The sequence below is a fragment of the Eleutherodactylus coqui genome, chromosome 12 (genome assembly GCF_035609145.1).
Source record: "Eleutherodactylus coqui strain aEleCoq1 chromosome 12, aEleCoq1.hap1, whole genome shotgun sequence".
In the NCBI taxonomy this organism is placed as follows: Eukaryota; Metazoa; Chordata; class Amphibia; order Anura; family Eleutherodactylidae; genus Eleutherodactylus; species Eleutherodactylus coqui.
In genome coordinates, this window is record NC_089848.1 from 102,947,550 (window position 1) to 103,235,907 (window position 288,358).

The 288,358-nt window shown below is 44.7% G+C and overlaps 1 protein-coding gene across 1 annotated transcript; it reads right to left on the minus strand.

The window, feature by feature from the left end:
* Window positions 1–87,914: 87,914 nt before the first annotated feature.
* Window positions 87,915–208,256, minus strand: VIPR2 (vasoactive intestinal peptide receptor 2). The gene is made up of 13 exons (XM_066584619.1): window positions 207,882–208,256; window positions 174,036–174,138; window positions 164,902–165,009; window positions 163,204–163,304; window positions 127,428–127,525; window positions 101,700–101,826; window positions 98,657–98,807; window positions 96,332–96,392; window positions 95,823–95,892; window positions 92,949–93,040; window positions 92,385–92,514; window positions 92,260–92,301; window positions 87,915–90,325 (listed from the first exon to the last, which is right to left on the minus strand). The coding sequence occupies exons 1-13, from the start codon at window positions 207,930–207,932 to the stop codon at window positions 90,152–90,154; spliced, it is 1,308 nt and encodes a 435-aa protein (XP_066440716.1). The 5' UTR covers window positions 207,933–208,256; the 3' UTR covers window positions 87,915–90,151.
* Between the last annotated feature and the right edge of the window lie 80,102 nt (window positions 208,257–288,358).

The window sequence follows — 288,358 nt, forward strand, 5'->3', positions numbered from 1 at the left end:
TGGGGAGCCGGGGGCTAGCGCCGGTTACCTGCTGCCTGGCGGTGGGTGACTGGTCGGCGGCTGCGGGGCGTCTGGTCGGCGGCTGTGGGGCGTCCGGTTGCCATGGAGATTACAAGCATTTGAATTCCCCGCCTCCAGAGATGACGTCATCAACAGAATCACGTGACTGGCGTCTCGGGAGCGCGCACGTCGGGCTGAAGCAAGGGCTGTACACTTTGGGAGAAGAATCGGCGGCCATCTTTGGAAAAGTTTTTAAAAGTTGCTGAAACACTGGAACAGTGAGTAGAAACCGGCTTTAAAAGTCATTTAAACGGGTGCTTAGTTTTGTATGCTGAATAAGGGGGACTGGGCAAAAAACAACAACTCACTGCTTCCTCGAGACATCTCCTTTAAGCTAAAATGTTTCATTTTCATTAGTTACATTATAGGAGTGACAACAATGTAGCATGTAATGCTCTGCATGAATGTGAACCCCCCCCCCCCACCTATAACCACACCTGATTAAAGCTCTGGCAGCCGCCTCCCTTTGTAACCTCCAATGTGGAAGAGGCTGCAATAAATCCACCTATGGCTAGCTTCACACGGACAATCGCGATTTAGCCGCAGCAAAATTGTGTCTTTGTTTACTGCGATTTTTGAGTGTCAGCGATGCCTTTGTAGAGAATAATCTCACATCGCTGCCGCCCGTGATAAAATCGCGCAATTTTTTATCGCAAAAGTCAGTGAGACTTTCTAATGCTAAAATCGCATATTTGCTGCGATACGATAAAGCGCAGGCTTCATAGGGAAACGTGAGATTAAAAAAAAAAAAATGTAAAAATCGCACATCACAGAAAGATAGAGAATTCCGCAATTTATTTATCTCTCAACATCACATCAGTGAAAACATCGCAGACGAGAAGGAAACCATCGTAAATCATTGGTTTCATAATCTGCTTTTTTACTAACGCATCAGGCGAAAATCCCGCACCGGCCCCCGAATCTTTAGAGACGAGTGGGGAGATACTCGGCTAAGGCACTACTCGCTCGAGTAATGTGCCTTAGCGGGTATACTCGCTCATCTCTAGTCTGGGTCTCACTGCTGAAAGTTCTGACGATTTCCAAAACGGGACTCCCATGTCCCATTCTGTCTCGCTGGGGGTTGCTTCTTTCCCTGCAGTGAGGTTAGCATGAAGGGAGTGCTGGCCAAACATGCGTGGTCAGCGCTCCATTCATTTCAATGGGGCTGATGGAAATGCCCAAGCGGGTGCCGCACAGTTTCTCTGCAGCCCCATTGAAAGTGAACAGAGCTGCAGTGCGCTTGCCTGACCAGCACTCCATTCAGTCTCCTCCTCTCTGGGGGTGCTGTAACCCTGTGGTGCAGAGGACTGGGGATACAGGACCCCTGATCTTGACATCGGTGGTGGTCTCAGCAGTGATCTTCGTGCAATCTTAGTACAACCCCTTTAACTCTTAAGGGTACATTCACACTTACGTTGCTGCTGTCAGTTATACTTCCTTCTCTCTGTTCTGTTTTTATAGTAGAAAAAGGGAATTAAAACGGAAATCAATTCATTTCCATGTGCTTGAAAAAAATGAAAAACAAGTAGAAAATTTCCAGTTTTCTTCTGTTCCGTTCGGTTTCTGCTTTTGAATGGAATAAATGGCGCAATCTGCAGTGCTATTTATTCAGTTAAAAAACGGAAATCAAACAGCGCGGGAGCAAACTGAAACATTTGTTTTCTTTTTCCTTTAAATCGATTTTTTTTCCTGCGCAAAAAAAAGTAGAAGGCCCAAATTATGTCATTTTTGCCACAACTCAGAAAACCCCGCCAAAAAAATGACAATGGCTGTGCAAAAAATAAAGCGCACTAGGATGCCAGTTTTTTTTTTCTTTCTCATTGACTCAAAGCGGGAATTCTCCGTGGACCACAATACGGCATGCTGCGATTTAATTTTTTTTTTTTAACACAGTCCATGTAAAAAAAAATTGCACATGTGAATAAACCGTAAGGGTGCCTTCACACTGGCAAAATAATCGCATGAGTTTCACGCGATGCGAGAGTGAGCGAACACGCAGAATTATGAAACCAATGATTTTTTATGGTTTCATTCCCATTTGCGATGTTTTCACTCATGCGATGTGGAGTGAAAAAAAAAAATAATAAACCCACAGCTGCCCTATCTTCCTGTGTTTTACTTTTTTTTAATCTCCCATACTTCCCTATGGAGCCTCCTTCTCTTCGCAATGCAAAGCATGATTTTCGATTTGATGCGGTTTTAACATTAGAGACTCCTAGTGTCTATCCCGAGACAATCACAAGCGGCAGTAAAAAGCAGCGCTGACACTCAGACATCTCATGAGCAAAATTGCGAATTTTTTTCTTTCTTCTTGTGGCAATATTGCGATCGCCAGTGTGAAGGAGCCCTCAGGCTAACTTCACACTGGTAAGCGCGATATGGGGTCGTCAATCCTCCCGCCCCCCGTTGTGCTCCCTATCATGTAAATTCCTGGAGCACGCGACGTGTTGTCATGTCAGAACAGCATCACATCAATGTGGGGATGCAAATGAGTCCTTAATAGAAATGAGCTAGCAGTGCCTTATGCGAGTACCTGCCCGCTCGTCTTAAAAGATTCGGGGCCGGCGGAGGAGAGCGGTGAGATGGGGGAGCGGGGGGAGAGAGTGAGAGAGAGAGCTCTTCCCCCCCCCCCCCCCCCCCGTTCCTCCCCACTCTTCCCTGCCGCTCCCCACCCCCTGCCGGCATCCGAATCTTTAGAGACGAGCGGGCAGGTACTCGCATAAGGCACTACTCGCTTGAGTAGTCTGCCTTAGCGAGTACACTCGCTCATCTCTAGTCCTTAAAGGGGTTGTCCCGCGCCAAAACGTTTTTTTTTTTTTATTCAATAGGCCCCCTGTTCGGCGCGAGACAAACCCGATGCAGGGGTTAAAAAAAAAAAGTTTAGTACTTACCCGAATCCCCGCGCTGCGGCGACTTCTTACTTACCTTACCAAGATGGCCGCCGGGATCTTCACCCACGATGCACCGCGGGTCTTCTCCCATGGTGCACCGTGGGCTCTGTGTGGTCCATTGCCGATTCCAGCCTCCTGATTGGCTGGAATCGGCACGTGACGGGGCGGAGCTACGAGGACCAGCTCTCCGGCACGAGCGGCCCCATTCACCAGGGAGAAGACCGGACTGCGCAAGTGCGTCTAATCGGGCGATTAGACGCTGAAATTAGACGGCACCATGGAGACGAGGACGCTAGCAACGGAGCAGGTAAGTGAATAACTTCTGTATGGCCAATATTTAATGCACGATGTATATTACAAAGTGCATTAATATGGCCATACAGAAGTGCATACCCCCACTTGCTTTCGCGGGACAACCCCTTTAATTATATTACTGTGCTGTATGGCTCAAAACTGCTGTCATATCTTAGAAACTGGGAAAAAAACACTCTATGTCCTCACCCCAAAGTGTAAAGCCCCTCCGTATGTTCCATGTGCTCCTCATTTCTCTTGGTAGGAAGTAACACACACATCCAGCTCGTTTCTATGTGAACTATTGTACGACTCCAGATGTCTGATTGGAAGCGACGTCATTTGCCTCGCAGTTTTCAGTTTTTTACCGTTGGTTATATCTTCTACCGCATGGCTGTAAATACCGTGTGAGAAATGACAAAGGGAAGCGATCTCTGCAGCCACCTGCGACAGCGCCGGCGTCAGCGACGCCATACTTTGTAATTACCTCCATTGTTGAGATTCATGTAAAATATTGAATTAACACGTTTCTTCGTCAAGTTATTCCGTTTGTGTCACTTGGGTAAAATGAATCATTTATCAACATTCTGGCAAAACAAATTGGATTTGATGAATTTAGAATTTTAATAGTCACTCATAAAAAGCGATGTATTCAGGGCGAGTCATCAGCGGTGTACTTGGAGATATTTGAAAACGGTCTTATTATGCTAATGAAGACAGTGCTGACGCCAAGTGGATGCAAATTTTAAGAGTTGATGGTAATTAAAGCAGTAGGGATGTAAGGCGGACTACATCAAAGCCAACACAATATTTCCTAATTGGATACATTCTATCCCATGGCTCATGCTGTGAAGGTGTGCACATCTTAATTCTTATAGAACTAGCTCCGCCACTCTCCGCCTATGAAAGAATACTTGTAGGATGCAATTCTTGCTAAGAGACCCGTGTAGCTGCAGTCTAACGAAATTAGGTTTCTTATTTGAGTGCCTGGATAAGTTGGATTCGTATCAGCATGTGTCTGCAGAGACGAGGACTGGTGTGTCCGATGTGCATTCATCAGCAGTGATGTATTCCCTTCATGCATACAGAATGAACACTAATAGAGACCCTATTCAATAGCGTGATGGACTGCTTTTGGCCTTCGGAGCCGTAATCATTCATCGTGGTGTTCACCCACTGGTATCAGGGGACCTAGGGTGTGCCAAGAAAACTTTTCCCACACCATTACTCCAGCAGCCTGATAAGAAGGGATCATCGATTCAAGCTACTTGCTAGAGTAGAGTCAACTGAAACAGCTGAGTCCTGTTTCGGGTTGAACGTTGCTAAAAGTTTGGTTCAGCACAAACCTGGGCCATTGGCGCTTCATCATAGCCAAACCTACTCTTCTTCCTTCTTTTCCTCCTCCTCTTAGTGTTATACATCAGTTTTAGGGATATTGGTGAAGTTCTGCTTTAATTCAAACTAGTTCAGACCGAATTTAACTTTTTGCCAAAATTCGACAAATCGGCCAAACTTTAAAGTTCACTCGTCACTCCTGCCTGCACCAAATTCTGACCTCCCATCAGCATAGTGCAACAGACATCTGGATTCATCTGACCAGGCGATGTTTTTCCACTGTCCAGTGATACAATTTTTGTGCTCTTTTGTCCACTGAAGTTTTGCCTTTCTGTTTCTCCTATACACAATGGTTCTGGAACTGGTCGTCTGCTGTTATAGTAAGGATATATATGTGTGTTTGTGTATATACACTCTTTGTCAAAAAAAATCAAGCACCTAGAAGAAGGTGTCATTTTGCTACATCTTAGGCAGATATGCAAATGATGAGATTTGTGGTGTGATGAGATGAACCGTCTTGTCACCTTAGGCCCTAAAAATGGTTCCACCCTTTGCCTATATAATGTCTCTCAGAGGCTACTTGTGTGTAGTGACCTCTTTTTTTTTTGTGCTTGTGTAGAGCTTGTTGACAGCTTGTTGACGTCTCTATAAAAAAACTGAAGAGATTTTGTCCAGTTAACAGAGTTTGAAAGGGGCGCATTATTGGAATGTGAGAAGCTGGATAGTCGTATCGCCGAATTGCCGCCACCTGGGTCGTTCTAACTAGACTGTTAGGAAGTGTTGGGACCAGTGGATGCACAAGGGCACACAAAGCAACCGGGCTCAATGCGCCTCCGACAGACCACCAGTAGAGACGATCATTCGATTGTCCGACAAGCATAAGCAGCTCCAATTGAATCATTGTCCACCATCTAGAGACAGGTGACACCATCGTTACAGGCTCCTGTGTCTGTCGGAACCATTTCCAGGTGCTTAGCTAAAGGACATTTGGTCTCACGGTGCCCATTACATGTACGGCCTTTGACACACACCATCGCCTCCCTTAGGCAGTGGTGTCATGAATAGTGAAACTAGACTGCTACGGACTGGAACCGGGTTGTCTTCAGCTATGAGTCAAGTATCTGGAGACCTACGGGTGAGCACATCACTGCCCCACTGCTGGGGGTGGTTGATAGCAGCGAGCAGGGATTGCAGTCAGTAGGAAAGGGAGCATGTTACCTGGGAGAGTACAGAGGGGTTTGGTTTAGGGGATGTGGCATGCCTCCCTGAAGAGGTGCATTTTTAGAGCATGCTTCAAGTTTTGTGTGTCAGTGATTGCCCAGATAGTTTGGGGTAACGCGATCCAGAGGACTGGTGCTGCACTGGAGAAGTCTTGGTGGTGGGAGAGAGAGGTTTTAATTAGAGGGGCACTCAGTCTGATTTCATTAGTGGATTGGAGGACGCGGGTTGAGAGGTAGATTGAGATGAGGGATGCAATGTAGAGCAGCACGGTGCTATGGAAGGCTTTGTGGATGCAGGTAATGAGTTTGAATTGAATTCTGTATTTTACAGGCAGCCAGTGGAGTGACTGGCACAGGGCAGAGGCGTCCGAGTAGCGGCTGGACAGGAAGATGAGTCTGGCTGCCGCATTCAGGGTGGATTGGAGGGAGGAGGCTGATCAGCAGCGATTTGCAATAATCCAGCTGAGAGTGGATGAGGGCAACAGTGAGCGTTTTTAGCGTGTCCACGGTGAGAAAAGGGTGGATTCTTGTGATATTCTTGAGGTGCAGCTGACATGTTCGGGCCAGAGATTGAATGTAGGGGGTAAACTCCCAGTATGCCCAAGGCAGCGAGCATGCTGGGAGTTATGGTGGCGCCACACACTGAGATGAAGATGTCAGGATGAGGTCGGTTAGTGGAGGGTGGAAATACCAGTAAGTCAGTTTTGGAGAGGTTTAGGTTTTAGGTAGAGAGAGGACATAGTGTTAGAGACAGCGGACAGACAGTCGGTGATGTTTTGGAGGAAAGGTGCAGAGATGTCACGGGAGGAGGTGTAGTGCTGGGTGTCGTCAGCATAGAGATAGTATTGGAGGCCAAATCTCCTGATGGTTTGTCCAACAGACGCTGTGTAGATGGAGAAAAGGAGGGGGCCGGGGACCGAGGAAGTGCAGAATCACACTGAGAACGCTCAGACGTGTGGATTACCGTGAGATCACCATGATCCTGTTGTGACATGGTTGGCGAGCTGTGACAAGTTTAGTTTAGTTTTACCCATATTTAAAGTATTATAAATCTCCCTATAAGAAATTTCAACAATTAACCCCTACTGGACCAAGTGTCATTACATGGAAACTGTAAGATCCTCCGAGCAGCATAAAAGTTTATGGGCTTATAGGACAGGAGCTCCTGTGGTTGGGATGTACGTTTTGTATTGACCTGCCTCCCCGCTCCCTTACTGGGAAGCCAGTGCTTGGTCCATGCATTGGACTCCTCAGGACCACAACAGGTCGGGTAGATGGCAGGAATTGCAGAATGAATGTTACAAACGAGAAAAAAAAATTGACAAAAGTAAATGGGAGGATTACTAGAGAAATAGTGGACACAACTAGTGAAAGATAAATGCATGTTGATTTGGGAAAATGCCTTTAAAGGGACTCTGTCAGCTCATGTGAACCCTATAAACTAAAGTTACAGGCCCATAGAAAATGAAGTGCTTACCCCCTTAGGCCTTAGTCACACGGGCGTTTTTTCCCACGATTTGCGGATCGCATGACGGATGCGCATACGCAAATCGCGTGACCGGGGCCGAAAAATCACTCGAAAATCTGCTCCTAGCCGCGTTTTAATAGAAACGGGCCGGAGCTGTCCAGCGCATTGCATTCAATGGAGCCGGCAATACAGCCGGCTCCATTGAAAGCAATGCACTGCGGGCAGATCGCAGGATGAATTTTCGGGAAGGGCTTAAATATATAAGCCCTTCCCTGAAATTCATCCAGAAATGTGTAAAAACAAAAAATATATATATATACTCACCTTGTCCCGGCAGACGTAGTTCAGCCGCGGCCTGGGCAGTTCTCCTGAACTGCTCAGAGAATGAGCTGCCTCTGATTGGTCACAGCCTGACCAATCAGAGGCAGCTCTCACTCACACCCATTCATGAATTCATGAATGGGTGTGAGTGAGAGCTGCCCCTGATTGGTCCCTGCGCTGAGCCAATCAGAGGCAGCCCTCACTCACCCATTCATGAATTCATGAATGGGTGTGAGTGAGAGCTGCCTCTGATTGGTCAGGCTGTGACCAATCAGAGGCAGTTCATTCAGCAGGCGGGGATTTTAAATCCCCGGCTGCTGAATATTAGAGAGAGCAGTTCAGGGGAACTGCTGGCCGGCCGCGCTGAACTCTGTCTGCCGGGACAAGGTGAGTATATATATATTTTTTATTTTTACACATTTCTGGATGAATTGCAGGGAAGGGCTTATATATTTAAGCCCTTCCCGACAATTCACCGTGCGATCGCCGGCAGCCCATTGCTTTCAATGGAGCGGCTGTATTGCCGGCTCCATTGAATTCAATGGGCAAACATCGTTCTTCTCTGCCACAGCTGTTACAGCTGTGGCAGAGGAGAATGATTTGTCTACTATATGTTCTCAATGGGGTCGGCGCTGCTGCCGCCGGCCCCATTGAGCGCATATAGAGAAGAGAACAGGAATCGCAGATCGCAGATAGGTGCGATCTGCGATTTCTGTTCTATAATTTATCGGACGAGCGCATAAAAAGCGCTCATGTATCCGATACCATTGCAAAGCAATGGTTTTATAAAATCGCCGGACGCATGCGCATGCGCAAATCGCGCGAAAAAACGCCCGTCTGACTAAGCCTTTAAGAACCAAGCAGCATAAATTTACGGTGCTTGGTCCTGGGCTTTAATCCCGTTCAATAGCAAAATAAAAGCATGGCATTAAAGCCCCTGCTCCTGCAATCAAGCAAGAACAGGTTGGGTCCTCGGCTTTTAGACACAACCGAGGACCCGGAGGAAAAGGTAGAAGCAATTTTTTTTTAAAATGAGTTATGTACTAAAAAGTGAAAGTGGAAGTGCCTTCTGTCACTACAGCCTGGGTGTAGCGGAGTTCACACTGCTCTCAAACACAAAAAATTATGTCCCAGGACTGGAAGGGTGGGGGATCTATTACCTGCAGTTGTTGTTTTCTGCCATCCCTCCAATCCACCAGTGCCCGCTCCCGTGTTTGACTGTCCAAGATGGCTGACACAATCTTCAGACTACCCAATCCCTACAGTTAGACTAGCAATACATTATACCTGCTCCTTGATTGTCCAGAGCTGCTCATGTGATCAGCACTGGCCAATCAGAGAGCAGGGCACAGTGTGCATTAAGTAGTTAGAAAATTGCTGCAATGATCCTGGATGGCCCAAAACCGGCAAATCGGAGGGCCAACAGAGTAGAACATCTATAGATAATGCACCCTCTTCTCCCTGTTGTCCTGGGACAGAATTTTGTCTGGAAACTAGTGGATCACTTTAAGATTAGACTGCGTAATATTTTAGTTTGTTTTAATGAATACTGTTGCTAATCGATTATTTTTTTTTTTACAAGTAGAAGTGGTATTTTTCATTGCTGTTATCAGAAGGTCCTTCAGACTTGTTTGTTTGACGACATCCAAGTTTTTTTATTGCCTGGAAACAAATGCAGTGTAAAGCTGGTAACAACAATTCTGTGTGACCGGCTTTGTCACCCTTCATGCTGAACATTCTGATGTTCAGGTCTAAAGTCAGAAATAGAAGGTAATAATGTGGGCTGTTAATGCACATGTGGGGCCGGTACTCACCGCCAGAGCAAACAAGCAAGAGGAACTTAAAAACATAAATTCCATCTGCATTCATAGGTTATGCATCATATTGGGGTACTCAGATGGTTTCCATAAGTTGCACTACCATATTGATGACATTGTATATTTGTAAAGCAAACTATATAGTTACTGAATGGCCACTTGATTAGAGCCCTCGGCCCATTCACAGTTGGTGCTTCCCTGTATGGAAATTCAAATTATCCCAATGACCTCGAGGTACAGGATAAGATCACATGACAAGTTTTCTGTGGATCAGTTTCAGTGTGAATCCACATTAGATGGGAAAATCCAGCAATCTGAGCGACTTTCAATAAGGCCGGGTCATCGTGGCTAGAGTAGCCAGGCCAGGATACTCCTGCCAACCTTGGCAATGGTGGGTGGCAAAGGCAGTACATGCAATGGGTACCGTCAGAACAAATGTCCTTTAGCCAAGCGCCTGTCAATGGTTCTGACACATCGAGGCCCGCAGCAATTTTTCACCTGTCTCTGGATGGCAGACAATGAAACAGTTGGAGAGGCTCGTGCTTATCGAAAGATCAGATTATCCTTTCCACTGGTGGTATGTCGAGGGTATGCTTAGCCCAGTCGCCTTGTGTGCCCTCACACATCCACTGGTCCCAACACTGGTCAATACGACCATCCAGCCTCTCACATCCCAATAATGCCTCCTCTCAGCCTCTGGTAATGGGGTGAAATCTCTTCTCTGTGTCGTAGAGGCGTCTAGTGGTCAACAAGCTCTACACAAGCGGAAGAAGAGGTCACTATACACAAGGAGCCTCCGAGAGCTCACCACACCTGCTGATAGGAAGAGCCACTAGAGAACCACACCCCAAACCCTGTTCCAGGTATGACTAATAGTCAGCAAGCAATTATGCTGCACACAGAGGGATAGCAAAGCAATCTCTGCCCAACTTACATTAACCCTTGTCCTGTATAGCAACAGGGTGACAGGTCTGAATCTGCGTCGAGGCCACCATGCCACGACAGTACTTATCCTCCGAGGAGGGACCTCTGGACCCTTAGGACCTGGTTTACCAGGATTCCATTAATGATCATTTTTAATTAAGCGGTCCTTGTTGACCTCAGCCGCTGGAACCCATGTCCTCTCCTCAGGACTGTACCCTCGCCAATGCACCAGATACTGCAGAGAGTTCCTTACTCGCCAAGAGTCAACGATGCGGCTGACTTCAAATTGCAGATTGCCATCCACCAACACTGATGAAGGAGGTGACGACCCAAGTGCTGGATTCATCATCTTCTTAAGTAAAGACTTGTGGAACACATCGATGATCTTTAATGAGCTAGGAATCTCCAATCTAAAGGACACTGGGTTAATGTTCTGTGATCTTAAAAGGACCAATAAACCATGGACTCAGCTTAAAACATGGCTGATTAAGCTTGATGTTCTTTGTAGACAACAAGACTAAATCACCCACCTGAAAACTAACCCCCTCTGACCGAGGTTTCAAAAGATTTATATAAAAGTATCATAATTTGGTACATCAATCATTTGTGCAACAATAATCCCCACGCAGGGGGCTTCAATGTCAAATTGCTTTCATTATAGCAAACACAATTATAATTGCAGTTCCATTAAACTTTTACTCCACTTTTAACACCTAAATTTTGAAATATGTTATTCTTCGTATTATAACGTACAATAGTAAAACTTGACTGAACCAGACTAAGGCCGTTTTGTTTTTTTAACTTAAATAGCCAATTCTATTCAACAGGTCTGTGATAAAATATCAGTATGAAACCGGTACACCAGGTCACTTTAGGTCGACAAAAGGTTATGCCGGAGTCCCAGGATATCTACTAGCTCTATCCAGGGTCCTAACACCTGCTCCTATCTTGCCAATGTATCTAAACTTATGGCATGTAGTCTTTTATATAGTGTAATCTGCGAGATTTTACCCATCACGTCTTCAAAAGAAAGGTGTGGCTGCTTCCATCTGGCCTCAATATGAACTCTAACCATCATACAGATAATCTGGATCAATATATGCACCTGATATTTAACCTGTGGCTGACGATCCCCTAGGAGAAATACTGATGGAGATTTTAGAAATTGGTCTATAAAAAGTCTGCGTAGAAGTCTATGCACCTGGGTCCAGAGACGAGCCACCTCGGGACAGGTCCACCAGATGTGTAGCTGAGTTCCCACCTATGTACATCCCCTGAAACAAAGGGGCAAAGACGCTGGGTAGAATTTGTTCAACCTGGCCGGTAGCAAATAGGTAGGCATTCTGAATATGCTCCTTCAGATCCAGGGACAACGCGGACATCACTACCCCCTCAGACAGAATGTGTGCAGGGGGTTCATCAGAGACCACTGGAACAAAACTCCTAGAGAGAGCATCCGCCCTGATATTTCGACTACAAGGCCAGTATGTGACCACAAAATCAAAACAAGAGAAAAACAATGACCACCGTGCCTGTCTAGGATTAAGCCTCTTTGCTGATTCTAAATATATCAGATTCTTGTGATTGATAACTGTCACCTTATGTTGAGCCACTTCCAGAAAGTGTCGCCACTCCTCGAAAGACCATTTAATGGCCAACAACTTTCTGTCACCAATGTCACAATTCTGTTCAGTAGAGGTAAACTTCCTTGAAAAAAATGCACAAGGGCGAAGATTCTTCAATTCGCCAGTGCCTTGAGACAGAACAGCCCCTACCACGACCTCTGAAGCATCCACTTCCACAACAAACGGCGTCTATGAATCTGGCTGTACCAGAATAGGAGCAGACGCCAAACACCTCTTAAAGATCTCAAATGAATGAATTGCTTTCGGAGACCATTCAGAAGAAAAGGACCCTTTTTTCGCCATATCGGTCAGAGGATTAACCGTCTTCGAAAACTCGCGTATGAACTTATAATAATAATCCGTGAACCACAAGAATGTTTGAAGTGCTTTCAAATTTTCAGGCTGAACCCTGTCCAAAACAGCTCGGACCTTCCCGAGGTCCATCTTAAATCCCTCTGGGCCTAAACCATGCCCCAGAGAGGTAATCTCCTGTACAGCGAAAATACACTTCTCCCTCTTGGCAAATAGATCATTTTTATGGAGAGCTTGCAACACCTGTCAAATGTGCAAAATATGACAACCATAATCAGGTGAAAAAATAGGAATGTCATCCAAATAAACCATCACAAAACGTCCAAAGAATTTCTGAAGTACCTCATTTATGAAAGCTTAGAACACTGCGGGGGCATTGGTCAAACTGAAAGGCATCACAAGAATTTCAAAATGACCTTCGGGAGTATTGAAGGCTGTCTTTCCATTTATTCCCCTCTCTGATCTGTATTAAGCTAATTAACCCATTAGCTGGCTAAACAAATCGAGAATGAGAGGTAACGGATAAGGGTTGCACTTAGTGATCTAATTATGTTCCCTAAAATCCAGACATGGCCGCAGACCCCCATCTTTCTTCTTAACAAGGAAGAAACTGGCAGCAATATACTCCTTGAGAGCCTTCCTCTCCAGACCTGACACATTATACATGCGACTCTTGGGTAGCTTGCAACCTGGAATGAGGTCAATAGTGCAATCCCCCTCCCTATGAGGTGGTAACTTATCTGCTCCCTCCTTAGAAAAGACGTCAGCGAAATCTTTGATGCACTCAGGTAATTCCTCAGTTTGTACCGCTGAGACATTAACTGACATGCAATTCCGTCTACAACAAAGATTCCATTGAACAGCGTCTCCCTTTTCCCAGTCTACCACTGGGTTGTGCAACTTCAGCCATGGCAAACCCAACGCCACGTGTGTGGGGAGAGACTCCATGACAAACAACAATATTTTCTACACTAGTATGGAATAATCCAATCTTTAAACAAACATCAGAAACAAAAAATATAAATAATTCTGGGACAGTGGGGTGGAATCAATGGCTGACACCGGTATGGGGCAGTCCAAGGGTCTAATATTATGTCTTAGATGTTTGGCCTCCTCATATTGAATTAGATTGACTCTGGCTCCACTATCCAAAAAAATTGCCACCGGACAACTATGCCCAGTAATAGGAATCTTTGCGGGATGGACCAACCTGGAGAATGATATCCAGGCGATTTGCGGGCCCAAAGGGAACTTCCCCTTAACCTCTAGGTCAGCTGTTTTTCCAACTTAGGCCCCCGAAAAGGACACACCTGAATGAAGTGTCCTTTATGGACGCAGAAAAAACAGTGGCCTCTGCCCCCATGCTTCTCCCTTCTCATAGATCCACCAGATAAAGAGCACACTTGCATGGGTTCATCGGGCTCCGTGGATTCTACGGACAATGCAAAAGATAGCTCACTTGCCCGCTCTCTAACTCGACTAGCAATCCGTATGAATAGAGACATGGCCTCATCAAGAGTTCTAGGTGCGAAATGTGAAACCATGAGGTCTTTAATTTTGTCACTAAGCGCAAAGCAAAATTGACTCCACAATGCGGGGTCATTCCACTGCAGATCATTTGCTCAACGGCGAAACTCCACGCAAAACTCTTCAATGGGTGATCTTCCCTGCCATAAGCCTCTAATCTTACCTTCCACCAGAGATACCCTATCCGGGTCATCATAGATCAGACCCAAAGGCTAAAAAAACCTTTCCCTTGACAATAATGCCTCAGAGATGGGAGGTAATGAAAAGGCCCAAGCCTGAGGGTCTCCCTGTAACCTGGAAATCACCATCACTACCTTCTGAGACTCATCACCTGAGGACAAAGGGCGCAGTTTAAAGTATAATTTGCAGGATTCTTTAAATGCAAAAAATTCCTGCCTTATACCAGAAAAACGATCTGGTAGATCCAGCTAAGGTTCCTTAACTAAACCCATTCCACCTAAGCCTTGTTGCTTAACCTCAGCAACCTCAATAGCCAGAGACCTAAGCTGGTTGGACAAGGGCTCAATGGGATGCATGAACCTGCAAGGCAAAAACAGAAAACCCATTGAGGAAATGTCTTGCTGGTTATTACGTCACGGCCGTGCAACACAAGAGCCCCACACTCAGCATGTGTGCAGGATGACGTTCACACTGAATGCAAGAGTCATACACAACGTAATGCACCACTCCAGGTAGATGGAAAAACCTGTCCCTTACCAAACAGGGAAGTGAGGAGTCTCTGCCTGCAAGCAGAGTTATTGTCCTGATAAGGACAGCCCCGCTGTCTTCCTCTGGGTCCTGACTATCCCTATAGGAACCGCTGGAGAGATGGACGGCCCCAGCAACGCAAACAATAAAGGTAACCAAAAACAATAAAAAGGATAAAGCAGCACTTAACTGAATCAGGAGCTTATCACCCAGGCTTAGAGGCTCCAACCTCTCCTCTGGGGAACTAAATAACCAGCAAGGAAGAAAGGACGGGGTATGAATATAAAGCTCTCCACACCTGCAGATAGGAAGAGCAACTAGAGAACCACACCCCAAACCCCCTCCCAGGTATGTCCAATAGTCAGCAAGCAATTATGCAGCAAACAGAGAGATAGCAAAGCAATCTCTGCACAACATGCATTAACCCTTGTTCTGCATAGCAACAGGTCTGACCCTGCGTCGCGGCCACCATGCCATGACGCTGTCGTAACCCACAAGCCGTGACAGCTTCCTGTCCACATGGCCCAAAATTACTGCAGAACAATTTATGCACCTAGTGTAATCTATGATAAACTGCTGTAGTTCAGAAGGTCAAAGGAGTCCAATACACTATAGGATGGGGGTCTCTAATAAAGTGGCCATTCACTGGATATAGTACTAATCTCACATTTATTATTTGGTCGTGACTCTGGTAACAGTCCACTGCTGTGACGTTATAACACGCTGTCACACCTGCAGTTTGTACGCTATTTTATACATGCTAATTGTTACCAATGTTTGAATATATAATTGATCTTCTGTCATTTCATAAATGTCAATCAATTAGCTTGCGACTAATTAAACCATAAAAAAATAGAAAAACACAAACATCAGGAGAATTAATAAGCTCTTTTTATGAAAAGAGCAGCAGGCTCAAGTCAGCATTCAATAAACGTACGTAACTGTGGTAGTGCATGGTCGTGACAGAGAATCTACAGGTTTCCCACATCTTGGCAAAAATAACTTATGTGTCAGCAGGTAAGCACTCTGGCAAAAATAATAATGACCTGTCAATGGGCCTACACAAGTCAATGGGGCTTATTAAGTGCATGCATATCTTTTGTTGAGCTGACTTCTATAAAAAAAATGATGCTAAATAACATATTGCAAAAGATTTACCAGCCATCCCATAGAGTACTCCATACTGACCTTCTCTGTACCTCATATACCAATATTACCCCCTTGTGCTCTCACATAGTAATAATGCCCACCATTGTGCCCCTTACAATCTAATAAATGCCCCCTTTTTCCTCTCTAGAAAGTAATTATATTCCCTGATAATGCCTCTTGCATGCCTCTTTGATGATAGTGTCCCCAAGTACCCGCTTAAAAGCTATAGTGCCTCTAACAGCCCCAAGTGTCCCCTTAAAAGATAGAGTGCCCCTTTAAAAGTAATAGTGCCCCCCAAATGCTCGCTTAAAAATAAGAGTGCTTCCAAGTGTCATTTTAAAAGTACAAATGTTTCCAAGTGCCTTCTTAAAAGTCAGAGCTCTCCCAAGTACCCCATTAAAGTAATAGTGCCCTCCTAAAAATAAGGGTGCTCTCAGCTGTTTTCCTAAAAGTAATGGTGTCTCCAAATTCCCCCTTAAAAAGTAATAGTACCCTCAAACAACAACTTATGAAATAAAACACAACCATATACTTTCTTTACCCTGAAGTCTTCTGTTGGCTTTTGTCACAAGTGGCATGATACAGTGACATCATTGTGCCTCCTGCATTGGCATGCCAACATCGCGAGCGACGCTTTGGATTCCTGTAGACTGCAGGCCTGGAGCGGCTTGTGGCCTACCTGATGGAAAATAGAGAATGGTAGGGTAGGGAGCCTGTGGGAACCTCCTGCTACCTATGTCTATGTGCAATCGATATCTAGTAGAGATGAGCGAGCATACTCGCTAAGGGCAATTGCTCGATCGAGCATTGCCCTTAGCGAGTACCTGCCCGCTCGGAAGAAAAGATTCGGCTGCCGGCGGCAGGGGAGAGCGGGGAAGAACGGAAGGGTAGATCTCTCTCTCCCTCTCTCCCGCCCGCTCCCCCCCTGCTCACTGCCGCAACTCACCTCTCACCCGCGCTGGCAGCCGAACCTTTTCTTCCGAGCGGGCAGGTACTCGCTAAGGACAATGCTCGATCGAGCAATTGTCCTTAGCGAGTATGCTCGCTCAACTCTAATATCTACCTCTCCATGGTTATCTACCCCTAGTATAGCATATTGTAGCTAAATGTTCTATACATTTGGAAGTAAACTTTTAGGTTGTATAAGTGGCCTTTTCAGGATGTGGACAAGGAGTTCTCTAGTGTGATCGTTTCCAGAACTTTTACCGTTATTCAATAACACTCTGTTCCTCTTGCTGCACCCCTACATACCCCGCAGTATTCTTCTCTGTAAACAAAGAACATGTATTTCCCGGAACAGGCAGGAGAACCTTTTTAGGTCTCAGCAGTAAGCAGTATAGATTTTTGCTAAAGGTTAGCACATGCTTCTAGCGCCTTTTTAGTTATTGAACAGCATAGCTCTTATTTTTGTTCTCACTCACCATGTAGTCACTAAAATAATAATAAAGACATCATAGATGTAGAACTATACATATTGACTAGGTCAAATTGCTTTATTGTACAGTACTTAAACTGCTTGCAGGACCATTCGGGTGAAGAGTGCGGCAGATCACAGCTACACATTAGAACTTAAAGAGGTTATCAGGAAACAAAAACTTTTTCAACGCTGTTCACAATGCGGTAAAAAAAGGAAAGAAGCCATACTTGCCTAAACCCATTCTTCACCACTTCCGTTCTGCCAGTGTCCGGACCTCGTTTGGTCTTTGATTCTGAATGCAGAAGCAATGATGTCCTGTCAACCACCAAAATGAGCCATTGATTGGCTACAGCAGTTACATGTCCCTGGTGACATAGACATCATCAATGGCTTGCTGTAGCCAGAGGTGAAGACCAAGTGGGGATAGGGTACTGGTCGACCAGCAGTGTATTGCAGTTCAGTGAATTGACAGCAGCTGGACACTAAACAGCATAACTTATGTTTAGTAGTTGCCTTTCCTGGGTACTAACAGTGTCTCTCAGTACTCATATTCCTCCAGGGCTTAGAGTGGAGTGGAATAGAGTAACAACCGGATTCACAATAAATATAGATGTGAAACACAGATCAGCACAGTGAAAATACAAATGATACTATAGATCATCATTAAATATGATGGCTGAGGGTGATGGTCATTAGATGATGATGACTATGATAAAACATGGCAGTGGAGATTGGATTAGATGGCATGGAGGCAAAAAACAACTAGAAAAATACTGACTGTAACACTGGCTCTCCCTATATCTCTACCTAATCTCTCCCGGATACTGTCCCTTAACACCAGACCACTCTGTCCCTAACTAATCATAACTATGGATGACCTTGTGTAAGAGGGTGGAGCATAGCCACTGGGTTTTATTGGAGGATTGATTGTATTATATGTATTGTCTCTTTAAGATTTTGTAGCAAGAAAAATTCTGTTTAAATACTGTACCCTCTTGGGGCTCCGTAGGACAACCCTTGGCTGGTGCACTGCACCAAAGTTCCCATTGCCCTGGTAGGGCGGTGCTTCCCCCAGGCAAAGAGTGAGTCAGCCAGTTAGAGAAAGAGTTAAATGTCGACACACTGTGAGTAGCCTAAGGCTGAGGAGTTAGCAAGGCGGAGAGTTTCTCTTGAGCTCCACCAAGTGTGCCACCCCAGCGCCCAGAGAAAACCCAAATGTCACATTAAAGTTCCATTGAAGTTCACCATGGATATACGTTCTGGTACTTCTCGTGGGGAATGAAAACCAAAAGGAACACTTCTTATAAAGAGCAGGTGATAAGATGGTAGCAGAGAAACCTTTGATTAATTGGGCGGATGATGTTGACAATCGGTTACCTGGGGTGGACTCCGCATCACAAGATCCAGGTAGGCCCTGAACCCCCCAGAGACTACAACACCTGCCAGATGATCTTGATCCTAGGGTAGAGGACTCTGCTGTAAGGGCTCCCTTACACTTCAGTAACGGGAAAAATTTTCGAGGGGATTCTGAGAGACGCCATCGATGAGTACCTCAAGGAGAACAAGGGAATAACTCCTCACCAGCATGGATTCATGAAGGGTCGCTCATGTCAGACAAATCTGATCAGTTTCTACGATGAAGTAAGCTCTAGGCTGGACCTGGGAGAATCTATTGATCTTGTATATCTGGACTTCTCTAAAGCCTTTGACACCGTGCTACATAATAGGCTAATATACAAAATAAGTCAGCTCGGACTGGGCGAAAACGTGTGTACGTGGGTAAAAAATTGGCTCAGAGATAGAAAGCAGAGGGTGGTAATAAATAGTTCATACTCTGATTGGACCACAGTCGCTAGCGGGTTGCCACAGGGTTCAGTATTAGGCCCCACTCTGTTCAACATATTTATCAATGACCTGATAGAGGGGCTGCACAGCAAAATATCAATATTTGCAGATGACACAAAATTATACAATATAATTAATGCAACGGAGGACAATGTGCGGCTTCAAACGGACCTGGATAAGCTGGGGGCTTGGGCAGAAAAATGGCAAATGAAGTTCAATGTTGAAAAATGTAAGACTATGCACATGGGCAGAAGGAACGGATGTCACAAATATTCACTTAATGGGGTACCACTAGGGAAAAGTGATATGGAAAAAGACCTGGGGGTATTAGTGGATTGTAGACTGAACTGGAGTAATCAATGCCAGTCAGCTGCTGCAAGGGCAAATAGAGTCTTGGGGTGCATTAAAAGAGGTATAGGGGCGAAGGATGAGAACATTATCCTTCCATTATATAAGGCACTTGTCAGGCCCCACATGGAATACTGCGTACAGGTCTGGTCACCGGTGCTCAGGAAAGATGTCACAGTGCTTGAGGGGATTCAAAGAAGGGCAACTAAACTAATACATGGAATGACGGGACTGGAATACCCAGAGAGGCATCAAAATTAGGATTATTCACCCTGCAAAAAAGACGGCTAAGAGGTGATCAAATAACCATGTATAAGTACATGAGGGGACAATACAAGGATCTCTCCCAAGATCTGTTTACACCCAGGACCACGACGGTAACAAGAGGACATCCGCTACGATTAGAGGAAAGTAGGTTTCATCACCAACACAGAAGGGGATTCTTTACTGTAAGAGCAGTTAGACTGTGGAACTCTCTACCGGAGGAAGTGGTGATGGCAAAATTTAAAAGGGGACTTGATGTCTTTCTGGAGAGGAAGGACATTATAGGATACAAGTCTTAGGTTAATTGTCAATCTGGGTATACAGGCAGGTAGGAACTATTAGGGGTTGATCCAGGGAACAGTCTGATTGCCATTAGGGAGTCGGGAAGGAATTTTTTCCCCAAAAGGGCTAAATTGGCTTCTGCTCTTGGGGTTTTTTGCCTTTCTCTGGATCAACACAGTAGGATAGACAGGCTGGACTAGATGGACATTGTCTTCATTCAGCCTTACATACTATGTTAGTATGTTACTATGTTACACTTGTCGAAAACACTATCTATAAGAAACGGAGGGCAGTAGGACCCAGACAGGAAACTGAAGGAGTAGAATCTGGAATAACCCAAGGTAGAAAGAAAGAAACATACAAGGAAAGATTACACAAACCACCAATTAGTAAACACAGGCTGGATTGGAAATCGAAAAAGTAAAACACAGTGACTGGTAAAAACTAAACAAGACTAGAGTACCAAGGAGCAAGACACAGTGACTGGGCAGATTAGAATTAGGTACTAGAACAAGGAATCCTAGATAGAACACATTATCACAAGCATCAACTGTACCACACTGCAGAAGCCAACAGTATTTATAGAGATTTTAACCAATCACACTCCTCTCTGTAACAAGGCTGAGCAGTCTGCTTCTCTGATCATAGCAACTGTCCCAACTTAACGCTCATTTAGACACAACGATTATCGATCAAAATTATCGCTCTGAAGCCATCTTTTGAGCAATAATCTTTGTGTCTAACTGCACTGACATCGTGCAGTTTTTGTTAACCGGTCGCTGATCAGCCTTATAAGGAGTTCACCGCAGGATACAGCTGATACTATTGTTTCAGCTGTATCCCGCTCCCTGAACACAGGCTGGGTATGAAGAACAGAGCGGTCCAGCTGTGTTCTTCATACACCGCAAGGAGTGCACAGCTGTATACTAGCTGAGCTCTCCGTGAACAGCCGGGGTATGAAGAACACAGCGGGCCAGCTGTGTTCTGCATTCCCCAGCTCGGAGCGCTCGACTGTATAACAGCCGGGTGCTCTGAGCAGAGAACAGCTGGATGCAGAAGACAAGCGGCCCCGCTTGTCTTCTGTATACCCTGCTCAGAGTGCAAAGTGATCGCTCAATGCTTGAGCGATCACCTTGCGCTGTAAAGGCACACAATTGTTGTTCAAAAGTCGCTCAAAAGACATCTTTTGAGCGATAATCATTGAAAGAGAAGATAACAATGCAGCAGGATTTCTGCTACTGAATCCGCAAATAAGGGAGATGGAATAATACCTCCGCAGTGCCACCTATTGGAAGGCAGCATTCCTTCAAGTCAAAGTTACAAGCCTTGTAACGATGACTGGGAATTAAAAGCAAAGCCAGACTCCATGTACAGACAGCTGTTTCAGGGTATTTGCCCTTCACCAGTGTACATATTACCCAGAGAAGCATGAATGGCCTTTTGAGTCTCCTTAGTCACCATCTAGGTGTTCTCCCTAAGGAGAAAAGATAGTGTTTCTGCTACTGAGATCATAACACTATTGAAGTGAATGAGTTGCAACACCACAAATAGCCTGAGGGCAGGTGGGGCACTGTTTCTGAAAGAAAGCAGCCGTGTTTTTCTAATCTTGTAAAACCCTTTAAGCAATAATGTTTACAGATGTGAGCTGGCTACAGGCCAACGTATGTGAGCAGTAACCGGTCATTTCAATACATCAGCGCTCTGAAATCTTTATTTAAGCCAGTTGAGAATTTATAACGTCAAGTCTCAGCTCCGCAGTTTGTCTTCCTAGATAAAAGAATGTTTTCAGTCTCAAGACGATGCTAAAATGTGTCTCCGAACATTTTGGATGGAAGCACTTTATGAGTGCTGGATACGTTCTTTCATCTTATTGTCTGGCGAGCTACCTCGCTTATAAATCACAGGAAAAGCATAAACACGGGGAGTTTTATCTTTCTATCATCCGATTATTGGACAGTTGTTACTGATGTGCAGTCACCACCGCGCTCTGTCACTCAGCTTTATTAGATAAATGGTCGGCCTGTATTTCTGGGGACGTCTATTCTCTAATGTAAGACAAGTAGATTGTAAGAGTAGAGAGATTGATTGACCTCATGTAACACAAAGCTAAGATCCGGTTATTAACCCCTACAGTGATCAGATGTGCTACAGGAGGACACTAAAGTTGCAATACTTTATAGTTTAAGGGTCTTGCCCAACCGTTGGGGTACTAACTGACCACATCTGACCTTGGCTTTGTCTCCTCTCTCACCACCTTGACTCTCAGCGCCAGTCTCTCCCGATCTCCATATAGGCATACACATACTAACCACCGGCTATCATGACTTATTCAATCATGAAAAGGAAAACTCTTCACTTTACTGCTTGCCGTGATTTCCACTGCTGCAACAATCTTCTTCATCTATGGAGAACCTGCTGTGCAGACTTTAATGACACCAGATGTCTTATCTTGAAACAGCGGGAAGGGAAACTCCCTCTTTTTCCATGCACAATATGTTATCTTTGGCCCCTGGGCCGTCTGGGACCTCTGTTCTCTCTGGGCCTCTGGTCACTCAACCCTTTGCCGGTCCCCCCAACATGGGAGTATGGCACCCAGGTTTGTTGGCGCTGTCTTGCAACCTACACCACATTCTTCTGTAAGGATTCACAGAGGATGTGCCACTCCTCTGAAGAGTTATGATGGCTGGTCCCTAAATATCCCTCAAGCCAAGGTACCTCATCACAAGCCAGCTCTCGATAATGACGACGCCAGTACACCTCCCTTTATTATGCACACGCCGGATGCTGCCTTTATGTTTTGATTGGAGGTTGAAGAATACAACCTTTTAGAAATGTTGCGCCCATCTTTCGGATTTTTGAATTTATGGTCCTGCTCCTCTATAATTTGCTACAGCAAAATCCCTTGATGCCCAAGAGAGCGGCCTCAGAATAAGTCCCACCACATTTGGTCCTTTATGTTAGAGGGTCCACATGCTAGTATGAACCCTGGGGGCTAAGCTGTGGCTGCGGAGACTTTACCTTGCTAGTAGTCAGGGTTAGAAGAAGCTGGGAACCGACTGGTGTTCATGTGCAATCTGAGACACACTGAAATTCCCTGGGCTCTTGCCTCCAGCTTGGCCTGAGCTGGTATACGGTCTTCCACGTAATATGCAAGAGGGGGCAGACAGTTTGGTCCACTCTTACGTAATTCAAAATTCTGCCCCAGAATTGTTCATCTCTGAAAGAGCCAGGAGCAGTACTCTGAGCTCCCGCCCCCTCTCTGCCTCCTCTCCACCCCCTCTCCACTATTTGCAATGAGAGGAGGTGGGCCATGGGTGGGGCTAAGTTCTGGGAATTAGCTCCGCCCCCATCCCGCCTGTCCTCATTGAAAATAGTGCAGGGGGGTGGAGAGGAGGCAGAGTGGGGGTGGGAGCTCAGAGCACTGCTCCCGACTCTTCCAGCCTCCTCCCCCTGCAGAGAAAGACGCCGTATATCAGCTGGGCATGAATATATGGCCGATATACGGTCGTCTGAATAAACCCTTAAAGTGTAACTGTCATTTAAATACAAAAAAAACAAAAATATCCAGAATAGGTAATTCGGTACTTGGGGGTTATCTGTCACCACTTTTTTTAATTGTACACCATTTGACGTGTTTTGCAAGCTATTGCTGCGCTCAGAAGTGTAACGTGAAGCTTCTGGGCCCCAATGCAAAATCTGTAATAGGGCCCCCAAATATAATGTCTTATTCATACTACCAGGCTCTCTATATGGACGAGAAGCCTTATGGGCCCCCTAAGGCTCCTGGGCTTGGGTGCAACAACATCTTCTGTATCCCCTATAGTTACACCTCTGGCTGCGTTTATACCACCTGAGTAATAGTATAAGTATTTATGTTTTGGAGAGATAAAAAGAGTTTACGAAATAAATAGTTTTTTCTGCATATGTGCAGGTGAAACATTTGTGAAAATTATTAAAAAAGTGATGGCAGATAACCCACAAGGACCTGCAATTCTAATCATTTTTGCAAAATGTTTGATTAGCCAATTCTGTATATTTTTTCCTTCAAAACCCTCTTTTGCTATGTAACTAGGTGAATACGTCGCTAAAAAGTTGGCAGGGAAATCTGCATTCACCTAACTGTATAGCAGAAGATGTTGCTTCAGCTGTGCCTGCACTGTTCTCTCTAGTGCAGCTGCAGACACAGCTGTTACCATGGAACACTTAAAGGGGTTGTCCCGCGCCAAAACGTTTTTTTTTCAACCCCCCCCCCCGTTCGGCGCGAGACAACCCCGATGCAGGGGTTAAAAAAGAACACCGCACAGCGCTTACCTGAATCCCCGCGCTCCGGTGACTTCTTACTTACCTGCTGAAGATGGCCGCCGAGATCTTCTCCCTCGGTGGACCGCAGGGCTTCTGTGCGGTCCATTGCCGATTCCAGCCTCCTGATTGGCTGGAATCGGCACGTGATGGGGCGGAGCTACACGGAGCCCCATTGAGAAAAGGAGAAGACCCGGACTGCGCAAGCGCGTCTAATTTGGCCATTAGACGCTCAAAATTAGACGGGCACCTTGGAGACGGGGACGTCAGCAACTGAACAGGTAAGTGTATAACTTCTGTATGGCTCATAATTAATGCACAATGTACATTACAAAGTGCATTAATATGGCCATACAGAAGTGTATACCCCCACTTTGTTTCGCGGGACAACCCCTTAACGAAGGCTTCTTTCTACATTTTATTGAGTGCTACAAACACAATGCTTTCTTCTGTACCCCACATATGTTCGCTGTGTGTGGAAGGCTGTTCTATGCTGATGGTCTCTCTTTTCAGTGCTTGCTCCCCACTGGACTCAAAGCAGTATCAGGGTCTCAGTGCATTGGGTGCTGACTTACAGTACTGTACACCCAGTGCACTGAGACCCTGACAGTACATCGGGTGTGGCGGGGAGCAGACACGCTGTCAAGGGGAGAAGCCATCTGCAGCATAGAATGCCATCTCCATGCACAGCGTGCCAGCAGGGGCAAGAGTAGTGGTGGCAGAAGAGCTTTAATAAACACAGCACTGGACACAGATGTGGGGCATAGAAGAAACTATAATGTTTGCAACACTCAATAAAATGTATAAAGCAGCCCTTATTAATAAATTGTGCCACAGGAACAGCTGTGCCCGCACTATAGAGAACAGTGCAGGCACAGCTGGAGCGCCCTCTGCTGCTATGCAGTTAGGTGAATACAGATTTACTTAGCAACATCTTGAACTAGCTGCATAGAAGAAGATGGGTTTTTAAGGAGAAATGTATAGGATAGACTGCTGAAACATATTGCAAAAATGCTTAGAATCGCCTATTCTGCACATTAAAAAAATGTAATTACAGTTATACTTTAGGTTCAGTATGATAGTGTAGCTGGTGAGTGGGCAGTTGTTAAACTCATAACTGTCAACCCTGAGAAACCCAGTAAGCTTCAAGTTTGGTTCTGCTGAACATGGTACATGTATGTAGGTTTGTCATATACAGCATATGGGTGACATCATGCATGTAACATACTGCACGCCTGCACTGTACAGAGGATGGCACATGCATGTGATGTCATCCCTGCCAAGAAGAAGTCACAGAACATGCAGTTGAAGGCTCAGTGTGGCGCAGGTGCACTTGCAGCGTCTGAGGAGTGGGCTCCAGCCTAGGAGACAGTGGGAGTAGAGTAGTTCACTTGTTACGGTGGCTCTACCATCTCCCACCGAAAAGGTAACCGGAGACACATCCAAGGGGCGCGGGCAGACTATATTAAATAGGGAAACTCATGAGTAGATTACCTTAGTTCTTATTGTCACGCGTGACACCACTGTTCCTTCCTCCGCGGTGATCTCTCCGGGGAAATAAATAAGAGTCTATACATGGGGTAGAATTTAAAAGGACAAACCGGGAATGGTCGGTAAAGACGTTTACTGAGAAACTTGAATGTCCACCGGCAAAATAGTGAGGGATCAGAACACATGAAGCGATAGGGAGGAAACATGGGAGAAACATAGGCCTTACATAGGAGAAACTTACATAGGCCTAGTTAACTGTGGTTCCCTGGTCCCGGACACCACTTCTTGAGAAAATCCAGCAACACTCTACCTGTAGTGGCCCAGTACATGCTTTCCTGCCCCCTCCATAATGTCATACATGTATGTCTTATGTAGATGCTCTATGCAAAACTGTCTTGTCATTATGTTATGTGTATTGCACAGCTGCAGCAAATGATGGGTTAATGTCTGCCAAGTGTGAGCTGACTGTCTGTAAATGTATCAAATTATGTTCTGTCATGTGGTATGAGTGAGGCTATTAAAGTGAGTGCTTGAGAGTGGGAAAGGCTTCAAGTCCATTTTCTGGAGCTGAGAAAGTAAAGCACAGAGGCATATGAGGGCACCTTCAGCCCTCATGTGTTGAAGATGGAAGAGTAGGAGAGATTTCCCAAATGCAAGGATCAGCATGATCAGTAAGTGAGCTCTCAGAGAGAGAGAGAGCGTGAGCCAGTCCTAAGGTTTTCCTACACAAGGCCCAGTGCAGAGGTACTCTTCTTCTCTAAATTGTTCCCGCCCAAGCGTCCTGAAGTCAGGTGGAGGTAAGTGTCTTCATATGTCACACACACAGGCATCCTGAAGTCTGAGATCGCTGTGTGGAGGTATCATCTTCAGGTCTGTCTGTATATATCTATAATGCTACCTGCATTTGGAACGCTGTCTAATTTTGCCTTGTATTGTTGGAGTGTTTATTCAAGTAAAATTATTCCAGGCCCTGATTGTTCCCAGGGACCCGAGGTACTCTATTCCTGTCTGTGGCTCATTTATTTCCCTGCCAATGCTCATGCTGGTGGGTGCCGGAATGGTGGCATCACCCGTGACAACCACAATCCCTGTTCCACCATCTATTGGGCATCCCTATCCTAGGGGTGTCCGGAAGAGGCCCAGCGCTGCCCTTGCCCTGGCTGCATGTGTCCCTCCGGGAGGGAGCGTGGTAAGTGCTGCTGTTTGCAGAAGCAGAATTTCGGTGCAAATGTATATCGCTAAGCATTAGAGTTTGATGTGCTAATACTTTGTAATATATACTGAATAGCCCTTGTATTGCAGCCATAAGAGCCGTTTCATTATTAGAGGGTCCCTGCATAGAAATAAGACTTGCGACTAGGTGCTGCACAGTCAAAAGCAGCCAAATACAAGGCTGGTGTTCCAACTAATGAGTCCAAATGCACAACTCATCCCGAGGATAGGTCATCAAAAGTAAAAAGTGGCAAACCTCCTTTAAGCCCTGCCACAGGCAGAACTTAACCCCTTAGTGACCAAGCCTGTTTACGCCTTAAAGGGGTTGTCCCGCGCCGAAACGGCTTTTTTTTTTTTTTAAACCCCCCCCCCCCGTTCGGCGCGAGACAACCCCGCTGCAGGGGTTAAAAAAACAACCCGCACAGTGCTTACCTGAATCCCGGCGGTCCGGCGTCTTCATACTCACCTGCTGAAGATGGCCGCCGGGATCCTCTGTCTCCATGGACCGCAGGGCTTCTGTGCGGTCCATTGCCGATTCCAGCCTCCTGATTGGCTGGAATCGGCACGTGACGGGGCGGAGCTACACGGAGCTACACGGAGCCCCATTCAGAAAACAAGAAGACCCGGACTGCGCAAGCGCGGCTAATTTGGCCATCGGAGGGCGAAAATTAGTCGGCACCATGGAGACGAGGACGCCAGCAACGGAGCAGGTAAGTATAAAACTTTTTATAACTTCTGTATGGCTCATAATTAATGCACAATGTACATTACAAAGTGCATTATTATGGCCATACAGAAGTGTATAGACCCACTTGCTGCCTCGGGACAACCCCTTTAATGACCAGGCCAAATTTTGCAAATCTGACACGTGTCACTTTAGCATGGAAAAAGACCAGAAAGGTTTTGCATATCCAAGCGATTCTGACATTGTTTTATCGCCACATGTTGTACTTCATTTAGGTGGAAAAAAAAGACCGATAGAATTTGTGTTTATTTATTAAAAGCGCCAAAATTGGGAAAATTTTGAAAAAATCGTCATTTTTTCACATTTCCAACTGCAATATCTCAAATATGTGCAAACATAATATAGAAATTTTTGCTAAGATTTATATTTCCATCCGTTTACTTTATTTTGGGTGCACATTGGAAAAACTTTCGTTTTTTTTAACCATTTAGGAGACGTACAAATGTAACATTACTTTTCAGCATTTTGAGGAACACTTTGTTTTCCTACACCAATCCAAGATTGGAAAGGCTCATAGGAGTCAAAATGATAGATACCCCCACAAGTGACCCCATTTTAAAAACTACACCCTTTAACGTATTCACTGAGGGGTGTCATGAGTATTTTAACCCCACAGTTTTTTTTCAGGAGTCAATGCAATTTAGAAGAGAAAAACAAAAATTTCATATTTTTGCAAATATGTCATTTAAAAGACAGGACTTTTTCTATAGTACACATGAAATTAGGATTTGCACCCCAGAATGGATACCCCTGTTTGTCCCGTGCTCAGAAACATACCCATTGTGGCCCTAATCTTACGTTTGGATGCACAATGGGGCCCAAAATGAAAGGAGCAATCGGTGGCTTTCGGAACAGAAATTTTGCTTGAAGGAGATTTAGGCCCCATTGCCCACTTGTAGAGCCATTGAGTGACCAAAACTATGGAGAACCCCCACAAGTGACCCCATTTTGAAAAGTAGACCCCTTAACGAATTTATCTAGGGGTATAATGACTTTTTTGACTTCACAGTTTTTGAATGAATCTAAGCCAAGCCGAAGGAAAAAAATTACAATTTTCATTTTTTTGGTAATTCTGTCATTTTAAAAGCAGTTTTTTTGTACAGCACATATATGAATGAAGACTTGCATCCCAAAATGGATACCCCTGTTTCTCCCGTGCTCAGAAACATACCCATTGCGGCCCTAATCGTATGTCTGGATGCACAATGGGGCCCAAAATGAAAGGAGCAACCGGTGGCTTTCGGAACAGAAATTTTGCTTGAAGGAGATTTAGTCCCCACTGCCCACTTGTAGAGCCCTTGAGTGACCAAAACGATGGAGAACGCCCACAAGTGACCCCATTTTGAAAAGTAGACCCCTTAACGAATTTATCTAGGGGTAGGATGACTTTTTTGACTTCACAGTTTTTGAATGAATCTAAGCCAAGCCGAAGGAAAAAAAATATGATTTTCATTTTTTGGTAATTCTGTCATTTCAAAAGCAGTTTTTTTTGTACCACACATATATGAATGAAGACTTGCACCCCAAAATGGATACCCCTGTTTGTCCTGTGCACAGAAACATACCCATTGTGGCCCTAGTATTACGTCTATATGCACAATGGGGCCCAAAATGAAAGGAGCAACCGGTGGCTTTCGGAACAGAAATTTTGCTTGAAGGAGATTTAGGCCCTATTGCCCACTTGTAGAGCCATTGAGTGACCAAAACGATGGAGAACCCCCACAAGTGACCCCATTTTGAAAAGTAGACCCCCTAACGAATTTATCTAGGGGTATAATGACTTTTTTGACTTCACAGTTTTTGAATGAATCTAAGCCAAGCAGAAGGAAAAAATTACGATTTTCATTTTTTTGGCAATTGTGTCAATTTAAAAACTGTTTTTTTTGGAAAGTGTACATAGGAATGAAGACTTTCGCCCCAAAATGGATACCCCCATTTGTCCCGTGTTCAGAAACATACCCATTGTGGCCCTAATCTACTTAAAGGAAACATAGCTAGGCCTATAATGGAAGGAGCACCCGTTGGATTTCAGGGTACAACGGAATAAATTCCAGTCCCCATTGCCCACATGTAGAGCCATTGAGCGTCCAAAACGATAGAGAACCCCCACAAATGACCCATTTTAAAAACTAGACCCCTTAACAAATTCATCTAGGGGTGTACTGCATATTTTGACCCCAAAGTATTTGAATGAATCTAAGCAAAGCAAAAGGAAAAAATTACGATTTTCATTTGTTTGTCAATTTTGTCAATTTAAAAACTGTGTTTTTCGTACAGTGTACATAGGAATGAAGACTTTCACCCCAAAATGGATACCCCTGTTTGTCCCCTGTTCAGAAACATACCCATTGTGGCCCTAATCTACTTACAGGACACATGGCTAGGCCCATAATGGAGGGAATGCCCGCTGGATTTCAGGGCAGAACTGAATAAATTCCAGGCCCCATTGCCCACTTATACGGAAAAAAAATTGACTTCCTAAAAATAATCCCCCCGCCATCCCCATTTTTTGGCATTCCCTAAATATTAGATAAAGGTAATAATATAAATGCGTTTTATGTCCGAAGACAGGGGTAATTACGGAGGCTGGTTGGGCTGGGCACATGGGGCAAGAAACCCCCCCCCCTCCTCTCATGTATTTTGGGGGGTATTTCGTAACCTCAGCAGCGGGGATGGGGTGTAGAAAGTGGTGCTCTGTGAGGCTTTGTAATCTTGCTGCGGTGCAGCGGTCTCACACAGAAGGCGCTCAACAAGCTGCTCCTGGAACTGCAGGAAGGCGAGCGTTCCCGGGGCTTCTTGTAAATTACGGATTACAGGTAGCGGTCTGAATAACGCCGTGCTCACGTAGCCGTAGGCGGAATCTGCTTGCAGAGGCCCGCAGCGGATTCCAGCTGTGAGCTCGGCTGTGACCCTGTGTACGGTTGCGTAATGTACTGCACATAACTGCCTACTCACACAGGCGGTTTTTTGTTTGCATTTCTCACACCGTCGCTTAGAGATGACCCGGGTACCCGCAGCCCGTACACAATGTGTTTGCACATGGGCTGCGAGTATATCCGCGGTCATAGAGCACAATGGGCTCTAGGTCGCAGATATTCGTGGTAAAATATAGCATGCTGTGTTCTGTTTCTGCGAGTGGATTATGTAATTCCGACCCGCTAATTGGGGGGAATTGTGTAATCCAATGCATGCGATTGATCCGTGGATTACCGCTGATCAAGCGCATGCAGAACCTGTAATTCCTCTCCGGTCACGCGTGACCGGCCTAATGTTAGTTCGCTACTTTATCATGTGACCGGGGACCACTCAGCGAGGCCACCGGTCACTGCTCCAAGCACTCAGCAACCGTTAGTCGCTGGGAGCAAGGAGATTTAACATTTCCTGGGCTTCCCGGCTCCTGCGAATGTGTCCGGCATTTTGCCGGCGGGCGCATGCGCAGCAGCCGGAAGGGTCCATGGAGGATAATCGCATCTGGATTCAAATGCGGAAGCCTCCGAGAAGATGTTTCATCTCCCCCACCGATCGCATCGGTGAGGGGAAATGAAACTGCCACTTTTTAAAGAACTTTTACGTGATCGCCATTATGCATTGGATAACGGCGATCACGTGACCAGTAACCGCATACCGTGGCTCCCCGTGACATCTCCAGGCTCTTGGCTACCTTTTGTAGCCAGCAGCAGGGAGATTTTATATTTCTTGGGCAATCTTTCACTTTTGCGCATGCGTCCGCCATCATGCTGACGGGCGCATGCGCCGAAGCTGGGGTAACATCCGCGGATCAACATCCCACCAGGGAACAAATCCGGGACCTTGGGTACGTAATTTCATCCCCCCTTACGGATACGATCCATAAGGGGAGATGAAGCTAACTTTTTAAACTTTTTTTTACTTTTAACTTTTTTTTTTTTTTTCTACTTTTTAACTTTATATGATCACCGTTATCTGATGGATAACGGTGATCATATGACTGGAAACCGCATACAGCGGTCCCCAGTCATATCTCCCTGCACTCGGCTATCTGTGACAGCCGGGTGCAGGGAGATTTTGAATTTGCCGGGCTCGCCGGCTTCTGCGCATGCGCGCCGCATCGGCACATCGCAGAAGCCAGCGGGGGGTCCAGACACCGGCCGGAGGACATCGGCGGACCTGAGGTGAGTATTTTCACCTCCCCTCATGGATCCGATCCATGAGGGGAGGTGAAACTTTTCTTTTTTTACACTTTTTTTTAACTTTTTTGCGATCGCCGCTATCCATTGGATAACGGCGATCGCGGTACCGGGGACCGCTCACCGCAGTCCCCGCTGACATCTCCTGCCTCCCGGCATGCGCAGAAGGACGGCTACGGCGCCCGGAGCATCGGGACAGCTGGGAGTCGTGCGACGGACATCGGTGAGTAATTTCAGCTGCTCCGATGGATCCGATCCATCAGAGCAGCTGAATCTTTAACTTTTATTGCACTTTTATTTACTTTTTTGCGATCGGCGCTAGCCATTGCATAGCGCCGATCGCAATGCCGGGGGGGGGGGGGGGGGGGCTCCAAACAGCCCGGGATGACAGCTCCATGCTGTCAGCTACCTGCGGACACCAACAGCATGGAGCTGTCACGTCCACAGCCTGAGGGGCATTATTCTCTGCAGGAAGCATGTTTTTACGTCCTCAGAGAATAAGGCCCACTTCGGGAGGACGTAAAAACACTATGGGCTGGTCGTTAAGGGGTTAATAGGTAGAAATCCATGACCGCTCAGAGAGTCTTCACAAAGCCCCAAGCTGTCATGGTAACTAAATACACAGTGGGAGTGAGAGAAAAATGACTCAAGGCGCAATGACTCCAAAAAATGGTCATGATGAGATATAAAGATTTTATTATATAAGGAGTAAAACCATCAGAACAAACACGTTTCAAGGAATAACCTCTTCTTTAGTAATTGCTGGGGCAAGACATGCTGGGTGGCTATGGTGCGTAGTTAAGTTGCTATGCCAACACGGCCAGTAGGGAAACTATAGGGAGAGGACCAGGCCAAAGGTGTGGCTCCTGGCGTCTGAAGTGTAGATGTCCACCCATGGAGTAGCTCCACCACTTTACTTTCACTAATGGTAACTAAATGACACCCTGTGATCTAATTGTAGGTGAGCTGTTTGGATAGCAGAGGGGTTAACTGTTGGGATCTGAGTTATCTCCAATCCTGGCAGCTGCGGCAGGGTGTCGGCACACCACCTTGTATGGAGCAGGCTCACTCTATACAATGAAACCCATCGTCCATCATACATGTACAACAGATATCGGGAAGAACTTTAAACGTTGTATGCCAACTTTGTATACTTAAGACTGTAATTTCACTGAACTTACTGGGCAATATGTAATATTAGTTTCTGTTACTTCCTGTGATCGTTAAAGGTGTTCTGTGTTTGTGGAGTTGGTTTGACTTAAGCACATAGGATAACTGTTCTGCCACCCCCTACACATGCATGAATGCTCTAGTGAACTTGTCTTCTGAAAGCCATGAGAGGAGAAAGATGCTCCTAGAGAGTCTTATTTCGCTGAGACAAAAAGGACTTGGCAATTGAAATCCAACAGCTTCATCCTTGTTTTAGCCAACATCTACAATTGAGGGGGCCATCTGAAGACTTCCATACACATTAGATGATTGAGTGGACATGGTAAAATCAGAGGGGTCGTTCGATCAAAATCTAATGAGTTTGGGCAGCAGTAGGTTGACTTGGCATTTGTACAGCTGCAAACAGAGACTATTCAAACATTGTGACCATAGGAAAGACCACGTTTGTTTCAAGGGAGTGCCAACATGAAGAATGGATATTCCCTTTTCTCTTTGGTCTAGTCCTAACCCAATTTGGATTTCCACGTTATCTGATGGCCAACGTGGACATCAATAATATCTTCTGTGCTGTCGAAATGAAATCAATCAATCTGCATAAATGGTCTAGTAAACTTGTCTTTTGAAAGCCGGGAGAGGAGAAAGATACCGTAATTCTAGAGGGCTTTATTTTGCTGAGACCAAAAGAACTTGGCAATTAAAATCCAACTGCTCGATCCTTGTTTTAGCCAACATCTACAATTGAGGGGGCCATCTGATGACTTCCATACACATTAGATGATTGAGTGGACATGGTGAAATCAGAGGGTCGTTCAATCAAAATTTAATGAGTTTGGGCAGCATTAGGTTGACTTGGCACTTGTACAGCTGTTCAAGTCAACTGCAAACAGAGACTATTCAAATACATATAGACATGATACACATGATTGGAATACAAGATTTGAAGAAACAACTTCTTTATTAGCAACAGACCTAAAAAAGTGGAGGAGGTATTGCATTGTATGTTAGGAAAACATTAATTTCCGTCGCGGTCCTGGGTGTAAACAGATCTTGGGAGAGATCCATGTGTTGTCCCCTCATGTACTTATACATGGTTATTTGGTCACCTCTTAACCTTCTTTTTTCTAGAGTAAATAGTCCCAATTTGGATAGCCTCTCTGGGTATTCCAGTCCCGTCATTCCATGTATTAGCTTAGTTGCCCTTCTTTGAACCCCTTCAAGCACTGTGACATCTTTCCTGAGCACTGGTGTCCAGAATTGTACGCAGTATTCCATGTGAGGCCTGACAAGTGCCTTATATAATGGAAGGATAATGTTCTCGTCCTTCGCCCCTATACCTCTTTTAATGCACCCCAAGACTTTATTTGCCTTTGCAGCAGCTGACTGGCATTGGTTACTCCAGTTCAGTCTACAATCCACTAGTACCCCCAGATCCTTTTCCATATCACTTTTCCCTAGTGGTACCCCATTAAGAGAATATTTGTGACATCCGTTCCTCCTGCCCATGTGCATAGTCTTACATTTTTCAACATTGAACTTCATTTGCCATTTTTCTGCCCAAGCCCCCAGCTTATCCAGGTCTGTTTGTAGCCACACATTGTCCTCCGTTGCATTAATTATAGTGTATAATTTTGTGTCATCTGCAAATATTGATATTTTGCTGGGGTCTGCAGAAACTGTAGGGCAAGTGTCAGAAAAGCTAAAGGTAATAATGAATTGAGGCTTGCAACAGAGGTCAAAAGCAATAAAAAAGATTTGGGTTGAATGTCAAAAGAAAAGTCAAAGATGCTATTGGATGCTTACAAGATGAAAATGGTGAATTGGTTAAGAATGATGTTGAGAAGGCCGAACTTTTAAATTCCTATTTTGTATCTGTTTTCTCTCAGAAAGTAAATAGAACATCAACTGATCTTCGCTGTGCTATTTGGGGAATAAAATAATGCAGGCGATCTATAAACAGAGAGATGGTGAGGAAGCACCTAGCTAACTTACCGTAGATGAGTTCAAGTCTTAAGGTCCAGATGAATTACATCCTAGGATACTAAAGGAAGCAGCAGAGGCAATTCCTGGAGAACAGGAGAAGTTCCAGAAGAGTGGAAAAGGCAAATGTTGTCCCTAGCTTCAAAAAAGGGAAGAAGGTGGATCCAGGAAATTACAGGTCTATGAGCCTGACTTCTATACCGGGAAAGATCTTTGAACAACATATTAAACAGCATGTATGCAAGTACTTGGATTAAAATAAAGTAATTAACTAGAGCCAGCATGGGTTTAAAACAAACAAGTCATGCCAGACAAATGTAATTTCCTTCCATGACAGAATCACTGACTGGGTTGATCAGGGAAATGCGATGGATATAGTATATCTTGACTGTAGTAAAGCATTTGACAAAGTATCTCATACCATACCTATTACAAAAATGACCAAATATGGGATTGACAAGGCAACTGTTAGGTGGATTTACAACTGGCTGAGTTATCATACTCAAAGAGTGGTCATAAATGGCTGCACATCCAAGTAGAAGAATGTATCAAGTTAGGTACCATAAGGCTCTGTCCTAGGCCGAGTGATGTTAAACATTTTTATAAATGATCTGAAGGAGGGAATTTATGGGTAATGGATCAAATTTGCCAATGACACAAAGCTAGGAGGGATAGCTAACAGTAGGGAAGAGAGAGAGAGTATTCAAAAAGATCTAGAAAAACTTGAACAGTGTGCAATGACTAACAGAATGGTATTTAAGAAGGAGAAGTGCAAAGTCCTACATCTGGGCAAGAAAAATGAAAAAAAGCACATACAAAATGGGAGGAATAGGGCTAAGCAGCAGCACATGTGAAAAAGACTTGGGTATACTAATAGATCATAGACTGAACATGAGTCAACAATGTGATGCAGCAGCCAAACAGGCAAACACAATTCTGGGATGTATTAAGAGAAGCATAGAGTCTAGATCACGTGAGGTCATTATCCCCCTCTACTCTTTCTTAGTCAGACCTCATCTGGAATACTGTGTCCAGTTCTGGGCACCCCACTTTAAAAAAGACATATACAAACTGAAGCAAGTTCAGAGAAGAGTTACCAAGATGGTGAGCGGTCTGCAAATCATGCCCTATGAGGAACGGTTAAAGGATCTGGGAATGTTTAGCTTGCAAAAAACAAGGCTGAGAGGAGCCTTAATAGTTATCTACAAATATCTGAAGGGCTGTCACAGTGCAGAGGGATGAGCCATATTCTCATCTGCACAAGGAAAGACTAGAAGCAATGGGATGATACTGAAAGTGAGGAGACACAGACTAGATATTAGAAAAAATGTCCTGACAGTGAGGGTGATAAATGAGTGGAACAGGTTACCACAGGAGGTGGTGAGTTCTCCTTCAATGGCAGTCTTCAAACAAAGGCTGGAAAAATATCTGTCTGGGATGATTTAGTGATCCTGCACTGAGCAGGTGGTTGGATCAGATGACCACAGAGATCCCTTCCAACTCTACCATTCTAAGATTCCATGTCGAGCCAGTGTGTTCTTTGTCAGCGCTTTCTTCTGGTTCCACTGGTCATTCCTAACATTACTGACTTTTCTAGTGAATTTGCATGCATGATGTGGCCAAAGTAAGTCAGTTGCAGTCTAGTGACTTTAACTTCTAGCGATGTCCCTTGTTATATGCGATCCAACACTTCTCTGTTTGTTACCCTAGATGTCCATGGTATTTTTAATCATTTCTGCCAGCACCACATTTCAAATGCATCGATTCTCCTTCTGTTGGTCTTTCTTAGTGTCCAGCTCTTGGACCCATGCATCATCATAGGAAAGATGAAGTCTCTAACTAGTCTGCTTTTGGTAGTTAGAGTGATATCTTTGCTCTTTTAGATCTTATTCATGCCAACTATTGCAGAGCATCACAATGCAATCCTGCATTTGATTTCTTGGCTGGATTTGCCATCACAATTGATTTTTGATCCAAGGAAGATGAATTCTTGAACCGATTCAATTTCTTCATCGTTAATTTTTAGCTTCAATTTTCCATTAGCTGCTGTTGTCAAGATCTTTGTTTTCTTGATGATAAGGTGCAGACCCATTTTCTCTTTCTTCCTTAAGTTTCAAAATCATGTTTATCAGGCCCTCCTTTCTTTCAGCCAGCAGCGTCGTATCATCTGCATATCTCAAGCTGTTGATGGTCCTTCCTCTGATCTTCATTCCAATGTTGGGCAAGTCCAGGTCTAATTTCCTCATGATCACTTCAGCATAAAGGTTGAAGATAAATGGGGACAATATACAGCCCTGTCTCACACCCTTATCAATCCTGAACCTGTCTGCATTGTCATAGAGTGTGTGCATCATTGCTTCTTGATTGATATACAGTGATCTAATAAGCTTGATTAAGTGATCTTAGGCACCAAGGTCATGTAGAGCAGACCAGAGCTTGTCATATTCAATGCAGTTAGAAGCCTTGCTGTAGTCAATGAAACATATGTATAGATCTTTCTGATATTCGTGGGTCTTTTCCAAGATCCATCTGATGTTGGCTATGTAATCTCTAGTACCTCTTCCCTTCCTAAAACTGGCTTGGACACCAGGCAGTTCCTGATTAATGACCTGCTGCAGCCACTTTTGAATAATCTTCATTTGAATCTTACTGACGTGGGAGATCAGTGCTATTGTGCGATAGTTTGAGCAATTTCGAGCATCACCTTTTTTTGGTAGTGGGATGAATACTGATCTTGTCCAATCCTTTGGCCATTTACAAGTGGACCATATCTGTTGGCTCAATGCTGTGAGAGTACTGACTGGTATTGGTTTCAGAAGCTCCATAGGTATCTTAATAATTCCTGGGGCTTTCTTATTTGGCACTTGTCTCACAGCCCATGCTATTTCTTCTTCCGAAAGGTTAGGTTCCATGTCCATCTGGCCATTATCATTATCTTTTTGGTGTTCAGACAGGCTAGCATTTAGCTCTTATGTGTATTCTCTCCATCTATTCTTGATCTTTCGTTGATTCCTCAGTTCATTTCCATTATAATCCCTGACTGTACCTTTTCGGGTAGACAAGCTGGATCGCATCCCCTTTACTTAATCAAACATGGCTTCAGTATGTCCCCTCCTATTCGCCTCTTCCTGGTGTTGACATTGTACATCCAGCTGTCTTTTCTTGTCCTTTCTGGCTTCATGTTGGAAAACTGTGCTCAGCTTCTTGCCTTACCCCACGTTGCCCCTGACTTTGGCCACTCTTCGCTGATTGGCTATTTTGATGGTATCAGATAGACACTTACTTACCTTATTTGGCTTTTTGGTATTGCACATGTCTCTCAACAATTTTCATGATTGTATCTTGGATTTATTGCCATTGCTTATGTGGATCTTTTCCTTCTGGGTTGAGTAGGTGAAACTCGTTTCAATGTCTACAGCATACATTTGCGATATGTTGTCAACATTGAATTTCTTCTTGTTGGTACTCTTCTTGATCTTGCACAGTTTGAACTTTACCTTCTTTGATATTTGATTCAGCACACCTTGGACTTCGCTGTAAAATTGTTCATTCTCATCTTCACTTGCATCTGAAGTTGGTGCATAGACTTATATTAAGGGGAAGTTAATTGGTTTACAATGGATTTGAATGGATATGCTCTGTGATTTTCAATGCATCTAGCCACGTGCTTGTTTACAATAAAGGCGACTCCCTTCCTTTTGATGTAATTTCCAGAAAGTTATATCACGAAATCTTGAAATGAAATACCTTCTATCAAATCCAATATATAGTTAGTGTTGCAGCCGTTCTGAGGTTTCCACCTTGCTTTCAGGCCAGACCATGGTTTAGCAGCATTCCTACCTCTTCTGGAGCTGAGAGGTGTGGTGGTTGCAAAATTAATGTCAGTCAGCACCTGGTGCTAAGTAGCTCTGCTCCTATTTAAGCAGTGCTAACTGTTACTCCTGTGCTGGTCAATTCACTTCAGTCCTATGTTGGACAGCGTCGGAGCAACACAGAGTGGTGGAAACTCTTCATTTGAAGCTAAGTTCTTTACTGTTTGGTTTTGTTTTGTTTCTCCTTTTGTTTTGTGCTAGGGCCTCCAGTGAGGGACTGGTCAGTGGCCCAGGTTTGAGTGCAGGCTCGCACTTATCAGCGTGGTCGGTCTGCCGAGTAGGCAGGGCCCCCTCCCAGGTTAGGGGGCAATAGGGAGAGAATTCCCCTTTAGTTTTTGTTTCCTTTTGCACAGTTGTGCTTGTGATTTATGTTATTGAGGTTGAACGTCCAGAGGACGCAACAGTTAGCACAAGTTTTCCAACTCCACTGATATTACTTGTAAGTAGTGAAATGAGAATTCTCGAAGCAGTTAGACAAGACGCGTTGCAGAATCTCTAACTTTTTATGTCGTATAACATTAACCACATGAATATGACTTTAGACTCTAATTATACAAGCTGTCAATCAATCTCTTCATTAAGCCCTCCTATTATTTGCATAATTAGAAAGTAATTACAGCCTTCAAATGTAACTGTAAATATTCGCTTCATTAACAGCAGTTATTGTGTCACTCTGCCAGTAAATTACATTTTGTTGTACCCAATGGTTCACAAAGGTAGATTGAAATTGGGAAGTGGGCATGAAATTACGGATTCTAATTTAACCTCATTGTTGAACCATCATGGTAAATAGAAAATTAGCAACAGAACTTGTCTTAAAGTCTAATGAAAAGATAAACTTTGTGCAATTGTCTGGTGTATATAATACTTTGATAAACTTTACGCATATACTATCTTACCAAAAGTAATTGGTCACCTGATCAAGAATCAAAAGTAGTATGTATTTCCATATGTTAATACTTAGTAGGACTCCTTTGGCTCTAATGACATCGGATACTCTCCATGGCATACTTTATACTAAAGTCTGATATACTTCAACTGGTATTTCCCTCCAGTCATCCTGCAAACATTTGGTGAGTTCTCTCAAAGAAGATGGATGCTGTTCACATTTCCTGACCCAACATTCTAGTTTGTCGCAAAGATGCTCAGTAGCGTTCAGGTCGGACTCTGTGCAGCCGGTCCAATTGTGGAACACCCATATCCTTAAACCAACGTAAATCAGGGTTGGATGTGTGACAAGGCACGTTGTCTTGTTGGAAGTATGGCTGACCATTCCCAGAGTATTGCCACATTGTCCACAGCACATTATTGTCAAGAATGGCTCCTGCCTCTACAGCCAAAGTGCTGAGACTTTGTCAAGTAAAATATCCCCAGACCATAATAGAACCTCCACCGTACTTAACTGATTTGAGAGAATTCGCCAGACGTTACAAGATGAATGGAGGGAAATACCAGCTGAAGTGCATCAGGCGTTAGTTGAAGGTACGTCACGGAGAGTATCCAATGTCATTAGAGCCAAAGGAGCCCCACTAAGTATTAACATATGGAAATAAATACTACATTTGATTCTTGCTCACATGTCCAATTACTTTTGGAAGGATAGTGTAGAACTTGATGCTATAGAGACTGAGGAACCAAGATGGAGAGGCTACCAACTATTAAACATCAGTTTTCATGTATGTGATCATAGTACGGCTCTGCAAACTTCCGATGGGTACAAAGCTTTAACACGGCACCTATAGATTTCTGTATGCCTTCAATTTCATATGTAGGTCTCTATTTTCATATTCTATCAGATGTATTAAGACTAGCGTTTCGCCACGCCATCAGAAGATGTGCTTAATACTGTATATTAAGATGTGCACACGTCTTAATACATTAGGCACATCTCGGGCTCTCCATGCTTCAAAAGAATAAATCTATGCCAGTTACTAGCTAGCGTAGGATGCAGCTGTAATGGATGACAGTTTTCTGGCATTAACTATAGTAAATGTGACGGTCACTAAGCCTCAACCGCTTTTTAAAAACAAGCTGGTCTAAAAATCGAAAGAAAGAAGAGTCTTTCAAAACGCGTCTGGTCATAGACATGGTGTTATATGGTACCTACCATTTATCATTTTATGGATTATTTTGTTAAAAAAAGAAGTGTTTTTTTTTAAGGAGCCGGCTTTTCTCCTTTGTTGTTGCTATTCAAGCTGTTTGACTCACGATCAGCCTGAGTATCCGAGAACCTTCAAGCTCAACCAGGGTAAATATTACCTACTAATCAGATGAAGATAATGTTGTGTTATGTGTTATGGAATCTAAAAATCTAAAAACCCACATTGAGCAAAATTGCAACTTGATGACCGCATAATTCTGGCATAAGTCAGTTAATAGACTCCACCCAGAGTTCCTATGGCTCTGTGAGGTGGAGCAGCAGGGTCTTCATGTAGTACATTGAAAGAAACGTGCAAAAGGATAGCCCCGCTTTTAAAATTAAAATACTTAAATGAAAAGTACTTTAAAAAATACACCCTAATTGACAATCACATAATAATAAAATACTTAAACAATGTCTATACACTTAAGGTCTAGGGCTGAACAACAGGTGTTCATACAGTACTCACAATTTGTAGACTAAAACTTTGATATTCATAATGTGATGCAAATAGGTGTCATCCCAAGGGGGATCAACATGGGCTTCAGGTGATGTACTGATAACATTCTATCCTTTTAAGGCCCTTCAATAACTCTGCCTAGCTGTGGAGCAACCGCCCTGACAAGAGCGCCCCCACTACACTAACCTTGTTGTCACCCTACAAAACCAGAATATGTCATACACATCATCAAATCCCAATGTGTTTCTTCCATGTAAGTTGTCACTAGGATCATCAGGGGATTCTCAACACGAGGAAGGACATAAAGATATCAGATAACCACTGTTCCCCATTGATATGGACATCATGATAATGCACGCCATCCGACAGGCTTAATATGGGAGAAGAGAACTTCTGCTTGGTGGTTTGCTCCTTGGTTTAATTTGCCTGACTCTCTTAGGCCGCCTGCAGATGGGCGGGTCGGATCCGGCTGCGAGGATTCTCGCCGCAGGACCCGACCCGAGCTAAAAAGACCACCCTACCACCATTTCTCTGTAAATACAGAACTAGACGGACTACCTGCGGTGACAGTGAGCAGGGCTCTTCAGATCTTGGTAACAGATCCCAGAGTTGGAAGCATTTCCAAGGTCTGCATTAAATCTCTTCATCCTCTAAATGCTAAAAATCTAGATGGATAGAGGGACAGTTTTACACTTGATGATTAATCAAGAAATACAAGGAATTCTTCAGCGATTTGTCCTCTTGGATTTGTCCCAGTAAGTTCTCAAGGGTTTGGAAGGATGAAATGCGCTGACGAAAATAGTTTACTCTTCATGACACAAAATGCAATAAAATCTTAGTAATTTTTGTAATGCTTCAATAGAAGACATTGTGAGACCGGGCATGAAGACTGGGTATAGTTTATGGTCATTTCCATGGAAAATATAGGAAATTAAAGGGAGCCTGCCACCTTCCTACAGCCTCATAAACTAAGTTATGGTGCTGTTAGAGAGGTGAGGGGCAGCCGGGTGATGTATTTTTATACTCACTGGCTCCCCCCTTCCCACCGCTGAAGTCCACGCAACACACAAAAATGTGACTTCCCGTGTGCACAGGAATCTGAAAACCGTCAGATTTCTGGGTGGACGCGGACTTCAGCAGTGGGAACAGGGGAGCCGGTAAGTATAAAAAATACATCACCTGGCTCCACGTCACTTTCCCTAACAGCACCATAACTTAGTTGATTGGCGCTCGTTTACTGATGTTCACACTATTATGGGAACAAATGATCTTTAACGCTTTGCAATCCAATTTTGGATTCAGGGTTTCCTAGGGGGTTTTCTCTTTCTGCCATAATACAATGGTGCCATCTGTTGGCTAGAGTCAGTACTGCAGTATGAAAGATGCTGGAAAGGCCCCCGACAACAGAGCGACCAGTAATGTAGAGTAAGAATACCCTGCCGGATATCTTCCGACATTAGAGCTGTACAGCCTTCAATCCGAATGTCTTTAGATGTCAGACAGTGGATTGGAAAGGGTTAAAGGGCTTTTGCAGGCAGCTGGGAATGCATCCGAATGGAAGCCACTGTTCCAATCCCGGTATGGTGGCCGGTGCTTGTAATTGCAGGCACAGCTCTTAATGAAATCAATGGGAACTGTGCTTATAGTTGCAGGCTAGGGTCCCATTGATTTCAATGAGAGCTGCACCTGCAATTACGAGCGCTGGCTGCTACATGAGGGGTCCGAGGAGCGGCTTCGCTCCAACCCAGCTGTGACAGCGTGTGCTGCCTGGATTACCATTTAATACAATTGTTCATCGCCATACAGTTATTATTAGTCAGTTCACATGGGGAGATGTGCAACCAACCATCAAACACTTTTCTACTCCTTTTGGGGTCCTTTAACATGAAGTAATTTACTCTGGTGGGTAAGCATCCATCAATGACCTCAGCACTCATCTACTGGACCGACTCATGGAGAGACGTGCAGCAAACCAATGAGCATTTTTATACTCACATATGGGTCCTTTTACATGCAGCAATGTGCGCTGGTAAATGAGCACTGATGAATAAGTCTGACGGTCGCCTACCAGGCATTTACACAGGCCTTTTCATAATCCCTATTAGAGGAAGAGCGAACATTAATATGATTGTTTATTTCCTTACAGCTATCATTAGTCAGCTGAACATCTCCCCGCTAATGCTGGAAAAAGTGCAAATGTAGAAGTGACCGGGTTGAAGGGAAGGCTACTACAGGAGTCGGGCATGGACCATAGGGGGGATTTCGTGCAGATCTAGCCTATCATTGCCTATTCATCTGGAAAAATTACATTACTGGCCTTCAGCTCTTGAGACGCTATCACCACTGGGGCTGGACTCGGAATGGTGTCCACCAACCCTCACTTCGGGATGATGCTATTGGACGAAGTTTTGGCCGTAACTCACGATTCTAGACCTCCTTGACGTTGAATAGCTATCACTTCCATGCCACATTATGATGCTCATAACTGAACTTTAAGAACTCTCAGTTGGTGCAGCAGTTTGTATAAACTACTTTTAAGGAGAAGAATGAAAGAGGGGTACTGCTTTCTCCCTGTGGAATATGGCTTGGGTAGGTGGTTCTGGAGGATACAAATCTGGCACAGAGTAACCACGCTTCTTACCCTCACTACCCGGGTTTCCTCTCTTCTAAACAAATGGAGAATGCAATTCCCAGCAGTGCCATCTAGCAATTGGCCACCGAATCCTTTCTGGGGCTGTTGACCAGTTCACAAACATGCTACTTCACAGAATGCTATGCCACACTTATCTGGCAACTTACTGTAATTGATGAATTTAGGTTTGGCAGGTGCTTTGAAAACGCTATCTACCAGAGCACATAGTGCCTACTGAAATTTGGTGGAGGAGAGATGATGATTTGTGGCATTTTTTTTCAAGATTTGACCCCTTATTTTCAGGGAAGGCTATTTTGAATGCTGCAGCATATGAAGACATTTTAGACAATTGTCCAACTTTGTAGCAATAGGTCAATAGTTTGGGGATGACTCTTTCCTCTTCCAATATGACTGCTCTCCAGTGCACAAAGAGAGGTCCAAAGTGAAAGTGCTCAAAAGTGTGCCATGCCCTTTTAGCTTTGCTCAACACTTCTTATGTACTCATATACTTTTTATGGATCTGTAGAACACTCTGCTCTCATCTACGCCGGCATGGCCAAAGGGACGTAATGCTCAGCTCTTCTTTTCAGTGATCATGAAAGTCTAAGGACCTGGATACCCACCCGACCCACCAATCAAAATCTGACATATCACTATAATGTAAGGGCCTTGCTAATGGATATGATTTTCATTGCATTATAATGAAAAACATGCGCCTGAAATTGCACATAAAATCTGCCGCAACTGGATTGAGGATACTAACTGGAAACTAACTGATTAGATGATGACCTGGTATGAAACAGGATAATTTTGGGGTTGCTTGGGTTTGTAGAAGTGCCAACTCCTGTGCATTAAATTGTAAGTGAGGCCGGCCACAGCTGACCACCAATGTGCACACCAATAGGGACAAGCATATCTAGCCAGTAGGCCTGCTGCCAGTCCTCCTTCCATCAAGAGTGAGACTGAGTTGTAAGAGACATTTGACACATTTGAGGAAATGTGAGAAGCTCTATATCTCGGGACTGAAATACTGCAGCGCAGGGGAAATAGGTAGCAATTGTATAGATCTTCGCCCAGAGGGCTTGTGTCTTATGCTTTGAAGTCTATGTTTCTGCTTAACTGTACTGGTACTCATAAAGTAGTGTGGATATTGCTTAGAAGGTATTTGCTGAATTATAGTTCATCACTGTGCTATGAAGGATCCATATTAACTACTACTCTGTGCCTTTCATTCTGAGCTTCACTGATCAATTCCCATAATGCAAGTAATTGTGGTTTTAGCATATTTTGGATCTATATTCGTATCTGATAATGTTTGCACCAGGAGTGACATCTCTGGTGGATTAAACCACAACGGAATGGAAGTAGCCGGTTGATGGTTATTAAAGGGGTTGTCTCGCGACAAACATCAAAATTTTACATTACCCCATTCCCCCTGTCACCCCCCCCCCCCTGGCATAAAATAGCAATATAAAGCGGTTTTTAAGCCGCTTGCTACTCACCGATCCGACGAAATATGAAGTTTAAAAAATCTTCTGCCTAAGATGGCCGCCGGTCCTTTCCCAGGGATGCACTGCTGTTTTCTCCCATGGTGCACCGCGGGTCTTCTCCCATGGTGCACCATGGGCTCTGTGCATTCCATTGCCGATTCCAGTCTCCTGATTGGCTGGAATCGGCACACGTGATGGGGCGGAGCTACGCGATGACGTGTAGAAGGGGGCGGAGCCAGAACGCCGCTCGTGCTGGAGCGAACAGAAGCCAGAAGACCCTTCTGCGCAAGAGCGTCTAAAAACGCCAGAAGACATCATAATTAGACGGATCCATGGAGACAGGGACGCTAGCAACGGAGCAGGTAAGTGAATAACTTCTGTTTGGCTCATAATTAATGCACAATGTACATTACAAAGTGCATTAATATGGCCATACAGAAGTGTATAGACCCACTTGCTGCCGCGAGACAACCTCTTTAATTGGAGAAGCAATTCTAACACAACTACATCAGTTCCTGTTGGGTCGCTACTTTATCATCCATTTAAGAGGATCACTGCAGACCTCATTACCTGTACGAAGCTCTTTATAATGCAACATATATATGACAGCAGATCGAGGCCACATCATATAATCTATATCTGCGCACAGGTCATTACCGAAGACAGAAACACCTGCAGTGCTGCATTCCAAGGGAGAGAACGAGTAATTTATAGGAGCTTAATAAGCAGAATCCCAGGAACAAGGGGTTTTAATGGAAAATATTTAAAAGAGACGGTGTTACATAGGATAAAAGTCAATAGAAAGAATTTATGGGGTTGCCAGAATTTGATTTTCAGGATTCGTACATCTGGGAGAGATTCTGATTATGTTTTGCTAGAACCTTTGATCAGTTGACATACAGTAACTAGTCGTGACAGCTCTAATTATTCTGCATTGAACCATTATTTAGCAAGTAAAATTGCAAAGACCAACGGGATGAACAAAGCCTAAAGTGATCTATAAGGCTGCATTCCCACGAACGTATATCGGCTCGGTTTTCACGCCTAGCCGATATACGTCGGCCTCATCTGCAGGGGGGGGGGGAGGATGGAAGAGCCAGGAGCAGGAACTGAGCTCCCGCCCCCTCTCTGCCTCCTCTCCGCCCCCCTGCACTATTTGCAATAAAAGGAGGCGAGACGCGGCCGGGCTAAGTTTTGAGAATTAGCCCCGCCCCTGTTCCGCCTCTCCCCATTGCAAATAGTGCAGAGGGGCGGAGAGGAGGCAGAGAGGGGGCGGGAGCTCAGTTCCTGCTCCTGGCTCTTCCAACCTCCCCCCCCCCTGCAGATGAGGACGACGTATATCGGCTCGGCGTGAAAACCGAGCCGATATACGTTCGTGTGAATGCAGCCTAACACTGAGATCCGAGCAGGGAGAAAAAAACACATCAGTTCTGCCATTGTTTTGTTTTTCTTCTTCAGCGTTAATCAAGTAGCACAAATGACACCATAACATTTTTTCCGCAGGTCAGTATGATTAGGACCATGCCAAAATTATTATAATTTTTTTAGGTTTTTCCACTTTTGCACAATAAAAACCCTTTATTTGTATTTTGTTTCTACATCGCTACATTCCAAGTCCCATAACTTTTTTTATTTTTCCATGGATGGAGCTCTGTGAGGGCTATCTTTTTGTTATGAGCTGTAGGCAGAAGGTAATAATTTTGTAGTACTAAAGGTAATAATTTTAGTTAATGTCTACACGGTGAAAGAGCTGTAGGCAAAATGAGCAAAATAAGCATTTAGCCTCTTTTATTTAGTTTTTTTTAAAGTTTTTACCATGCAGGATGAATAGTGTGTTCTATTTATTGTAAAAATTTTTTTTTTTACACTTTTCATGTCCTCGTAGGGGACTTGAACCATATCAGCTATGATCGCTATGATAATGCATTGCAGGACTTCTGCAATGCCTTATTATTTACAATAGTGGTAAGAGGCAATGGCAAGCCGGTACACTAGTATCTGGCATCCTGTTGCCATGGCAACCCATCGGAGGACTGATGACATCACAGGGGAGTGTGCTCCCTCTGTGGACACTTTGTATGATGGGATCTAAGTAGGGGGTTAACAGCGGGTATAGCTGTTCTTATCTATCAGTAACAGCCGCCTCCTGCTATCCAACTTGGAGGGGTCAAGGGTTAAAAAAAGGGTTCCCCAGGTGCTTTCTCTCCAGATAGCCCCAAGTTAAATCAGTGTGTGGCAAGGCAGGACCAAATCTGTCAATCTGACATAACATCCAAGTTGCTTCCCCAGAAGTAGTCTTCTCATAGTGACAACTGACCCAGGTGAGTGAATAGGCATCGAAGGAACAATCAAGGACGTAGTTAGTATAAAAGGCCGAAGACAATGCCAATGGGGTTCATGCAATATGGTAAATCAAACAGAAGGGAAAACACCAGCTCACCATCCAATATCACTTCTGGAATATGAATGTGCGCAGACCAAATGCTTGCCATAGTCAAGAAGAAGGAGAGCTGCAGCTTTGTGGAATCATCATAAAAGTTCCTTTATGAGTATACATGAGATAAAATGCCACACTGCTGGGCCTCAAATACAGATGCATTTGATATCCACTCACTTGAACATGGTAAGTCAGACTGGAGGGAGAGATAGGCACAATTTAGGAAAATTAGACACAAAGACAAGGGTCAAAACTGAGTAGTAAGCCGAATTGAGGAACTTTTTGCTCCGGCACTCTCCATTGGCAGAGGTGAGGAGAGACCCCACTGGCCACAACAGTGTGAATGGGACTGAGCTAATTTGTAACACCAGGTGGTGGGACACGCTCCGGCATGTTTTACCCCTTTGGTTTTACTCATGCATCTGTGAGGGCAAGTAGGAGGATGTCAAATACCATTAGAATGTCATTACTATTATTTGAAATGCTTCTTTAATTGCGATGAGTAAGCAAGTTGTTATGGTGCAAAAGCAGAATCGGGTGAAGTACGGCATGTTACAACGTCTGTTGTGGGAGTATCTGAAGAGGTGCACAGTGATATATAGGACTCGTTTCACACAAAAAGTTGAGCAGCCGATGGAAGAGTTGTGCAGTGGCTGTGTGTGCCAAGAGACGAACCGCAACTCTGGGGCATTGTGGAGATATTGCTGAGAATGCCGCTAGAGTGGGAGTAGAGTCGCCTAGAACCCTGACAGAAGCAAGAGCCTGGGGAGAGGAATGAGAGTGCCGGAGAGATGCAGCGTGTCAATAAGCCAAGAGAACTACCTAGACTGAGACGGTATGAGCTTAGTGAGCCTAATGTTGCTTCTGCCACCCATTGAGTGCGTATATTACATCATTACCAACCAAACGTTGCCAGCAAAACAGAGACATGTTTGCCTTCATATGTATGCCCGACACTATTAATGTAGACTGTGTGGTGGTCCCGATATTGGTGACTCTTAGTCCCCAGACCATCCAAGAGAACTCATGTTTGCTTGTATCTCCTGTGGGGTCTTACACAGGCACAGCCACTAGTAAAAGTCCACACATATGCATAGTCAACATAAAAAGGAAATGCGACGCTCGCTGGAGAACCGCATCTCCTTCAATCAGCTGATTGGTTGGGTAGCTGAGAGTTCGATCAAAACTGATCTAATATTGATGACTCATCCTAATGATCTTTTTATACTGAGGCCTGTAATAATGACAGGAGGGCATCCTCCATGTGTAGCGGAAAGTTTTCACCATCATGGTAGATGCAGATTCTTTACTCTATGCATAGATATGATGTATATTAGGGTGTATGGGGTGGGGGAAGAGATACAGTGTTAAGAAGGAGGTCAAGTGCTGAGGGAAAATGTAGAAGAGGGGTAAATGGAGAAAAAAATTAGGGTATATGATACAGCTCACTAAAGAGATGTGGTTTTAGGCCTCGATTAATTCTGGTATCACATGAGCGTATTCCGGCCACATTTATATGACCAGAATACGGCTGACTAGTCCGGTCTTGCCGTGGGTGTTCTAACCCGAATTCCTAGCACCATAGATTCCTATAATGTTTGGAGTTCAGGTCAGGATACTTGCTGTCAGGTTGGGACAACTTGTCAATATTATGGACGCATAAATGCGGCCTAAAGCTGCAAATATTGGTGATTAACCTGATTGTTTGCGGTTGTGCACTCGACAGAATCACGACTGTGGGAACCGAATCTAATAGAGGTCGGTACAGGGGAATGGGTAAAAAGGGGGTGTACAGTACAAAGAAAAGAAGAGATGTGATAGAATCAACAGGGCCAAATTTACAAAGCTATGCAGCCGGCCCTAACGATCAGAAGACACGACAGGTCCTCTTTTAATGACCTGAGGATTGGATATGTTACAATTAAATTGCATCACATATAGTGTACCAATACTAGTTCCATCAGTAATAACGAATCAGTCTTGACCTCGTTTAATAGCGGTATACGTTATGTAAGAGCTCCTAAATATAGGATATATGTATAGTGAAGGGTTAATATCCAATTTTACCACTATATAAATACGCTAGAATAGCCACAAAGTATTTACTTTGGCCGTTCACGTCTTCATTTCTTTTTTTTAGTCCATGACCTTCTTTGCTCGTTTTAAACCAATGTCTTATAAAATTAGGCCCAAGAATAACATCTCGGATGACTTTATGTCAAACATTATAATAAACAAGGGGTAAATGAAAGACAACAGCTCTATCATACACGGACCTTTGTGACCAGGAATGCAGATGTGATGGGGAGCAGCATGGTTCTGGCTTGTGAATTATAAGCAGAGTATTACATGAAATCTCTTATGCCAGCTTTCTAGTTCTCTAATAAACTAATCAGCGAACAAACATGTCCATATTGGCAACAGATTGACTGCAACGCTTCCTATGTTAGAATATCTAGTTTGGTAAGTTTCCAATTAGCCGTTTCTACTACCCTGCCACCTATATGGATAATCACCGACCTCATAAAGAAAGAGCGACCAAGACAGAACTAGCAGTCTAGTAGGGCTAGAAGAAGAGAATAATGAGTTACTCTCAAGCAAGATATTTCTTGAATGCGGACTGAAGATTCCAGAAATAGCTACTCATTTCTTATATACTGTCCTACCAAAAGTATTTGGACACCCCTATCAGTAGAATGCATTGAGTCACTGCACACACACTGTTTATCATTAAAGTGCAATGCATTGGCCCTTCTACAATGGTGCAAGGAGCATCGTCATTGGACACTTGAGCAACGGAAGAATGTTCTATGGAGTGATGAATCACACTATTCCATCTTCACATCAGATGGATGTACCTGGGTGTGCCAACAGTATGTGGTGTGGTCTACATCCATTGGTTGTAGTGACAAGAACCATGACATTCTAGACAATAATGTGCTCCTGACAATGTGGCAATACTCTGGGAATGGTCGGTCATACTTCCAACAAGGCAACGTGCCACGTCAGAAATCCAACACTGTTTTACCCTGGTTTGAGGATATGGATGTTCCACAATTGGACCGGACGCACAGAGACCTGACCTGAACGATATTGAACATCTTTGGGGCAAACTGGAACGTCGGGTCAGGAAATATGAACAGCATCCATCTTCTTTGAAAGAACTCCTCAGATGTTTGCAGGATGAATGGAGGGGAAATACCAGCTGAAGTGTATCGGACGTTAGTAGTAAGTATGCCATGGAGAGTATCCGATGTCATTAGGGCCAAAGGAGGCTCCACTAAAGGTGCTGGATCATTTGAATTTAATGATAATCGTTCTGTGTAAACATTTCTTGCTACGTGTAAAAGTATCCTAACTATGAAAATAAATACTACTCTTGATGCTTACTCAGGGGTCTAATAACTTTTAGAGGGACAGCATATCTTGGAATCTTAGTACGCCTCCTATTTTCATCATGTCAATCCTGGTCACAGCTCTGTTTTAATAAGTGAATCATGTGTTAAACGCACAATATGAACCCCATTATTTTGAGAGAGGTCACATACTTGAGCAATTTGTTTCCCACATCACAGTGCCGTAAATATCGCAGCAGGTCCGATGTTTGGGTATTCCCTCAGAACACCTTGCCCATTGTTTTCAATGGAGCAGCCAAAAACATTGCACGATGTCAATACTACGTGCGGGAAAGATAGGGCAAGAATACCACTAATGGAAACAAAATCATTGAAATCACTGGTTTCGCTTTGTTCCGTTATGTGGCCATGATTATCACGGCTGTATAATGGGAGTAAAACTCACCCATGTGTTTAAGTCAGAGGAGAGGTAGATTCTGATCAGTACATACACACAGAAGTGAGGTAGATTCTCCTCAGTATATACACATTGAGGTCAATTTCATTCTCCTCAGTATATACACCTAGAGTTGTGAAGTAGATTCTCCTCAGTATATACACATAGAGGTGAAGTAGGTTCTTCTCAGTATATACACATAGAAATGAGGTAGATTCTCCTCAGTATATACACATAGAAATGAGGTAGATTCTCCTCAGTATATACACATAGAGGTGAGGTAGATTATCCTTAGTAAATACACATAGAGGTGAGGTAGATTCTCCTCAGTATATACACATAGAGGTGAGGTAGATTCTCCTCAGTATATACACATAGAGTTGTGAGGTAGATTCTCCTCAATATATACACATAGAGGTGAGGTAGATTCTCCTCAGTATATACACATAGAGGTGCGGTAGATTCTCCTCAGTATATACACATAGAGGTGAGGTAGATTCTCCTCAGTATATACACATAGAGGTGAGGTAGATTCTCCTCAGTATATACACATAGAGGTCAGTTATATTCTCCTCAGTATATACACATAGAGGTGAGGTAGATTCTCCTCAGTATATACACAGAGGTGAGGTAGATTCTCCTCAGTATATACACATAGAGGTGAGGTAGATTCTCCTCAGTATATACACATAGAGTTGTGAGGTAGATTCTCCTCAGTATATACACATAGAGGTGCGGTAGATTCTCCTCAGTATATACACACAGAGGGGAGGTAGATTCTCCTCAGTATATATACACATAGAGGTGAGGTAGATTCTCCTCAGTATAAACACAAAAAGGTGCGGTAGAGTCTCCTCAGTATATACACATAGAGGTGAGGTAGATTATTCTCTGTATATACACATAGAGGTCAGTTATATTCTCCTTAGTATGTACACATAGAGGTGAAGTAGGTTCTTCTCAGTATATACACATAGAGGTGAGGTAGATTCTCCTCAGTATATACACATAGAGGTCAGTTATATTCTCCTCAGTATATATACATACAGGTGAGGTAGATTCTCCTCAGTATATACACAGAGGTGCGGTAGATTCTCCTCAGTATATACACACAGAGGGGAGGTAGATTCTCCTCAGTATATATACACATAGAGGTGAGGTAGATTCTCCTCAGTATAAACACAAAAAGGTGCGGTAGAGTCTCCTCAGTATATACACATAGAGGTGAGGTAGATTCTCCTCAGTATATACACATAGAGTTGTGAGGTAGATTCTCCTCAATATATACACATAGAGGTGAGGTAGATTCTCCTCAGTATATACACATAGAGGTGCGGTAGATTCTCCTCAGTATATTCACATAGAGGTGAGGTAGATTCTCCTCAGTATATACACATAGAGGTGAGGTAGATTCTCCTCAGTATATACACATAGAGGTCAGTTATATTCTCCTCAGTATATACACATAGAGGTGAGGTAGATTCTCCTCAGTATATACACAGAGGTGAGGTAGATTCTCCTCAGTATATACACATAGAGGTGAGGTAGATTCTCCTCAGTATATACACATAGAGTTGTGAGGTAGATTCTCCTCAGTATATACACATAGAGGTGCGGTAGATTCTCCTCAGTATATACACACAGAGGGGAGGTAGATTCTCCTCAGTATATATACACATAGAGGTGAGGTAGATTCTCCTCAGTATAAACACAAAAAGGTGCGGTAGAGTCTCCTCAGTATATACACATAGAGGTGAGGTAGATTATTCTCTGTATATACACATAGAGGTCAGTTATATTCTCCTTAGTATGTACACATAGAGGTGAAGTAGGTTCTTCTCAGTATATACACATAGAGGTGAGGTAGATTCTCCTCAGTATATACACATAGAGGTCAGTTATATTCTCCTCAGTATATATACATAGAGGTGAGGTAGATTCTCCTCAGTATATACACAGAGGTGAGGTAGATTCTCCTCAGTATATACACATAGAGGTGAGGTAGATTCTCCTCAGTATATACACATAGACGTGAGGTAGATTCTCCTCAGTATATACACATAGAGTTGTGAGGTAGATTCTCCTCAGTATATACACATAGAGGTCAGTTATATTCTCCTCAGTATATACACATAGAGGTGAGGTAGATTCTCCTCAGTATATACACATAGAGGTGAGGTAGATTCTCCTCAGTATATACACATAGAGGTAAGGTAGATTCTGCTCAGTATATACACAAAGGTGAGGTAGATTATCCTCAGTATATACACATAGAGGTAAGGTAGATTCTCCTCAGTAAATACACATAGAGGTAAGGTAGATTCTCCTCAGTATATACACATAGAGGTGAGGTAGATTCTCCTCAGTATATACACATAGAGGTGAGGTAGATTCTCCTCAATATATACACATAGAGGTGAGGTAGATTCTCCTCAGTATATACACATAGAGGTGAGATAGATTCTCCTCAGTATATATACATAGAGGTGAGATAGATTCTCCTCAGTATATATACATAGAGGTGAGGTAGATTCTCCTCAGTATATACACAGAGGTGAGGTAGATTCTCCTCAGTATATACACATAGAGGAGAGGCAGATTCTCCTCAGTATATACACATAGAGGTGAGGCAGATTCTCCTCAGTATATACACAGAGAGTGGAGGTAGGTTCTCCTCAGTATATACACATAGAGGTGAGGTAGGTTCTCCTCAGTATATACACACATAGAGGTAAGGTAGATTCTCCTCAGTATATACACATAGAGGTCAGTTATATTCTCCTCAGTATATACACATAGAGATGAGGTAGATTCTCCTCAGTATATACACAAAGTGGTGAGGCAGATAATCAAGTTGCGACCCCTTTACTTTCGAGGAGAAGGAAAGGGGAATCCCCACGGCCATTTGTTTCTGTCTCTGGATACAAAGAAATCTGTCCGCTTTCCGCCCAGTGGCCCTGCTTTTGGATGGCAGAAAATAAAGGGCTGCGTAAAGCGCTTTTTCTACCAGTATTGTGAGCCGGATCTGTGATGGAACCTTTCAACCGGAGGCTCTGACGCAGATGTGAAACCAGCCTTACACCAGCATGGTCAGTATTAGAGATGAGCAAGCGTACTCGCTAAGGCAAATTACTCAAGCGAGTATTGCCATTTTCGAGTACATTCGCATGTGCCAAAACATTCAGGGGCCGGCGGGGGGCGGCTGGGAGATATCTCTCTTCTCCCCCCCCCCCCCCGCTCACCCCCCCCGGCCCCCAAATCTTTGGGCACAAGTGGGCATGTACTCGAAAATGGCAATACTCGCTCGAGTAATTTGCCTTAGCGAGTTCGCTCGCTCATCTCTTGTCAGTATCACTATATACAGGATATATATACAGGGTTTTTTGGCCTTCCTCTGGATCAACCTTGCAAGAAAATAGGCTGAACTAGATAGATGGAGGCCTTTATTCAGACTCACTGTGTTACTACGTAATACTGTACAGATACTACTACTAACATCATACTGTGCAGCGATCAGACAGGCTTCTATCAAGCCGTGTTTTCAGAAGGCCCCCGGCTGCTTTGGCAACTGCACGGTATCCTGCGATTTTATCACGGAAGGCCCTATGGGACCCCGAATGTCAGGTGCTGGCTGTTTCTTAAGCCCGACAAGCAGCTTCGATAAGCTTCGGCTCATCGGAACTGTTAACACTTTAAATGCCGCTGTGAATTCTGAAAGCGTTAACAGCACCAAAAAACATCGTAGGTTGTCGGAGCTTCTGCGGCCGGGTGTCAGCTGTAAGAAACAGCCGGCACTTGGCATTGTATTTAGCAGGATCCACCCGCGATCCCCCTCCATACAAGTATCTGTTTGGACATACGAACAAAATGCACTTACGAACAGCTTCCTGGAACGGAACCTGTTCGTAAGGAGGGGATTATCTGTATATAATCACTTTTGTCAAAAGTGTCTCTCCAGCTGCATCTCCCTAACCACTAGAGGGCGCCCTTCCTTCCGATCCGCATCACACATTGAGAAGCTCTGGGCTAAAGGATTAATTTGATATACAGACAAGTGTTGTAACTTTCGTTAGTGTATATTTTATGATGCTTTGAAGGTTGGGTTTTGGCGGTTTTAAGGCTGATGAGACTTGTTTCTTTGTAAATGACATAAATACATATTTAACAGCTTGAAGACTGTCAATCATCCATGGTATAAGCCTGGATCTCGGTCTAGTATGTTACTGGATGAGGGTTATTTGACATGATTATGTATGGACGCATAATGAATCGCCTCCAGCTAAATAGAAACATTTCACATTTATTAATGTTAACTTTGTTTTAAACCCCCCTCATGCTTACAAAATGAGAGCGGAGGAACGAGTTCTGCCAAAAAAGATATAATGGCATCTTCATTTGGACAGGTAGAACTTCCCGAACATTCTAAACAAATTAGGGGCATGGAATGGTGTAAAATGAAGAAATAAGCCTTAGGGCTCCATCACACTGGCGATCGCGATATCGCCGCGAGAAAGTCGTGGCAAAATTGCAAATCTCTACGTGCGATTTTTGCGCATCAGCGCTGCTTTGTCCTGCAAAAACATTGCTGAGACTTGCGATTTTCTCACACGATTTTGTAGCGTAACAGTCAATAGGATTTTCTAATGTTAAAAACACATCGCATCCCGTGAAAATCGCAAGTTCCTGCTTTGCGATGTGATAAAAAGGAGGCTCCTTAGGGAAACATGGGAGATAAAAAAAACCAAAACGTAAAACGCAGAAAAATAGGGCAAGTCCTGCCATGCCTTATCGTAGCGATCTGTAGTCCTGCTGTGTAAGTCCCTCAGAGGGACACAGATGGTGTAAAAAAAAAGAGAAAAATATGGTATAGGAGATAAAAATGTAAAAAAATTGTAAAAAAAAGTTTAAAAAACACTTTTTTATGCTTTTTCTCATATTAGCATAAAAAAATTTAAAATCCCACATATTTGGTATCAACGCATCCGTAACGACGCGTACAATAAATTGAACACGCTTTAACACTAGCGAGTTAATTCACCGCCGGTACTGGTGGCCTTCCATGATGAAGGATATCTGCGATTTTGTGTCCTCCTGTACTTCCTGCGCCCAGTATAAACCACAGAAACTGAGACCCGCAGGGCTCCTGTGTCGATTACCCATACCTGAGGCTCCATGGCAGCATAATGCCATGGACTTTATTACAGATTTACCTCCGTCCAGTGACTGTCCTGTTATATGGGTAGTAGTGGACCGATTTTCTAAAATGGCCCATTTTGTGCCTCTGCCCGGTTTGCTATCCGCCAGTCAACTTGCTGAAAAAATTCATTGATCACATTTTCCACCTCCATGGCTTTACTAAACATATTATGTCACATAGAGGGGTGCAATTTACATCTAAATTTTGGAGATATCTGTGTAAATTGATGGGTATATCATTAGATTTCTCTTCAGCTTATCATCCACAGTCTAACGGCGTGCACCCATCCTTATGTCCGATATTTCCTACCGATTACATCGGGTTTGGTGAGTGCTGCTGACCATATTCTATTGACTTGTACACAGTCTAATGGGCAGGTGGAGCAACCAGATCCTGACCGGATATCTCCGCCATTTTACCAATGCTTACTAGAATGATTGGGTCATTCTTCTTACAACTATATGGGTCATTCTTCTGCTCTGGGCAGAGTTTTCTCATAACCAGCACGTCAGCGACTCTACAAAGACTTCTCCCTTCTTTATAGTGTATGGGCATCAACGCAGAGTTCCCCTGGCAGTCTCCACGCCTTCCAAGGTTCCAGCAGCAGCTTCTTCAGCAGAGAGTTTTGCAAATATTTGGCAGGAGACCAAGGTTAATCTGGAGTAGTCAATCGCTTCCATGAAGAGGTTTGCTAATTGCAGGCACCGATTCTCTCCGCAGTTTGTCCCAAGGGATAAAGAGTGGCTTTCCTCCAAACATATAAGGCTGAAAGTTCCACCTTGTAAGCTTGCCACATGATTTTTGGGTCAGTTTGAAGTGTTGTAGAGAATTAATTCTGTTTGTTGCAGGCTGCAACTCCCACCCTCCGTGCATATCCCCAACTCCTTCCATGTCTCTCTCCTCAAACCACTTGTGCTCAATAGATTTTCCAAAAATCCCAGACCAGATGCCATTTGGGTTAGTTCAAAGAACATCTTTGAGGTGAAAAATATTCTTGAAATTTAGAAGGTCAGGAACAAAACCTTTTACCTAGTGGATTGGAATGGTTACAAACCGAAGGAGAGATCATAGGAGCCATCTGAGAACATCAACGCTCCACATCAAATTCAGGAATTTCTGCGGAGAACCGGCAGGAGAAAGAGGGGGCATAAGGTGGAAGGTACTGTTAGGTGCACTGTTCAGACACAATCTTCTGCTTCTTTGTCTGGCAAATATGGGTTTTGGCCCATTCTATGTGTTCCCTGAGCTTATATTCACTCTCTTCCAGCACTCCTAGGGCTAATAGCTTCTGGTCTTCTGTTCAGCTGATGCTCCTTTTCCAATCACCATCCTATATAGCTGCCCTGGGCCTTTCAGACCTTGCTGCAGTGTTGATGAGAGTTTGTTCCCTTCACTTTTATGTCCAGCCGCTGCTTCGGCAGTTACCTTGCTACTTTGTGTTCTGCTTGTGTTCTGTGGTCTTTGTTTGTGCACTCTGTGGTCTGTTATTCCCATTGTCCGCTTCTCTGTTTATCCTTGTCAGCTCGTTCTTTCTTAGTTTCTGTACTCCCCGTTGTTGTTCAATCTTTGTCCTATAGGTGTTCTGGTCCACCAGGATAAGTTACGCCTAGAGGAAGACCGTGGGGTCGTCCTTATCGGGACGAGTGCTCCGCTTATAGGCAGGGGTTTTCTTCTCCTGGTTATCAGTTCAGGGCAAGATACCTTCCTTAATTTCCATCTGTATACAGGGCTGTTCATCTTGTATCTTACCACCCACACTGGGGTTGGCTGTCAGCCGTGCTGGATCAGATCTTCATCTACCCGGTAGTTTGACAGAGGTTCCACATCCACAGTCTTTACAGCCATACAGTGACTATTCTATAAAAGTATTATTTAAAGGGGTTATCCCCAAAACTAAAATTATCCGCTATCCACAGAATATGGGAAAACTTTATGATCATTGTGCGTCTCACTACTGAGACCACCACCAATCCTGAGAACAGGGATTCTGTGTCCCCCTGCAATCCTGCTTCATTCAGTGGGACTACCAGGGACAGCTGAGGTACAAATACTCAGCAATTTCCATCAGCCCCATTGAAATAAATGGAGCAGTGGTCACGCCTGCTCGCTCATCCCTTAATTAAATGTGAAATTACTGCGGGATTCCAGTTCTCAGGATTGGTTGGGTTCTCACAGTGAGAGCTCCACTGATCATAAAGTTATCCCTTACCCTGGGGATAGGGGGTAAGTTTAGATTTTGGAAATAACGTCTTTAAGCAATGTATTTTTTGGGCATACTGAGAAATTCATGGCAGTATAATATGGGCAATATGTGTCAGGATTAGAGATGAGCGAGTATATTCGTTTCGAGTAATTACTCGATCGAGCACCGCGATTTTCGAGTACTTCAGTACTCGGGTGAAAAGATGCGGGGGGAGGTGTGGCGGTGTGGGGGTAGCAGCGGGGAACAGGGGGGAGCCCTCTCTCTCTCCCCCCCACTCCCCGCTGCAACCCCCCACTCACCCACGGCGCTCCCCGAATCTTTTCGCCCGAGTACAGAAGTCCTCGAAAATCGCGGCGCTCAGGCGAAAGAGGGGCGTGGCCGAGTAGGCTCGCTCATCTCTAGCCAGGATTATTTAAGAAGTGTATGATGGGATGGTATATGGGAAATATATGGTGGTTCTATTTCTGCACCCATTAACGCCTCTTTTAAAGCTCTGAGCACCATATGCAAATTAGGAGCAGACCGTCTGATAGGTTTATCACTCCTGTGGACTGGTTCAAGCTGTCTTCCCCTTCTGCTACTCCAGCCTTGCACATTGCTAGCTGATTGATATCTCAAGCTCTTTTAAATTTGAGGCACTGCATATCCCAGACATGGCATATGCACCGACATTCTGGATACAAAATGACATCGGTGAGGCTAACAGCAAGGCCACTCACTGTGCATGCGTAAGTGGTTAAATACCCATGTATATATCAATGGATATTACTGCTGTATTTTTTATGCCTCAGCCAGGACCTTCAAAGAGAGGTCATAGGACAATGTTTTTTCCCTCTAACTTTCGTATGGTGGGCTAATAGGACCTGAACAGCTTGCTGATCGGCTGATGGGCTAAATATAAAGGGAATGCTCTATTGGTGATTCAGCAGTTTTTTTCAGAAAGCAGAGACCCTTGTGAGGATTGAGCTGCCCCAATGCTGCTGGGGAGCTGCGTTTTCCTCTATCAGAGAGAAAGTGCAACCCAGCTGGGCAATACTAGCACCAGAGGGAGGTCTGCCAACTGCCCAAGGAGACATCAACTGCAATTACTGACTGCAAGCGCCAAGCCATCACCGGGAAAGCGACCACCAGTGAGGGCAGATAATCCAGCAGCAAGTATCCAGGTATTCAAGTCTTGGTGGTGTGTAATACCATCACACAGACACACCACCAGTAAAATATATTATTTTGACTTTATCACTGCACAGCCTCCTCAAAGGTCCTGCGCTAATAATCTGTTCAGGGGCAGTGACTGCATATTTCAGGTAGCAGATTTAGTTATTTGGTTAACTGAAGTTCCTGCACAAGTAAGGAACGTCAGAGAAGACTCCTATTTTCAAGCAGCATCTGTGGAACTATTTGCCCCTGGCCAGGGTAAACAATTTACTGACTGTGATAATTCTATATTGTATGTAAAATATTAAGGACACCCTATTTGCAGAGTATTATCGAGTTATAGTGTTAAACGCTAGCAAACTGTGTTGCCCTGTATCCATCTCTCTCTCCCTCTCCCCCCCCCTCGCTCCCCGCCGCAACTCACCTGACACCCGCGCCGGTCCCCGAGTCCTTAGAGACAAGCGGGGAGATACTTGGTTAAGGCACTACTCGCTCGAGTAATGTGCCTTAGTGAGTATACTCGCTCATCTCTACACACAGCATCTCCAGGTCAAGGGAGCTGGAGATGTCAATCAATTGACAATAGGTGAGGTTGGAGATGCTGGACCAATCCTAAGGAGTGATACGCCCATCAAAGGTATTCTCCTAATTTGCATATGGTACAATCTCTGCTGCTATAACCTGATTATAAGAAAAAAAGATGATGTAGAACTCCGAAGAATGTGCGGTGGACTTTTTTTTTCTCACTTTGACATATTTTTACCTTGTACCTTTTGATGCTGTTATGGGAAAAAGAAACGCTCAATTAAGCCCCAATGAAGAGATGACTAATCATACCAACGCGTTTCACCATGTGCTTGAATATAACAAACCCTATGAATCTATAATGCTGTTCTTCTGCCAAGTCTGCCGCTCTCGTTCCAACGCATTTCATTAATGTCGACCAAAATAATGCACCTCCGAACGTTCGCTCTTCACTAAAAGTGATAATGAAAGAGCTGACATCCTAAAGCAACCAGAACCTAATTACCAAAATTACTTTACGTCTAGACTCGCACGATGATTGACTAAAAATGGCACAATGTTTGTTTACCCGCTATTAACATAGCAAATTTCAAGTATGCAACGCCAATGAAAAAAAATGCTGATCCCGGTGTGTTGTCGCTGCCTGTTAATCACATTGGTGGTGGTGGTGGGGGGGGGGGCGGGGGGTTGGGGGGAGGGGGGGGGGTTATGCAGATATTGCATAGTAAATAATGAATAAATTATTACAAACCAAAACTCAGAATATTAAACTTTTCTTGATTGCATTTGGCAGCATCCACCACACTGTCATCAGTCTTAGGCCTTAGTCAGACGGGCGTTTTTTCGCGCGATTTGCGCATGCGTCCAGCGATTTTTTTAAAACCATTGCTTTGCAGTGGTATCGGACACATGAACGCTTTTTATGCGCTCGTCCGATAAATTATAGAACAGAAATCGCAGATCGCAACTATCTGCGATCTGCGATTCCTGTTCTCTTCTCTATATGCGCTCAATGGGACCGGCGGCAGCAGCGCCGACCCCATTGAGAACATATAGAAGACAAATCATTCTTCTCTGCCACAGCTGTAACAGCTGTGGCAGAGAAGAACGATGTTTGCCCATTGAATTCAATGGAGCCGGCAATACAGCCAGCTCCATTGAAAGCAATGGGCTGCTGGCGAGCGCGGGGTGAATTGTCGGGAAGGGCTTAAATATATAAGCCCTTCCCTGCAATTCATCCAGAAAATTGTAAAAATAAAAAATATATATATACTCACCTTGTCCCGGCAGACGAAGTTCAGAGCGGCCAGCCTGCAGGGGGTGTGAAGGGGGTGTGAGTCAGACTTGCCCCTGATTGGCTCAGCGCTATAGCTTTCTAGTTTATTCACATTTTTAATAGCTTTACATTGGGTTTTGTTGTGTTTCTCTTATCTTGTCTTGTCACAAAAAGTTACCACTTTGCTGCATCTGTATTGTGAGCATCTGGTGGACTGTCACTCGCTCATGATCGCTTTCTTTTATTCCAAGATGGTTGGCAGCACTCAGAAAACCCACACAGGCCAGTTTATGGTGAAATTAAAGCAAGTCCATTTATTTTCAACGACATAAGGGAAGAAATCAAGAATGTTCCTTTCAAAAGTTCTCTCCGGAACCATTTCAGGGCAGCAAACATATATGCTCCTCTCTGGGATCTCACAGGCCCTCATCCCAGAGAGGGCAGTCTCCTCCAGCATTGAGGGACTCCAAAAACAACCTTGAGTGTGACAGGAACTGAAGTTTTTACCTTCCTCCCTGCCACACCCACACAGATGTTCTCTGTCATTAGTTTGCAGAGTGACCACTTTGGAGCCCCCTGCTGGTCACTCCGCTAACTACACTATCACAATAAATATACACAATATGGCCACTTTATTAGAGACCCCATCTAATAGTGTTTGTGACCTTCTTTGGCCTTCAGAACCGCAGCATTTATTTGTGACTTAAATTCTGCTAGGCATTGAAATCATCCTGCAGTAATATTGCCCCATGTGGACAGAACACTTTTTGTATTTGCTGCATGGAAGTAAAGACACGTTCTAAACAGCTGCTAACAGAAAGAGAAAATTGATTTATCCTGCTTGTACCAAATTCTGACCTTTCTTTCAGCATATTGCAGAAATCTGGACTCCTTTGACCGGGTGATGTTTTTCCGCTGTTCAGTGATCCAATTGTTATTTTTTTTGCCCACTGGAGTATTGTATTTCTCTTAGACAGCAATGGTGCTGGAACTGGTTGTCTGCTGTTATAGCCCATCTGTGCTAAGGAATAATGAGTTGTGTGTTCGGAGATGTTAGTTGGAGCACCAGCATTGCATTGGGCTGCTCTTGATTGTGCAGTGCCTGTTCTTCAGAACGATTTTCGAAATCCTCTCTGATCCTTTTCGGTAGAAAGTTGTTTCTGTCCACAGGATCCCCTTTTGCTAGATGTTTTCCTCAATCACGGCATTCTCGGTATACGCCACACACCGTTACATGAGAAACCCCACAAGGTTGACAGTGACATCCCGGCCCGGCTAGTCTAGCACCGATGACCCGGCCTCATTGGAATCCTTCAGATCGCTGGATTTTCCCATCTAATGTGGATTCACACTGAAACTGATCCACGGAAAACTTGTCACGTGGGTTTATGCCGCACTCCGTGGTCACGGGGGGAATTTCCATACAGGGAAGCTCCAACCGTGAGAAGTCTGGCAGCTCTAATAAACGGGCCATAAGTATATTGTCACTATTCAGTTCCATTATCCATAGTAAAGCACCATTTATCCGTCGCAATCTTTTTTTGCTTATTTTTCTTTTAAGCTGCCAACATAACCAATGTAATATTTATGCATTTGTTTAATGTAAAACCATTTTATTTTTATGGTTACAAAGTTGGAACTGCACAGTATAGAGGAGCTGTAATAACCTCTTGTAGAGGTACACTACAGAGAACGGCCTGTAGGGGGCAACAGACAGGCATTCTGGTGCCTGAGAAAAGGGAAAACGCCCATAGGTGTGGTCAGGAAGTTGGATATAAGAGTACAGTCCTGCTACACCCAGGGAGATGTTGGCTGAGAGAGCCAGAGAGGACCTGTGCAGCAGAGCTAAGCTGCTGCAGGCTGGTGGCCTAGGAAAGGCCAGAGTCCGACAGGGGTGACCACTAGAGATGAGCGAGCATACTCGCTAAGGGCAATTACTCGATCGAGCATTGTCCTCAGCAAGTACCTGCCCTCTCGGAAGAAAAAGTTTGGGTGCCGGCGTGGGTGAGCGGTGAGTTGCGGGAGTGAGCAGGGGGAAGCGGGGAGGGGGGGGAAGAGGGAGAGAGAGATCTTCCCTCCGTCCCCTGCTGCTCCCCGCCGGCACCCGAACCTTTTCTTCCAAGCGGCCAGGTACTCGCTAAGGGCACTTCTCGCTCGAGTAATTGTCCTTAGCGAGTATGCTCGCTCATCTCTAGTGACCACCCTAACCTCGACACCCAGGTGGGGTGTGTATGTGGACTTTTATGTTTAGTTGAAGAACGTTATATGGATTCTGTTTACTTTAGTTGTACTCTGAATAAAGACTGGCAGGAGCCAGGTTTAAAGAAAATCGGTGTCTCCAGAGAGTAATTCTACGTAGTCGGTGCCCATTCCGGTCTGAGAGTTGGCGATCCGCAGGCAAGTGTACCCCGCTTGCTACACTCTCCAGACACGTCTGTTCTACTGAATACTTATATTCCCTATGAAGTAACGCTGCATTGTGCCGCTCCTACTAAAATGTATAATTACTGTAGCTTACAATCAGTGGTGCAGCCACTAGAACTCAACACATAGTTTCACTGGGGCAAGGATAGTCCAAATTTACTAAACTTCATCACTTACTGGACTATCAAAACAATTAAAAATTAATTTTTAATATTATCATTAAAAGTACCTCTACTCTGGACAGACAATCACTCAACACAGAATGATCCTGGATTTGAATTCCCACTAGATGCAAGTGGAAGTCAGAATCAGGACTTGGTGGAATACCAACTAGGCGTATATCCACCTCCCCTTACAATTACAGGGTGTATTCATTTATTAAGAGGTCACAATTATATTCCAGTATCACAATCAGATGGACAGGACCTCCTCCCCCAATAGGAAAGGTGTCATGTTCAGCTAATTCACTATAGTCACGTTCTGAGACTTTATTACACTAGTAAAGTAATGTGTTATGATTAGTTGGTCCTGGACCAACCCGTTTCGCTCAACAGAGCTCCTCAGAAATGTATCTCTAATACTAAAGTAACTATTACTGGTATATCAGTATATCGATTCATACAGTGTATTGATTCCAAATATCAGTTCGTGTATAGAGATGAGCGAGCCTACTCGGTAAGGCGATATACTCGAGAGAGCATCGGCTTTTTCAAGCACCTGCTGGCTCGTCCCTGAAGATTCGGGGGGGAGCCGTAAGCGGCGCAGGGCAGTGAGGGGGAGCGGGGAGGAGAGTTAGAGAGATCCCTCTCTCTCTCCCTCCCGATCCCCTCAGCAACCCCCCGCTCACCCCTCCCCGAATCTTCAGGGACAAACCAGTAGGTACTCGAAAAAGGCAATGCTCTCTCGAGTATATCGCCTTACCAAGTATGCTCGCTCATCTCTATTTGTGTAGTATCGTATTCCCCACATTGATTAGGGGGACTAAGTATCGATATATGTGATATCTCACTGCCAACATTAATAAAAGGGAGTTAAAAAAGAGAAAAGAAGCAAAGCGAAGAGAGCGTGTTTTTTGAGACTGTAATGGGTAATTAGAGGGTTTCAGAATGCTGCGACATAGTCCAGAAGCCCAGCAGCACTGTTTCGATTTGCTGGCATTTGCAGGAACACGTTAGACTGCTTTCACACTTATGTCAGGGTTTCCAGTAACAATTCCATTTCTCTGTTCTGTCTTTGGAGCAGAAAAACGGAATTAAATGATTCAGTTTTTCCCCAACTGATTTCAATGGGTTTAAAAAGTAATAATTTAATGCTGTCAGATTGCTTTCATTCCATTATGTTTTTTTTTTACTAGAACATAAAGCACTGAAGACTGCGCCATTTGTACCCTATAAAAACAGAAACTAACCGAATGGAACCAAACTGACAACATTTTTTTTGAAAACCCATTGAAATCAACAGGTAAAAAAACTGTAACTTTAAATTCCATTTTTCTGCTCCAGAAACAGAACAGAGACCTGAATTGTGACCGAAAGTCCTAACGCAGATGTGAGAACAACGTTATTTTAGCGCAAACACAGGCCATTGCAAACTATTAGGGTTCATTAAAACGGGTGTATGCAATTTTGGTCCATGAAAAATGCATCATTTTCAATGCCTGTGCTTATTTGGTGCATATTTTATCATGCGCAGAAAAAAAATGCACGAAGGCCCAATTGATGTCACTTCTTTCACACTATCTCCCGGCAGCACATGTAAAAAATCAAAGTCAATACGCATGCAATATCCGTATTCAGTTTTTTTTTTGCTCCCATAGATTTTATGGGCTATTTTGCTCTATAAACGACGTTCCATAGTGCACCAAATGACCCAGCAGTACAACAGCATGGAAGTTAAACAAATTTCCACAATGACCATACCATGTACCTTGCGTCAACTGGAGTTCAGTAGCTGAAGACAGAGAAGGGTATCCCTGATGACCCAGCATCATTGCCACCAACACCTCTTATGGACTCAGGAAAGATGTTAATGGATCTTGGACACATGGCAGAAGGTCATCTGCACTGATGAACCATATGGATGGCTGGGTTTGCATCTGGAGTAAGCAGCATGAAGTCGTATCCCATAGGTGGGACCTCTGGGGTTCAACCAGCTGGTAGTAGTGGCATCATGGGTTGGGGAGTGTTTTTCTGACATGGCCTAGGACCATTGGTCAGCATACTACAATTCTTCGACGGTGAACTCTACAGAGAGCTCTTAGCTGACCATCGGCACCCATATGTTCAGGACATCTTCCCCAATCACAGCGCCATCTTTCAACAGGACAATGCTCCATGTCACTATGGAGTGGTTGGAGGAAAATGACAATGAATTCTCCACATTGGCTTGGCCCCTGAACTCACCGGACTGTAACCCCATTGAACAGGATTGGGATATGCTGGAAATGGCTGTGAGATCTGCTACCAGTTATCCGCAAAATGTGAACCAACTGACGGAGCTGCTGCAGCGGGCATGGGCCGAGTTCAGTATGAAAGATGTTTGGCACCTTGTGGAATCTGGTCTCAGACATCTGAAAGCTGGGATCGCTCAAAAAGGTGGGCCGACCCATTATTGAGTAGGCTTTCCTAATGCAGCGATCGCTCCATGTATACATTTACACTTTTCACTCTACCATACGAGCTAACCTTAACATACAATAGTTGCCCAGGTAAATATTCTAACAGCAACAGAATTCCCCTGTGTAAGTAGCAGCATTACTGTCATTCCAATAAACACTGGATTTATCACGTTTTCCGATCAATAGCGAATACTCTATACATTCCACCCAACTAGACTCTAAGAAACGGGACAATTTTCCTACATTCAAAAGTTCAACTTTTGCTTGCCCTTTACAAGTATGGTATTTAGTAAAACCGGAGAGCTGACATATTTTCTCTTTCTAAGCCATTGATGATACTGCATGCCCGATGTAGCGATCCTTTCAGACTCCCCATGTCTTTGAAGATGGCCATAAAATAACGTCACATCATTCTGTTAAGTCTACACTTATCACAGTTATGTAATTGCAGAGAATAAAATCTGTAGATTATATGCTGCTCCACACCTATATTTCTCCCAGGCGGAGCGGACGGATGCGTGAAGCCTCCAGATATATATTATTTGTGAATCTGCAACACATCTGAAAAAAATCAAATAAAACAACAAAGTGATTGCAAACAGAAGTGTAAATCCTTGGGACATTGCAGGCAGAGGTCTGTAATCGGGTCATTCTCAGAGCTGCATTCAGGGGATTGATTGGTGGATAAAATATGTTGCTGCTGTGGAAAGTTACAATTCTTTATGAGGCCTTAGTCAGACGGGCGTTTTCTCGCGCGATTTGCGCATGCGCATGAGTCCGGCGATTTTTAAAAACCATTGCTTTGCAATGGTATCGGACACATGAGCGCTTTTTATGCGCTCGTCCGATAAATTATAGAACAGAAATCGCAGATCGCACCTATCTGCGATCTGCAATTCCTGTTCTCTTCTCTATATGCGCTCAATGGGGTCGGCGGCAGCAGCGCTGACCCCATTGAGAACATATAGTAGACAAATCATTCTTCTCTGCCACAGCTGTAACAGCTGTCGCAGAGAAGAACGATGTTTGCCCATTGAATTCAATGGAGCCGGCAATACAGCCGGCTCCATTGGAAGCAATGGGCTGCCGGCGAGCGTGGGATGAATTGTCAGGATTGGTTAAATATATAAGCCCTTCCCTGAAATTCATCCAGAAATGTGTAAAAAGTAAAAAAAAATGTATACTCACCTTTCCGCTGCAGCCGGAGTTCAGCCGCGGCCGCCGGCAGTTCTCCTGAACTGCTTCTCTATAGTATTCAGCAGCCGGGGCTTTAAAATCCCCGCCTGCTGAATGAGCTGCCTCTAATTGGTCACAGCCTGACCAATCAGAGGCAGCTCTCACTCACACACCCATTCATGAATTCACGAATGGGTTAGTGACTGCTGCCTCTCATTGGCTCAGCGCAGGGACCAATCTGATTTGCAAATCGCGCGAAAAAACGCCCGTGTGACTAAGGCCTTATTGTCAAACTTTGGGACACTGAAGAAATTGGGTAAAACAATAATTATTTGATACAGTGTTGAAAAGTAATTTATATAATCTGGCAGCTGTTGCTATTCAGACCTTCACCAATAAAAGCAGAACATAAGCTGTACATTTATAACACGTGATCTCAAAGGGAATCTACTCTTAGCCCTAGAAGCTAAACTTAGGGACTGAAAGTAGGAGACCCGCTGAGTCCGGCGATGTAAGCGTTCTAATTTTCTAATGGGCGGACTACTTAGCAGCGCCACTCAATGCACCGAGCGATGGCTTCCAGCATCGACTCCTGGAGAATGACGGGGGAGGTAAATATAACACATCTCCAGACTCAGCGGGTCACCTACTTTTAGCCCATAAGCTCACCTTATAGGACTAGAAGTAGGTGACAGAGTCTCTTTGGGGCCTCATGCCCACGGCCGGGTCGAATTCCGCCTGTGAAATATCACAGCGGAATCAGATCTGGCGTTCCCCAGAGACCCTATACTTATCTCTCCAGATCCGCCGCAAGTGTTTCGCCCGGTGAGCCGGCGTGCAAGCGCAGTTCAACACATTACATGCCGGCGCTGGGCTGTGATGTGGATTCCAGCGATACTTCCGCAGTGCCCACTGCGCAGAATATCGCTGGACGGGTGGCTTCCATTGACAGCAATGGAAGCCGTCTGCACGATTTTCCACACAGAATAGAACACGCTGCGATTCTTCCCGCGAGTGGAAAATCACAGTTGATTTCCGCTCATGGACAAAGGAGAATCATTTACCACGACATGTCTATGGACGGACATTGCTGCGGAATTCGGCCTAAAGGAGTTAATTTTCCAAATACTCTACATTAAATGAGAGTTGCTTTTATTGTTTCCATATTGGAGTTCATATGACTTTTATTACTTTTTTTTTCAATTTTTTTCTTGGAGATTGGGATGACCAATAAAGTGCAATTCTGGTGTTTACTTTACAGGATTAATAATGTAATATTTTAATAAACTGGACCTTTTAGGACACAGTGAAACCATTTGAAAATACACATTTATTTATTTTTTGCGTCGACAACTTAGAAGTTTTTTTTAACTTTTAATATTTTTTTTTAGCTTTTACACCCTGTTTCCCTGAAAATAAGACATAGCATGATTTTCCAGAATTTTTAAGGATGCAAAATGATTTTTCAGGCTTTATGAGGATGCTTGAAATATAAGCCCTACTCCAAAATTAAGCCCTGCTAACAGTTAATTAAAAAAGTCTATTTAAATAGTGTCCAGGCAGCTATACATGTAAAAAAGTTAAACCTTTTTGAACAAAAATTAATATAAGACACTGTCTTATTTTCGGGGGAAACACGGTAATACTTGAAAAGTCTTTCTTTTAGTTATCTGTACTTCTTTTAGTTTTTTTTTTAGTTCCCATAGGGCACTTGAACTTGTGATTGCTTAATTGCCTATATAGTGTAATGCAATACTATTATATTGCATTTTATGGCTGCCTGTTAAAAATATGTCACAGGCATGTTTTAATAGGCAAACAATCCTGGCAACCCTGGGAACCTCTAGAAGGCCTCAGGCTACCTGAGACATTATTAAGGTGAGGCCGTTCGGGTCATTTAAATGCCACTGTCAGAATTAATAGTGGCATCTAAAGGGTTAATAACCACGATCTGGGCTATCTATGACTGTTGCAGGAAAAAGTTGGCTGCCAATAACAGCTGATACTAGCCATATGTGAAGCGGGCACGTCTTCCGAGGTTGCTGCATGCACAGCATATGTGATATTTGCAGCTAGGACTTATATCGCTGTATGTGCGATTGGAAGGAGTTAAGTGATGGATACTATAGACTTAGCCATTTTTGAGAACATATTCCCCGGTATGACCTTGCAAGTCATCATTTAAAAGTCAGCAACATCTTTAGACAATTCAGGATGTTCATAGCAAAGATTGTCAACCTTGGTATAATCATAGAAAGATAAGCTCTGCCTGTATTCATACCTCCAGGTTGAGAAAGACAGAGGCTGAAAGGATGAACTATGCCAATGACATCAGTGTGTTTGCTGACGGTTACCAGAAGTAGCATTGTGTTCAGATATCTATAAAATTATGTGACCTACCGAGTGTGAACGTGCGACACCAAGAGTAAAACCTGCCAAACCGAATCCTGACCACCTTGTATGTACCGCCGAAGCCAAAGACATGAAACCCTGTGTGTAATGAAGAATAACCTGCGTATTCTGATGTTATAATGTTTGATACTAATGCCCCCCGTAAAGTAGAAGAATGTTAGAAGTCACCAAGGAGTTTCACGACCAAATAAAAGGGCACCGCAACCGACAGACAGTATGCCCCCAGCAAAAACTGAGGAAGAGGCTCAGTAGCCTCGAAACACGTCGCTATGATAGTTTTACAATAAACAGAGAAGTTGGGGACAATTTTCCTTGTGTTTTCCCAGGTTGCGCTTTATACCCAATTGTTTAACCTTCCTGTTATCTGTTGTTTATACATCTATCCTGAAGGTTGTCACAGTTGCTTGGGGTTGGGTGCTCTTGTTATATAGAGAACTCTGTCCTATTTAAAGGGTTCAGTCAACATACCCCTATGAAGGAGAAGCGTATATCACACCAGCAGCACTTATAGCCCAGTAAGGGTGGGCGCTTTTACGCCATGGAAATACACCCATGTGCACTGGTGCATTGAAAGACAATGCATCAGAGGGTCAGCGTAAATAGGCCGGGCGTGAAAACCCGGCCGATATACGCCCGTGTGAATAAGCCCTTACTGTAACCTAGTCCATGGTGTGCTGAATTATATCCAGGCTTATCACAAACTCACGTTAAATCCTACTAATCAAGGTCAAATCAAATTAAAAAAAGCTATTGTTGGAAGGCAATAGGTGTTCTAACTGAAAAAGAATTTGAATATCTGTCTCGGGAATATAATTTTAATGTCTGTTTCATAAGGGTTGCCAAAATTACAAAAAAAGTATTCCCTACTCCCCTGCATCCTATTGTGGCTGGTACGGGGTCTCTAAAAGGAAGTAAGTGCATGGGTGAAAGAAGCCCTGCAGCCACTAGTTCAGCGCAATGCTAAATATTTGAGAGATAGTAAAGATGTGGTAAAGCAATTCCAAAAATGTTCATGGAAGGATCGGTATATGTGGTTAACATGTGATGTAGAAAGTTTATATTTGTGTATTCCACATCATTTAGCTATCATTGCTGTTACATACCACCTTCAAAAACACAACATATACAGTGAGAAGTTGCAAGAATTCATCGTAATGAGCGATGAGTATTTATTAAAACATAATGTTTTTGCTTTCGATGGTAATTTTTACCTACAGGTAATAGGTAGAGATGAGCGAACGCGTTCGTCCGAGCTTGATATTCGTGCGAATATTAGGGTGTTCGGGATGTTCGTTATTCGTGACGAACACCATGCGGTGTTCTGGTTACTTTCACTTCCTTCCCTGAGACGTTAGCGCGCTTTTCTGGCCAATTGAAAGACAGGGAAGGCATTACAACTTCCCCCTGCAACGTTTAAGCCCTATACCACCCCCCTGCTGTGAGTGGCTGGCGAGATCAGGTGTTCGCCTAATATAAAAGTCGGCCCCTCCCGCGGCTCGCCTCAGATGCGGTGTGAGTTAGATGAGGGACAGTGCTGTTTATACCGGAGCTGCTGTAGGGAAAGAATTGGTAGTTAGTGTAGGCTTCAAGACCCCCCAAAGGTCCTTATTAGGGCCACTGATAGCTGTGTGTTGGCTGCTGTTAGCAGTGGGATTTTTTTTTTCTCAAAATCGCCTCTGCAGACCGTTGCACCTGGCATTAGGGACAGAAGTGCTGCATAGGCAGGGAGAGTGTTAGGAGTGAGTGTAGCCTTCAAGAACCTCAACGGTCCTTTCTAGGGCCATATTTATCCGTGTGCAGTACTGTCCAGGCTGCTGTTGGCTGTGCTGCATTTTTTTTGGGCTTCTCAAAATCGCCTCTGCAGAGCATTCCACCCTCCATTGATACTGCAGGGAAAGAATTGTATAGGCAGGGCCACAACACAGTTATTATTCATAGAATATACGCAGTGCTGCCTGTTGGTGGGAAAAAACTGAAAAGAAATCTATTTGTCCAGCCTGTGTCCGTCCTTACGGGCGGTGGAGACGTGTGAGCTGCGTGAAAAACATTGCTAAATCATACACAGCCAGCTACGGTTTACTGCTGGCTTCGCCATTTGCTTTCCTTAATTGGGAAAAAAAATACCTGCTCTCCAAGAGTTATAATAACTCTGCTACCCTCACGTTCTGTGACACATAAGCAGGGACACAGCGCAGTTATTAAACTTCGCAGGTTCATTGAATATACGCAGTGCTGCCTGTTGGTGGGAAAAAACTGAAAAGAAATCTATTTGTCCAGCCTGTGTCCGTCCTTACGCCTGTGGACACGTGTGAGCTGCGTGAAAAACATTGCTAAATCATACGCACCCAGCTACGCTTTACTGCTGGCTTCGCCATTTGCTTTCCTTAATTGGGAAAAAAAAATACCTGCTCTCCAAGAGTTATAATAACTCTGCTACCCTCACGTTCTGTGACACATAAGCAGGGACACAGCGCAGTTATTAAACTTCTCAGGTTCATTGAATATACGCAGTGCTGCCTGTTGGTGGGAAAAAACTGAAAAGAAATCTATTTGTCCAGCCTGTGTCCGTCCTTACGCCTGTGGAGACGTGTGAGCTGCGTGAAAAACATTGCTAAATCATACGCACCCAGCTACGCTTTACTGCTGGCTTCGCCATTTGCTTTCCTTAATTGGGAAAAAAAAATACCTGCTCTGCCACAGTTAATAACTCTGCTACCCTCACGTTCTGTGACACATAAGCAGGGACACAGCACAGTTATTAAACTTAGATAATTCATTCACTAGAGGCAGTGGGGCCTTTCGTTTTCCAAAAAGGGCAAAAATTATATTTGGCCTGCAGTCTTGCGCCAATTTATTTCCTGCCTGGGAAATCTAATCACTGGTAATACAGCATGCTGAGGGGTAGGGGTAAGCCTAGAGGACGTGGACGTGGACGTGGCCGAGGACGCGGAGGGCCAAGTGAGGGTGTGGGCACAGGCCAAGCTCCTGATCCAGGTGTGTCGCAGCTGTCTGCTGCGCGATTAGGAGAGAGGCACGTTTCTGGCGTCCCCACATTCATCGCCCAATTAATGGGTCCAAGCGGGAGACGGTTATTAGAAAATGAGCAGTGTGAGCAGGTCCTGTCCTGGATGGCAGAAAGTGCTTCGAGCAACCTATCGTCTACCCGCAGTTCTGCGCCGTCCACTGCTGCCAATCCGAATCCTCTGTCTGCTGCTCCTCCTTCCTCCCAGCCTCCTCACTCCACTACAATGACACCTGCTCAGGAGCGGGAACACTCCCAGGAACTGTTCTCGGGCCCCTGCTTAGATTGGGCAGCAGCGGTTCCTCTCCCACCAGAGGAGTTTATCGTCACTGATGCCCAACCATTCGAAAGTTCCCGGGGTCCGGGGGAAGAGGCTGGGGACTTCCGCCAACTGTCTCAACAACTTTCTGTGGGTGAGGAGGACGATGACGATCAGACACAGTTGTCTTGCAGTGAGGTAGTAGTAAGGGCAGTAAGTCCCAGGGAGCAGCGCACAGAGGATTCGGAGGAAGAGCAGCAGGACGATGAGGTGACTGACCCCACCTGGTGTGCAACGCTTACTCAGGAGGACAGGTCTTCAGAGGGGGAGTCAAGGGCATCAGCAGGGCAGGTTGCAAGAGGCAGTGCAGTGGCCAGGGGTAGAGGCAGGGCCAGACCGAATAATCCACCAAGTGTTTCCCAAAGCGCCCCCTCGCGCCATGCCACCCTGCGGAGGCCGAGGTGCTCTAAGGTCTGGCAGTTTTTCACAGAGACGCCTGACGACCGACGAACAGTGGTGTGCAACCTTTGTCGCGCAAAGCTCAGCCGGGGAGCCAACACCAACAGCCTCACCACCACCACCATGCGCAGACATATGATGGCCAAGCACCCCGCAAGGTGGGACAAAGGCCGTTCACCGCCTCCGGTTTGCACCCCTGCCTCTCCCCCTGTGCCCCAACCTGCCACTGAGATGCAACCCCCCTCTCAGGACACAGGCACTACCGCCTCATGGCCTGCACCCACACCCTCATCTCCGCTGTCCTCGGCCCCATCCAGCAGTGTAGTTCAGCGCACCGTTCAGCCGTCGCTTGCGCAAGTGTTCGAGCGCAAGCGCAAGTACGCCGCCACGCACCCGCACGCTCAAACGTTAACCGTCCGCATCGCAAAATTCATCAGCCTTGAGATGCTGCCGTATAGGGTTGTGGAAACGGAGTCCTTCAAAAGTATCATGGAGGCGGCGGCCCCGCGCTACTCAGTTCCCAGTCGCCACTACTTTTCCCGATGTGCCGTCCCAGCCCTGCACGACCACGTCTCCCGCAACATTGTGCGCGCCCTCACCAACGCGGTTACTGCCACGGTCCACTTAACTACGGACACGTGGACAAGCACAGGCGGGCAGGGCCACTACATCTCCCTGACGGCACATTGGGTGAATTTAGTGGAGGCTGGGACAGAGTCAGAGCCTGGGACCGCTCACGTCCTACCCACCCCCAGAATTGCGGGCCCCAGCTCGGTGGTGGTATCTGCGGAGGTGTATGCTTCCTCCACTAAAGCACCCTCCTCCTCCTCCTCCTCCTCCTCCTCCTCTGTCTCACAATCAAGATGTGTTAGCAGCAGCATGTCGCCAGCAGTCGGTGTCGCGCGGTGTGGCAGCACAGCGGTGGGCAAGCGTCAGCAGGCCGTGCTGAAACTACTCAGCTTAGGCGATAAGAGGCACACGGCCCACGAACTGCTGCAGGGTCTGACACAGCAGACCGACCGCTGGCTTGCGCCGCTGAGCCTCCAACCGGGCATGGTCGTGTGTGACAACGGCCGTAACCTGGTGGCGGCTCTGCAGCTCGGCAGCCTCACGCACGTGCCATGCCTGGCCCACGTCTTTAATTTGGTGGTTCAGCGCTTTCTGAAAAGCTACCCACGCTTGTCAGACCTGCTCGTAAAGGCGTGCCGGCTCTGCGCACATTTCCGCAAGTCCCACACGGACGCTGCCACCCTGCGCACCCTGCAACATCACTTTAAGCTGCCAGTGCACCGACTGCTGTGCGACGTGCCCACACGGTGGAACTCTACGCTCCACATGTTGGCTAGGCTCTATGAACAACGTAGAGCTATAGTCGAATACCAACTCCAACATGGGCGGCGCAGTGGGAGTCAGCCTCCTCAATTCCTTTCAGAAGAGTGGGCCTGGTTGGCAGACATCTGCCATGTCCTTGGTAATTTTGAGGAGTCTACCCAGGTGGTGAGCGGCGATGCTACAATCATTAGCGTCACCATTCCTCTGCTATGCATCTTGAGAAATTCCCTGCAAACCATAAAGGCAGCTGCTTTGCGCTCGGAAACGGGGGCGGGGGAAGACAGTATGCCGCTGGATAGTCAGGGCACCCTCCTGTCTATTTCTCAGCGCGTACAGGAGGAGGAGGAGGAGCATGAGGAGGATGAGGAGGAGGGGGAAGAGACAGCTTGGCCCGCTGCTGACGGTACACCGGCTGATTGCCTGTCATCCTTTCAGCGTGTATGGCCTGAGGAGGAGGAGGAGGAGGAGGATCCTGAAAGTGATCTTCCTAGTGAAGACAGCCATGTGTTGCGTACAGGTACCCTGGCACACATGGCTGACTTCATGTTAGGATGCCTTTCTCGTGACCCTCGCGTTGCACGCATTCTGGCCACTACGGATTACTGGGTGTACACACTGCTCGATCCACGGTATAAGGAGAACCTGCCCACTCTGATTCCCGAAGAGGAAAGGGGTTCGAGAGTGTTGCTATACCACAGGACCCTTGCGGACAAGCTGATGGTAAAATTCCCAGCCGACAGCGCTAGTGGCAGAAGGCGCAGTTCCGAGGGCCATGTTGCAGGGGATGTGCGTAGATCGAGCAGCATGTACATCCCAGGCAGTGCAACAGTCTTTAAGGGCCTGGCCAGCTTTATGGCTCCCCACCAAGACTGTGTCACCGCTCCCCAGTCACGGCTGAGTCGGCGGGAGCACTGCAAAAGGATGGTGAGGGAGTACGTAGCGGATCGCACGACCATCCTTGGTGACGCCTCTGCCCCCTACAACTACTGGGTGTCGAAGCTGGACACGTGGCCTGAACTAGCCCTGTATGCCCTTGAGGTGCTTGCTTGTCCTGCGGCTAGCGTGTTGTCGGAGAGGGTGTTTAGTGCGGCTGGGGGAATCATCACCGATAAGCGTAGCCGCTTGTCAACCGACAGTGCCGACAGGCTAACACTCATCAAGATGAACAAAGGCTGGATTTCGCCAGACTTCTGTTCTCCACCAGCGGACAGCAGCGATACGTAAGCAATACGTAGGCTGCACCCGCGGATGGAAGCTACGTTCTCTCTCACCATCCAAAACGGGGACATTTGTGCTTCATCAATCTGTGTCTAATATTCCTCCTCCTCCTCCTCCTGCTCCTCCTCCTGAAACCTCACGTAATCACGCTGAACGGGCAATTTTTCTTAGGGCCACAAGGCTCACTCAAATAATTTTTCAGAACAATTTTTATAAGTTTCAATTAGCTTAAAAGCGTTGGAACTTTAACTTGAACCAATTTTTCGTTACACTGGGCTGCCTCCAGGCCTAGTTACCACTTAAGCCACATTAACCAAAGCGATTCACCTGCCATCTTGGTTGGGCATGGCCAATTTTTACTGAGGTACATTAGTACTGTTGGTACACCAATTTTTTGGGGCCCTCACCTACAGTGTAATCATAGTAATTTCTATGTTCTTCGCCTGCACTCATGGTACAGAAAGGTGTGTGGGGTTGGCCTACAGTTTAGCTACATAAATGTCACTTGTGCCTTGGCTATACTAAGGCTACTGAAATGGAACGAAGACTGCGCTCCCGCTATACTGCTGCTTCAGAATTGTTACTGGGGCCTGTCTTGAGTGCTACTATTGCTTACATGGAACGAAGACTGCGCTCCCGCTATACTGCTGCTTCAGAATTGTTACTGGGGCCTGTCTTGAGTGCTACTATTGCTTACATGGAACGAAGACTGCGCTCCCGCTATACTGCTGCTTCAGAATTGTTACTGGGGCCTGTCTTGAGTGCTACTATTGCTTACATGGAACGAAGACTGCGCTCCCGCTATACTGCTGCTTCAGAATTGTTACTGGGGCCTGTCTTGAGTGCTACTATTGCTTACATGGAACGGACACGTGGAGAGGACACGTAGTGCCTCAAAAACATCCCCCTCCTCCTCCAACAGGGAAAACATTGTTGGCAAATGCCTTTGCATTGGTTCGTCTGGCGGCAGTCCAAGAATTTCACCTTTACCGACACTACAAGAGAGCCCCCCCACCATCCCCCCGCCATGGCCCACTTAATCCTGGCCACATTCCGAAAACCAACAAAATACAACCGTGGTACTAGGTCCGCAGTCACCACCACATTACCACCAACGCGGTTACTGTTAAGGTGCATATAACCACGGACACGTGGAGAGGACACGTAGTGCCTCAAAAACATCCCCCTCCTCCTCCAACAGGGAAAACATTGTTGGCAAATGCCTTTGCATTGGTTCGTCTGGCGGCAGTCCAAGAATTTCACCTTTACCGACACTACAAGAGAGCCCCCCCACCATCCCCCCGCCACGGCCCACTTAATCCTGGCCACATTCCGAAAACCAACAAAATACAACCGTGGTACTAGGTCCGCAGTCACCACCACATTACCACCAACGCGGTTACTGTTAAGGTGCATATAACCACGGACACGTGGAGAGGACACGTAGTGCCTCAAAAACATCCCCCTCCTCCTCCAACAGGGAAAACATTGTTGGCAAATGCCTTTGCATTGGTTCGTCTGGCGGCAGTCCAAGAATTTCACCTTTACCGACACTACAAGAGAGCCCCCCCACCATCCCCCCGCCACGGCCCACTTAATCCTGGCCACATTCCGAAAACCAACAAAATACAACCGTGGTACTAGGTCCGCAGTCACCACCACATTACCACCAACGCGGTTACTGTTAAGGTGCATATAACCAGTCTGACTGGGGCATGCAGACACCTTGACAGAATGAATAGTGTGTGGCACATAGGTTCCCCATTGCTATGCCCACGTGTGCAGCTCCTGATGGCGGTGGCACAGGATTGTATTTCTCATTGCTTCTGTACAGCATTGTGGGCTATCGCCCCGCCCCTATTAAAGAGGGTCGCTACCTAGCCGTGCCAACCCTGTGCAGTGTGTGCCTGCGGTCCCTCGTCGTGGCAGACGCACTTCTAAATAGACATGAGGGTGGTGTGGCATGAGGCCAGCTGAAGGCTGCGCAGGGACAGTTTGGTGTGCGCTGTGGGGGGGAGGGGGTGCGGTTGGGCAGCATGTAACTCAGGAGAAGTGGCAGTGGAGTGTCATGCAGGCAGTGATTGTGCTTTGTTGGAGGTAGTGTGGTGCTTAGCAAAGGTATGCCATGCTAATGAGCGCTTTTCAGAAGTAAAAGTTGTTGGGAGGGGGGGGGTTCCACTCTTGCCGCTATTGTGGCTTAATAGTGGGACCTGTGAACTTAGGATGCAGCCCACCATGTAGCCCCTCGCCTGCCCTATCCGTCACTGTGTCATTCCCATCACTTTCCTGAATTGCCCAGATTTTCACACATGAAAACCTTAGCGAGCATCGGCGAAATACAAAAATGTTCTGGTCGCCCATTGACTTCAATGGGGTTCGTTGTTCGAAACGAACCCTCGAGCATCACGGGAAGTTCGTTACGAATAACGAACACCCGAACATTTTGGTGTTCGCTCATCTCTAGTAATAGGGTCCCTATGGAGTCGAGATTCTTCCTGATGCTAGATAATTTGATGATGGCTTGGTGGGAAGAACAATATATTTACTCTCATTTAAGCTATATAAAACTATATAGATGTTAGGGTGTTCTGCTGGGATCTGTTGTACTACATGGTTCCCAGGAGCTTATCTCCACAGGTGGGGTTGATTGAGCTGGCTAGGTGTGGAGTGCTGCAGCCAGCCAATCCCCCTGGTCTGCTGCTCATATATACCAGCTCCTCTGCTAGAGGCTGCTGGGCTTTCCTCTGTTTGCTCAGTATGTTCAGTGTGAACAATGTTTGTATTCTGTCTGAGTTCCTGAGTTCTGTTTGCGCCGCTGACTGAACATTTTGCATATTATCTCAATGATAATCAATATAACTTGAAGTTCACTAGCCAGTCAAATGATGTTACTGTATCCTTTCTTGATCTCACTGTCTATGTGAATAAAAACACTTTTTAAGTGGAAACGTCCTTTTTTTTAGCAAAAGTAATGCAGGTAATCAAACTACTAACGACCACTTGTCCGTTTGTATGTATGTATGTGTAGGTGTGCTTCTCATGCTCCACCCCCTGGTGACATCATCGCAGGTCTTACAGTCTATATAAAACACAGAGCCTGACCGACAGAAGAAGAACAATGTTAGGGCTCTTAAAAGAGGAGGACAAAAATAATAAAATGATAATACAACTAAGCTGTTATTATGTCAGACACAACTCGGCAGTCCTGACAGGAGACACCAACCACAGAGATCCGGCGGGCTGAAGGACCTGCAGTGACATCACTATTGTGGGAGGAGCCATTCTGGAGTTTGGTAGGAAGTACTGTATACTGAATAAACCAGCGGCAGCTAACAGGACCTGTGATGATGTCACTGTCATGTGATCACCTGTGTGGGTGGAGTCAGGGATCACATGACCAGGGGCTGATCACTGTATCCAGGAGCTCTGTGTGTGTCATGTGTGGGAATCAGGATGGATGAGCATGGATGTAGTAGAGATGTTTGTGTCATGTGGGAATCAGGATGGATGTAGTTCAACTGTGTGTGTAATGTCTGGAAATCAGGATAAATGTAGTACAGCTGTGTATGTGATGTGTGGAGTCATGATGGATGTAGCAGAGTTGTGTGTGTGTGATATCTGTGAATCATAATAAATGTACCATGTAGCACAGCTGGGTGGCGCATTGCACCACCATAAACAATGGTACTGTAATTTCCTACTAGTTGCTAGTACTATTCTACAAGCAAAAAAAGTTGTCACCCATCTGAAACCGTTAAAACGATACCTGTAGCCAAGGGTGGCTTCATACGAGCGTGTGCATGTGCCGTACATAGGTGCACAAACACATGTGAATGCAGGTCCATGCCCATTGCCTTCAATGGAGCCACGACTGCTGCCGGTGGCTCTATTGAAGACAATGGTCTGCCGGCACCCCTTAATTATTTTTCAGGGAAGAGCTTTAAATATAAGCTCTTCAATCAAAAACAACCATTTTAGTGTAAAAAAAAAAAATTAAAAAATTAAAATATACTTACCTGTCCGCCGCTGCCGTGTCCCCCCAGGGAATAAAGAATTCCCTACCACAGCTGTCACAGATCCTGCATCCTGTATTTGTTTTTCAGGGAAGGGCTTTAAATATAAGCCCTTCCCTGAAAACAGGGCAAAGTAATGTAAAAAATAAAAAAAAAAACATACTCACCTTTCTTCAGCTGCCTGAATGAATGACTGGCGAAATCTGCCTGTGATTGGCTGAGTGCCTCAGCCAATCACAAGCAGCTCTTTCAGCAGGCAGGGATTTTAAATCCCCACCTGCTCAAAGAACTGCCATGCAGAGTTGGGGACAGCGCAGAGAGGACGCGGCTGAGCCCCAGCAGCTGAAGGAAGGTGAGTATGTTTTTTTTTTTGTTTTTTTTTACACTACTTTGCCTTGTTTTTCAGTGAAGGGCTTATATTTAAAGTCCTTCCCTGAAAAACAATTACAGGATGCCGGCAGACCATTGTCTTCAATGGAGTCGCCAGCAGCAGCCGCTGCTCCATTAAAATCAACACGTGCATTCACTATGGTGCACGCATGTCCTATCTTTGCAGGGGCACGCCTCTAAAGCACGAACTTGTGAACACATCATAGGGAATGCACAAAAACACGCTCGTGTAAAGCCACCCATAGAAATAAAAACTGAGCAAACAAGTTATCTCCAAGTTGTTTCGCATCAGTTAATAATTCTCAGTATTGGTTATCGTAGAAGGTTTTTTTTTACATGTGATAGTGCTAGATGCAGAGTTAATTATTATAAAAAATGTCATCAACTGTGATAGTAAAAATGCTACTTACAACATATTTTGCACTAATTGTAATAAAATTTACACAGGCTGCATTATTCACAAGTTAAAAAAAATGAACAAATGCCTCAGGAGCTACAAGACATTTTTTGGAGCATCGTGCAGGCTTTTTAGTGTCATTCAGATTCTGCGGTATCGAAGCACTAAAAATACCTTAAAGGGGTTGTCTCGCGAAATCAAGTAGGGTTCAGCACTTCTGTATGGCCATATTAATGGACTTTGTAATATACATCGTGCATTAATTATGAGCCATACAGAAGTTATTCACTTACCTGCTCCGTTGCTAGCGTCCTCGTCTCCACGGTTCCGTCTAAATTCGCTGGCAGCTTGCTTTTTTAGACGCGCTTGCGCAATCCGGTCTTCTGCTCTCAGCACGAGCCGCTTCAGCCTGCTAGCTGCTACAGCTCTTCTGCGCATGCGCAGACGAGCTGTCACTTCTCGGGAGCGCGCTGGAGCGGCCATTCTGTACCATCCTCTCTTAGAGGAAGGTGCAGAAACTTGAGCCGCCCAGCTGTCCCGCCGTCCTGCCGTCCCGCCGTCCTGCCGCCCAGGTAAGTGATGGGCCGGGGGGGTGCTGCCGCTGGGCCGGGGGTCTGCCGCTGGGCCGGGGGTCTGCCGCTGGGCCGGGGGGTCTGCCGCTGGGCCGGGGGTCTGCCGCTGGGCCGGGGGGGGCTTCCGCTGGGTCGGGGGGACTGCCGCTGGGCCGGGGGGGCCTTCGTCTGTTGTCAGGGGTTTAGCGCCGGTTACCTGCTGCCTGGCGGTGGGTGGTGTGCCGTGTGTGCCGTGGTCGGCCGCGTTCAATCCAGGGGTCCGGTCGGCGGCTGCGGGGCGTCTGGTTGTCAGGGAGACACAGCTGGTAGCGTCTTGGGAGCGCGCACGTCGGGCTACAGCAAGCGATGGGATAAAAGCCGGCGGCCATCTTGGGAAAATTTTTATAAGTTGCTGAAACGCTGGAACTGTAAGTACAAACCAGCTAGAAAAGTCATTTACAGGGGGGCTTAGTAATGTATGCTTAATAAGGGGGACTGGGCAAAAAAAAAATTCACTGCTTCCTCGAGACAACCCCTTTAAGGGCGGCTTCAGATGACCGTATATCGGCTGCGTATTCACACCGGCCGATATACAGATGTCTCTCTCTGCAGGGGGAGGAGGCTGGAAGAGTCGGGAGCACTGCTCTGAGCTCCCGCCCCCTCTCTGCCTCTCTCCGCCCCTCTGCACTATTTGCAATGAGAGGAGGTGCGACGGGACGGGGCTAAGTTTTGAGAAATAGCTCCGCCCCCATCCCGCCTCCCCTCATTGCAAATAGTGCAGAGGGGCGGAGAGGGGGTGGAGAGTTGGTGGAGAGGGGGTGGGAGCTCAGTGCTCTGCTCCTGGCTCTTTCAGCCTCCTCCCCCCAGCGTGAATACCCGGCCGATATACGGTTGTCTGAATAAGCCCTAAGAGGAAGGGATTGGAGAAACTTTGTCCTCAGTAGAGAAGCATTTTGGACTTTGAAATTGGAAATTCGCTTACCAGTGGGTTTAAATGTTAGAAATGATTTGCTGTATATTTATTAAATTAATGAAAGAAAAGGGAAGAAGGAAGGAAAAGGGAAGGAAATAAATGTTTTTGCTTTGTTTTTGGGTGTCGCAATCCAGCATGTTGAAATGTGCACACATGATTTAAATGCATAATAATTAGTCCATAATTGATTTTAAGGGGAAGTACTATGTAGGGTTGTTAGCTGTGATCAAGAAAGAAGTGTCTTTCGTAATGCGTTGAGCGTAGACATGGTGTTACACGGTACCTGCAATTTGTAATTTTATCCAAGGTGAGAAGGGGTGGGGGTGGAGCGCCTTCAGCTTACAGGGTTAATATTCCTTATAAGAAATGGAGTGAGTTGCTACCTGTCCACTAACGCCAACCATATACATGGAGCGTAGCGTGTAAACTGGGAGGAGGAAGAAAAATTTGTGGACTTTATTGGCGCAACTCTCACAAATATTTCAATAAGTATTATACCCAGTTCTTCTTTTTTTAATAAATGTAAAGACAGCCAATATAATGCATTTCCAGGATAGACCTCTTCTTCAGAAATGACCGAGGAGCCCGGAGTGCGTCAGAGGCTTCTCCTGTCTGCGCTCCCTTACAGAGGATCAGCGGGTATAATTTTATGGGTTTTTTGGAATAAAAGAAGTGTTTTTATAGAGCCGGATTTTCTCCTTTGTTGTTAATAATAGAATTGATTTAAACATGATCCATCTCATCCGTAAATATCAGTGCCCTCCAGTATAGCATTGTCTTTCTAATTCTAGCGCTATAATGGCGAACAACAGAATAGGCAATATTCCTTAGAAACCAATTTATTAAAACCAAGCACCCTCCTTGCTTCCAGAAACACTAAAGGTATGCACATACATATTTACAAAGTGATATTGGTATAGGCCTCATCGATCAAAACTAGCTAACAGAAAATGGCAGCCAATCACAGCGTAGCTCTTATTTTTCCAAAGCTGTTTAATAACTGAAAGCTGAGCTGTGATTGGTTGCCATGCGCAACAAACACAAAGTCTTGGTAAATGAGTACCCAAATATTTTTCATTGGTCCTGTACAATATATATAATAATGTTTTCTATTGAAATTTACATTCAAACAGGTCCCCATACTTGTACTATCCCGATATATTTCCTTTAGATTTACTTTGTATAGTGAGTAATATGATGTAGCCATAGATTTACAAAAATATCTTAAGCACCAGCACCATAAATATGCATGAAATTGGGCCATGGAGCAGACTTTTTAAAGAATTTGAAAGGCTAGCATAAAAAAACAAAAAAAAAATGACAGTTTTGGTGCAAGAAAACACCACTTGTACCAAAGTTTTGCCTTTTTGGTGACTTAATTCTGATGCAACAGCTTTAATAGATCCCTCCCATAGTTTTCCTTGCATCTACTTAAAAACTGCCATACGAAATTAAAAAAATTTACTGTACTATTTGATTCTTAGGGCATGTTCACACATAGTGGAAATGGTGCGGATTTTCCTCAGCGGACAATCCACATCATTTCTGCTTCAAAAAGCAGGAATTTAGGTACAGATCCACAGCTCATTTCACCCTTTCAATAGATGGGGTGAAGCCTGTTGTGCATCCACACCAAAATCCACATCATAATCTACACAAATGGAGTTGATTTTGGTCGGGATTTCCCACTGAGAAAAAAAACGCTCTCCGCTATGTGTGAACATACCCTTACAGTTGTTATGCTTTTAGAGATGAGTGAACGTACTCGTTCAGGGCGATTTCGCAATCGAGCAGCGCTTTTTTCGAGTAACTGACTACTTGGGCGAAAAGATTCGGGAGGCGCCGGGAGTGGGGGGGGGGGGGGGGGGGGGAGAGAGCTCTCTCCCCCCCCCCCCCCCCACTCCCGGCGCCTCCCGAATCTTTTCGCCCAAGTAGTCAGTTACTCGAAAAAAGAGCTGCTCGATTGCAAAATTGTCCTAAACGAGCACATTCGCTCATCTCTAGCTTCTATATATCTGGTTCTTAAAGGGGTTATGTCGTGATCACAACACCTTTACATTTGCCCTTTTTGGGTTTGCTCTTTTTCAATGAGAACATTTATGCAGAAACATATGTAAACTCCATTGTTTTCCCACTTCTAACACTGATGACCTATCCTCAACAAAGGTCACCAGTAGCTGATCAGCAGAGGTCCCTGCAGTAGACCCCCACCGGTCTGCTGTTGATAACCTTTCCTGAGGACAGGTCATCAGTTTCAGAAGTGGGACAACCCCTTGAAGAATACAATTAGAAGAGGGAATTGTTACAGTCATTGTTACAAGGCTTGTATGAAGAGTCTAACTTTGGCTTGAAGTTGCCTTCCAATAGGTGGCACTGTGGAGGTATTATTCCATCTCCCTTATTATTATATATCAAAACATCCCCCCAAAAAAGAGGAACCCATTCCCATACTTAATTTTAGTGTAAATAAACTAATTTAAAACAAACAAACAAACTATTAGAGATGGGCGAGCGTGCTTGTTTAAGCCTGCTACTCGAGCGAGTAGTAGTCTTTTCGAGTAACTGTGTATTCGCCAGAGCAGCATGTGAGGGGGCGGTGGGGGCCAGCCGGGTGGTAGTGGGGGACAGCGGGGGGGGGGGGGGGGGGGAGTGTGAGAGATCTCCCCACATTCGCTCAACTCTAATAACTAACTATAAATGTAAAACAAAACCACATTCTTTTTTAGCTTTTTACTCCCAATTAAAACTAAAAAACAGAAAAAAAAGCCAGTGAGAAAGATAAAAATATAGTCTTATATGTCACGGGGAAAAAATACAGCAAATATAATTTTGGTAGCTGAAAGAAAAAAAAATAGGGCAGTAAAACCACCACATGGGTGAAATCCCTAAAAAGTGTCTGTTCCTTAAGGTACAAAACAGCCTGGTCCTTATTGGGTTAAAGGGAACCTATCCTCCTTTGTTTGCCTCCTTACTTACAGTGGCTTACAGTCTCTGTCCGATTTTTATTTAGAAGGGTTCCTGATAAAATGGTTGTACGATTTTCTCTTCTGGAATCACTAGTGATCAACTCCAATCAGTGGGAGAAGATGTTTCCTTTCCCAACAGCGCCACCACAGGGTAAATGAAGCATTACGTAATTCACATTAAAATCAGCGATCTTGTCTTTGTACAGGCTTTTAAGATCCTGCAGAGTGAGAGATATTCTTTTCAACCACTGTCCACTCTAGTAATAGGTGAGGGTCCTGAAAGAAGGACCCCCTTTATTACCTTATAGCCTAACAGATATCTAAAACAAGGCTTTCCTAAATCAGATAACTCCATTGATGGTCACGTTTTAACATTTGTCATTAATTAACACATAAATTAAACTTCACAGCAGAAATTTTAGAATCTGCCAGTAATAAAACTAAGTGTCACCATATGAATACATTTGGTAGGTCCCGTAGGAGTAGCAGTAGTCCTGTCCAGCTTCTTCTCTAGTACACTGCTAGTCAGTACAGACAGGGAAATCTCAATGTAGCGTCTTGTGGAAATGTTTAAGTAGGGGAGGAGGGCCGCTGTCCATATCCCTTCAGCCTGAGAGGTCCATTCTTATATGCGAAAATACAAAGGATAATTTTTGATATTTTTAAAGCGAAGCAGTCGCAAGGTTTTGCCCTTCTAGCAGCACTTTATCTGTCACAAACATGAATGTGAAGCCCATGCTTTCCAATGGGTTACTTCACATTAGCAATGTTTTGTAGGCTGCTACAATGCAAGGAAGGAAGAAGAAGAAGAAATACATAAATAAAAATCGCAGGTCGCGTAATATTGTTGCGATTTGCTATGTTTTGCAGCCCATGTTTCCCTATGGAGCCTTTCCTTATGTTGTATCACACAAAAACACAGTTTCGATGCAACTTTTACAGAAGGAAATCCTACTGTAAAACCCCTAAAATAAGGCCTAGCTGCATTAAGAAAAAAAAAAAAACATTACCTAACAGGCGCTGTCAGCTCCGCTGCACGTTTCCTCTGCAGCTCCTGCAGACTTGCTTGCAATTTTCAGCAGGTGCTTCTTGGTTTGGAGGTTCAAAATCCCCACCCCCAGGAACTGCTGGCTATGATTGGTTCTTAAGCGCCGTGGCTCAGCCAATCAGAGCCAGCGCTCCATAAACCAATTACAGCCATTGCATTGAATGGTTGTGAATGGTTCATTGAGTGCTGCAGTGATTGGTTCTCAAGTGCCACAGCTCAGCCTATCAAAGCCAACGCTTCCTGGAGGTGGGGATTTTGAACCTCCAAGCCAGTAAGCGTTTGCTGAAAACTACAAGCCAGTTTGCCAGAGTTGCAGAGGAGACATGTGACAGACCTGACAGCGCCTGTTCAGTGATTTTTTTTCCTAATGCAGATTTTTTCAGTTTTTTTCCCCCAATGCAGATATGCCTTATTTTCAGGGTAGGGCTTATATTTCAATCCCGGCAAAAAAAAGCACTGCAAAGTCGCACAACTTTGTAGAGACACAAAATTGTGATATCGCTGCAAGAAAATGCAGCGATATCACACAGAACAGAGATGCGATATGGCTGCGATTTTCTTGTGGCGATATCATTGTCGCCTGTGTGAAAGAGGCCTAATATATAATTTACACCAGAAACTGGTGTAAATTATATCAGAGTTGTATGCCAGGTCAGACCTGACGTACATTTCTGTCTAGGTGCCCCTTCATGAATTCAGCGCATCGTGCGCCCATGGATATTGCACTAAGGAAATACTGGGCCTTGTGAATTTTGCAGAGATACGCCGGGCTTATGGACAATAAAAGAGACATGTTTAAAATAGCCTATTTGTAATGTGGAACCGGTAGGTGGAAATATTAACAGGCTCAGTCTATTGGGACCATGGGGATAGTAGTCTCTGGTCTTACTTACCCGTCCTGAGGGAATGGCAGTCTTGTTAGTGATTTCAGGCCTTAGCTCTACACAGTGACGGGCAGTTAAAAGGTAAAACTTTGACCACAGGGCTTACTGAGTCCTCGCCCCGGCTGCTGTGGGTTCAAAAGAGGAAACCACTCCATTGCAAGAAACAGAAAATCTTTATTGAACTGATATGCAGACTTCTTCTCTCTGGGACCATGCTGGGCGTTCAGAGGGTTCTGCTGGTGGTCGGGCATCAAATACTTTCTCACTAAAAAATGGGTACAATGCTCGCCTTCAACCAATTTTTGGCCTTAGTGCAATGCAAGCATGCTCACGGGTAGAACCCACTTCCTCTATGCATTGCACCGAAAATCTCTTGTCTACATTCAGATAGCGTTCATTGGCAAAGCTTGTACTGCCCTTCGAATCGCAGCACCATCTGGCCATCTCAGCCCCCTGAGGGTACAAGCCAACAAACAAAAATAAAGGGCAAAATGTTGCAGAACATTAAACTACTTGCTTAAACTGGCTAACCTCCTACACACTACTGACTGATATACAGCTGCCAATGATTGAGAAGGGTAAAACCTCATGACAGGTTCCTTTAAAAGAGGTTGTGCCCCGATGGCATCCTTGGTTCGTATGCCTTACTACGGCATATCTATGCCATAGGGCGGGGTCCTCCAATCAGGATCTTCCCCTGGAGAGCCATTCAGTAAGAGCGACTCCTGTTCTTATGAACCATGTGCCATCCAATTATTAGAGGGCGCCATTCGTGTGACTAGCCATCCTGTAATACAGGGAAATGCCATGGCTTTCCCCGGCAAAATCAGCTGATTGCTGCGGCTGCTCTTAGCAGGACCAGGAGCGATCAGCTGTTCGCCCTGGGCCCCAAATTATGGAAGGGTTATACATGTTGGCCCAACCCCTTTAAATATTGCATGTAACTGAATTATTGAATTGTGTGAAAATAAAAAGGTTAGGTCCTTCTTAGGCCGGCTTCACATGAGCGATTTTGTGCGTGCGATACGCAGAGAATAGAACCCATTGATTTCTATGGGTTCATTACCATTTCTGTATTTTGTAAGACCAAAGACAATGGGGAATAGGTAAAAGGAGAGCGCTTCGTCCACTAATCCAATGGTTCAAATGCAATGCAAGTATAAATATGGATGGGACTTACCCGGTGAAGGTGTGAAATGCCCCCAATGAAGAGGGGTTCCCACACACCACCTCCATGTCCCGGTTGGCGTATATTAAATTCAAATCCAAATGGGAATCCACGTACTCGTTTCAAATCCCCCTGTATGTGCAGGGGGGAGCAGGCCACCGTCCGTCGTATCCCTTCCAAAAGGGCTCGACTGCTAAAGAATCCTGAGCTATACACAAAAAGAAAAAAGAGGGCCCGGCGCTCCGTGAAACGTATCCAAAAAGTCACAAAAGTGGTCAAATGGAGGACCCTTTAATGGTATATGCAACGCGTTTCGTCGCATGCATGATGGAATACTGAGTATGAACGTTGCATGCACGATCCGTCCACAGAAGTGATAATTACTCTACTGTAAACACTTATCTGAGCTGTTCTCTTGTTTTACGCCTTGAATAAGCGACAAAATCAGTTTGCTAGATAGGGTATTTTTCATAAATTTCATCTCTTTTACAGAAATGTACATAAATACAAAGTTTTCCTTTACCAGTCCGATCAAACATAAACTGTAACGCTCAAATAAACGACCACAAAACATAAAGATACAGAATAAATTAGACGAAAATAACTGGATGGTAGTAAAAGCCTAAAGAGCAGAAAGTGCTAGAATGAAGTCCCAAAGTTCGTCTACAAGTCCATTGGTCATCCGGGCTGCAGTAGCCCTCATTAATGTACAGATATATTAAAATGATACGTCTTATACTATAAAATGCTATATTTAGTCCTTTGCGCCATTCTTGTCGGCCTGGTGGAGTTGCAGGTATTAAATGACTGATGTTTCAGTCTGCATGATGGATGGCGCCCTTGAGTTTCGCTTGAACTGAGATACACATTCGGAGCCGTTACGGGAAATGGATAGACTGTGCAGGCGGTAGTCTCGGTTTATGTATCTGTTCAGATACAGACTTCCCCATTTTCTCTTTAACTCTCCTTGAACCTAGTACACGAATAAGAAACATGTGTTAGTGTGTGTAATAGAGGACTTTGTAGCATAACTGATGGGGAAAGCAGAACATATTCTACTCCCCATTGCATAATGACTGAGTTGTATATAATTTTTTTAAATTCATTAATACCCTTTTTTAGCCATTTCTTTCCATCTGAACACTTCCTAGAGTCTTTCTGCTCAGGAGGTCATGTGACTGCATTCTGAATGCCTGAGAATTCCTTGGGTTTATGTTCTCTCAGAAAGTCACTTTTTCAGTATAATTCCTGTGGGATGATATTACTTGGACTCTACCATATGAGCTCTTCAGGGGGGGGGGTCACAGAAACTCCTATCTCAGTTACTACTGATGATTAGAGGCTCCTGTCCCACAGTTGTAATAAAGGAGATCACATCCCATCCCTTTGACTGTATAATTATAGTCTCTAGTTAATTTAGTGAATAAAGAAGGTAATGCAGTGTCTGCCCTGCAGGTAGAGATGGTACTGGCTCCAGTTGCTCATATGATACTGTGCTGACACAGAGCATAGAGAGCGTACGCAGGGAGAAATAAAATCATCAGACAGGAGGCTGTACTCCATGGAAGTGACTGCCCAGAGTGTGACAAGCAATCAGGTGGGGGGGGGGGGGGGACAAATTGGAAAAAATGTGTTTTCGCTGAAGTGAATGAATGGCCCTTTAAAGTGTTTATTAATTATTTGTTTTTGTGCATGAAGCTGGATTATGCATTTCAGGGCAGATTTACGCGGCCGTAATTTGCTCATTTTACATGTTTTTTTACGTACATAATATAGACAGCGTAACTCCCATTGATTTGCATTGTATTTTTTACAGGCATACTTTACATATGTAACAAAAAAAACCTCAGCATTTCCTAATTTGGTTCGAATCAGGGACAAAAATGAACCATCAAAGTCTATGGGGTCACCTAAAAACGCAGAAAATATGCAGTTGCATGCAGATTCACTGCATTCTTACACATGTCAGCAGGAAACAGTGGGAATAGTGACATCAATTGGGCCTTCTTACATTTGGTGTGCGTGAAAACGCAGTAGATACAGATGCAACACGTAAACCCCCCCCCCAAAAAACTACATATGCACCAAAAACGTACTGAATACACATTCTGTGATAACTGCGATTTTTATGCCCTGAAATCCTACATGCCCGTGTGAAGTGTGCATATAACTGGAATTAAAGGGACAGCAGATATTTAAGGGGGTTGTCAAGCAATAGAAAAATATGGCTGCTTTCCTCCAAAGACAGCGCCACGCCTGTCCACAGGTCGTGTGTGGTTTTGCAGCTCTGCCCTATTCATGTTAACCCTTTGCAATCCAATTTTGGATTCAGGGTTTCCTTGGGGGCTTTCTCTTTTTGCCATTATACAATGGCGACATCTGCTGGCAAGAGCCAGTACTGCAGTATGGGACATGCTGGAGAGGCCCCCGACAACAGAGCGGCCAGTAGTATACAGTAAGAATACTCTGCCGGACGTCTTCCGACATCGGAGCTGTACAGTCTTCAATCAGAATGTCTTCAGACGTCAGACAGTGGATTGGAAAGGGTTAATGGAACTCTGCTGCAATAAAGCACAAGACTCATAAAAAAGCACGGTGCTGTTGCTGGAGGACAGTGGCCAGGGTTTTTCTTATCCCGGACAACGACTTTAGGGCTTAAGCAGATGGGGCGTGTATTTTTTCCCGTTATGCGTCCGTGATAATCACAGCCGCATTACGGAACAATATGAAACCACTTTCGTGAATACTCTGCCTGAGAAAAGCTAGGACCAGCCCTAACTTTCCCGCACGTAGTTAGTACATCGTGCGGGAAAGATTGGGCAGGACTTATCTTCCCGCTATGTTTTTCAAACTCCTGTTACACCTCTGGGAATACCCCTTTAACTATCAAGCACAAATTGTACTTACTTCTGTATTCAAGAAGCAGTACAGAATTGCCACCACCAATCCCTAAAAAATAAAACATTTCCGCATTAAAAAAATACATACGATTAAGTGAAACTGTTTAGATATTCTCATCACTTCTGAATTACCTGAAATGATCCGATGCAAAGTTCAAACCATATCTGACATTCGCTTAAGCTCGAGATCGGAAAAACAGCAAACACCATATAATGAACTCCAAAGAGCGGAATAAGCAAGAGAGTCGATTTTGTGAGTCGCCTGGAAGGAAACAAAAAAAAAATCTTTTTGAAAACACAACATACAGCGGCACATTTATCACTGGTGTCGGGCCAGAATTCTGGGGTAAGCTGCATTTGGGGGGGGGGGGGGGGGGCAAAAATCAATTTAGAAAGATTTACTATTGATTTAAGTCAAAAAGAAAACATATATAACGCCTCTCACTTCCCCTTTTCAAAGGTGTCTAAAAAACAGGGGGTGGGGTTTGATGGAGTGAGGTTTTTAGAGACATTTATGACATATTTAAAGACACGCGGTAATACAAGCATTATTAGTAGAATCAGCCGAGAAACTTCAAAAAGCCTTATAACAAAATACTTTTCACAATCACGTCCTAGTACGTTTACATGATACAGCTGCCAATGAAATATTGAGTCACTGTGCCTTTAACATGGGTCATTCATTGTAAGACATACTTGAATTGTGACTGGTCATTGCCGCCCACATCAGGAGACCTCAGCTTCTGAAGCAGAATTCGAATGATACTAATAAATAGACAGAAGTTTACCTGCGAGAGAGAAAAACAAATGTTCCTGCTTTATTAAAGGTCCACTACGACAAAAACACATTTTTTCATGCATGCCCCCCTGATCTGATTGCCTTTCACACTATGGAGGTCTCCTCTGTATATTCTAGCCACTTTTGAGCCTGTCTGATGCTTATCCCACACCATCTTGAAAGTGAGATATTTTACTGTCACTTTCAATCAAACTCATGATGCATCAGCAGAGCATTAGTTGAGGCTATACCATTTTTGCCTGCTGGGAGAACAGTGTAATTATCAGTGCCTTCTATATTCATCTAAATAAGCTAGAGCCCATAACTATACAGTCAGAAGGATGCGCTGTGATCTTCTCTATTACAACGGTGTGACAGGAGTCACATGATTATCAACAGTAACTGTTATAGAACTGTATGTGTCCCCCTCTACGCATTTTCTGTGGTGGATCCGTGTAATAACATCACAAACTGAGAATCACAGAAACTAGAAAATTAATGCATAACCCCCAAGTGAATCTGAGCTGGTCATAATTGAGATCACATGACCAGCTGAGAAAAAAAAAAAGAGGCCAGGAGGTGCAGACAGAAAGAAACAACTAACCAAGGTAACACTAGGTCACTTACATACACAGGGGGGCTAGCTACATAATGAATGAATAAAAAAAGATCATTGGAGCGGCCCCTTTAAACACAAGGGGTACATTTATTATAGGTATGGCAGTAGGATTCTGGTGTAAATTGCATCTTATTTGGTGCAAATCATTTAAAACAGATTTAGGCCGGCTTCATGCAGGCGTATGCTTATTTACGCGCGCCTGATCGCTGCATATTTATGGAATGAACAATGCTTTTTTTGTGCACGCATTGGCAGATTTTTCTGCACTTTTTGCTCCCACAAGGCATGTTTATTTGTGTGCGGCAAAAGAAGACGCACCGATTGAAATAGCTAATTAGTCTTAATGAGTTCCAGAGATATTCTTTTTCCTGCGCAATTACATAGTGTTTCATGCATTTCCTTGCATATTGCGCAAATACACAGAAAGAGAGCATGTTCTATTTTTTTTGCGTGACCAAAATGCGTGCACAAAATACGGAAATGTGAACAAACCCATTAACATCAATGCGTTCTATTCTCTGCATATATCGCCTGTATGAAATACGCCTGCATGAAGGCGACCTTACTATTGATTTGTAATTTTAAAAAAAATAGACGTTCCGCCTCTTATTTCACTTTTCAAAAAGGGTCTGGAAAAGTGGGCGGGGTTTGAATGGCGTATTAGAGACACTTATGGCAAGCAACCTTTTGATAAAGGTCAGTCTCACTCCATTAGCTGGGTGCTGTACAAAGTGCCTCCATCTCTAGACATAAAGATGCAACAAATTTACCAACATTGCGCAACATTTTATAAATTTGTAACATTTTTAGGCTGGATTCAGATGACCGTATATCGGCTGGGTTTTCACGCCGGCCGATATACAGCGTCTCTCTCTGCAGGGGGGGAGCCTGGTAGAGCCAGGAGCAGTGCTCTGAGCTCCCGCCCCCTCTCTGCCTCCTCTCCGCCCCTCTGCACTATTTGGAATAGGGAGAGGCAGGATGGGGGCGGGCTAATTCCTCGGAACTTAGCCCCACCCCTGTCCCACCTCCTTTCTTTGCAAATAGTGCAGAGGGGCGGAGAGGGGGTGGAGAGGAGGCAGAGAGGGGGCGGGAGCTCAGTTCCTGCTCCTGGCTCTTCCATCCTCCCCCCCTGTAGATAAGGAGCCAATATACGTTCGTCTGAATGCAGCCTCAAACTGAGGAAGGGAAGAAAAGCTTCCCTTCTTTCTGCATTTCATCTGGTACCCATAGGGTTCCTTTGATGTACTCCGCAATAGCCTAATAAAGGATGCTGTTGTCCCAAACTTCACTACATCCTTGTCTTTGGAATATTACACATCTGTTTGCATATGGAACCTTTTTTATGACCGAATGAAGTAAAACAAGAACTTTTTACACACAGCCTATTCCAAGAGTCTGTGGTGCAATTGTTCTTTTTTTGGTATTCTCTAGTAGGTGAGACCTTGAGGCAGTAGAGGTCTACTGCTGCACACAGTAGGCACATATGCAGAACTATTTGTCTCTATGGTAACAGACTACAAACAAGCTCTGTGGAGTCTGAGCCAACAGTCTCACTCCCTTATATGCGCCTCCTATTACTTGTTATACAGTTTTTGGTTAGCAAACAAGTTGGGCACAAATGTCTGTAGTCTGTTAGTATAGAGACATATAGATGTACATATCAATGCTGCTTTTACATTGGACGATTATCGTTTGCATGAGTAAACAAGCTGGTGTCATCATCACCATCTCATTCGCGCTTGTGCAGCCTGTTTCAACAGGCAGATTCATCGTTGACTCGTTCAACAAGCATCATTCATTCTGATTCAGTGTTTCACATTCCTATGTTAAGGACTGATTGAGAAGTCTTTAAACGCAACTACAAGTGAACGAGATAGCCATGATTTTTAGTCCTGCAGAAACTGAGCGATTCTCTTTTGTTGTTCAGTCGTAGGCTCGCATTTAGGCTTCCTTCACATGGGCTACAAAATCACGCAGAGGCTAGCAAAATACGCCGCTATGCTCACAAAAAAACTCATTCATAGCACAAATACGTTGGGCTGTGTATCGCTCAAATATGCATACGCCCGTGTGAATACACCCTTAGAGAAAATTAGGACAGACATCGCACAGTATAATCAGACCATCCACTAGCAGATATACTTCATGTACAGCTAGATGGAAATATACTCACTATAATTGAAATAATAATGGGTATCCTTATGACCCACCACGGAATACTTTCCTCGTTGGTATCCCAGCATCTGCAACAAGAAGCATATCAATAATAAGAAAATAAAGGCAGACACTTAAAGGGGTTTTCCATCCCAAACCTATCGATGACCAATTCTCCGGACATCAACAACAGATTGGCGGGGGTCATAGGTTGTGTGATGGAGTTGCAGGCTGGCCAGTAGGCTCCATACGCCGGTCTCTAGCACAGTGGCCTGGTATTATAGTGCAGCTCCCTCCCATTCACTACAAGAAGAGAATGTTGCACCGCCTTACCATCGCACTGAAGAGGACGCCATTGTAAACCTTCAAGACAGTCTGCCGCTCCTTCAAATCATGCCAAGCCCCTACCAATCTGCTATTGATTACTTGTCCTGAGGATAGGTCATCATTAGGTTTAGACTGGACACCCCCTTTAAGTAAATCTTAAAACACATTGCTTATAGATTCCAGCATTGCCATCATACATACCCAGTATCTTCTAAGTAAATTCTTGTGAATATCCATACGATGATACATATAGTAGGAATACCTGGTGAAGAACGTATTAAGTGATTAAAGTCTCAACCACTCCTCAATGTTGCCAGATTTGCTTATTTTGCTTTCCTGTGCTGGTTTCTCTCTACATTAGGCCACACCCTTTCTATGCAAAGCCACACACTTTATGCCCGCTAACAGTAATAGTGCCATTAGTGACTCTTAAAATAGTGCCCTCACTCAGTATTAATGCCCAATCGTGCCCTTGCTCAGTAATAGAGCCTCTGTATGATCCCCTCAGTAATAATGCCCCTGCATGCTCCCCCCCCCCAGCAATAATGACCTCACTGTCACTCAATAGTGCCCTCTTTTTATGCAGTAAAATAAAAAAACAGCCTATACTCACCTGTTTTAACATTTTGGTCTGCACTGCTCTGATCGTCCACTCAGTTCAGGTGGCGCAATCATGTCATGTGATCGCTGTGGCCAATCTCCAACCTCAATGTTGGTACACCTTAGGCCAGGGACTGTTTGTAGCGATAATGTGATCACACTACCTGAAAGTGAGCAAGGGACCGGAGTGAACGGGGTGAGCATAGGCTGTTTTTTAGTTTGCTCCAACCAGAGGTGTGTATGCAGTACGTCTCATCCTGAAGCATATGTCACCTGCTTGCTGGGATGGCGGGACAGCCCCCAAAATCTGGAACTGTCCAGCTGAATCTGGGATGGTTGGGAGACATATATAAATGGGTATTTTCCATTCCTATACTTGTTGAGTGGGTGGATTCTTACTGGTATAATGTCAGAGCTGTGCTGTGCGCTGACACAAAATTTGGCATCTACCCCAGTCCTGCTTGTCTTTGGCTTTCACAACATAGACACATTGAGGGAGAGTGACTGCAGCAGCACTAATGTGCCTAGTGAGGACTTCCACAGCCTTCAGGACTCTCTTCTGTTTGTGTTACAGCACATTACATGTACCCCACCAGACATGACACAAGTGTTATTTGAGCCTTTTTGTCAATACGTTTTACAATAGAGAACCAGAAATATAAAAGCATCTACATATCTCATTAAACCACCCACTTCCAGTAAAGTGACAGGTGCCCCGCCCCGATAGCACAACTTGTCAACTTGCCTAGTATAAAGATGGCTGCAGACAAAGCCACAGTGACCAATTGGAAGGATGTTACTCCCACCTAGACATAAGCAGCTCCGTTTATGCAAGCTAACTGTCACTTCTGCACAGGATGCACTGGATATGTAACCTAAAAACACTACACTACTGCACACCAAACAGTACAAAATAAGAAAGACAACCGCATAAAGGAAGCAAACTCTCCCTAATAAACTAACAAGGAAGGGACCTGCCTAACCCACGGATTACCCGTCCTGACAAGGACGAACCTGACCTCGCACCTTGGCCACTAGTTAACCCTATGAGGGATAGGCGAACAACACAGAAAACAAGAAGAAATACATATAAACTGCTGTACTCAGCTTTGTCTACCTGTCACAGGTAACAGAGGAACCAGATCCAAGCTTCTGGCTTCATCTACAGCCAGTGGATGACCGAAAACAAACCCCACCCAGGCCAAGCCCCAGGCCTGGCTAAATAGCCCTGACAAAATACCCACAGGTGAGACCAAGCATGACTCTTCTAATACCACTGCTACTAGAGCCAGAAGACAGTCTGATACAGATTTTGTGTGTGTTTGTATCTAGCAGGGAAGCGATCCCAGAACTGCCACAACAATAACATCCCCACGACAGCCCCCTGGTGGATTGGGACATACGCCATCCTTCATCTTGGTCATCCCCTTCACAATCACAAATATACTTGATGATAGGATTTTTATTCAACAACATATAGCATTAATATATATGGAGTAATTTATATTTATAAGGTTAACCATGCAGTTTATAATAGGGGTAAAGTCCTTTTTATAGTCAGCAAACTCTCTTGTGTTATTCCAGGGGAGGAATGGGAGGACTTCAACTTGAGAAAATGGAAAACACATGGCTGGGCGCCTAACACTTTACAGGAAGGGGACAGGTTGATAAGTTCTACTAAGGGGCGTGGCCCAATCTGTCACTTTACTGGAAGGAGTGGGTTGACGGGTTGTGCTAAATGGGGAGGGCACTTGTCACTTTACCAGAAGTGGTTGGTTTGATGAGATATGTAGATGCTTCACTACTACTACTGTTTGTTCCTATGGAAATCTAACATAGTTTTGAGCTTTGTAGAAGAAAACAGAATGGAACAACCAACCGGGGAAGATTTTAATTTTGGAACAGAACAAGAAAAAAAATCCTTACCCCATCCAATGAGGAGATAAAACATAAAATGCCTGTTCGGAGAGAATATGACCACTAGAAGAGTGTGCAGATAAAGTCCTTCCACCAAGAGCCAGTAGAAGTTTGCTGTTATGCAGTAATGAACAAATACTAACATGATCTTACAGCCAGTCTGCAACACAAGACAAAGGAGATGGCAGCTTAACATCACTGGACTCATCATTCCTACTTTACGCTTCTTTATTAATTGGCATAAATCTAACATCATCATCAAAATCCTTGTGCCACCTCCAAAACTGAAGGACATAACATTACATTACCTTACTGTATGTTTAACCCCTTAATTACACGGCCTATTTTGGCCATAAGAGCGCAATGATTTTGGGGGGATTTTCATCTCAGCTTTTCAAAAACATTTTAGCATATCAGGACTTGTTTCTTGTGAGGTGAGCTGTAGCTTTTATTGGTACCAATTTTAGGGTCCATAAAATGTGTTGTATAACTCCTATTACATTTTTTTGGACGACAGGGAGAAAACAACAACTAAATTCTGCCATAGTTTTTTTTTAACGCATGTATTAAGCATGCATCATAAATGACACGATTACAGCAATACCTAAATTATATATTTTTTAATGTTTTTTTTTTCACTTTTGCAGACTAAAACCCTTCTATATTATTTAAAGTATTATATTTTTTTTGCATCGCTACATTCAAAGTCCCATAACTTTTTTATTTTCACGGATGGCTTTTTTTTTGCGTGACAAGCTGTATTTTTTATTGGTACCATTTTGAGGTACAGATGGCTTTTTTGATCATTTTTAATTGCGTTTTTTGGGGAGACAAAATGAACAAAACAAGCAGGATAAATAATGTGTTGTTACAAATGCAAAGATACCACACAAGTGTTTTTTTAATTTTTTTAGAAACAAAAAAGGGAAAGTGCGCAAAAAATATTTTTTCAGTAGTTTTTTTAACATTATTTTTACTATTACTTTTTTTTCTACATTTTTTATGCCTCTGTAGGGGACTTGAACCTGTGAAGTTATGATCGATATGATAATATATTGCAGTACTTTACTGCAATGTATTATCAATATTGTTAGCGATCATGGCAGACCCCAATGCCATTTTCTGGTGTCCAGTTGCCATTGCAAGCCATTGACCCGATTACATCGCAACGGGACGATAACATCAGAGAGGGAAAGCCCTCCTTCTGTGAACCCTTTAGACACCGCGATCAGCATTGATTGCAGCATGTAAGGTGTTATCACCGAGCCCTGATGTTGCAGCGGGAGGCAGACTACCCATAGACAGCTCCTGCCATGATGGCACTGCTTCACTTCTAAGCCTGTGCCATCCATAGGACGTAAGTTTACGTCCATTTATGGGAACACCTTTCCAGTCAGGACGTGAACCTAAGGCCTGTAGCTGCAAGGGGTTAACACTAGGGATGAGCGAACGTGTCCGTTACGGACACATCCGCACCCGGACACCGGCTTTGCCGAACACTGCAGTGTTCGCGCGTAAGTGTCCGGGTGCCGCCGGGGGGCGGGGAGATGCGCGGCGGCGCGGGCGGCAGTAGCGGGGAACAGGGGGGAGCCCTCTCTCTCTCCCTCTCCCCCCCACTCCCCGCCGCACCCCCCCGCGCTGCCACGGCGGCCCCCGAACTTTTTCGCCCGAACACTGAAGTGTTCGCAAAGTTCGGTGTTCGGGCGAAAAAGGGGCGGAGCCGAACGTGTTCGCTCATCTCTAGTTAACACTGTCCAAAGTAATCTTGTAGATATGATACCCTTTAATGGCTAACAAGAAGGTTACTTTGTTTAACTTTTTACTCTACTGCCTAACAAGGTACCAAACGTTTTTCTAAAACAAGCCTTACACAAAAGATGGCAGACATCCGAATACTCATTCAGCCCACTATTTCACCCCCTCTAAATTTCCCCATAAAAACTGTCTTCCTTCTTTCTGGATCCATTTTTTTTTTCTCTGTGCTACTCTTTCATGTCGAAGCTATAACTTTATTTCTCCAGTGACGTAGCTGTATGAGGGCTTGTTTTTGAAGGAAAAGCTGTAAATTTTAATGGTACCATTTAATGTAATATATAATATACTGAAAAACAAAATAGAAAAACTATTTCTATGTCCTCATGTCAGCCGAGCCAGCAGCATAGCTTCGGATCCGCCATCCCACCGACTACAATGATAGCTTTCTTTTGTTTATACTCGCCCTTAAAACCTACCCCACCACCCCCATTAGATTTGCTTTGGACGTGTCAAGTGGGTGGTCCCCACCACTCACTGCCAATCAAAGCTGACATCACCTCGTGGCAGCGAGTGCTGGGGTTCGCCCAATTGACACTATCACAGCATCGGGAGCCTAATCAAAGAAGAGCCAGTATGGGGAAATGGGGGTGAGCATGGACAAAAGAAAGACATTGTTGGAGTCAGCGGGGCTCCGGCTGCATATCTATGGAGCCAACCCCCCTAGACAAGGACATAACAGGAGGTTTTTTGTGCAAAATTGTTGTTCAGATACAGCAGAACGAAAGCAGATGGACAGGCTGTAGGCTCAGTAAAAACTGCTAAAACTCAGAGGCCATCTGTCATCAAACGTTTCTAGACAGGGCTCCATACAAACAAATAGTTGGGGTTGCTAGACTCTCATCCGCCAATTTGGACCCCAATGTGTCCTTTTGTTGGACACCTAAGGTGATTATATAATCAATTTCCAGCCTAATGATTACACCCTTTGCAAACACACAATGGTCCATGGACCTAGTAATCTGTGTGGCCCATAGTACATATTAGATGGGTCTTTGAGTACACCAACTGAGGCAATCACTTGGGTCGAATTTGAAGATATAAAGGTCACATGGAGGGTCTTAATTATGTATGGCACTTAAATGTTTGACATGCTCCTGTAAAGCAAGCATATTAGACATTTCCATCCATTGCCGGAATCTGTAAATACCTGTTTCTGATTTCATTCAGTACATTGAAGCAGATTGATGAGTGAAAGCAACATACGCACATTGGGTAAGGCAGAATCAAATGCAATTACCAGAGAATCTGGACAAGAATGATAATCGGAATAGAGGAAATCGTCCTTCATTAATACTGAGATAGCTTTCAAAATGAAAGAGAGGAACAAGTTCAGATGGATATAGTTTCTTGTGCAATGAAGTTTTCTAGATTGAAGAAAAAGAGAAAAAAAACCTCATCACTAACTGATACAGCGTTACCCCTAAAGAGGTCCAAAATGTAATACTGGAACTATACACATACAGTACATACAGGACTGTGAAAGAGGTTAAGGCAGGTGTGAAAAAAATTGGGCAAAGTAAGAATGCTTTCTCACCTGCGTTAGGGTCAGTTCACAGTTTCCTTTTTTTTCCTATTGATTTCTATAGGGTTTACAAAATACTGGAAAGACTTCTGTTTGCTTCCATTTTGTCAGATTTCTTTTAAAAAAAAAAAATGGAAAATTAACGCTGCAGATTGCGCCATTTTCCCATACAAAAAACGGAAACCTAACAGAAGCAAACTGAAGGCTTTCCATTTGCTTTATTTTTTTTGAAACCCCATTGAAATCAACATTTTTTTGCTGTTATTTCTGTTTTTCTCATCCCAAAACAGAGCAGAGACACAGAAACCCTGAACTGACCCTAATTCAGATGTAAAATGTATAAAGACCAGCATGTTAAAAATTAAACTTTAAATATCCAGACTAGAGATGAGCGAGCACGCTCGTTTAAGGCTGCTACTCGATCGAGTAGCAGTCTTATCGAGTAACTGTGTACTCGCCCAAGCAGCATGCAAGAGAAAACCCCATCTCTTTTTAGTATGGTTGCTCCATCCAGAAGCTCATGTTGAAATTAACAGATAACATATCATAACTGTTAGTAGCAGAACACACAAAAGAAACAATTTGTATCACACACATATATATAAGCAACATTTCACTTTCCATGAAGTGGTAACAGAGAGGCATGACCACTATGTACCACTAAGAAAGGGCTATAACTGATGTTAATAGCTAAATCAGATTGATGAATCGTTCCTGCAGTAGACGACAAGGGCTCAATACGCCGCAAACGATCCCATTTAAGAGGTTGCCCAGGTGGCGGAAGGGCATAGATCTCAGGCCCAATGGTGCCGAGCTCCAGGTCAGCCTCCAAATTCAAATTAGTTTCCTGAATGGAAAGACAGCCCAACTATCTTTTGGCGATGGACCACATCAGCCCAAGTTCCTCGCAGCCCAGTCATTCTTGTATAATACATTCGCCAACATGTAGATCAGACCGCTTCATAGTGATGCTCTGTTTGGCTGGTGGACAAATATTTTATCCTACTCATGGAACTCCTAATCAAATCCACATGCTGCGCAGGAGTGATAAAAAGTCACTGTTCCATAACTGCGGCATGTGTTGTGCTCTTCAAGGTTATATCCTCTCAATGGATCCTGTGCCCAATGTTCATGATGCTGGGAAAATAGACTGTACAGACACGAGGTAGAGAGAGGGTAGGCGCTATATCATGCAGGTTTCTCCACGGTCTCTAGAGACTTTTCCTCCTCCACCGCTGTGGGTGGTGTGCTGAAAACATTGCTGATATAGGTTAGTGTATGTAAGACTCCTCTGCCAGATCTGCTATTGCATGTTCTTCATGCCGCTGCTCAGTCTTGCTGTATGTCACCCTGCCCGATACCAGACTTATCCTGTTTGTGACACCAACTGAATGTGTAGTGGCACAGAGTTGAGGCCCCACGACACTTATCTAGATACCTCATGTGTTGTGTGTGCGTGTAGATGTATTGTCAATGATGCTAACTTGTGTGCTTTGGACTAAACAAGTCATTAAAAGGTCAACGTCTGGTGTCTGTTCCAAAAACCATGTGCATGACTGAGCATAATCCACCCTAACCTACTCTGTGCCTTGTCAGTCACCCCTAGCTAGCCCTGGGATTGGGTAGAGAGGATTCCTTCTAGCTCAGGATTGGTTAGTGGGGAGATATAAAGGTCAGAGTTTAGGTGTGGGGAAAAGAAGAAGAAAAAAGGAGGAGGTCAAGCAAAGCCTCGCAGTAATCAAGCTAAGCCTGAGCTCACGTCAAGTCCAGCTTAACCTAGTTTGGATCAAGTCACGTAAAGCCTGGGGAATTCAAGTAGTGGAGCTGGGTGCAGGAGAGTCTTCTTCCACACTACCAGAAGGCATCTGAGTCAGGGCAGACCCCGCACAGCTGGAAGGAAATCAGGCCTTGTAACCGAGAGTTTACCGTATCCCTGCTTAGTCAGAAGTCAGTGCGTCCATGGGAGAGCCTACATTACTACCTCCATTCCTGCACAAATAACCACTCAGAGCAGCAGCCAGTTAACGCAGTCAAACAGTCTCATTACTAGAAAGGTTGAAGAAATCAATAAATGTGATTGAAAGTGGTTGGGAAGGAGTTAGAGTCGTTTTTTACTGAATTGAACTGTTGTACTGAATCAGTAATACTCAGTAAATTGTGTGCCTTTGGTTTACTGCAACCTATTTGGACTGGTCTTTTTATTTCATCACGGCATTACACTCAAAGGCACTGGCGTCACACCGAATCTACACCATCATTTTAGCTAACAACCCTTGTGTAATCTTTCTGCTGCAGGAGTCACCATTCTAAGCGGAGTAGCCACGGCCGTAACTAGGTTAGGGTTAGAGTACCCACTCAAGCTACTCTGGCGAACCCTTGCTCACTGAAAATAGGCTGGACAGCCAGGGGTGAGAATGAGGGCAACAAATACCTGGGCAAAAGACCATTGTCCCTTTGTTGCTACTGCAAACCAAGCCTCACCACAGTATGGGATGTGTAGCGATGAAGTGAGGGGGTGCACCGCTGGGGGTCACATTATGCTGAAAGAGATTCCAACACATCTCTTGCTCACCAAATGAACTTTACTTAATGGTAACAAACAGAATCGGTACAATCTGAGCAAATTTCCTCACTTGCAGGTAAGCTAATCTCAATCGAGGTTACGTCACTTGAGTTCAGTATGATACAGAGCAGCGAATGCAAGGGATAAGTCCCAGTAGCGGTATGTTTAAGTAGGGGACACAGCTTTCTGCTTAAGTTAGCAAAGTGATTTACAGTTTAAGCCAACCTCCTTGTAAAGGGTTCTGTGTCCCCACAGAAGGTGAAGTGTGAAATGTCAGGGACCACCGGCAGAGTGGAGCACCAAGTATCAGTGTGGATCGGCTAGCAGGAGCTAACGTCAGCCGCGTCTTCTCCCTCCCATGCATTCTCACTTCTGACCCTGAAACACATTGCCCGAAGCTTTTGGTAAAATACCTGAATATTTATGACACACATCTCCTGGAACCTCCCCCGCACCTGGACTTAGAGCCTTAAAGGCATAGTACACATTAAGATTATGAAACAGATTCCCTGCTTCAGGAAAATATCCTAAAGGAGCATTCTAGGAAAAACTGATAAATGTAGACAAGACAGGCAGAAACTATGCCAAATTTATCAACATGGAGCCCGCTGTGTGATAAATTTGGCAAATTCTGCTAGACATGCTAGACCCCTTTTTTCTCTTTTTGCAGAAAAATTGTGATGCAATGTTTCACTTTTTAAACTATGCCCCCTTGTATTAAGACACACCCATTTCACCTAAGTCACATCCCTTGTCTAGCAAGATATAAAAAGTTTTAAAACACATAATAAATCTGTCTTTTTTTGGCATATTGATCCAGAATTCTGGCGCATTTAGCTTAGTAAATCTTCCCCAATGTGGCAGAATCTAAGGCGGCAGAGCATGACAAAGAATGCAAAAAATGGAAGTAATGTACTGCCCCTACAGGCATACACAAGTATAACAGTGTATCAGTTTTTCCTGAAATGTTCCTTTAAAACAGTGTAAACTCACATGGAGGTTTTTGATGTGGATTCCAAAACGGGTTTTTCTGTGCTAAAATCCACATCTTTTTACTATCTCTTTGACTTCAATAGGAATGTGTGCCGCAGTTCATCTACTGTAGAAATCCACACTATGTAAAAATAAACAATTGACATGATCAATCCTAATGCGGATTCCAATCTATGTTAGAAAATCCATTGAATGGGGCTAATCTGCATACAAATCCGCATCACATAAGTCATGGCTTGCTAGCTTTGTCAAAGGATCTGGACCAGGGTGACATCACAGCGTCAGCCACGACTCACGCTAGAACATGTTCAGTTCATTTTGGCGCTGGAAGCTGATGAAGGCAACTCTGGGAGTTCTAGTCTTAGTGGATGCCAAGTGTCTTTTCAGAAAACTGATATAAACTACAACTTCCAGAGACCCACATAATTGAAAGTTCCATCCAATCAGCGGAATTATGGAATACAGCGGGCTAGGTTGTTGTTTAGGTTATCCAGTGTGATTGATCTGTAGCAGAGTCATGGAGTTATAAAAGTCATGCATCATTATATGATAGAGTGACATAAGCAGTGTATTCTTGAAGCATACTTTATAAAAATGGCTGAGAAGAAATGCCATCAATCTTTAAATGAATAATTTAAATATGGATTCATCCCTTCTGCTACATATGGACAGCTTCCCTTGTGCCTCATTTGTGAAAAGGCATTTTAGAATGAAGCTATGAAGCCTTCGAGACTGAGAGATCACCTTGCAAAAATGCATTCAAAGTGGGTAAGCCTATTTCATTTTTCCATGGTTTAAAGTCAAAGTTTGAGAACCGCAGCACTGTAGGCAAGCTATTTGGAAAATCTGCTCTCAATGCTGACAAAGGCCTCCCTGCTTCCTATAAAATCTCTTTATTAATAGCGCAATGTGGCAAATCACATACTATTGGGGAAACACTTGTGTAACCCGCAGTTAGAGAGATTGTTAGTACTATGCTGGGGACTGACGCGTGTGCCATAGTGAAATCAATTGCTTTGAGTAATGACACAGTTTTACGAAGAATTGATGAGATGGCTGCTGATGTGGAAGATACACTTTTGGACGTGTTAAAGAACACAGAATTAGAAGTTTCTGGGATTTCCCAACTTACAATAGTGTGCATCCACCCACCCTCCACATACACAGGTAGGAGGTGGAGCTCTGGTGGTTATTTAGCGGTCTTGGGCCCTTTTGGGTATGGGGTCGGGAGCTTTCTCTAGTTTGTTTGGCCTTCTGCCTGCGTATTTTCAATTTTCGTACTCCGCCACAAGAGGTGGCATTTTTTGTACATAAGTTTTTACACAGTGATAGAGACTACCCAATACTTTGGACAATACTGATGAATATCCTATATGGAAGCATATCACATTCTCTACACCATGGCTGCCATTACGTTTACTTCCTTTAATATCAAAGGAATGAACAGCCCTCAAAAAAGGAACCACATTTTCTTAGAGGTGGTGACTCTTCAAAAGACCCACTTCCTTCATAATTACATACCCAAACTCCTTACCTTTAATTATAATCATTTGGTTTCACAGTACACATTCCTCAGTCTCAAGAGGAGTCTCAATAGCAATTGGAAAGAATATCCCTTTCATACCTATTCTTACAGAAATATACCCCAGTGGCTGGATCACCCACAATAAAGTTTATCTTGCTGATCTTTATACTCTGAACAAAAAATAGATACCTTGGTTACTCCATGTTCTCACTAAATTCACAGATTTGGCAGGGGGCCTAGTAGTGAATGGGGAACATTTTAATTTGGCGATCGATCCTTCAAGAGAAACTACCTAAAACACTCCCTCGATCCCCCAAAATAGATACATGGACTTAAAAGCATTTTATCTGAGTTAAACCTTCAAGATACATGGATGATCTTGAACCTAGAGAATACATCTACCTCTTGCATATGCAGTGGCCTGAAGTTGTGGTGGGGATGAATGTGAATAACTGTTGTGAGTGAGTCCTGTGTGTGTGCCCCTTTACCTGCGTGAGTGATGTGGTTTAAAGTCTTGGGTAGTTGAGGGGCAGAGTTTAGAGAGAGAGAGAGTGGAGAAAATGTAATTAAATGCTGTTACTGAGTTGGGAGTGTATACCCCACAGACAGTCTATTAGATAACTGAGACTGAAGATGTCTGGAGTTCAGAGGGAAGAGTATCTCCTAGTACTCGTGTAATGTTGAAAGTGTGGAAGAGAAGTGAAAATTAGTAAAGAAGATTGCTATTTCTGCAGAATTTACTACTTCTTGAAGAATCAAAGCTGAAAAATTGTTTGTAAAGTACAACGGAGTACCTCTGGTTATTTTTCTGGAAACTCATTATTGGACTGTGGACTCTTTATTTCACGCTATGTGAATAGTGGCCTAGAAGAGGTACTGGCGTCACGTGTCATTTCTATTCTTAAATGCCATATTACTGTTCACTGTGAATGACTGAGCCTGGCCCAACTGGCACCGCTGGCAGGAGAGATCGCACAGCCACCCATGACAACCATTTTGTTTCCCCATGGTCTCCCCTGTAACGGCGGGCCTCCTGCTCGGGTCGCCGCACATATTCACTCTACCTTCCACAGAATTGACTGTTTATTAATTTCAGGGAAATATGCACAAACTGTCACCACTGCAGACAATGGCTTAATTACAATATCAGATCACATCTATGACAGTGGCTATTACCAACTGCCCTGTGAGGGCATGGACCTGGTGCCTAAATTACATACTAATAGGCAACGATAACCATTGCTCACTGCTCTCAGAGAAGCTTACAGAATTTTTCAATCTTAATAACACTCCTGAGGTCTAAACTCCAATACTGTGGGAGACACACTAAGCCTTCATTCAAGGTAAAGTAATAGCATTAGGCACTGGAATCAAGAGAGACTAAAAAATTAACGCCCTACTAGCTCAGATTTCCAGCTCAGAAAATCTACTTAAAAACACACTTAGATGTGAGACCCAGGAGGAACTGAAAGCTCTGAGGGACGCAAACTTAAAAACACTCTTAGTATAAAAACAGGAAAAACTCTTGTATATGCATTGAGACAAGGGATCTAAAATAATGTCAAAACTTTATAAAAAGCAAAACAAAAAGAAAAAAACCTTTATATATAAGGTAAAAGAATCATTGGGAAAAATGGCAATGTCTACTCAAGGCATAGCTAGGGAATTTGAGATGTTTTACAAAACTTTATACAACTTATCAGACAACACCGCATCAGATTCCCGTAACACTACCCATACAGCTTCTTTGCTATTTCTAGAGACCCTTAGATTACTGAAACTATCTGGTGAGGATTTATCCAATTTATTACGCTCATTCACCATCCCTGAGGTGGCTGAGGTTCTTGCTTCCATCCCCAATGGATAGAGCCCAGGTTCAGACGGCTTTCCTATTCTATTTTTTAAAAAGTTCTCCAAAATACTCCTTCCAATTTTCATTAAACTCTACAACTCTCTTCTAACGGGTGCAACTCTCCCTAAACAAACCTTAGATGCCTTTATAGCCCTAATACCAAAAGAAGGCAACTGTCACCCTATCTCTCTGTTGAATGTGGATCTCAAATTATGGGCAAAACGCATTTCCCAATGCATTTTACCCCTTACTCATTAAACTCATTCACCCGGATCAGGAAGGTTTTATGCCAAACAGGGAGGGTAAACTTAATACATCCTGAATAATCAATGCCATCCCTTCTGCTAAAACAAATGAAAAACTGCGTGTACTTCTCGGAACGGATGCCGAAAAAGCCTTCAACGGAGTTAGCTGGGAATATATAAAATGCTTGCTAATGAAATTTGGCTTCCCTGACCAGTTCATTAGGGCTAAGTTTACCCTTTATTCAAACCCCTGAGCCAGAATACACATCAATGGACCTCTGTTGGACCTTTTCCTCATCAAGAACGGTACTAGGCAGGGTTGGCCACTATCTCCTACACTATTTATCTTGGTAATGGAAACCTTACTTCAAGGTATTAGACAGAGCCCTGGTATAAAGGGATTGAAGATAGGAAACACTACCCATACTACACCTGCTTTCACAGATGATCTCCTCATTCTCATGACCAACCCAAAAAAAGTATTCCTGGCAATCCTTGAGATTTTTGACCTTTTTGGCAAACTTTCTAACTTTAATATCAACTTTGATAAATCGAGGCCCTGAACATCTTGGCACCAGTCTATAACATTACAATGCTGCAAAAACAAAGCGCCTTCAGATGGCCTCGCCAAGTATTATATACAGTTAGGGCCAGAAATATTTGGACAGTGACACAAGTTTTGTTATTTTAGCTGTTTACAAAAACATGTTCAGAAATACAATTTTATATATAATATGGGCTGAAAGTGCACACTCCCAGCTGCAATATGAGAGTTTCCACATCCAAATCGGAGAAAGGGTTTAGGAATCATAGCTCTGTAATGCATAGCCTCCTCTTTTTCAAGGGACCAAAAGTAATTGGACAATGGACTCTAAGGGCTGCAATTAACTCAGAAGGCGTCTCCCTCGTTAACCTGTAATCAATTAAGTAGTTAAAAGGTCTGGGGTTGATTCCAGGTGTGTGGTTTTGGATTTGGAAGCTGTCGCTGTGACCAGACAACATGCGGTCAAAGGAACTCTCAATTGAGGTGAAGCAGAACATCCTGAGGCTGAAAAAAAAGAAAAAATCCATCAGAGAGATAGCAGACATGCTTGGAGTAGCAAAATCAACAGTCGGGTACATTCTGAGAAAAAAGGAATTCACTGGTGAGCTTGGGAAATCAAAAAGGCCTGGGCGTCCACGGAAGACAACGGTGGTGGATGATCGCCGCATACTTTCTTTGGTGAAGAAGAACCCGTTCACAACATCAACTGAAGTCCAGAACACTCTCAGGGAAGAAGGTGTATCTGTCTCTAAGTCAACAGTAAAGAGAAGACTCCATGAAAGTAAATACAAAGGGTTCACATCTAGATGCAAACCATTCATCAATTCCAAAAATAGACAGGCCAGAGTTAAATTTGCCGAAAAACACCTCAAGAAGCCAGCCCAGTTCTGGAAAAGTATTCTATGGACAGATGAGACAAAGATCAACCTGTACCAGAATGATGGGAAGAAAAAAGTTTGGAGAATAAAGGGAACGGCACATGATCCAAGGCATACCACATCCTCTGTAAAACATGGTGGAGGCAACGTGATGGCATGGGCATGCATGGCTTTCAATGGCACTGGGTCACTTGTGTTTATTGATGACATAACAGCAGACAAGAGTAGCCGGATGAATTCTGAAGTGTACCGGGATATACTTTCAGCCCAGATTCAGCCAAATGCTGCAAAGTTGATCAGACGGCGCTTCACAGTACAGATGGACAATGACCCCAAGCATACAGCCAAAGCTACCCAGGAGTTCATGAGTGCAAAAAAGTGGAACATTCTGCAATGGCCAAGTCAATCACCAGATCTTAACCCAATTGAGCATGTATTTCACTTGCTCAAATCCAGACTTCAGACGGAAAGACCCACAAACAAGCAAGACCTGAAGGCTGCGGCTGTAAAGGCCTGGCAAAGCATTAAGAAGGAGGAAACCCAGCGTTTGGTGATGTCCATGGGTTCCAGACTTAAGGCAGTGTTTGCATCCAAAGGATTCGCAACAAAATATTGAAAAAAAAATATTTTGTTTGGGTTATGTTTATTTGTCCAATTACTTTTGAGCTCCTAAAGTGTGGAGTGTTTGTAAAGAAATGTGTACAATTCCTACATTTTCTATCAGATATTTTTGTTCAACCCTTTAAATTAAACGTTACAATCTGCACTTGAATTCTGTTGTAGAGGCTTCATTTCAAATCCAATGCGGTGGCATGCAGAGCCCAACTCGCGAAAATTGTGTTACTGTCCAAATATTTCTGGCCCTAACTGTATCTGGGCACAATCTTAACCTCTAACCCTCCGCTCCTGTTTGGCGCAAACTACACGCCCCTCCTTAAAAAATTCTAAACCCAGCTCTAACAACTAAACCTACCATTTTTATCATGGATGGGCAGGAAAAATCTACTTTCCACTTATATACTACCCTATATTAGAGGTCCCCGGCTGCTTTATTTCCCAGATACATCAACTCTTTAGGAAATTTATCTGCAACAAACACAAGCCACGTTTAACCTATTTATCCCAAAAAAGACCTCCAAACTTACTTTTATATTATAAATAGAGATGAGCGAACACCAAAATGTTCGGGTGTTCGTTATTCGTAACGAACTTCCCGTGATGCTCGAGGGTTCGTTTCGAACAACGAACCCCATTGAAGTCAATGGGCGACCAGAACATTTTTGTATTTCGCCGATGCTCGCTAAGGTTTTCATGTGTGAAAATCTGGGCAATTCAGGAAAGTGATGGGAATGACACAGTGACGGATAGGGCAGGCGAGGGGCTACATGTTGGGCTGCATCCTAAGTTCACAGGTCCCACTATTAAGCCACAATAGCGGCAAGAGTGGGCCCCCCCCCCCTCCCAACAACTTTTACTTCTGAAAAGCGCTCATTAGCATGGCATACCTTTGCTAAGCACCACACTACCTCCAACAAAGCACAATCACTGCCTGCATGACACTCCACTGACACTTCTCCTGGGTTACATGCTGACCAACCGCCCCCCCTCCCCCCCACAGCGCACACCAAAGTGTCCCTGGGCAGCCTTCAGCTGCCCTCATGCCACACCACGCTCATGTCTATTTAGAATTGCGTCTGCCATGACGAGGGACCGCAGGCACACACTGCAGAGGTTGGCACGGCTAGGCAGCGACCCTCTTTAAAAGTGGCGGAGCGATAGCCCACAATGCTGTACAGAAGCAATGAGAAATACAATCCTGTGCCACCGCCATCAGGAGCTGCACACGTGGGCATAGCAATGGGGAACCTATGTGCCACACACTATTCATTCTGTCAAGGTGTCTGCATGCCCCAGTCAGACTGGTAATATGCACCTTAACAGTAACCGCGTTGGTGGTAATGTGGTGGTGACTGCGGACCTAGTAGCACGGTTGTATTTTGTTGGTTTTCGGAATGTGGCCAGGATTAAGTAGGCCGTGGCGGGGGGATGGTGGGGGGCTCTCTTGTAGTGTCGGTAAAGGTGAAATTCTTGGACTGCCACCAGACGAACCAATGCAAAGGCATTTGCCAACAATGTTTTCCCTGTTGGAGGAGGAGGGGGATGTTTTTGAGGCACTACGTGTCCTCTCCACGTGTCCGTGGTTATATGCACCTTAACAGTAACCGCGTTGGTGGTAATGTGGTGGTGACTGCGGACCTAGTAGCACGGTTGTATTTTGTTGGTTTTCGGAATGTGGCCAGGATTAAGTAGGCCGTGGCGGGGGGATGGTGGGGGGGCTCTCTTGTAGTGTCGGTAAATGTGAAATTCTTGGACTGCCACCAGACGAACCAATGCAAAGGCATTTGCCAACAATGTTTTCCCTGTTGGAGGAGGAGGGGGATGTTTTTGAGGCACTACGTGTCCTCTCCACGTGTCCGTTCCATGTCAGCAATAGTAGCACTCAAGACAGGCCCCAGTAACAATTCTGAAGCAGCAGTATAGCGGCAGCGCAGTCTTCGTTCCATGTAAGCAATAGTAGCACTCAAGACAGGCCCCAGTAACAATTCTGAAGCAGCAGTATAGCGGGAGCGCAGTCTTCGTTCCATGTAAGCAATGGTTAATGTGGCTTAAGTGGTAACTAGGCCTGTAGGCAGCCCAGTGTAACGAAAAATTGGTTCAAGTTAAAGTTCCAACGCTTTTAAGCGCATTGAAACTTATAAAAATTGTTAAGAAAAATTATTTGAGTGAGCCTTGTGGCCCTAAGAAAAATTGCCCGTTCAGCGTGATTACGTGAGGTTTCAGGAGGAGGAGCAGGAGGAGGAGGAGGAATATTAGACACAGATTGATGAAGCAGAAATGTCCCCGTTTTGGATGGTGAGAGAGAACGTAGCTTCCATCCGCGGGTGCAGCCTACGTATTGCTTACGTATCGCTGCTGTCCGCTGGTGGAGAACAGAAGTCTGGGGAAATCCAGCCTTTGTTCATCTTGATGAGTGTTAGCCTGTCGGCACTGTCGGTTGACAAGCGGCTACGCTTATCTGTGATGATTCCCCCAGCCGCACTAAACACCCTTTCCGACAAGACGCTAGCCGCAGGACAAGCAAGCACCTCCAGGGCATACAGCGCGAGTTCAGGCCACGTGTCCAGCTTCGACACCCAGTAGTTGTAGGGGGCAGAGGCGTCACCAAGGATGGTCGTGCGATCCGCTACGTACTCCCTCACCATCCTTTTACAGTGCTCCCGCCGACTCAGCCGTGACTGGGGAGCGGTGACACAGTCTTGGTGGGGAGCCATAAAGCTGGCCAGGCCCTTAAAGACTGTTGCACTGCCTGGGATGTACATGCTGCTCGATCTACGCACATCCCCTGCTACCTTGCCCTCGGTACTGCGCCTTCTGCCACTAGCGCTGTCGGCTGGGAATTTTACCATCAGCTTGTCCGCAAGGGTCCTGTGGTATAGCAACACTCTCGAACCCCTTTCCTCTTCGGGAATCAGAGTGGGCAGGTTCTCCTTATACCGTGGATCGAGCAGTGTGTACACCCAGTAATCCGTCGTGGCCAGAATGCGTGCAACGCGAGGGTCACGAGAAAGGCATCCTAACATGAAGTCAGCCATGTGTGCCAGGGTACCAGTACGCAACACATGGCTGTCCTCACTAGGAAGATCACTTTCAGGATCCTCCTCCTCCTCCTCAGGCCATACACGCTGAAAGGATGACAGGCAATCAGCCGGTGTACCGTCAGCAGCGGCCCAAGCTGTCTCTTCCCCCTCCTCCTCATCCTCCTCATGCTCCTCCTCCTGTACGCGCTGAGAAATAGACAGGAGGGTGCCCTGACTATCCAGCGGCATACTGTCTTCCCCCGCCCCCGTTTCCGAGCGCAAAGCAGCTGCCTTTATGGTTTGCAGGGAATTTCTCAAGATGCATAGCAGAGGAATGGTGACGCTAATGATTGTAGCATCGCCGCTCACCACCTGGGTAGACTCCTCAAAATTACCAAGGACATGGCAGATGTCTGCCAACCAGGCCCACTCTTCTGAAAGGAATTGAGGAGGCTGACTCCCACTGCGCCGCCCATGTTGGAGTTGGTATTCGACTATAGCTCTCCGTTGTTCATAGAGCCTGGCCAACATGTGGAGCGTAGAGTTCCACCGTGTGGGCACGTCGCACAGCAGTCGGTGCACTGGCAGCTTAAAGTGATGTTGCAGGGTGCGCAGGGTGGCAGCGTCCGTGTGGGACTTGCGGAAATGTGCGCAGAGCCGGCGCGCCTTTACGAGCAGGTCTGACAAGCGTGGGTAGCTTTTCAGAAAGCGCTGAACCACCAAATTAAAGACGTGGGCCAGGCATGGCACGTGCGTGAGGCTGCCGAGCTGCAGAGCCGCCACCAGGTTACGGCCGTTGTCACACACGACCATGCCCGGTTGGAGGCTCAGCGGCGCAAGCCAGCGGTCGGTCTGCTGTGTCAGACCCTGCAGCAGTTCGTGGGCCGTGTGCCTCTTATCGCCTAAGCTGAGTAGTTTCAGCACGGCCTGCTGACGCTTGCCCACCGCTGTGCTGCCACACCGCGCGACACCGACTGCTGGCGACATGCTGCTGCTAACACATCTTGATTGTGAGACAGAGGAGGAGGAGGAGGGTGCTTTAGTGGAGGAAGCATACACCTCCGCAGATACCAGCACCGAGCTGGGGCCCGCAATTCTGGGGGTGGGTAGGACGTGAGCGGTCCCAGGCTCTGACTCTGTCCCAGCCTCCACTAAATTCACCCAATGTGCCGTCAGGGAGATGTAGTGGCCCTGCCCGCCTGTGCTTGTCCACGTGTCCGTAGTTAAGTGGACCGTGGCAGTAACCGCGTTGGTGAGGGCGCGCACAATGTTGCGGGAGACGTGGTCGTGCAGGGCTGGGACGGCACATCGGGAAAAGTAGTGGCGACTGGGAACTGAGTAGCGCGGGGCCGCCGCCTCCATGATACTTTTGAAGGACTCCGTTTCCACAACCCTATACGGCAGCATCTCAAGGCTGATGAATTTTGCGATGCGGACGGTTAACGTTTGAGCGTGCGGGTGCGTGGCGGCGTACTTGCGCTTGCGCTCGAACACTTGCGCAAGCGACGGCTGAACGGTGCGCTGAACTACACTGCTGGATGGGGCCGAGGACAGCGGAGATGAGGGTGTGGGTGCAGGCCATGAGGCGGTAGTGCCTGTGTCCTGAGAGGGGGGTTGCATCTCAGTGGCAGGTTGGGGCACAGGGGGAGAGGCAGGGGTGCAAACCGGAGGCGGTGAACGGCCTTTGTCCCACCTTGCGGGGTGCTTGGCCATCATATGTCTGCGCATGCTGGTGGTGGTGAGGCTGTTGGTGTTGGCTCCCCGGCTGAGCTTTGCGCGACAAAGGTTGCACACCACTGTTCGTCGGTCGTCAGGCGTCTCTGTGAAAAACTGCCAGACCTTAGAGCACCTCGGCCTCCGCAGGGTGGCATGGCGCGAGGGGGCGCTTTGGGAAACACTTGGTGGATTATTCGGTCTGGCCCTGCCTCTACCCCTGGCCACTGCACTGCCTCTTGCAACCTGCCCTGCTGATGCCCTTGACTCCCCCTCTGAAGACCTGTCCTCCTGAGTAAGCGTTGCACACCAGGTGGGGTCAGTCACCTCATCGTCCTGCTGCTCTTCCTCCGAATCCTCTGTGCGCTGCTCCCTGGGACTTACTGCCCTTACTACTACCTCACTGCAAGACAACTGTGTCTGATCGTCATCGTCCTCCTCACCCACAGAAAGTTGTTGAGACAGTTGGCGGAAGTCCCCAGCCTCTTCCCCCGGACCCCGGGAACTTTCCAATGGTTGGGCATCAGTGACGATAAACTCCTCTGGTGGGAGAGGAACCGCTGCTGCCCAATCTAAGCAGGGGCCCGAGAACAGTTCCTGGGAGTGCTCCCGCTCCTGAGCAGGTGTTATTGTAGTGGAGTGAGGAGGCTGGGAGGAAGGAGGAGCAGCAGACAGAGGATTCGGATTGGCAGCAGTGGACGGCGCAGAACTGCGGGTAGACGATAGGTTGCTCGAAGCACTTTCTGCCATCCAGGACAGGACCTGCTCACACTGCTCATTTTCTAATAACCGTCTCCCGCGTGGACCCATTAATTGGGCGATGAATGTGGGGACGCCAGAAACGTGCCTCTCTCCTAATCGCGCAGCAGTCGGCTGCGACACACCTGGATCAGGAGCTTGGCCTGTGCCCACACCCTGACTTGGCCCTCCGCGTCCTCGGCCGCGTCCACGTCCTCTAGGCCTACCCCTACCCCTCAGCATGCTGTATTACCAGTGATTTGATTTCACAGGCAGGAAATAAATTGGCGCAAGACTGCAGGCCAAATATAATTTTTTCCCTTTTTTGAAAATGAAAGGCCCCACTGCCTCTAGTGAATGAATTATCTAAGTTTAATAACTGTGCTGTGTCCCTGCTTATGTGTCACAGAACGTGAGGGTAGCAGAGTTATTATAACTCTGGCAGAGCAGGTATTTTTTTTCCCAATTAAGGAAAGCAAATGGCGAAGCCAGCAGTAAAGCGTAGCTGGGTGCGTATGATTTAGCACTGTTCTTCACGCAGCTCACACGTCTCCACCGCCCGTAAGGACGGACAGAGGCTGGACAAATAGATTTGTTTTCAGTTTTTTCCCACCAAAAGGCAGCACTGCGTATATTCTATGAACATGAGAAGTTTAATAACTGTGCTGTGTCCCTGCTTATGTGTCACAGAACGTGAGGGTAGCAGAGTTATTATAACTCTGGCAGAGCAGGTATTTTTTTTCCCAATGAAGGAAAGCAAATGGCGAAGCCAGCAGTAAAGCGTAGCTGGGTGCGTATGATTTAGCACTGTTCTTCACGCAGCTCACACGTCTCCACCGCCCGTAAGGACGGACAGAGGCTGGACAAATAGATTTGTTTTCAGTTTTTTCCCACCGAAAGGCAGCACTGCGTATATTCTATGAACATGAGAAGTTTAATAACTGTGCTGTGGCCCTGCTAATGTGTCACAGAACGTGAGGGTAGCAGAGTTATTATAACTCTGGCAGAGCAGGTATTTTTTTTCCCAATTAAGGAAAGCAAATGGCGAAGCCAGCAGTAAAGCGTAGCTGGGTGCGTATGATTTAGCACTGTTCTTCACGCAGCTCACACGTCTCCACCGCCCGTAAGGACGGACAGAGGCTGGACAAATAGATTTGTTTTCAGTTTTTTCCCACCAAAAGGCAGCACTGCGTATATTCTATGAACATGAGAAGTTTAATAACTGTGCTGTGTCCCTGCTTATGTGTCACAGAACGTGAGGGTAGCAGAGTTATTATAACTCTGGCAGAGCAGGTATTTTTTTTCCCAATTAAGGAAAGCAAATGGCGAAGCCAGCAGTAAAGCGTAGCTGGGTGCGTATGATTTAGCACTGTTCTTCACGCAGCTCACACGTCTCCACCGCCCGTAAGGACGGACAGAGGCTGGACAAATAGATTTGTTTTCAGTTTTTTCCCACCAAAAGGCAGCACTGCGTATATTCTATGAACATGAGAAGTTTAATAACTGTGCTGTGTCCCTGCTTATGTGTCACAGAACGTGAGGGTAGCAGAGTTATTATAACTCTGGCAGAGCAGGTATTTTTTTTCCCAATGAAGGAAAGCAAATGGCGAAGCCAGCAGTAAAGCGTAGCTGGGTGCGTATGATTTAGCACTGTTCTTCACGCAGCTCACACGTCTCCACCGCCCGTAAGGACGGACAGAGGCTGGACAAATAGATTTGTTTTCAGTTTTTTCCCACCAAAAGGCAGCACTGCGTATATTCTATGAACATGAGAAGTTTAATAACTGTGCTGTGTCCCTGCTTATGTGTCACAGAACGTGAGGGTAGCAGAATTATTATAACTCTGGCAGAGCAGGTATTTTTTTTCCCAATTAAGGAAAGCAAATGGCGAAGCCAGCAGTAAAGCGTAGCTGGGTGCGTATGATTTAGCACTGTTCTTCACGCAGCTCACACGTCTCCACCGCCCGTAAGGACGGACAGAGGCTGGACAAATAGATTTGTTTTCAGTTTTTTCCCACCGAAAGGCAGCACTGCGTATATTCTATGAACATGAGAAGTTTAATAACTGTGCTGTGGCCCTGCTAATGTGTCACAGAACGTGAGGGTAGCAGAGTTATTATAACTCTGGCAGAGCAGGTATTTTTTTTCCCAATTAAGGAAAGCAAATGGCGAAGCCAGCAGTAAAGCGTAGCTGGGTGCGTATGATTTAGCACTGTTCTTCACGCAGCTCACACGTCTCCACCGCCCGTAAGGACGGACAGAGGCTGGACAAATAGATTTGTTTTCAGTTTTTTCCCACCAAAAGGCAGCACTGCGTATATTCTATGAACATGAGAAGTTTAATAACTGTGCTGTGTCCCTGCTTATGTGTCACAGAACGTGAGGGTAGCAGAGTTATTATAACTCTGGCAGAGCAGGTATTTTTTTTCCCAATTAAGGAAAGCAAATGGCGAAGCCAGCAGTAAAGCGTAGCTGGGTGCGTATGATTTAGCACTGTTCTTCACGCAGCTCACACGTCTCCACCGCCCGTAAGGACGGACAGAGGCTGGACAAATAGATTTGTTTTCAGTTTTTTCCCACCAAAAGGCAGCACTGCGTATATTCTATGAATAATAACTGTGTTGTGGCCCTGCCTATACAATTCTTTCCCTGCAGTATCAATGGAGGGTGCAATGCTCTGCAGAGGCGATTTTGAGAAGCCCAAAAAAAATGCAGCACAGCTAACAGCAGCCTGGACAGTACTGCACACGGATAAATATGGCCCTAGAAAGGACCGTTGAGGTTCTTGAAGGCTACACTCACTCCTAACACTCTCCCTGCCTATGCAGCACTTCTGTCCCTAATGCCAGGTGCAACGGTCTGCAGAGGCGATTTTGAGAAAAAAAAAAATCCCACTGCTAACAGCAGCCAACACACAGCTATCAGTGGCCCTAATAAGGACCTTTGGGGGGTCTTGAAGCCTACACTAACTACCAATTCTTTCCCTACAGCAGCTCCGGTATAAACAGCACTGTCCCTCATCTAACTCACACCGCATCTGAGGCGAGCCGCGGGAGGGGCCGACTTTTATATTAGGCGAACACCTGATCTCGCCAGCCACTCACAGCAGGGGGGTGGTATAGGGCTTAAACGTTGCAGGGGGAAGTTGTAATGCCTTCCCTGTCTTTCAATTGGCCAGAAAAGCGCGCTAACGTCTCAGGGAAGGAAGTGAAAGTAACCAGAACACCGCATGGTGTTCGTTACGAATAACGAACATCCCGAACACCCTAATATTCGCACGAATATCAAGCTCGGACGAACGCGTTCGCTCATCTCTAATTATAAAGTGATGCTCAAATCCAGATGTTGGATCCTAAATCAGATTTACCCACTATCAATTTAGAGAGATCCTTACTAATTCCAGATAACCAATTTCTTTTATGGTCCAACAATTCCTTCCTGAGTAAACCTCAAGCATTTAGCCCAATTATAAAAGGCACATTTAAGGTCTTACGATCCCTATGTCTGAAACCAATGACCCCTGCCTCAATGATCCCCTCCATTCTAGCTAATAGAACACTAAGAACAGCTGGCGCATGGTCAAAACTTAACTGAAAGAGGGTTAGGGGAAAAGACCTGCCTAGAAGCTGGGTGATCGTCCTGACAAGAACGGCCCCGCACTCTTCACCTGGGGACTGTCTATCATTGACAGAGCACCGAAAAGGAGAACTGAAAGCTAAACGAACACACAGAGAACAATTAATGGAAACAGAAGGGACTCAACACAGAGATAATGACAATACAAGACAGGACAGCACTAGTGAACACGAACACCGGAGAGTACAAGATGGAGATCAAGAAGACACTAGGAAATATGAACCAGACTGGATAGCTGTAGCAAGGGACACCAGCACTAAGGCAATGCAATGAAGATCCCAGCACGGCTAAATAGGAAGCTGATGGCTGATGCTTTGCAGTTGAACTGGAATACTGCAGGGATTAACTCCTGCACTGCTGGAAAGAAATGTACAGCAGTTTAGGTTACCGTGGAAACCAGACAACACCTACGTCTTCCGGAAATAAGCGGAGGCAGGTACGTCTTGGGCACAGGCCTAATATTGTCACAACATACTAAGAGACCCACTCTAGTTTGAGACTTATCCTTCCTTTCCTGTGCGACTCAAAAAACTTGTAAAACACCTACACAAAGGACTGGTTCTAAATTTCTTCTCTGATAAACCGTGGTTCCTCAGGGAATGGGAAAGAGACGTGGATGTAACATTCAGCATAGATGAAACTAAGAAAATTTTAAATAATTCACTTGAATTCTCTAGATATTTTCGCATTCAGGAAAACTTCTATAAAATACTCACTAGATGGTAGAAAACCCCCGACACATTATTTAGAGTTAATCTTGCACAGTCTGATGTCTGCTTGAGGTGCGAAGGTCAGGGGGGGACAACCTTACACATATGGTGGCAATGTCCAAGTATTAGGCCAGCTGTTATGCTTTACTTCTTGTGGTACAAACTTCACACGCCAGTGCAGGAATGACAGTTAGGCAGGGTCAGGGAGGAGAACACATGATGACACCAGACCTTCAGGCTAAGATATCTGTAAGGTTCCGCTCCTGGAAAGGGAACACTCCAGAAGAGGACAAGGGAAGGGAACACTCCACTGTCACTCACTTGTACTCTGTAGCGTGAACACTGCACGGCAGACTACTTTCTTCTCTCTAACTTCTCACAAGCGGTTCCTGGAATTGGGGACCTTAGGATACCTCTCTTCTGCTTCTATCCGTTCACCACATGAGAGTTGAAGGTACCCCCATGTGGCCGGCACTCTTATTCCTCTCACAACCATTGAAAAAGATTTAAGACCACACCTAACTCTCAAGCACTCATATTTATATTCATAGGCCACCATGTGACTAGACAAACTTGTTACATTGTCCAGACATATCCCAGCCACTTCCAGATATTAACCTCTTACATGCTGCAGCTGTGCAATACACATAACTGAAAACAAGACACTTTGCACAGTGCATCCACACTGAAGACGTGACATGTATGACTATTATGGAGGGGCCAGATATGTAGACTTCAGGCCAGAGGTGTAATTTGGAGCTTCTGGACCCCCAATGCAAAACCTGTAACAGGGCCCCCAACTATCATGCTTAATTCATATTACTGGGCTCCCTATATGGAGAAGAGGGGCCTTATGGGCCCCATAAGGCTCCTGGGCCCGGGTGCAACCACATCCCCCGCATCTCCTATAGTTACGCCCCTGCTTCAGGCCACTACATATGCAAAAAACCACGCTGAAAACTATTGGAATAAAATGCTCGGAATGACAATTAATGCCTAATTACGGCAAGCTGTCTTCTTTTCCCAGTGTTGTACACAGGGTAACTTCCTCCCCCTCCCTTTTTTTCCAGTTGCCATAGAAGTTTATGGGAGCTTGCTATGTAACACGTCGAAAGATAGGGCAAGACCTATCTTTTCACGCACCATATAAAAGACGGCCCGAAAAACATCAAGTAGGTCCTATTTTTTCTGAAAATACAGAAATATTTTGTGCGGAAAAAACACGTTCATCTGAATGAATCCATTGAAATCCAATGCTTCACATGGTCGCATTTTATGTGCGACTTTTAAACGTGGAAATATACCTGCGTAAATATGGTCGTCTGGAAAAGCCCTGATATTGCTGATTTCACTTCTTCAAAAATGGGCCTGACAACTGCGTCAAAATCCACATGTATTTGCACCAAAATCTTTTGCGGCTTTCCTGTTATGTGTGAATGTAGTGTTGTATGACCTGTTCTAATGAAAATGAGAAGGAATATAAGTGAATCAATAAAATGTTCCACATGTTCCATATTACCATAATCAAGGCTTACGGCCATTACATAATTCAACCTTCTATATTTTGCAAACATAAATTGGTCACTTGGAAAACCTCCTCTAAGCTCCACCGCTTGGCCTGCTGCAGTATAGATGATGTAAAATATTTAAATGTTAATATGCCGGAGGTCATTAGCTCTTTTCAACTTTGAAGGACATAAAAGATAATTAAAAAAACACTAATATTTTCTATTTTTAAAGTCGTTATTACATAGAAGCAAGTCCCTCGCCCATAATGGCAAGAGTGCTGAGTGAGCCAGGGTGTCTGGTTTTCTATACAATTTACCAAAATTGGTCTTTGTCAATTTACTAAAATCTTGGTCTAAATTGTGCCACCTGTTGCGCGTGGCAATACGACACTGACAGAGGCGGCACATTTTTACAAAATACCTTTACTGAACAATGTCATAATAAACATAAAAACCAAAAACCAAAGTCGAGATGTGCGCGACTGACCAAAATGAGCAAAATACCAGTCTTTATTAACATGTATGCTCCTGAACATTTTTTAAAAACACTTAAAATGACTTATAAGAAGAGCCGCGGCGTAACACGTCAAGGTGCTTACCAAGACATAATAATCCGGAATAGTCCAAAATGTTCAACTAGTACAAAATGGCAACCCTTTATGCCCCCTCAAAACTAACATTAGGGCCGGCTTCACATGGGCGTTTTCTGTGTGTGCAACACGCAGGGGATGGAACCCAGTGATTTCATTGGGTTATTCACGTTTCCATATTTTGCACTTACATTTCTGTCGCGTAAAAAAAATAAAAAACTCAAAAAACAGAATGTTCTCTATCGTTCTACATAGTTGCAGACCAAGGGCCTCATAGAAGTCATTAGGGGTTACACGAATGTGCGCCATACACAAGGAGATGCCTAAAACGCAAGGAGATGCGTAATTGCACTGGAAGAACAACACATCTGGAACTAATCAGTCATTTCCATCGGTGCAAGCAAATGAGCATGCCTTGCGGGGTCAGAAAGTATAGTAAAATATGCCGATGTAGGCGCCTACAACACATTGTTTATTTGACACCCGTGTAAGCTTACTTCTCATCGCTTGACGTCTCTCGCTGTCATAAACATCTCCGGCGTAAACATCTCCATTAGTGCCTCTTGGCAGCAGCAAGGCAAATATCGTTTTATATCACTATCAGCATCTGACTTGGAGTTGATGTGTGATCAGAGCAGATTCCATGTCAAGTCTGCAGCGAGCTCTGCGTTGTGAACGAGGCCTTAGGTGTTCCAGCATGGCAGAATATTTCTGCAGTCGATCTCGTGTCAAACCTACAGAGAATCAGAAGCAAAATCCGCACGCATTGCATGGGGATTTTGCTGCAGATTCATTGTGAATTTCAGTGTTTCTACCTTCGAAGTGCTGAAATCTGTATACGAAATAAACAAGGGGGTACATAGAACTCATGGGGGCTCATAGCAAAACTCAGAACTGCCCCTATACAAATCATAGAATGGTAGAGTTGGAAGGGACCTCCAGGGTCATCGGGTCCAACCCCCTGCTCAGTGCAGGATTTACTAAATCATCCCAGAGAGATGTCTGTCCAGTCTTTGTTTGAACACTTCCATTAAAGGAGAACTCCCCACCTCCCGTGGTAACCTGTTCCACTCATTGATCATCCTCACTGTCAGAAAGTGTTTTCTAATATCTAATCTGTGTCTCTTCCTTTTCAGTTTCATCCCATTGCTTCTAGTCTTTCCTTGTGCAAATGAGAATAGAGCTGATCCCTCTGCACTGTGACAGCCCTTCAGATATTTGTAGACAGCTATTAAAGGGGTTGTCCCGTGGCAGCAAGTGGGTCTATACACTTCTGTATGGCCATAATAATGCACTTTGTAATGTACATTGTGCATTAATTATGAGCCATACAGAAGTTATAAAAAGTTTTTCACTTACCTGCTCCGTTGCTAGCGTCCTCGTCTCCATGGTTGCCGTCTAATTTTCGCCGTCTAATGGCCAAATTAGACGCGCTTGCGCAGTCCGGGTCTTCTTCTCTTCTCAATGGGGCTCCGTGTAGCTCCGCCCCGTCACGTGCCGATTCCAGCCAATCAGGAGGCTGGAATCGGCAATGGACCGCACAGAAGAGCTGCGGTCCACGGAGGGAGAAGACCCCGGCGGCCATCTTCAACCGGTAAGTACGAAGTCAACGGAGCGCGGGGATTCAGGTAAGCGCTGTGCTGTTTTTTTTTTAAAGTCCCTGCATCGGGGTTGTCTCGCGCCGAACGGGGGTGGGGGGGTGTGGGGGGTTGAAAAAAAAAAACCTGTTTCGGCGCGGGACAACCCCTTTAAGTCTCCTATCAGCCTTCTTTTTTTGCAAGAGAAACATTTCCAGATCCTTTAACCATTCTTCGTAGGACATGATTTGCAGACCGCTCACCATCTTGGTAACTCTTCTCTGAACTTGCTCCAGTTTGTCTATGCCTTTTTTAAAGTGGGGTGCCCAGAACCGGACACAGAATTCCAGATGGGGTCTGACTAAGGATGAGTAGAGGGGGATAATGACCTCACGTGATCTAGACTCTATGCTTCTCTTAATACATCCCTGATAGACAGACAGAGAGAGAGAGACAGACAAAGAAAGCAGTGCTGGGGAGTGCTCAGAAAGAGAGAGAGAGAGACAGACAGACAGACACAGTGAGACAGAGAGAAAGAACGGTGAGGCGGAATGCTCAGAGAGAGAGACACACACACAAAGAAAGAGAGAGAGACAGACAGACACAGAGAGAAAAAGAGACAGAGAGAGAGGGGGAGAGAGAGACAGACAGACAGAGAGCAGTGATGAGGAATGCTCAGAGAGAGAGACAGACAGAGAGAGGCATATACAGAGAGAGACAGAGAAAAAGACAGAGACAGACCTGTAGGCTTTTTATATTAGATATCTGTTCCAAATACAAAGCGACCCTCTTAATAATTACCCAACCAAGCAGATTTAGAAGTCCACAGAAACCATTCTTCCAAACATTTCATGTTCATGTAGCGAACATTGGGTCAATCTAGTTAGTAAAACACTGCTCCCTATAGTCTTCATTAATATAATAGTGCTTCCTTTTGCCCTCATTAAAGGGCCACTCTAGCGTAAAAACACATTTTCCATACCTGCTCCTCTCACCTGATTGCCTGTCAGACTCTGGGGGTCTTCTCTGTATATTCCAGTCACTTCCATTGAGTGCAGCACCCCCTGTCTGATGCTGATTAGGGACCATATTGAGAGTGAGATTGTTTTACTTTCACTTTAAATTAATCCCATGATGCATCAGCAAAGTATTAGCTAAGGCTATACCATTCTGCTTGCTGAGGAAACAGTTTCATTATCATTACTATCTTTATTCACCAATAAGCTACAGACCATAAGTATACAGTCAGGAGGATGAGCTGTGATCTCCTCCATTATAACTGTGGGACAGGAGCTGTGAGATCATCATCAGTAAGAGGAAGCAAGCTCTGTGGTACACTACATATAATATCATCACACGGACTTAGACATTGATTAGAAAATCAATCCATTACTCCAAATAGATCAGAGCTGGTCAGAACTGAGATCACATGACCATCCGAAGAAAAAGAATCCAGGAGTTAAAGCCAGAAAGAAATAACTAACGAACTATGGTAGCACTAGGTCACTTATATATACTGGGGAGATAGCTGCATAATGAATGAATAAAAAACAAATCACTGGAGCGGCCCTTTAATATAATAGTGCCTACCTTCCTCTTTCCACTTAACATCCAACCACGCAGCAGTGTTTTAAAAGGAGATCCATCACTCACAGTAGTATTGACGCTTTCAGAGGAAATATGGACTCCTCCCCATCTCCTGCATGTACTATACACTAGAACAGGAGATGGGGAGGAGTCAGGATTACCTTCGCATACAGCGCCTGGTATCTAGAACCTCTGAGAGACTCAGTGTTACTGCGAGTAACAGATCTGCGGATGTACAAGAGGGTGATGAGAAAGGAGGTGAGGCCATTCACCCTTGTACTCCCCATCCCCGTGCTCCCCACGGCAGTGGCATGGTTTGCCAATATTGGTAGCATGCCACTGAGAATGCACTGAATGTAGTCTTGAAAATCTCAGCATGCTCATTATCCTCATTTTTTCATACACCCTCTGAGCATGTATTCCCTTAGACTCCACCCATAAGTAGGCCACACTTTAAAGGGAATGTACTATATATATATACTATTCTACTACTTCAAACCAGATTTATTCAAAAGGAAATAAAGTTTTTTTCCCCCACATTGATTTCAATGGGTTTTGAAGAAAATGGAACTGTTTCGGTTTACTTCTGTTCTGTTTGATTTCTGTCTTTTTAACTGAAAAAATAGCGCAGTCAGCAGCACTATTTGTTTAAAAAACGGAAATCAAAATGGAAACAGTTTTATTTTTTCAAACCTTATTAAAATCAATGGGGTAAAAACTGAATTGTTTATTTCCTATTAAATTCTGTTTGGCTGCTCCAAAAACAGAATAGCCAGACGGAATTCAAATAGAGGTGACAAATGCAGATGTGGATGAGCCCCTAGTGGTCTGTGTGGGAACTGCAGGATTTAAAGTTGTTTTTTAAAAAAATCTAGATCTTGACATAAAAAATAAAAGAAAATCCTCAGAAATTCTTAAAAATATGTTTAACATAAAAACGTGATTTCTACAAGAGATCATTTTCTAGTGACACGTTCCCTTTAAATCACAGCATGGCTTTAAAATGTTTGTCTGCTCTGATAAAACAAAGCAGAACATTGCAGTGTCCAACTTACAAACAGTGAGAACCTTCTGCAGATTTGCCCAAACATGAAGCCCGATGTTTTCCCTACAATGTCACTTCAAATAACCATTTTGGGTACTTACCGACATAAACAAAGAATTGCACTTCCGATGGTGAGCGCTATCAGGGAGGCGCTGTGTCCAAGTGTGTAGATCGCCTTCACTATTACATAGAATGAAATCTGGGAATACAAGGAGATAGATTAAGTGAATGACAAGGGAAGTGAATGAACCATTCAGACAGAGGTTACATATTAAATAATATCTATAGTACCATGAAGAGCCAGACAGAGCTCAGGACTATCTAGAGCAAAAACATTGAGATACAGTGTTCACTTTATTAGAGACCCCCATGTAGCAGCCATTGGTCAGTCTTTGTTCTTCAGAAGCACAGCAATTAGCTGCAGCATAGATTCCACTAGGTGTTGAAATCATTCTGCAGGAATATCGGCCCCTGCGGACAGGAAGCTTCATGTAGTTGCTGCAGATTAGATGGAGGTGCTGACATGTTCTGACCAGCTGACAGGAAGGGGTCATCGATTCATGCTGCTTAGGCCAATTTCTGACCTCCCATCAGCACTGAGCAACAGAAATCTGGATTCATCTGACCAGAAGACGTTTTTCTGCTGCTCAGTGATACAATTTTTCCGCTCTTTTGCCCTGCTGAAGTCTCACTGTCCTGTTTCTCTTAGATACAATGGTGCTGGAACCGGTCACCTACTCTTATAGGCCATCTGTGCTAAGGAATGATGAGTTGTGTGTTTGGACATGTTAACTGGAGCACTAACGTTGTAGTCGGCTGCTCTTGACTGTGCAGCACCTGTTGGTCAGAATGATTCCTGACATCCTCTTCTGACCCCTTTCGGCGACAAGTTGTTTCTGTCCACAGGATCCCCTTTCTCTGGATGTTTTCCTCTATCACACTATTAAATGAGAAAACTCCACAATGACAGTAACCTCTGGCCCTGGCTAGTCCAGCACTGATGACCCGGCCTCATTGGAATCACTCAGATCGCTGGATTTGTCTAATATGGATTCACACTGAAACTGATCCACGGAAAACTTGTCAAGGGATTTTATGCTGCACTTCAGGGTCTAATTTCCATAAACGGAACCTCCAATCTTGAAAGGGCCAGGGGCTCTAAAAAAAAGTGGCCATACAGTCTATAGGAAATACCAGGATAAATCCCAATGAGAAAAGTTTAAATTTACAGCCGGTTGGTAACTCTGCATCCAGAGGAATCGCCAGCCATATAAAACATGGGAGTCTCAAGTTCATCCAAGCAGTTCTACATTCTATCTCATAGAAGCTGCTCCCCATCAAGAGACCTCTCCTCTGACACCCATATGCAATTAGGCAATATTGACTCACAGTGGGCCTCATTTACGCTAGGGCTACATGGCGACTTTGGCAGCAACAGGGGCCATGTGACCAAAGATTGCTGTTGGAGCCTAATCGGATGGAACGTTGCGACTATTAAGTGCCTGCAACTGCAGCCTGCAGATCACAAAGTATTCGCAAGGTATATTTTTTGCAATCTCTTGGGTCGCAGTAGTGGCTACTGGTGAGTTGCAGTGCAACCCACATTGATTTCTATTAGATTCGGAGACTATATGGTTACACATAGGACCCATGTCACAGGCCTGAACAGCCCTAGCCTCAGGAAAACAGAAGAAAGTGCTCTTGTTGCCCATGGCAATCGGAAAACAACTTTTATGGGTGTCCTTTTCTTCTGGAGAAGATTCTAGTTTGATTTATATCCTTAGTCACATTGCAAGGCCTGTTAGAAGGTTGGACATTGACATATAGGGAAGTCACCTACCAAGAGGTGGCGCTGTGGAGGTACTTTAGCAGCACTGAAGATTAATTAGCGCTGTTATTAATAGACTGGAATTTCCTTATTTACCTCGGTACATTCTTAGAAACACAGAGATGTGTTTATGGCACTAGATGTCCGGGGCAAACCATCGATCATATAAGAATAACTGCAGGAAGATTGCTGTACATTTTTCCATGGCCCTTCTGCGCTCACTACTGAGTGTTGTAATTAAACAACTAGGCGCCTTGTTGGCTCAAATGTTTTATTATGGTCTAATTGGGCTCCATGAGATCCTGCATTTGTATCATAAGAAGGAACACAATATTAAACCCCCCTCATTAATCCGTGACAAGTTAGAGCTTTCAGTTTCCAGTCACTTTATACTGGGGCAGCATCTGTAGAGTCGAGGAAGAACATGAGCTTTTATATGGAGGATATTATATGGATGTTTAAAAGTAACAGTCAGTCAAATTTATCATGTAGATCATATTAGCCCCTCACCACTGCTTGCTAAGTTTCATCCGCCCAGACCCCTTCTAGTGGTGAGGGGTGGAGATAGGGTGGAGGGGGGGGGGGGGGACCTCTGGGGGTCATTCACATTTTTTTTTAATTTCACATCCATGGGAGCCCCTGTTACAGGGGGAAAAAGCCCCCTGTAGTGACAGTTGACACTAACAGAGCTGTTCTGAGTCTGCTAGTACCCTGCAGCTCTGTCTTGGCAGGGGGCACCCGGCGGTCACATGATCACCAGGTTACGTAGCGGAAGTAACACTTCCACTTTCTCTCTTCAATACAAAGCGCTCATTGAGCTCTATCTATCCTATAAAGGGGAAGGCAGAAAGACCTGGTCCGGCTTCATTGCAGGAGTTCTAATCCCGCGCAGGATTTTTACTATCATATTAAAACCCAGGACCAGGCGCCGTAAATTGATTGTGCTTGGTCCTTAATGGGCTAAAAGTGTCTTAAAGCCTGACCTTTCCTGTTCTGTAGAGAATACTTCAGCAGTCATCTCACTATCATCACGAGTAGGATTACAATGAAAGGTGACATCTATATATAGTTAATGCAGGAGCTGGCCTTCCCAAAAGGTGAGAGTCACAGCTCACCTCTTCCCCCTCCCTGAACAGGTCACAGATATTCCCACAACACTCTCTTGTTCATTTGGTCTATCGCCCATGAAACTGCAGTAAAGTATCTTTCTAAATTTTGCTAACTGTTGCTAAAGCAAGATGGCTGCCCCCAAAGTCATGTCCAGACAAAAAGAGTAAAAAATCTACAATCATACAATAAAAACAGATTAGAAAAAATGGAGAGTGCAGTACTTAATGCTTTTGATTGGTAAAAAATATAGGTAATACATTTCCTTTGTCAAATTCCCTATGTGACACTTCCCAGTAATAAGAGGGGTTCTTCTATTCTGGGCCATCATCTATTAGTTCCTAAAAGGGGGACTCACTCTGGAAGACCAAGCACATCCATGTATTACATGAATTCACTAAGAAATGTGTAATTCTTAATTTTTCCTGTGGAGGCACTGCAGGGATATTGAAGACTTGCTACCACATATTACAACTGGACATTGGAATTCCCAGTAAGATGTACTGCGATAAGTTTGTTGTCAGTGGGTAATCCCTAATTCAGAACAACCCCTTTAACTATAACCTAAAAATATATTTACTGTATTAATTATATGACTGAATAAACTTCTCCACTTCTGTAATCTGCACCTATATATGGAAAATGAGATCCCGCTTATCTCCAAATGCCAAGGTGAGCCAACCAGCTGCTGCTGCATCCATGTGGAAAATGAATGAAGAAGTGCCCATGCCGTTCTCTCCATTTACTGCTATGGAAATTAAGGAAGCAGACAAGCAACCATGCAAAGCCACCTCTCTGCTCATTGGCACCTGGATGCAGTAGATGGCAGCTGCTTCATTAGATAGTTAGGGGAACCCATATTCTCCTTATGGCTGTATATCCCAGAGTTGGGACCTGCATCTATTAAATATGTATGGCATAAACCATGGCTATGCCATAAATGTCTATGTTGGAAATAACCTGTTTAGGTCCTGCAACAGCAGCTACACTAGGTTCAAGTCTGGACACTGACTTCAAAACCTTAAATTTGCTTCTTTTAAAGCATTCAGAGATGGACTTGCTTTTATGCTTCAGATCATTGTCTTGCTGCATACAGTAACCCAATTGCACTTGAGCTTCTGATCACAGACTGATGACCTTACATTCGCCTTAGGCTGCCTGTCCATGGGCGTTGCGGTATCGCGGGAGCAGGAGACGGCAGACGGATCTCCGCTGTCAGCCTTATCTAGTAGATAGGCTGACCACGGAGGACCGTGGAGAATCGCAGCAAATCACAGCATGCTGCGATTTGCTGGACGCCAGCGGAGAATCACAATGATTCTCCACTCGTGAACAGGGGGGAAGTGTTCTCAATAGCCACGCTATGGAGAGCTTGAACTGCGTTCCCCGCAGCCGGATTATCGCCGCAGGGAACGCAATTCAAACTCGCCTGTGGACAGGCAGCCTTAGGTATATTTTTTCTAGTTTGTGCACCAAAACCATACAACGTTGCAAAATTAAAGCAGTTCTGTAAAAAAAAAGTGGTCCAAACTTCCTCTGCAGTGGTCATCAGAATCGTCTTTGTGGTTGCTTCTACAGGTAGTAGAGTAAGATACTAAACTAAGGGGGTAATTACTTTAATGGGGTATTTCCACTAAAGACATTTCTACCCTATCCATAAGATTAGGAATAAATATCTGATCCCTGGTGGTCTGACCATGATCTTGAGAATGACGCACCCCAAATACAACATATGAATGGAGCAGGTTTAAAGGGAGCTACTCTGTTGGGATGTGTGAAAAATACAGTAAGTTTTAGAGTAGCTCAAGGGGAGTAAATGCTGTCCCCCAAGCCTACCCTGGTGTTAGAAGGAGACAGCTACCTGAAGTGAGAGGAAGGTGCTGAGGGCACAGAAGACGCACTCAGTAAGAGAGTCAAGAGTAGTGAGGTGGATGAAATGGGTTGTCGTTGCCAAAGAGAAAAGAGGCAGTGACATCGTATCTCATTCACAAGAACCTGGAAATGGTACAGTGAACACGTTTGGTTATTGTGCAGCCACTGAACTTAAACAACAAGTGTAGGTAGAGGCCGGTCTATAAGACAGGAGAACAGTGTGCACACTTAGGAATAGCTTACATTGATATTTAAAGTGTGCCTGAGTTTCCAACAGGTTTTCTAAAATACAACGGGTTCCCCTTACTCTCTTATTTGCTGCTGTTTGCCCCCTTTTCATGGTTTTAAGTTCTAATTTTCAGGCGGTCTTCCCCATTTTTCTGCTGTACTTTTGTTTTTAATCCAAACAGGAGGGGTGTTGCAATTCTGCCAGCAGTTCACTGTCCTGTATTTCCTTTTCATGCTGCACTATCTCTGGTCCAATCTGCAGGCAGGCAGTATTTGAATTCCCAGCACTCTGAGGTACCAGGACAATTATAGGAGTTGGGCATATATAGGCTTTCTGGTCAAATGATTAATACATCCAAAGTAATGTGCACACACATGCTGTAACAACAAGAGGGGCTGAAAATGTGCAGGATGTTTGCATGATGCCTGCAGATCTGTCAGCCTGTGAGGATAGTCCCTCCCACAGCTAAGAAAACAACCCAGCATGCCAGTTACTATAGAAGCTCAATGCCTAATAACAGGCAGTGGATTACAGAGGAGCCAGAAGGGAAACCCCTAGTGGCAGCCCCTTCAGCCTTGATTTGCAGTGGTGAAATGAAAACATTTTAACCAACGTTTATTACAAAATTGATGAGACACACACAAGCTATTAGATGAACATAAGTCATATGAAAGGTTAGTGCCCTTTAACTTCTTGGTGCTTGACCAGCATTGTATTGAGATTAGAACCTTTGCTGGCTTCATCCATCCTACTGTGACCTGGAAAGTGCTCCCCAAGCAGTGCGGCACACCCAAACTATTAAGTAAGGCCACATTATTATATATCAAGCAAGCTCGGATTTGTTCACCTTGATAAGGACGACATAAATGGACTAATTACACTATCCCAGATGCACTTTTTTGAAATAGTTGGAGGAATAGAGGCTAGTATTTGCTCACGCTTAAGGTGGGATTCAATAACCCATTGTTACATCACCCTGTTTATTCTTGTTCTGCCAAATCCATTTGTTTAAAACCTATTTAGTATTAACCCTTTCTAATCCACTGTCTGATGTCTGAAGACATTCTGATTGAAGGCTGTACAGCTTCCGATGTCAGAAGATGTCCGGCAGGGTATTCTTACTGTTTATTACTGGCCGCTCTGTTGTCGGGGGCTTCTCCAGCATGACCAATACCGCAGTACTGGCTCTAGCCAGCAAGTGGCGCCATTGTATAATGGCAGAAAGAGAAAAACCCCTAGGAAACCCCTAGGAGTCCAAAATTGGATTGCAAAGGGTTAAATAAGAAATAATCTGTGTACTTCGTGCCTTCGGTTTCTCTGTCATATTCCCGAGCCCTTGCAAAGTACCACTGTCCCACTAAATGGCAATGCCTATGTGCAAACACTGCTTTAATCCCTTCTGTGGGACGGAAGGAGATTGATGCGCTTAGCACTCTTCCTCCATCCCATAGAAGTGAATGGAGCAATGGTCACGGATGATACAGTTACAGTACGCCATATCAGGAACACTGAAGTTTACTTTATGCAAGAACCATTTGCCATCAGTGATGTGAATGTCACACTTCTCTGCCTAATTTATGTCACTGCTCTACACTTCTTCATATAATTGTACGAAGAAGAAGCTCATTAACTTCACTCTGCTAAAATAGCATTCTTCATTATAAATTCCTTTCACGAAATTATGATTTACATTAACAGGGTAAAATGGGTACTAAGTGCTCGGTACGAGTGTGCAGGAGGACGTGTATGATGTCAATTAATAATACTTTCATCCTTTCATTAATAGGAATGTACAGTACAGCGTTGGTTAACCCTTGTTATGTAGATGTATGCCCTGACCAAAGGCTGTTTTAATCATTAGGTCAACTAGGGCTGAGTCAAGGCCTCCGAAACAGGGAGGGTCCAAGAAGATGTAAAAAAAATTGAAGAAAAAGAGATGCAAAAAAAGTTTTAAAAAAATTACTGAAAAAAAATACAAATATATTTAAAAAAAGAAAGCAACCGACCATGCCAAATGCCAACCTAAACCATCACCATATCTGCCCTGTAAAAAACAAAACAAAATAGCAAACCCATTCCTCTACTTTATGTCATTATGGAATAATTTTAAGAATAAAGAACTATAAACTAAGTAACAAAAATAAATTCGAAAGCCCAAAGGAAAAAAATGGATCCACAAAACCACATCATGCGTAAAACCGGGACCGGGGAGAAGATGTGGTGGGGTCGGACAGCGCTTCAAAGGTGATGTATTCTTTTTTTTATTTCCTGCAGCTAGGGCTTAGTTTAGGGCTTTGACAGTTGGATTTCCTACTGTCAAAGTTGCATCACACCGCATGAAAACCGTGTTTCTGTGTGATGTGATGCAACAGAGAGGAAGGCTCTATAGGGAAACATGGGCTACAAAACCTCACGAGTCGCGGGCATATTTTGCGAAACCCGCAAGGTTTTGGATTACAAAACATCGCAAATGTGAAGGAACTAGGGTTGCCACCTGGCCGGTGATTCACCGGACTGGCCTGTATTTTTCCCGCCAGGCTGGTGCCAGTATTTTTTTTACCGGCCATTTAACAGGCTGGTATTTTGGTTGGATCGCACCCTTTTTGCACTCTCCCCTTGGTCTGCACTCTCGCCGGCCACACTCTGCAGGCGCTCCGGTCCGATGTGTCGGGGCACCCAGGGGGAGGTGGCTGCAGTTAGGAGGCTGCATGTAGCGGCTCCCTCCTCCCCCACTTACTCCGCTCCGGTGATGCAGCCTGCGAGATGTCCGGGAACCCTTAGAGCCTCAGTGGCAAGTCCCACCGGAGGACATCTCTGCCCTGCATTCCCCTCTGTGGGGGCTGCTGGAAGTTCTCCAGCTTCTTTATGGAGTGGGCTGTATACATGTAGGAGGGGGGCCTGTATGAATATATTAAGGGGGGCTATATATATATATATATATATGTATGCCGCAAGACACGTCCTTTTTTTTACCACGGCGGGTAGGGTGGCAACCCTAGATGGAACTCATAGGAAAGCATGGGCTTCACATACATGCGATTTGTAGTATTGTTGCATCCCAAGCAATTTTGGCACCCGTTTGAAAGAAGCCTTAAAGAGAACCTGTCTCCTCCCTAAAGCAACATAAACTAAGTTGTGGCTCTGTTAGGTAAGGCGATAGGGAACCGAGCAAGGTATTTTTTTTAAATCCACCTGCTCCCTGGATCCCACAGTGTCCGCCGCCTCAGTCCGCGCATTGCACTGAACTTCTGACTCTCTTCAGTGTCGTTGGCATGCCCCCCCACCCCCATGCATGTCTATGAGAGATAGCATACACAGCACTGTGAAAAGAGTTGGCTGTTGACTGCGGCGCATGAACTTCATTGGGGGACACTGCAGGGAGAGGGCGAGTATAAAAAATACCTCCCCGAACACCACAACTTAGTTTATGGTACTGTACGGAGGGGACAGGTTCCCTTTAAAGGGTTAAAGTGTTGTTTCTCGAAAATAGACAGGAGAGTAAAACTTAGCAGCCTGCAATGTGGGTACCTGTCGGGACTTCATACTGCTTGTGGTTCGGGAAGCATAAATCTCCTGACAGACTGCCTTTTAATTAATATTTTTGTGCACATACCGCATAAACCAGTAAATGTGGAAACCTGCAGATTTTAATCATCTTTTGTATTGAAAATATAACAGCTGCAATAAAAAAAATGTTCATTCTGGATGCTTCTTTTTACTGTCTAAGAGGAATTAATCAAAATCCGTGTGAGAGCCTAAGAAAATAATAACTTCTGCTGTGAAGCATCTCATTACCGGGGGCGAACTTTAAAAAAATGGAGCTACATGTTATCTGAGTTTTGGAAAGTGAAGGTGACCGCTTTCTCCGTTATCAGACATACACCGGGATACGTTGAGAAATTTCCTGGCCGGGAGCCCAGATATGAAGATCCTCTTGTCACTTTAAGGTAGTGTAAAAAGTCAGCCGCCTCAACTGAGGAAGATTATAATATAAGCCAACAAGCAAAAAACTTTGCAGTCCATAATTGAAGAGTTGTAGAAGAGCTGATAATTCACATTAGCATAAGAGGACAGAAGAAAGGTGAAGTGTGGTGATGAATAATTCTTATTTTCTGTCATTTAAAGGAGTTGTCCAGGTGTAAACTACTGACATCCTATTCTCAAGATTGGCTGTCAATAGTAGATTGGTGGAGTTCTTTCACTAAGGACCCCCGCCGATCAGCTCTTCTCTGGGCCAATGTATTTGTACACTGAGCTGATTCCTGCAGGAAGCATACAGCTCCGTTCTCGCTGCAGTGGCCAGGCTTGGTATTTCAGGCTAATGCCCTATTGAAGTGAATAAGAACCTTGCATGTAATACCAAGTCTGGCCACTGCAGTGAGAACAGAACTTTCTGCTTCCTGCATGAATCAACTCAGAGCAAAAGCGAATTAGTCCAGAGAACAGCTGGTCAGTGGGAGTCTTGGGTAATGATGAACTCCCGCTGATCCACTATTGATGACTTGAGGATAAGCCATCAATACTTGAGAAACTAAGAACTCGAACTCCAGACCTACCGCTACCCCTCTACACACTCAGCAAGGTCACAGCCCATGAGCCATGCAAGTAGTGATATAGCGGTAGTCAAGATAATACCCACAGTGATGTCCTAGTACAGAGATAATGCACTTAATTATGTCACAGTACATAGTGATGTCACATTACAGGGATAATGCACATAGCTTATTTACTTAGACCGGTGTTTCACATGCTGGTCTAAGTATGCCCAGCTATGAGCAACAAATATTTTAAGCAGCACAAGCCTCTTAATACATTTGTAATATGTGGCAACACATCGATGTGGCAGATGAAAAGCTATACCAACCAGGAATAATGCACCCGGTGATGAAACATTACAGGGATAATGCACCCAGTGATGAAACATTACAGGGATAATGCACCCAGTGATGTCACAGAACAGGGATAATGCACCCAGTGATGTCACAGTACAGGGATAATGCACCCAGTGATGTCACAGTACAGGGATAATGCACCCAGTGATGTCACAGTACATGGATAATGCACCCAGTGATGTCACAGTACATGGATAATGCACCCAGTGATGTAACATTACAGGGATAATGCACCCAGTGATGTCACAGTACAGGGATAATGCACCCAGTGATGTCACAGTACAGGGATAATGCACCCAGTGATGTCACAGTACAGGGATATGCATCCGCTCATGTCACAGTACAGGGATATGCACCCAGATTGTAGACAAATAATCCCAAAAGATTAAGAGGGCTCCAAATAAAGACCCAAATATCAATATAAGAAATTGTCCCAGTAACATGAATAATGACTAACAAGCATAAGGACTAAAGAAACAAAAGCTGCCGTGCTTAGATGAACATATATGACATTTCTAAAGAATGGAAAACGTGCCTGAGTTTGGAACTCAAAGCGCTCTCCAAAATAATATAACCACCACCAGGAAGCTCGCAAAAGGCATGAAGCTCCCACATGCATAGCAGCTCTATGGCTGCTTCATCAGGGAAATGCCAAGATCCTAACAATGTGCCAATGTATCAATGCAAGGATAATAAATACAGTGATGTCACAATACAGGGATAATACACCCACTGATATCATAACAGTAATAATGTACCCAGTGATGTCACAGTACATGGATAATGCACCAAGTGATGTCACAGTATAGGGTTGATGCACCCACTGATGTCATAGTACGGAATAATGCACCCAGTGATGTCACAGTACATGGATAATGTATCCATTGATGCCACAGTACATGGATAATGCACCAAGTGATGTCACAGTATAGGGTTGATGCACCCACTGATGTCACAGTACGGAATAATGCAACCAGTGATGTCACAGTACATGGATAATGCACCCAGTGATGTCACAGTACATGGATAATGCACCCAGTGATGTCACACTACATGGATAATGCACCCATTGATGCCACAGTACGTGGATAATGCACCCAGTGATGTCGCAGTGCAAGAATAATTCACCCAGTGATGTCACAATACAGGGATAATGCACCCACTGATGTCACAGTACAGGGATAAAGCATCCAGTGATGCCACAGAATGGAAAACATGCCTGAGTCTGGAACTCAAAGAGCTCTCCAATAATATAACCAGAAAGACTGCAAAAGGCATGAAGCTCCCACATGCATCACAGTTCTATGGCTGCTTCATCAGGGAAGTGTCAAGATCCTAACAATGTGCCAATGTGTCAATGCAAGAATAAATACAGTGATGTCACTGCACAGGGATAATGCACCCAGTGATGTCACAGTACAGGGATAATACACCCACTGATGTCACATTACAGGGATAATGCTTATAGTAATGTCACAGTACAGGGATAATGCACCCAGTGATGTCACAGTAAAGGGATAATGCACCCAGTGATGTCAAAGTACTAGGATAATGCTTATAGTAAAGTGACAGTACAGGTATATGCACCCACTAATGTCACATTACAGGGATAATACACCCAGTGATGTCACAGTACAGGGATAATGCTTATAGTAATGTGCCAGTACAGGGATATGTACCCTATGATGCCACAATACATGGATAATGCACCCATTGATGTCACAGTACAGGGTTAATGCACCCATTGATGTCACAGTACAGGGTTAATGCACCCATTGATGTCACAGTTGAGGAATAATGCACTCAGTGTAGTCACAGTACAGGGATAATGCTAAAAGTGATGTCACAGTACAGGGATATGCACCCAGTGATGTAACAGTACAGGGATATGCACCCAGTGATGTAACAGTACAGGGATAATGCACCCAGTGATGTCACAGTACAGGAATAATGAACTCAGTGAAGTCACAGTACAGGGATAATGCTTATAGTGATGTCACAGTACAGGGATAATGCTTATAGTGATGTCACAGTACAGGGATATGCACCCAGGGATGTAACAGTACAAGGATATGCACCTAGTGGTGGGCGTAACTATAGGGGATGCAGAGTATGCGGTCAATAAGGCATCTCTTCTCCATACAGGGAACCCATCACTATGGATAAAGCATTGTAGTTGGGGGCCCTGTTACAGAATTTGCATTAGGGCCCAGAAGCTCTGCACCCAGTGATGTTACAGTACAGGAATAATATACCCTGCGATTCCACAGTACAGGGATAATGCACCCACTGATGTCACAGTACAGGAATAATGCACCCAGTGTCCAGGAGTAGGGATTCACTGAGCCTTGCACATCACAAATCACAGTGGTATGAAGTATCTATATTTTTTATAGGTTGAGGCCGTCACAGATATAGAGTTAAAAAGAATAAATTTTATTAGTAATTGATTTAAAAAGTCAAAGCCTACCAACAAAAAAACAGTCACATAGAACATATAGTGACAGGACAAACAGTTAACATAAAAAGGGAGGATCTTATGGGGGGTAAGGGAGGGGGGAGTATATCTACAGTTCCCGTGTAGCCCTCCAGAGGTCCTCAGGAGTCACTTATATAAGATGGTTCACTATCAAGGTAAGTATTTAGTACTTGAGCTGTTATGATTCGCATCCCCTTGAGATGGCGATTGTTTTTTAGTGCGAACCAGACAGCCCTTTTATTTATAAGGACTCGTATGATTTTTAGTATGGTATTCAAATCAGTGTCGTTTGGTGTATTGTTTACACTGTATTATTTCGTGCATTGTTTACACTGTATTCATATCATTTTTGACTCTCATTTGTTTTTGCTCTACGCGTTTCCCTATCGGGATAGCCGATAGTTCGTCAGGAGCTGGGCAACAATACGCCCCTAGAGAAGTAGGAGAGAGTTTTCTATCAGAAATGATCACCAAAACGATGGCTAAAATGTGCCCGTCACTTTTCAATAAAGAGATTCCTAGATTCCTCAAAATTGCCTCATTTATAAATTGCGCTTGGATTCTATCTGTAGAGTGAATCCTACGTATGCTTGAAACCTATAAGGTCCAGAAAGCTATTCAACTGGATCCTATTGCCTCGCAACTGAATGCCGTATTCGCATTAGATAGTGTAACTCTAAGATAGAGTAAAGTAACTGTGCATCGTGTATTATACACGGCGACGATGCATGTGCAAAATAGCCAGAATTTTGTCCACCTCCAATCGTGTCTCAAGATCCTTGGTGATTTTCGTAGGGTTAACACCAAGAGACCTTGGCTCTTGGAAAAATGACTGTCAGGTTAAACACCTATTAGCCCAGCACAATGATAGCATGCAGGATATACAGCCCCACTTCAGGCTAAGACCTACTAGTAACTGCCACAATGGCAAAAAGCATTTTAAACTGGCTATAAGGCTTGCATTCAGTAAGGCAGAATTAGCTGTAATAGCTTATAGAGCGAGACAGAAGGTATAGAGCAGGGCAAGAGGAGTGATCTCCAGCAGCACCTGCAGCTCTGATGGTGAGCTGTAGGCATCTAGGAATCTCTTTATTGAAAAGTGACGGGCACATTTTAGCCATCGTTTTGGTGATCATTTCTGATAGAAAACTCTCTCCTACTTCTCTAGGGGCGTATTGTTGCCCAGCTCCTGACGAACTATCGGCTATCCCGATAGGGAAACGCGTAGAGCAAAAACAAATGAGAGTCAAAAATGATATGAATACAGTGTAAACAATGCACGAAATGATACAGTGTAAACAATACACCAAACGACACTGATTTGAATACCATACTAAAAATCATACGAGTCCTTATAAATAAAAGGGCTGTCTGGTTCGCACTAAAAAACAATCGCCATCTCAAGGGGATGCGAATCATAACAGCTCAAGTACTAAATACTTACCTTGATAGTGAACCATCTTATATAAGTGACTCCTGAGGACCTCTGGAGGGCTACACGGGAACTGTAGATATACTTCCCCCTCCCTTACCCCCATAAGATCCTCCCTTTTTATGTTAACTGTTTGTCCTGTCACTATATGTTCTATGTGACTGTTTTTTTGTTGGTAGGCTTTGACTTTTTAAATCAATTACTAATAAAATTTATTCTTTTTAACTCTATATCTGTGACGGCCTGAGCCTTGCACATCAGACCCACGCCTAGCATGAATAGGTGCATTTTTCCAGGAGTGCGGCTGCATCTTTACCTTTTAAATGCACCCAGTGATGTCACAGTACGGGGATAATGCTTATAGTGATGTCACAGTACAGGGACAATGCACCCAGTGATGTCACAGTACGGGGATAATGCTTATAGTGATGTCACAGTACAGGGACAATGCACCCAGTGATGTCACAGTACAGGTATAATGTACTCTGTGATGTCACAGTACAGGGATAATGCACTCTGTGATTCCACAGTAAAGAGATAATGCACCCAATGATGTCACAGTACAGGGATAATGCTTATAGTCATGTCACAGTACAGGGATAATGCTTACAGTCATGTCACAGTTCAGAGATAATGAACCCAATGATATCACAGTACAGTAAGGTTATAATGAACCCAGTGATGTCACAGTACAGATGTAGTGGCCCAGAGATAACGAGGCCCCTCCATAAGTATGAATGTGTTTGTCTTGTGTATTTGTATTGTCAGTGTCTTCTATGTGTGTAAATTTGATGTGTATTGCACCTCTGCAGCACTGAATGGGTTAATGTCTGGGTTATGTCTGAGAAATGTATCTTGTTGTTTGTCCTGTGATCATGTTTTATATATGTGTATGCAAGGTGTAGTGCAAGGGTCTTCTTTAGAGATGAGCGAACACCAAAATGTTCGGGTGTTCGTTATTCGAAACGAACTTCCCGCGATGTTCGAGGGTTCGTTTCGAATAACGAACCCCATTGAAGTCAATGGGCGACCAGAACATTTTTGTATTTCGCCGATGCTCGCTAAGGTTTTCATGTGTGAAAATCTGGGCAATTCAAGAAAGTGATGGGAACGACACAGCAACGGATAGGGCAGGCAAGGGGCTACATGTTGGGCTGCATCTCAAGTTCACAGGTCCCACTATTAAGCCACAATAGCGGCAAGAGTGGGCCCCCCCTCCCAAAAACTTTTACTTCTGAAAAGCCCTCATTAGCATGGCATACCTTTGCTAAGCACCACACTACCTCCAACAAAGCACAATCACCGCCTGCATGACACTCCACTGCCACTTCTACTGGGTTACATGCTGCCCAACCGCCCCCCTCCCCCCCACAGCGCACACCAAAGTGTCCCTGCGCAGCCTTCAGCTGCCCTCATGCCACACCACCCTCATGTCTATTTAGAAGTGCGTCTGCCATGAGGAGAAACCACAGGCACACACTGCAGAGGTTGGCACGGCTAGGCAGCGACCCTCTTTAAAAGGGGCGGGGCGATAGCCCACAATGCTGTACAGAAGCAATGAGAAATAGAATCCTGTGCCACCGCCATCAGGAGCTGCACACGTGGGCATAGCAATGGGGAACCTATGTGCCACACACTATTCATTCTGTGAAGGTGTCTGCATGCCCCAGTTAGACCGGGCTTTTTAATTCATAGACACAGGCAGGTACAACTCCCTATTGTGAAGTCCCTGTCGACCGACAGCATGGGTGGCTCCCTGGAACCCACCGGCGGTACACAAAAATATCCCATTGCATTGCCCAACACAGCTGAGGTAGTAATGTCGTGCGTAATACAGGTGGGCTTCGGCCCACACTGCATGCCCCAGTCAGACTGGGGTTCTTTAGAAGTGGAAACAGATGCATTTATAATTCCCTGTGGACCCACAGCCTGGGTGGGTGCCAGGAAGCCACCGGCGGTACATAAATATATCCCATTGCATTGCCCAACACAGCTGAGGTAACGTCAGCTGGAATGGAGGTGGGCTAAAAATTAATTTGATTACACTGTAGGCGAGGGCCCACAAAAATTGCTGTATCAACAGTACTAATGTACATCCCAAAAATTGGCCATGGCCAGCCAAGAGGGCAGGTGAAACCCATTAATCGCTTTGGTTAATGTGGCTTAAGTGGTAACTAGGCCTGGAGGCAGCCCAGTGTAACGAAAAATTGGTTCAAGTTAAAGTTCCAACGCTTTTAAGCGCATTGAAACTTTTAAAAATTGTTTAGAAAAATTATTTGAGTGAGCCTTGTGGCCCTAAGAAAAATTGCCCGTTCAGCGTGATTACGTGAGGTTTCAGGAGGAGGAGCAGGAGGAGGAGGAGGAGGAGGAGGAGGAGGAGGAGGAATAATATTATACACAGATTGATGAAGCAGAAATGTCCCCGTTTTGGATGGTGAGAGAGAACGTAGCTTCCATCCGCGGGTGCAGCCTACGTATTGCTTAGGTATCGCTGCTGTCCGCTGGTGGAGAACAGAAGTCTGGGGAAATCCAGCCTTTGTTCATCTTGATGAGTGTTAGCCTGTCGGCACTGTCGGTTGATAGGCGGGTACGCTTATCTGTGATGATTCCCGCAGCCGCACTAAACACCCTCTCTGACAAGACGCTAGCCGCAGGACAAGCAAGCACCTCTAGGGCATACAGCGCGAGTTCAGGCCACGTGTCCAGCTTCGACACCCAGTAGTTGTAGGGAGCAGAGGCGTCACGGAGGACCATCGTGCGATAGGCTACGTACTCCCTCACCATCCTTTTACAGTGCTCCCGCCGACTCAGCCTTGACTGGGGAGCGGTGACACAGTCTTGCTGGGGAGCCATAAAGCTGGCCAGGCCCTTAAAGACTGTTGCACTGCCTGGGATGTACATGCTGCTCGATCTCCGCACCTCCCCTGCTACCTTGCCCTCGGTACTGCGCCTTCTGCCACTAGCGCTGTCGGCTGGGAATTTTACCATCAGCTTGTCCGCAAGGGTCCTGTGGTATAGCAACACTCTCGAACCCCTTTCCTCTTCGGGAATGAGAGTGGGCAGGTTCTCCTTATAGCGTGGGTCGAGCAGTGTGTACACCCAGTAACCCGTTGTGGCCAGAATGCGTGCAACGCGAGGGTCACGAGAAAGGCATCCTAACATGAAGTCAGCCATGTGTGCCAGGGTACCAGTACGCAACACATGGCTGTCTTCACTAGGAAGATCACTTTCAGGATCCTCCTCCTCCTCCTCCTCCTCCTCCTCCTCAGGCCATACATGCTGAAAGGATGACAGGCAATCAGCCGGTGTACCGTCAGCAGCGGGCCAAGCTGTCTCTTCCCCCTCCTCCTCATCCTCCTCATGCTCCTCCTCCTCCTCCTGTACGCGCTGAGAAATAGACAGGAGGGTGCCCTGACTATCCAGCGGCATACTGTCTTCCCCCGCCCCCGTTTCCGAGCGCAAAGCAGCTGCCTTTATGCTTTGCAGGGAATTTCTCAAGATGCATAGCAGAGGAATGGTGACGCTAATGATTGTAGCATCGCCGCTCACCACCTGGGTAGACTCCTCAAAATTACCAAGGACATGGCAGATGTCTGCCAACCAGGCCCACTCTTCTGAAAAGAATTGAGGAGGCTGACTCCCACTACGCCGCCCATGTTGGAGTTGGTATTCGACTATAGCTCTACGCTGTTCATAGAGCCTGGCCAACATGTGGAGCGTAGAGTTCCACCGTGTGGGCACGTCGCACAGCAGTCGGTGCACTGGCAGCTTAAAGTGATGTTGCAGGGTGCGCAGGGTGGCAGCGTCCGTGGGACTTGCGGAAATGTGCGCAGAGCCGGTGCGCCTTTACGAGCAGGTCTGACAAGCGTGGGTAGCTTTTCAGAAAGCGCTGAACCACCAAATTAAAGACGTGGGCCAGGCATGGCACGTGCGTGAGGCTGCCAAGCTGCAGAGCCGCCACCAGGTTACGCCCATTGTCACACACGACCATGCCCGGTTGGAGGCTCAGCGGCGCAAGCCAGCGGTCGGTCTGCTGTGTCAGACCCTGCAGCAGTTCGTGGGCCGTGTGCCTCTTATCGCCTAAGCTGAGTAGTTTCAGCACGGCCTGCTGACGCTTGCCCACCGCTGTGCTGCGAGACAGAGGAGGAGGAGGAGGGTGCTTTAGTGGAGGAAGCATACACCTCCGCAGATACCACCACCGAGCTGGGGCCCGCAATTCTGGGGGTGGGTAGGACGTGAGCGGTCCCAGGCTCTGACTCTGTCCCAGCCTCCACTAAATTCACCCAATGTGCCGTCAGGGAGATGTAGTGGCCCTGCCCGCCTGTGCTTGTCCACGTGTCCGTTGTTAAGTGGACCGTGGCAGTAACCGCGTTGGTGAGGGCGCGTACAATGTTGCGGGAGACGTGGTGGTGCAGGGCTGGGACGGCACATCGGGAAAAGTAGTGGCGACTGGGAACTGAGTAGCGCGGGGCCGCCGCCTCCATGATACTTTTGAAGGACTCAGTTTCCACAACCCTATACGGCAGCATCTCAAGGCTGATGAATTTTGCTATGCGGACGGTTAACGTTTGAGCGTGCGGGTGCGTGGCGGCGTACTTGCGCTTGCGCTCCAACAGTTGCGCAAGCGACGGCTGGACGGTGCGCTGAACTACACTGCTGGATGGGGCCGAGGACAGCGGAGATGAGGGTGTGGGTGCAGGCCATGAGGCGGTAGTGCCTGTGTCCTGAGAGGGGGGCTGCATCTCAGTGGCAGGTTGGGGCACAGGGGGAGAGGCAGGGGTGCAAACCGGAGGCGCTGAACGGCCTTCGTCCCACCTTGTGGGGTGCTTGGCCATCATATGTCTGCGCATGGTGGTGGTGGTGAGGCTGTTGGTGTTGGCTCCCCGGCTGAGCTTTGCGCGACAAAGGTTGCACACCACTGTTCGTCGGTCGTCAGGCGTCTCTGTGAAAAACTGCCAGACCTTAGAGCACCTCGGCCTCTGCAGGGTGGCATGGCGCGAGGGGGCGCTTTGGGAAACAGTTGGTGGATTATTCGGTCTGACCCTGCCTCTACCCCTGGCCACCGCACTGCCTCTTGCAACCTGCCCTGCTGATGCCCTTGACTCCCCCTCTGAAGACCTGTCCTCCTGAGTAAGCGTTGCACACCAGGTGGGGTCAGTCACCTCATCGTCCTGCTGCTCTTCCTCCGAATCCTCTGTGCGCTGCTCCCTCGGACTTACTGCCCTTACTACTACCTCACTGCAAGACAACTGTGTCTGATCGTCATCGTCCTCCTCACCCACAGAAAGTTGTTGAGACAGTTGGCGGAAGTCCCCAGCCTCTTCCCCCGGACCCCGGGAACTTTCGAATGGTTGGGCATCAGTGACGATAAACTCCTCTGGTGGGAGAGGAACCGCTGCTGCCCAATCTAAGCAGGGGCCCGAGAACAGTTCCTGGGAGTGTTCCCGCTCCTGAGCAGGTGTCATTGTAGTGGAGTGAGGAGGCTGGGAGGAAGGAGGAGCAGCAGACAGAGGATTTGGATTTGCAGCAGTGGACGGCGCAGAACTGCGTGTTGACGATAGGTTGCTCGAAGCACTTTCTGCCATCCAGGACAGGACCTGCTCACACTGCTCATTTTCTAATAACCGTCTCCCGCGTGGACCCATTAATTGGGCGATGAATGTGGGGACGCCAGAAACGTGCCTCTCTCCTAATCGCGCAGCAGTCGGCTGCGACACACCTGGATCAGGAGCTCGGCCTGTGCCCACACCCTCACTTGGCCCTCCGCGTCCTCGGCCGCGTCCACGTCCTCTAGGCCTACCCCTACCCCTCAGCATGCTGTATTACCAGTGATTTGATTTCACAGGCAGGAAATACATTGGCGCAAGACTGCAGGCCAAATATAATTTTTTCCCTTTTTTGAAAACGAAAGGCCCCACTGCCTCTAGTGAATGAATAATCTAAGTTTAATAACTGTGCTCTGGCCCTGCTAATGTGTCACAGAACGTGAGGGTAGCAGAGTTATTATAACTCTGGCAGAGCAGGTATTTTTTTCCCAATTAAGGAAAGCAAATGGCGAAGCCAGCAGTAAACCGTAGCTGGGTGCGTCTGATTTTTAAACGTTGCACACGCAGCCGACACGTGTCCACCGCCCTTAGGACGGACAGAGGCAGGACAAATAGAATTATTTTCAGTTTTTTTCCACCAAAAGGCAGCACTGCGTATATTCAATGAACATGAGAAGTTTAATAACTGTGCTGTGGCCCTGCTAATGTGGCACAGAACTTGAGGGTAGCAGAGTTATTAACTCTGGCAGAGCAGGTATTTTTTTTCCAAATTAAGGAAAGCAAATGGCGAAGCCAGCAGTAAACCGTAGCTGGGTGCGTCTGATTTTTAAACGTTGCACACGCAGCCGACACGTGTCCACCGCCCTTAGGACGGACAGAGGCAGGACAAATAGAATTATTTTCAGTTTTTTTCCACCAAAAGGCAGCACTGCGTATATTCAATGAACATGAGAAGTTTAATAACTGTGTTGTGGCCCTGCTAATGTGGCACAGAACTTGAGGGTAGCAGAGTTATTATAACTCTGGCAGAGCAAGTATTTTTTTCCAAATTAAGGAAAGCAAATGGCGAAGCCAGGAGTAAAACGTAGCTGGGTGCGTCTGATTTTTAAACGTTGCACACGCAGCCGAGACGTATCCACAGCCCTTAGGACGGACAGAGGCAGGTCAAATAGAATTTTTTTCACTTGTTTTACAAGCAAAAGGCAGCACTGCATATATTCAATGAATAATAACTGTGTTGTGGCCCTGCCTATACAATTCTTTCCCTGCAGTATCAATGGAGGGTGCAATGCTCTGCAGAGGCGATTTTGAGAAGAAAAAAAATATGCAGCACAGCTAACAGCAGCCAGCACAGTACTGCACACGGTTAAATATGGCCCTAGAAAGGACCGTTGAGGTTCTTGAAGGCTACACTCACTCCTAACACTCTCCCTGCCTATACAACACTTCTGTCCCTAATGCCGGGTGCAACGCTCTGCAGAGCCGATTTTGAGAAGAAAAAAAAATTGCCACTGCTAACAGCAGCCAACACACAGCTATCAGTGGCCCTAATAAGGACTTTTGGGGGTCTTGAAGCCTACACTAACTACAAATTCTTTCCCTACAGCAGCTCCGGTACAAACAGCACTGTCCCTCATCTAACTCACACCGCATCTGAGGCGAGCCGCGGGAGGGGCCGACTTTTATATTCGGCGGACACCTGATCTCCCCAGCCACTCACAGCAGGGGGGTGGTATAGGGCTGGAACAACACAGGAGGAAGTTGTAATGCCTTCCCTGTCTTTCAATTGGCCAGAAAAGCGCGCTAACGTCTCAGGGAAGGAAGTGAAAGTAACCCGAACACCGCATGGTGTTCGTTACGAATAACGAACATCCCGAACACCCTAATATTCGCACGAATATCAAGCTCGGACGAACACGTTCGCTCATCTCTAGTCTTCTTGCAAAAGGCAGTCTGCGAGGCAGTCTATGCAAGCAAGTTGTGGAGAGAACTTCTGCTGAGTAGGGAAAACTGTGCCTCATCTTTTGAGGAGCCCCAGGATGGAAGAGGCTGAGCAACGGCCTGATGTGTGCCTGGGGCCTAATTCACATAGGCCTCCTCGCTGTTAATATGGAGAACAGAGAGAGAGAGAGAGAGAGAGGAACCGCCAGGCAGCGCTGAGTGCTACTTCCAAATGTGAGTGTTGACCGGTAGAGAGAGAAAAAGAGCGGCCGGGAGCAGAAACCCACTGATAACTGGGACCGTGGACTCGTCTGTCATCCTGTGAATCCTCCCTGTCACACCACTATTTTGTCTGCTCCTTTGAGGGCTATTCGCTGCACATTCAGTGTGCAGATTTTGACACCCTTACACAGCGTTTTACCGTACAGTCATGTGAGTCCAGTCTAAGGATAATGCACAAGCTGATATCATCGTGGTGCAGCAATAATGTGATTTCCTTGCCCTCCTGGGTGGACATGGGCTCCCTAACTTGCTGGGTGCCTAAAGAGCCGCTATGCCAACTCTCCGAGTACTAATACCTATGTTTGAGATTTCTTTGACTATGTGATGCTAACACAATTTTCTACGTGATTAAAAGCTTGGGGTGGTCGTAGTGACTGTTAGGACCACCAAAAGTTTGTTGGAATGTCGGAACTTTAACAAACAATTTGGCCTTGTCATATAATCTGAATGATCTTCATATAGTGTCTAGGTTAATACGCCGCAAAATAGTTCTGTGACTATGTATGGTGCTTTGTTTGCTTAGGATAAGTGGGGTCTTTTATTTAAGGTAGCTTTAGGTAACAGGTAAGTTTAATCTTCTTTTTAGCATTATGTCCGCGGGAAAGGAGGGACCCGCTGCGGGATTCTGCATGGAGAATCCGCGGCGGACCTGATTTTCCCCTTGGACATGAGGCTTAAAGTCCCATTTACACTGGACAATTATCGCTAAAAATTCGCTAATCGGTGATCGTTTTAGCGATAATCGGTGCGTGTAAATGGGTGCGGGGCACCCGCATTTCAGGCACTTTTTGGTGATCCTTAAAATCAAGCTCACTTGATTTTAGTGATCAGTTTTATCAGTCGTTCTCCATGGGTGAGTGCTGATGGCATTGTTTTTCCAGTGGAGAACAAAGGATCTGAGCGTTCACTCTAACTGTCATTTGGGCGATCTTTGAGCAATTATCTGCTCGTGTAAATGGGCCTTAAGAGGGTTTGTGCAGCATGTTGCGTATTGTACTTCTATGGGGCCTTTGGTGCACAAATATGCAGGAAAATAGAGCAGGTCCTATTTTTTAGCTCACGCACGTAAAAAAAATGTTAATGTGAACGAATCTATTGCCATCAGATTGCCATCTATTGCATGACGCAAATACGGTCATTTGAAGGACCCCTTACACCCAGGCATCGTATCGTAGGTCTATTCTTGTGGTGACACATCTTCTATTCCAGAATTTGCTGTATTCCAAATATAGCAGGCAGTGAGTCACCTTTCCCATTTTCCCCTCTCGGTGATCGTGGCTGCTCTTGTGTTATTCACAGTTACTCCAGTAACATTATTGTTTAGGGTAAATGGACTGACACCTTATAAATACGTTTTCACTTTCAATCTTGAAAGACATTTGGAAAGTAAGCTCGGTAATGAGTCGCCTCTTCGGGCTTCAATTCTACATGTTGTTGCAGGTTTGTCATATGATCAATTGTCTATCTGTAAGCACTTAAAATGACTACTAGCATAGAGATAAAGCATGGAGCTAAAGGCTCATGAGCCCTGGTGCAAAAGTTCAGTTTGAGCCCCCACCCATGCAGCTACTCTTTGCAGTATTTGCCCCCCACCCATGCAGCTACTCTTTGGGGTATTTTGACCCCCACCCATGCAGCTACTCTTTGTGGTATTTTACTCCACACCCATGCAGCTACTCTTTGTGGTATTTTGCCCCCCACCCATGCAGCTACTCTTTGCAGTATTTTGTTCCCCACCCATGCAGCTACTCTTTGTCGTATTTTGCCCCCACCCATGCAGCTACTCTTTGTCATATTTTACCCCACCCATGCAGCTACTCTTTGCTGTAATTTGCCCCCCACCCATGCAGCTACTCTTTGTCATATTTTGCCCCCCCCCCTTCCAGCTACTCTTTGCGGTATTTTGACCCCCACCCATGCAGCTACTCTTTGTGGTATTTTCCTCCCCATCCATGCAGCTACTCTTTGTGGTATTTAGCCCCCCGCCCATGCAGCTATTATTTGTGACATTTTGACCCCTACCCATGCAGCTACTCTTTGTGGTATTTTGCTCCCCACCCATGTAGCTACTCTTTGCGGTAATTTGCCCCCCACCCATGCAGCTACTCTTTGTGGTATTTTGCCCCCCACCCATGCAGCTACGCTTTGCGGTATTTTGACCCCCACCCATGCAGCTACGCTTTGCGGTATTTTGACCCCCACCCATGCAGCTACTCTTTGCGGTATTTTGACCCCCACCCATGCAGCTACTCTTTGTGGTATTTTAACCCCCACCCATGCAGCTACTCTTTGTGGTATTTTGGCCCCCACCCATGCAGCTACTCTTTGCAGTATTTGACCCCCAACCATGCAGCTACTCTTTGTAGTATTTTGCCCCCCACCCATGCAGCTACTCTTTGTGGCATTTTTTCCACATTTGTGTGTATGTATATTTTATTTTATACATACACACGTGTAGAAAAATACTGCAAAGTAAAGCTAGTTTCATATGAGCGTTAAAACGTCGGCCAAAAATCGTGACCTTCTGAAGCATTGGATTCCAATGCATTTGTTCAGATGGGCTATATTCCGGTGCGTAAAATCGTCCGTCCGGAAAAGATAGCGCATATGGTATGCGTGTCGGCTGGCCACTTTTATGCACTTCTGGAAAAAGATAGGTCTTGTCCTATCTTTTGCTGGAATACGTCGGCAGTTCCCCAAAAAGGGAAGGGGGAGCGAGTTTAGCAGCTGCTCATGTTGCTAAAGTCCCTCCTCTTGCTGGCAGCTCCCATAGGCTGGGGAGGGAGGGGTGGGAGTTTAGCATGACTAGCTAAGCTACGCTCCCACCATGTGCCTGTTCAAAACAGCATCAATTCTTCTAGGTACACTTCTAAAAAAATCAGGGCCTTTGTAGGATTATAGTCAGGTGGATGATTAACCAATTATACCAATCAGTTGATAATGACCATCCTTTGTATATACAGGTTGAAACACAGTCATTGACTGAAACATAAACAGCTGTGTAGAAGGCTTAAAACACTTTTGAAGAAGCACAAAGAAAGGGGCAACATTAGGGACCGTAGACGCAGTGTTCAGCCAAGGGACCTTAGTGCAGCAGATGAAAGACACATCATGCTTGCTTCCATTCTAAATTAAAGAAATCCAGCAGTGTTATCAGCTCCAAACTGGCAAAGGACAGCGGAACTCAGGTACATCCATCTATTTTTCAGAGGAATCTGTCCAGAAGTGGTCATCATAGAAGGACCAAGGCCCAAAAGCCATACCCTGCACATAGAAACAAGGCCACATAACTCAACTATGCATGAAAACATAGGAACTGGAGTGCAGAAGAATGGCAGCGGGTGCTCTGGACTGAGGAGTCAAAATATTTGGCTATAACAGACGGCAGTTTGTTTGCCAAAGGGCTGGAGAGCAGTACAATAATGATTGACTGCAGGCAGCAGTGAAACATTACCAACACTAAGGGCTCCTTCCCACGAATGGATTTCCGCCGCGTAATTCGCGGCGGAAATCCGCTGCGTTGCCCCCAGCTATTAGGTTCTATTGAATTCCGCGGTAGAATTCCGCACCGTGAAATCTTCTGTCCTCACCTGCGGCATGCTCTATTTGCTGTGGGTGTACGCGCGGACGGCTTACATTGCAGTCAATAGAAGCCCATCCGTCACGCTATCTTCCACTGTAGCACAGCGGAAGATAGCGTGAAACTGCTTCCCTGCCTACCGCGTCATATGACATGGCCGGCCGCGTCATGTGACGTGGTGGGCATGTCATGTGACATGGCTGGCGTGTCACATGACGCAGCGGCGCGTCACGCCGAAGCGTCATGCGGGAGCGAGGACGCCGGATCCGCAGGTAAGTTTGGGGGTCTCTGGGGGGCGCCGTGACGGGCTCCGCTGCAAAATTCCGCGGCGGAGCACGTCACGGCCGTGTGCAGCCGGCCTTAGATAGTATTTGGGACACAATAGAGTGTAATAGGTCTTCTTTTAACGTATGAAATAAAAGTTATTGTATGACACCCAACATTTTGTTTCTGTTGTTCAACATACTGCAGTTGCGAGGAGCGTCTGACTTCCCAAACACTGGCAGCATAGAAACCAGCTCCTTTCTAATTGCATTTGTATAAATAATTGTTTAGCGCTCTTCTGGTCCATTATTTGGACTAAAATCCAATAGACTCTGTGGAGTCTTTAGACTAATTTGTCATTTTAGTCATCATGACCAAATGGAAATATTGTATTTATGCTCAAGAAATGTAGGCACCAAATTTGGATAAGGTGCACTCTGGCCACTGAGTCATAGGGGAAAATTTACTAAGCCCGACATTTCCAACATTGGGCTTCTGTAATTTTTCCCGGTGTACGTATCTGGCATAGTTTACACCAATTTCTGGAGCTAATTCTACATAAATCTTTTACGTCCCCTCCTGAAAGCCCCACCCACTTTTTAGGAAAAGGTAATAAGCCTGCTCAAAAAAAGCTAAAAAGTCACAAATTTATGTATAAGCAGGACTTGTTTAGTGGCCGGAGAGTCCTCCAGAATAGTCACATCAACTGTTGCCCTGACGTGTTTCTCCCCTTCCTAAACTCAGAGCTTACTGTTGGCAAATAGCTGGTTACCTATTGGCTGTCTGTCACGCCTCTATTGATTGGTGAGTGAGTCCAGGGCGGGAAACCTTAGTATGAGTTCCTATGCAGAGTGGGTAGAGAGGAGAAAAAAATGCAGGAACAGAGAGAGGAAGTGAGAGTGGAAGTAAGGAGGGAGTAAGGAGAGGGGTCGGAGGAGAAGGAGTGTGCAGCAAGATGTGGTCTGAGAAGAGGAGTGTTAGTAGCTTAGCCATGTGAACAGTACCTTCAACAAGTCAGCAAGGGTAGCGAGGTCTCTTTCCGCTCTCTTGTCAAGCCTGCAGTGAGGAGACCAGAGTTGGAGGCCAATGTTTCACACAACAGTGAGTTTAACTACCCAGTGAATTCAAAGACAGGATTTGTTCACCGTCTATTTTTCAACTATCATCCAACACCTGCATCATACACTTCCAGTAAGCCCACCAGTTAACCAATACTGTGTAGTCTCTAAGAGAATAGAGAGCATTGAAGTATTGTGTTGTGTTAAGTGTCAATCTACTGTTTCAACATGTTTAATGAGCGAGCACGTTCAGATACAGCAGTTACTCGAGCGAGCATTGCTCTTCTCAAGTAACAGCTTACTGGTCTGAGCGTGCTCGGGGGGCGGCGGGGGTGAGCGGCGGGCGGCAGGGGGTCTCTCTCACTCCACCCCCCCGCTACCCTCCGCCACCCGCTGATCACACCCACCGCCCCCCCGAGCATGCTCAGATCAGTAAGCAGTTACTCGAGAAGAGCGATTCTCGCTCGAGTAACTGCTATATCCGAGCATGCTCGCTCATCTCTATTAATCACTGCATCATTGTCGGCTTTGCTACATCCCTTAATGCTGCAAAGTTCAATTGTATTTAATTTGTTATATCACAAGAAAAAGCTTCAGTAAGTCTGCATGCTCCCAGTTTACTAATACAAGCTACTGGACTCATCTCAAGTTATTCGGCCATAATTAGATTTGTGAGTCCAGGTTGGAGTGCTGGCGTCACCCACGACAAAACAATGTGTTCGTTTCAAACGTATCCTCATACGTTATTCTTGCAACTGTGCGACAGCTAAGCAGGGCACCGTTATCGCCAATGTTGGGAGGGATTACAGAGCCACCCGTGACAATCACCTTACAATCCCTGTGGTCTCACCCACTTTGGCGCACTGCCATTGCACTTGCACCAAATTTTGCAACTTTTTTTTCAATAGAGTGCTGATATAAAGGCATTTCTAAATAACCCCAGTAGTCTCTGGACATCTTACATCCTTTTGCACTGTGTACTATACACACATGATTTTATGAATGTGGTGTCTACTTTTTTAAACTATGGGAAAAGTTTTCTTAGACCTGCATTTCCAACACGGGTTTTAGTACAATTTCCGACCAGTGCACATTGTGCTTAATACATTAAGTGGCATATGGACGGAGTTAACGCTTCTTACAGTAAGTTTGTTGTGAATAAAGACTGTTGTTTAGAGTATCCCTTAATGTGAGCCTTCGTAACATGGGTACCACACAGGAAGCCAATGTCCACTTGGTGCCAGTCCTGCGATTTGGCCTACTACACCCATTACAGACTAGGACCTGGTACCCAGGATGCAGAATCTCTTGCTTAGTTCACCTAGCAGAGAAAGACTATGCTATGCTCCCTGAATGGCCAGCGAGTTCGAACACATGGTACTTACTGAATATGCCGAATCCTAAACTACCAGTCTTCACAGGCCTCCAAGCAGCTAGAAACTTGCCAGTGATCCCTCCTACCACCCAGGGGCCACTTTCGTGGTTCACGTTCTGGGACCGTACCCTTAAGTAGCAACTTCATTTGTAGCTTCTTCAAGAAAGAATTGCACAATGGGGGTTAATCGTTGAAGTACTGTAGCTTGACCTGATAATCTGATAAATACATACATATATCAGATTATGCCGTTTCCTTATGAAGAACCTACAGCTCTACCCCCACCCTATTCCCAATTTCATCGGTGAACTTCCTCCTCCAGACTATTCATATTGCAGATTTACCGGATTATTAGATTCCGTTTTCGAAATTGACTTTCTCATTAAATGTGATTGCTTGATTTATAGATCGTCTACATCAATGAGTCCTATTAAGTGATTTTGTTTATACATTATTTACTCAGCTCTATATCTTATTTCTGAAGAGAAAGATAAATGTGCAATTTAATAGACGACCCCGAAGCACAAGGTCAAATGCAAAGAAGTAAGTAAATAGGATTAGCAATTCTCAGAGGGCATTTATATTAGTTTATACGATTAGAAAGTCATTTCCATTAGTATTATGTATACATGGAAATATACTCTCATGTGCGCTCAGCATCAACATGGTGAGTCAAAAGTCAGAAACCTCCAAAATATCTATTCCAACTTACTCAAAGCACAAAATCACCTTTAGACAAGTTGGGCCAATGGATAAAAAAATATGAAAATGCACCACTAGGTCTATCTAATAGGGTAACCCCATGAAGCTCTAAGCTATTGGTAAAGTGCAGCTCTTGTGACACAAAGATCATCTTACTCTGCTTAATAATAGTTTGACCCTACCTGTTCGGTAGAGAAAGTTTCTCAAATGTCATCTCATTATCATCACAGGCCGGGTTACAATGACGGGTGACACACACACACACACACACACACACATATATATATACACCCTGTTTCCCTGAAAATAAGACATAGCATGATTTTCCAGAATTTTTGAGGATGCAAAATGATTTTTCAGGCTTTTTGAGGATGCTTGAAATATAAGCCCTACTCCAAAATTAAGCCCTACTAACAGTTAATTTAAATAGGGTCCAGGCAGCTATACATGTAAAAAAGTTAAACCTTTTTGAACAAAAATTAATATAAGACACTGTTTTATTTTCTGGGAAACACGGTGTATATATATATGTATATATATATATATATATATATATATATATATATATACACATAAACAAAGGACGCACTATTAACAATCATGATGGTGACAGCTCACCTCCTCCTCCTTGCACATACCACAAAGCATGCCCACAGCACTCTTCCATAGAAGTCTATAGGTGATGGTCACACCTCCTCCCCCTCCCAGGAAGGATAACAGAGCATATCCACAACACTCTCCTATCAACATCAATGAGTCCCCTCCTTTTGTATTGTATGTATGGTCCATTTGGCTGTTGCACAAAATAGGAAGTGTCAATTCTTAAGCGTTAGTGGCCAGAGAAAAAAGCTGCAGAATTTGGGGATTTTTTTAATATAGCGACATCAAAAGTAAGTAAAAAAAAAAATCAAAAATGTAAAAAAATTGTTTAATATACACAGCTGAAGGGAAAGGGAGTGTTTATGACACTAATCACTGAGGAGCCATCCTGAGGCCTTAGTCAGACGGGCGTTTTTTGCCGCGATTTGCGGATCGCATGACGGATGCGCATCCGCAAATCGCGTGACCGGTGCGCGCAAGTCGCCCGCAAATCGCCCGAAAATCTGCTCCTAGCCGCGTTTCATTAGAAACGGGCCGGAGCTGTCCAGCGCATTGCATTCAATGGAGACGGCAATACAGCCGTCTCCATTGAAAGCAATGCGCTGCGGGCGAGCCCGGGATGAATTGTCGGTAAGGGCTTAAATATATAAGCCCTTCCCTGCAATCCATCCTAAAATGTGTTAAAATAAAAAAAAATTGCATTCTCACCTTCTGCCGGCAGCTCCGAGCGGCCGTCCTGCAGTGGGTGTGAAGGGGGTGTGAGTCAGACCTGCCCCCTGATTGGCTCAGCGCTGAGCCAATCAGAGGCATGCCTCACTCACACCCATTCATGAATTCATGAATGGATGTGAGTCAGACCTGCCCCTGATTGGCTCAGCGCTGAGAGGCAGCAGTCACTCACCCATTCATGAATTCATGAATGGGTGTGTGAGTGAAACCGGCCTCTGATTGGTCAGGCTGTGACCAATCAGAGCAGATCATTCAGCAGGCGGGGATTTTAAAGCCCTGCCGGCTGAATAGTGCCGAGAAGCAGTTCAGGAGAACTGACAGCGGCCGCGGCTGGACTCCGGCTGCAGCGGAAAGGTGAGTATACAATTTTTTTTTATTTTAACACATTTTAGCATGAATTGCAGGGAAGGGTTTATATATTTAACCCCTTCCCGACAATTAACCCCGCGCACGCCGGCAGCCCATTGCTTTCAATGGAGCGGCTGTATTGCCGCTCCATTGAATTCAATGGGCAAACATCGTTCTTCTCTGCCACAGCTGTTACAGCTGTGGCAGAGAAGAATGATTTGTCTTCTATATGTTCTCAATGGGGTCGGCGCTGCTGCCGCCGGCCCCATTGAGCGCATATACAGAAGCGAACAGGAATCGCAGATCGCAGATAGGTGCGATCTGCGATTTTTTGTTCTATAATTGTTCGGACGAGCGCATAAAAAGCGCTCATGTGTCCGATACCATTGCGAAGCAATGGTTTTAAAAAATCGCCGGACGCATGCGCATGCGCAAATCGCGGCAAAAAACGCCCGTCTGACTAAGGCCTAAGGCCTGAAAGTGAGAGGCTCACCAGGTTTTGTAGCATTTTATTCTTGCACTATGGCCACTTTCACCCATTGCGGAAATGCTGCTGAATTTCCACTGCCGGAATCTCTGCCGGCAAATTCCACCTTGAAAAATCGTGCCCATATTTGCACCTTTCTGCCGTGATTTTTGGCACAAATCCACACACAGAATTTGCCCTGTCAGTGGGCGAAATTCGCCTGTAGAATTCTGAAGGGGTAAATTGACATTGACAGGGTAAATTCCCGCGTGTGGATCTGCACCAAAAACTGTGGTAGAAAGCTGAGGATTTTGACATGGTTTTTGAGTTGGAATTCGCAGCGAATTCCGCTATGTGAACATTTAGTGTTATACACCAGTCTTCAGGATTAGTGTTGAGTGAACTGAACCAGTAGAACCCAGTTTTGCGTAGAACTTTGCTAAAAGTTTGATTGGGATTTGTGCCAAACCAAACTTTTATCAAAGTTCGACCCAACACAGGCCTCTACTGGTTCAGTTCACTCAACTCTACTGGTTACTATTACTACCGTGTTTCCCCAAAAATAAGACAGTGTCCTATATTAATTTTTGTTCAAAAAGGTTTAACTTTTTTACATGTATAGCTGCCTGGACACTATTTAAATTGACTTTTTAAATTAACTGTAAGCTGGGCTTAGTTTTGGAGTAGGGCTTATATTTCAAGCATTCTCAAAAAGCCTGAAAAATCATTTTGCATCCTCAAAAATTCTGGAAAATCATGCTATGTCTTATTTTCAGGGAAACAGGGTATGTACATATATAGCTCAGATTGTACTGCAGCCCTAAGGAATACCACATACAGTAAATGACGTAATGAGTTACTTCAAATGATAAAGTCAGCATTGCTGCATCTCTAGACAGTTTAAATTTGGCAGAAAAAAAATCTGTTTACATGTGCAATGTAAACATCCATAAGGTTAAAAAAAACTTAAAATGTAGACCTGGGAGGGTTAAAAAGTAAAAGTACAAATTAAAATGCTGAAACTTTTTTGGGGGAAAGTCTGTTTAACAAATTAGCATTAATTGTGAAAACATGTCTCTAAAAATTACCAAAGAAGTATTTTAGTAAATGTTAGCTGCTAAAATGTAGATGCTAAATATTTAAAAACTGGTTAATTGTGGATACAATAATAAGTAGGTTTTATTGCAGAAGATAATTTTTTGGTTGAAGTAAGCAATAATGCCATCTTTAATTATCACTCGATAGAAACATACAACGTATAAAGAAAATGCAAGATACACCTTGAGGCCTCAGTCACATGGGCGCATTGGCGCCCGTGTTACTGCAGGAAGGAGACGAACGTACCTGAAGACGGCCGTCTCTCTGCAGCGCCGGAGGAAAGAACATGTGACCGGCTTCATTGCCGGTCATGTGTTCTTTCATCAGCGCTGGAGAGAGACGTCCGTCTTCAGGTACGGCTGTCTTCTAACTGTCAGTCACACGGGCGCATCGGTGCAGGTGTACGGGTGCCGATGAACCCGTGTGACTGAGCCCTAATGGTCAGAAGACTAATTAAAATGCAAGAACAATGAAACTCAACTAATGATAATAATAATGTTTGCCATAATCTGTGTCACTAATGGCTGCCTTTGGCCCGATGACACCAATTACGCGGTTCTATCTTCGTCAACTGCAGTCTTAAGTCACCTCTTACATATATCTGAAGTTTGTTTCTTGCTTTCGTCAGGAGCTGCTGAACCGTGCTGAAGCCCCTCTCCACTAAGTACGTAGATGGAAAAGCTAACGCGAGCAACCTAACTTCCTGCCACAGGATAGGATAGGAATTCTTCACTTTCACCCAAAAACATTCATAGCCACATTGTTGGAAAAGTGCTTGGGCTTCACTATCGTGTTTTAAGTCGATCAGCTGCTCTTGTAATCTGGGATGAAATTCTCCTGCGTCTGCTGAAAATGGATTGAGTACCCACGTTGGTATTTCAAGGGTATATAGATCATGAAACCTAGTTTGCACGTCTTCTTTGGTTTGTTTGAGGTGTGAGCAAAAATCTCTAAGTCTGCATCTTGAAGTTTGTCTCCTTCTTCACATGCAATTTCTTGAAGACACAGAAACTAACAGAGCTCAAGTTGACTCAGGTTATTGGTATGAATGTCCAGTTTGGCAATGAAGGAAGATATTATACCTTTAGCCTTAATGAAATTCATTTAATCTCCTTGTAGCTTTGAGTTTAACCTTGTTGGGTTTGTCAAATATGTCTGTGAGATAGGCAATGTCAGGATGTCATAGTTTGGTTGCATCACAAAGACTTGGGTCAGTCAGCCTAAGAATCTCAGCTACTGTATCAAAAAGTCCGTAGAAGACTTCTAAGCACTTTTCTCTTTACAGCCACATCACTGCGGTGTGTAGGAGTAGAGGTTCGAATTCTTCGTAATGGTCTTGGCAGAGCTTGCGGAAAAATTGTTTGTTCAAAGAGTGCGCTTTTATCTTGTTAATTACATAGCGCAGTGAATCATGCAATCTCTCACATAAATGTTTAGCAACAAGTTGCTGCCGATGGATCACATAGTGGACTGCCGTTATGTAGCGTATAGCAGATTTTAAATGGGCTATAAATCCGCGATATCGACCAATCATGAATGCAGCTCCGCCAGTTGCACAAGCAAGTACATTTGTTAAAAGGATGTTTTTTTCTTGGAAAAATTCTTCCTCTCTTTTGTATATAAAGGAGCCTCTTATGTTTGTGGTTACATTTCTGGTAAACAAGAGTTCCTCCACTACCTCTTCATTCCGATTAATGAAACGAACCTAAAGCCTGGTTTAGACACAAAGATTATAGCTCAAAAGATGTCTTTTGAGCGGTAATCGTTGTGTGCCTTTAAGCGCAAGGTGATTGCTCAAACATTGAGCAATCACTTTGTGCTCCAAGCGAGGGATGCAGAAGACAAGTGGGGCCGCATGTCTTCTGCATCCAGCTGTTCTCTGCTCAGAACGCCCGGCTTTTATACAGCCGAGCGCTCCGAGCGGGGTATGCAGAACACAGCTGGAGCGCTGTGTTCTTCATTCCCCACCTGTGTTCAGGGAGCGGGATACAGCTGAAACAATAGTATCGGCTATATTCCGCTGTGAATTCCTGATAAGGCTGATCATTCTTTTTCAGCATGCTGAAAGAGAACAATCAGCGATTCCTAAACAAAAACTGCACGATGACAGTGCAGTAAGACACAACAAATATCGCTCAAAAGACGGCTTTGAGCGATTTTTGAGCGAATGCTTCATTGTCTCTAACCTTTGACTCGTCAATTTGCATTACAAATTCTGTGTTCTAGAACATGTCCAAAAGCGTTTCTACCACATCAACAGCCATCTCGCCAATTCTTCTTGAAATGGTGTCATTACTCAAAGGAATCGATTATACCATGGCACACGTGTCAGGCCCCAGCATAGTACTGACAATCTCTCTAACTGCGGGTTACACAAGTGTTTCCTCAATAGTATGTGATTTGTCACATTGCGCTATTAATAAAGAGACGTTATAGGAAGCAAGGAGGCCTTTGTCAGCATTGAGAGCAGATTTTCCAAATAGCTTGCCTACAGTGCTGCGGTTCTCAAACTTTGACTTTAAACCATGGAAAAATGAAATAGGCTTACCCACTTTGTCTAAATGCATTTTTGCAAGGTGATCACTCAGTCTCGAAGGCTTCATAGCTTCATTCGAAAATGCCTTTTCACAAATGAGGCACAAGGGAAGCTGTCCGTTTGTAGGAGAAGGGATAAATCCGTATTTCAAATATTCATTTGAATATTGACGGCATTTCTTCTTCTCAGCCATTTTTATAAAGTATGCTTCAAGAATGCACTGCTTATGTCGTTCTATCATATAATGATGTATGACTTTTATAACTCCATGACTCCGCTACAGATCAATCACACTGGATAACCTAAACAACAACCTAGCCCGCTGTATTCCATAATGCCGCTGATTGGATGGAACTTTCAATTGTGTGGGTCTCTGTGAGTTGTAATTTATATCAGTGTTCTGAAAAGACACTTGGCATCCACTAAGACTACAACTCCCAGGGACCCAAACAAGTGAAAGTTTGAAGTGGTTCCAGCCAATCAGCGGCATTATGGAATACAGCAGATTAGGTTGTGCTGTAGGTTATCCAGCGTTATGAAGTGTGATTGATCTGTAGCGAAGTCATAGAGTTATAAAAGTCATACATTATATGATAGAGGCGCGCAGGCTGCACACAACTCCCATTACATGTAAGTGATTCCATATGGAAATAATTGCCTCGGTTTTCATCGGTTTCGGATTTCACTGGACAGATTATTGATGAAAACTGACTGAGGTATCACTACTAGTTTTTAGAAAAATGTAGTTATTAGACGAAAAAAATCAACAAAGCAAACACAGAATGCTCCACCTCCCCCTTTATGTTCCAATGCCCCCTGCGGCCCCTTTTCGTTCCATCGCCCCCTTGAAAAGTAAAGATGCCCCAGGGGGCAATAACGCCCACGTTGAGAATCACTGTTTTGGACTCAGTGCAGACTCTCCCCTTAGTCTGTGTTGCGGACTTGTATACTTTCTTACCGGATCAGCTTTTAGGGTATGTTTACACGTAGCGGAAAGGCAGTGGAATTTCCACCGCTGAAAATTCCACTGCAAATTCCACAGCATTTCGGCTTCAAAATAGAGTCAAAATCTGCAACATCGGTGGTGCGGATTTTAACTTAAAATCAGCTGCGCTTTCACAGCTGATTTTAGAAGATACCACACGCCCCCCTCACCTCCGAAGACTTTGAAACTTCTTTTACTGGGTGTTCTTTAATGAGCTGAGTACAGCTGATTACTCCCACACCACCTGACCAGTGGCACTGCCCTCACTAGAGGTCACCGGGTGACCAGTGAAGGAAGAGCTGAGAGTGGAAAGACTTCATAAGTGCAAATTTTGACTCTGTCTTGCGGAAATGGTGCGGAATTTGCGCAGCATTTCTGATATGTGTAAATCTATCCTTAAGGTTTCCTGCAGAATACATTTCTATTCGCGGTGAAGAAGCTCCCAGAGATGTTTCGTACTAGGGTGTTTCTAAACTTCTGGAGGGGACTATACATCCTGTGCCGATGAATAATATGACAGGATCCTACCTTATTAACCGAAGTAACATTTTCATTGTGCCCACAAGCATCAAAAATGTCTGGATATGTCTCCGTCCATCCATGCACTGTGCAGGTTCGACTAATATTTCCTACAGGGAAAAAAGAGATGGAGACGTTTACAATTTTTTAGGTGCAAATCAAGTTTCAGATTCAGAAGTTTAGAAATCTAGATGGATGATCGTTGTTATTCGCAGGAGTATTAGTAGTAGTCATCATAGTATTTATAGTAATCATAATAGAACAGTAAAAATCCTATTTGTCTCAAATCCAACAGAAATAAACCCAAAGTCAAATGATTGTGGCAGGATTTCCAGTCCAAAGAATTTCTACTAAACTGCTACAGAACGTCTATTGATACAACCAATAAAAAAAAACTAGATAATAAAAGAGCTGTTTCAGGACTTCAGGGTTTTATTCTATTGGTGATCTATCCACAGAATAGATCATCAATGCACGATCATCGTGGGTCTATTACTCATGGTCCCCACTACTCAGCTGATTCCCAGCACCGCTGTCAGTACAGACAGTGCAGAAAGCAGATCATGCTGTCCATATTGCAGCGGCCAGGTTTGGTAGCGCAGGTGCAGCTATCATTGAATTCAATGGGAGTTTTGCATTACTTCCGAGCTGGACGCCAGACACATAATTAGTTGTCCAAAAAGGCTAACACAATGTATCAATAACTAATAAAAAGTGGAGGAATGGGAAATCTGACCTTATCTACTAATGCAATGAGACTCTACCTAAATGCGGAGCACTCGCCTTGATAAGGGTGATCCCATATCAGGAACCTGAGGTGACCCTGACTCTCCCTAGTTGGAAAACTACAGTGGAACACTATGGCTGTTACTAAAGAGTCATTACAGCTATTTATTACTACAAGGGGGATTGTATGGCTATTTATTATTATAGGGGGCATTATAACTATTTATTACTACAAAGGGACAGTATAGCTCCTTATTTACTAGACGAAGATAGTATAGAGCTACCACAATAGGAGGAGGGGGGGGGGGGAGAAGATAGAGAAGAATAAGAATAATGAACCCAAAGAGAACATATAAACTCCATGCAGGTGTTGTCCAAATGCAGAAGGGGAGGGGGAGGGAAAGCATTTCACACTTCTCCCCAGGCAGCATAAAGGCTTGAGGCACCTCTGTCAGACACCTTCCAGTCAGCTGTCCAGAAAATGTCGGTACCTTCACATACTTTGCCAGAGGCATGACTTGAAGCTCCTGGGCCCCAATGCAAAACCTGGAATGGGGCCCCCAACGATAATGCTTTATTCATAATACTGGGCTCCGTATATGGAGAAGAGAGGCCTTATGGGCCCCCCAAGGCTCCTAAGCCCGGGTGCAAGAAGCTTCCTGTCCGCAGGGGCCGATATTCCTACAGATTGATTTCAGCACCTAGTGGAATCTTCACCACAACAAATTGCTGCAGTTCTGAAAACCATAGGTGGTCCAATGCGTCACTAGATGGGGGGTTCTAATAAAGTGGCTGTTCAGAGTAGATAATAAAAGAAGAAACATGCAAAACATTTACAGAGACCATCAGTGTAATATCGTGGGTTCACATGGACGTCTGGGCTTTGCATAAAGTTGGTACGAGGTCTCATACGGTTGATGAACGAAAAGTGACATGTAGGTTTGTGGCTCTTAATATAATATCTCCATGTGCGTCACTTACCATCCTTGCTGAAGAAATGTCTCAGCACTAAAGGGCACGTCTGAGTGACTGTTTCTCCGAATTTAGCTTGGTCCCAACACGTAATATTATCCCAAACTCCCAAACATCCTATAAATAAAAGGTTAAAAAGATTATTAAAGCTGTTAATTACGTATAATGCCCCAGTCCTAATTCCAGGGGCTATGAAGTACATGTACTGACTTATAAGTGTCATGTATTTAGAGGGGTTGTAAATCAATGTAAGCTAAGCAAACAACAGGAAATTGCCTGACCGTGACATCAATATAACGCTAAATACCACATAGACATACGTATAACCCGCAAGAGACCTATTATTTCTGATGCAAGTAGAACAAGATACATCACCAATCGTCCGTAAAACTAAAGCCACAGACAAGAGTGGAGAATAAGGTCAGAGGTTCTGTTGCACAAAATACCGGATGTATAGCAGGCAACGCTTTTTCTTCCGGTAAAATGCCGGGCAGCTGAACGGAAACTGAATGGACCCCCTTATAGTCAACGGGTCTGTCCTGTGCTGTTCAGTTCTGTCAAAAGATGGATTCCCCTTCCCTGCTTCCCAAACGGACTAGGAAAACAGGATCCTCACCGCAGAAATGAAGGCAGCCTTACATTGATTATTTTGTGAAGCAAGGACAGGAAGGAAGACCTGGAGAACTGTTGAGTATATATGAGTATATGTATATATATATATATATATATATATATATGTATATACATACGCTCACCTCTCCGCCGCTGCCGGGGCTCAGGCGCTTCAAGCTCTTGTTCTCCTGAACTGCTTTGAGATTCTTTCAGCAGCCGGGGATTTAAAATCTCCGCCTGCTGGAAGGGCTGTCTCTGATTGGCTGAGCGCTGTGACCAATCAGAGGCAGCACTCAGCCATTGAAAAGCAGCTGACCACTGCCTGTGATTGGTCCCTGCGCTCAGCTAATCAGAGGCAGCGCTCAGCCATACATTGAATTCAATAAATGGTTGAATTCAATGAATTATTTATTTCTTTTTTTTACTTTTTCTAAACTTTTTTTTTTACTTTACATGTTTGCTGTTATCCATTTTCTGTTATTCATTTGATAACAGTGATCATGTGACTGGTAACTGCATACAGTGACTCCCGGTAATATCTCTCTGCTCTGGGCTACACGTTAGCCAGGAGCCAGAGAGATTTTAAATTTTCCAGGCTGCGCGCCCTTCTGTGGATGTGCCCCACGTATGATGCCTGGCGTGCATGGGCAGAAGGCGCCATCGAGACTGGTAGATCAGGACGCCACAGTACATCGTTTTTACATCCCTGGGTATTAAAGACCAGCAAGCCAGGACGTAAAACCACTATGGGGTGGTCACAAAGTGCTTAAAGTTAGAAGAATGTATCAAGTGGGGTACCATAAGGCTCTGTCCTAAGCCCAGTGTTGTTCAACATTTTTATAAATGATCTGGAGGAGGGAATTGATGGGAAAATTGATAAAATTTTCCAACGACACAAAGCTAGGAGGAATAGCCAACGATAGGGAAGAGAGAGTATTCAAAAAAGATCTAGAAAAGCTTGCACAGTGGGCAGCAACTAACAGAATGGTATTTAACAAGGAGAAATGCAAAGTCCCACATCTGGGCAAGAAAAATGAAGAAAGCACATACAGAATAGGAGGAATTGAGCTAAGCAGCAGCACATGTGAAAAAGACTTGGGTATACTAATAGATCATAGACTGAACATGAGTCAACAATGTGATGCAGCAGCCAAAAAGGCAAACACAATTCTGGGATGTATTAAGAGAAGCATAGAGTCTAGATCACGTGAGGTAATTATCCCCCTCTATGCTTCCTTAGTCACACCTCATTTGGAATATTGGGTCCAGTTCTGGGCACCCACTTTAAAAAAGACTTAAAGAAAACCGGAGCAAGTTCAGAGAAGCGCTACCAAGATGGTAAGCAGTCTGCAAATCATGTCTTATGAGGAACGGTTGAAGGATCTGGGAATGTTTAGCTTGCAAAAAAGAAGGCTGAGAGGGGACGTAATAGCTGTCTACAAATATCTGAAGGGCTGTCACACTGCAGAGGGATCAGCCCTATTCTCATCTGCACAAGGAAAGACTAGAAGCAATGGGATGAAACTGAAAGGGAGGAGACACAGATTAGATATTAGAAAAAACTTTCTGACAGTGAGGGTGATCAACGAGTGAAACAGGTTACTGCAGGGGGAGGTGAGTTCTCCTTCAATGAAAGTGTTCAAACAAAGGCTGGAAAAATATCTGTCTTTGATGATTTAGTGAATCCTGCATTGAGCAGGGGGTTGGACCCGATGACCATGGAGGTCCCTTCCAACTCTACCATATTATGATTCTATAATAAGGTGATCGTGGAAGCAGGAAACATTGGCAATTGTAAGGGGCCAAATTGTGATGTGTAGACAATTGGGTCAGAACACCTCCAGTTGCAGCGTCTGAGGAGCGGGCCCTCAGCCTATGAGACAGCGGGGTAGTGTTTGGACCTTGTCATGGGGCTCTACCGTCTCCCGCTCTGAGGGTAGCACAGGACCCGTCCAAGTTACCGAAGGGAGGTCTTGCAAAAGGCTAACCCAATACGTGGTTTACCTTAGCAGTCTGCTGTCCCGGGAGACGCCACCGTTCCTCCCTTCGTGGTAAATTCAGATGATGAAATAAATGTTCCACACTCACAGAGAACTTTTAAATAGCAAAGCCTGGAACAGTTGGCAGTGTTCCTTTACTGGTAGAAATCTATTTGCAGTCCATTCACAAGTATAAACTCCCACCAGCAGGAAAATGCTGCATAAATCACAAAGCGGAAATCACAGGTTGACAGAAGAACCTACAGTCCTAGTTATCTCCAGGGTTCTGTTCGTGGTACAAACTCCTTTTATTCTCACCAGCTCTCTACCGGTAAGCACTCACATTCGGCAGGCATACCACACACTGCGATGGCGGTTCCACTCTCTCTTCGTTCATCAGTGGCTCAGGACACCACTGGCATCTTCTGGGCAAAGCAGGCCCAGGGAAGGCTGAGGATACCTTTCATTCTCTCCCATCTTGGCCCACACGTAATGAAGGTGCCCGTGTGGCTCACTTTTGCTCTACCAACACTCCTCTCGCTTACAAGTCCAGAACCGAAAACAGAAGACCCTTGCAAACACCTTGCATTCACATATATAGAGCACGATCACGTGACAAACAACAAGAAACATTTCTCAGACATCTCACATACCAGACAGTTAACTCATTCAGTGCTGCAGAAGTGCAATACACATCAAATTCATGCAACATGAAAGACACTGACAATAAAAAGCACGAGACCTGCACACAGTTTGGGATCAGATATGGAACAAGTATTTATTTAAGGGTTAAAATGAAAAAAAAAAAAAGTTGATCACATCCACAATCTCTGTGTTAGAGCTCCTTCACATGGGCATATATGCAGATGCAAAAGCTGCGCAGGCAGTTTGCAGAGTATGACCCATTGATTTTAATGGTTTTGTTCTTATTTCCTTTTCTCTTGTGCACAAAAAAATAGGACCTGCTCTATTTTTGTGCCTGTTTGCTCACCAGGGTCCCCCTACAAGTCTATGGGAGCTGCGCAAATGCGCACACAATCTCTGCATGGATGTGCAATACGATATGCAATTCATAGAAAAAAAGAACACATCTGGGACTCGCTAGGCTAAATAGCTATTTAAGATGGGGCGTGTTCGTCTGCCGCGTACAAATGAACATGCCCTGCTTGTGCAAAAACTATTTTAAATTACGCTGATGAGTGCGCAAAAAAGCCTTGTACAACATATTGCGCATCTGTGCACGCTTTTTCACACCTCCAATAGACTTTTATGAGGGACCCTTGGTAAGCAGTTCCTATTTTTTTGCGAACATGAGAAAAGGAAATGAGAACGAACCCAAATACGTTGCGCTGAGGCGTGCGCAAAAACGTATACCCCTGTGTAAAGAAGCCTTCATTCTGGGATTATTTAGAAGAACCTTTAAGGAATGTGTAATGCGCTAGAGGAAAATAAAATCACAGTACTACACACAGCATAGTACGCAAAAGCAGAACGACTATTTTCCTCGCCGAGACATAGCTACGGACACAAGCCCTATTTCTTCTATAGGGCAAATAACTATGTTCAGGTTTCCCAGCGGTGACATTCTACCTCCACCACCTATGTGAAGGAAAAAACACACTTTCGAAACCTGCAATTCGCTTCAGCAGGTGAGAAATGCAGACAAAATGGCTAAATTAAATTAATCATTTTGTGCCGGATGGATCTCACAAGACATCCGAGTAACGGAGATAAGTACATGGTTCGGGAATCGGGATCTTAAGGATTTTTTGTTGAGAAGAAAATTGGTGCTGCCAACATTGTGAAGGTCACATCGCAGCAGGTGCGATGCATCCCTAATCCCTGCTATTTGTCAGCTAGTTATACGCAGCCAAGTTTCACAATTTGTAGAGTTTTGTACTCCGGGATAACTTGGATGACGTTGTATACGCAGTAGACGATGATATCCGATATATGTTGTAACTTAGTTCTCTGGTAGTGATGTGATCGCTGAGATTTTTCATTTTGCTGCATGATGATTGGACAACGGTCAACAGTGCAAGTAGGACTCTTCACAAGGCGTCTTTGCATCCTCTCCCCTCCATCTCAGGTTTACATCTTGTATGCAAAAAACTGCATAGGAGCGGAGACCTGGATGGAAGCATAAGGTTTATTTTTCAAAAGTTTGACAGGGATGGAAACCTAGTGAAACGGAGACTAATGTGGTCTCCGTTTCACACACTAGAACCTGTGCTTCTGTCCAGGTTTCTGTTCCTATGCAGCTTTCTGTATAGAGGTAGGATTTAAGCAAATATGCAGTGTAAGCAAAAAAAAAGAATACCACACACAAAAACCATCTGCCTTATATTCTGTAGGTCTCCCTGGTGTCACCAAAACATATGAGACCCATCAAGTGATGGACTCCACAAGGTGTTCTGGGGTAACTGGCACTAAGATGTTAGCTGCAGATACAGTATGTTCTTTAAATTGCTTGGTGTGGCAACCATGGATCAGACGTGCCACATACCGGTTTGGCATTGGTAAGGTGGCCAGGCGTCCTAATTTAGGCAAGACAGTCCCACTTTCTGCCAAGACCTCAGCGGGACAGCCATTTGTCCCGCTTTTGGGACATCGGGTCACCATTCTAGTGATTACCGGCAGGGGTGCCGTAGCTCCCTGGCCGGTAATCACTCTGCAGCGCCGTGGGCAGGATGCACACACTGATGGCAGCACTAATACTATGGGGCTTCTGTGGGGGTTCACTACTATTGCTGGGGGTACTGTGTGCGGGTCACTAGTATTGCTGGGGATACTGTGGGGGGCTACTATTATTGCTGGGGATACTGTGGGGGTCAAGTAATTATGCCCCATTAAGTAAGTAAATATGCCCCAATACTTTTATTCTTTTTCCTTCTCTTGGGAGGATGTGGGAGGGCAATTCCAAGCTTTGTAATAGGACTCCGTGAGTTTTATGTACACCCCTGCCATGAAAGTCGTAAGAAGAAAATCCCAAAAACGAAAGTTTCTCAATGTATTATATGGTACTTCCAAAAATGAAAAAGTTTGTGGGTGGATCGATCCCTGCAACCATTAGTATGCAGAACCCCAGGCTATATTGTTGATAGCAAGAACGTGCTGCAATTAATGCAGAGCGTTACATGGCAGCCTTTTTTAGACCTATGGTTAAAAGGAAATGTTTCTACACATAAGATTGATACATGTATCTATAGAAAGCTGACTTCTGGCAACACAGTATAATATGCATCCATTGCCTACCCAGCACATACCATCAAGGCGATACCCAAGATTTCAATACATACAGGGACTCAATATGTCAACGATTGTGAACACGGAGATACAAGAAAAAATTTTGGACAAAGCAATAGAAAAGGTGAAACAAAGGGATAGGACTGAGCTTCTCAGAGATATTAAACCCTATGAGTGATTCAAAAAACAGAACAGGATAACCTTTTCCTCAGCTTATAGTAAAGATTTCTATGAAGTTAAAAAATCATTCATGCAGTGTCTGCTGATCCTCCAGCAGATTACGATGTAATCAGTGACATATTAAACCTTTCCAATCCAATTTTGGATTCAGGGTTTCCTAAAAGGCTTTCTCTTTTTGCTGTTATGCAACAGTGCCATCTGCTGGCTAAAGCCAGTGTGTGCGCGCCAGAGAGGCTCCAATAGCAGAGTGGCTGTCAATAGATGGTAAGAATACCCTGTCGGACGTCTTCTGACAATGGAGCTATACAAGCTTCAATCAGAATGTAGGAAGACGTCAGGCAGTGGATTGGAAGGGGTTAAAGAAGGGTGTGTCCTGTGTGGCGAAAAAGAGCAGGAGTTTGGGAAACACTTTATCACACAGTTTGTTCAAATCTCCCTCTAAAGAAAACTCTCAATGGTTAGAGCAGAAGGGTTTTTATGGATGTGGAAAACCTCGATGTGGGGTGTGCGATAGGTTAAAAAAAAACAATGGTTTCAGTAATTACAACAACTTGAAACATTTTTCTATTAACAATTATATTAATTGTGAAAGCATTAACCCTTTCCAATTCACTGTCTGACGTCTAAAGACATTCTGATTGAAGGCTGTACAGCTCCAATGCCAGAACACGTCCGGCAGGGTATTCTTACTGTATATTACTAGCCGCTCTGTTGTCGGGAGGGGCTCTCCAGGATTTTACATACCACAGTACTGGCTCTAGCCAGCAGATGGCACCATTGTATAATGGCAGAAAGAGAAAGCCCCCTAGGAAACCCTGAATCCAAAATTGGATTGCAAAGGGTAAGTGTGATTTACATTATTGAATGCACTACATGTAATTTAAAGAAAATTGGTTGCATCACCCGCAAACTTAAAGTGAGAAAAGCGGAACATCTACGTTATGTTAGAAATGATGATTCAGGAAGCTGGGATGCGGCGAAACATTTCATGGAAAGACAATAAGAATATAGACACATTCATATTTTATGCTGTAGAACTAATACGTAATAGCAGAAAATGTAAGGTGAATCAGGAACAAGTATATCAATGGGAGGCTTTCTGGATACTAAAGCAGGATACAAGATTCCCCAAGCAAAAATATGAGACATGCGCATTAGGTACAGATGCTCTGCACTGCATACGTCAGTCACTTATAGCGATGATTGTTTAATCTCGCGCATGCGCATTGTATACGGATGTTCATCCATGGATCATTGTATACTCCGTAGCCGCTCCCAGTCTCATACCTGCCACTTTGGGGGAGTAAATATGCTACATGCCACAAGAGGTGAGGTCCTGTGATTTTAATTATTTGTTTTGATTTCACGTTGTGATTGGCTTGGGCATTGTATATAGCGTCTGCTGTATTTATTTGGAGCTAGCTTGACAAAGACTCCCAAAGGAGTTGAAACGCTGCTGCTCTGCCCTTTTTGTATGGATCAATAAAGAAATACCTTTTTGGATTACTGGTTGTGCTGCTCGACTTATGTTCTAACTAGATTCCCCAAGGGCTTGAGTTATGGATCAGATCTTTTGCATATTTATTGAATATTTAAAAAAACATATATATATATATTTGTTGTAGGCCTATAAAGAATATATTCTAGTTAGTGACATTTGCATTATGTGATTTAGGTTGTTTTTTATATTGTTTTATAATTCAGTTTTGTGAAATATTCTACCCGTTGGTGAATTATACTCTAAACTGGGTTGAAGCTGGATTCGGGATAATTATTTAACAAATATGAAAGTTTTATGTAAGTTATTGGAGTTTTTCATACTTAGATATTTATATTTATTTCATTATTTTCCTTATGCTGTAGCTATTTTTCTCTTCTTGAAACATAGGTGATAATGTAACTTTATATTATTCATGAGATTTGCTATATGTGATAGACATGCAGTTGCCTAACGTGTAATATAACATGGGGGGGGGGGGGGGGTCTAACGTCAGTACTGTAGGAGTTAAATATCAGTTGTTTTTAATTCTATAGGGTTTTTATAAGAAGTGACCGAAAAGCGTCCTTTTAACTTTATTATGATATTCTGGCACTAAAGAAATAAAAGCTAATCTTCACACACAAGCAGCATTTTTTTCATTTTTGGAAGTATCTTACATGGATTGCTACCAGGGACTGTGCGGTGGAGCTGCCTTGGAACATGAAGACTTAGCTTGCGCTGAAGCCGGTGCAGTATGGATGTGGTGGTGAGCATATTTTTCTTTTTTGTCTTTTCAGTATTATATGGTACATCAAATGAAACCATTAAAAAGTACAACTTGTCCCGCAAAAAACAAGCCATTATACAGCATGGATGATAGAAAAAGAAAAACGTTATTCAAAAAGTGTTGGGTTGTTAAAGAATTAATCATGAATGTCGGGAAAAGCTTGACTGGTCATTGCAGAAGTCCATGAACCTGCTGCAGAATCAACGGCATTCAGATGTACAGTATGGAACGCATTTCCGTTGGCGATTTAAAGTAATAGACTTTCTTGAGTGTTACAATATTTCATGTTACAATCATTAATAACTTCAGAAGGCTCGGTGATCCGGGGATTATCCTGATTACCAGCTTGGAGTCAAGACGGAATTGTTTCCCCTAAATAAGGAAAATTGGCTCTTACCTCATTTGGTCTTTCTTTGCATTCCTTTGGATGAACATTGGAGGGGGGTATTAGGGTGAACTGGGTGAATGGATGTCTTTTTTCGGCCTTACTTACTATGTTACTATGTATGGTACGAAGTGTTACAATTAGACACACCCTATATGTGCATGAGCCTCGTGTAACCCAGAGTGTTAAGGTGACAGAAATGCAGTCCTAAGCTCTTGCTCATGACCTGAAGGTTTGCAGGTTCCATTTCTGCATGGTTCAGGTAGCCGGCTAAAGGTTGACTCGGCCTACCATCCCTCTGAGGTCCTTAAAATGAGTACCCAGCTTGCTGGGGGGGGGGGGGGAGATGACTGGGGAAGGCAATGGCAAACCACCCCACAAAAACAGTCTGCCAAGAAAACTCTAGGAGTCAGTCGTGACTTGGTGCTTGCTCCTGGGGATTTTATCTTTATCTGTATGTACATGCACACTTACCTCTAAAATCAGGATGTGGTCTCCTGCTCAACTTAGTCAAACATTTCCTTTGTTCGTATTTAAGTTCCAGCTGTAGTTTACATTCCGGATGAAAACCATGAACCTTAAGAACAAAAAAAAAGAAAACTACATCTAAGTTACTTCTTTGGTTAAAAATGCAGAACACTTTTTGCAATGTTAATGAATTAAAACATACGTATGTCACAATGTAAACGGGGCCTATGTATGAATATTTGTACGACAATTTACTTGCATACAAAGGTTGCAATTTTAGGTTTCATTAGACTTTAACGCCTGGCCCTGCTACTTTTTCAAAAAGTGGGCAGGGCGTAGCTTTATGGTGGCGTGCCACAGCTCGGAGCTGGCGTGAGTTTCCATCTGGAACACGGAAGTGCTGCCAGATGCAATAAAATGTATTCGGAGGTACAAGCCTCTGTGGAAGGAATGCTGATGCATAATTTAGTTACCCGACGTGAATGGAGAAAGAACCGCCCAGAGATCGCTCCAGATGCCTGCCTCCATCACTTACTGCAAACAGGCGACTCCTGCTTACATGGACCAACAGGTGCTTGGCTTTCAGTTCTGCTAAAAACCAAGAACCCTAGGCACTTGGAGGTAAAAAATTAAAGTTTTTTTTTTGTTTTTTTTTTAACCCTGGTGGCAGTGTGGGAGACTAGGTACATGTAAAATAAAAAAAACACACATACTCACCTCCTGCTGGGCGCTGCTCCCCCACTGCCATTGGCAGGTGCATCGGTGCTCTGCTTACAGAAGATGCCCCAGCCTGGGTGACCGGCTGGGGCATTCTCTGTTTGAAAGAGAACATGGCACTAAACAGGCAACCTTTATCCCTCACAAGATGGGCAATTATCCATGCCTCTCATGCTCTTGCTGTAACAACTTGGCCAGGGGGGATACAGTTTATCATGCCCATACGGGGGCCACATTCAAAATCAGAAGTCGCTATACCTGCTCCTCATCTTTTGTAGTATATTTAATAACATGCCCATGTGGTCTCCAATATGTAAGAGAGACCACAATGGAGGTGAGGAGCAGGATAGTTAAACACCAGGAGTACGATATGTACAAGGAATAGGGATTTGCCGATTCCACAGCATTTCATGGATAGCGGGCATTCCATTATCCAGTTTCGGTTTCGAATTATTGATGGTGTGCCCCTTCCATCAGAGGCAGCGACAGAATAAAGGCACTCAAAAGAAAGGCATTACGTTGGATTATTTCTCTTACCTAAGGGTTTGAACCAGAAGTATAATGTCTCACAATACTTGTAGTGACTACTAACAACATATTCATACATTTTCCTATATATGTTCATTGTGTTGTTTTTAATCCTTTTTTCTCTTTTTTTATAGAGGTCGACACGGATGCTGCCATGGCGACTGCCGTACATCATCAGTATGAGAAGCTTCTGCGCATATGTGTTTATGGAGCGTGCCTGGATACATATAATCTCTAATGTCCAAGATGCAATAGAATAAAAACTGATCGCATTATTCATCCTTTGTCCCTTTGGATTTTTGAGGGTTAATAGATGGAATGCCTTTAGCTTTAATATGTGGTATGGCAAATATCAAATAAGAGGTAACTATTAGTGAATACAATGGCGATAAGTGTTGACAATGGTTACCTTGTGTACCAACTGGATTTATGATAGTAGTTCATCCCAAAACATAATGTGGGCCAACACTGATCAACCTGCTGTAGCTACAATAGTGGACCTGGAGTCTGGTACTGGCATGTTGGTGCTGTCACCATCATATTTAAGCAGTACCTAGCCAGACTGATCTGCGGAGTTCGGGCGCGCTCTGCGCATGTGCGGTTCACCATTTTTGCGATGGGTTGTCTGTTCTTGCGCATAGCCAATTACTGCTATCTTCTAACATGGCGTTTTGCTAGAGGCTTATAGACCCAGTTTGCTTGGCGTAGCAGGAGGATCAGGTCATGTGGAAGAATCAGGTGACACAGTACCCAGTGCATGCCCCATGACCCTTTTTGGACACAGCTTGCATTAATAGGCAACACAGCTGATAAATATGACCCCATGAGTACAGAGGACGTTGGCATGATTACCAAGGTGGCTTCCACCACAGGTGGGCTTGATGTTCAGAAGGGTGTTGGCTTATAATTAAATTGAGTTTGTGATTGGTTTGTTTGGATTTTAACTCTATATATATATGGATATATTTCTGTAATGTTTCTCATATTTGAAAAAGACTCCTAGGAGTCGAAACGTCATTTTATGTGTCTGGAGGAATAAAAGAACTTTTTATATGACACCACGGATGCTGTCACATCTCTTCTTCTACAAGAGACGTCATCAGTGACATCCCGTAAACCTGCCTCTGGGCTTCTACATTTCTGAAAAAGCTGGTTTTGATAAACGAGGCCCTATGTCTAATTGTAGTATTATACAGCGCATACATAATCCACAGCACTGTACAGAGATTGTCATCACTTACATTGGGCTCTGTCCCCATTAGGGATTACAATCTAAATCCACCTATTAGTATGCTTTTGGAATGTGGGATGAAACTGCAGGAACTGGAGGAAACAAAGGGAGAACATACAAACTCCATGCCAATCTTGCCCCAGATTAGGTTCCAGGACCCAAGTGCTCCAAGGCAACAGTGATGTGCACAGCTACAGTTAGACAATATGATACTCGTTACAGTGTCTCAGCAGCTACTATGTCCTTTATATATTTAATTATCTACAGTTACTGATCAATGTCCAAAATGCAAAGTGACTGTTAGAGCCATGTGCTGTGTGTTCCTTCTACTTGTTGTGGAGACACGGTGAGGCTTTCAAGTTTCTTTGATCTCAGTTATTTCAGAGAGATCCTCGGTGATAAATGTCTGATGTAAAAAAAAAAACAAGAAACAGAACACCAAGGCAGAGAGAATACTGTAGATCTCTATCTGCAGATTATAAAAGAACCACCAGTTAATGGCTTTAAATTTACAGATTTGTGCCTGAGAGAAGACAGATGGTGCCATGTCAATGTGGAGTTACTGTACCAAATCACCTAATGGGGATCCATATGTTGTGAAGCTGCATGTACGTGTGTTACATTGTAATAATATTTGTTATATGTTGCATAACTTTGAGTCAACCAAAACTGAGGGGCGCTCCTCACAAAGGGCAAAGAACATGGGCTGCTGGGTAAAGTTTTTTTAATGTAGTAAGGAAACCTATACAGTTGACCTCTGTGTTAATGTCTTCTCCAAGAACTAACTGGTAAAAGGTGTTGCAGTTAAAGAGATGAGATTGGTAGTGTGGGTTTCACAGGTGCTTTGCCTATTAAATAAAGACACACAACGCCTGCTTACTAACAAATATGTTCTTCTCATGAGACCCTAGAAGATGTGTTACAAAGACTCATGGAGCTGGAAAAGGCTGCAAAAGCTAAAGACCTGGATGTACATCAATCCATGTTCTCCATTTAGTCTCCCGAGGAACAGGTGTTGAGCAATTATTGGAATATTTGGATTGGGAGTGACTGACCTGATTTTCCAAAAATAATCGTGAATGGAATAACGTGATCCTAGTTCCCATTAAAGTCAATGGGAGTAAAAATTTGGACTCCATAAGTTCCCCAATCTAGCCAAATGTCGAACAGGAGGAGAAGATGGTGGTACTGCCTCTTGAACAATTGTGATTCAGTCATTGCCACTATTGCTTTACAGTGTTGCGGTCCTAAGCTCAAGTCTTGTCAAGGGCACATGTGAATGGAGTTTGAAAGACTCCATACAGATTTTGCCCTTAGTCAGATTAGAACCTAGAACTCCATTACTGCAGGGTAGTGGTGCTAACAACCGAGACACTATTCTTGATCTTTGTTCTCCAGAGGAGAAGAATGAGAATAAACACAAAGAGAACATAAAAACTCTATACAAATGTTGCCCTTGGCAACAGTAGTAAAGACTGAGCCACTACATTTCTTTCTTTTTGGTTCTCTTCTCCAGAGAAAAAGAAAAAACTAAAGGGGGAAATTTACTAAGCCCGACATTACCTGCGCTGGGCTTAGTAAGATTTTTCCCAGTGTACGGTATGCTGAAATCATGAAGAGGCACACGCGTCTTCCTCCTTACACTTCTTCTTTCTCCAGAGTAGGACCAACAAGGTCTCTCCTCCATCTCCTTCTCCTCTTTCTCCTTCTCCTATAGAGAAATAGATGGAGGAAAACAGAGGTGAGGGAAGAAAAAGGACAAGCATGGTGGCTCAGACTGTTGCCGTGCAGTGCTAGAGTTATATATTTTTTATTTTTTACACATGCTAGGAATGATTTTCAGGGAAGGGCTTATTTTTAAAACCCTTCCCCGAAAATCACTGCGGGGGGTGTTGACATCCTATTGCTTTCAATGGGGCCGCCAGCAGTAGCCGCAGCCCCATTGACTACAATAGGCACGCAGCTTTGTTCTCGTGTGTTTTGGCACGTGCGTGGACACGCATATTTGTGCGCAAACTCGTGTGAACGAGGCCTCAGGCTGCTTTTACATGGCCGAGAAAACCATGTGAGATTTGTGCGTTGCGAGACATACAAATCTCACACGAACATGAAACTAATTTTTTTGAATGGGGTCATATACAGGAGCAATTTTCTTTTTTTTTTTTATACTGCGTCGCATCGCGGTGCAGAAAAAAATTGCGGCATGTCCTATCTTTGGGCATTCCCTTGGAACGCATCGCCCAAAAGTGTGATGCAATGAGAACAATGGGAAGTTTCCCATTGAAAACAATGGGAAACCCTTGCTGATCCTCTGGCAGCTGCGCCAGAGGATTGCTACTTCCCTGAAGTAATACGCCTCGCATCCGTGGGCAAATCACACCTTGGCGAGTGCAATATTGGGCCACGTTTCATGGCCCGATATCACACTTACCCATATGAGATAGCCCTATCCTGTGCTGAATAATGTGGGGCATCAGTTCTACATTCACACAAGTAAAGTTGTTTTCCATCAGTGAACTCTTACCAGCCGTAGTCTGTGCTGTGCCAGCCGCTAATAGCATATTGTATGTGAATTACTGTCATTTATACAAATGTATACAGAGCTGCGCGTGAGGCCGCACAGGCGGAACTTTTCCAACAGAGATCTCGTTGTGAAGTCTCAGTAGTTCTCCAACAAAATCTGCGTGCTTTAGATTCACTACAGATTTCACCTCAATGCGTTGGAGGGGTTAAATCTGCTGTGACAATCTGTGGGCAGCATAATAAGTGCGGCATGAAAATATTCAGCATGTTCGTATTTCTGTGCTACATTATTACACTCCATGTGGATGCTGATTACAAACCCCCATGTATTGTGCAGTACTACGACTGATTGCTGATTCGCGGGGTAAAATTAGCTCCACAATTCCACCCTTTCTGAACATGACCTGAAGAATTGGTGCAAAGTTTATATATAGAGATAGATAGATAGATAGATAGATAGATAGATAGATAGATAGATAGATAGATAGATAGATAGATAGATAGATAGATAGATAGGTAGATATGAGAGAGATATGAGATAGGTAGATAGATAGATAGATAGATAGATAGATAGATAGATAGATAGATAGATAGATAGATAGATAGATGGATAGATATGAGATAGACAGATAGATATGAGATAGATAGATATGAGATAGATAGATATGAGAGAGATATGAGATAGATAGATATGAGATAGATAGATAGATAGATAGATAGATAGATAGATAGATAGATAGATAGATATGAGATAGATAGAGAGATAATGAGATAGATAGGAGATAGATAGATAGATAATAATATACATATGAGGTAGATAGATATGAGATAGATATGAAGCAGATTGATAGATATAGAGATAGATATGAGGTAGATAGATGTGAGATAGATAGAGAGATAATGAGTAGAGATGAGCGAACGCGTTCGTCCGAGCTTGATATTCGTGCGAATATTAGGGTGTTCGGGATGTTCGTTATTCGTGACGAACACCATGCGGTGTTCTGGTTACTTTCACTTCCTTCCCTGAGACGTTAGCGCGCTTTTCTGGCCAATTGAAAGACAGGGAAGGCATTACAACTTCCCCCTGCAACGTTTAAGCCCTATACCACCCCCCTGCTGTGAGTGGCTGGCGAGATCAGGTGTTCGCCTAATATAAAAGTCGGCCCCTCCCGCGGCTCGCCTCAGATGCGGTGTGAGTTAGATGAGGGACAGTGCTGTTTGTACCGGAGCTGCTGTAGGGAAAGAATTGGTAGTTAGTGTAGGCTTCAAGACCCCCCAAAGGTCCTTATTAGGGCCACTGATAGCTGTGTGTTGGCTGCTGTTAGCAGTGGGATTTTTTTTTCTTCTCAAAATCGGCTCTGCAGAGCGTTGCACCCGGCATTAGGGACAGAAGTGCTGCATAGGCAGGGAGAGTGTTAGGAGTGAGTGTAGCCTTCAAGAACCTCAACGGTCCTTTCTAGGGCCATATTTATCCGTGTGCAGTACTGTCCAGGCTGCTGTTAGCTGTGCTGCATTTCTTTTGGGCTTCTCAAAATCGCCTCTGCAGAGCATTCCACCCTCCATTGATACTGCAGGGAAAGAATTGTATAGGCAGGGCCACAACACAGTTATTATTCATAGAATATACGCAGTGCTGCCTGTTGGTGGGAAAAAACTGAAAACAAATCTATTTGTCTAGCCTCTGTCCGTCCTTACGGGCGGTGGACACGTGTGAGCTGCGTGAAAAACATTGCTAAATCATACGCAGCCAGCTACGCTTTACTGCTGGGTTCGCCATTTGCTTTCCTTAATTGGGAAAAAAAATACCTGCTCTCCAAGAGTTATAATAACTCTGCTACCCTCACGTTCTGTGACACATAAGCAGGGACACAGCGCAGTTATTAAACTTCGCAGGTTCATTGAATATACGCAGTGCTGCCTGTTGGTGGGAAAAAACTGAAAACAAATCTATTTGTCCAGCCTGTGTCCGTCCTTACGCCTGTGGAGACGTGTGAGCTGCGTGAAAAACATTGCTAAATCATACGCAGCCAGCTACGCTTTACTGCTGGGTTCGCCATTTGCTTTCCTTAATTGGGAAAAAAAATACCTGCTCTCCAAGAGTTATAATAACTCTGCTACCCTCACGTTCTGTGACACATAAGCAGGGACACAGCACAGTTATTAAACTTCTCAGGTTCATTGAATATACGCAGTGCTGCCTGTTGGTGGGAAAAAACTGAAAACAAATCTATTTGTCCAGCCTGTGTCCGTCCTTACGGGCGGTGGAGACGTGTGAGCTGCGTGAAAAACATTGCTAAATCATACGCACCCAGCTACGCTTTACTGCTGGGTTCGCCATTTGCTTTCCTTAATTGGGAAAAAAAATACCTGCTCTGCCACAGTTAATAACTCTGCTACCCTCACGTTCTGTGACACATAAGCAGGGACACAGCACAGTTATTAAACTTCTCAGGTTCATTGAATATACGCAGTGCTGCCTGTTGGTGGGAAAAAACTGAAAACAAATCTATTTGTCCAGCCTCTGTCCGTCCTTACGCCTGTGGAGACGTGTGAGCTGCGTGAAAAACATTGCTAAATCATACGCACCCAGCTACGCTTTACTGCTGGGTTCGCCATTTGCTTTCCTTAATTGGGAAAAAAAATACCTGCTCTGCCACAGTTAATAACTCTGCTACCCTCACGTTCTGTGACACATAAGCAGGGACACAGCACAGTTATTAAACTTAGATAATTCATTCACTAGAGGCAGTGGGGCCTTTCGTTTTCCAAAAAGGGCAAAAATTATATTTGGCCTGCAGTCTTGCGCCAATTTATTTCCTGCCTGTGAAATCAAATCACTGGTAATACAGCATGCTGAGGGGTAGGGGTAGGCCTAGAGGACGTGGACGCGGCCGAGGACGCGGAGGGCCAAGTCAGGGTGTGGGCACAGGCCAAGCTCCTGATCCAGGTGTGTCGCAGCCGACTGCTGCGCGATTAGGAGAGAGGCACGTTTCTGGCGTCCCCACATTCATCGCCCAATTAATGGGTCCACGCGGGAGACGGTTATTAGAAAATGAGCAGTGTGAGCAGGTCCTGTCCTGGATGGCAGAAAGTGCTTCGAGCAACCTATCGTCTACCCGCAGTTCTGCGCCGTCCACTGCTGCCAATCCGAATCCTCTGTCTGCTGCTCCTCCTTCCTCCCAGCCTCCTCACTCCACTACAATGACACCTGCTCAGGAGCGGGAACACTCCCAGGAACTGTTCTCGGGCCCCTGCTTAGATTGGGCAGCAGCGGTTCCTCTCCCACCAGAGGAGTTTATCGTCACTGATGCCCAACCATTCGAAAGTTCCCGGGGTCCGGGGGAAGAGGCTGGGGACTTCCGCCAACTGTCTCAACAACTTTCTGTGGGTGAGGAGGACGATGACGATCAGACACAGTTGTCTTGCAGTGAGGTAGTAGTAAGGGCAGTAAGTCCCAGGGAGCAGCGCACAGAGGATTCGGAGGAAGAGCAGCAGGACGATGAGGTGACTGACCCCACCTGGTGTGCAACGCTTACTCAGGAGGACAGGTCTTCAGAGGGGGAGTCAAGGGCATCAGCAGGGCAGGTTGCAAGAGGCAGTGCAGTGGCCAGGGGTAGAGGCAGGCCCAGACCGAATAATCCACCAAGTGTTTCCCAAAGCGCCCCCTCGCGCCATGCCACCCTGCGGAGGCCGAGGTGCTCTAAGGTCTGGCAGTTTTTCACAGAGACGCCTGACGACCGACGAACAGTGGTGTGCAACCTTTGTCGCGCAAAGCTCAGCCGGGGAGCCAACACCAACAGCCTCACCACCACCACCATGCGCAGACATATGATGGCCAAGCACCCCGCAAGGTGGGACAAAGGCCGTTCACCGCCTCCGGTTGGCACCCCTGCCTCTCCCCCTGTGCCCCAACCTGCCACTGAGATGCAACCCCCCTCTCAGGACACAGGCACTACCGCCTCATGGCCTGCACCCACACCCTCATCTCCGCTGTCCTCGGCCCCATCCAGCAGTGTAGTTCAGCGCACCGTTCAGCCGTCGCTTGCGCAAGTGTTCGAGCGCAAGCGCAAGTACGCCGCCACGCACCCGCACGCTCAAACGTTAACCGTCCGCATCGCAAAATTCATCAGCCTTGAGATGCTGCCGTATAGGGTTGTGGAAACGGAGTCCTTCAAAAGTATCATGGAGGCGGCGGCCCCGCGCTACTCAGTTCCCAGTCGCCACTACTTTTCCCGATGTGCCGTCCCAGCCCTGCACGACCACGTCTCCCGCAACATTGTGCGCGCCCTCACCAACGCGGTTACTGCCACGGTCCACTTAACTACGGACACGTGGACAAGCACAGGCGGGCAGGGCCACTACATCTCCCTGACGGCACATTGGGTGAATTTAGTGGAGGCTGGGACAGAGTCAGAGCCTGGGACCGCTCACGTCCTACCCACCCCCAGAATTGCGGGCCCCAGCTCGGTGCTGGTATCTGCGGAGGTGTATGCTTCCTCCACTAAAGCACCCTCCTCCTCCTCCTCCTCCTCTGTCTCACAATCAAGATGTGTTAGCAGCAGCATGTCGCCAGCAGTCGGTGTCGCGCGGTGTGGCAGCACAGCGGTGGGCAAGCGTCAGCAGGCCGTGCTGAAACTACTCAGCTTAGGCGATAAGAGGCACACGGCCCACGAACTGCTGCAGGGTCTGACACAGCAGACCGACCACTGGCTTGCGCCGCTGAGCCTCCAACCGGGCATGGTCGTGTGTGACAACGGCCGTAACCTGGTGGCGGCTCTGCAGCTCGGCAGCCTCACGCACGTGCCATGCCTGGCCCACGTCTTTAATTTGGTGGTTCAGCGGTTTCTGAAAAGCTACCCACGCTTGTCAGACCTGCTCGTAAAGGCGCGCCGGCTCTGCGCACATTTCCGCAAGTCCCACACGGACGCTGCCACCCTGCGCACCCTGCAACATCACTTTAAGCTGCCAGTGCACCGACTGCTGTGCGACGTGCCCACACGGTGGAACTCTACGCTCCACATGTTGGCCAGGCTCTATGAACAGCGTAGAGCTATAGTCGAATACCAACTCCAACATGGGCGGCGCAGTGGGAGTCAGCCTCCTCAATTCCTTTCAGAAGAGTGGGCCTGGTTGGCAGACATCTGCCATGTCCTTGGTAATTTTGAGGAGTCTACCCAGGTGGTGAGCGGCGATGCTACAATCATTAGCGTCACCATTCCTCTGCTATGCATCTTGAGAAATTCCCTGCAAACCATAAAGGCAGCTGCTTTGCGCTCGGAAACGGGGGCGGGGGAAGACAGTATGCCGCTGGATAGTCAGGGCACCCTCCTGTCTATTTCTCAGCGCGTACAGGAGGAGGAGGAGGAGCATGAGGAGGATGAGGAGGAGGGGGAAGAGACAGCTTGGCCCGCTGCTGACGGTACACCGGCTGATTGCCTGTCATCCTTTCAGCGTGTATGGCCTGAGGAGGAGGAGGAGGAGGAGGAGGAGGATCCTGATAGTGATCTTCCTAGTGAAGACAGCCATGTGTTGCGTACAGGTACCCTGGCACACATGGCTGACTTCATGTTAGGATGCCTTTCTCGTGACCCTCGCGTTGCACGCATTCTGGCCACGACGGATTACTGGGTGTACACACTGCTCGATCCACGGTATAAGGAGAACCTGCCCACTCTGATTCCCGAAGAGGAAAGGGGTTCGAGAGTGTTGCTATACCACAGGACCCTTGCGGACAAGCTGATGGTAAAATTCCCAGCCGACAGCGCTAGTGGCAGAAGGCGCAGTACCGAGGGCAAGGTAGCAGGGGATGTGCGTAGATCGAGCAGCATGTACATCCCAGGCAGTGCAACAGTCTTTAAGGGCCTGGCCAGCTTTATGGCTCCCCACCAAGACTGTGTCACCGCTCCCCAGTCACGGCTGAGTCGGCGGGAGCACTGTAAAAGGATGGTGAGGGAGTACGTAGCGGATCGCACGACCATCCTTGGTGACGCCTCTGCCCCCTACAACTACTGGGTGTCGAAGCTGGACACGTGGCCTGAACTAGCCCTGTATGCCCTTGAGGTGCTTGCTTGTCCTGCGGCTAGCGTCTTGTCGGAGAGGGTGTTTAGTGCGGCTGGGGGAATCATCACCGATAAGCGTAGCCGCTTGTCAACCGACAGTGCCGACAGGCTAACACTCATCAAGATGAACAAAGGCTGGATTTCGCCAGACTTCTGTTCTCCACCAGCGGACAGCAGCGATACGTAAGCAATACGTAGGCTGCACCCGCGGATGGAAGCTACGTTCTCTCTCACCATCCAAAATGGGGACATTTGTGCTTCATCAATCTGTGTCTAATATTCCTCCTCCTCCTCCTCCTGCTCCTCCTCCTGAAACCTCACGTAATCACGCTGAACGGGCAATTTTTCTTAGGGCCACAAGGCTCACTCAAATAATTTTTCAGAACAATTTTTATAAGTTTCAATTAGCTTAAAAGCGTTGGAACTTTAACTTGAACCAATTTTTCGTTACACTGGGCTGCCTCCAGGCCTAGTTACCACTTAAGCCACATTAACCAAAGCGATTCACCTTCCATCTTGGTTGGGCATGGCCAATTTTTACTGAGGTACATTAGTACTGTTGGTACACCAATTTTTTGGGGCCCTCACCTACAGTGTAATCATAGTAATTTCTATGTTCTTCGCCTGCACTCATGGTACAGAAAGGTGTGTGGGGTTGGCCTACAGTTTAGCTACATAAATGTCACTTGTGCCTTGGCTATACTAAGGCTACTGAAATGGAACGAAGACTGCGCTCCCGCTATACTGCTGCTTCAGAATTGTTACTGGGGCCTGTCTTGAGTGCTACTATTGCTTACATGGAACGAAGACTGCGCTCCCGCTATACTGCTGCTTCAGAATTGTTACTGGGGCCTGTCTTGAGTGCTACTATTGCTTACATGGAACGAAGACTGCGCTCCCGCTATACTGCTGCTTCAGAATTGTTACTGGGGCCTGTCTTGAGTGCTACTATTGCTTACATGGAACGAAGACTGCGCTCCCGCTATACTGCTGCTTCAGAATTGTTACTGGGGCCTGTCTTGAGTGCTACTATTGCTTACATGGAACGGACACGTGGAGAGGACACGTAGTGCCTCAAAAACATCCCCCTCCTCCTCCAACAGGGAAAACATTGTTGGCAAATGCCTTTGCATTGGTTCGTCTGGCGGCAGTCCAAGAATTTCACCTTTACCGACACTACAAGAGAGCCCCTCCACCATCCCCCCGCCACGGCCCACTTAATCCTGGCCACATTCCGAAAACCAACAAAATACAACCGTGGTACTAGGTCCGCAGTCACCACCACATTACCACCAACGCGGTTACTGTTAAGGTGCATATAACCAGTCTGACTGGGGCATGCAGACACCTTGACAGAATGAATAGTGTGTGGCACATAGGTTCCCCATTGCTATGCCCACGTGTGCAGCTCCTGATGGCGGTGGCACAGGATTGTATTTCTCATTGCTTCTGTACAGCATTGTGGGCTATCGCCCCGCCCCTATTAAAGAGGGTCGCTACCTAGCCGTGCCAACCCTGTGCAGTGTGTGCCTGCGGTCCCTCGTCGTGGCAGACGCACTTCTAAATAGACATGAGGGTGGTGTGGCATGAGGGCAGCTGAAGGCTGCGCAGGGACAGTTTGGTGTGCGCTGTGGGGGGGAGGGGGTGCGGTTGGGCAGCATGTAACTCAGGAGAAGTGGCAGTGGAGTGTCATGCAGGCAGTGATTGTGCTTTGTTGGAGGTAGTGTGGTGCTTAGCAAAGGTATGCCATGCTAATGAGGGCTTTTCAGAAGTAAAAGTTGTTGGGAGGGGGGGGGGGGCCACTCTTGCCGCTATTGTGGCTTAATAGTGGGACCTGTGAACTTAGGATGCAGCCCAACATGTAGCCCCTCGCCTGCCCTATCCGTCACTGTGTCATTCCCATCACTTTCCTGAATTGCCCAGATTTTCACACATGAAAACCTTAGCGAGCATCGGCGAAATACAAAAATGTTCTGGTCGCCCATTGACTTCAATGGGGTTCGTTGTTCGAAACGAACCCTCGAGCATCACGGGAAGTTCGTTACGAATAACGAACACCCGAACATTTTGGTGTTCGCTCATCTCTAATAATGAGATAGATAGGAGATAGATAGATAGATAGATAGATAGATAGATAGATAGATAGATAGATAGATAGATAGATAGATAGATAGATATGGGATAGATAGATAGATGGATAGATATGAGAGAGATATGAGATAGATAGATAGATAGATAGATAGATAGATAGATAGATAGATAGATATGAGAGAGATATGAGATAGATAGATATGAGAGAGATATGAGATAGATAAATAGATATGAGATAGATAGATAGATATGAGAGAGATATGAGATAGATAGACAGATAGATATGAGATAAATAGATAGATAGATATGAGAGAGATATGAGATAGACAGATAGATATGAGATAGATAGATAGATAGATAGATAGATAGATAGATAGATAGATAGATATGAGATAGATAGTTAGATATGAAATAGATAGCTAGATAGATAGCTAGATAGATAGATAGATATGAGATAGATAGATGTGAGATAGATGGATAGATAGATAATAAGATAGATATGAGGTAGATAGATATGAGATAGATATGAGGCAGATTGATAGATATAGAGATAGATATGAGGTAGATAGATGTGAGATAGATAGATAGATCGATAGATAGATAGATAGATAGATATAGAGATAGATATGAGATAGATGTGAGATAGATAGTTAAACAGATAGAGAGTGAGAGAGAGACATAGATAGATATGAGATAGATAGATAGATAGATAGATAGATAGATAGATAGATAGATAGATAGATAGATAGGAGATAGATAGATAGATAGATAGATAGATAGATACATATGTGATAGATAGATAGATAGATAGATAGATAGATAGATAGATAGATAGATAGGAGATAGATAGATAGCTATACAAATAGATACATAGATAGATAGATAGATATGAGATAGATAGATAGGAGATAGATAGATAGATAGATAGATAGATAGATAGATAGATAGATAGATAGATATGAGATAGATAGATAGATAGCTATACAAATAGATATGCAGATAGATAGATATGAGATAGATAGATATGCAATAGAGAGATAGATATGAGATAGATGGATAGATATGAGATAGATGGATAGATAGATATGAGAGAGATGGATAGATAGATATGAGAGAGATAGATATGAGATAGATTGATAGATAGATAGATAGATAGATAGATAGATATGAAATAGATGGATAGATAGATATGAGATAGATAGATAGATCAATATGAGATAGATATGAAATAGATGGATAGATAGATATTAGATAGGAGATAGATACTGTGTTTCCCCCCAAAATAAGCCTTATCCCTATTTTCAAGGGGCCTTGAAATATAAGCCATCTCCCAAAAATAAGCCCTAGCTACACTAGGTTAAAAAAAAAAAAGCAATACTCACCTACCGCCGGCATATGTGTCCCTCGCGTTGAGAATCCAGTCAGCGCTGAGGACTGCAGCAGCACAGGGACCAGCGTGAGGAACACGGATGCCGGTGGCTGGGTAAGTATAGGACACCCCCCAAAAATAAGACACTTTGCCTCTTTTGAGGCAAAAATTAATATAAGACAATGTCTTATTTTCGGGGAAACAAATAGAGATGAGATATATACATAGATCGACATACAGTGGTCTACATAGAAAAGGGGGGACCCCACACCAAAGATAAAAATGGACCCCTTTATCAAGGTGCTGAATTTTGGCACGCAGAACAGAGGGCTCTGGCATTTTTTCCCCTTCACTGGCTTTACTTGACTCTTGAGACATTTCCATCTGTACGTGCGCCCTATAGAGTTTATAACATGGATATCCATACTAATACAAATGCAAAGGTAACTCTGTCCGTTTTATTGCCTTTTCACGGCTAAACCGCTGAAGCAAATTTGATGCCATTTGGCAGAGAGATAGCCGGCATCTTGGGGAAGGATGTAGGTTACGTTTTATCCTGAAAATTTATAAAGTTTTCTATGGAGTGCAACAAGACAGATTTGGTAATATGCAGGCGCACCTCTGCTCCGCTGCCAGTGCCGCGCCGTGCAGCGAAGTGCAGGGGAAGGAGATGTACATCATAAACTAGCCCCCCCCCCAAATAGGCAGACACGTGAGGGCAGATGTCATTACCGCACATATGAGATTATTAAACTAGCAGGGATGCCCGGCGTTGCCCAGGATAAAACTTGAATGGAAGACACATTAACATGGATTGAGATTTTAAAGAAAATCTGTGTTGCCCATAGCAACCAATCACAGCACAGCTTTTATTTTACCTCAGCAAGATAAGAAATAGCAACCAATAACAGCACAGCTTTCAATTTACCTCAGCTGTATAAGCAACAGCAACCAATCATAGCGCAGCTTTCATGTTACCTCAGCAGTATAACAAATAGCAACCAATCACAGCGCAGCTTTCATTTTAGCTCAGCAGTACAACAAATAGCAACCAATCACAGCGCAACTTTCATGTTACCTCAGCTGTATAATATATAACCACCAATCACAGCGCAGCTTTCATTTTACCTCAGCAGTATAACAAATAGCAACCAATCACAGCGCAGCTTTCATTTTACGTCAGCAGTATAACAAATAGCAACCAATCACAGCGCAGCTTTCATTTTACGTCAGCAGTATAACAAATAGCAACCAATCACAGCGCAGCTTTCATTTTACCTCAGCTGTATAATATATAACCACCAATCACAGCACAGCTTTCATGTTACCTCAGCAGTATAATATATAACAACCAATCACAGCGCAGCTTTCATTTTACCTCAGCAGTATAACAAATAGCAGCCAATCACAGCGCAGCTTTCATTTTACCTCAGCAGTATAATATATAACAACCAATCACAGCGCAGCTTTCATTTTACCTCAGCAGTATAATATATAACAACCAATCACAGCGCAGCTTTCATTTTACCTCAGCTGTATAATATATAACCACCAATCACAGCGCAGCTTTCATTTTACCTTGGCAGTATAATATATAACAACCAATCACAGCGCAGCTTTCATTTTACCTCGGCAGTATAACAAATAGCAGCCAATCACAGCGCAGCTTTCATTTTACCTCAGCTATGTAAAACATAGTTTCCTTTTGATAATCGTAACTCCCATCCCTTGTTGGTCTTCTTTTGATTTGCCGCACAACTCAGATCTAGCGTGTAGCTCTAGCGGAGCTCTAGCTGTGATAATGACTAGATCCCAAGACTCTGCTGACCGCACCGAGGCAGGAAGGCATCAACAAGCTGAAACACAAGCTGCTGTTAGCAGTAGAAATATGTCTAGAGATGTGCGGAGCCCCTTTTGTATGCCGCCCACTGATTGGGGGAGAGGGCCACAACTTTGGTGACTTCTAAGAAAGTAGCATATGATGATGATGATTTATCTGTTCAGGCGTTGCCAACCTTCGGCCACCTTGTGGACCAGCATACGCCATGCCCCTTTTTCTAGACACTTTTGAGCGCGGAGGAAGAGGACTGACATCTATTCTTTTTGGCACACATCAAGAGTCAATCTGTCTAAACTGATTTGCATGAAAAAAGTGCAACCTCTACCAGAACTGTGGCATAGCGCCAGTAATAAACGTGCGCCAATGTTCGGTTAGACTCACACATACCGTCTTATATCCATGGAAGCTGCATGTGTGTTTCCAGCCTTCGGCCTCAGTCACACGGGCGCATCGGCACCCGTACACCGGCGGCGATGCGCCCGTGTGACTGACACCAGCAGACGGACGTACCTGCAGACGGCCGTCTCTCTGCAGCGCCGGGAGGAAGAACATGTGACAGTCTCCATTGCCGGTCATGTGTTCTATGGTCAGCGCTGGAGAGAGACGGCCGTCTTCAGGTATGGCTCTCTTCTAACTGTCAGTCACACGGGCGTATTGGTGCCGGTGTACAGGTGCCGATGCGCCCGTGTGACTGAGCCCTTCTAGTACATCTAACAAACTACAATGGGACATTGTAACAAGTTGTACAGAGACTCTGCTCCAATAGGAACCTTTCATAGGGAACAGAATAGGCCGTATGACGTCAATTCCACTCCATAATCTGAAGACTTCCTTCAAACTGACTCAATACCTGCCTGGAATTCCCCATCAAAATCCAAGTTAGACCCTCAGATTTTGATGTCGAATTCCCCATCTATGGATTTGGATGCGTCCTGTGGCATAATTTCATCCCATGTGAACGGTCCCTAACATCCAATTCTATTAAAATCACCTGTGCCACATGCGTACACCACTACAATATCTGACGGGTCACGTACTATACATGACCTTAACTACATTCTTTTACTTTCTTCTGCACTATAGAGAATGGCTTGTAGGGGGCAACAGACAGGCATTCTGGTGCCGGAGAAAGAGGAAAACACCCGCAGGTATGGTATGGAATGGAAGATATATGTCACAGAGGTTGTTAGTTTCAGTGATATAGATCGGTCTAATATTACTCCAGGCCAGATCTTACACCTGAACCAGCAAGCTATGTAAAGAGTCAGGTGGAAGTGAGGAGGAGATGTGTGTGTCTGGGAGAACCAGACTTGTGTTGTGACCAGACTTCTGGTTAACCTGACTCCTGTTGTAAGCAGAGAGAGACGCTGTGACTAGGCGGAGAGCTGCGTTGTTTTCCGGCGGGATGCTTTGGGAACTCTGGCCTTGGGATTGAGGTTTGGAAATGCCACGGTATGGCGATGAGCTGCGCTTCTGGACTACTACAGGTCTGTGAAGGTGAACGGACTTGTTGCTTTTTGGCTGAGTTGTGGACTTGGTTGCTCCTCCTGTGGACTGTTGGAGGCTTAAAGGGGTTGTCCCGCGGCAGCAAGTGGGTCTATACACTTCTGTATGGCCATAATAATGCACTTTGTAATGTACATTGTGCATTAATTATGAGCCATACAGAAGTTATAAAAAGTTTTTTATTTACCTGCTCCGTTGCTAGCGTCCTCGTTCCCATGGAGCCGACTAATTTTCGCCCTCCGATGGCCAAATTAGCCGCGCTTGCGCAGTCCGGGTCTTCTGCTCTCTTCAATGGAGCCGCTCGTGCAGAATGCCGGCTCCATGTAGCTCCGCCCCGTCACGTGCCGATTCCAGCCAATCAGGAGGCTGGAATCGGCAATGGACCGCACAGAAGAGCTGCGGTCCACGGAGGGAGCAGACCCCGGCGGCCATCTTCAGCAGGTAAGTATGAAGACGCCGGACCGCCGGGATTCAGGTAAGCGCTGAGCGGTTTGTTTTTTTAACCCCTGCATCGGGGTTGTCTCGCGCCGAACGGGGGGGGGGTTAAAAAAAAAAAAAAAACCGTTTCGGCGCGGGACAACCCCTTTAAATTGATGGACTTTGCAAACGTTTAATTTTTCTGGAGACCCAGTCGTTTCTGTTCTGATAAAACGTATGTTGAATAAACTAACAGAGGAGTGAAAGTGACAGTTGGTGTACTCAGTAATCCCCGTGTTGCTACACTTCATAAAACATTATTATATCATTTGGATTTACGGAGGGTGGATTATCTTTCCCCCAAAATGAAGAAAATCGTCTCTTTAATTTATGAGAGCTGTAAATATGTATTTTTTTTTGTATCCATCTTATATGCTTCTGTCTGTTATACCGTGTTTTCCCCAAAATAAGACAGTGTCTTATATTAATTTTTGTTCAAAAAGGTTTAACTTTTTTACATGTATAGCTGCCTGGACACTATTTAAATTGACTTTTTAAATTAACTATTAGCAGGGCTTAATTTTGGAGTAGGGCTTATATTTCAAGCATCCTCAAAAGTTCTGGAAAATCATTCTATGTCTTATTTTCAGGGTAACAGGGTATCATAAACCTTGTGATTTTCCATAACTAGAGCATTCTTCCAGACATAGTATCTTAGCCTTGCCAAAGTGGTACAAGAAATCCAGACTGGCGACCTTAACGTTATCAGCACCAGTTCCCCAAGAATATGTTCTGTTTTATTTAACACTATAAATTGAGACGCAGCGCTAATAAAGACTGACGACTTCCTATCACATTCGATGCTGTGTGTGATTTGTAAGCTTCCTTGAGTTAGAACATTAATTCTTGAATTTGGCCACCTGTAAATATACCTGGAGCATAGGTATTGCGCTAATAAATTCCAAATGTTAAAGCTACCTGAAATTTCAACCAGCTTTCTAAAATACACCAGGTTCTCCTTACCTCCCTCCAATCTGCTGCTGTTTGCACACTGTTTCATGTCTGTAAGTTCTGATTTTCAGGTGGTCTTCCCCAGTTTTTTGTTGTTCTACTGTTTGCAATCCACTTTTAGGAAAGGGGCATGCAGCAAGCCTAGCATTCTGCCAGTAGTTCACTGTCCTGACTTCCTTGCCCTAGCTTCCCATGCTACATTGCTCTGTCTCTGTTCCAATCATGAGGGAGGCAGTAAATGAATACCCAATCCTTTGCTTTTCCAGGATGATTAGACTTTATGGACAAAGAGTTAGTTAACCCACTATAATGTTTGCACACACAGACACATGACAACAAGCTGCAATAGCAGGAGAGGCAGAGACTGTGCAGATCATTATCACAGTGTCTGCAGATCTGTCAGCTTGCAACCTGTATGTCAGGACCAGCGGCTCCCGGGCCTCCATGCCGGCACCACTGGTCCTATCACCCGGGCAGCTGGGGTGCGGCGCAAGGGAGCCCTGGTGCGGGTGACCTCCCCTGGCCACCGTTGCCCTGTTCTCTGCCGGGTTGCTAGGGACGCGGCGGCTGCCGCCGTGCGGGGTGGCCCCATTGCCATGGCAGCCGAGCACGCGTTCTCTATCTCTGCCCAGCCAGTTAGTGCAGGGGGTGGGCTTTCTTGCGCTCTTGACTAGCTCCTGCTGCTGTCAGGCTCCTGCCCCAATCAGCTGCTGGGGTGAGAGTTCTGACAGCATTTAAACCTCTCTGTTCCTGTCAGTGGTTGCCAGTGTATGTTTGTCTCCAGGCTACACCCGCATATTTGGATTCAATTCCCAACTTTTGACCCTCTTGCTTCGGACCTGACTTTGCCTTGCCTGATCCCTTTTGTTCTGCGTATTCTCCAGTTGCCGACCCAGATTACCCGACTTGCCTTTGTGTTTGTGTGTACCTTGTTTGTAAGTCTGACTTCTGCCCCTCATCCCTAGCTAGGCTAGGGACTGTCGCCCAGTTGTCGCCCTAGGGCCTAGCCTAGGGGAGCAAGTAGGAAAGGACAGGGGTTGCGGGTATTTCAGGGTCTCCCAGTTTCCTGGACCCTAGTTTCCCTGACACTGTAAGTGCATAGGAGCAGCTTGTGCAGATAGTCCTTCTCCTTATTGCTATGGAAACATCCCTGTATCTTTGTTACTACAGAAGCTCTGTACCTAACGATAGGATGGAGTGCAGAGAAGCTAGAAGGGAGACCCCTAGTGGCAGTTGCTTCAAACTTGATTTACAGTAATAAAGCAACAACATTTTTAATGCAAGTATACTACAGAAATGATGAGACTAACAGAAGCTAGTAGATGAGCAGAAGTTGTCTGAAAAGTTAGGATAAAGTGAGATTTATAGTTGTAATAAATGTTTCCATATGTGAATGATTCCACATCATACACATCACTTGTCTGGCTCTATAGAGGTTATTTTCCTGAGTAAATGCACTCTTAGGCTTCTTTCCCATGAGCATATATAGGCCCGCCGTTTTCATGACCGGCGGATATACGCTGTGATCTGTCACATTGGATTCCAATGCATCAGATCACATGGCCGTATTCTCTTGGTGTAAAAGCGTCTGGCCAACCCAAATATAGTGCCAGGCGTTTTTACGTCGGGCTCAAAAGATAGTCCTGGAACTATCTTTTGGGCCGGAATACATGGGAGCCCCTGACAGTGGGAGGGAGTTTAGCAACGTAGGCTCCGCCCCTCCTTGCTTCTTGTCCGCAGCCAGCAATAGGAGGAGGCGGGATGGGTTGGTGCTTAGCTCCGCACCCGTCCCGTCCCCTCCCATTGCAAAGAGCGAGCTAGGAGGACAGCAGAGGTAAGCCTGCAAGGGGGATGGAGGGGAAAGGGGTGACGGCATGGTAGCTATGGCGTATATGTGCCGGGTCCCATGCCGTGTGAATGGGCACACAAACGTTAGATTTGTGCACCCGTTCAGGAGCTTTAACACTACAAATGGTAGCATATATCGGCCGACCGTGAAAACGGCGGCCGATATACACTCGTGGGAAAAAAGCCTTAAGTAGAGACATTGTGCTTGGCTAGGAAGCTACCAATCTAATTACACTTGTACTCATGCTGTAAAACTTAAAGGGGTTGTCCCGTGCCGAAACGGGTTTTTTTTTTTTTTTTAACACCCCCCCCACCCCCCGTTCGGCGCGAGACAACCCCGATGTAGGGGTTAAAAAAACAACCCGCACAGCGCTTACCTGAATCCCGGCGGTCCGGCGTCTTCATACTCACCTGCTGAAGATGGCCGCCGGGATCCTCTGTCTCCGTGGACCGCAGGGCTTCTGTGCGGTCCATTGCCGATTCCAGCCTCCTGATTGGCTGGAATCGGCACGTGACGGGGCGGAGCTACACGGAGCTGGCATTCTGCACGAGCGGCCCCATAGAAGACTGCAGAAGACCCGGACTGCGCAAGCGCGGCTAATTTGGCCATCGGAGGGCGAAAATTAGTCGGCTCCATGGGAACAAGGACGCCAGCAACGGAGCAGGTAAGTATAAAACTTTTTATAACTTCTGTATGGCTCATAATTAATGCACAATGTACATTACAAAGTGCATTAATATGGCCATACAGAAGTGTATAGACCCACTTGCTGCCGCGGGACAACCCCTTTAATGAATGTTAGAACAGCAGCGACCTTGCTTGCAGCCTCCTTATAATGGACCCATGCAAGAACTTTAGGGGAAAACGTAATGTACAAAGACCCAAATAGGAACAGACATGGAACTGCTCACATGTTCAACTCTAAACACTAGAAAGGTAATTCCGGAGTGTGTTTACAATAACAAAGTGACAGATCAGAGTCCTAAAGCAAAGCATTGTGCGGTACACGAATCACCTATGCAGTGAAGCGCACCAGCGCCCTCTGTATGTAGTCATGCAAACTGCGAGAACTACTCAACTGCTTACAAAGTCTGGTGCTGTAAGATCACTTGCATAATCAATACATCATCAATTATCTGATCAATTCTATAACAAATGTGTCTCCAATTACGAGTTATGCGATTAGCAACGGAGACGGCATCAACAGAACAAAATCATTCTATGAATTTGTGTGAATTTTTGCTCCGCGGCCTTTATTATTCTTGCAAGATGCTCCTGTAGGCTAACTTCACACAGGCAAGCATGATATGGGGCCATGAATCACACACCAATATCGCGCTCTCCACCATGTGAAATCCCCAGGGATGCGTGGCATTTTCATGGGAAAACAGCCTCGCATCACTTCAGGGATCCTCTGGGGGGCTGTCACGGCGGAGGATCGTGGAGTTTCTCCGCTGGTTCCATTGAAAACAGTAGGGCTGAAATGCGAGATTACGTAGCCAGATAGAACATGCCACAATCTGTTTTCCGCATTGCATGGCATCGCAGTGTCATGCGGGAAAGCAGTGCTCATATATACGACCCCATTCAAAACAATGGGTTTTCAGACTTGTGCGTGATTGTCACGTGATTTTATCGCCCATGTGAAGCCAACCTAATAGTACAATATAAAGAAACGCAAATTGCATGATGTGCGAGTATAATGCGTTTAATTTTCGCTCCCATAGAAAATAATTGTTCGAGAATTGCACAAAAATACTACTTGCAGCAATTTTTGAAAAATTCAGACTATCAGTCCGAGAGAAAAATGACTTGTGCAAATTCTGTCGCTCACACAATCGGAGAGAACCCACGCCGGAAAATTGCCCATGTAAATACACCCTTTGGGACTTTTTACAGAATTGTCCACAGGACACAGCCAAGATGCAGATTTTATGAGCAAGACCTATTTTCACGCTTTTTTAAAAAACTCGTGCACTATAGCGCAGAGTTTGAATAGTCATAAAAACACGGTTCATGTACTAATATGCTCCGTAGCAGCGAGTGTATTAGTGCATGCACCCATGTGTATTTGCCCTTACTGTATCAAAATCTACATGGATGAGTCCAGGCTTCCTCAGTGAAAGCCTGATGTGAATGAATTAAAGGAGATGTCCCGAGGCAGCAAGTGGGGTTATACACTTCTGTATGGCCATAATAATGCACTTTGTAATGTACATTGTGCATTAATTATGAGCCATACAGAAGTTATAAAAAGTTTTTTACTTACCTGCTCCGTTGCTAGCGTCCTGGTCTCCATGGTGCCGACTAATTTTTGGCCTCCGATGGCCAAATTAGCCGCGCTTGCGCAGTCCGGGTCTTCTGCTGTTCTCTATGGGGCTCCGTGTAGCTCCGTGTAGCTCCGCCCCGTCACGTGCCGATTCCAGCCAATCAGGAGGCTGGAATCGGCAGTGGACCGCACAGAAGAGCTGCGGTCCACGAAGATAGAGGATCCCGGCGGCCATCTTCAGCGGTAAGTATTGAAGTCACCGGACCGCCGGGATTCAGGTAAGCGCTGTGCGGGTGGTTTTTTTAACCCCTGCATCGGGGTTGTCTCGCGCCGAACGGGGGGGGGGTTTAAAAAAAAAAAAAACCCGTTTCGGCGCGGGACATCTCCTTTAAATGAGTTTACTACCATAGGATAGGGCAGCATTCCCCAAACTGTGCTCTGCGGAGCCCTTGGGGCTCCAACCGAGGGTCTAGGTCCGTGGTGGCAAACCTATGGCACCCGTGCTGGGGAGAGCACACAGAGCCCTCTCTGCTAGCATACGTGCTGATGGCTGCTCACCGCAATAGTGAGTACTGGCCAGAGTGCTGCATCTCCGCAGCCGGTAATCATGCAGCGGCGCTGATTCTAGTGTACACTCTGACATCAGTGTGTGCACCCGGGGATCCTCCTCCCCTGATCTCTCCTCCTTAGTTCTGCAGGAGAGGAGAAGGGAGAAAACATTCCGAGCTCACACACTGCTGTCAGTGTGCAGCCAGGATCAGCACTGAGATGAGGAGGAGCGGCGTTGACTACAAGGAGAAGATAAGTATATGGGTTGGAAGTCCTATTAAAACTGGGGCTAATGTGGGGTTAATATTATTACTGGGGCTGTTGTGGGGTTATTATTACTGAGGAGGTTAATATTATTACTGGGACTACTGTAGGGTTAATATTACTGAGGGGTTATTATCACTACACAATTACTACTGAGACCACTGTGGGGGTCACTATTACTGCTGAGGCCACCATGGGGGTATCTATTACTACTGAGGGCACTGTGGGTGTTCCTATTACTACTGGGGCCACTGTAGAGGTCACTATTACTACTGGGGCCAAAATAGGGGATGCTATTACTACACGGGCCAATATAGGGGACGCTATTACTACTGGAGCTATGGTTGGGGTCACTATTACTACTGAGGCCACTGTGGGGGACACTATTATTACTGGGGCCGCAATAGGGGTCACTGTTACTACTAGGGCCAATATAGGGGACGCTATTATTACTGGGGCCAATATAGGGGACACTATTACTACACAGGGCGGATTTGCTGTGGAATTCACAGTAGCTGTAGCAGAAAAGTGGATGACATTTTAAAAATCTCATCCACATACTGTGGGAAAAAATCTGCACAAAACCCGTACAGATACTGACATGTGGATTTAATTCCGCAGTATGTTAATTTTAAACATAATGTATATCAATAGTCCATCCAGCGCTCCAGCTATTTTTTTTTAAATAGCTCTGTCCTTTTTATAGCAATGGAGGTAAAAATCATATGTTGTGATAAGCCCCCACCTAAACCCTCCCCTGACCACACCTTGGGGCTCCACGAGAAACCCTTGCTTCAAAATGGGCTCCATGACTGAAAAAACTTGGGAATCACTGGATAGGGTATAAATGTCTGGTTACTCAGGTTTCGACTCCTTGGACCTATACCAATCCTGAGAACTGCGTCCCTGAATGCTCCATGTGACTGCAGTGGTAATGTGCATGCTTGACTGCTGCTCCAGTCACTCCTATGGAATGGAGGGAGGTTGCTGAGTGCACCAATCATCAGCTGTCCCATAGAATTGAATAGAGTGGCAGTTGGGCATACGCCTCACCATTCAGGTGTTGCAGTCCTGGGATCGCTGTGGTTCCATTCCCCAGCAATCAGACATTTATCCGCTCTCCTGTTAAAAGGGGATAAATGTCTTTAGTGGTAAAATCTATTTAACACTTTGTACACAGCTTCGAAATATGTTGTCGTTATTTAACAATGTAAAGGCGTCAATACATGACCGAGAATCACGGACACAAAAAGTGATGAAAATAAATCATTGATTTCAATGGTTTTGGTTTGACTAGGGTGATTCTTGCAAGATATTACCAAACACGAGAAAAGATAGTACTTGCTCTATCTTTCGGCTTTTTTTTCTTGCATGCAATAGCACTAGAGATGAGTGAGCATACTCGCTAAGGACAATTACTCGATCGAGCATTGTCCTTAGCGAGTACTTGCCCGCTCAGAAGAAAAGGTTCGGCTGCCGGCGCGGGTGACAGGTGAGTTGCGGCAGTGAGCAGGGGGAGTGAGGGGGGGGGGGGGGGAGAGGGAGAGAGAGACCTCCCCGCTCTCCCCCGCTGCTCCCCGCCCGCCGCCGGCAGCTGAACCTTTTCTTGCGAGCGGGGAGATACTCGCTAAGGGCAATGCTCGATCGAGTAATTGCCGTTAGTGAGTATACTCGCTCATCTCTAAATAGCACGCATATTTCCTATAAGAGCGTGAAAAAAAATGCATTGCACTCGCATGCCACGCAAGTGTGATGAAATTCTCTAGCATATTACTATTGAAAGGACTTGTGATTTTATTTTCTTCACTTGGCTGAAAAATGCATGTGAAAAAAACAAGTAAAGCGGATGAAATTCCCACATTTTTAACGTGAAAATATATAAAATATTATCAAAATCTTCAGGAAATGGCTGGCAAAACTGTCAGATTTTCACTGACCGATATCACTAGTGCCTGTGTAAAGGGCTCATTCACACAGGCATATGCATATTCAGTCGCTGAAATACACAGCGTATTTACTGCCCATGCACAGCATTTTTCCGTGTGTTTTTTGACGTGTGAGTTTTTTGCATGAGTTTTTTTGCACGTTTTTCTTTGGAATGTGCTGTGCATTTACATATGCAAGAAAGCCCGATGACGTCACTATTTCCCCCCCACTATCTCCTGCCAACATGCGTTAATACTTAATGAATACGCACAGGGGCGTACATAGAACTCATGGGGGCCCATAGCAAGAATTCAATCGTGCCCTTCTCGCAAAATATATTTTACTATTTAGCTATTACTTTCCTTCTGCACCATCCACAGTCCCCACTCTTCCCACCTTCCACAGCCATTACTCTACCCAACATTCACAACCCCTACTCTTCCCACCTTTCACAGCCCTTAATCTTCCCACCTTCCACAGCCCCCCACACTTTCCACCCTCCACATCTATTACTCTCCCAAGCATCCGCAGCCCCTACTCTTCCCACCTTCCACAGCCCCCCACACTCCTCACCCCCCACAGCCATTACTCTCTCCACCGTCCACAGCTCCTACTCTTCCCACTTTCCATAGCTCCCCACCCTCCACAGCCCAGTATCCACAGCCCCTACTCTTCCCACCTTCCACAGCCCCCCCACCTTCCACAGACATTACTGTTCCCACCATCCACAGCGATCGCTCACCCTACCATCCACAGCCACCACTCTCTCTGACCATCCTCATCCACCACTCTCTCCCACCATCTACAGCTACCACTCTCTCTGACCATCCTCATCCACCACTCTCTCTGACCATCCTCATCCACCACTCTCTCTGACCATCCTCATCCACCACTCTCTCTGACCATCCTCATCCACCACTCTCTCTGACCATCCTCATCCACCACTCTCTCTGACCATCCTCATTTCACCACTCTCCTCCACCATCCTCATTTCACCACTCTCCTCCACCAGCCTCATTTCACCACTCTCCTCCACCAGCCTCATTTCACCACTCTCCTCCACCAGCCTCATTTCACCACTCTCCTCCACCAGCCTCATTTCACCACTCTCCTCCACCAGCCTCATTCCACCACTCTCCTCCACCAGCCTCATTCCACCACTCTCCTCCACCAGCCTCATTTCACCACTCTCCTCCACCAGCCTCATTCCACCACTCTCCTCCACCAGCCTCATTCCACCACTCTCCTCCACCAGCCTCATTCCACCACTCTCCCCCACCAGCCTCATTCCACCACTCTCCCCACCAGCCTCATTCCACCACTCTCCCCCACCAGCCTCATTCCACCACTCTCCCCCACCAGCCTCATTCCACCACTCTCCCCCACCAGCCTCATTCCACCACTCTCCCCCACCAGCCTCATTCCACCACTCTCCCCCACCAGCCTCATTCCACCACTCTCCCCCACCAGCCTCATTCCACCACTCTCCCCCACCAGCCTCATTCCACCACTCTCCCCCACCAGCCTCATTCCACCACTCTCCCCCACCAGCCTCATTCCACCACTCTCCCCCACCAGCCTCATTCCACCACTCTCCCCCACCAGCCTCATTCCACCACTCTCCCCCACCAGCCTCATTCCACCACTCTCCCCCACCAGCCTCATTCCACCACTCTCCCCCACCAGCCTCATTCCACCACTCTCCCCCACCAGCCTCATTCCACCACTCTCCCCCACCAGCCTCATTCCACCACTCTCCCCCACCAGCCTCATTCCACCACTCTCCCCCACCAGCCTCATTCCACCACTCTCCCCCACCAGCCTCATTCCACCACTCTCCCCCACCAGCCTCATTCCACCACTCTCCCCCACCAGCCTCATTCCACCACTCTCCCCCACCAGCCTCATTCCACCACTCTCCCCCACCAGCCTCATTCCACCACTCTCCCCCACCAGCCTCATTCCACCACTCTCCCCCACCAGCCTCATTCCACCACTCTCCCCCACCAGCCTCATTCCACCACTCTCCCCCACCAGCCTCATTCCACCACTCTCCCCCACCAGCCTCATTCCACCACTCTCCCCCACCAGCCTCATTCCACCACTCTCCCCCACCAGCCTCATTCCACCACTCTCCCCCACCAGCCTCATTCCACCACTCTCCCCCACCAGCCTCATTCCACCACTCTCCCCCACCAGCCTCATTCCACCACTCTCCCCCACCAGCCTCATTCCACCACTCTCCCCCACCAGCCTCATTCCACCACTCTCCCCCACCAGCCTCATTCCACCACTCTCCCCCACCAGCCTCATTCCACCACTCTCCCCCACCAGCCTCATTCCACCACTCTCCCCCACCAGCCTCATTCCACCACTCTCCCCCACCAGCCTCATTCCACCACTCTCCCCCACCAGCCTCATTCCACCACTCTCCCCCACCAGCCTCATTCCACCACTCTCCCCCACCAGCCTCATTCCACCACTCTCCCCCACCAGCCTCATTCCACCACTCTCCCCCACCAGCCTCATTCCACCACTCTCCCCCACCAGCCTCATTCCACCACTCTCCCCCACCAGCCTCATTCCACCACTCTCCCCCACCAGCCTCATTCCACCACTCTCCCCCACCAGCCTCATTCCACCACTCTCCCCCACCAGCCTCATTCCACCACTCTCCCCCACCAGCCTCATTCCACCACTCTCCCCCACCAGCCTCATTCCACCACTCTCCCCCACCAGCCTCATTCCACCACTCTCCCCCACCAGCCTCATTCCACCACTCTCCCCCACCAGCCTCATTCCACCACTCTCCCCCACCAGCCTCATTCCACCACTCTCCCCCACCAGCCTCATTCCACCACTCTCCCCCACCAGCCTCATTCCACCACTCTCCCCCACCAGCCTCATTCCACCACTCTCCCCCACCAGCCTCATTCCACCACTCTCCCCCACCAGCCTCATTCCACCACTCTCCCCCACCAGCCTCATTCCACCACTCTCCCCCACCAGCCTCATTCCACCACTCTCCCCCACCAGCCTCATTCCACCACTCTCCCCCACCAGCCTCATTCCACCACTCTCCCCCACCAGCCTCATTCCACCACTCTCCCCCACCAGCCTCATTCCACCACTCTCCCCCACCAGCCTCATTCCACCACTCTCCCCCACCAGCCTCATTCCACCACTCTCCCCCACCAGCCTCATTCCACCACTCTCCCCCACCAGCCTCATTCCACCACTCTCCCCCACCAGCCTCATTCCACCACTCTCCCCCACCAGCCTCATTCCACCACTCTCCCCCACCAGCCTCATTCCACCACTCTCCCCCACCAGCCTCATTCCACCACTCTCCCCCACCAGCCTCATTCCACCACTCTCCCCCACCAGCCTCATTCCACCACTCTCCCCCACCAGCCTCATTCCACCACTCTCCCCCACCAGCCTCATTCCACCACTCTCCCCCACCAGCCTCATTCCACCACTCTCCCACAGCCCCTAATCTTCCCACCCTCCACAGCCCAGCATCCACAGCCCATACTCTTCCCATCTTCCACAGCCCCCCCCCCCGCTCTCCCCACCTTCCACAGACATTACTCTCCTCACCATCCACAGCCCCTACTCTTCCCTCTCCCCCACCAGCCTCATTCCACCACTCTCCCCCACCAGCCTCATTTCACCACTCTCTCCCACCATCCACAGCCACGACTATCCATTACATCCTCAGCCATCACCCTTTCCACCTTTGACAGCCCTCACTCTTCCCACCTTCCACAGTCCTCGCTCTTCCCATCTTCCACAGCCCTTCCTCTCCCTACTATCCATAGCCTTCACTCTGCCCACCATCCTTATATACCACTCTCCCACTATGCTCAGCCACCACCCTCCCTCACCAGCCACAGCAACCACCCTACCTCACCATCCACAGACATCACTCTCCCCCACCATCCACACCTACCACTCCCCCTCCATCCTCAGCCCCCACTCTACCACCATTCACAGCCATCACCCTCCCCCACCATTCTCCCACCACCCACAGCCCACACCCTCCCCCACCACCCACAGCCACCCCTCTCCCACCATCTACAGCTACCACTCTTTCCCACCATCCACAGTCACCACTCTCTACCACCATCCTCAGCCACCATCCACAGCTACCAATCTTCCACCATCCACAGCCACAACCATCCACAGCCACCAACCTCCCCCATCATCCACAGCCACCACTCTCCCCCATCATTATTCTTAGCCACTACACTCCCCTATCATCCACAGCCAGCACTCTCTTCCCCACCATCTATAGCCACCAGGATATGCTGTGACTTTTTAAATGTGAGCAAAAGTCACATGAAAAAAATACACTCATCTTAATACTCCAATGCAAATCAATAGGTGTTATTCTGTCTGTATTACGCACATAAAGAATACATGCGCAATACAGACCAAATACGCCTGTGTGAATGAGCCCTAACAGAAAAAAGTTTCCATCTTATCACAACTGCTTATGATATTACTCAGAGTAAAGACACTGAAGAGCATTTACTATAGGGTGAATTTTTGACGCCACTTTTCCAACAGCTTTTTTTTCCTTTCTCCAATTTTATAATGCAACAAATTTACAAATGTTCCACAATGTTGATCGTTTTATTGCATCTTTAACGAACGGATTTACGCCGTGTAAATTCGGGGCAAAAATCCGCTGCGTTGCCCGCAGCTATTAGGCTCTATTGAACCTAATAGCTCAATGCTCACGATGCGGAATTCCACCGCGGAATTCTGCACCGTGAAATCTCCCGTCCTCACCCGCGGCATGCTCAATTTGCCGCGGGTGTACGTGCTGACAGCTTCCATTGCAGTCAATGGAAGCCGTCCGTTCATGCTTTCTCCCGCTGTAACACAACGGAAGATAGCGTGAAAACGCTTTCCCGCCTACCGCCGGCGTGTCACGTGACACGGCCGGCCGCGTCATGTGACGCGGTGGGCGTGTCACATGAGGCGACGGCGGTGGGCGGGGAAGCGTCTTCACGCTATCTTCCGCTGGTAAGTATGGGGTCTCTGGGGGGCGCTGTGACGGGCTTCACTGTGGAATATTCCGCTGCGGAGCCCGTCACGCTCGTGTGAAGCCGGCCTAAAATAGGTGATGCGAAGTCACTTTGTACTCCCCCTGCTACTGGAGTGAGATTGCGACAAATGTTGCAACTTTTTAAAAAGTCATAATTCTAAAATCTGCCTAAAAGATTTACTCCATTTAAACCCCGCCCCCTTTTCTAACTACTTTTGAAAAATGAAGTGAGACGCGGAACATCTGTTCTTTTTGGCGCAAATCAATAGTAAATTTGTCTAAACTGAGTTGCGCCAAAAAAACAAACAAACAACATATGCCAGAATTCTGGTGCAACACCAGTAATAAATCTGCCCCACTGCTTTATCTCAACTCACTAAGTTATCATGCAGAACACAAAAACTACCAAATGTCAAATTCAACTGCTGAGGCGAACGCTGCTCACTGAGAATAATAGTAATAAAGTAGGAAGAATATCAGGAAAAGCCTATTCTTTTGATAAAAGACTCTTAACCCCTTAGTGACCACCAATACACCTTTTTAGTGACCTCACCAATGGGCTTTAAACCTGAACATACATCTGTTGATGGTGGCTTAGCTGACTACGGACAACTAGGCTCCTGCTCTAACTGCTAGCAGAGGAGTAGCCTCAGGTCATGACAGCTTATGGTGCGTCACGCAGCCTACTTCAACCTATCACCTGTAGTTAGCAAAGTAAACCAACAACAGCGCTGCCATTACGAATTATAACTCCGGTCTCACAGGGCCGGATTTAAATTGCGGATTCCACGATCGTCTGCAAGGACATTAAAAGGCACATCGTTTTGAATTTTCCTTAACACCCCCGGGTATGAATTGCGTATTCTGCGAGTGGAAGAAAAGTCGCACTACGCTCTATTTCACTGTGGATTCCATGCAGACACCTCCATTGATATCAATGGATGCATGCAACCTGTATCCCATCTCTCTCTCTCCCCCCCCCCCCCCCCCCCCGCTCACCCTCTGCTGCCCCCCTGCATCTGCTTCGATGAGTATGCAGATACTCGAGAAGAGCGATACTCGAGTATCTGCCTTAAGTGAGCGTGCTCGCTCATCTCTACCATCTATGTATGCGCCACTAGACAAGCTCACTGCGCAGTCATGAAACTTCGCAGCGATGCACGAGTGACGCATTCAGCCACGTCAAAAAAGGCAAGAGGAACGGGCTTTTGTGAAAACCAAGCGGCTGGCATGCCCACCAGACCGCTCTGCCTATTTTACATATGGCGTGTGAAATTTCCAAACTGCAATTATTTAGTTAACTTGGCTTAATTTTGATGAGAGGTTCCATTTAGCTCCTTACATACCACAATCAATAGCAACTGCAGCATGTAAGCAGATGACAGCCATCAGCATCAGCAGTGCTATTGCAAAGTACCAATGAGTTCCAATGGCACCCGGAAGCCTGAGAAAGGTCTCCATATCTGCCATGTAACTCAGCCTATTAGATCCCGCCTCCGACAGAGTGTAATAGGCTGCTGTCATAGGTTAGTAGAATGCACTACATAAGTAATACAGTGTACTACCCAAGCAATCGAATTATCGCATCTTTAAGTCCCCTTGAGAGAATAATAAATAGAGTTTTTAAAAAAGTTTAATTTATGGAAAAAAAAAACCTAGCTGAAAAAATACACATTTTTGTCCACAAAAGCCTTTTTACATGGATAAAATACCCCCCCCCCCAAAAAAAAAGCTAAACATAATAGGTATTAGCTCATTCATAACAATTCAGACAATGAAAATATTTTGTTATTTATCACACATTGTAAACACCTTAAAGATAATTAAAAAAAAAAAAAGCAAATAAACACAATAAAAACCAATCCAAAACTCACATGTACCCCACAATGGTACCAATAAAAACTACAACTCTTTCTGCAAATAACAAGACCTCACATCACAGAGCTCTATTGCAGGAAAAATAAAAATGTTATAGGTCTTAGAATGCAGCGATGCAAAATCAATAGTTTTTCTTTATGAACGTGGTTTCATTGTGCAAAAGTAGTCAAAAATAAAATCTGCAGTAATCATGCCGATCCACATAAGAAAGTTATTGTGTCATTTTTATTGCTAAATGAACGCCCCAAAAAAACACTGGTGGAATTTCTGGGGGGAAGAGGGTGGGGGTTCCTTTCCCCCCCTAAAAAGTGTAATAGAAGTTATACATTACATGTACCCCAAAGTGGTGCCATCAACAAGTACAGCTCGCCCCACATAAAAACAACAAGTTATGGGTCTTGCAATTTGACGATGAAATTAAAAAATAGGCTTGTCACTAAGGGGTTAAACTGTGTGATACGTTTGTTGACTGTTCTGTAATAAATAATAAACAGACCATGGGTTTAAAAACAAGCAACAAAGTAATGCAAAGCAATAAAAATCTAATTAAAAAAAACGTAACCTGTTGTTCTATCGACAAAACAAACCCATAAAAGCTTCAGTGCCTCCAGAATATTAAGGATCTGCTAATAGAACCCCTTCAATACAAATGTAAGATAATATCCCCAACCAAGTCCTAGGTGCAAGAGCAGTTCAAAAGCCACCGAAGAAGCTTTATGTGCAGAGCTCACAATTCCCAATAGATTTCCACAATCCAGATACTCACAGAAAGCAGAAGAGGAAAAGTTACGATGAGTACAGATGATATAGTCTTCATCTTACAGACTACTTCAAGTTAGGAAGATTCTTGGGTGATCATTGCAAGGCATTAGATCCGAGAGCATGAGGTCCAGTCTATAGATCGCAATGAGTATGATTATAGGAAGACAGTAAGATGTTACGTCCTCGCTGGTTAAAGAATAAGGGTCAAGTATGAAATCTTGAAAGCGAAGATTCCCACGAGTCAGATCCTGGATAGTGAGGGAGTAAAAGCTTCAGCAGCACCTTTGCAAATGAAGTGAATAGAGGCAGCGCATGTGAAAAGAACCAACTCCCCTCCAGTAGAGACAGTTGATTCAAAGCTCTCATTGCACTTAGTAACTCAACTTGAATCCTTACAGGAGCTTCTGTGTAAGAAAAAAAAAAATTCCTTCGAGGCAATAGGGGGATTTCATATTCTAATGCACTCCATATTTTAATGCCTGAGTGGGCAGGAACAGGATCAGAAGCAAAATAGCTTTTATGGTCTCGTATTAAGGAGCAAAACCTTAGAGCAGCAATCAGCTCTGAGCATAGATTTCAGCTTTCATGCTTGTTTAGTAGATTGTGGTGTGGTTTAGCTACTGTAACAGCCCAGCTTGCAAATATCGAAGACTGAAACTGAATGTAAGTTATGACAGAGCTCTTTAAATGTCAGTAATAGCTCAACGATTACCAGATCCTTTCTATTGTACTTGTACGTCTGGTGCTAAATTTAGGTTTATGCACACATGATGTATTATGTGTCTAGAATGCGGGCTGGAGTCAAAAACACTGATCCAGCTCTACCTCTCAATACTGGTGTCCTATAGTGAAATAACAATACGGTACTTGAACAGGAAGGCATGGATGCGCTACATGATGGTATGACGTATGGACCCCTGGGGGGCCCAGAACATGGATTTAAATTTTGTGTTTGGTCCCCTGTAAGAGAGAGGGCAAAACCCACTTGCAAAGTTGAAGAGTAGCATGTGATAAGCAAAAATCTGCTTTCCACGTCTCTCTATGTGCCGTAGAACCGCTGCTATAGCTGAAATAAGGAAAGTTTTTTTCGAAGTGGCCTCCTGCTTATTCAATTTCTTTGGGAAAAATATTGTGATATTGCAATAGTTTACAAACACGACTATATCAATCATGTGGTTTTCTTTTCATTGTTTAGTTTTTTTTATTTTTTATTTTTAGTTGTTTTTTTTCTATTTAAAACATTTTATTCAACTTTTTCTACTTAGTTCCCATAGGGGATCTGAACTTGCAATCATTTGATTGCTTGTACTATATAGTGCAATACTTCAGTTGTTAAAAACCCCTCTGCATGCAGTTACCTAAGAAATAGGCATATACTCACCTCTCCCAGTTCCCGCTGTGTAACTCCACCGTTGCTCCTGGTCTCCCCTCTGTCAAGCCTGTTTACCATCTGAGGTGCTGCAGCCAATGACAGAGCTCAGTGATCAATCGTTGAGCTCTACTATTGGTTTCAGCACCTGTGACATCCTGTAAACTGGATCGGACTGGAGCCTATAAATACAGGCGCTGAGCAATGAGTGGGTGTAAGGAGAGGTGAGTATATGCCTATTTTTTATATTACTGCATGCAGAGGGTTTTTACATGGAAACTAAACTCAGAGTGAGCTTCTAGAAGGCTGCTAAGCCGAAACCTTGCTGCTATCTGTGGTGATGGGATATTAAAAATATCATTTTTATTGCATCGGGATATGCTGCTGGTTTCTCTTTCTAAGGGTGGATTCACACGAGCGTGTTTTGTGCTGCATACGCGCACACAAAAACACGCGTCTATTAGCCCCAATGCATTCCCTATGGTGTGTTCACATGTCCGTTCTTTGCAGGCTTGTGTGTGCAAAGATAGGACATGCTTGCACCATAGTGAATGCACGCATTGTTTTTAATGGAGCCGCGGCTGCTGCCAGCGGCTCCATTGAAGACAATGGTCTGCTGGCACCCCTGCATTGTTTTTCATGGAAGGGCTTTACATATAAGCCCTTCCCTGAAAAACAAGAATTTTAGTGTAAAAAAAAACAAAAAAACAACAAAAAACTTACCTGTCCTCCGCTGCCGAGTCCCCTGCACAGATGTTTCCTTCATCCCCACTAGTAAAAAGAATTCCCTGCTGCTCCATCTGCCACATCTGTGACAGATGCAGCAAAGGAATTCTTTAATTCCCTACCGCTGCTGACACACATGACAGCTGCGGTAGAAGATCCTGCTGCCCGCACCCTGTCATTGGATTTCAGGGAAGTGCTGTAAATATAAGCCCTTCCCTGAAAAAACAGTAAAAGTAGTGTAAAAAAATTAAGAAAATAGATACTCACCTTCTTCAGCTGCTGGGGCTCAGCCGCGTCTTCTCCCGCTGTCCCCGATTCTGTAGTGCTGATCTTTGAGCAGCCGGGGATTTAAAATTTCCGCCTGCTGAAAGCGCTGATTGTGATTGGCTGAGGCGCTCAGCCAATCGCAGGCAGCTCTCGCCGAATAAAGGAAAATGAAAGACTGTTACCAATTAAGTGTAGAAGAAAAGTGTCAAACACATTTATCTATAGCTACCCCTCTGTCCAGGTTCTACAAATGAAACAACTTCTGTCCTTTGTGAAGCCATGCTGGCTATGCCCTAGAATACTATTTTATGTCACATGCTCCTCTATATAGGCCCTTAGGAAGATTTAGAGCCCGTTTTGAAAATGTATCAGGAAGTACAGTTGTGAGGGTATATGTATATTTTGCCATATGTTTTTTATGCTTTTATACCCGTATGCAAGTTCTATTCAAAGTTAAAATGAGAAAAACTTATATGTCGCCTTACATCAGATATTCCAAAAGTTTGCAAGGCTGAGAGAGATGTGTCCAGAAATTCAGAGATGATACAGAGCCGAACACGAAGGCCGTGTGCTTGGCTGTTTTCCCAGAAGCGCTGTATCTAGATAACGACTGTTCAACTATGTATATGATTTTCACTGTCTCAGGCGGAAATCCGGACTTTACATATATGGTTATGCGGTGAATTTGAGCCAATGAGACCATCACCCATTCCTAGTGATGAGACCAAAGGGTATAAGATCCCATGTAATCTGTAATAAAGGGCGCAGTTATGTCCCCGTGTGAGGAACTATACCAGACCTCCGTGTGTGGTGTCTCTTTTTTACCGCCGGCAGCGGGGCAATGGGGTGGGCCTGATTGGTGCTGTACGCAGAAATTTCCCTGACACAGTGAAGAAGAAGATAAACAAGGTGCTGCTACTACGAGGAACCTTGTCCAGGAATATTGGAGGAGTTTATTGTGTGACATGTTTCTGCGCCGGATCGGTGCTTTCATTAGATCACTACAAAAATAAAAGATGTGACATTTAAATACAAAATATTCCTTGTGGACCGGGTTCCTTGTGGTAGCAGTTCCATGTTCATCTTCTTCTTCACTGTTTTATTCGATGCAGTTTGAGGCCAGCAGATCCGTTATCTCTAGAGTTGGCTGCCATTAGGTGGAACTGTCCTATTTTACTACTTTTATGTGTCAGTTTGAAGCTTTCCTGCACTATAGGGAACTTTCTTTCTTTTATATTGTAGCCTTTTGAAAATGGGCACTACATTGTCCTGCACCAGTCTCTTGGCACTCAACCAGATACTAAAAAATCTGAATATATTAAATATATCACAGATTATAAAAAATATATTACCTTTCCCTCTCTTTTGCCAATCCCATTCTGGCACGGCGGGGGATTAAGAAGGTGAGCATATCTTCTTTTATGGTATTATTACAGACTGGGTGGGTTTTTCTTTTGAAGTGTTTTGCCCTCCCAGTATGACTTTTTTTAACAGTTTTTTCGGACCTTCCATAAATTGGCCCTTAAACTTTTCCTGCAACAAGATGAGCAATCTTCTCTCCTGAAGTTGAAGCAGAATCATGGTAGTCAGGGTAATTATAATCTCATCGTCACCCTTGTACCAGCTAGAGCTGCCCGCTCCATTTGTTTATGCAGATGATCTTCCATAATCTCAGTGATTGGGGAGGAGGGGCCTACACCAAAAATGATATTTACAGAAGTGTAACTTGAATCTGCTGGGCCCAAATACAAAGTCTTTAAAGGGTTATCTGCCCTATTTCTCACTTTTGACCTGTCCTCTAGATAGGACATCAGTAGTTGATGGGCGGGGGTCCACTACTCGGGACCCCTGTTCATTAGTTGATTGTGTAGCCTGCTGTCAGTGCAGCTAACCGGACATTGTCATTAACCATCAGCACATGAAATCCATGCTACTATGGCACTTTCTGCTTCTCTGCTGGTCTGAACTTCCCATCCAGTCTTGACCAGGAGAGGAGCAGGAAGTGGAGGAGCAGCGTGGCTCTCCCATTGATTTCAATGGTAGTGAAGCTGGCACACATACTTCCTGTGCTGATAGCTAATGACAATGTCTGCCCCACTGCACTGGACAGTGGACTGGATGATCAGCTGAGGGTTGGGGGGCCCGAGAAGTGGACCCTCATCCATCAACTACTCATGACCTATCCAGATGATAGGTCAGCGGTGAAAAAGAGGGCAGAAAAACCCCTTTACAGCTCCCCCCCCCCACCTATTAAAATGCTCGATTTTATATTACTGGTCTCCTCATATGGGGTGGAGAAACCTTATGGGTCCGTAAAGCTTTAGGACGTGGGTGTGACCATTTTTTCACACCCATTATAGTTATGCTCCTGGGTGTTTTTGCAAAACCAACTAAATTGAGGAATGAATCAATAAATGTATACACATTTCTGTTTATCTCCCAAAGTCCACAGATTAGAAATGTCGGAATTTTAAATTTACTGACAATGGACAGGATACAAATCTCCAACATACAACATGACTATAGCCGCCTGCAGATGGCCGGGTCGGATCCCGCTGTGAGAATTCTCACAATGGGATCCGACCCGTGCCCCTGCAGGGACCAGTGCGGGTCTCACCTGCTCCCGCGGCTCTGGCTCTGTTACGCGCTGGCTGCCGGCCTGGCATTATTGACATTTCTGTGTGGGTCTCGCAGAAATAGAACATGCCGCATGTGATTTCATGCTGACAAATCGCAGCTGTCTGCCTAGGATTGCGTTTTCTAATGCAATCCTATGGCAGCAGCCATGGGCGGAAATTCTGCCGGAAATCTCGCCCCGGAATTTCCGCCCGTGTGCAGGGGGGTTTTATGATCCTGGGGACATTTACATGTTCCACGTCGGATGTTGTGTACCTGATCCGGTGCATTAAATGTCCTGTTGCAGGGCTTTATGTTGGAGAAACAGGACAAAATCTGAAACCCAAGATGAGATCTTACCGCCACACGGTTAAAGAGAGAAAGACAGAATTACCTGTAGCCGAGCACTTTTCTAGTTACAGACACAACATAGAACACATGAAAGTTATTATACTTAAAGGCAATTTCAGATTACAGAGCCATAGAAGAATTTGGGAGTACAAATTTATAACAACCTTTGACACTTTCAATAGAGGGCTAAATTCTTCAAGAGGATTCATGCGTGAATGGGAAGTATGAGAAATCTATAGCACAGATAACACTCTGTGACCCCCTAACACTAATTCAGGGAACATAACACCTTCACATCTTTACCAGTGGACTATTTAAGTTTTTATTTATTTTTCTACTCGTCCTCTTGTGGTATTCTTTTCAGTGCAAATTAATCACATCCATGTCTGTGCCTTGTGATAAGTATGTGTGTGTATATATATGCGTGCCTCAGATTTATTTAATTATGCCTGAGGAAGAACCCTGAGAGGTTTGCAAGCTCACTATAACATCATTTATTTTTCTTAGCCGTTAACAGGTGATCTACAAGATTAGTTCGTTTCTCTTGCTGGGAACAATCACAATGGGATTTTAAATGGAATGCATCACTTATATTTTTTAACTAATTAAAACCAGATAGTGACACATTTTTCTTTTTTTTAATCAGTTTTTTTTCTAATTGTAGATTTTTATTCTATTGTCTGTACATGACTATGAGGGCGGCCATTTTGCCTGAGCTGCAATTAACAGCACTTAGAGATATGCTTTACAGCACAGCTCTTAGGTCATAGACACAACAGGAGCTGACCCATTAACTTCAATAGGAGAGTGATGTACGTGTTATCGGACCACACCGGTACCGATCTGATGACCTCGTTGCCAGGTGCCAAATTGGTAGATATGGAAGCCCATGATGAGAAGATTTGCTAGCAATTATCTATCAATAGCATGTAATCACTCCACGTTATGTCAAGACACTTCTCCATGAGAACTCAATGAATTGTACTTTATTATCAACATTGCCAACTCTTATACAGAAGAAGAGGGCATATTCAAAAGTTACTTGGTACAAAGATTAGTGTTACGTAGGTGACAAAGCTTATTGATCATAAAGGCTTATTGACATCTACCAAATAGTCTCAAAGCTCTTAAGGGTCGTCTTAGACATAGAAATTATTTAAGTCAGGATATTGCTGTTGCATTAGACACTATTTCTGCTATAGTTGTGTGTCTTCTCTGCTAACATAGCTTAGCCTTATTTAATTTGTCTGTTGACTTCTTAGCTTAAAATCCTAGTTACCGACACAACAAAGCATAGGTTTTAGTCTTCTATTTAAGAAGTCAATAGTCCAATACAAAGTAAAGAAACATAAACTTATTGCATTCTGAAACTTGACACTTTATATTCCATGACATACGCATATTCTGTAACTTGTGCAGGGAGGAGGAGGAGGTGAGCTGTAACCATCACCTTTTGTGAATGATGGATCCTGTTTTTTTTTCATATATAGGTGTCATCTCTCAGTGTAATCCTGCCTGTGATGATAATGAGATGACAACTGAGACTATTTTCTCTACAGGACAGGAAGGGTCAGACTATTATTTGGCAGAATAATATCGCAGAATTCTAAGATTTAAAAAAAATATATACAGTTTGTGACATCTAAAATAAAAAAAGCCACCTAAATTATTTAAAAATATGTTTAACATGAAACTTGGTTTGTAGAAGAGATCATTTTCTGATCACATATTCCCTTTAGCGAAAGGTCACTTTTATTAATTAGTACACTTTCTCTTTCTGGGGTAATCGGACCTTGTTTTGCGTAACATCACATGTAGAGAGCAGGTTTTTCTAAGATAAGAAGAGCTCAGACAGGAATGTAAAGCAATACCAGTAAATGTACATGAAGAAGCCAAGGTTTCTCTCAGCTCAAACTCAGAGATTAGTTAGACGGCAGTAAAAAAAAATTCTAGCAAGTATATAATCAAGCTGTGTTCTGGGGGAGTGTAGGAGAGATACAAGCAAGAGAGGGGGAGAAATAATGAAAACTCCTTCATATATTTATATAGATATCAGAAAATGAGGGATTAGTCATTCTTAACAAAATTGCCAGGTGACGACACCAAATCTGACAGCAAAAAAAATTGCTGAAGGGTTTCGTAATGTTATTATTAAGAGAAGGAATAGAAAATTATCTGTCTATGGAACAATACCAGTGATGCAAACTTAACGTGTACCCACACTTTCAGATCAGTTTTCAGAATAAGCTGCCATGTGTGTACATGAGGAATAACACTATATGTGACCAATATGGGACTTGAATTCTGCATTTATCACTATTTTCCTCTCTGCAGGCTCCATCTCTAATTCCCAGTTCTCTCCGAGTTGGTGTGTGCAGACTGAAACAATACAAACATAGAAGCATAGGCATACCGGCGACCTGGCCCCTGTGCTTGAGGGGGCCCCGAGGCCGCCCTCCACCATACACTGTCGGCTGCCACATGCTTAGTGCGGTCTGGCCTACAGCACGAGCCAGAGAGGAGTGTAGGAGAAGGGAGGGGGGAGAACTTGGAGAGACGACAGGGGAAGAGGAGGAGGGGTGGGGAAAGGAGCAGAGAGGACACAGACACAAACTTACCGGCACACAGGCACAGCACAGCAAGGCATCCAGTGGCCCAGGGATGATCATGTCATCTCCCTGCTGCTTCATTCCTGCTGACACAGCTGCTCTCCTCACCAAAGAAGTAGTCCAGCCACCGGGGGTATGTATCTATCTATCTTGCCTGGTCTCCTATCTATCTCATACCTATCTATCTCATACCCATCTATCTCTCTCTTAGACCTCATGCCCACTTGCACGCACGGATATCACTGCTGAATCCCGCAGTGAAATCCGTGCATGCCCAGGGATATGGAGAGGGAAAATACATTATACTCACCTCTTCGGACGCTGCGGGGCTCCCCTCTGTGCTGGCTGTATTTTCTTTCTTCCGGTGGGCGGACGGGCTCAGCACGCCGGCAGCGTGCCGCGTGCATGCGCACCAATATTTTAAAAAATCTCCTGTTCTCTGCAGGAAAATGGAGCATGCTGCGATTTCTTCCTGTGCTTGTGACCCACACTCCGGGAAGGAATCCCATCTGCATGCTTTTAGCTGCCCTACTGATGCTAATGCATCCCTATGGGCTGCAAGATGCACGGATCTCTCGGGCCGGGGCCACGCTCAGATTTTATATATAAATTCCGCATGTGAACATTGGCCCTCAGGCATAGGTACGGGGCCGGGGGGCAAAAGGACCCGGGGGGCCCGAGTTGAACTTTTGCACCCGGGCCCCTGAGCCTTTAGGTATGCCCCGCATAGAAGTTAAACAATCAAAAAATGTTAATGAAAACCAATTACAAAAAACCTTCATCTCTAAAAAGACATTGATTTAAAAAAAAAAGTGCTAAAGGTGTACATCACCTTTAAATCCAATTGTACCCAACCTACCGGAAATGCAATTTATTTAGCTACAAGTAGACTTATTCTTGCCAAATTAAGGGAATTCTGTCACCCGATACATGATGTTTGAGTCATGGTGACGGGCCACACCCGCCTCTCCCTGCTCTCTGCATGCTGAGTGACAGCTCTCTCCCTATACCCAAAGGGGTTGAGATTGTCAGTCTGCATGATGCGGGCGGAGAGAAGACGGCAAAGTCTACCTACGTGACTTGGAGCTCGACTCCGAGTCAAACTTCATGAACCTGGTGACGGAATCCCTTTAAGTAACATCTTAGGAAAAATCTATTTAGTTTATCTCTATTTGGCTTAACTCCATTATTTGTATGTGGTGACTACAGTCGGAGTGTTCTGTATATCCAAACATTTTATTTCCATGAGTTGGATTTCTGTAACTCAGAAGCTATGTCCTGGGTAGAAGATACCCACCGCACCATGAGTTTAATAATGGAATGTAACCCTACTAAAAATAACAGGTTCCCAATAAACTCTTTCACCTCCCAGAGAATCTCCCTCACTGATTAATCAATCACATTGTGTTGCTTCACCGTCTGCCTTTAGACGTAGAAGATGGAATGTGCGCTGCTCACAGCTTGTAGCTATTTCTCTATTTATAAAAGCGAGCAGGATATTCAGTCTTCCCTCCTGATTCCATTCCGGTACACTATAATTTTTCAACTGCTCTAACACTCCTTCCACACAAGCTGTCAAAGTCTATGAGCCCCATAAACTAAAGCTATGTTCTCATAGTAGAAGAGCTGTGGTGCTAAGTCTGGGACTGTTCTTTTTATACATAGACCAGTTGGACGAAAAAAGTCTGGTTGGATTCTTTAGCTTTGAAGAGCAGGGATCAAGTCCGGTCATTTCTTTATATTATGTCTTGGGTAGAGTCATATATGCTATATAGGCCTGTGGAAGCTGGACCTGTCAGTTGCAGTAGAATGCGAGGCATGAAAATGAAGAAAAAGGGGAGGAGCAAAACCCATATGGTTGCCAATGGTCCAAAGAGGAGGCAAAGAATGTAGAGGTTCAGATGTGCTAAGAATAGAGATGAGCGAACTTACTCGGTTCGGGTGTTTTTGGACCCGAGCACCACTTTTTCCGAGTAGCTGACTACTCGGACGAAAAGATTCGGGGGGCGCCGGGGGGGCGGGGGGTGGCGTGGTGGAGCGGGGGGTAGCAGTGGGGAACAGGGGGAAGCTCTCTCTCTCCCCGGCATCCCCCGAATCTTTTCGTCCGAGTAGTCAGTTACTCGGAAAAAGCGGTGCTCGGGTCCAAAAACACCCGAACTGAATAAGTTCGCTCATCTCTAGCTAAGAATAAAGGAAGTGCTGCCTACCAGATGATGCACTACCTAAGTGGGCAAGAGCGAGTGGAAGGAAAGAGCTAAAAGAACTGGTGCAACACTCAAAAGGCAGATAAATAATGAAAATGATAAAGTTTGAAACTTCTCCTTTATTTGGTTAAGTGAATAGCCAGCATAGGAAAATGCATTTTGGGGCAAAACCCCTTAATCAGTTCCGGTGGTTCAAACATACAGACTGTGCTTGGGAGCGGACGCTCCTGGTGATTGAGGCCCAGTTGATGCTTTCTTATTCCGCTCTGTGTGAGAACAGACCAGGCCCAGCTCTCCACCTCTATCTCGTACAGCCTCGTCCTCCTCCTGGGCACCTCCCCTGTTTACTCGGCTCACCCCTAGGTACTGAGTGCCTCAGCTCCCGCCCTCGGTGTGTGCGCTCCACCACAGATACATTTTGCATAACCAGATATGCAGTGATTCTGAACATTTACTACTAAATGTAAATCCAGGAAGGAACCAAGTACGACATTCCAGGATTCATCCCAGTACCCCAGTGAAAAACTTGGATAAGTAGTACGGGATTTTGTAGGCAACAGTACTACCGGCCACCATCTCTGGATGTGGATGTCAGGAAAGTGAACTGTGTTGGACGTCACCCTGTATTCAACTGGATGCAAAATAAAAGTGAGTTGTTCCTTGTTAATTCCCTTTTGACTCCTGAAGCTCTTTTTCACTGGAGGACCTCCACCACAATACGGTCCCCAGGAGCAGAAACCAGCCCTAAATATCTTGCCCCCCCACTATTTGACTGCTGTGATAAAGTCGGAGTGGGACATTGCCACCGTGACATTAGACCCTCCTGCTCTGGCTCATTACAGATACTTTGATTACAGTCTCAAATAGCAACACAACATCGCCAGATGATGGGTCTCACCCATAGCAGAGCTTTCAGTTGACTAGGAGACATCATAGAGCAGTCTCTTGCAGGAACCGACTAAGGCAGACACATCTCTATGTGTAGTCTGTCTTTCAGTACTCAACAACTGTAGCCATGACTATCCCTGATGGTCTCCTGCAAGACTGCCCTCCATGCCATCCTGCCTCACGCAGAACATTCAAATGTTTAAAGGAACACACACATGTTTATTGTACAAATAGAATAATAAAGAAATTAACATTTTCTTCTTTTTGACAGCTACCCCCTTACATATATACACCTGCCTGTTTTCCCCGCTGTCTGCTGACTGACCCCAAAAAATTCAGCATTTTTTTTAAACAGCTTAAAAAACATGCTGCTTGTAGCGCATTTTATATGTACCTACTGCTAGATAGGTCGTAAAAAAAAGAGAAAATAATGCCCAGGAAAATATGACATATTTCTGAAAAACACCCTAATGGAAACGTTTTCACACTAAGAAAATAAAAAGTAAGCAGTTCCTTTGAAGGTCATATTGTTAAATCATAAGGAATACAATCACCAAACACGCTGCATTTCTACACTGAATGGCCCCTTTGTTAGAGCCGCCGGCCCTTGCAGAATTGGAGCTTTAATATATGGAAATTAGAACTGTGACCCCGGAGTGCAGCATAAAATCACGTGGCAAGTGGATCAGTTTCAGTGTGAATCCACATTAGATGAAAAACTCTGAGCGACTTCCAACGAGGTATGGTCATCGGAGCTAGACTAGCCAGGGCCAGGATTTTACTGCCAAATTTGTGGGGTTTTCTCTTATAGTGGTGTGGAGAGAATATCGAGAATGGTGTGATCAAGAAAAATCATCCAGCAAAAGGGGATCCTAAGTATCTTGACACTAAAAGGGGTCAGAGGTGGATGTTAGGAATTGTACTGATGAACAGACAATGCACAGTCAAGAGTAGCTAAATGCAATGCTGGTGCTCCAAGTACCATGTCCAAATGCACAGCTCACCATTCCTTAGCATGAATGGACTATAACAGCAGACGACCAGTTCCAGCACCATTGTGTCTGAGACAACAGAAAGACGAGACTCCAGTGAGCAAAAGAGCACAAAAATTGTATCACCGAGCAGTGGGAAAACATCACCGGGTTAGATGAATCTAGATTTCTGTTGCACCGTGCTGATGGGGGGTCAGAATATGGAGCAACCAGCATGGATTGATGACCCCTTCCTGCCAGCTGGTCAAAACATGTCAGCACCTCCATCTAATTTGCGGAAACTACAAGAAGCTTCCTGTCCGCAGGGGCCGATATTCCTGCAGAATAATTTCATCACCTTTTGGAATCTACATCATGACAAACTGCTGTTGTTATGAAAAGCAAAGGAGGTCCAACGCTAGTAGATGGGGGTCTCTAATAAAGAGGTCATTCAGAGTTTTCGAATATTATTAAGCACAGATAAACTTCCTCTTCATTAAAACCACATGAATTTAACGGAACTGTAAAAAAAAAAACATGATCAAGATGCAACTAAAAAGTTTATATATACCAACAAAACTGATAGGAAGTTATATTTTCTAGTCGCCATGGTAACGGCAGATTTTATTGCTAGTATTGAGAATTGTTGTTTATTGCTGAGCATAGGTTACCCAGGTGAACGCACTAAGATGGGATTATTATTGATAGTCGTTTATTTTTATTTCGCCTGCAGTTAAAAGAAAAAGGTTCATCATTCCAAATATTCAACTGCAGCAGCAATCATTCAGTATCCCTCTAATGATGAACCGCGCGTGATACAGCTTCTCCTCAACTAAACGCTCCTCTCTCTGCCGGCACTGCGATCAGCTGCATTCTCAGATATACTGGAACTTTTTGATATTCCTAAACTTCTTGGGTAAAACACTTTTAAAAACTAGTGCACATAAAAAGTAAAGTGGCAACTCAACAACCAATCAGAACGCCTTTGTCAAACTACTAACAACCACTTGTCAGTTAGTATGTGAGTGCTTCTCCTGCTCTGCCCTTGGTGCTGTCATCGCTCCGCTCCCCACCCCACCCCAGTGACATCATAGCAGGTCCTACAACATATATAAAACACAGAGCCTGACCGACAGAAGAACAACACAGTTAAATTAAAAAGAATATTGCAAAGGTGTGCATAGCTTTTAAATGTCTTTTTTTAGAATTTTTGGTGATATTGTTTCTATCTCACTATCTTTATTTTAAAAAATCCTAAAAACCTGCAGTTCTCACACTGACCATTAGGCTTAATAATAGTCTGACACTGCCTATTCTGAAGAGAAAACTTCGCAGCCATCATCTCAGGCATTGAGAAGTAACATTTATATATAGACCACAACAATCTCCCACAGAAGTCAATGGATCTTCTCCTGTTCATTAGACAGTGCAAACTAAGACTAGATGGTCTTTAACCGCTTGCGAGCCCATTACATATATATGTACGTGTCAGGGTTCAAACCTGGGAACGCAAGTGCTCCAGGTGGCGACTTTCCCTGTTGAGCTGTTCATCCTGCTGGACAGTTTCCCTGCCTAAACCTTGTCCCCTGCCTAAAACCAGCTCCAGATTAGCTCCACCCTGCACTAATTAGCCACACTATTAAAACCTGTCCCCATCCCTCCCTTAGTGCATGGTTATTGAGCTTCCAGCCTGTAATGAAGCTCCTCTCTTTCCTGCGCCTTCATTCACAAACAATTACTCAGTGTACCGACCCCTGGCTTCCCCCTACTTCGCTGCTCCTCTTGTACTGAAACTGATACTACCTGGATACCAACCACTAGCTTCACCCTGACTATGCTACCTGCCTGCTCCTCTTGTATTGCAACCGATACTACCCGGATAGCGACTACTAGCTTCCCCTAGACTACGCTACCTGCCTGCTGCTCTTGTACTCCAACCAATACTACCTGGATACCAACCACTGGCTTCACCTTGACTACGCTACCTGCCTGCTCCTCTTGTACTGCAACCGATACTACCTGGATACCGACCACTGGCCTCACCTTGACTATGCTACCTGCCTGCTGCTCTTGTACTCCAACCAATACTACCTGGATACCAACCACTGGCTTCACCTTGACTACGCTACCTGCCTGCTCCTCCTGTACTGCAACCGATACTACCCAGATACTGACCACTGGCTTCACTCTGACTACACTACCTGCCTGCTCTTCTTGTACTGCAACCGATACTACTCATGTACTGACTGCTGACTGCATCAGCCTGTACTGGTCATAACAAGAGGTTCCAAACCAGCACCTGATCGCTACAGCACGTAGGGATGGAAGAGTTTCCATTAAATACATTTCTGTCATGTAAATGCTGTGGGCTCAGAAGCTGAGCCCACACCATCCACAGCAGAAGTCAGCTGGGACTGGCAAAATCGGTTTTCACTCTAACATCAGGGACCGGTAAGAACAGCGATTCCCCCAAGTATTGGATTAACACAGAAAGGGAGATCTGCGATTTCATGCTGGAGAACTGATAGGCTGTCATGGCAGCTGGAGGCCTGACAGTGGTCTTCACATCTGCCATAGCAAGTACTGGCAAGGAAACCAGATAATACACTGCAATACAGAAGTGCTGCAGTATATTTTCTGAGTGAACATAAAATTGCAGAGTCCGTTAGAGGGACGTAAAAAACTGAAAAAAATAATTAAAACAATCCTTGTGGAGAAATAATCATTTCAAAAAAATTTCACATTCTCCCCGTTTTTGTTAAAAGAGAATATAAAAAAAAATCAACCTATTTGGCATAGTTCTATTTGTAACAACCTGTACAATAAATTGCATACATTTTTTATGCAACATGACAAACGTTATAAGCAGCAAAATGCAACTCCAAAACCTGTGGCACAGAGTGTTAGGGCAGCAGAAATGCAGTCCTAAGCTCTTGCTCATGACCTGCAGGTTGCAGGTTCACTCCCCATTTGGTTCAGGTAGCCAGCTCAAGGTTGACTCAGCCTTCCATGCTTCTGAGGTCGGTAAAATGAGCACCCAGCTTGGTCAGGGGGTAAAAAATAAATTACCTGAAAGTGCTACAAAACAATTTTGCGCTATACAAATAACAAGATTTAATTATTTTTATATCTGTTAAGGCACTCAGGACTAGGGCATGCATATACTGTACCCTGAGACCAGCCGTCTTCAATAAACCTGCACATGCCTGGAAGAACTTGCCCTGGTATCCTAATTATCTTATAACATCTTAAGGCAACAGTGCTAGCCACTGATCCACCACCTCATTGCCAGAGAAATAGAAGAGCACGAAGAATAAACACAAATGTAGTGTACAGGATCGCATACTGCATAAAAGGCTGTGGGCTCCTAGGTAATGAATGTAAATGTTCATGTCACTTTAAAATGCTAATTTAATGTTGGTCAACCACACTTTGCTTATTACAAGGCATAGCCTATCTTTGAGTCATAATTCAGCTAGATAAAATAAAGACTGCCTAGGATAAGTAGCTAGATCCTTCACACGGGTTGGTGGAGCGTAGGAGAATAGTAAGAGTTGTAGGTGTAGTGAGTAGTAAGTCTAGAGACAAGTTTGAGGGGCAAGGAAGAAGGAGGTTGCTAGACGCAGCTCCTGAGAAAGGAAAGTTACTAGCCAGTGCAGTGGGAAGGATAGCAAGTGTGAGTACTCAAAAGGTCTGTAATTCTAACTAAGAGGAAGAGAAAAGCAATAGACAGACATCAGCGGGAATCTAGCTTACACTAAATCGTCTAAGAAATACTAATGCAAGAGAAAAATGAAAGAGAATCAGCTCAAGACTAAAGTAATTATAATATTTGTTCAGGAAAGAAACTCAGACCTCAAGAAAATAGCTGCAAATAGAGAAATAACTCACAGAAAAGGAAGCCAAGTGTGCATCCCCTGATACGTTGCAGGACAGGCTCAATCACCATGTTCCTCGATAGTATGTAGATTGCCAGATTTTGCAATAAGAGATAGCAATTGTTCAGTGAGTAGGTCCTGACGTAAGCGTGGTGGCCTTGCCGCAGCATGTCAGATTATATGTCTCGGCCAAAATGCTAACTAACACCTGCATTTATCAATATTTTTTTGAATGCAGTCTGCTATAGATGCTGAGGCAGCCGGGGTGTCTCTCCAGTGAACAATTGCTGTCTCTTATTGCAATCTGGCTCTCTGCATGCTATCAAGGACATGGTGATTGAGCCTGTTCTGCAACGTATCAGAGGATGCATATTTGGCTTACTTTTGTGTGAGTTATGTCTTTGTACATTTTTTTTTGTCTCACCTCTGTGATTTTATTCAAATATAGAAATAGAAGCAGTGGGCAAAGCATAGAGGATAGGAAGAAATCCCGTGCTTAATTACTGTCAAAGAGCCCTTTTATTGTCCAGATATCAAGTCTGTGCTAATTGTACTGTTACTGCCTCTAAGTAAAGTCAAGTAAGCTGTGAACTTAAGGAAATGTAACTTTCATTTGTACTGAAAAATACTAAGTAATTCTCAAACTGCACTAAACAAAGCTGAAGATTTTTGTTGTTTGCAAGCAATAAACTGTTTCATGTTTTCACCACTAATTCTGCCTCCTGGAGTCCCTTCCCACCATTCACCATCTGCTCTGAGGTATTGCACTATGCTTCAGGGAAAAGAAATGTTTTATTTTATTTTTCTCATTTTTATACTATTATTTTGTCCAGCACAGACCTTGGTCTGTATACGGACTGGCGTCATGAACTTGACAATCCCCCTTTTAAACTGTCAGAATTGCATATTTTCCAAGGAGGAGAGTAGCTACTGTATGCTGCTCCCCCACCTGGTTCTGGTCCAGCTTGTTGCACAAAGAGAACATAAAGAGCCAAAACAGCCATCACCCTTGGTCAAGTTTGAACTTGCAACTCCAGCACTGTGATTGACTGAGTCATCACATCTCGTAACAATAGGGTTCCTGGGTAAAATTCCGACACTCTGCATGGAGATTGTATGTCCTCATTGGATTTGTTCTTCTTGAGCATTGTGGCTCAGTCATTAGCACTGCTGTCTTACAGCACTAGAGTTGTAGGTTCAAACTTGATCAAAGATGATGTCTCTCTTGGCTTTTTATGTTCTCTGCTGTTCGTCTTTCTCTGGAAATGATAGAACAAGTGTGGTGGATCAATGGCTAGCCCTGTTGCCTTATAAAATTGGGGTTCTAACTTCATGTCTGACTATGGACAACATCCTCATGGAGGTTGTATGTTCTCATTGTGTTTGTTCTTAGCCATGGTGGCTCAGTTGTTAGCACTGTTGTCTTGCAGTGCTGGAGTTGTAGCTTCAAATCTGACCAAGGTTAATGGCTGTATGGAGTTTTTCAATGTTGATGTTGCTCTTGATGAGAATTAAACCTAGGACCCCAGACAGTGCTAACCACTGAGGCACATTCATTGAGAAACCACCATCACTACATTTTAAATGCCAAAAACTGATGTAAGCGGAAAGCTTACAAATTCTTTCTGTTTTTACTAAAACTGGATCAGGCAAAAAAAAAAAAAGCACTAGTGTGAATGTGTGTTGGTATTTTCTTCATACTTGATAGCCCTGATGGGTGACATTGTGTGCCTTTATAAATGTCCAATCTCCAATTTGTCTACTGTAGGAGCAGGGCAGATTAAATTGGCCACCCACACTAGTCCTGTGTCCTCTTGAGAATCATTAGCACATTTGGGAAACTATATCTGTTGTACACAGCAGGTCATCTGCATCTAATAAGGACAGACAATTCTCAGTGAACTTTCCATGGCCCAACTAAAACTGTACAGTTTCATGCCTGGAGCAAAGTGCAATGAGCTAGGTTAGCCAGCTGCAACGAGGATCAGAAGAAGGAAGGGCTGATACAGTAATACGCAATAAATAGAAACAGGACATGTATGGAGGCAGATTGACTAATCAATAGAGAAAAATCAGGGCCAAATGTAATTGCTCCATGCTTTACATTGTGCAGCTCTGTATGATAAATGTAATATATGCAGCCCAATAGATGTGCATTATGTTATACAGAATCTTTTACATGACATACTCTACTTCGTTTGCAAAATCATTTTTCTGTCATCTAGTAAGGGAAATGTAAATGGACACATGCCAATAATTAGTAATGAAAGTGAACCTCAATGACAGAGTCTCTGTAGGCAATGACTGGAACAGGAGGGCAAAGCAAATGTCTTATATCTGATGCAATTTTACACTGAATGGCTACCAGCCGATTCATGATTAGCAATTCCCTGTATGGAAATTAGAGCTGTGACCCCGGAGTGCAGCATAAAATCACGTGACAAGTTTCCGTGGATCAGTTTTAGTGTCAATCCACATTAGATGAGAAAATCCAGCAATCTGAGAAACTTCTAATGAGGTCTGGTTAATGGTGCTAGATTAGCTGGGGCCAGGACTTTACTGCCAACCTTGTAGGGTTTTCTCGTGTAATGGTGTGGACAGTATACCGAGAATGGTTTGATCAAGGAAAAACATCCAGCAAAAGGGCATTCTGTGGACAGAAACAACTCACACCAAAAGGGGTCTGAGGAGGATGTCTGGAATCATTCTCATGAACAGGTGCTGCAAAGTCATGTGCAGCTGAATACAACGCTGGTACTCCAATTAACATGCCTGAACAAACAACTCGTTTCTCCTTAGCACAGATGGGCTATAACAGCAGACATCTAGTATCACTGCCATTACGTCTAAGAGAAACAGAAAGATGAAAGGGGGTCCAAAGGACTAGTTTGAGCCAAGAACACCCATCTGGGGTTTATTTGTCTAATTCTAGTCAACCACTTCAAAACAGAAAAACATCTACTGAGGAATTAGCATAATAAACCAGGCTATATTTGCCTGTTTTGTCACCTCAGAGGCTAAGATCCCCACTATTCTGGTACCACTTATCTATGCTAATTTCCAGGTAGCTTGGTCTTGGTGCAAAAAATAAAACAAAATGTAGATGGTGGTAATAAATCTCCACGGTATTGTTACGTGACGCCAGTACCTCTTTTCCAGTAGTTAGTCACTCATCGGTAAATAACAGAGTCCAAACAAAGTTACGTTTCAAAACCGGAGGTACACGGTTTCCTTTACTCACGCTATTCAACCTTGATTTTCCAAGGATACAGCAAGATGACGGTTTAGACACGACACTTCTAATAGGCTTTCTTTGTGACTTGTTTCAGTTGCACACACTCTTACACGTTCTCTTTGGAGGCACTATTCTTCCCGTTACTAGACGTCCTCAGCCCAAGTTATCAGAAGGGACAATCCTCGGGGTTACTCTCCTGACACAACATTCCTCTCTCTACTCCTGTCTCTTGCCCTTCGGTTGTCCATCTGCACATCTCCACTGGCACTCTTTCAAGCTACTGCCTCTTATTGTAGTCTTGTTGTTTGCATGTCTCACAGAATGTGAGATGTACCCATGGCTCTGCAGGGGCAGGAGCATGGATCCGCCCCAGCCTAATGCAGACATGTCCTCCTCCACCGACTACATCTTTACAACATCTCCGCCCTCCTCCCACCCCCTCCTCGCGAGACTACACACAACTCACATGTTAAGAGGAGGGGTACAACAAGACAGATTATTAGTACATTCACAAGACATACTTCTACAAAACAGTTCACATGAGACAGACATACAACTGACCTAACAACACGCTAACTCCAGGCCACTACAAATCTTTGGCCTGACCATTGGTACAGCTGAGGCCAGTGATTACCTGGTGGGGATCACAAGACTGGAGGTGATCAAACAGGTTTATGCTAAAAATGTTACTCCCCAACCACCTCTTTAAGATTGGTCAACCTATCATATGTCATTGAATTTTTGTTCAGATGAATTGGAAGTCTCATGTTTTACATTTTGGCTTGCTGAATATAGTCCGATGTATCGGTTCAGTTTATTTCGACTCTCAAGTATTGGCTTGAGAATATATTACAGTGAGTGCGCCAGAAACCTGAATAGAAACTTAGGTGATTTATGCTACCCTATGGATGTAGCAATGGTTAACTTGACATTTAACATGTTGTTATACCTTAACTGTAGTGTATTACAATGCTGTATATTGAGTAATCACGATGTGTCAGTCATGTTAAAGGTTGGTACATCTGTATCTGACAAGAGAGAGGCTGATCTCTGTGATATATAGGATCATATGATTTGGAGCTTTTCCTCAAAGCCCGTTTAAGAGTCCTGCTTTATCCCCCCACCCAAGATGATTGACACAAAGTCATATAGGGAAAGCTGTCAATTACTGAGTGTGAGTGGAGTAAGCTGGACCATTACTGACTCTCTCAGGAGTCTTGATTTGCTGTGCTTTTTGCTCAAAAACAATGTACCAAATTACATAAATCTATGTGCATCATAGAGCTTGTACAGTACATGGGTATGTGCATGGGTTCTACTATACTTTACTATGTTACTAGACTACATGTACAGTATATCATAAAGGTCAGTTTCTCACACTGTATCATATGTTGCTTTAAGATAAAGGTGCCCATATACTGTACACGAGATAAAAGTTGCCTGAAATGGACGATTTTGGCAATTTCAAGAGATGATCATTTGAAACCTACGAACAACTATTTGCAATAGCCAATGACAAACTATAGTCTGCTAAAAAAAAGTAACCCATCATGTTGCAAGATGTTGCTTGGTGGTTGACAAAAATACAAGTGTATGGCATGATCTGACAAATTTGGCAGATCACTTGCCATGTTGTTGTACAAGCCCAGTGGCACATCTTCCAACAGAACGGATCACTTTCACATACAGGTGAACTCACCCATCGTGATAGAGGAGAGGAGATCACTATGCACATAACTTGTCAGGCCAGGGAAATGTTTTCTGTTGTTTGCACCATCAAGATGTTTTCTGAGCTTTGAATGTCCATGAGGTTTCTGACTAGAGATGAGCGAACGTACTCGTTACGAGTACTTACGCACCCGAGCACTGCCATTTTCGAGTACAGCGGTACTCGCGCGTAAAGATTCGGGGGCCGCCGTGGCGGCACGGGGGGTAGCAGTGGGGTGTGGGGGGGAGAGGGAGAGAGAGAGGGCTCCCCCCTGTTCCCCGCTGCTCCCCCCCGCACCGCCGCGCCTCTCCCCGCCCCCCGGCGCCCCCCGAATCTTTACGCCCGAGTACTGAAGTACTTGAAAATGGCGGTACTCGGGTGCGTAAGTACTCATTACGAGTACGTTCGCTCATCTCTATTTCTGACCATATATTGTCAAAAAAAAGAGAACATAGTAACATAGTTCGTAAGGCTGAATGAAGACAATGTCCATCTAGTCCAGCCTGTTTAGCCTCCTGTTTTGTTGATCCAGAGGAAGGCAAAAAAACCCCAAGAGGCAGGAGCAATTAGCCCTTTTGGGGAAAAAATTACTTCCTGACTCCCTAATGGCAATCAGACTGTTCCCTGGATCAACCCCTAATAGGTCCTACCTGCCTGTATACCCGGATTACCAAATAACCATAGATTTATAGCCTATAATATCCTTCCTCTCCAGAAAGACATCAAGTCCCCTTTTAAACTCCTCTATGGATTTTGCCATCACTACGTCCTCAGGCAGAGAGTTCCACAGTCTAACTGCTCTAACAGTAAAGAACCCTTTTCTATGTTGGTGGAGAAGGGTTGCTCCACTTCAGATGTGACAGTGTCCTTCATCAGCCAGCGTACCCTGACATGTTGCTGGTGGGATTCTTCATGAACAATCCAACAGACAAATGAATAGCTGCATTGTGGCCGTTCAAAGTTGCAAATGCATGGCCACTTAAAGGGGTTGTCCAATTTCTTTTCCCAACAAAAACAGTTGCCCCATGGAGTAACTCAATAAACAGGCATATGCTCAATTCTCCTGGCTCCCCACAGTGTCCTGTGATGCCACTCCAGGTCTCCCCCATTATGCCATGTTTACAAGTAGTAGCAGCCTCTTTATGTATCCTCATAGGCAGCTCTACCCAATGACATAACTCAACATTGACTGCGACCTGTAAGCAAATACTGGGCATAGAGAACTGAATGGCATTCCAGGAGATGCAGGGAGCTTGGAGAGATGAGATAACTGGGCAAGCCATTTAAAGTAGTATGAATCGACTGAAAGATATGCAAATCAGGAAGATGGAAAAATACCTCCTATTGGATGGCAGCATTCCTTCAAATCAATGTACGACTCTTTAAACAAGTCTTTAAAACAATGATTGGGAATAGGAAACCAATCCAGAATCCATACACAGACAGCTGTTTCGGGGTGTTTGTCCCTCATCAGTGGGCAGTAGGTTTATGGCTTGGCTGGTGAGAGGCCTGTGTTACCTGAAAGATAAACATTAACACTTTGTAATAAATCTTTAGAATGTTTGTTAATTGGGAAGATTTAATAAAATTATTCATGTCACTGAGATGTTTGGGGGAAATTGTAATCATGAACTGTTGGCGTTGAAAGATTCTCCAAAAAACCCTCCAGATTTGTTGCTATTCCAAAAGAGGAAACACATTTCTAGAACTGCAGTGCTAAATTATTTTAGTACTGAACATTAATTTTAGCTAAAAAGGAGTTTTAAATGCCTCAAGAATAAGTCGGTATGGCTTGGGCTGAAACGAGTCCCCATCGCTGTGCCCTTTATTTATCGGTAGATTTTTGTATCATATCTTAAGATGTAATAATGGGTTAAAAAGTATTCAAAATAGCAATTGTCAAAGAAAATTCCATAGACTTCAGATAGATGTGTTTCTCTGTTCTCAATTTCCTATGGCTGCATAAATATAAAACCATTGGCAATCCTTTTTTTATTTACCTTGGCACCAGTGGCCCTCTTTATTACCCATGAACATTGAAGCATATGGGTAGAGCATAGCAGAGCGGGAGAAGTTTTAAGATGCATTTTGGCTTCTGTATATCATAGAATTAGAGAACTATCCTTCTCTTTTTATTTTGGTTGTCACGGTTAATTCCAGCTTCCATACAATTTGACCCTGAGCCATAATGTTTCCTGCCAATTCTACCAGTAGGACTATAGTCATTTGGGAAGATTATGAGTTTGCTTTTTCCAACTTTAATTATACCGTGTTCCCCCCAAAATAAGACAGTGTCTTATATTAATTTTTGCTCAAAAAGATTTTACTTTTTTACATGTATAGCTGCCTGGACACTATTTAAATAGACTTTTTTAATTAACTGTAAGCTGGGCTTAATTTTGGAGTAGGGCTTATATTTCAAGCATCCTCAAAAAATCCTGAAAAATCATTTTGCATCTTCACTAGAGATGAGCGAACGTACTCGTTACGAGTACTTACGCACCCGAGCACCGCCATTTTCGAGTACAGCAGTACTCGCGCGTAAAGATTCGGGGGGCGCCGTGGCGGCACGGGGGGTAGCAGTGGGGAGTGGGGGGGAGAAGGAGAGAGAGAGGGCTCCCCCCTGTTCCCCGCTGCTCCCCCCCGCACCGCCGCGCCTCTCCCAGCCCCCCGGCGCCCCCCGAATCTTTACGCCCGAGTACTGAAGTACTCGAAAATGGCGGTACTCGGGTGCGTAAGTACTCATTATGAGTACGTTCGCTCATCTCTAATCTTCACAAATCTTGGAAAATCATGCTAGGTCTTATTTTCAGGGAAACAGGGTAGAAAATTGACTTTTAATTCTTATACATATTACACTGATACGCATTGTATTGCTGACTATTTTCTTTCACTCTTCCCTACCCTCCTCCCCTAAAGTAACGCTTTGGTTTTTGGATAAAATTTTGTCTCAGGATTGGATCTTCTCCTCCATCCCTCTATCGCAGCAATTTCAGTCCTATTTTCAGGCAGCCAAGATTGCTGCCACCATTTTTAGACTACCTAATAACCCATAGTAGGAGTTGCTCTTTCAAAGTGGTTCTCCATTCCGGCTCACAAGGAGGAACCCAAAGCTGGGAACCCCCTCTATGATGTTTATATACCATAACAGGGCATGAGAATGTGGCATGTCTTCATGAGACAACCCCTTTAAATCTTGAATAATACAAAGAGGAAAGTTGGAATTACAATATGAAGCCTACAACTAAAACTTTGGCAACACAATATTTTCTTCTGTAAACATCAACCTTTGGAAGGAAATATTGCAACTGTCCTATGTTTCCAGCTTAATCAGAGAGTCCAACATTAATGATTAGCAGGCTCTTTCAACAAATGCATATCATGTGATAATCATATTTGGTCTCTCTATAACAAGGCTACTAAGGGAAAAGAGTGGTTTCCCAACACCTGTGTTTATCCATTGGGCGGTAGCCAGATCGTTTACTAAATGTAATTTGAAATCATGTATTGTATTGTATTGTTTATAGGACTAAAAAATAGAAATTGACATCTTAGTGGGGTAAGAGAAACTAGTGTGAGGTCATCATGATCTGCCAAGACAATAACACAAGGAAGACATTTCCAATGAATGGTCTCATGGGGAGCATTAGCACTTGATGCTGTTTTACAAAAAAACAATGTGTAAAGCTATTGTCCTTCAAACTAGACACAACATATTGACACAACACCAGCTGAGGGCTAAACAGCAGAGCTTGACTTCGCCATTACCAGTCGCCTTTCCTGGGTACTGTGTCTCCCAGTACTCAGGTACATCCAGGACTTACAGTATAAACAAATAGTCTATCAACTAGATCACTGCAAAGATAATAGATATGAAGTATGTATCAATACAGTAGAATATAATAATGCGAAACTGGGCACTTGCCATTAGATGACAGGGGTAGAAGGTGATAATGACTTTATGATGAGGATGATGCTGCTGCTGATGAAAGTGACATGGAGACTGGTGCCGATGGTATAGAACAGAAATAGCAGCCAGAAAAATCCTATCCCTAATGCATGTACTCTATGTGTCTTTCCGTAATCTCTACCTGACACTGACCCTAAAACCAGACACCACTGTCTCTCTGTAGCCTTCAGTTTCTCCTACAGGTAACCCTAACTGAAATACTATCCTTGAAAACAAAACGGCACTAGGAACCAGACAAAAGACAAAAATGCAGACTCAATGATGAACCAAGGATAGAAGATACAAACAAGGAATGAGCAGACAAAAACAGAGGCTTGGAAACAAGACTGGACTAGATACAGGCATAAGAACAAGACAGCACTAATGAGAACAAAGTAATATAGAACAAAGTACTGGAACTTAAACCTGGTATTATTACAGCTGCGACTGAGGATAGGGACCAGGGTGATGACACAGCGTCAGCCCTGGCCTAGATGATCCTCACGCTGGCACATGTTCACTGTCATTTTGGCGCTAGATGCCAACGGGGACACTTCTCTGCCAATCTATGGACAGATTAGTTAGCTGGAAGGTGGCATTACAGCCAGCCAATCAGCTTAGTTTGTGTATATTTATTCTGGCTCCCCATAGAGGATGCTGGTTATACTCTCTTAAGGAATTTCGGGTTTTGTCAGTGGCCTCTCTGGACCTTAGTTATCTGCCGTGTTTGAACAGCATATTACCTGTACTCTGGTTTTTAAATTCATTGCGCATCACCTATTCTTGTCACTGTTACTTTACACCTGATGTGGGCTCACACTTTACTGGTAGGTAAGGCCTTCTCTCATCTTTGGGGTTAAAATTAGTTTCTCTGACTTCTCCGTTTTGTGTTTCTCTTTGACCTTTTTGATATGTGTTTATCATGCGTTAATATGTAGAGATGAGCGAGTATACTTGCTAAGGCACATTACTCGAGCGAGTAGTGCCTTAGCCGAGTATCTCCCCGCTCGTCTCTAAAGATTCGGGGGCCGGCGCGGGTGACAGATGAGTTGCGGCGGGGAGCGGGGGGGGGGGGGGGAGAGAGGGAGAGAGAGATCTCCCCTCTGTTCCTCCCTGCCGCCCCCCGAATCTTTAGAGACGAGCGGGGAGATACTCGGCTAAGGCACTACTCGCTCATCTCTATTAATTAATATGTATTTGTTCTTTTAGGACGTAACCATTACATCCGGGTTGGACCTAGCAGGTTACTGGATTTAAACGCTTATTGTTATTGCTATCAACAGCAACTACAGTGCAGAAGCGAAACATTTTTAAAGAGAGACAAGCCAATAAGATGCTCCTCACAAAAGGGAGGGTGAGCTGCAGCAGAAATTGTCAGTTGACGCACTCTAATGGATTAGCTCTGGAACATTTGCATAGCAACTGCCGCAAACTAGAAAACAGGAGATGATGATGCACATCTAAAAAAAATTTTTTTTGCATTTCAAAACATTGCTTCAGCTATAACTAAATAAGTATGGTCGGGATGAAAGCATGGAATAGAATACATACGCTATACAATATGTACACTACTGGTCAAAAGTTTTAGAACACCTCAATTTTTCCAGTTTTCAGTGATATTTACACAGTTTAATGACTTAAATGTACTTTGAAATGAAAGCATAAAACAAAATAAGATGAATAAAAATAATAGATAAACTTCGTTTCACTAAATTAAATATACCTTTTAACTTTTCAAAGTAGCCACTTCTAGCTGATATAACGATTTCAGACAATTGACTTACGGTATTCTTTCTACAATTGTATTCAGATATTGTTCAGAAATTGCTTCCCAACATTGTTGCAGAAGTTCCCACAAATGTGCTGCACTTGTAGGTTGCTTTGCTTTCACCCTTCTATCCCGTTCATCCCAAACAAGCTAAATGGGGATAAAGTCTGGAGATATTGCAGAACATTTCATTCTTTAAAGCCTCTTGACTTATTCTTATCTTCTTAAGTAGTTCTGCTGTAATATGAACCACTGAGCAACTAGGCGTACACCAGAGGGTACTGCCTGATGTATCAAAATGCTGTGGTAGCCCTTTTTGTCCAGTATGCCAATCACCCTGTGCAAGTTGTCCACTCTGGATCCAGCAAAATAGCCCAAAGCCATCACATATCCTCCTCCATGTTTGATAATTGGTGTCACACACTCAGAAATCATTCTTTGACCTACTCGACGGTGTACAAGAACCCTGCGTGATGTACCAAGGATGTCAAATTTTGATTCATCAGTCTATAAGACTTTCTTCCACTCTTTAAAAGTTCACTAGAGTTGCTGCTTAGCCCAGGCAAGTCTTTTTTAAATTTTCAATCTTAGCAGTGGCTTTCTTACTGATACTCTATCTATTAAAGCTGCAGATAGAACCTTCTCTTCACAGTTCAATAGGAAACCTGTTTATTATTGGCTGCATTGAGCTGTGCTTGAAGATTTGGTGCTGTGAGGCGTCGATCATACAAACTGTTGACTCCCAAAAACTTGTCCTCTGATTTTGTAGTGTACTTTTGATCTGCCACATCTCATCCTGTCAGAGTTTCCTCCAGTTTCCAAGTTAAAATACAACAGGGTGAGGTATCGGCGCTCCAGATATGGAGAAAGGGTAGAGATAAAATTTAGAAGGAAATCCAGAGAAGAGTGGACTTGCTTTACTGGTGTGGAATCCATCAATAGACAGAACTCCACACCAAAGGGTCCACTGGAGCTTTTTTACTCCCTCAGATGTAGGATCCCAATCAGGTCAAGAGAGCAATAGGGGAAGGAATCTGGGGTATCCAGTGTAGAAACAAAAAAACTCAACCCCTTTGCGCTTCTTGAACACCTATGGGTTGACTATTATGCTGATAATAAAATGGAAGTAACTTACTTCACTCGGGGGATTGCTATTTGGAAATTCACTAATACAGAAGTTAAGGAAGAACTACTGTGGCTGATACATCTCTTAAAGCTAACCTGGAACGTGCGAAATGGTTGATTCCAAATCCCTCCAGTGAAGTTACTTCCATTTTATTATCAGCATAATAGTCTACCTATAGGTGTTTAAGTATGCAGCTTCCAAGTGTCTTTTTATACTATAGGGAACTGTACTGACTGCCATCTTGGTTTTCTTGGTAATCTCTCTGTAAGACAAACCTACACTTACATAGTTACATAGTATACTACGCTGAAAAAAGACAAATGTCCATCCAGTTCAGCCTGTTTCCACATCCCTTCCTTGTTAATCCAGAGGAAGGCAAAAAAAGAACAATGAGACAGAAGCCAATCTACCCCATTTGGGAGGAAAAATTCCTTCCCGACTCCATAATGGCTGTCAGAATAATCTATTGAATGACAGCTGAGAGCTGCCTCTGATTGGTCACAGTGCTCAGCCAATCAGAGGCAGCCCATTCAGCAGGCAGGGATTTTAAATCCCCGCCTGCTGAATACTCCTCAAAGCAGTGCAGGAGAAGAGCCGGCTGGATGCGGCTGAGCCCCAGCAGCTGAGAATTTTTTTTATCACCATTTTTCCTGTTTTTCAGAGAAGGGCTTATATTTAAACCCTTCCCTGAAAAACAAATACAGGATGCCGGCAGCTGGATCCCCTACTGCAGCTGTCATCTGTGACAGCTGTGGTAGGGAATTCTTTATTCCCTGCAGGAATGTAGAATTCCTTTGCTGCATCTGTCACTGATGTGGCAGGTGCAGAAGGGAATTCTTTTTCCTCGCGGGCATCGGTGGACAGGTAAGTATTTTTTAAATTTTTTTTTTTACACTAAAATTCTTGTTTTTCAGGGAAGAGCTTATATGTAAAGCCCTTCCCTGGAAAACAATTCAGGGGTGCCGGCAGACCATTGCCTTCAATGGAGCTGCCGGCAGCAGCCGCGACTCCATTGAAGGTATTGCACGGACCTGCATATACGCTTGTTTTTGCGCGTACATAGGTGCGCACCTATGTACACACAAAATCACGCTCGTGTGAAGCCACCCTAAATGTCAAAAATAGCTGTAAAATTTGAGATGTTCTAAAACTTTTGTCTACCAATGAATATAAATTAAAAATGGTGCGCTCAAAATAGTTTTTGCTCACGTCACCCAAAAGAACTGAAAATACATTATAGAAATAAAATGACATAAACAAAAACCTCCCTGACGTTGGGTCCTTGCATAACATAAAAATATGTAAAATTTGCCATGTGTATATCAACTCTTTTATAGATTAACTCTCCAACTGAGGTCCCTGTCACCTAAGCTTACAGAGAGCAGGTGTGGTCTATGAGACGCTAATTAAAGATCTTATCCAGTTCCAGAGTCAGGTGCACAAAACACAATTTAGTCAGCGACAGTAAAAAGAAGAATTGACTGAATTCTCTCCTCTGTGTTCTCCATTAGGAATGGCATTATTCAACACCTTTTGTGAGATCTTATCATCTTTCTATAGCTTTTCATTGTAGATATAGTTTAGGATTCTCCATACAGGTCTTGTATAATTCTGATTACTCTCATTGTGTGAAAAAATACAGCGGTCTCCGGAAAACCGTTTTTGGGTCATTTCCTTTATTCTTTATAAAATATTCAAATACAGAATGTGGAAGTGTTTGCAAGATGAGAATCCTCCCAGGGCAGGAGACATGGACTCCCTTCCATATGATGCCCCACAGTTTTCATATTTTTTGTTGTTTTTTGCCATTTTAATATTTCTTTTTGTTTTTAACTTTATGTTTTTTGATTTTAATTTCTTTAATTTTTTCTTAAAGGGGTTGTCCCGCAAAAGCAAGTGAAGGTATACACTTCTGTTTGGCCATATAAATGCACTTTGTAATATACATCGTGCATTAAATATTGGCCATACAGAAGTTATATACTTACCCCCCCGGTGTTGGCATCCCCGTCTCCATGGCAACGACCGAAGCCTTCTTCTGCCTCGATTAGACGCGCTTGTGCAGTCTGCTCTTCTGTCCCGTTGAATGGGGCCTGTGTGGCGCGAGCTCCGGCGTGCTCGCGCCACACAGCTGGTCTGCGCATGTGGGAAACAAAACACGACATGTTCTATCTGGCTGCGTGATCTCGCATCACAGCCCCATTGTTTCAATGACAGCCGCACTGGAGAATCGGTGTATTACCAAAGAGAAGTGAGGCTGTTATCCCATGAAAACGCCTTGCATCCACGGGGATCCCACATGGTGGGGAGCGCGATATAGGTGCAGGATTCACAGCCTGATATCGTGCTCGCTCGTGTGATGTTAGCCCAAGTGCGCTATGATATCCACATGGCATGAGGCGACAGCAAGCTAAAACTTGCTCCACCTGTAGGTTCTGGTCCCAGTGCCTCATGTTGGATGACGAATCTATTGCATTTTTCGCATGGCTAGTTTAATTATAATACCTATTAGCAGACTTTGTTTTATGCCAGTTTTGCGCTAAGGATTTAGTGTATTTTTGGTGCAAGAGATCAGATTTAGGTTACACCCATTTTGCCACATGCCACATTTCCAGAGAAGCAACGCTCATGGGTGCCATGAAAAAGGTATTTAAAATAGTCAAAAACACATTTTGTAACCCATTTTATGTCAGAAAGTTGGTAGATTTTCAAATAGTAAATCTACCCCGATGTTCTTTATGAAGATTTTGTCAGAATCGGGAAGTAATTCCCTCGCTCTGTTACACAGGCAATTTCAACTATTACATCATCAAAGCATTTTTTTTGAGGGAACATACTTTTTATGGCACATATTCTTCAGGGGGGAGCACATACCTTTAAAGGGGGGGGCACATACTTTTGAGAGAGAAGGCACACCCTCTTTTCGGCAGAGGCACATACATTTCAGTGGGGCACTTACTTTTTTGGGGAGGGGTACATACTCTTGAAGAAGTGCGTCATTGACAATACACCTTGCCTTATATATATAAAGGACTTCGCAATGAACATAAACAAGCACTAGACGCAAGAGTACAGTGTTCAGTTAAACATTGTATGAAACCATGGTGCTCTGACATCAGCACAGGGCTCTGCTTGGTAGATTTTGCATGCAGAAGGGAACCAGAGCAGCACAAAGCTATACTGGGGGGCGACTTTGTGTATACTTTCTCTAGTTCATAGTCTGCAGGACCTCACACCGGTTCTGTCTGGGCTCCTTGCATAATAGTGTTACTGAGATTAGTTTGTGGAGATGGATTGGAATAGGATATTTCTCAGTTAACATCTATTTAGCTGGTAATTTTTGGATTCCCTCCTTATATTAGTAGGGCACGATCTCCCATACAGATTCATTGTAGATTTTCAGCACAGCGCAATACATAAGCATAGAAGTTTACAAATCCGGGTCACACTGCACAGGTACAGTAAGGCCTCCTGCACACGGCCGTATTTGCATTGGGTAGTCCGCGGTGGGCGGCCGCCTCCGGACTCTGCAGCAAATACAGCCCACAGTATTCAACGTCAAAACGCCATTTCATCTCCACGAGCGGAAATTGATTGTGATTTTCCACTCGCAGAGAATAAATCGGAGCATGCTGCAATTTTGTACAAGTTATGCACGGCCGGCTTCCATTGAAGTGATTGGAAGCCATCCATCCCACAGCACTTCGGAAGTATCACAGGATACGCGTCATCCCTCCAGTGCCGGCGGCTACTGCGCATGTGCGATGGAGTGCCGTCCGGCACATCCGCAGTGTGTGTAGAAGCCGTTGGACTGGTAAGCTGGTGTCACCGGCAGGGCACTGGGTCGAACTCCGCTGCGGGAATCCCACATGTAGGATTTTTTTTTCTATCTCTGGATCACTATACACTTCTCCAAGGGTCCATTGGAGCCTCCCTGTGCACTCCTCCAAGCATATTTCAGGTTGAGAGCAATATTTACAAGATTAGTTGAGCTGACCATTTTCTATTTTTTGCATGACCCTTTTTTACAGATGCTGAGGTCCCCTCATTTTGATAGGTCCATACATTAAACAGTGTTTGTTATGACCAGTAGAAATTCTGCAGCTGCATCATCTTCTCCTGTCTTCTTGTTTGTTGTTAGGGATCATTGGCGTACCGCTAGGGGTTACAATTACAACTTACCCCTTAGCAAATGCCACTACCCAGCAGCCTGCAGACAAGTCAATGCTACAGACTTCCCCAGCACGCGGCCCACCCTACCACTAAAAGACTGCAGTGGCTCGGCCTTGTTTGGAGAGGAATTCCTGATTGGTTAACTTCTCTTTAAATATTTGGGGCTTCTGCAGTGTGTGGCTGGTTATAGCATAAGCTCTGCGCATTTATTTCCAGTATTTCCTTGTATGCTTCTAGTATCTTCTTTCTAGCTTTGTTTCTTGTTGCTGTTGTCTTCTTCCTGTGGATATTTCTAGTCTAGTTCTTGCTTCTAGCCTTGTAGTTTGGGGTTTCCTGTTTCCTTGTTTGTATCTGTCTTCTTAGTTTAGCTCTGCTCAGTTTGGTTGTCTTGTTTCTGGGTCTTATTGTCCTCTCATTCCGTCAGCATAAGTGTTTCAGATAGAGTTTCTGTTAGGGATATCTTTAAGGGACAGTGGTGTCTGGTGTTAGGATCAGCATTAAGGCTGAATTATGGGAAGACTTAGGTGACACTAGAGTGAAGGTCAGTTATTGTCAGATGATTATATGTCCACCACCACCCTTGTGTTCCTGTCATCTATTGAGGAGTTCCTAGTCTTGCATATTTCTTACTTGATAGTGTTGATACATGCTTCATATTATTGCTCATTTAACTGTCCAGTTATAACAAAATTAGTCCTTAATATAAATCATGGAGATAGCTGAGCACTGGGAGACACCATTAGTACCCGGGAAAGGCGACTGCTATAGGTGAAGTTCAGTTCTACCATCTACTGTGTTTCTGGTGCCATTGTAGTATTTATACAATGGAAGACTCACCTCACTTTTTCTGGCTGGGAGTAGGCCTTCAAAATGATAGGTAGGAAACAGCTTATTAAAAACAACCTGGGATAGCCACTGCCTGTATTGCAAGACCCCTGGCTCAGGATTGATGGGGATCTCAGTGGTTGGACCCCCACAGATGTATATTTGCAATCATCATTGCTAGACAATCCAGACCAGAGTTCTCAGGAATGGTATGAGCTCCCAGTTGTCAGACCCCATTGATTCAGATATGGGACCGCCATTGCCTTTATTATGGGATCCTCCAGACCCTTGTTCTCTGGATCATGGGGTCCCAGTAGTCAGACCAACACCAATTCGCATATGTGACCACTGCTGCTTTCATTGCAGGTCAGTTCTCAGGACTGTTGGGGGTCCCAGAGGTCAGTCCTCAAAAATCAGCAAGTTAACCCCTACCCTGTGGATAGGGGATAACTTGTTTTCATGGGACAATGCCTTTAATAATAAAAATGAAAAGTTTAACTAACATTGACACTTAATCTATGTCTTTAAGGGGTTGGCCACTTGGAAACTAGAAATGGCCTGTCCCAGGGATAGGCCATCAAAAGTGGATTGGCTAATGTCCACTGCCCAGGTTATCCGCTGATCAGTTCTTTGGCAAGCAAGTGTGCTTCTGCACTTAGCTGATTTCTGTAGGAAGCAGACAGCTCCATTCTCACTGCAGTGGCTAGGCTTGGTATACAGGCAATGCTCCCATTCCCTTTATGGGTTATTTTGCCTGTAATACCAAACTGTTAAGATTGTGTGTCTGGGACCTGTAGTTTTACTGGTTTCCTTGTGCACACCTTCACAGGTAGGGGTTAATTGAGCTGGCTGGGTGGGGTATTCTCCACCAGCCAATCCCCTTTGTCTGCTGCAGATAAATACCAGCAACTCTTGTGAAGACATTGCTGGTCATTTTATGTATCACTGTTAATCCCACTCAGAGCTGGTGTGTTACATGCTTGTCTAAAGTTGTCTCTCCCTCTCCAAAGACGGTCTGATCACCTGTAGTCCTTGTCTATATCCTGTGCAGACCCCCTCTTATCTTTCCCTTTGACAGGTACGACCTCCAAACGTCTTATGTCTTGTGTGTCAGAGGTGAGATGCCTGACACTGTTCCCTATGTCAACACGATGGCTGACTTTCTGTTCCCCTGGTGTGAGGTCACTTGGACTAGCTATAGTTTTCCATCTGTATGCATGTGAGGTCTGGGTGAGAATCCCGTTCTATGTTGTATACACAACCATATATGTTGGTGTGAACAACAACGTTTTTAATATGTCTATGCAAGTGGCCAGACATGCGCTCTATGTGCAGTCCTGTTCTATGTGGTATGTGTAACCTTGTGTATTGGTGTGAACAGTGACATGTTCTTTTTGTGCAGGTTGCCAGACATGAGTGGTGAACTGTCCTGTTCTGTGAATAGTGTGTGTGAACAGTGTCATGTCCTGTATATTTTGTGCATGCTCCAGGTTCCTAAGCAGGGATAGAAAGGTCCCAGATGAAGACAGTGGGGCCGACCTTATCGGGACGATTACCCTGCTTTTAGGCAGGGGTTCCCCACCATCCCTGGTTAGTTAGGGACCCTACTATCTAACCTGGAGAGGTGCAATTGGTCCTTGCAAACACTGTGTGAGTTTTGCAGTTTTAAAAGGACACAATCTTGCATCTGTGCTGAGGTACGTCGCTTTAGTGCTCGCAGCGGACATAACACAATCCTGGTCACTACAGTGAGAACAGAGCTGTCTGCTTCCTGCAGGAATAGGCTTGGTCCACAAATGCACCGAGAAAGGTGAACAGCTAATTAGCGGAGGTTCAGGAAGGTAGACCCTAGCCAATCTATTGTTGATGACCTTTCCCCTTTAAAGCTGAATCAGGAGTTGGTTGTAATTCTCTTTGATGTTTTCTATTCACAAAGTTTAATTCTCGGGTTCAGATTTTTCATTTGGGAATTCAACATTTCTGAGAAAATCTAAATATTTGATTAATGTCATCTGCTTCATTACATCTGCACGTATGAGATTAAGCTTCCCCCCTCCGTGGCAAGCAAAACAGAATGAAGAAAACAACTATAAAACAAACAACCAGCAACACAAATATTACACAAACATTGTTCTTGATAATACAGAGCGTTCCCAAAACTTTCGCAGATGTCAAATCCCAATAAACACTTGTGATACGACATCAAACTTAAACATACAGCTAATCCCTCTCCAAACCTTCGCGGGATCCTTTCCCTCTGCCTCGGGGAGTTCTGCTGGAATCTGGATAACTTCGAGGATCTGATTGCAACAGAGTAGATTATACTACATAGCAGCATAATGCTGATCAGAGCATAATGTGATGTACACTATAACATGGAGAAAATCAGGTTGATGAAAGGAGAATGTATGTAGAGCTGTAAGTAACGGTTAAATTGATTGGCATAATAGAACATCTACACAGATTGGTCCCATTATTGGAGACGCCGGACCTCTCACGATTGGGGCTTCCCTGTATGGAAATTTTCCCCGTCACCCTGGAGTGCAGCATAAAATCATGTGACAAGTTTTCCGTGGATCAGTTTCAGTGTGAATCCACATTAGATGGGAAAATCCAGTGATCTGAGTGACTTCCAACAAAGCCTGGTCATCAATGATATAGACTAGCTGGGAGCCGGGATTTCACTGCCAACCTTGTAGGGTTTTCTCGTGTAACGCTGTGGAGAGTATACAGAGAATGGCATGATCATGAAAAGCATAAAACAACAGAGGATGCTGTGGAAAATACCTAAAATCACTAAAACAGGTCAGAGGAGGATGTCAGAAATTGTTCTGACCAACAGGCGCTGCACAGTCGAGCTCAGCCAAATACAACTCTGGTGCTCCAACTAACGTGTCCAAATGCACAACTCACCGTTCCTTAGCACAGATGGGCTATAACAGACAACCAGTTCCAGCGCCATTGTGGCTAAGAGAAACAGAAAGGCGAGACTCCAGTGGGCAAAAGAGAGCATCAATTGAGAAGTGGAAAATCAATGCCTGGTCAGATAACTCCAGATTTCTGTTGCACCGTGCTGATGGGAAGGTCAGAATTTGGTGCAAGCAGCACAAATCGATGACCCTTCCTGTCAGGTGTCAATAGTTAAAGGGGTTCTCCAAGTTGTTAGTACTCTAGACAACTCCCCATGCATTAAAATAACAAATGGTGATATACTCACCTCTCCCTGCTCCCGATCACTCGTCCAACAGCTTTTTTCTCTGGCTTCCTAACACACACCACCTTTTGCTTAGCCGAGCATTTATATGCTTAGGGAGGTTTGCTATTGGCTGCAGCTCCTGTGATGTCTCAGAAACTGGACTGTAGCTGTAAGCAGAGATCCAAGAGTGGAACCAAGCCCTGTCACAAGACACAACGGGAGCGGTGAGTATATCACCATGTGTTATTTTAATGCACGGGGAAGGGGTTGTCCACAGTTCTTACAACTCGGAAAACCCCTTTAAGGCTGGTGGAGATGGAGTAATGCTGTTTTTTCTTGGCACACCTTGGGTCTGTAACAGTGGGCACAGGATGGCCTGGTGGAGGACCCTGTAGAGAGAGTAGGGCCTACCTTATTTTAGCAGGGTCTGGGCATTGGAACTACTTAAGTCCAACTTGTCGAAAGATGAGTTTGCTGTACTGTTCGCAGGTTGTGGTGGAACCAAAGGCACGTGGATTCCACATCTCTTTGCTGTAAGAGCTTTATTGCAGCATAAAACAAATCTCCGGAGAAGTCCAGGGCACTGTCTCTTTAACAAGGTTCAACCAATAGTTTAAAGTGTTCTCAGGCACAACTGGTGCAAGTCTAGCAAAATAAACAGCAGAGTTTCCCAAAGGCCAATGGAAACCCCAATGATAGCTCTGAATGAAAATGTGAACATACCCTAACTAATGCTGCATCTCTGACTGTAGTTTATTAGGAGCCCTCTGGAACGCCTTTGTTATTGCATATGTTCCCCTAACATACTGCATCGGCTGCGTGGGATCCCCCAGTATAACTGGGGGCTATAAAAAAGTATCTTATTGTACCAGTTTCATGATTTAATGAATTTATATAATACATTGCATGGTTACATCATCTCATGTCTGCAAATATTCCCGCGATTACACAATGGTTAAGAGCCACCAGACCTTTCATCCTTCTGTATAACAGATTGCCTCCAGTGACCTCCTTTATTTATCATCACATCACTTTTAAACTGGGGAAACCTGTAAATATTTATCCGATCTGAATAGTTTGCATAGAGCAAAATGTGCGTCCTCCAGCATTAAACAGGGCAAAACCTCGCTGCAGCTCTGACTCTGTATATAGAAATCCCACAGATATTTATTACACTTCAAAATGTTTTACTGAAGCAAAGACAACCCAGTTTATATTCCTCTCATCCTATGTACAATCTGTCACACACATAATATGATTTATGACCACCCAGAACAGACTCTGAGGGCAAGGAAACAGCATTTTGGAGACTTTTTCTTAGAGTCAGCAGATATCATCAGGGAAAAGAAAGTTATTGGGGCGTATTCACTATGCAAAGTACGACATGAGAGTATCACCGAGGCAAATAAGTTCCCGTAGGTTAAATCTTTATCACTGTAGGGAACCACTACAGTGATAAAAATGCAAAGTACGACGGTTTAATGGCACAAATTACTTCAGAAAACTGTCTTACAGGCTTGTGCCACATTTATTACGTGTTTTTAACCCTAATCCTTGTCCACAAAAAGTGGGGTGGCCTACATTGCGCTAAAAATTTCACCAAATTACCATGAATTGCACTACAATTTTAGCACAATTTTCGGCATAAAACAAGCCAACTTAAACGTAGACTATACAGTCTTAAAATTAGACAGATTTATCATCCAGTGATAAAAAGGGAGCATTTTAAGACTGTCTTGTCCAGTGGTTCTCAACCTTTTTTAACCTAGTGCCCCCTTTAGGTATTGGGATGGTAGCCTTACTAGTTTAGACCCAATCAAAGTTTACCTTGTTTACAAAGTTAAAAGTGCAAATTAAAATACTGAATACTTTTTTTTAGGAAAGTGTGATAGTGTTTAATAAATAGGTTTTATTGCAGAAGATCATTTTTGGGGGAAGCAAGCAATAATACTATCTTTAATTATCATTCAATAGAAACATATAAAGAAGGTGCAAGATACACCTGAATCCTTAATCGTCAGAATTTAGATGCAGTAATAATAATGTTTGCCACAATCAATCTGTGTCACTAATGGCTGCCTTGGGCCTGATGAGCGGACGCTAATTTCTCAATACCTGGTTCCATCTTCGCCAACCTCAGTCACAAGTCGCCCCTTACAGATATCTTAAGTTTGTTTCTCGCTTTTGTCAGGAGCTACTGAACGGCGCTGAAGCCCCTCTCCACTAAGTACATAGATGGAAAAGCTAACACGAGCAACTTAACTTCCTGCCACATGGTAGGAATTCTTCACTTTCCCCCCCCAAAAAAACATTCATAGCCACATTGTTGGAAAAGTGCTTGGGCTTCGCTATTGTGTTTCAAGTCGATCAACTGCTGTTGTAATCTGAGATGAAATTCTCCTGCGTCTGCTGAAAATGGATTGAGTACCCACGTTGGTATTTCAAGGGTACCTAGATCATGAAAACTAGGTCACACACCTACTTTGGCTTGTTTGAGGTATGAGCACAAAACGTCTAAGTCTGCATCTTGAAGTTTGTCTCCTTCTTCACATGCAATCTCTTAAAGACTCGGAAACTAACAGAGCTCACGTCGACTCAGGTTATTGGTATGAAGGTCCAGTTTGGCAATGAAGTAAGATATTATACCTTTAGGGCTCCAACCCACTTGCGTTTTTTTGTACACATTATAGCTTGCCTTTTTTTCATGCTATATGGGCTCCTGCAAACTTGAGTTTTTTTCACGCGAGTGTGCAGGAGCCCATATGGCATGAAAAAAAAGCAAGCTATAACGCGTGAAAAAAACGCAAGTAGGTTGGAGCCCTTAGTCTTAATGAAATTGATTTTGTGTCCTTGTAGCTTTGTGTTGACCACGTTGAGTTTGTCAAATATGTCTGCGAGATAAGCAACGTCAAGACATTGTAGTTTGATTGCATCACAAAGGCTTGGGTCAATCGGCCGAAGAAACTTTACTACTGTTTCAAAAAGTTTGCACAAGCGTCGTAAACACTTTTCTCTTGACAGCCATCTCACTTTGGTGTGTAGGAGTAGACGTTCAAATTCTTCGTCATGGTCTTGACAGAGCTTGAGCAAAAGATGTTCGTTCAAAGAGTGCGCTTTTATCTTGTTAACAGCATTATTTACATAGTGCAGGAATCATACAATCTCTCACATAAATGTTTAGCAGCAAGGTGCTGCCAATGGATCATACAGTGGACTGCCATTATGCCAGGTATAGTAGATTTTAAACGAGCTATAAATCTGCAATATCAACCACAAGCAAGTACATTTGTTAAAGGAATGTTTTCTCTTGAAAAAAATTCTTCCACTTTTTTGTTTATAAGTAATCTTTTGTGTGGGTGGTTAAATTTCTGGTAAACAACAGTTTCTCCACTACTTCATTCCTATTAATGAAATGAACCTAAGCTACCAGCAAGGCTTCATTGTCTCTACTCTTTGACTCGTCAATTTGCATTACAAATTCTGTGTTCTTTAACACGTCCAAAAGTATTTCTTCCACATCTGCAGCCATCTCATTAATTCTTCTTGAAACTGCGTCATTACTTAAATGAATCGATTTCACTATGGCACACACATCAGGCCCCAGCATAGTATTGACAATCTCCTTAACTGTGGGTAACACAAGTGTTTCCCCAATAGTATGTGATTTGCCACATTGTGCTATTAATAAAGAGACTTTATAGGAAGCAAGGAGGCCTTTGTCAGTATTTAGAGCAGAGTTTCCAAATAGCTTGCCTACAGTGCTGCGGTTCTCAAACTTTAACTTTAAAACTTGAAAAAATAAAATAGGCTTACCCACTTTGTCTGAATGCATTTTTGCAAGGTGATCACTCAGTCTCGAAGGCTTCATAGTTTCATTTGAAAATTGCAGTTTCACAAACGAGGCACAAGAAACTGTCTGTAGGAAAAGGGATGAATCCGTATTTCAAGTATTCATTTGAATATTGACGGCATTTTATAAAGTATGCTTCAAGAATGCACTGCTTATGTCGCTCTATCATATAATGATGTCTGACTTTTATAACTCCACGATTCCGCTACAGATCAATCACCTAAACAACAACCTAACCCGCTGTATTCCATAATGCCGCTGGAACTTTCAATTATGTGGGTCTCTGGGAGTTGTAGTTTATATCAGTGTTCTGAAAAGACACTTGGCATCCATGAAGACTACAACTCCCAGAGACCAACACAAGTGAAAGTTGAAGCGGTACCAGCTAATCAGCGGCATTATGGAATACAGTGGGTTAGGTTGTGCTGTAGGTTCTCCAGTGTTATGAAGCGTGATTGATCTGTAGCGGAGTCATAGAGTTATAAAAGTCGTACATTATATGATAGAGGCATGCAGACCGCACACAACTCCCATTACATGTAAGTGATTCATATGGAAATAATTGCCTCGGATTTCACTGATTGTTTTCGGACGGATTATCGACGAAAACTGAGGTATCACTGTAAATTTTTAGAAAATTGTAGTTACCAGACAAAAAAAAAATCAACAAAGCAAACATAGAACGCCCCCCCCCCCTACAATCCTCTTTATGTTCCAATGCCCCCCTGCCGCCGCTTCTCGTTCCACGACCCCCTTGAGAAGTAAAAACACCCCACAGGGGGCAATAACGCCCACATTGAGAACCACTGGTCTAGTCTATGCTTGCACTGTCTAACTTTTAGACAATATTAGTAAATAAGCCACAATGTCCTCTATGTGAAATTTTTGATAACTTTGGTATTTGCTAAGGGGAAAACTGGGGCAAATTTACTTACATCGAACTTTCATATGCTAAATTAATGTTATGCCAGTGTAAAAGGCGCAAGCCTATTAAAATATTTGTCACATCTAGCAGCACCTCTGTGTGCCAGACTGAAACCTATGCCAACTACAAGCTGGTGTAGGTATCAGCTGTCATTTACACTAGTTTCTAGTGTAAATTGTAGTAAATATGAGTGCCATGTGTGGCAACAACCCCTAGTTCCATAACCCATCCACTTTTTCAAAAAGTGTTGTGGTATAGTGTCCTCCAGGGAAGGAGTGGCAGCAACATACTGGACTCCAAGCCAATCGATGAATTCACGGCAAACTTTATTTTCTCAGCACAGCAACCAAAACACTGTTCTTCACCGCAGCATAGGCACTGCACAGGGTGCTCAAGTCCATACAAACAATAAAGGCAGTTTGCACCATACCAGGTACTTAGAGGTTTCTCTCCTCAGGCTGTCAGGCCCTGACTTCCTGGAGCTGCAGTCTTTTATGCTCCAGTAATGAGGTCAGGGCCTACAGCTGCGCTTCCAGAGAACTAGGGTGAAGTTGTGGACTGGAGTGCCACCCTGTCTAGACTAAAATCCTGGGAGGGAGGTATACTCCATCCACAACTTCACCCTTTAAATGCCTACATAGTCAAGAGCTGGTGTAAACAATCAAAAAATTGTGTGAGCGTAAAAAAAAAAAAAAAAGTGTGAGCGGTTGCAAATGGGCGGAGGCGAGTGAGTGGTTGTGAACGGGAGGAGGCAAGTGAGCAGTTGTGAACTGGAGGAGGCAAGTGAGCGGTTGCGAACGGACTGAGGTGAGTGAACAGTTGAGAACTAGTGGTTGCGAACGGGCAGAGGCGCGTGAACGGTTGCGAGTGAGTGGTTGCGAACAGGCAGAGGCGTGTTTGGATTGTCATCTAGTCAATCTTCACTACTTCCATAAGTAAATTGTAGATCCCCATTAGGATGAGCTCTGTGTGTGACAATGCCATCCAGTGTGCTACTTGTGCAATGTATGAGGTCCTTGATCAGCCGATCGAGGGTGCATACTTTTGCACAAGATCTGTGCTCGTTGCACATTTGGAAGCCCAAATCCTGGATCTAAATCAGCAACTAGCAAAACTGCGATCCATTGACAACATGGAAAGGAGTTTGCTGCTTACTGAGCAGAAACTCGCTGGGGCAGAGGTGGGACAGATTGTAGTACGGAAGAGCAGGGGGAGCAGGCAGCCAGCTGGGTGACAGTTAGAAGGGGTAAAGGGAAGAGAACCAGGGAGGCTAGTCCTGAACTGGCACACCCCAACAAGTTTGCAAAATTGGCAGATGAGGGGGATGCCATTACAGAGCCAGCACTGCTGCAGCATGACGTGCCCTCTGAATGCCAGGGAGATGACTGCTCCAGTGAGAAGGGGATGGGAAGTGCAGGTCAGGCTAGACAGGTCCTAGTGGTGGGGGACTCAATTATAATGGGGATAGACCGGTCAATCTGCCACGAAGACCGGGATCATCGAATGGTGTGTTGTCTTCCTGGTGCATGAGTTTGACTCATCGCTGATCGGATTGACAGATTACTGGAAGGGGCTGGTGAGGACCCAGTGGTCATGGTGCACATTGGCACCAATGAGCAAATTACAGGTTAATGGAGGGCCTAGGATCCAAGCTTAGGGCGAGGACCTCCAAGGTAGTTTTCTCGGAAATACTACCTACACCACAAGCCACACTAGAAAGGCAGCAGGATCTTAAGGAGGTAAAGAAGTGGCTTCGGAGTTGATGTAAGAAGGAGGGCTTCAGGTTCCTAGAGAACTGGGCTTACTTTGCTGTCGGCTACAGGCTCTACCATAGGGATGGGTTGAATCTTAATGTGGAGGGTGCAGTTGTTCTGGGGGAGAAGATGGCTATAAGGCTGGAGGAGTGTTTAAACAGGGACTAGGGGCAGGGCAAAAAGATAAACAGGGAGGTAGACAGTGTAGATGGAGACCTGGGACTAAGTAATGGTAATGGGAATTGAGCAGGGGGTGGAGTTAGTACAGTTAGAACTGACAGAACAGCCAATAGTACTATTAGGACAATAAATATAAAGAACAACAACAACTGTATAAATTGTATGGCAACAAGAAGTCTGATCGGTAAAGTGGGTGAGCTTGAAGCGAGAATGACTGATGAAAATTACGATATAGTGGGAATAACAGAAACATGGCTTGATGATAAGTGTGATTGGACGGTGACTTTACAGGGTTACAATCTCTTCAGAAGAGACCGTAGGGAACAGAAAGGGGGAGGGTTATGTCTGTATGTTAAATCCTAGCCGAGGGTACAGGAAGATATAGGTGCAGGAGATGAACACGTGGAATCTCTGCGGATAGAAATACAGGGAGAAACAAAATAAAATACTACTAGGGGTTTTTCTATATGCCACCAAAGCAACAAAAGAAACTGAAATCTTATTATTAAGGCAAATAGAAGAGGTGTCAAACCGCAATGAAGTAATTGTTATAGGGGGCTTTAATTATCCGGATATAATATATAATATGGGGAGACAAAGCCTGCAAATCTCACAAGGGTGATAAGTTCTTGAGAACAATCAAAGATAACTACCTTACCCAACTTTTGCGGAAGCCATCTAGAGGGAGGGCCACTCTGGACTTATAATTAACTAACAAATCAGACCAAATAATGGGGGTGCAGGTGCAGGGACGCTTGGGAAATAGTGACCACAATGTAAGTAATTAACAGCTGTGATTCAATAAGAAGCCTTATCAGGGAGTGACAAAAAACTAAACTTTAGTAAAGCAAAATTTGATCAGCTCAGAACTACTATTGGCAACATTAATTAGGACAACATCCTAAAAAATATCAGTACAGACGACAAATGGGAGAAGTTTAAAACATCCTAATGACCTTATGGGAACAGTTCATACCCTTTAAAAACAAAAGAACTACAAGTAGAAAGAAACCAATGTGGCTCGACAAGACTGTAAGGGAGGCAATAAATGTAAAAAAGAAAGCGTTTAAACTACTAAAACAAGAAGGCAGCGAAGAAGCGCTAAAATCAGGGAAAAAAACAAAATATCTAAAGACAAGATCAGAATTGCTAAGGAGAAGGCAGAAAGACTGATAGCCAAAGAGAACAAAAATAATCCTAAACTATTCTTAAATTACACAAACAGTAAAAGGATTTGCACTGAGAGCACTGGCCCTTTAACAAAAAATGCAGAAAAAATCATAAAAGACGATGGGAGGAAGGCAAATCTATTAAATAGATTCTTTTTAAGTGTATTCAAGAATGAAAAAGAAATGTCACACGATATGTAGGGGAATAAAACGAACCCCTAGCTACATATTGCATGCCTAACACAGGAGGAAGTGCAGAGTCGGTTAAAGAGTATTAAAATCGATAAATCACCAGGCCCAGGTGGAATACACCCTAGGGTTCTAAGGAAACTAAGTGACATGATAGCTACACCGCTATTTCTTATGTGTATGGACACTATCGAGACCGGGGTTGTACCATTGGATTGATGCATTGCCAATGTTGTTCCAATATCCAAAAAAGGGTCCAAAAGAGAGCCTGGTAACGACAGGCCGGTAAGTCTCCTTTCAATAATTGGAAAAATATTCGAGGGGTTTCTGAGAGACCCCATCCTATAATACCTCAAGGAAAACAATGGTGTAACTCCTCACCAGCATAGTTTCATGAGGGGTCAATCATGTCAAACCAATTTGATCAGCTTCTATGATGAAGTAAGTTCTAGGCTGGACCAGGGAGAGTCTATTGATCTTGTATATCTGGATTTCCGTAAAGCATTTGACATCGTGCCACATAATAGGTTTATATATAAAATGAGACAGCTCGGATTGGGTGAAAACGTGTGTAAGTGGGTAAAGAACTGGCTCAGAGATAGAAAGCAGAGGGGGGTAATAAATGGTGCGTACTCTGATTGGGCCACAGTCGCTAGTGGGGTGCCACAGGGTTCAGTACTAGGCCCCACTCTGTTCAACATATTTATCAATGACCTGATAGAGGGGCTGCACAGCAAAATATCAATATTTGCAGATGATACAAAATTATACAAGATAATACAACAGAGGACAATGTACAGCTACAAACGAACCTAGATAAGCTGGGGGCTTGGGGAGAAAAATGGCAAATGAAGTTCAATGTTGATAAATGTAAGATTATGCTCGTGGGCAGGAGAAATGGATGTCACCAATATACACTAAATGGGGTGCTGCTAGGGAAAAGTGATATGGAAAAAGACCTGGGGTACTAGTGGATTATTGATTAAACTGGAGTAACCAATGTCAGTCAGCTGCTGCAAAAGCAAATAATGTCTTGGGGTGCATTAAAAGAGGTATAGAGGTGAAGGACGAGAACATTATCCTCCCACTATATAAGTCACTTGTCAGGCCCCACATGGAATACTGCGTACAGTTCTGATCACCGGTGCTCAGGAAGGATGTCGCAGTGCTTGAGGGGGTTCAAAGAAGGGTAACTAAACTAATAAATGGAATGGAAGGACTGGAATACCCAGAGAGGCATCAAAACTGGGATTATTCATCCTGGAAAAAAGACGATTAACAGGCGACCAAATAACCATGTATAAGTACATGAGGGGACGATACAAGGATCTCTCCCATGATCTGTTTATACCCAGGACTGCGACGGTAACCAGAGGGCATCCGCTACGTCTAGAAGAAAGCAGGTTTCATCACCAACACAGAAGGGGGCTCTTTACTGTAACAGCAGTGAAACTGTGGAACTCTCTGCCTGAGGACGTGGTGATGGCAAAATCCATAAAAGATTTTAAGAGGGGTCTAGATGTCTTTCTAGAGCGCTATGATATTACAGGATATAGACATTAGGTGACCAGCAGGGCTGTTGATCCTGGTCTTACATTCAGGTAGGAACTATCAAACGTTGATCCAGGTATTATTCTGACTGCTATTATGGAGTCAGGAATTTATTTTTTCCCCCGAATGGGCTAATTGGCTTCTGCCTCATTGTTTTTTTTTGCCTTCATCTGGATCAACAAGGGGGGTTGAAACAGGCTGAACTAAATGGACATTGTCTTCATTCAGCCTAACATACTATGTTACTATAAAGGAGTTGTCATTTGCTGGAAAACTCTGAATGCAGTTACATCTCAAGCAGATATGCAAATGAGGCTAGTTGTGGGTAGTGACCTCCTTTTTTGTTTGTGTAGAGCTTTTTGACCACTAGACGCCTCTACGATGCAATCCAAAAGATTTTGCCCAGTGAACAAAGTTTAAGAGGGAGCATATTATTGAAATGTAAGAAACTGGATGGTCATATTGATGAATTGCCTGCCACCGGGCCATTCTGACCAGACTGTTAGGAGATGTTGGGACCAGTGGATGCGTGAGGGCATGCACACAAGGCAAACAGTCTCAGGATGCCAACGACAGACCACCAGTAGAGCAGCTCCAACTACTTTGTTGTCCGCCATCCAGAGACAGGTGGTACTATTGTTACACCGCGGTCTCTGTTGGTGCCATTTCCAGGCTCTTGGCTGAAGGACATTTGGTCTCACTGCACCCATTACATGTACTGCCTTTAACTCCCACATCCCCTCTGTTTGCAGTATTGTTGTGAACTATAAAACTGGACTGCTACAGAGTGGTTGTTTTCAGTGACCAATTCAGCTTAAGTTTGAGAATTGCTCCTTATCTCTCTGTAGTACACAGAGAATAAGGAGTATGACCCAGCACCTTAACCCTTTCTAATCTAATTTGTATCCTGGTTTTCCTAGGGGGCTTACTCTTTTTCTGCCATTATACAATGGCGCTATATGCTGGCTAAAGCCAGTACCGCATGAGGTGACACGTTGGATAGGCCCCCGACAGCAGATAGGCTGGCAATATACAGTAAGAGAACCCCCAACGGATGTCTACCAACATCGGAGCTGTACAGCCTTAACCCTTTCCAATCCACTGTCTAACATCTAAAGACATTCTGATTGAAGGCTGTACAGCGCTGATGTTGGAAGACGTCCGGCAGGGTATTTTTACTGTAGATTACTGGCTGCACTGTTGTCGGGGGCCTCTCCAGCATGTCACATACCGCATTACTGGCTCTAGCCAGCACATGGTGCCATTGTATAATGGCAGAAAGAGAAAGCCTCCTAGGAAACCCTGAATCCAAAATTGGATTGCAAAGGGTTAAATCATAATGTCTTCACAGGTCAGACAGTGGATTGGAAAGAGTTAAAGCCCAGGTCAGCCAGTTTGAGGAGATGGCCACTATGTGGGATGAGGCAGTGTTGCGCAAGAACTCGACACCTTTGGATAACTTTCCACACCTTTTAGACTTCAATGCCTCCTTCAATTCATCCGGAAGAGTTTCTTTTCACCCTTTGGAAAATAGTCCACAAGCAGTATCCCATCATTATCCCAAAAGACAGAAGATTTCTGAACTTTTTTGGACAAGGGAAACCATTCTGTCTCTATTCTATTGACTTCTTTTTTGACTCAGTCTCATACATAAAATCCACATCTCATCCATTGTCACCAGTCAAGATGGGAAGGTATCAGCATCCTGTTGGAAATGCTATAGAATTTCCCTGGAGGCTTGCACTTGAGTACACTTTTGATCTGGTGACAAACACATTGGGACCCAATGGTAGATACCTTCCTCATGTCCAGATTATCGTGAATTACAGACCCAATTGAAAATGTTCAGAGCTATTGTCTATTTGCCAGTCGTCCAGAATCATGTCATGGATGGCATCTATAGTTTCTCAAATGGTCACCATTGGAGGTCCTCAGGAATGGTCTTCATCGCCAGTGTTGAACTTAAGATTTGGCAAACAAATTTTTACTGTGGGGTATGAAGTATGTCCCCTAAAGTTTGAACCATGTTACTGTGAATGTCGTTGGGCAATTTTCTTTTCAAAAACAGGAACTTCATCACCACTCTGCTCTCCTTTGCAGTGAAATCTGCTGTAGACTCCGCCATGTTGTCTTTAAACCTGCTTAACATAAGAATAGCACATTAGATCATTCCAAAATTCACTTACCAAGTATTGGAAAGAGTTTTCAAATTATATAACTTTCAATGAAGTAAAAACAAATGAAGATTACAAAGCCAAGGACTTATGAACACCCTCTCGTAAACTAGAAGCAGAAGCTGTGACTGCTTGTTATTATGGTTTACATGGTTAATGTGAGGGTAAGCAATAATGGCAAAAGCTACAAAGCATCACTTGTTGCACGTGGACCTTCTAGTAGATATTGTTAAAGTAATCACTTAAAGGGGTTCTGTCATTAGAAAAGAAAAATCAATACTTACCCATTCCTCCCCAGGCAGACTTCTTACCACATCTTCTCCTTGCTGATCTTCTCCTGGCTCCTCCAGCCCCCCAGGTCACCTCACCTCCAGCCGGCTGGATCCTCTTCTTCCTGTGACATTACGTACATCCTCAGCATTCTGCTTACTGCAGGTCAGTGTACACATGCTCACTGCCTCGCTGCGAGTGTTCATCTACTATTGCAGTGAGATACCACGCATGTGGACTCTTGGCAAGAGCCCGGCATAGGATTCGGCATTTCCTACCAACTACGTCACTAGTGACGTAGCGTACACCGACCTGCAGGAAGCGAAATGCCGAAAATGTATGCTGCATAACAGGAAGAAGAGGATCCGGCCAGTTTGTGGTGAGGTGACCCGGGGCAGTGGAGGAGCCAGGAGAAGATAGGGAAGGAGAAGATGTGGTAAGTAGACTGCCTGGGGAGGAATAAGTAAGTACTGATTTATTTTTTCTAATGATTGAACCCTTTTCTTTTGGTGATACTCAAGGGTTATCATAGTCTCATCAATCAGGTATTCCTAATTCTACACATATGTCTTGCTATGCACATGACACTACATGCATAAAATATAATTGAATACTTTCACAATCTAATTCAATTCTTTCACAATGTCACAGCTGAAAGGACAATTTGATTTTTGTTTTCTATGTTAGAACATTTCACAGCTTAGATCTGTCGGGCGGCTTTGATAATGCATTACTTTACTTATCTCATACCGATATTCACATGACATGTTTCTCCTTTCATCTCCCGCAGTAGATTCACAATTTATACAGTTACAATTAATGTTAAAGTCATGACTGCCAGCAAATGGAGCGAGACAAACCAGTGATTGATTCCAAGAACAACCAGCATAATCCTGAAAGAAGGGCCTCCATATAGAGCAGTTCCACCGCAGTACCCCCATACAGTTAGAGCTACAAAGCCCCTAGTGCCAAAAACACAGACCCAAATTCTAGCGCCACAGGCCCTATTGCCAGCAGCAGTGCTCCTACTGTAAGGCTGGGTTCACACGGGGCGGATTTGCCGCGGAAATTGTGTGTAGAATTTCGCCACGGCAAATCTGCACGCGGCCGCTAATCCAGGGATTAGCCAGCCATGTGGACGAGATTTCTCAGAAATCTCGTCCACACGGGACATCAAATCCGCTGCAGCTAAGCCGGCAGAAGCCGCCGCTGCGGCGCGGATTTGCCGACCGCAGCATGTCCATTTTTTTTTCCGCTGCGGCCGCACTCTGCTCTATGGGAGCGCCGTCCGCAGCGGAAGAGCGAGCAGCCGGGCCGCTTCAAAGCCGCCGCGGGTTTTGCAGCGGCGGTTCTCGCGGCGGAAATCTTTCGGTTTTTCGCTGCGGCCAAACCGCGAGATTTCCGCCGAGAATCCGCTCTGTAAGAACCCAGCCTAAGGGCCTGCAAGGCTAACTGGGTCTCCCAGTGTGTTGCCACTTCATTATCTACTGAACATTTGCATGTCTTTCTTTTTGAGTACATCAGCAGTTAAAAGAGTTTTCTGGGCAAAAACCATTCATGATGACCTATCCTCAAGATAGGTCATCAATAGTTATTTGCTGGGGACATGCTACTCAGGATCCCCAGTGATCACCTGATCGTCCAGCCTGCTGTCAGTGCAGCGGTTCGGATGTAAGTCATAGAGAAAGAGAAAGGAAGATGCCTAGCTAGCTTCGCATCTATTGAACTTATAGCTTATGCCAGCTATTACTTTTGGCACTTCCACCTTCAACATAAGGGACAAATGTAGAAGTGTAATAGGAGGCTGCACTCCCATTAATTTTAAATGGAAGTGAAATCCGTCCCCTATGACATACGTCCAGTCCGCTGCACTGACAGCAAACCAGGTGATCAGGTGGTCCTAAGGGGTGGGTCCCTGGCAATTACTATCCTAAAGATAGGCTATGAATAGTTTGTATTTATGGAATTGCGAAATTGTTTGGGGAAAATTAGGTATTTTGGTGAAACGTAAAATATGCACTATATTAAAATGCTGTCAGTAACTTTAATATACAGTAACTAAGCACTTTGCAGTGGAGCGAGCAGCGGTGTGTGGTAGAGGCTTAGTTTTTCTGTGCAGAATTAGTTTGGGATGCAGAGACCAGTACTATAGACAAAGCATGATAGTTGGGGGGCTCTGTTACATATTTAGCACTGGGGTCCAGTAGCTTCTAGGTACGCCTCTGAACATAACATGGAACCTGACTGAAGTATACTGAGATCATTCGAGAAGATTTGAAAACTTGATGTTACAGTGATTGTCACAATGACTGACATATTGAACAAAAAGCTTTGTGACAATCACCAAAAACTTCAAATTTCAGTTTAAAAAATGCAAAAAATATAGGCTGACAAAAATATGTTCCATTAAAGGAAATATATCACCTATGCAGTGTTCGAGGAGCGGGCCCCAGCCTAGGAGACAACGGGTAGAGTTTGGGTCTTGCCACAGTGGCTCTACCGTCTCCCACCCAGAGGGTAACTGGTGACACGTCCAAGGAGGCGAATAAACAGAGGAACCCAATGACGGATTACCTTAGTCCTTATTGTGTCACGCGTGATGCCACCTTTTCTTCTATCGCAGGGGATTCCTAGCTGGTGAAGTAAACCCTCTCTCGCGCAGCTTCCATGGGGGAATTCCTAGTTGGCAAAGAAAAATCCACACACACATGGGAACTTTTTAAGGCACATCATCCGGAAACGGGCGGGTAATTGGTTGTTTTACGGGAACATTGGTTAACAGAACTCTTTACATCTACAGAACAGGAAGTGTCAAACTATTATTAGGTCTAGTGGTCAGTGTGAAAACTGCAGGGCTTTTTAGAATATAGATGGCACAAAAAATCATCAAAAATATTAAACAAATGTGATTCATACAGTAGGTTATTTCAGCCTGTCAGGCTTTGATTGGTTATCATGTCATGGGGTAATTCATAGTAAGTTGTCAGTTAACACCATTCCAATATACTAGCCAGTCTTTAGGAGTCGGGAACATGCTTCACTTCTTTTTCCAATTCCAGAAAATGGCATAAGTAGGCCAATGTCTCATTATACAGTTAAGCTCTGAGAATTGATAATGTCTAGGCCTCGGTCCACACAGGGGATTAAAGTCTAATGTAACTTCAACTATAAATCTTCCTTGGACATACGTATGTTACTATGTAACGGTAACTAGACGGCTCTCACTAGGATCCATTTTCGTATTCTACTGAAGAACATCATTTCTACAGCAACAGGAACTCGTAAAATGTACCGTATATCCTGCTGGAAGCCGTAACCTGATATTAAAAAGCACGGCTTTAATTTATATGAGATTATAACAGATATCCAAAACGAACTAGCAGAATAATTGTTTTTTTAAAGAGGTCATTCACGGCAATGGATAGATAGATATGAGAGATAGAGAGATATGAAATAAATAGATAGATACCCTGTTTCGTAGATATGAGATAGATAGATATATATGAGATAGAGAGAGAGATAGAGAGATAGATATATAGATAGATAGATAGATAGATAGATAGATAGATAGATAGATAGATAGATAGATATGAGATAGAGAGAGAGATAGAGAGATAGATATATAGATAGATAGATGGGATAGATAGATATGGGATAGATAGATGTGGGATAGATAGATAGATAGATAGATGTGGGATAGATAGATAGATAGATAGATAGATGTGAGATAGATAGATAGATAGATAGATAGATAGATATGAGATAGATAGATAGACAGATAGATAGACAGATAGATATGAGATAGATAGATAGATGTGAGATAGATATGAGATAGATAGATAGATAGATAGGTAGATGGATGTGAGATAGATATGAGATAGATAGATAGGTAGATGGGTAGATAGATATGAGATAGATAGATGGATAGATATGAGATTGATAGATAGATATGAGATACAGAGACAGAAAGATATGAGATAGATAGATATGAGATAGATGATAGATAGAGTCAGTCATGAAAGAGAATCAGCTCTGTGTGTGGACTTCGCCCCTTAAAATGAGACCATACTGCAGGAAGGCGCAGTGAAGAGTTAAACACACAGCAATAAACTCAAATTAATTTGACTCCCCACGAGGCATATGTCTTAATAGTTGCTCGCACAATGAGGGACAGTCATACACCCTTTAATATCAGTTTCTGGCTTAAAAATGTCCCAGATTTTAGTGTCGTCAGTAATTTGTGCAAAAACTTTTAACTTTTTGCTGTCTGCAACGCTGTCCACCAGTCTTTAAAAATGGGATGTAGCTTGTTAGGATAAGGCATAGAATCCTAGAATGGTAGAGTTGGAAGGGAGCTCCAGGGTCATCGGGTCTAACCCCCTGCTCAGTGCAGGATCATAGAATGGTAGAGTTGGAAGGGACCTCCAGGGTCATCGGGTCCAACCCCCTGCTCAGTGCAGGATCATAGAATGGTAGAGTTGGAAGAGACCTCCAGGGTCATCGGGTCCAACCCCCTGCTCAGTGCAGGATCATAGAATGGTAGAGTTGGAGGGGACCTCCAGAGTCATCGGGTCCAACCCCCTGCTCAGATCAGGATCATAGAATGGTAGAGTTGGAGGGGACCTCCAGGGTCATCGGGTCCACCCCCCCCCCCCCTGCTCAGTGCAGGATCACTAAATCATCCCAGAGAGATGTCTGTCCAGTCTTTGTTTGAACACTTCCATTGAAGGAGAACTCACCACCTCCCGTGGTAACCTGTTCCACTCATTGATCCCCCTTACTGTCTAATATCTAATCTCTGTCTCCTCCCTTTCAGTTTCATCCCATTGCTTCTAGTCTTTCCTTGTGCAGATGAGAATAGGGCTGATCCCTCTGCACTGTGACAGTCCTTCAGATATTTGTAGACCGCTATTAAGTCTCCTCTCAGCCTTCTTTTTTGGCCAACGCAGACTGAAACATTTATATACTGTACATTGCATAATTTACCCCAGAAACTGACATAAATTATGCCAGAAATAAACATTTGTACGGACCTGGCGTAAATCTCTGCATAGGCGCACGGAGGAACTGAGATGGGCCTAATCTATGTATTTCTTATGTATTTGGTGCATTGTGCGTTTTAGAGCATTAATAATTCTTAAGGTTTTATGGTGGGTGGGATATCTGAGAAATCTGGTGCAGAAATAATACACAGACCTTGTGACCCCTAACACCAGATTAGGGACCATAAAACTCTCATATCTTTATTAGTGGACTAATTGAGCATTTATGGTCCATTTACATGGCAACTCATCCCAGTGATCCTCGCTCCTGTACTGTTACACAGGAGCAAGTATCACTGGTATTGCTCACAGCGCTGCCTCCATTCACTGTAAGCAGACAGTTGTTCAAAAGAGAACGACTGCTGTTTACACCAAACGGCAAGTCATTCAGTCTCTGCATGCATTTACATGGCATCTACGGCTATTGTTTAAAACCCCGCAGGAGTGTACTGGCCTGAAGCTGTAGTGTCTATGTACATGGATGGCTGCTGTGAGTTCTGTGTGTGTATCCCTTTAACTGCGTGAGTGACATGGTTGAGAGACGCAAGTAGTTAAGGGTGGAGTTTTAGAAGAAAAGGACATTTTTTCTCTAGATAAGACATGTAGAGACCAATTTTAAGTGGAGGTAATATGACACATGCTGCCAGGCAGAAGTGAACATCTGCCGCAGCAACAAGGTTCCATTGGTGTTTGAGCCACTCAGCTGCTGTTACCAGCTGGCTCCGAAAACCGCCTAGAGCAGGGCAAGAGGTGAAGTAAAAACAAATTTGTTGGGAAAGCCCTCAGCCAAGCAGGGTTCAAAAGAGCAGTTCAGTGCTAATGATTAAAATCCCATGCAGTTTGTATGCTGTTTTCACATTTTAATCCACCTCCTGTATGTATAGGCTTCCTCAGATATAGACTACTAATGAAGAATCCCAAGTAGATTGGAAAGCGTGCTGTAACATCATCTCTTCTTTTTAGCCATTAAACAGTATCATATGGACAAGATTACTTTGTTTCTCTTTCTGAGAACAATCACATTCAGCAGTTTGTATATCACAACCATACGGGTATCTCCCATTCATCAAGCAGCATGTGGGCCTGTGTGTTTTTGTCCGACCCTGGCAACATGGAAGCATCTAAAGGGAAAGTTTACTTTCACAAGTTTAGTCAGGTTTACATTTTTGTCACGCTGCATAAAAATTCATTTTAAGATATATCTGCTCTTGTAAATACATTTCCGTATGCATCTCATCAAAGCGGACAACTATAACCTACTCCTTATAGCAGATTGCAAATCTGTAGCTCCAATATCCGAAAACACATGCTCTGTGTTTATATGTATGAAAATGAGCAGATTATTGTGCGCTTTGAAGGATGCTTCCAATTCCTGGCCTTTATCACCCAGTTTGTTAGGAAAGTTCACTTGGGGAGGGAGTTGGATAAAAAAAAAAGTTTCTTCGTGTTTATGCTGTTCTGTCCTATTAGCTAACCCCTGAAGATATCTGCTTATTGAAATTACTCTTCTTTAAAACACAGAGAGAAGAACTCAGAAGAGGGAAAACTTCACAAATATTTGGAACTAAGCTTTCTGCCATATTGAATCGCTCATGATGAATCAACAGCCCGAAGAAAAAGTTCACACCGCGACAGTCGGGAATTCTTCACTTTTTCCTGTTCTAGGCACTCGTGAACAGATTGGCAGCCCCTTATCTTTACTTCATAGGGTTATGTTTGTGTGCTATAGTATGACGCTGAACCCGGGCAATAAATAGTCTTTTATTTTATGGAAGTTCTAATCAAAAATCAAGGTTTAAGTAAAAAAAAAAATCTCCTGTGTTTACAGGATGTGAATTATGCAAGTTTAGACATTCCAGACATTTGTACTTTTCTTCCAAGCTACCAGAATGCAATGCAGCAATATAAACTGAAAGTTGCTTTTCAGTGTCTGGCCCAAAAGTAATAATCATGAATGAATGAATTAATCACGGTTACATAAAATGCACCTTCCTTCCATTACCAAAACAGGATTAAACATGTTCTGGCCGGTTAAATATGATATTTGTTGAAGTCTGATATGGTGATTTTCAGCGCTGCATAATTAACAATGTGCAATCCAAATTCATTGATTGCTCGCAGTAATGCAGGGCCACAATCAGACATTGGCTGACCACCAAGTTGGAATTTTCAATGTTGATTTTTACGGAAATGATAAACTGTGCGTTGTGTTTACAGTATCGGAACGATCCTACATAAAAGGAAAAATAACGCACCGGCAGCAGACTCTATATTGCTGGTCTACAGCTGTCGGTGTGTAAAGGGGGTAACGTTCAATGTGCAACGGTTGAGGTATGCAATAGATCTTGTTGCGGTGCTTGCAGCACTGCATGTGTTGACTTCCAAGTCATGCTGGCCATTTTTTAAATGTTCCAATCCGGTCACCATCCTGGGTGGGGCATGCGAGTCTGTGGATGAATAGTAGGACACAGCTGACCCCACAGAGAAGGGCCTGTTACTGGATCAAATGGCTTGCAGTCCAGTGACCATAGAGATTATACAGGTAGTCGGTTGGGAGACTGGCAGTGAGGGCGATGTCCCACTCTTTGGACTGCCGAATTGGGCTTCTAGACATACATCGGACACCAGTTTTGCTGCTCGAACTTAGATTTATTAATTAACCAGGTGGCAAATTCAGTACCTCTCTCTCTAGGCGATGGACGAACAGGGTCAGGCAACAGTCGCAGCAGTGATTCAGCTGAAACAACGAGGCAACAGCAGGATGAACCTACAGAGTTGCGTTAGCTGCAGTGGCCCGCAGGGTGTTTAAACTTCCTCTCTTTGGAGAATACAGAACTGCACTTGCTCCCTCATATTACACTCTGATATTACTTCTTATCGGGGCCCCTCTACATACACCATTTCTGTCCCTGATCCTCTCATTCGGAACATCCATGCTCCATATCATTATATACAGGGAGATGTATAACTAATACCAGCTATACACATATAGTTATATACAGGAGATACTGAGGTTACATCAGCACGGTCCATATCACTATATTCAGGAAGATGCATAACTTATACCAGCTGTACATACATAACTATATATAGGAGATAACCAGGTTACACTAGCATACATCTCCCTTTATATAGTGATATGGAGCATGCTGGTGTAACCTGGATATCTCCTATTATATATATATATATATATATATCTCCTGGATATTTGCTGTGCATAATTATATATATACAACCGGTAGGTATTATTGTATCTTGTCACCCCCAGGAAGCTAGGGGTTTGACAGGGCTTGGATGCAGGGACGCCCCGTCACACCCCTAGCTCCTGATTGGTGACTTCTCAAAGGTCCTAGCAGCACAGTGTGTAGGGTTTTTAGCCTTGCCTGGTTGGGGATTAGTGTAGCAGTTAGGCTTACATTATGAGCTGAAAAGGGTTCCATGTTACCGGGGGAAAAAAAGTAAGCCTAACCCCAAAACACCCTTAACCCTAACCCTCCTGGCAAGGCTAATATCACGGAACTGTTTAGCCAGAGAACAGGCTGCTTTGAGATGTGGGGAGACTTGCAGTGCTTGCCGCATACAGACATGAGTGCTCCCCACCGGCACTCTGAACCCCTTACATGTGTGGGCCAACGCCTCTCCGCTGCCTCCTTGCTGGCATCAACAATGGAGGTGAGCCATGGATAGTCACACTACTGCCGTTGGGTACTGTGCCGGCGGGGATAGGAACAGTTGCCCCGTTAAGAGGAGGGCACACTGGGCGCAGCGCTTTAGCCGGGAGGCCGCTGCCGCCAACGGGGAGAGTGCCGCTAGGGACACTGCAGACGGGAAGAGTGACAGCGGCCGCGATAAGGGGAGGGCACACTGAGTGCAGCACTTTAGCTGGGAGGCCACTGCCGCCGGGGAAGGTGCCGCCGGGGACAGTGACAGCGGCCCCGGTAAGGGGAGGGCATAGTGAGTGCAGCGCTTTAGCTGGGTGGCCGCTGCCACTGACAGTGACAGCGGCCACGGTAAGGGGAACCCACAGACACAGCAGCGATGCTGGGGGCAGAGCGCCACCGCCTACACTCACAGTGGGTCCGACAGCACACACACGGTATACTCACATGAGGATACTGCTGTGTTGTGATGACTGCCAGGACCTGCTGTGAGGCGGAGAAATGAGAGCCTATCAGGAACAGGCGGCATCACCCCCCCCCCTGTCAAGCACAAACTATCTTGTCACCACCCACTCTTCCGGTGGTGACAAGATACCAGAATACCTAACAGGTATAAGTTATACATCTCCCTGTATATAGTGATATGGAACATGCTGGTATAACCTGCATATCTCCTGCATATAATTATATATGTACAGCCGGTATAAGTTATACATCTCCCTGTTAAGTCTGCTACCTTTGTCTGCTGCCCTCTTGCGGGCATCGATCTGCTTCTTCTGTTTGAAAGTACTATTTGTTCTATTTTCTACCAGCAATGAGAGAGTTAACCCCTCTCAATGATCACAGCTTAGCTGCAACTTACAGGGAAATTACCCTCCTATTTAAAGGTTCTTTTACATGGGACAAGTGTCGGGCAAATGGTGAAGAATGGAAGAGGAGGAGCAGTTTATGGGGATCTATATGCTAATAATCATGGAGGAGTGAGAGCCGGAGGAGAGAGAGAGAGAGCGTGAGAGCGGAGAGACCAGATCTAGATCACCGTGCAGAGGTACTATAACCAAGAGTGTCTGTGGAGTGTCCCTTACCCTTATCCTCCTCAGGAGATTTTCCTTGTCCAGGAGCGGTGCCTGTCAGATAAGTTGGCCTGCAGAACTGGTGTCATCCTGTGTTTTCTTCCCAGATCTTAAGTCTACTGTTTTGCCTGCCCAGCCGTCTTGTATCCTTGTGCCTTGTACTGAGTTCATGTCAAGTAAATTTTTGCCATGCCCTGACCATTCCCCGGAACCTGAGGTACATTACACAAGTCTGCGGCTCATTTATTTACCGTCGAGGGTAATTCCGGTGGATAATGGAATGGTGGCGTCACCCGTGACAACCTTGTATCCTGTTCTCATTTTTATTGGCCATCCCTCTTCTAGGGGTGTCTGAAAGAGGCCCAGCGCTGCTCTGGCTGAGGCAACTTGTGTCCCTCCGGTAGGGAGCCTGGTAAGTGCCACCGTGACAAGCTCTTCAATGTATGTCCTGTGTCCAGAGTCACCCTACAGGACGCTGGACTGTTGTCTCACCAGTTCCCTACTGACCACGCCAAATTAGCTTTTATGATGTCCCACCTTTCTGAACAGGCATTGGGGGCTTGACGGGTCGCATGAAAGACGAGTTGGCTGGTTCTAACTTCCCTGGATGCTTTGATCTCCCTGGCCATGAGAATTGATCTCCTGTTCCAGGAGAGGACGAAGGAGGCTACCTAGGAGAAGAGGTTGATCCACCCCCAAATACCAGAGACTGCTTTTTGCTCCGCCTACTACCTTTTTGTCTAATGCCCCTGAGCCCATGCAGGTTTATCGGCTCAAACTAACTGAGGAGGAGCGTATGCGTAGATGCCCTAAAAAGCTGTGCATGTACTGTGGAGCTCCAGGTCATCATATTGGTACCTGTTCTTGTAAATCGGGAAAACTCTCAAGCCTAGGGTCAGTAGGAGTAGCTACCCTAGGTTTAAATCAGTCCTCTCCAGGTTTTTATTTACCTGTGACATTGTCCGTCTCCGGTACGCAGTTACCTGTGTCAGTCTGTCTGGATTCTGGTTCGGCAGGGAATTTCTTGCATCAGGCCTTGGTGGACCACTACCAGATTCCTACCCGGTGTCTGGAGAGACCTCTGGTGGTGACAACTGTAAGTGGAGGTATCCTTTCCGAGTCCATCCAGTTTTTCACAGATCTAAAAGTAGGTCCTCTCAACTCAGAGAAAATTTCCTTGTTGGTTCTTCCCAGATCCACCAGTGCCCTGTTGCTAGGTCTGCTCTGGCTTCATCTGCATAATCCCATTTTGGATTGGAGCTCTGAGAGGGTGTTACATTGGGGATTATCCTGCCATTCTAAGTGCCTGCTTACAATAGCACCTGTTTGTTGCCCCTCGGTGCCTCATAGCCTCCAGGGTCGGCCAGAGAAGGCTGAGCTGCAATATGGCACACAACCTATAGTATGGACAAGTGTGGAGCTGTGTTTGGCAGAAGCAGCCATGTTTTCTTATCCTGTACAACTTCTTTAAAATTTTCAAACGTAAAAAACAAAAAGTGTAAACTGACATGAAAAAAAAGCACTTTTTCATATGTAAATATTTGACCTCCTCCATCTGCTCTCAGCCTCTGGGATGTCCATATATTTCATGTAAATAGCACCGAATTATGAAATATGTTTATGTTTAAAACAGATGGTACTGCCCAAAGCAATTCCATCTTCTATTATTACATATGATTATCAGTGCATGCTTACTTACACAATAGACAATGTGCTACTACAACACTGAGTTCCCACTGACTAATGAGATGGAAGTATGCTGTGATCTAAGGAACTCTACACTACATGACAACCTTATTATAGAGCCTATCTAGTAGAGCATTGCACCTCCTTTGGTCTTCACAACTGTAGCAATTCATCATGGTGTGCATCCACAGTCATCAGCTGACCCAGCGTGTTTCAAGAAATCATTCCCCACACTATTACTCCACTTCCACCAGCCTAAACTGTTGACACCCAAGGAACCTTTCAAATGGGCCATAATTAGGACACAACAAGCCACAGTAAATTCCGCACTAAAATCCAGAGTCTACCTGCAGATTGAGATGCGGAATGGTAAATGGCTTAAAAAATGCCTGCAATTTCCCATCAAAATCCGCAGTTAGACCTGAGGATTTTGCTGCACAGTTGGAGCACCAGCGTTGTATTTGAGAAAAGCCGACAAGGTTGGCAGTGACATCCCGGCCCCGGCTAGTCTAGCACGGATGACCAGGCCTCATTGGAAGTCGCTCAAATTTTGGGATTTTCTCATCTAATATGGATTCACACCAAAACTGATCCACGAAAAACTTGTTATGGGATTTTATGCTGCACTGCGGGGTCACGGGTCTAAATCCCATGCAAGGAAGCTATGGCCGGTGTTTGCTACGTGAAGCTGACACCTGCTGCAAATAGCTACAATGGGACTTAGCTCAAGTCTTGGCTGTTTGACAGCTTACATGCGCTGTCAATCCTGACCATGGCATGTCAGCAGTAGGGGGTTACTGATGGTTGCCATGGTAGCTCCCAAAGCTGTAATGCGTTTAACCCTATTAACTTCTGTCTGTAGTCTGTGGCAGGGTTTAATTGATTGAATTTAAAAAATACCATTTACCGCAATACCAAAGCATTATAATTAGAGATGAGCGAGCACACTCGGATAAATCAGTTACTCGAGCGAGCTTCGCTCTTCTCGAGTAACTGCATTCTTGTCCGAGCATGCTGCGGGAGGTGGCGGAGGATAGCGGGGGGTTGCGGGGGAGAGAGTGAGAGAGATCCCTCTTCCCACCCGCCGCCCCCCACTCACCCCTGCTGACCCCCCCCCCCTCCCGAACACACTCGGACAAGAATGCAGTTAGTCAGGAAGAGCGAGGCTCGCTCGAGTAACTGACTTATCCGAGCCTGCTCGCTCATCTCTAATTATAATATATTCTAGAATTTAAGTGACCTAAAAAGGACCAAAAATTGTAAAACTAAGTTAAATAAACTCTTTTAAAAATAAAAAAGGATTACAAATTGAAAAAAACCCGACATTTTTTTCCTAAAAAAACAATCTAATCAATAAAAAATAATTTGTATCACTGGGTCTGAAAAAGTCCAACTTAAATATTGCATTCTTTGTTCCACACAGTGATTACCGTAAAACAAAACCCCACAATGTCAGAACTGCATTATTTTTTTTGTCCCAATAACAATCTAATCAAACATGATCAAAAGGTATGTACTCAGAAATGGTAGAAATAAAAACTACAGCTCTCCCTGCAAAAAGGAGCCCCCCACCCCACCAATGGAAAAATATAGTTAGGTCGGGCAGAATATTCACATTTTTGTAATAAAATGTTTTTTAATATTTTTCTATATTGGATAGTCAAAAAAATATGTAAACTCAGTATTGTCATAATGGTATTGGATAATGTTAATGTCCTTTTTTATATACTCTGCTTACACTGTAAAAACAAAACCTGTGAAAAATGCTAAAAAAAATCGATTTTTAAAATTACATTTCACCTCACTTAACAATTTGCCAAAGTTTTCCAGTACATTAAGGCCTTAGTCAGACGTGCGTTTTTAGCCGCGATTTGCGCATGCACATGCGTCCGGCGATTTTATAAAACCATTGCTTTGCAATGGTATCGGACACATGAGCGCTTTTTATGCGCTCGTCCGATAAATTATAGAACAGAAATCGCAGATAGCACCTATCTGCGATCTGCGATTCCTGTTCTCTTCTGTATATGCGCTCAATGGGGCCGGCGGCAGCAGCGCCGACCCCATTGAGAACATATAGAAGACAAATCATTCTTCTCTGCCACAGCTGTAACAGCTGTGGCAGAGAAGAACGATGTTTGCCCATTGAATTCAATGGAGCCGGCAATACAGCCGCTCCATTGAAAGCAATGGGCTGCCGGCGTGCGCGGGGTTAATTGTCGGGAAGGGCTTAAATATATAAGCCCTTACCTGCAATTCATCCAAAAATGTGTTAAAATAAAAAAAAATTGTATACTCACCTTTCCGCTGCAGCTGGAGTCCAGCCGCAGCCGCTGTCAGTTCTCCTGAACTGCTTCTCGGCACTATTCAGCCGGTTGGGCTTTAAAATCCCCGCCTGCTGAATGATCTGCCTCTGATTGGTCACAGCCCTGACCAATCAGAGGCAGGATTCACTCACACACCCATTCATGAATTCATGAATGGGTGAGTGACTGCTGCCTCTCAGCGCTGAGCCAATCAGGGGCAGGTCTGACTCACATCCATTCATGAATTCATGAATGGGTGTGAGTGAGACATGCCTCTGATTGGCTCAGCGCTGAGCCAATCAGGGGGCAGGTCTGACTCACACCCCCTTCACACCCACTGCAGGACGGCCGCGTGGAGCTCCGGCTGCCGGGAGAAGGTGAGTACATATATATTTTTTATTTTTACACATTTTAGGATGAATTGCAGGGAAGGGCTTATATATTTAAGCCCTTCCCAACAATTCATCCCGGACTTGCCCGCAGCGCATTGCTTTCAATGGAGACGGCTGTATTGCTGTCTCCATTGAACGCAATGCGCTGGACAGCTCCGGCCCGTTTCTAATGAAACGCGGCTAGAAGCAGATTTTCGGGCGATTTGCGGGCAACTTGCGCGCACCGGTCACGCGATTTGCGGATGCGAAAAAACGCCCGTCTGACTAAGGCCTTAATTGTACCATTAAAAATACAATTTGGCCTTAAAAAAACAGCCCTCCTAGGACTATATCGGCAAAAAAATAAAAAAAGTTACAGTTCTTGAAAGGCAAGTATGAAAACAACGAAGATCTGAAAAATAGCTGGTAGTTAAGAGGTTAAATATCGTAGATGACTCCAGTGCTGCGGCTCGACTCTCGCATACGATACTTTATTCCTCAAAATTCGCATAATTAGAAAAGCAGAAATGTTAAGGGTATTTTGCTTCCAAGTCTGTTGCAGGAGGATGAGCCGGACTGCTAGTGGAGTGCTGACATATTGATTTAGTATTTCATTTATTTCGGTGTCCGCGGAGAAGGATGCATCAAAACTCAAGTGCTTTTATTAGGAACGGAAAAATGTATTTTAGCTAAAAAAGTTGGCGTTACTTTGTGAGATGAAATAAATATTATTAGTAAGTTGTCAGCACTCAGAATGTAGAGGAGCCTCCAACACAACCACTCTGATACTGGCTGTGGGGCTTTTACTGCTTTTTACTGCATTTGTTTTGCTTTCCCTGTAAATTTCAGCCCATTTGCTCTTTGTCCCTACTATGACCCGAGAAGATCAAGTTAAAGCAAAAAATAACCTCTTGTGTAGATTAACTATTTATGTTCACACTTTAATGACTGGCCCATTTTATGCCCTAATGATCAACCCATTTCTCAGTTTTTTTTCATCGGCGCATTCCTAGAGCCATAACATTTAATTTTTTCCGTCAACATAGCCGTATGAGGGACTTTTTTTTTTTTTTTTTTAAAAACAAGTATGTTTTAATGCCTTCTTTCTTGGGTACATATAATATATTGCATAACTTTTATTTATTTTTTTGTGGGTGTTTAGGGAAAAATATTCCAATATTGTTTTTTGTTTTTTTTGTTCTATTTTTACAGGGTTCAGCATGCAGAATAAATGATGTGATAGCATTATTTTTCGGGTCGGCACGATTCTGACGATACCAAATTTGTATTGAATTCAATGAATGGCCAAGCGCTGCCTGTGATTGGCTGAGCACTCAGCCAATCAGACACAGCCCTTTCAGCAGAGATTCATGCTGAAAGAGATTCATAGCAGTGCAGAGAGAAGACTCGGCTAAATGTGCCTAAGCTCCAGCAGCTGCAGAGAGGTGAGTATATATATTTTTTTATTTTTTACACATTTTAGGGATGATTTTCAGGGAAGGACTTATATTTAAAGCCCTTCCCCGAAAATCCCTGCAGGGCTTGCCAGCAGACCATAGCTTACAATGGGGCTGCAGAAGCGCAGGTCCCATTGAAAGCAATGGGAGAATATTGCGCTCCTGTGCCACAGCTGTGACAGCTGTGGCAGGGGATTCTTTACTCCCTGCAGGGAATATTTACATGGCCTCAGTGGAGAGATGAGTGTGTGTGTGTGTGTGCGTGTGTGTGTGTGTGTATATATATATATATATATATTTTTTTTTTTTTTTAATTATTTTTTATTTTTATTTATTTATTTTTCTTTACATTGTACCACACTTCTATGGACTGCTACGAGCTACATATATCAAGAAAAGAAACCATTATCGCTGATTGCCAAATTCTACATTCCAATAGTCATCTGCCTATCGCAGCCAAACACTGAGGCCAGGATCATAGTAATGCCCCATTTTCACGAGGGGATTGAGAACAGGTCCTCAACATCCAAGTCTCAGAAACTCCTTTAATAAGCAGAAAATGGCTAATTGTTAATTAAATCTCTACATAGGCGTACAAAGACCCAATTTCAGCAATCATCACTCCTGTTATCTAGTTAGTTGTGTCCTCTAATTTTAAGTAATTATGCTAATAGTTTACTTCTTCATGTGAAATTAGCTTATTGTACCTAAAAATTGTTGTGCTTTTTCAGGAAACCCGTCAGTCTATTCTTGTTCTGCAAAATAAAGGGTATTGCATGTGACAAATTTCCAACTTACAAGAATACTGCCTTCCAATAGGTGGCGCTGTAGAGGCATTCTTCCATCTTTCCATTTGCATATTTCATAGAGAAGCAAGGATGGCCTTATAAATCTCCTCACATCGTCTGAGTGCTCTCCTTAAGGAGAAACAATACCCTTCTCATGTCTATAGGCCTCTCACTAACCAATCCAAAAACATAACAGTCTGTCTATATGTGGCTCTCTTATCCTCCTTGAGAAGACTCTGGCTTTACCTTATAATTCGCAACCATTGTTTCAAGGCTTGTTGAAAGGTCTGACACTGACTTGCAGGAATGCGGCCTTCCAAGAGGTGGCGCTGTAGAGGCATTTTTTCATCTCCCATTTAGAAATTTCCAAGAAACTGACAGTATCTCGGTCATTATGTACATGGCAGAGCTGTGGGCAGGAGGTTCTATGGTGGCACGCGGCGTCTACTGCAGTTCTGTACTGTGGAGCTGCAAGGACTCTGTGTGCAAGGTGCTTCTTGGGGTGCCATACATGTATCACAGATATTCTTTCCAAAAAGCAAGGCTAATAAAGTTATATATTTACAGGTGCCAAGAATAGACAAAGAATCCGAAGACAAATCATAACATTAAAACAAGACGGCTGTCTCTGCAACTTGATGAAAGCACCCATCTAAAAGAAATTATAAAACTCTATCATATTTGTCTTTGACTCTTTAGAGGTGACAAATCTTAATGATCTGTCTTAGATGACTAAGGAAGACTAGGGCATGATCCATCTCTCAGCTTGATGATGATTGAAAGTACCCCAAAACTCATCTGTCATTGGTTTGACTCAAGAATAGAATTCTTAGCAACACAAGATAGCTATTATGTTAAGGTGCACGATTAGAGAAATTAGAGAAGGTCACACTATTTAATCCTTTTGAACCCACTGATATCTTCCCACATTCTGATTGAAGCTTGTACAGCTCCAATGTCACAAGATGTCCGACAGGGTATTCTTACCGTCTATTGTGCGCTAACCACTCCGCTGTCGGAGCCTCTCTGGTGCACACACACTGGCTTTAGCCAGCAGATGACACCATTGTATAACAGCAAAAAGAGCAAGCCTTTTAGGAAACCCTGAATCTAAAATTGGATTGGAAAGGGTTAATCCTAAGGCCTTTTCAGAATGTACTGTGTACAATGGAATCAAGGTCAACAGTCATCTCATTATCATCAGAGAGCTGAATTAAAAGTCGTTGACATCTTTGGGGACATTTTATTTTCACTTGAACACATGTATTTTAGTGTAACAATCTTTTTTTTTTTTTGCAATAGGGTTAATTAAAAATATTGCACCATTTGTCTTGTGCAGCTTCTACTTATCACTGTATATAGAAACTGCAGTCTCAACAGAAGATCCATCAGTGAAGCTGGACTGACAGCTCCATCTCCCCTCTCCTGCGCCTTCTTATCTGCTGATTTTAGCTTTGCTGCAGTCATAAATTAGCTTATAAGAAGGTCAAAATGCAGTGCACTAGAGTGGGAGGTGATAGTCATGGTGGTCATTACAGTATAAGGCCCTCTCCCACCCGGCTACACTAGAGGGAAAGGTTGTGGGGTCTCGGTACAGCGCTATACCCCAGTGTCAGAGAATCCAGGAGGGGTAAGAGTTAACTCCTTTTTATTCAGTAACCAGATGATGGAGGCAAAAGTCCTTTACAATCCAGTTTCCAAAGTTTTATCCTGAAGGTGGTGGCTGGAAGCGCTTCTGCACCTCTACTTGTTTCCATAATACTGATGTGGATTTCTTACCATGAACCCGGAAAATCTTTAGCCTGCACTAAGCACCTTTCTCCTCCAGGAGCCAGATTCAGAACTGGCTGTTAGAAACTGTGAGGATTTGGTCCCTAAACTGTCTCAGAGCTCAGTCACACGGGCGCATCCAGGTGCCGATGTGCCCGTCTTCCTGCAGGATAAGACGGCCGCACTGCAGGTGCGGACGACTCTCCGCACCGCCGGCAAAAAGAACACATGACCGACCGGCTCCATTGCCGGTCATGTGTTCTTTCTTCTGGCGCTGCGGAGAGTGGTCCGTACCTGCAGTGCGGCCGTCTTCTCCGTGCAGGCGCATCGGCGCCCGGATGCGCCCGTGTGACTGAGCCCTTAGATGACACTTTGGACTGCACAACTATCTGCTCTCTTTTCCTGTACTTTACTCCACTTAATCTGAATTTTCTGGAACATTACATGAACGTTACATAAACTCTAAATTTGGAACTCGGATTCAGCTCTCCCCCGGGCTGCTTATTAAAATGCGAATATAACACTTTCTTTTTGGTATTGTTCTTGAGATAATTATTGTTGAAAATAGAAAGTTTGTTACTTTTATATATCTGGATAAACTGGTGTTTTATTGTCTTAAAGAAGACATTGTACTCTTTTTGTCTGTAACCTGCCTTATTCATTGATTTGCTTTGATGTTTTTGGCTTTCTCCATCACCCAGGGATTCAAATATTTAATATTCTATTTTTATTGCTTGTTAGAAAAACTTTGCAAAGTCTGTTCTGCTGAGTTGTGGGGTCATTTTTCTATTTTCTAGGAAACCAATAAAGAGTTTGAAAAATCCACTGTTATGGATTTTTTTTAAATTGCAGCCCACTTTCTGATTAAAACTATAAAGTTTAAAGGCATTTAAAATATGAAAAGTGAAAGAAAAGGATTTAGAGTTTTTCAATGTATTATATGGTACATTACATGGAACAATTAAAAGATGCAATTCACCCCGCAAGAAAAGAGCCCATATAAGGCTATGTCAGCGAGGGAAAAAAAGTTATCTATCTTGAAAGGTTGCGGAAAAAGTAAAAAAGGATAGTGCCTTGGAACAATGGATACAATGTGGTCCGGGGAGGTACTTCCAAGGGCGTAACTATAGAGGGTGCAGGGGATGTGGTTGCACCCGGGCCCAGGAGCCTTAAGGGGCCCATAAGGCCTCTCTTCTCCATATAGGGAGCCCAGTACTATGAGTAAAGCATTATAGTTGGGGGCCTTGTTACAGATTTTGTATCAGGGCCCAGAAGCTTCAAGTTACGCCTCTGGGTACTTCACAATCCTTACACGATCCACCTCAGTGGAGAGCAGCATATGAGGGAAAAAATGAGACCCCCCATCAAGAAAATGGGAGTAAAAACAATTAGTACTAACAACTTATGCGTTCAGACACTAAGTCAGAAGGATAAAATAAACTCACCCGGCAGATGGGAAGGAGATCAGCAGGGGGCCAATGACTCTCCCCCCTCTGAATGTCCTGGAACACTTGGTGGATGTAAATCACACTGGGTCCACAGCCAGAGTGTACATACGAAGATTCCACTTTATTGGTAAAAAACAAAGGATGGGTCCCTTTCCTTGCAAGTGACCCCCGGGCTAAAAGAAGGCAAGGTGCTGTAGTGCAACGCGTTTCGGCTAACGCAGTAGCCTTTTTCAAGCACATAGGGTACGCAAATACAAAAACAACAAGCAGCCATATATAGGGAACTTACATTGAAAGTGCCATTCGTGTGGTCGTCATTCCACTGCCGGCGCTCATGAATGATGTGAGGGTGGAACGCAGTTGAAAGGTGGCGGCAAAAAGACGAAATCGGAAAACCAAAAAATGGCAGTGGTTAATGTGATAAATACAAAGTGGCTACATAGGAATATCAGCTGAAGACTACAGAAGTCGTAGTGTTATCCGTTGCCTGATTTATAGCTGCACATACTTATGCTAACTTTCCAGAAAGTTACAAATACTTTTTGGTTCGCAAGCAGCAGGCAGCCATATGATAAATCAGCATCTGAGTACACGTTGTTGCTGAAGTACATCGGTGACGCAGGACGATGTAAGAAGCTCCACTTGGAGACTTTCCAGTTTCCCACTTTTAAAGTGTGAAATGTTTTTAATGATTTTGTGACCTACGTGTCTCACTCGCTCAGGTAATATGTGATCCTCACACCAAAGAGTTAAGATGAAGAGTGGAATATTAGACATAAATATTTCTGCCCGAGGAAGAATATCCGGCGCATCAATGTAAAGATAAATCATTCATGCGGCAACACATTCTGTATGTTCTGTATTTCAGATGTTTGTGAACTATTGACTCCCCCACTGTTATGGATTTTTTTAATTGCAGCCCCACTTTCTGGCTAAAACTATAAAGTTTAAAGGGATCTAAAACATGAAAAGTGAAAAAAATGCGCGCCTTCAATTAAAAAGTCGATTTCCATTTTGTTTCAGGCATTTTACTTTTATGTGCCGGTCAATTTTGGTAAATGTAAAAGTTTGTAATGTTTGTTTTTGCTGAAATGTCCGGATGATTATCTGGCATGCATAGTTAGGACTCCGATAACTTTTATTCTTAAAATGGACAGTTTGGTGAGAAGAAGTTAAATTGAAATGTCTTGAACTCTGTATAAAAATACACCAGCCTACCACTGAGGCCTTAGTCAGACGGGCGTTTTTTCGCGCGATTTGCGGATCGCATGACAGATGCGCATCCGCAAATCGCGTGACCGGTGCGCGCAAGTCGCCCGCAAATCGCCCGAAAATCTGCTCCTAGCCGCGTTTCATTAGAAAAGGGCCGGAGCTGTCCAGCGCATTGCATTCAATGGAGACGGCAATAGAGCCGCCTCCATTTAAAGCAATGCGCTGCGGGCGAGCCCGGGATGAATTGTCGGTAAGGGCTTAAATATATAAGCCCTTCCCTGCAATTCATCCTAAAATGTGTTAAAATAAAAAAAAATTGTATACTCACCTTCTCCCGGCAGCCGGAGCTCCACGCGGCCGTCCTGCAGTGGGTGTGAAGGGGGTGTGAGTCAGACCTGCCCCCTGATTGGCTCAGCTCTGAGCCAATCAGAGGCATGTCTCACTCACACCCATTCATGAATTTATGAACGGATGTGAGTCAGACCTGCCCCTGATTGGCTCAGCGCTGAGAGGCAGCAGTCACTCACCCATTCATGAATTCATGAATGGGTGTGTGAGTGAAACCGGCCTCTGATTGGTCAGGGCTGTGACCAATCAGAGGCAGATCATTCAGCAGGCGGGGATTTTAAAGCCCCGCCGGCTGAATAGTGCCGAGAAGCAGTTCAGGAGAACTGACAGCGGCCGCGGCTGGACTCCGGCTGCAGCGGAAAGGTGAGTATACAATTTTTTTTTATTTTAACACATTTTTGGATGAATTGCAGGGAAGGGCTTATATATTTAACCCCTTCCCGACAATTCACCCCGCGCACGCCGGCAGCCCATTGCTTTCAATGGAGCGGCTGTATTGCCGCTCCATTGAATTCAATGGGCAAACATCATTCTTCTCTGTCACAGCTGTAACAGCTGTGGCAGAGAAGAATGATTTGTCTTCTATATGTTCTCAATGGGGTCGACGCTGCTGCCGCCGGCCCCATTGAGCGCATATACAGAAGAGAACAGGAATCGCAGATCGCAGATAGGTGCGATCTGCGATTTTTTGTTCTATAATTTATCGGACGAGCGCATAAAAAGCGCTCATGTGTCCGATACCATTGCAAAGCAATGGTTTTATAAAATCGCCGGACGCATGGGCATGCGCAAATCGCGCGAAAAAACGCCCGTCTGACTAAGGCCTGAGGCAGGTGCTGCTGCTTTTTATTATTTTGTTCCTGCATTTGCTGGGGGGAAACTAGGTTTATTGTTACCTTGACTTAGTGTTAGGATCGACTATCTGCTCCTCTATGCGGCTGTCTCCACACTTTGGAGTTTATTCAGATCAGATACCGCATTTGACCATTGGCAATATTTCTATTGTTGGGTTCCTGATGAAGCTGCGACATTTGTAGCAGAAACGTGTTGAACCTGTTAACCTATTTGCACCAATTTATTTGGTCCTATCTTCTGACCCTAGTGGCATTTTGTGACCCTGTGTCACCTACCACGGCAGTCCCACCTTTCATCTGCATGTTGCATATGCATATTGGTCTGAGACATCAGTCCTCAGTTATGGTGGCATGCCTATGGTCTGTGACACAAGAAAGACAGCATTTCTCATAGAGTGATTAGTGCACCAAGGGTTTTGGAGCACTTACTATTTTTTCCGCCTACTGATAGAAAATCTATATAAGTTAGGAACACCATCTTTTTAAAGAACACTGACCCCTGAAGTGGTCACAGCCATTTTTCGAACATTTAATGGGTGCTGGGAAATAGGGTCAACATACTCAATACGGTGTTTTCGCAAACCTTATTCCCATGAATATATGTTCGTCTGGCTCACACACATCAAGCTAGTCCTGTGACAAGGTTCTAGATATTTTTGTATGTCTGTGTCTTTTTCAGGATTTACCGTAAAATCCTTTTTAGTTTTTTATTTGAAATAAAAGTTACGTTTTAAGAGGGACAAGCTAAACCCTTCCTGTGACTGTATAAAAATACAGATTCATACTCATTACCCTCTGCAGCTCCCGTTTTAATGGTGCCTGATGCACTCTTCTTCCAGCTCCAGTGATGAAGTCATGTCACAGGGTCATGTGACCACTGCAGCCAATTACCAGCTGCATGTAACTCGGAATTGGTTGGTAATTATTTGCATGGGACACGTGTCCCCGTGATGGAACTGTAAGGGGTTGAATACCCACGCATATATATTCAGGACTTCTCTGTCTGTTACTCTCACCATCCAGCTTTCGCTAGCACCACAGTTCAAACGCATCAATCGTCTTTCTATGAGCTTTTTTCGCAGTCCAGCTCTCACATCCATACATGGCTATAGGGGAAACGATGGTTTACACTATCCTGTGTTTAGTTGCTAGACAGATATCCCTACTTTTCCAGATTTTGTCCATATTTACAATTGGGCTTCGCCCCAATGCTATCTTATGTTTTATGTCTGGCATAGATTCTCCAGCCTGGTCAATTTTTGCGCCAAGGAAGATGAAGTCTTGCACGCATTCTACGGCCTCGTTGTTGATTTTAATTTAAAATTGTCAATTTTTTACAGTTGGCATAATTTTTGTCTTCCTTGCATTCATTTTTTGACTTTCGGTTTTAATCTTACATATCAGCTGTTTCAGACCTGTTTCTGTTTCTGCAAGCAGAGTTGTGTAATCCGCATAACGAAGATTGTTGATGTTTCTTCCACCTATTGTCACCCCAATTTCCAATTTGTCTAGGTCCATTTTTTGCATGATCACTTCCCCATATAGGTTAAACAAGAAGGATGAGAGAATTCAGCCCTGTTGGATGCCTTTGCCAATCCCAATCTAATCTGTGTCCCCATACTATGTTCTCACAGTGACTTCTTGATTGGTATAAAGTGATTTTATTAGCTTGACTAGATGTGCCGATACACCCAGATCTTGTAGGGCCTGCCATAGCTTGTCATGGTTGACACAGTCAAAGGTCTCGATGTAGTCGATAAAGCGCATGTAGATATTCTTTCGGTATTCTCCAGCTTTTTCCATGGTCCATCGCAGGTTTGCAATATGATCGCAGGTGCCGTGTCCTCGCTGGAATGCTGCCTGCGCATCAAGGAGTGCCGCTTCAACTACTGATCTCAGTCTTTCCTGTATAATTTTGAGAGGCATCTTGCTTGCATGCGGAATGAGGGCTATTGTTCGGTATTGGAGCAATTATGGGAGTAGCCATTCATTATTATTAGAGGGATGAAGACAGATCTTTTCCAGTCCTGTGACCATTGTGTGGATGCCCATACTGCCTAGCACAGTGTTGTGATGGTTTTCACTGGTACTGACATCAATAGTCCTGCCGGTAAGTTATCTATGCCTGTTTTTTTTTATTTTTGGCTTGTTGTTCCATTGCCATAACCACTTCTGACTCCATCATAAAGGGCTCTAAGTCCACAGGCTCCACCTCATGCAGAGGTCCAGGTAAGTGGTTGCAGGCATATAGTTCCTCTAAGTATTCCCTCCACCTATCCTTGATACTCTGTTGGCCATTCAGTTCCTTCCCATTTTTGTCTTTGATTGTGCTGTTGCGTGCCAAGAAAGGTTTTCAAGCCATCTTGACCTATAAGAATAGGCCTTGCATATGGCCTTTCATGGCTTCTGCTTCGAGTTGTTTGCAATATTCATTCGAATCCATATCCTTGTCTTTCCTTGCCGCTCGCTGAAAATCGGCATTTAGTTGCCGAACTTCGTCTTTGTTGCCGGCTGCCTTTGCTGCTCTTCTTTTATCAGCTATTCTAAGGGTTTGCCCGGACAACCAATAGCATCGTTTTTCCTGCTTCTTATAGGGAGGAGGCTTACTGGCTGTTGCCACAGGAGGTGGTGAGTTCTCCTTCAGTGGAAGTCTTTAAACAAAGGCTGGACAGTCTGGAATGATTTAGTGATCCTGCACTGAGCAGGGGGTCGGACCCGATGACCCTGGAGGTCCCTTCCAACTCTATGATTCTATTAAAGACTAAGTTATTTCAGAGGAGATTTCTATTTTCTGTGGAGCTATTTACCCCTGGCCAGGGTAACTATTTATTGACTATGATAATTCTACAATACTTGGCACACCCGATTCGTAGGATATGAACCGATTTATAGTGTTGATCGAACATTAGTAAACTGTTTGCATTGTCTCTATATACGTTAACACTCTTGTACGTTATTGACATATTATTCTTTATTATACCTGTAGTAAAGTATTGCATGTTCAACTAAACTGGTGTAAAGCTTCCGTATAACTGGCATCATTTTCTGTATCTGCAACCCATTTCAGGATGTCATCGCTGGAGCCGAAAAAAAGAGTGCAGCTGGAAACTGGGCACCTCACAGTGGCAGCTGCAGGAGATAGGGTGAGTTGAATATGACGTTTTGTATGTATTTACATAGGACTGAAAAGATTTTCACCTAATTTTTTCTTACCAGGCCACCCTCCTAACAATTACTAGTAATTATTAGGAAATTCTAGTACAGTGTTTCTGGTGGTGCAATGTGCCACACAGCTGTACTACATGGTACATCCATTATGATTCCCACACATTGCACACACATCTCTACTACATGCATCCTGATTCACACACACAGCTGTGGTACATCCATGCTGATTTTAAGATATCACCAACTCAGAAGACTCCTGGATACAGTGATCAGCCCCTGGCCATGTGATCCCTGATTCCACCCACACAGGAGATCACATGACAGTGACATAATCACAGGTCCAATATACAGTACTTTCTACCAAACTGCACAATGGCTCCTCCCACAGCAGTGACATCACTGTAGGTCCTTCAGCACACCGGATCTCTGTTGTGGCAGTAGGTCAGTGTCTTCCGTTAAGCTTGCTGAGTTGTGTCTGAGATAGTAACAGCTTAGTTGTATTCTTATTTTGTTATTTTTGTCCTCCCCTTACAAGAGCCCTAACTTTGTTGCTCTTCTGTCTCTCAGGCTCTGTGTTTTATATATATATATATTGTAGGACCTGTGATGACGTCACCAGGGGGGCGGAGTGATGACTTCACCAGAGGGTGGAGCATGAGAAGCACCCACACACAAACATACATACTCACGGACAAGTGGTCGTTAGTAGTTTAATTTTAACATTAATCTCTTAGTGAGCAGAGTGTCTTGACCCTCAATAACCAGGCATTTTGTAGCAATTTTATGCCACTGTGGTTTAATGGCCCTAACCTTCTTATTTGCTGAACTTGCAAAGTCATTTTTGAGGTGTTTTTTGCATGACACAGTAATGTTTTCAATGTCTTTTTAGATAAATTTAAAGTCCCCACCAGAAGTTTTTGCCCACCCTTTAAAAATGGAAGATTGAGAAGAAATAGTCATCAATCTCAATGCTTTGCTGAGTCAGACTAGGGTGCCTACGGCCCACCAGTGGAATTGATTCTGGGAGCCCAACCTACAACTTACCTGTAAATAGTACCTGTTCATTTTTAAGCCTCATGCACATAAACACTGCAGAAAACTGAAAGTCATTGTGCATTGCACTACAGCAAAGTCAGTCTTTGCCTTAAGCCCAATGTATACCTTCAAAAGAAAAAAAGATTGGGACATATCCCACTGCATAGTATGTTGCACATAGGTTTACATTGTGTAATGTGCCCCCAGCCTGCTATATCTGCAAAGCCTGCTACAGGGCTCAGTGCAGGGGCATAACTATAGAGGGTGCAGGGGATGTGGTTGCACCCGGGCCCAGGAGCCTTAGGGGGCCCATAAGGCCTCTCTTCTCCATATAGGAAGCCCAATACTATGAATAAAGCATTATAGTTGCGGGCCCCGTTCCAGGTTTTGCATTGGGGCCCAGGAACTTCAAGTTACGCCTCTGGCTCAGTGGTCATGGGATGTTTACATTAAATATCCCTAAGGGACTATTCACAGAGGACAGAAAGTTTAGTAACATCCTTGCGGAATATTTAGCACCAAAATCTGCACTGCTAGCATGCAGATTTGAAAATAGCAGAATCCTACCAGCAATTCCGCATCAATATCCACAGTAAGACATGCAGATTTTGGTGCGGTATTCTGGGATGGGATATTCCGCAATACCATTGCGGAATATTCCTTTCCGTGTGAAATGCCCCTGAGACTCCGAAATGCCACCTCATAAATATCTTAACCCTTTCCAATCCACTATCTGACATCTGAAGACATTCTGATTGAAAGCTGGTCGCTCTGTTGTCGGGGAGCCCCACCAGCGTGTCCCATACTGCAGTACTGGCTCTAGCCAGCAGACGGCGCCATTGTATAATGGCAGAATGAGAAAGCCCCCTAGGAAAGCCTGAATCCAAAATTGGATTGCAAAGGGTTAATATAAGGCTGTATTTACATTGGGCGAGTCTTGTGCGTTACAAGATGCACACAAATAAAACCCATTCTTTGCAATGGATCTATTAACATTTCCTCGTGATGCCGTGAGTCGGAAACATTGCAACATGTCCTTTTTTGGGCAATATCGCCCATTATTTCCTATTAAAGAGCAAATATTGCATTGCTTATTCGTGCCATATATGAATGCAATGTGGTTTTTACAATGAAAAACACTGGAGCAACATGCAATTTTTTTCTTTACAAGTATGGAAAACACGTGTGAACAGTAATGTGATATTGGTCCAAGTTTCTCGGATCAATATCGCACTCGCCTGTGTAAATACGGCCAGACTTTGTTCTTAATGCAGTGTTTGGGGTCTTATTTCGAATTTTGCCCAGGACCACACTTTTTCCAAACCTGTCCCTGACCCAAGGAGCCCAACTAAGTATTAATGTATGGAGATAATACTTCTTCGATTCTTGCTCACGTGTCCAATTACCTTCGGTAGGACAGTGTATTCTTCCATGTAGGGTCCAGATGCTTTTGAACACTTCTACACAGCTGAGCAACTCCGATGGTAATATGAGGAGTGAATTGCAACAGCGTATAAACTGGAACGTCTTTTCACTTTCGGTGCTTTATAAAAAGTAGGAGCAATTTATGATTCCCAGAGAAGCACTTTAACTTTACTGTTAGTTCCTAATGATTTCATATTAAGCAGTGTTGTCACCACCGCCTTACAATCATCCATTAAACTCTTCTTCAAGAAGTGTGTGTAATCCACATAGCATCAGGCGTAGAACAAGCCAATGTAATGCATCTGTTATATAGACAGGTAGTGGGAGGTTTACGTATCTACAATGTATGGAAATCAGGCTGTATTCTTCCAGGAAGTAATGGCCTCTCTGGGATAAACTGTAATAGTTGCTGTTCACTAGCGTATTACCAGAGCGATAAGTGTTCCATTGTTTCACATTATGTATAATCAGTAAATAGCGATGACTCCCATTATTTACGGTACACATAGACAGGTGCGTAATATGTTTTATCACATCACCCATTTGTCTCTGCATACCCCTAATGTGCCTCATAGAGTAATCATTCCCTCCCTGTGCCCATCACAAAATAATAATGACGCCTTCTGCCCCCACAGTAAAAAGCCCCTTCTTTGCGCCCCCACAATAATAAGCTCTTGCTCTGTGTCCCCACATTAATAAGCAAGCGCTCTATGCATCCCACAGTAATATGCCCTTGCTGTGTGCCCCCACAGTAATAGGGTCATGCTTTATGCCCTGCAGCAATAAGCCGCTGCTCTGTGTCCCCACATTAATAAGTCCCACTCTGTGCATGACTAGGTACAACGGAGTCGTCGCTGTGACCACTTACCCCCCCATTACCCCTTTTAACCTAGCTTATCTAAAATAAACACCGACAACTTCTTTTTGGATTAAATTTGGCCACAGCAGCCAATTTTATTATAACATACAACAATAAATCCTGAATAACACTTTTTTAACCCTGATCCTAACTACTATGGAGAGATCCTTGGAGTTCCCAACAAAATTATCTGTCGCCTCACCCAAAAAACAAGGAAGATAGGTGTAACTGTCTCCCGTCTCCTAAAAATCCTGACTCGGGAAACCCTATCTTCCAAACTACGCCTCCCGTCTCCAATCACCTGACTCAGGAGACTCGCCATTTACCTCGAGTCACCAACCTCCCGACCCCGAGGCTATCTAGCCATACCCCGGCTATTAACAACCACAACTTTAGCAGGTAACCCCCTGCCAAACAAGAGGCGACAGACCCACCTACAATTTAAAACTAACCAGAGGGGGGAGGAGGTAACTCTACTAACCCCTGCCTCCCCCCTTACCCCCTCTTATATTGACTCCAAGGACCCCTCCCTAACCGCCACAGCCAGCACGGCTTGAAACCTCACAACAACAAGGCGCGCTCCACTCCCTCCTGAACTGCCTCTAACCACAAATCCAAACCTATTTCATTTAGATGAACCCCATCTTGCCTCCAATAGTTCCCCCTGCCAGACTCTAGGTCTATGTGTCGCACCGCGACCCCCCCATTCCTTCCCACAAAGCGAGATACTTCCCTATTAAGCTTTATTCTCGCTTCGTCTAATCCTCTTGCAGTCCGCACAAACTTCCATACCTGCCTAGGCACGATCTCTGACCAGACCACCACCATCTTCTTATGCGCCGCTAACAATCTCAGGATATCATACCTGATATCCCTCGATAGATCCCTGAAGGGCCTTTTCCCCAAATCATTCCCCCCTGCATGTATAACAACTATGTCCGGGGCCCTGTCTAAACCCACCATCCTCTCAAACTCCTCCAACACTTTGCACCACGACATCCCTCTAACTCCCATCCATCTCAGGACCGCCTCTGACCTAGGAAACCTCAACTGTCTCCCGTCCTGCCTCACACTAGCCCTCTCCGCCCCCCAATAAACATATGAGTGGCCCATAATCCACACAAGCGCCGATTGTGGACCTGAAACAAAAAGGAGAAAACAAAATTGACCAACACCCCTTGATTATCATTATACCCCCTACCCCCCTAACACTGTTACAGCAACTGGGGACGAACATACAATTTATATCTCCCAGATTGCCACCTACCGATTTTTCTAATCGACTCGCCCGACAAACCTTGCACCTGTGCCTCTGTAGCCGCCCCCACCCTAAACGAGTGTGTCCCAAATTGCGACTCATCTAAACCGAGCTCCCTCAGCGCCTTCCTAAAGATCGCTGTAAACTGGAAGCGTGACAAAAACTGGCCCCCCTCATGCTGCAATAAAGGGCCTAATCTCTTACCCGCTACCTCAGTATAGCTAACCCATGCCGACACGGGGCACATTATTGACCCGTGAACCCTACCCAATCTAATCAAATGTCCCCGCCCAGCCTGATCTGTTTTTGATCGGCGTATGACCAACTCTAAATGGTCATCAACTTTTCTAATATCCCCCCCCTGTAAACCTCCCCCAACTGATTTACTAGGGGACACCAACTCCCCCACCCTAAATGCCCCGAAAAACGGCAGTGAAAACGCTAACCTGAATAACGATCTTTCGAACAACGTATCGCAGAGGCCTTCCAGTACCCCCCCTAACTTTTCTAAGAACTCAAACGAAACTGGTCTACGTAAGTCCACACTGCCTTTACCTTTTCTAAAACCCTTCAACGCTTGTCTCACTAGGAAATTCTTCGTTATATCCCCCACCCCCCTTAACTTACACCCAAATGCTACCCCTGCCATGAACCTGTTCGCTCGTGACACCGAAACATTATCCTGCTCTGCCTTACCCAACCAACTTAACAGCGCCCCCACTCTATCTTCCTCCGCCTCTCCTATCCCAAGCTGACCTACCCAGCCTTCCCACTCCTGCCACGCTGCTATATACGCAGCTCTAGTACCCTGAGCCAGTGACCTCTCGATTAGATGCCCCACTGCTCTCTTACCACACTCCAAAGATGAGATGGGCACGTCCTCCCTCGGTCCTCCGCCTGAGGGGCCAGGGTCCTGAATCGCTCCCACTGAAACCGAGAAAGAGCATCGGCGATTGAATTCTCAATCCCCGGCACGTGCACCGCCACTATCCAAATATTCATCTTCAATGTTTCCAATACCAGGTGGCGCAACAAATTCACCACCGGGGGTGATGAGGCGGTCAAAGCATTGATCACCTGCACCACCCCCATATTGTCGCAATGGAACCTCACCTTCTTGTTCTGAAGGCGATCGCCCCAAAGCGCCACGGCCACCACTATTGGAAACAGTTCCAACAATACCAGATTCTTCGTCAAACCTTCCTCCCGCCATGTGACCGGCCATTCCCCAACACACCATTGCCCCTGGCAAAATGCCCCAAATCCCGCACTCCCTGCCGCGTCTGTAAATAACTCGTAGTCCACATTCTCACTCACTTCCGAGATTATCATGGACCTCCCATTGTATTTGTTTAAAAAAGGAAGCCCAGACTGCTAGGTCCCCTTTTAAACTCCTCCCCACTCTGATGTAGTGATGCGGGGCTCGAATTCCCGCCGTGGCCGACGCCATTCTTCGACAAAATATTCTCCCCATAGGCATTATTCTGCAAGCGAAATTCAACTTGCCCAATAATGACTGAAGCCCCTTCAGCGTGACTTTCTTGACTTTCCGTGTCTTTTCTACCTCGCATTTTAAATCCCGCAACTTATCTTCCGGTAATTGACATACCATCGCCTCCGTATCAATCCAGATGCCCAAAAACTGAAGAGAAGTTGCAGGGCCCTCTGTCTTGTCGGGAGCCAAAGGCACCCCGAACCGATCCGCCACCCACTGTAACGTTCCCAGCAGAGTCGCACACATCAGCGATTCCGCTGGGCCAATACACAAAAAATCGTCAAGGTAGTGAATTACTGACTGCTGCTTTGCAGTGTCTTTCACTACCCATTCCAAGAAAGTGCTGAAGGCTTCGAAGTATGCACATGAGATTGAGCATCCCATGGGCAGACACCGATCGGCGAAATACTTACCTCCCCAAAAACAACCAAGTAAGCGAATACTATCTGGAGAAACCGGCAAAAGGCGGAACGCCGACTCAATGTCGGCTTTCGCTAACAGCGCCCCCCTCCCATACCTTCTTACCCATTCTAGTGCCGCATCAAAAGATGTATAAACCACCGAACAGAGCTCAGGGTCTATACCATCGTTCACTGATGCCCCTTTCGGATAAGAAAGATGGTGTATTAACCGAAACTTATTCGGTTCCCTCTTAGGTACTACTCCCAGGGGAGACACTACGAAGTTCCGGAGGGGAGGCTCCTGAAAGGGGCCTGCCATCCGCCCTAAGCTAATTTCTTTTGCCAGTTTCTCCGAAACCACTTCCGGATTCCTCATGGCCGAGAGTAGGTTTTTTGTTGATAACGGAATCTCATGTTTTGGGGGAGGGATGTGAAACCCCCCCCCCCGAAAACCTTCTTCCAACAATTTCGCCTTTTCCCTGTCAGGATACCTATTTAGAAACCTGACCATCTCTTCCAGCCTCACCGGCGTCCTCCCTTTTTCCACCCCCTCCTGCGGCCTTTCCTTTTCCCTTCTTAAAGCATTTTGATGCTCCATGTGACCCGCCATTGCAGTGTGAGCAGATATGCTTAAATCTGCAGCCTGCTCCGAATTTGCATTGGCCCTCATTAAATTGCCAACACAAACCGACTCTATTACCCCCTGACTGACCCCCCTGTGAGGTTGAAGCCAGGCCTGATGGCCCGGCTCCCCCGTGAAAAGGCTGCCCAAATCGACTAGGTGCCATGACCCGAAGCCACAGACCAATATCTTTTTGGTCCCAACGGATTGACGGCCTCACCGCCTTACGTTGCCTAAACTGTTCGTCGTACCTTAACCAGGTTTGACCCCCGTAAACCCGATA

Bases quoted from the DNA above. Each gene is read 5' to 3' on its own strand.
- VIPR2 (XM_066584619.1), bottom strand. From the start codon at position 207,932: ATGAAGACTATATCATCTGTACTCATCGTAACTTTTCCTCTTCTGCTT. The intron at 165,010-174,035 runs GTAAGTGTGCAT...TTTTATTTATAG, and splicing joins ACCACATCCTGATTTTAGAG to GATGTTTGGGAGTTTGGGAT. The intron at 101,827-127,427 runs GTAAGTACCCAA...TCTTCAATCTAG, and splicing joins GCAATTCTTTGTTTATGTCG to AAAACTTCATTGCACAAGAA.